The sequence below is a fragment of the Aphelocoma coerulescens genome, chromosome 11 (genome assembly GCF_041296385.1).
Source record: "Aphelocoma coerulescens isolate FSJ_1873_10779 chromosome 11, UR_Acoe_1.0, whole genome shotgun sequence".
Taxonomy (NCBI): domain Eukaryota; kingdom Metazoa; phylum Chordata; class Aves; order Passeriformes; family Corvidae; genus Aphelocoma; species Aphelocoma coerulescens.
In genome coordinates this window covers 9,395,733-9,684,090 of record NC_091025.1, presented here as the reverse complement: position 1 = coordinate 9,684,090, position 288,358 = coordinate 9,395,733, and the positions used below count along the sequence as shown (strand labels likewise).

The following is a 288,358-nucleotide window of genomic DNA, read 5'->3' as shown; positions in this document are numbered from 1 at the left end:
GTGCTTTCACCTCCCTATTGAAGCAAACCCAGAATATCCTGTTATAGATCCTGACTGCCTTCACCCAGAAGTTTCATGGCCCAACTGGTATTTTCCTCTTCTAGTGAGTCTGTACAACCACTTTCTGTGGTGAGATAAATCAATTTTTGTTTTATTTATTTAATAATGAGTGAGAATTATACTGCATATAGTCCCATCCTCTCTCTCTTAATCATGAAATCGCTGGCCTATTGTATGACACAGACCTGTGAAAGGCTGAGGCCTCTGCCTGAGGTCTCTAATGTTGTTAACCCATTATCAATTCCATCACTGTGGGCCATGGGCATTTCCTGAAACATTTCTGTTTCAGTAGTGATATCTGTATTATTGGTATTGCCAGAGAATAGCATAAATCATGGCAAGCTGGAGAGCCTTAAACCTTGTGGTGTCAAGTACTGATGGCTGTTTTGAGAGTCCCATGAGATGGTGCAGAGAAGGGAAGGAGAAGCTCAGGCCAGGCTCTGTGCAGAGAGCAGCTGGGGACAGCTCCTGTTGCCACTCAACCCTAATCAGGGATGCCTTTACTTTTGAGACTGTTCCATTTGTTAGGCTTTCACCCAAGTCTCAGTTGAGCTGCAGCCCATCACACACAGTGAGTGCACTGGCTGGCACTCTTGACGCACTCAGGCTCGCTTCAGGAGCTGACAGAAGAAAGAACATCAGGCCTGCCCAGAGTAAGCAGTGTCTGCCCAGCTGGCAGGCACCCTCCTGGCTAGAGAAGAGGAAGAGATGTGCCCTTAATGATGCTGTTCCCGACACCAAGAGGCCTGCCTGCATTATTTCAAGAGTGGAGAGAGAATTTTGGACAGATGTTCTCAACTGCAGACTCCATTTTAATTAACTGTCCACTGGTAGGGCGTATTCTGTTCAGAGAGCTTGGAATACAGGCTGTGACTCCAATGGGGAATTTTCTTCCAAAACCCATCACCTGCTGTGGGTCTGACTATGCTGTCTGACACGGGAAATCCAGAGCAATGGGGAACCGCTCCCCAGGGGAAAGCAGCACTTTGTATTGGCAGCATCTGCCTACAGATGCCCTATTTGACCCGTGCCAGTGGCTGTGCAGGGGGATAATTACTCCAGAATGGAATGAGAACTTACGACCTTCCGAGCACAGCATGAGGCACTTTTTGCTTTCCCCGGGGAACGACTGAAGAAGCAAACAGTATTATGGATGACGTAGATGAGAAAATGAGAAACGGGGACGGGGGAGGAGGATGTACTGTTGAGGGGGAAGCCTTTTACTCCAGCCCGGTTCGTTGGCTCTCCGTGCATCGCGGACGTTCCGGCTCCCGGGTCCCGTGCATCCCGGACGTCCCGGGTCCCGGGTCCCGTGCATCCCGGACGTCCCGGGTCCCGTGCATCCCGGACCTCCCGGGTCCCGGGTCCCGTGCATCCCGGACGTCCCGGGTCCCGGCTCCCGGGTCCCGTGCATCCCGGACGTCCCGAGTCCCGTGCATCCCGGCTCCCGCTGGAGCCGCTGCCCCCAGCGCGGGAGCGCCGACGGAGGCGGCCTGGCGCCCCCTGCTGGCGCCCGCTGGGCACGGCCCCGCCGCCCGCTCCGCGCCCGCAGGAGCGCCGGGGCACGGAGCAGCTTCGCCGCGCTGCGCGGAGTGGGAGCGTTCTGCGGGTCAAAGAGACAGCAGAGGAATCTCTGGGCTTCCACAGGAGTATTTTTGAGTAACTCACTAACTCTTAAAACGGTACCGTTGATGTTTTAAGTGTAATTCTCTATAGCAACTGGTGGAGTTTAAGTCAACTCTGTCATACCGTATTTTAGTTGCTATGTTCTCATCTCCTTACCAAAAAGGGTTCTAGCATAGGGCCAAGAATGGAAGATGACCATTCAGGTACCATCACAGAAGATGACTCAGAAAGAAATTACCTTTTTTTCAGTGGTCTTTTCTTACACAACCTTTTCCACGCCACTTCATTTTCAGCGCTGTGAACAAGCAAAGTCTCAGAGGAGCTTATTATGAACCTTCTTCTGGATGTAGTGAACACTTACATAATTGGAACCTATAAAATCCTTAGGGTCCTCACAGTGCTGAGTTAGGGTGGAGGTTTTTAATCCCCATGGCATATAATCACCTCTGAGAACCTAATCTGCTGTATCTGTAAAGAGATTCACTTGGTTGCTTTGATGTTAAAATTTGTAATACAGGTCACTTGGGTCAGGTAACAGATGACACTGAAATCCTTTTGTGAGGTGGAATCATCATCCAATTGCATAAAATTTCATAAGGAGAAGGTGTATTTATTTCTCAGAGTGCTTGAATGAGATCACAGTTGGTAGAAGTCTGAGGAACAAAAGATTTCATAAACTTTTTGTATTACTCCTATAAAAGAATGTTTGCAAATAGGTGTTACCAAAATTGCTGTACACTTGCACTCCATTACTCAGTGCTCTGAAGATGTAAAAATAATCTGTACAAATAGCACAGTATTTGCAAATAAGAAAGCTTTAGTCTTTCCATTGGTTTGAAAGCGTGGGTGACATTAGTTTTGGCTTTCAAAACCAAAAAAGCAAAGACTGCTGTTAAAATAAAACAATACCTGAGAGAGAGCACACCCCAGAGGTATTTCCTGGCTGTTGTCTTGAAGGGATCTTGGCACAGATTAATACCATCCTGTTCCCATCAGGTGTGTCCCTTATAGAGAGAACAAACAGGCTTTAACTATAAAACTCCTATGAACAGCATTTTTTTATTAAGTTATTCAAGATAAAAGCCTGGATAGTTTCTCAGATTGGCATCTCTCAGACAAATTGGTTGCATTGTGAGCAGTGGAACACCCAGGAGTATCACTGCAGCAGGGCTCACAGAACTAGCACACCACCAAGCAAGAGCACATGGGACAGAAATGGGTCAATCCCTACCTTTCTTCCAGTTCCACAAATGCATCCCTGAGACGTTAGTTCACACCTGTCCATGGCATGGGATCACCACTCCCCCAGACAGCCAGAAATCTTGAGGGGGTACCAGCTTGTCTTCAATAGTCTACAGGTGCAGAATTCTGCATGGCTGTTGGTTCTGGCAGTGCCCCCAGAGGCTTTACTCCCTCAGACACACACCCAGCTGCTCTGAAGTCCGAGGTGGCAGCTCCCCTGTGCAGGACTTGTGCCATCTGGGTGAGCAGCAACACGGCCCCAGCCCCTTGGCCCTTGCCTGGTGGGTCCAGTGGCGCCGATGTTGGGCCAGGGCAGAGGCTCCTCCTGCACAATCCACCCTCACACACAGGACACAGAGCAGGTTCAAAGTGTATGCAACATTTTATTGAAAAAATACGAATGTTCTGTACATAAAGTACAACTTAATGGGCTTGATAAAATCTCCAGAGACTTATTGGTTAATATAGGTCTTCTTGTCTTCTTTTCCCTCTAAGGGCATAAAGCATACAATGAAGCAGCAGGTCCCCTGTACTTGGGCAAGTGCAATCCCATCGCTGTGCGTGCAGCATAGCACCTGGCTCTACACGGGACTCCAACATGCTCAATGTACTTTTGATGGATGGTCTGCAAGAAATTTAAAGCATGGAAGAACTGCACAGGACTGGTCCTTCAATCCACTGGTGATTCAGAATTTATTGTGAGATCTCTGTTCTCCTAAAGTCTGCATCTGCATTTCCAATACTTCTGACAAATAAATACAAAAATAAATAGGGATCTGGCCTCACAGAACCTGAAGTCTCAGAAGCAACAAAACTTATAGCAAGCTACATACATAATTTCAACTATATCAACATAATTTATTTAAATCTCTATCAATAAATGTATTAAAAGTATAAATTCTTACCCAATACTGAGAGTTTAGTTCTGGAAATAAACCCAGAAAAGGAAAGCTTTTTCAGTCCTCTCACAATTTAGTGTGCTCTTAGAAAATGCTTTATAGCTGAACAGCAGAACCTAGCTGCTATATAATGCACTTCTATCCCCCCAAACCTAATATAAAAAGCTTTTTAAATCTTTTTACAGTAACTGGCTTTCATGTCCTAACTTTACATACAGTTACTAAAAATACTGCACGTAGCAGTGCTGACTAAAGATAGGTTTAGTGTTAAAACTACATGCACAAATGCTGGGGTACCAAAGCAGAAACTGAATAATGTGGCAGCTTCACAATTAATTTACTTTGCTAATTGGATGGCGTAACAAATACTGCAATCCCAAAAGATATGTATGTTGCAAATGGAAAAACAATGAACAGGACTGGATGAGGAGAAAGTTAGGCAAAAAACCTTTTTTTCTTCTCCGTTTAAAACTGGAATGTCCGTTATGGCCAAGAAGGTAAATGTAGAGCAGGGTTAGGAGCTTCTAAATCAGGAGTAAATGGTGATGACTTCTCGGCCGCCGCCTCTAACAAGTAATACCCTCTCCAGACCCTCCGTCAAGACTTCGAGAAACTCCATGTCTGTTTCAGTAAAGTCAAGGACAAAAAGCATCAAAACCAAAATACAAAGGGATTAGAGCAGGGCCAGCTCACAGCCCTCAGCTGTGGTCTCGCTTAGGGGCATAGTGCAAGTATCCCTCTAAGTATCAAAATACTGTGAGTTTGTGGCACTTTTTCCTTGAAGCAATTGCTGCCTTACAGCCACAAGCCAATACCCTCTACTCAGGGGACGCTTTGTCACATGTTACAGCTCAACAACACTGGTGGCAAAATGAATTTAAGAGAACAGATTAAAGGAAAACCTTCTGTGTGGCCCGGGCCTTGCCTGAAAGGATACAGTTTTCATCTCCATCAGTATTCTTTGGAGGACCAGGCATGTTGAGGAGCACAAGTCTGGCATCATGGGATCTATTTACAATGACTTCATTTAGCTTCACTGCTGTGTGCATCCTTCGGACATTAGACTGGTTCCTGTAGAAGAAGCACATTCACACCTACTGTTAGAAACATGCCTCTGAACACTGAATTATTAAAAAGGTCCTTTAAAGCATACTCAAATCTCCTAAATACCCTGTTAAATGTCAACACAGTAATTTTTTTCAAACTTTGTGATGAAGATACAAAAGAGATTTCCCAGACTTATTCAGGTACAGCTAGTCCATTGGTTTTAAGATCTCTGGAGTCTTCAGTTTAGAAAGTTACACTGCTCTTCAAAAAGCATATTTGATAAAGATGATTTAGTGTTGCATAAGAAAACATAGAGGGGATGTGCTCTTTGACTGGGCACACTCGTGACTGCAGGGACTTCCCTCAGGGCATCCCTGCCCAGACCCCTCATGCCCATGGCAGCACAGGCCATGCAACTCTCCCAACTCAGAACCACAAAACTCCCTCTCCAAGACATGGGAACCAAGCAGGAGACTGGCACCATCGTGCTCAGCCCACACTTCCCAGGAGTGCAGTTCCCCCTTGGTGTGGAACAGCAGTTGGCATCTCCAGAGAAAGCCTGGTTTGCTACAGATTGCAATCACATGATTCCTAGAAGTTCAGGAAGGCAGCCTAACAGGCTGAATGGATGGGGCTTTTCTGGAGTGTAATAAGGATGTTAACCTCTCCTTCAGGACACTAATCAACCTCTCTGCCTGGCTATTTACAAGAAACACTTTTACCCAGGTGTCTTTAAAATCTCAATCACACTTCCAAACTTGAGTAGCCACTTAGTTCAAAAGGTAGGGGAGAAAAGGGAATAGGTGCAGCATAATCTCGTAAGCCTCCACTCCACATAAGAATCCAGGCTAAGAGAGGTAAAAGCATTAATTATTTGGAATATATTAACAAAAAATAACATCAATTCATGCAGGAAGAAAACTCAAAAGTAACCTTTAGGGATTTCAAGCCAGGGAATGTTTCCTTCTTACAGGAAATCCACCACTATTTTGGTAACAGAAAAGGAAATACAATACAGAAATAAACTTATCAAAAGGAGAAGATATTTACGCTTTTGAGGCCTTTCCACTTGGGTTTTTGTCTTCATTTTAATATATTAATATAAGTGTTGGTAGAAACAAATGAAATATGAATCTGTGGTTTCATCAATTCAGCTTTGCATGAATATGAGTAAAACTCTTCAGTAACCTTGCTGCTCTTCTGAATATTCAGATTTGCAAAGAAATAATTTATATACACAGAAAAAAGAAGATGCAGTGGGAAAAATAATGTTTATTATGCTAACAGAATAATTTACCCACTGTGAACTACCTCTCTGTTACTTCATATTCTTACATAATTTGGAGCAAGGACACCCTCTGTCTTCACCATATGAGCTTCAGAAAGCCAGGGACAACACTGAGGCCAGATTATGTTTACAGGAAGTGAGGAAAAAAACAGCAGCAGGAACATAACATTTGTTAGCTATGTATAGTTTTGGAAAGGGTATTAAAAACTCAAGGTTTGGTTTTCTCTAAAGTGATATTTAAAATTGGCATCTCCCCAGTGATTTGAAGGTGTAGGCTACAAGAAAGGGCTTGTTTAGTGCCCAGAACCTGCCAGAAATAACATCCAGCAGTGTTGTGAAATGAGAGCTTCTTTAAATGAGTAATGTTTCCCCCTGCTTGTGTCATACTCTGCTTAAGAAAATAGGTTCAGACTGGAATTGTTTTCTATCCTTAGTTCTCGTCAGGACAACTCTTGTAGTTTGTTACATCCTATTTATAATGATACTTAGCTTAAGTAGCTAATCCTGCTCCCTTTAAAACATTGCTAAGAGTGCTCAACTCTAGTGCCTTTCCTTCTATCAGTACACATAGTTTTCCTGCTTTTAGTTGAGAAAATTAAGTCTTTCCTCTCAACCATCTTAATGTACTTCTAATTTAAATAACAAACTTACAAGTTTTCCCACCCTCTGAAAGCATGGAAGAGGAAAAAGTACAGGTAGTTAACACCAAATTCAACAGAATTTCTACAGTATGATTCAGCCTAGAACAGATTTGAATTCGATTTATCAGGAAGAAAAATATGGAACTTGGCCAAGTATGCAAAACTGACTGACTGAGCTCTTCATGTGAGATGGAGGACATCAAAGAAGTCACAGGAGATTCACACAGTTTTACACAAAGCCAAAATAGACCTTTACTTCTCACTCTTCAGGGGGCACACACGTGGTAGTACTACAGCTGTTGTTACGTCAGAGCTCCTGCAGCAGCAAGTCTGTCTCAGAGAGTTTATCACACACAGATGCTATTCCAAGTCCTTCATCACCATCTCCATAGCTTCTTCCTTTATGTGTTAAACATCCACACTACACACTAGATAGGGAAATGATCATATTTTTTAAGAAGTTCTGATTAGATCAGTGAAATTATCAGTGTGTTCTATTGAGGCGTTTGGGAGACAGGACAGAATTTGTTACAGGATTTTAACAGCTCCAATTTAGAATTTGACTATACCAAGTGAAATACTGAGGGATGTGTACACATTTGATTGGTTAGAGATTTCTGGGAAGGCTAACTGCTGTCTTTTCATAGCCAGGTCTCAGTGTTTATAGCACCAGTCCAAACCAAGGATTAGGAAACAGAAGATAATAAAAGCACAGCACATGTGGACTTTCAGGAGATGCAAAGTGTAGACTTAGACAAGACTCACGGCTTAATGCTGATGAGATCTCTAAAGCTTCCCACAGCACTGCCTCGGTTCCGCTTCTCAGCTTCACACTTCTCTTTTGTCCAGGTCATCTGGATATTCTCAGGAACAGGGTCTCCCTCATCTTCTTCATCTGAGTAGAGGCTCTCCAGACGTGCTATTGAATGTCTGTCCTTTACAAGCTGAGCCTGGAGGGGACAGGAGTGACAAGGTGAATTCAGAGACTCTTTTATGCTCTCTGGTTCTCTTTAAGCAATTATAGACTTTTTGTTCCATTGTATCTTTTATTTTGCTCAGTCAATTAAGCCTTCAGGAGAGCTCTGATACCAGGCATTTGCTCTAGCTGAAAGTCTTACATACCAAACTGACTTTCAACAGTTTTGATGAGTGTAAGCCAAGCAGAATTTGGACTGACAGAGGCCTGTATCTATACAAGAAAAAAAAGTCAGTCTCATTCACATCATGACATGGTCAGAAACAACAGACAAGACCGACCCAAAATTGACGACAACAAAAAAAAAAAAGCTTGACAAACACATGCAGAAAAGATGGATCATCTTCCATAGCTACGTGTCATAGACATTTTTCATAGCCATGTGTCCTATAAGTCCAAACTGGAATGACATCTTCAGTAGGAGAACAGGATATGCTATAAATTGAGACAAATACCGGATATCCCAGATAAAGAAAAAATAAGAACTACATGTAATTTTGGGAAACAAAAAAAGCTACACTACAAGTATTTCCTTACATCTTTAGAACACAGGAGTTAAATTTAAGCAGCAGCTACATAACACACTGCTAGGAAGGCACTTGTGTCATTCCCCTCAGCAGCCCATAGAGAACAACCAAAATTACGTACCTCCCTTTCCCTCTCAGTTTTTGTCAGTCTCATTTGCCTCAGCATCTGAGATCTCTGCTCCATCATAAGAGTTCTCTCATAAGTATATGCTGAGATATCACTATTGTGCTGCAGAAATAAGGACAAATATTGTGCTTGTAATCAAGTCATAACCAAACATCACCACGTGCATAATAAAGTGAAATACGGGCTCAATTCCCTTACCATTTCTACAACTTCTACCTCTGCCTCTATTCGGAGTTGATAGAGGAAAGTAGCCAAATCCTTCTTCATCTGGATGCTGTTATCATCCATCTGAGCTACAGTAAAAATTCTCATTTTGCATTTTCTCCAAACCTGGTGAGGGAACACAAACTCTCAGCTATTTGAACCAATAATACTTTGCTCTACAAAACAGAAACCTAGCAACATATCCACTCTCACTTATTAATACAGGCTCTACAACTGGACCTTATTTCTTTAAACTAAAGCATGCAGAAGTAGGTGGGGGACATTTTCTGTGAAGCTGCTTACTTTGTGCTGTTTGAGAAGAAAAGGAAGCAACATCAACATGCCTCCATCATGCACAATCCACCACACATCAATGTTGCCTTCGTTGTAACGCTCATGGTTGCTGGGGTAGAAAGACACATTTTTGGGAACTAGCAGAGCCAGATGAGCTGCTGTTGTGCAGCGAACAGTACCTGCCCAGGAGGGGAAGAACACAGTTAGTTCCAATCCTGCAAGAGTCATCTATGGTTAGAAAAATGCTGCTCACTGAGCAAATGTCAGCAAACCATAAAAGTCATCACTTAAATAAAGAAAAGTATGTACAGCAAGGCTTGCACAGACAGATCAGTCCAAATGACAAAGCCATGATAAAGCAGACTTGCAGGAACACAAGCCCTATTTCACATTCAAAAGAAAAGCAGCAACCTTCAAAGTTAAGTATGAGGAGACAGCATCTGCTCTGTTCTAATTTGATTAAACAACTGGACCAAAGTAGAAGAAGAGAGATAGAGGCAAGGAGGGTGTTATCCACTAGTGAAGGATAGGTTAGAGCCAGTGACAAAACAGAGATTATCTAGGAAACAAATTATAGTTTGCCATAAAACCAGCATTTTTTAACCATTTGTAGTTAGACATATGAGTTTTAGCTGCTAGATTAATCTTTGAAGATCTTTCTTAGGTCTTTTACCTACAGGAAGTGGTATTTCAAACAGAGCAGTTTTGTGGGAAAATACCTACTTCTCCATGAATACTAGAAAAAAAAAGACAAACTCAAAACCAATCTTACAAGGATTCTGTTAAAATCCCCTGTGTGTACCATGTGTGTAATAAACATCTCTGTTCACAATGTCTGATCACAAAGAATCATTAAAGCTCACCTATAAAAGTCTTCCAAGACCTCGGATCTTCACTCTGTCTCCACCCATAGGGCCACCCCAAAACCACAGTGTTGTGCTTCATGCCACCAAGTCCACAGGACTGGATCAAGTGAGCAATTCCTTCTCGAACTTTATTGGCTACAACTACTTGACAAAATCCTTTAACCTTCTCAATTTCCATCATATTCTTAATAGTCTGCAAGACAGACAAGGAAAAAAAAATCTCAGTTTTCCTTTCCAAAAGGAACTCCTAGTATTTCTCTGTCATGAGATTACAATGTAAATTCCTGGTTCACATGTCCATAGGTAAAGCACATTACAATGCAAAGTTCTGCTCATCAGATTTCCTTAATAAAACAAAACAGAAAACACCCACTTGTTTAAAACACAATTGCCTTCCAAACACAATCATTTCTAACAGATTAAAGTAAGGGTTTTTTTTCATTTGTGCTATCATCTCTTATTCATAGTAGTATATAGTGATATCTGGATTACTATTTCACTTTTCATTTTCTAATCCTATAACACTCACCTTTTTAAACCCAAGGCCAATTGACTTCATTTGGATTTCCAGTTTTAGATTTCCATGTTACATGCTGTGTCATATTAAATTTACAAATATAAGCACCAAATCCCACATACCTATCAAGTATGCTTCTTATTTGTTTAAAAACTAAATAAACTTGATCAACACATAGCCCATGAATTAGTTTTCCTTTTGTAACAACTTTTCTACAGAAAAAGCCTCTGTGGAAGAAAACAAATATGCTGATGCTATACAGATGTAAACACAGCTATGATGTCATGTTTACACAATGAGGCAGATTAAGTAATTTATTGAAAAATTTTCAGGACCATCCTTCAATGCTTTTTGTAATAAATTTATCAACACACTGAAAAAAACCCACATTTGCTAAGTTTGACAGTTACTGAAATGCTACTTGGAATGTTCAGAAAACTAAATAGCCCTCTTCCCTCCAATAAGCAGCATAGAGAAACTTCCATAGTAATTATTTCCCATAAATAAAGACAGTTTTCTGCAGTAAGGCTGTTTACAAACATTGTGAGCATTGATCTTGCATTCCCAAAGGCATAACTGGCAGCTGAAACATGTATTCAAGTCCTTTACTGAACAGCTGTAGCACTGCTCAACTTGTCCTGTGTTTCACACAAGACTTAATAAGATGCTTTTTTCCATGTATGATTAGGAAACAAAATTTCACATTACCTGCCCACCCACCCCTTTCTACTTCAGGACTTAGGACACTGACCTGCTCAGCAGCCTGGGCTTCTCCATAAGTTTCCAAGAAATTCCCTTGGATGACTGATCCTATGATAGTCAAACCTTTACCAGCTTTCAGCTGGGATGCAAATGTTAACAGTCTAGGGTATTTTACATGCAAATCTTCATCAAGTTTCAGAAGCACCAGCAACTGAGGCCTGGAGAAAATAAAAAAGACAATGTATTTTTTAACTAAGGCTTTAACAATAACACATGTAAAAAACTGCCTCTCATCACTTATATTGTGCTTGAATATTAACTTGGAAACATTCTTTTTGTATCTGACACATTTGAGAGGTGTTACTTAATGTTTTGTTTCTCTTGGTTAAACACAGATATGAAACTGTGGGAACTCTGCTGCTGCATTGTGCTGACAGTAGTAAAACCTGCTGATATACTCAGTTTAAGAGGCTTGCATTAGTGTTTTATTTACAGGCGTGTTTTTCAAGGCTCTTTTAAGTACTTTTGGAGCATACATAGTGTTCATACTGTAAGACTGTTCTCCCAGATCTGTCTGGATACCTGTGCCAAGAAAATATCTGTATTCTGTATCCAGAACCCCAGCACATGGAAAACATGAAAGTATTTTCATCTAAACACAGATCCCACCTGCCTTCTGTTCCTTAAGGTATTGCTACACAATCAATTGAATCCTCTTCTGTCTGGCTGAGCAAGTATAAAAAGATCTATAAAACTCTGTCTTTGGTAGATTCCAAGTCCTCTTGTTCAGAGCCCAAGGGCTGTGCCATGCCCAACCCACTTAATCTGTTCTCAACACCAAGAAGGGATGACATCAGAAGGAACAATGCTGGCCACTGTTCGTTTCCTGGCCTCTACTCCTCTGTACTCACAGACTTCCAGTTTCCCCAGGTACCAATTCTGAATTCACCAATTTGGAGTCCAGTTAAAGATCCAAGGGGCACTAAAGGTCTTTCCAGATAGGGTCCATACAGCAGGGCTTGGTAGTGACAGGACAGCATACAGCAAACTCAACACTTCTTTTTTAAGTATTCTGGGCATATAAATTCATTCACACAGACCAAAAGCATCTTGTTTGGAGTCCAGTTAAATTCCTTTAGTGTAAGCAGATAACTATGAAAGTAATTTCATTAGTCCAAGATGAGTACCTCCAGTTCTTTGTGTGTGGAGGGCCCTCCTCCAGTCTGAGTAAGGCGTATCTCGCTGCGCTGAGTGACAGGCCCCGGATGCCATCACCCCACTCCTTCTCTGCACTGTGAAGAACAAACAGTTCAGCCAACACAGGGCTCCATGAGCACTTAATTTTACACTTACAGTCAGGCTGTAGAGATTTGAGCACCTTGCAATGAGTTTAATAATGTGACACATAGCATGTATTGCATCTACATTTATAACTTGTACATGAATGTCTGTGTCACAGATCACATGAGAAAAATGCAAACGTTCCAGTAAAACATATGTGATGACATCACCATTCCAGGCTTAATTTGTAATCAACACTACAGAGAAGGCTTCCCAAGCATATATAAACATCTGGCATTTCAACACCCAATTTAGTTATTAGGCCAAATTAAGTTACAAAGCTACACTACAGCCTGACTCCCATCCAATGTTAATCTTCAGCAACCCAATCAGCAGATTCAACTTTTCAAGGACTGTTCTAGACAGACCTTTGCACCAGATAAATTGGAATATAATGGTTGGCATCAGCTGTTCTGAAGTAATCATGTGCAGTATACAGCAGATAGATCCCAACCAATTTTTTACCTCCTGTGATTCGTTTCACCTAACAGCTTTAGAAGCTTAACAAGAAAGTACTTTGGGGCTTTTGTTTAGCAATGACACAGTAAAATAATGAGAACAAAAATGAACTAATAAGGAAAGCCCTTCAAGTCATCTCTGGACAGTTTCTTCTGCAAATGTGAACACTCGATATATTTCATTAAAAACAGATCCAGCCTCCTTCTTACCCTTTCTTATCCAGTTAATACTTACCCTTGGTATTCGATGTACTTGTAAATCATGCCAGCAATAAGCATAGCTACCAAAGCATAATACCAAGATGAAATGAACATCAGTGCCAGGCAAATACTCATGCCTAAAAACGAAAGGGCCCTAAAACAAAAAGCAAAGGTATTACTAAGTAGTGGGGCAGAAAAGCTTAAAAATAAGCCAGTTACACTCTTGCTCTTTTTTTTTAAGCTGTCTATTCTGAACTGGCAGTGAAAGCAAAGCCTCCAATGGATATCCCCAGTTCCATCAGTTTTAGTATCCTGTTGTTAAAATGAAACTCTCGTGCCATGACATATCTGAGTCTGGCTCTTGTGTACAACTGATATCCAGAGAAATAAAAGATGCCTCCTGCCCTCAAGGAGAAGGTTCTCAAGTGCAGATCACAGGCTCAGTGAGGTGCCAGCCTTTCACTCACCAGTGGTAGTATTTAAAGCGAGGCCGCCAGTTCGGAGTTCGCAGAAGTGTCTGGACTGCACATGCAAGGTTAACAAAGAGGTAACACATCAAGAAAAACCTGCAAAACAAAAGTGCAAAACCTTTTAGCATGCACATTTAAAGATCCTGGCATATATTATTATTACATGATTGATTTCAAGTCAAAATCCCACTGCCCTGTCACATGTGCCTATCCCTCTGATTTTTATTAGCCTGAACTATCAGCATCAAGTAGCTAGAACAATTTTTTAATTGGAGCAAGTCAGATCTGTTCACAACATAATGCTTTGTTCTGTGATTAAAATGTTTTTCCAAACAAAATACAAAGATAATAAAAACGTGCCAATTCGCAGAATACTCCAGAGCAGAAACAAACAGATTTCTATGTAGAGCCTGAAGTCAGAGGATTCATAGAAATTACAGAAGCGGAACTCAGGCTCCAGGAATTTGCCTTAAGATATGGTTTAAGATATGGTTTTAAGATTTGGTTTAAGATATGGTTCTGAAAGACAATCAAACTAGCAAAACTCAAGAGTATTTCTATTCCACCCCCCAAGATAGCAACCAGCCTGTTTCTTACATTGAGAGAATTGGAGCCACCATGTCAAGTGAAGCAATAAGGATTCCCAGCTCAGCAATTAATGCTGTTAACAGAAGAGCCCACGTCGGTTCACCATTCGCTTTTCCATGACCAAAGATCTGAAGAAACAGAGACATTAAGCATATCTTTCAGGTATTTAATAAGGTTGAAATGGGAAAAATGCAAATTACATTTTTTAAAGTCAATAGTAATTCTCCTACGTACTTCTCCTTCTCTAGAGGAAGGAGTCAAATTATTCTAATGGCTTTCTGTGCTTCACAGAATTAGATGTTCAACTTCTTGATAAAATTACCATGTAAGTCTAGTTAAAAATCCTTAAAAGTATCCCTTGTTTTCAACAAAAGAAAAAAAAAATCAAAGTAAAAAATATTGCCCTTCACTTCAGTGCTGGGCAAACTGAGGAGAATAAATCTGATTCCGAGAGCATGAAGTCAGACAGCTGGCTAGGCAGTATGAGCAGAAAGCCTTTTCAAGGCGTACGAACCCAGAGGAAAGGGATGATGTTGTCCTTGGCTATGGCCTGCAGCAGCCGGGGGGCCCCGGTGAGGCTCTGCAACCCCGCCCCACAGGTGGAGAAGAAGGACCCTATGACGATGACCCACGGCGAGGGCCACGACAGGGTGCCCACCACCAAGTTCTTGTTCACCGCGTCGCCGTACCTGCAGGCAGGAGCACACCCAGGCATTCATATTCTAAGGACTATTTTGAGACTCATGTTTGGGGTTTTTGGGTGAGTTTCAACATGTCATTTATACACTGTTACTAGTAATACCATATTTTTCATCTACTACACTATATTATTAATAATACTGTATTATGTTCTTAACTAGGAGACACAGGAAGTAGCAAACAATCTGAGTTACTTCTGATATACAGATAGGAAGTGTCTGTAGCTTGATTTCAACAATTCAGAAACTTTCTTTCATTATATATATTTTTAAATTTCTGTATTACTATCACAGCATTATTTCTCACTATCAGCAAAAAAACGCAAGAATTAAGACACGGGATGGAAAATCTGAAAGTGCCATGCCAGAAAATATCAGATTGAATACAAGAAGTTTCCAAAAACAGTGTTTACAATTTACATAGAAATATGGTTTAAAAGGCACCCAGAGGTAAAAATTATAAACCAACCAAATAAAAAACCCCCACAAAAAACAAACCAAAACAACAACAAAAAAAACCCAAAACAAAACAAAAAGCCAACAAGGGGAGGAGTGGGGCATGCAGACAAGATGGGCAAGAACACAACTACACTACAAAAAAAAAAAAAAAAAAAAAAAAAAAAGCAAAACAAAGGAGAGCATTAAAGCAGTAAAACTTACTTATCTCTCAGGACAACACCTTCTATGCAGGCTCCAAATAATAACACACAACTGAAGTCTGGAGGACAGAGCGTGCTAAGGAAGCAGAATTTCTTTAGGCAGATGAAAGTATTGTGTAAAGGACAGTACGTGCCTCCATCCCGTGGCATTTGCACTCCAGCATCTCCACAAGCATGTGGTAAAGCTGGCAAGTAGATTAATGTCTCATGCTCACATATACCTTCTAATGTTACAGAGAAAAAGTTCTTCTAAGTTTCAGTTTTTAGAAAAGACAGGTTTAAATGTTATGATAAATAAAAATCAAATGAAGCATTATTACACTAAAATGTCAATTTAATCTGCTAGTACAGAAGCTGATATTGAAATCTTTCTTTTCTCTCTCCTTCTCCTGTGTCTGAAGATATTTTGAACATATGGCAAACCACTACTTTGCGCATTCCTTTTTTGTAGTCTCAGCTGGCATTTACATCACCAACAAGTCTTTGACTATCAGGTTTGTTATGAAAATGTACTGCTTCTGCATTGGGGAGTACAAAATACCTCAGGCTTTTTGGATCTGGCATTCCAGTAATGTTTTTGATTTTGTAAATTAAGTTCATACAAATGGTTAAATCTTGAATTCTACCCCTGAAATGCAACTGTAAGTTACAAACTGTAATAAAAGGAGAACCATTGCTCCTAGAAGTGACAGTGTCAGCCTCCCCCAGGGGGGCGTATGAACATGGACACATCCAGTTACCCACTGAGTGAGGCCTGAGCTGCCAGTGGAGCTGGGGGTTATTGGCTGTGACCTGTTTTAATATTTATTATGTCCACAGGAAATGCTGACTTCTTGGTACAGGGTCAGTTCCCAAAGTGACAGCTGGGAAAGGCTGTGCTCCTAAAGAACTGAGACAAGCGAGCTGGGATCCTGATTTACAGATTGGCAAGTTTTGGCAAAAAACCAGGAATGAAACAGCAGAATTTGCAGGAGTCACCATCTTGGCCAGCTGCCCTTGGGGTGAGTCTGATTCAGAAAGCTCTTCTGACTTTTTTTTAATCTTCTATGTTGATAAATTGTCCTTTAGGACACCAAGAGCTAGATAAAGCTGAAAGATCTTGGCTCATCTCTTCTTTAGCAGGAGAGCAGAGATGAAGACAGTCTCTCCTAAGCAAAGCTCCTGTCGTCCTAAGCCCTGAAGAGCTGAAAAAACACTTGGGAACATTTAGTCAAATTTCTGACTCCAGTTTATCTTGTCCTAAAATGTTCAAGAAAACCTATACTCCTTAAAGTCATTCCAAAAAAAAGGCTATTTAAAAAAAAAAATGAACTGAAATTTATGAACTCTCCCATTAAAGCCTCCCCTCATCTTAATGTTTCACTGCAACCTAAAAAATCCCAAAAATCTCCAAGTACACCACCAGCCTGAAAAGCTATAGATCACTGTGTAGCAAAGAACAGCAATGGGAATGCAGAACAGAACTCACAAAAAGGGGGATGGAAAATAACAGGATAATAATTAAAGTTGTTTCTTTCAGCTCAAGGACTGATGTTGTATTGTTTGGGTTTTTTTTCCCACTGGCCAATCATACTTGCACTGACAATTTGGTGACATGAAAGCAGTTCCACAAATCAGATACAATGTACCAGCACTCCAGTAATTTTAAAAGGATACAGACTAGTGATGTGGTGACAATGGCAAGAATTGTTCCAACAGGGATGGATTTCTGTGCATCTTTGAGGTCCCCTGACCTGTTTGAACCAGCCATGATACCTGAAAGTACATTTTGGTAAGATCACAGGGTGGGAGGAAGCTCAGAGCCCGAAGAAGCCCCCTCACATCAGCATTCTCACCAGTCACTGAAGGGAAGAAGATGCCAACCAGCACCATGAACGACGTGGAGATATCTGACAGCACATACAGGTGCAGGTTGTTCTTCTGGCTTGCTACATCCACAGAGGGCTGATGTGCTCTCTCCAGTATCTCTCCTTTCTCCAAATAATTGCTCCATAAGTTGTCTTCAAGGTTATTATCACACCACAGAAAAGAAATGCATGTTTCAGTTCAAACCTGTTCTCATTATAACTGGTTTACAGCTGAGGATCACAAATGCAGTTCAGTGATCAACATAAAACCACAAATATGTATCAATAGCCTACAGAAGTCTAAGCAACTTACCCTTCATTCTTACTAAATGTAACATTCTTTTAACCTCATACCCATTTCAACCCAAGGAAATACACAGAGTATTTTTATGAGCCACCATACCACACAGGAGCTCAGAGAATGCAAAGCAGCAATATTGACCAGTTTTCTAGACAGAACTGGGTTTATTCTTCAGTCAGTGAAGAATTACAGAATTATATGTTTGGCATTTGAAATTTCACTAACAAATGCTGAATCTTCTTGTAATCTTAGAAACTAGACTGCTGGTTTCTGAGAAAATGGGAACCTTCAGGACTCACCTGCACAAAGCAGCTGCTTGGGTGTTCCCTTCAATAATGAACACTTTTCAATTATGCTTTATTCAGGAGTGGGCAAAGAAGGAGACCCACTGTTTCTATACAAGTACTCTTACCTTTCAGGGCATAATCTTAACCTGTCTAAAGTGGAGAGCTGTCACTACAGAGTTCTGAAAAATTTTAATAATTTATTAATCTTAGTATAACTCATAATTACAGCTGACTTCATGCTGAAATTATGAGATGAATAAGGAAAATTGAATCAATTTTACAGCAGACAAGTGCTGTATCAGGACAAAAGTGCCATCTCCTCTTTTGAAAGGTTGTAAGACTTGACTTTCTTTATTGAAGGTAATTTTCTTCACTGTAATTATGTTTCTTCAGTCCCTCTTCCTTAACCAGCAGGGAAGAGTTTGACCCATTTCAGCTGCTCAGCATGCCTCCTCTTAAAGGGAAAAAAAAATGTCCTACCATACCTATTAAAATGCCACTAGCAGCTCCTGGAATTCCTGCTATCTCCGAGACATTGTTCATTAGGAAATATTCATCACAGTGTTCAGTGGTTAAGTTTGTGCTGTGGCAGAAGAGCTCCCAAAGCTTAGAGGCCACAGTTATGTTATCCTTAACTACAGTTTTGGCACAAACATCAAAGTGATCTCTTGACAGAGTCCTGTTGCCCAACATGCAAATCCTGGAAGGGAAACATGAACACCAGTGTTATTGGATGTTACTGGGAAAATGAACATATTGCCCATATTTATTCTTTTACATCATGTGGAAACTTCAAGTGGCTCTAGTTTGCTACATAATTTCTCACCTTCAAAAGGATGGTGGTAGCATGACAAAGACTGTATATGCTCCTTTGAAGGGCCAGAAGTATAAAGCTACTTTTAGGGAGAGGTATAAAGAGCCATGTCAATGTGATTTATGGAATGTGATTGATTTATCTTAAACAATGAAAGGGATCAATTAGGACACTTTTTGGGTTTTTTGTTGTTTGGGGTTGTTTGTTGTTTTTTTTTGTTAAACAGAACTACTGGAGTGGAAGAAATGTGAAGAGTACGAGAATTTAAATTATTAGATATTTAGAATAGCTAAAGATATTTGGAATCTCATTAACTCAGTTTCTATATCGTAACACTTGAATGACCCCTGACATTTTAGATTCAGAATTAGGAACATATATTAAAATCACAATAAGGAAAGGTTCTTCTTATCAGAAGATACTGTGCTTAATTGCTAAAATCCTCCACTGCTGTTGTGTTTTGTCTAACCACAAACATCACTTAGTCCAGCACTGAAAAATTTTTAATCCACTTGTCCAAAGACAATTCCACAACACAGTGATCTAATGTACCAGCTTCCTGCTACTTAAAGTTCACTCAGCTTTTCTTCCCACTGTCAGAGAACACCCACAGGAAAATAGTTTCTTCCATTTTAATTTTAATTCCATTTTAATTGTTTCACAGGTCTTATTGATCACTGAAAACAGGAAAATGGAAAACGCAGGGCCATTTTTGCATGGTTTGCAGGCCTGTGAACTGTAGCTTCCAAGAAGCCTTCCCTTATAAAATTAAAAATAAATACACTATCTTGTTACTTCAGGGGAAAAAAAAAAGGAGGAATACAGTCCAAGAAGAAAGATAGAGAAAACATTCAAGAACAATCTAAGAGATAATGAGGGGGATGTAGAGACATTGTTTTATTTTTACTGCTGTAAACCTTTGCTGTTCTAAAACGTTATAATCACTGGGCCTTAAATATCCAAAGGGAAGACTTGAGGGCTGCAAGTACTTAGTTATGGTCAAAGCATTTCAAGATGTGAATAATTATGCAGATCCAACTCCTCTATTTCCATTCAATTCATCTCTTTTCAGCAGTATCAGAAAATACAGTTTGCATTCCTGGTAAAACACATGCATCCACATTATTGCTGCTCCAGCTCCGGGTTCAAGAAGCTGATTTCATGTTTAGCAGCCAACATCCAAGGAGCATGGGTTGGGTCCAGGGCAGGCTCCTCACAGAGCGGGGCAAGTTTTTCTGGAGCCTCAGCATGGCCCCACATCACACTCCCAAGACCTGCCCAGTTTCTCAGCAAGGAGCTGACCAAACCATGAATTTCCAACCATGAAGGCAGTGTGCTGTGTCTGCCTGGCCTGGGGAAAAGGGACCTGCCAAACTGCTCCCTAAGAACTGCCACAAATAACCCAGCAACACTGTCACTCAAATCTGAACAGCCATAGGCCAAGAGACTGGATTGTCTCTGCAGGAAGCAGAGCAGTGTCAGCCTCCATCAGCCTCATGAGACTTCCTTCTACCAAAACAGTTTAAAATGTGTAATCATGTGTTCATTTTAGCCTAAGAAACTTCTCCTCCATGAGCTCTGCTCACTGTCATTATACACAGCTAAAAATATTGGAAGTAGTTCACAAAGAAAGGTATCTTCAACAATGTATCAGGCACAAGTTCTAAGTAACCTACATGAAACCCCAGCTTCCAGACCCACAGGCAAAGCTATAACCCACATCCAGAAATATTACTCACGGAAATTCAGGTGGATCAAAGATGGACTTAATAGCTCCAGCATAAATGGACAGGATGGATATTACTACGCAGGCCAAGAAGAGCGAAGCAAATTTGTTCACATACTTCACACCTACGAACACCACCACTGCCATCAGGATGAGGAATACAGTGCCATACACCCTCATGTTGTTCAGCATGGCACTGGATGCATCGTGGGCACCAGATGGATGAAAAATTGCTGCTTGTGGCACAATATATGTCTGAAAGAAGAGAAAGCAAAAGTGAGTTGGAGAAACACCGGCACAGAACTCTGTCTGGAATCATGTACCTATACTAGAAATGTAAATCCATTTCCATTCCACAACATGCTCTTCACCAGGAATCTTTTACAGGAAGAGTCAAGAGATAACAGCCCTTTCTATGTCAGCAGTACAACTGAGCCAACTTTATGAAAGATGGAACATGTGTCTTGGATTAAGTCACACTTACATCTGTCAGAAGAGCTCCCAGTCTGGATACTCAGAGTGTGCAGCTTCCAAAGGGAAGCACTAGTGGTAAAGAATTGGACACCAAGGAACTGGAGACCTGCCAGTCTCTTCCTGTAAATGTGTATGCAAATATGGGACAAGAATACTGGGGCACTTTCTATATGTTATTTGTCTTCAAAGCAGGATTACTCTGGTATTACTCACCAGTAAAATCTCAATGGCACCAAGGATATACATGGCTCCTGCAAATGTTGTTCCCAAATAAAAACACAGCCCTACAGCTCCACCAAATTCTGGGCCCAATGATCTAGATATCATGAAATAGGAGCCACCAGCTGTGAAACAAGAAAAGTGAGAGTAAAATTATAATTTATTGCTATAAAATTTTAAATATTCACAAAAAGAATACAACAATTATATACAATGCATCTGCTATTTTGAGGTTCAACTGAAGTATCTTTTTTTATTGGCACAGGGGTAAAAACCAAATAAATTGATCTTTAACCTGATAGATACTAAGAAGAAATACTAGATATTAATTCAGGCTTTGTATTCTGGATTAAGCGAATTTCTCTGGAATAAAACCATGTTAACAGTTTATAGCAAATTAGGTTTTGGGTTTTTTTTATATTTTTAACACAACTGAGACACTTGCTAACTACACTTACCTGGAACAACACCATTTGTGGCAATTGCACTCATTGATATGGTTGTCAACATAGTCTGGGGAAAACAGGGAAAAGGAAGCAATTGTGTCAATAACATTTTTTAAAACGTAACTTATTCTCTTGATGAAATAAAGCTGCCACTGCATATACGATACAGTATTTCTATTTATTCTGTCTGTCATTATCTAAAAGAAAACAAGGACAGCAGGAATTTAATCACTGAGCTGTTGAGACTTCTGTTCGAGATGGCCCCTGCTTTATCAGGTCAAACAATGGGTGTCTGCAGACAAAGCAAGATAAGAGAACGCAGGTGTCCCTCCATCTGCAGAGCTACAATTCCAACAAAGGCTGGTCCAGCAAAGCAGGCAGGCCTCACATGGGGCAGGCAAGGAAAACAGCTATTTGCTAAACAGACACTCTTTATAAGACTATATTTATAGTAGATACAGTTTGTCAGTTTAGAAGTAACAGTAAAAAAAAAAAAAATTAAAAAATCCCGCAGCTACGAACATGACAGAGGTGTCTGGCATAAATGTGACTTTCCTTTACACAAGCACCTACAATTCTGCCTCTCTCAGTAGTTCCACAGAGGTTATGTCACATGCATTATTGTACCTAAATACTTACACAACAGCAGCAAAGCAATACAATCAGGAAGGACTGAAGAACTCCAGCCATTCCCACCATCCAAGTCAGCCGAAGAAAGAGAATAACCCCGAAGATATTCTGCATGCATGGCAAATATACCCCCATCAGGGTGCCCATGCTGGGTGACTGAAAAAAAAAAAAAGTTGATATTCATTAACTGAAATTATTCAGAGCAGAGATAGTCAAAAAAGCCTTAAAGTTCAGTTTTTTAAATGGTAGAAACCTGGGAAACATAAGGTAGACACATTCAAATACTGTTGTGCTGGACTTCCACAAAACATGACAAACTTCAAAATCATGAATTTCTGAACAAAATGCTGATCCTGTCATATATTGAAGTAATTATCCTCAGTATTTAACACTGACTACTAACAACAGGAGATATATTTATTTGGGTTTTTTTAGATCCATAGAGTTTCTAGTATGAAATGTGTCGAGTGCTGCAGACCGCAAGTAAGATAGAACCTTACCCTACTGCCCGGAGTTCAAGAATTAGTTTCAAGGAAAACATACTTTTGTCATGTTACAACTAGAAAAGATTTGGAAGCAATCTGGAGACATAATGTATTTTCTTCCATGTTATATATTCCATGTAAAACTAATGGTTCTACCCGTTCTTAAGTTCAATGTCAACATCAGACTCTGAATTGCTTTTGACAGCAACTGAGAAAACACAAGTTGTGTGATTTCACAGGAACTGCACATGACTGGCCTTCAGCATAGCATCCTGCAGAATAAGTATCCAAAGTAATGGCATCAAAGTGCCACTGGGAAGGGTTTTATTCCAAGGTATATAAAAATGTTTGTTGCATTGGCACACCTGGCACCAGCAGCATTTCAGAGTCCCAAATCTCTGTGGTTTCCTGCCAAGACATTTCATTGCTTCTGCTTTCTGAGGTTTCCTTTTGCATTTAAAATTATACTGAATTCTAAAACACAGGAGGAATAGAGGGTGTCACTTCTGAAAGGCTCATCCCTTTTCATACTCCCTTCTATAAATAAACATGAATTCCAAAACACATTAGATAGACAGCATTTAAAGGAGCCCTTGAACAATCATTCAAATGAGAAGGATATTAAAGGGAGGTGACAAAACTTGTTCAAATTTGACTCCACACAGCATTAACTAGATGCAAAAATAAATAGCACCTTTTTAGACAAATTAAGTCATGAACCCAAAGCAACAGCACTTAAGGCAAGCAACAAAATGTCTGCCAAAAACTTTACATAAGGTAATTCAAGAGTGTATTTCAACACACAAAGCAAAATCCTTAAAGAATCACGTTTGTAAGATCACCAGGTCAAAAGCAAACAAAGAATTTAGTGCTTCAACTTGCAATTACATGTTACAATCCAGAATTTCCTCATCTGCACTAGAAACCTGCCCTGCCAGACATGAAACAAAACTGTGCCCAAGAACATGATCTGAACCACTCTTCGTTAGAAGTGCCAGGAGTTGCTGACTGAATTTTCTGAAGTCAGCTTTGAATTCCTTGTGTAACTAAAGCTAAAACAGATCAACCAGACTTTGGTCATACACACTACAGCTCAAGTGGACCTCCTGAAGGAAAGTGAGCAACAGAATCATGTACTGAGGGTTTGCAGTGGAGCTACCCTATGAGACCTACAAGCATGGGGCTAGAGCTGTTCCTCATCTGTTCCAGTGCCATAGTACAAAAAAAATTAATTCCCTAAACCATCACCTGCCATTTTATAAAAATTACCATCCTAAATATCTAACCTGATCAGCTTTGTCAGGATTATGTATGAGAACAAAAGGAATTGTTGTCTTCCAATAGTAACAAAAATGACACTTGTTACGTAAGTGTCCTGATCAGGGCAAGGTAAGGATTTTTTACTGAGTTTTTTCAGTGCTATAGTTGAGGAGGATCTTCATGGAGCATTGTTTATAGTGTACTTATTTCCTCAAGGAAGGGAAGGTTTAGATACTTTTGATTCTAACTGTGTCTTTAACTGCAAAAATATGAACTGAGAAAGGACTAAATAATGTTGCCAGGCACTGGGCAGATTTTGCCCAGCACAGGGGCTTCCGACTGTCACATTAATGCACACTTTGCCTCTCAAGGACACATTCCACATAATTTTATCATTATCTATCTGACCATTCATCCATCAGTCACTCCCTCACAACATCTCTGAACCCATCAAGTGAATTTTATCAGACATGTGGGTATCTCAGGATAAAGGAGTCAAAGAGTCTGTCAAAACTGACATCTGGGAAAAGAAGCCCAACCTGTTGCTCCTACACAGGAGAAGCAACTGAACCACACTTACTGTGTTTTCTACATGACAGTCCTCCACACACCATGAAAGCAGGTGAGATTTCAGCCTGCCCTTTACACACCTGCCAACACCAGCTTTCTGTGCACGAGAATCCACTTTAGCTCAGCTCTTTCCTGTCTTCTGACCTATGTGGTCCCTGCAGCTTTGCTCCACTGTTCAATCATCTTCTCCCCCTCCCTCTTAAGTGGCCTCCTAAGCCTATCAAGTTACAAGCTCACTTTGACCACAGAGGAAGAGAAATTGTGCATTAGTTGTACACTTGTGAGACCACTGCAGAGCAGAGCAGCCTAGGAAATGCCCAAGTGTCTGCCCACAGCCAAAACTCAAGCCACAGTATTACTAAGTGTATCTCAGGCATAAGAGTTTAGTCTAGATTTTCTCAGCCCTGTGGAAAAAGAAAATACAAGTGTCAACCACTACAACAAGAAAGAATGATCTACAAATATTACTTGAACCATCTTGACCACAGAAAGATTTAACCACTACACACCAATAACCTGCAGTGACTTGACCCTTTTTTATAGCATCTAATCATCACTGAGTGATACTAAACCAGTGCTGAAGTCTCAACAGAATGTGACCTGAAACAAGGGTATTATTATGTTCAGCCTCAATAGCAACCACATGAAAAAATGTAACACCCTGTGCTGCATAAATGAAATAAAAGAGAGACATTTTGAAGAACACTGTTTTAGAACAACTAAGAAGGGACAGAAAAATCTCAAAAACAGTCTCAATTTCAGTGATGCAGATCATGTTTCTGCTCACTCTCATCAGCTGCACACACATAATTTATGTAAATATTGATCTGAGTCTGAAGGACACTATTTCCATTGTGCCAGTGTGATGGGTTATTAAAGCACTTGGCTGCAGGGCTCAGGGACATTGATCAGCAATGACACCTCTCACGGTTGCTCTGTAGCATGAGGACAGACAGCAGCACAGAAATGAATTGCCTTGTTAAAGATACATGAACTACAACAGTTTATCTAATTTTCTTCCACCATGAGAAGGAGATATTTCTATAGCACTGTGACTGTTAAGTGCTTTATTGCAAGACTGTATTTAGAAAAGAATAAGCAATCCAATTTCTACCATATTACATTGGAGTTGTGTCAATTTTACCTGACCTGTACCTAACACAGAATGCTACTATCAAAAGTATTTAGTGGGGTTGCTGAAACAAGATAGTATGTTCATATTAAGATGTCTTGCAGTGAAATGATTTGAAAGGATATGATTTGGCTGGCAGGTCTGTACTCACTGAGAGACGTGTCCTACCTGCTCAGAGAATTACAGTCACTTACTGAAAGGACTGCTTTCCTCAGTTCCTTTTTGAATATCAGATTTAGAGCCTCCTCATCTGCCTTGCTCCAGCTTTTGCCTATGAGATGCCAGTTCCAGCAAGTGACAGGCAGGTTATTCTTTGTCACACCAGCTGAGCACTCTCAGTGCAGCACTCAACAACGGGTGGGTTAACAGTGGTTTAACCACTTAAAACAGACCTGCTGGAGGACTGCCAGACTTCTCATGCTCAAATGGGAAAGATAAGGTAACAACAGCAGCACAGTAATTTATACTTCAAAGGCATTAAAAACAAATATGTAGAAGAATCCCGTTTGCACTGTTTCTGAATACCTTCAATCCATACCCTTGTCCAGTTACAGCTTTTGAATTTCCTGGGTTTAATGGTTGTAATTACTGGCCAAGTTTTTCAGTCGTCTTATATTCTGCAAGATGTTTAGAATTTTATATTGCTCATGGCAAGAGAGGGAGAAGAAATTCAACCTGCAGTTACGATATTGCAGCTGATGTAATTTATCCCAGAGACAGACATGAAGACAAAGGTTCACCTAAGGAAACTGCAGTGTTTACACAGAAAACATTGAGATATTAATACAGCATGATACTGTCACTTTTGGAAAGGTTACCAAACCCACTCTACAGAAAATATCTGCGAAGTCTGTGAACACACATTTTTGGGACATGGGAAAACATAATGCAGGAAAACCCAGTTATTAAACCTGAACTCCATTTTGCCACAGAAGCAAAGCTTTAATAAAGTTAATAGTCCTTTTTAATGGCCGTAAACAGCTTGAAAATATGCAAGCATACCTAGATGTATACATCACACCTAGATGTAGAAATATTAAGACCACACAATCATGGTACTCCATCAGGGACTGAAAACAAGTTCTCAGTTTTCTGGCATTTGCCCCATTTTTACCTTGTGAAATTTTATATACATTTGCTTTAGCCAGCTGTATACTACAGTCCCATTGCCAAATTCTCCCAATTCTTCTTCCACCACAGAAGCTTCCAGATTGGTCTGCATCTTACCCTGGTATTCTGGTCAGGCAATCAATAAGGAAATAAACAGCAAAAGTGATCGGAACTTCCTCAAAATCGCAAGGACTGTATCTATTGTATCCCTCACCATTCTACTTTTGTTAGGGAACTAATCAATCTGCTTCTGATAGCAAGAGGGTGAAAAATATTTTAGATTATGCAATAATACCATATTAACAGCTGATGCCTGCCATTATTCCCACCGAAAGCATGCTAAAACAGATGCAGGTGACATTCTTTATTAGTAATGTGAAGGTAAAAGCTTTGGACAAGACTCAGACATTAGTACAATAACAAGTACCACACAAAAGAAAATCATAATTAAAATGCTTAAATTACAATTTTAATGTCAGCTTACAGGACCAGAGTGCAGCTACTTCACCCAGACAACCTTAGTTCAGTCCTGTAATGACGTCACATTAACCACAATATTGCAGCACTTTAGTGCATGTGGCCTCAAATAAAATTGAATTTTAAGCTTCACATTGACAAAACAACTTTGTTATCCCCGGTGTGAAATTGCAGAGTAAGGAACTGGAGTGTGAGTAAGGGCATTCAGCATGGGGTAACATGCATGCTCCTTGAGAGCACTGCTGGTTTTCAACATTATCACTGCCATCTCTTTCTGAAATGGCTCAAACTTTGTAGGGCAGTGCTATAAAACCTGCAGAATTCAAGTGCTATCTTTTGGAAACCTTTCTTTTGACAGAATTTGCAAGCAAACTGACAAGCCTGCAAGCCATAAAATGCAACCACACCACTTGCAGGTGCAGCAGTAACCAAAGCACCTGCGGCACTGCCAGAGGAGAAAGGAGCAGTTAAGCACTGAGAGCAGTTAACTCCTGAGAGAAATCAACTACCAACAATCAAACCTCACCTGCTACAGCCATTCCAAGGCCAGCCCAAATAGGCCAACCATCTAAATGCAGATCCTTTGGGGCAAAATTCAGTTGCCTAAGTGTCTGACACCAGAATGACTCCTGAGCTGCCCCAGGGTGTCAATCTGACCTCCACCCACCACTCTAGACGGGTGTTGTCTCCTGCAAACCCTGTGTCATTACCTACCAGGCTTGTAGAGATGTGTCAGATACCACTGGGCAGCTAAAACAGCACTAGGAAAATGCTGGGTGATTGTTTAGTTTCAATTTGGATCCCACTAAAAGCCTATCTCCTTCTTATCTAAATCCACACCGAGTGTAAGGAATTGCACTGTAGCGCACAGTTTTAACCACCACATCTCCAGTAGCAGCTGGTTCCCTACAGGTTCTATGTCATTTCTTTGCAACACTGTTGTGGCTCCTGAGAGAGGTTAAGAAAAATCAGAAAGGAGGCCAGCTCCCCAAAGATCACATAGGGGATCATCCCATTCATCAGTTGCCCATGGAGAGAATGTTTACTTACTTTTGATACTTTCTTCTTTGATCCATCAGTACTTTCTGCTTCTTCATGTTCCTTGACACCTTGAGTAAGATTTGTGTAGTTGACCAACTTGCCAAGCAGAGATGACACTTTTGGTCGTATATCAAGTTCTTCCTGTGGAAAAAGACAACAGGTCAACTTCTGCAGTTCACAGCGTTTCTGAAGGGTGGCTGGGATCATGCCTTCCTGGGCATGCCTGAGGCTACCAAGGAACACACCAGGAAAATCCAGGGAATGACAGAGTATTTCACTGTGCCTGAACCACTGATGAGAGGTTTTAATTTTCTGAAAGGAGGGCAACTCTGATAGGAAAAGGCTATGCCAAAATGTCTGCACCATGTGAATCATTCTCCTTAGGTGCTGAAAAGCATAATTACAGCAATAAAGAAGTCAGAGCCTTAGAACTGTAAGAAAATGATACCTTGCATGTATCTCTAACGTCAACTTACATCAACAGATACACTTTTGAAAAGGTGAAGTTGCCAAACAAATCAGAGATTTAGTGATTAAACTCTGCTAATTCTAGACATGTATGCACTCTGATAATTTTCCTGGTTTTCAAACTATGTTATCTAATTCATGTGGATCTAGACAAAATTCCCAAAAACCACATGTATGGAGGGCCTCCCACCTTTATACTCATCCCATCCAATTTCTGTTTCTGAAAGCTCAAGAGGGGAGAGAAGAAAAAAGCTCCAGAACAAAATCATTCCCTTTCCTTTTGAAATTAAAAAGTCTTGCATGTCTTGTAGCACAATAAGGAATGCATGGTATAGAGAAACAACCTTACACACAGGAAATAAAAACTAGATGAGAAAGATTTCACTGTCTGCAGCTTTATCATATCTTTAGGTATCACCTTGAACAGTTTCTGGTGGGATCAGTAGCATTATGTGCTTTGTACATGATGCAGAAACTGACCCCAAATGGGGTCATCCTAAAAGGGATGCCATGAGCCAAGCACCCCTTTTCTTACTCCTTCCTCTGATCTGACTTGCAGTTCACATGTTTAAAAACCTGATTACAATTCCTTCCAGAAAGGGGTTGAGGGACTTTCAGCACAGCAGCATGGCCTTTGGGATGCTACTTCCTCTACTTAGTCCCACAGAAGAGCCTGCACACCTGGTGTGGTCCTGGGCCATCACTTATGGAAAAGGCTCCAGCATGAGTGTCTGCCCCTCCTTTTTTCCAGGTGGATACAGTTACACAGAGTTATACCTCTGTCTCACAGACCCAGCTGGTCATCATACCTGAGCTCTGCCACCACACAGGATCTCTCTGCCTACTGGTACCTCTGACAACAGATGGACACCCACAAAAAGGCATATTGGGGAGAAAGACATGCTCAATCCCTCCCATCATGGAGGGATCACAAATCACATCAGAAGTATAAAAAACAGCTAGAAATTACCTCAAACAAGGCCAGATTTCTGTCATAGTAATCACCTCCCTTGCCAGCTTCTGAACTGTTCAGGAAAGGACTGTTTTCTTTATGGTTGCCATGACCTGTGAAGAAAAAAAGAAGCAGGTTTTGATAAGCAGAGAACAAGACTTTGTAATCTTGACAAATCCATAGGGAATAAACTCATTTGGTTAATTGAATATGTTTCTTTTTAGTATCTTAAGTTATATAATGCTAGCAATATCAAAGGTGTTACTCTCAAGGTAGAGTTGTTTCTATTTCTACTCCTCTGTTACATTAAAATAGAATAAAAAGTCACCTCAAAGTAAAATTTACAAGTGGGGTCACAGCTACAATGCTGTATGTGCCTTTACTCTCTAGTGCTCACTTCTGTAACTGTTTCTTACACAGAACAGTGACAAGCACTAGGACAGTTCCTCTGCATTTAGAAATCCATACTAATGATAACAGCAACCTTTGAGCTGTATGTCTGACCCAATCAGATACATTTAGTAAGACTGAACACTTCAAAGACTAGCTTCTCTAATGACTATACAGGTAAACAGCACCTAAAGCACCTTTTTAGTTTTTAAATGCTGTTTGTTGTCCACTATGCCCACTAATCCCAGACATTCAACACCCTCATCATGATTTTACCCTTACAGTGTTTTGAATATTTAAGGCTGTGCATTCTTCAGGCTCCTTTTATACTTTTAATTAAAACCAGAGCATTCACATATGCAATGAACAATGTTTAAAAAAAAGGATAGCATGGAAGATCAGTAGAGCAAGTAGTAATAAAAAAAAATAAATAAACAACCAAGGACACTATAGTTTAAAACAACCTCTGAGGGAAGAAAAAAAAAAGATTAAATTGATTTCTGTCTTCAGAAGTTCTTGGACCTATGTCTCCCATTACCCTCTGCTCAACAAACAAAAATTCTTTTCTTTTGCCTGTACCTCTTCACTCCCTGCTCTCTCAGCCAGTACAAATGAATGATTTCCAAGAGCATCTCCTTAAGAAAGGATTAATCCAAGGAATACTTTTTTCTATTTACAAAAGAAGTAACCACTATAGAAATTAAAAATGAAAGAAAAAGAAACTATTATCTCAAATGAAGATACTGCAAGTTAAAATATTGTACACTGAATACACCAAAAGCAAGAGATTAAACAGCTGGATTTTTTGGTGCATCTTTTCAGTGATTATGGTAATCAATTCAACAAGGCTACACTAAATTATCCGAATAAAATTCAAGTGAAAACATCTCTGCATTTTGAAATTTGAATCAACTTACAAAATGAACCTAACAGGCAAAGAGAAGAGTCTTCCCCTACACACAGTCATCAGCACAAACCATACTGTTACAAAAGTAATTGTTATAAGCCAAAAAACTATGAGAACGTTCAGTCCTACTCTTACTGAGGGGAAGGGATGCATGGAAAGCAGCACAACTTTCTGGAAATTGCTGACAGGTGCTTTGAACAAAACCGTTGGAAAAACAATATTCACAAAGAAGAGAGGGATTTTTAAGCTTCTGTAAGTAAATACTTAGCTGACCAAAAATATATGAAAAGAGCTGCCTACGGTGTTTATGTACCTACTGCCTTTCTCACAGCTCTGACAACTAACCCCAAAATGTTAATGAGCAGCTGCCTTGAACAAGTGGGCTCAGCTTATCTGCTGACCCCACCCACACATAGGAGATGTTCACTTTGCTGTAACTGTAGAATTTTTTACACTACTAGGGAAAACATCAGTAAGCTTAACAACACAGCATCAACATCAAATGGTTATCAACTTCAGCAAAGGTAAAAATCTGCAAAAACTGCTTGCTTGCTGTATTTGTTATGCCTATACTGGAATATACCAGATCAATTTTGCTGCAGTGTGTGCTGCAGTCCCCCCATCCTGTTGCGGTTAAAATACATTTGCAGTTTTTGCTGAGGAAATGGAAGTATCTGCCATATACCTTTCCTCATTAAGTTTGACACAAATGATAGTGCAAATTACAACATCAAAGTGCTCTGGTCTCTGCAGTATCTTCTCACCATTACACTTACCAAACACAGCAAGGTCATGAGCAACCTTGGCTTGTTTCCTCAATTCCTATACGCCCTATATGGGAAATCCTATATACTAGCTCTGGTGACTGAATGTTTGAAGTATCAGCTGGGGGGAGTGGGGTGGGAGGGGTTTAATCACCACGTGATTTTTAAAGCAATTCTTTGCTTTCTTAGTTTTCCTTCTTCCATCAGGAACCCGACCTTATCACTGAGTCAAGTCAGTATAATGGATGTTCTTGTACTTGTAACGCTTACAGAAACTCTCAGCCTTTTTATGTACAAATCCCACTGTTGCCAAGATGCAGTCACACATTTAATCTCATTTTTTAAACAAGATGATAATTGCTTTGCTCTTTCAAAATGCTCTTGTTATCATAATCCACATAACCTCTCCTTAGTTAAGAAAGATTACTTCATACCATCTCCCTGAGTCTGACAAAGACCAGTGACTTAAGATGAATCTTCAACTTAATTGATACTATTTTTTAGATGCATCTTCATTTTACCACTGACAATTTTTCACAATTGGTCTGTTCAGAAGACCTCTTTCTCTCTCTAAGAGCTTCCATCTTTTCTCTCATTTTCCATTTACATGTTCAAGCATCACTCAAACCCTTTCCCTTAGACTTTCCTTCCAAATTTGACTCCTTGGCATGCTTGCTTTATACACCATCCTGCACACAGGAAGCCCAAACTGAATAGAAAATTCAGTAGAACTAGTGACTGGAAATAGAGTATTGATTTTGCAATTGCTAGGGCACATTCTCCTCTTGATGGTTCAGATGATAGAGAAGTACAACTGGCTTTTTACCACATTCACAGCACTAGCTCCATTATCCTGAAATAACATACATATGAATTACTGCAGACAGTGCAAAAATAAAAGGGAACCTTCCTGCTGATCTAATTAAGTGCCACCTTAAAGTCCCTCTCAAACATTGTACACTTTCAACAGGAAGTGAAGGAGCGTAAGTTTATATGCAAGTTCTTTACAATGACATCCTAGTTCCACTTCACCAATAAGCAGAACAGGGTGCTGCAGAGATGAGTGCTAACTCAAGACTATTACGCTGCTAACTTAAATACAGCTAATTAAATGACAATCAAAAAGCACTTTCACCATTGCTGCATGTTCAATGCAATCTCTAATTTACAGACATGTTCTAAATAATTTCTCTCACTTTCTCTCTTCTCATACTGTGTTTCCATTTCAGGAGTAAAACCTCCAGCAAATGACCATTTCCTCAACAAGAATCACAACTGTACTTTGACAAAACAGACCAGACTGCAGCACAGTACAGAGACTACACTGCAAGAAAAAAATTGTTCAGTATATTCTCTCTGCCAATGAGCAACAGCAACAGCTTCAAAGAGACTTACTTGCATGGGAAGAGCGTGTTATCTCCATCAGTTTTGGAGGAGAGCGGATGTGACCTTGGAAAGCTACTCTGGGGAATTCTTGCCCCAGCTTCACCCGAGGACAGTTTACATTCTGAAGCATGAAGTCTCCTGGGCAAGCACCATCCCGTGACATGCGTACAGATCTCCACATTCTTAGTTATCAAGTCTTTGCTCCTGACCAGTAGCTATGTGGTGTTAGTTTTCATCATGCAAGATTGCTTTGCAAAGAACATTTCTTAAAGAGGGAGCTAAACACTCTGCAACAGAGAATAATTTATTTGCCTTCGTCCCTAATTAATCTGAAATTTTGAGGCATTCAAGCTGTATTCCAAGTAGGCTAATGTTTCCTCTTCACTTGGTTTCATTGCTTCAGTCTTCATTATCTTTCGATAATTAAGGCATTTTATTTCTGAATGCTACCAGCTCTCTTCCAAACCAGATAATTCTATTTGCAGTCACCGCTTCAACTATACAGTTTATCTAAACATCTCCAGCATACTTCCCTGAACATTCTAGAGCTCCCCTACTCAGATATGGGCACAGGTCCACAGAACACATTCCTCATCCTGTGGATCACCTCAGTTCCTTAAAACATCAAAGATGATCCATGGAACAAAATCTAAAACCCTCAAGTGTGCATAGTCCCACAATGCCAACACACAGGCTCAGGAAACAGAACAAAAGCAGTAAATGGATGTCCAAACTTTTGCCTCATAGCCAAGAAAAAACACTGTGACTAAATTGTTGCAGATATTCTACTGACTGGTTTTATTTTGTTCTTCTCCAAAAGGTTAATGTTGTCTTTACTTTTAAAAAATAAATAAATAAAAAAGGATTAAGAACACGGAGGACAGTATTCATGTTACTGCTTTCCTTCTGAAGGAGGATTAGGCCAGACAGACACAGTTTCACTGCTTGAGCAAGCTGAATGCAAGTCTTTTGTGCAAGCCATTGTGTTTTCTTTAGTAACTGAGGGATGAAAACCAGAATTTAGAGAGAATTACAAACAAAAGACATATATGAAAGTAACTAAAAGACAGAATAGTGAGGATAAATGAAAGCTGAACAATTAGGCACAGTGAGACTATTGTAAAAAGACCAGGAAGCTTCACAATGATAAGGTCTACTCAGCCAGACTAAAATAACCATTGAGAAGGTGGCAAGAGCAGTTACATGACTTGACCTGTCAAGGTTTTATTCTCCTCTACTGTCAGTTTCTGAACTCCCTTACAAAAAACCACCACTCCCCTACTTCATCAAATTCAGGTAAAGAAGTGGAAATTAGTACATCTTTAAAAAAACTACAAATTTTTGCATCACAACATGACTAACTCAGAGATGCTCACCTACTTCTAATGGAAACTTTAGCTAGCTGGCAAGTTAAGATGTGCTGAAGGCATAGATGGACAGAACCTGACCAGCCCACACAGATAACAGGGAAAGCAAACAGAGCAATGCCACTTAAGCTACTGCACAGTTAAAACATTAAAGAAAAAGCAAATTCTGAAGAGGGCTGAACTTTGGTAAGAAACTTCTGCCACTGTGCTTCTACAGGCACATCATATCTGAGCTAATGCCAGCTGGCAGAGGCTCACAGTATCTCAGGAGGAATGCAGCCTCAGACACACTCTGGTGGCAGGAAAGCTGGACAAAGCTCCAGACACTGCTGTGACCTGTGAGGATGGCATGCAGGGCTGCCAGAATCCTCCCTGCCTCAAGTACCAAGAGTTAAGGTCTTAAGTGAGGGACTAAATTTCTTCAAAGAATTTCAGTGTGAATCAGAGTACAAGTCAGAGTTGGAACTGAAATGCTTGGCTCAACCAAGAAACATGCTGGTTTATTTACCCCTTTATAATTAACAAACAGCAGATATTTCCTAGAAAATCAGCTCAAAGGACAGCCCAACACTCCTCCCCTCAATGTAATTTAATTTCTGGAGCAGCACGAGAGTTAATATCTCACTTGTAATTGTACTATGCATGTAGAGACTTTTGTGTACACCACAGTAACAAACACTGTGATGAAACAGCCGGTCTAGCAGCTAACACCACGTTTTGCTGTCACTCAGACACTATTTCACAAGTATTACTGGCCACAAAGCCTGTGATAGTTACGGGCACAAACTGAGCCATTTTTATGCACAGAGAACATTACTTAATCTGACTTTTTTTTTTTTGAATTACAAAAACAAACCATTCATGCTTAAAATATTTCATCTACCGGTAACACTGGAATCTAAGATTAGAAATCAGAGTTGATACCCAAATAGTTGCAGTGGGTTCCCCTTAATATGAGCAATCTAAACAACAGGCAGTTATAGCCAACTAATCACACAGGCTCACTTCTCACTTAGAAAGAGATGGCTCAATTAGCTGACCCCGGGAGTGCCTCTCCTGTGCATGCACCTTGACATGCTGCCAATTACTTCTAAAGAGAGCCTAACCTAAATAAAACCCTAATTTATAGATGGCTTAAGGTAGACAAAATTTATCCCACTTGGAAAGCAAGTTAGTTCTGTTCTGATTTATTTATGCTTTCTCAGATTTTCATGTGTCAGTAAGTTCTGCAAATTTCTACACAACTGGTAATTAAAACACAATTTACATTGATTTTTGACCACAAAATCAAAATAGGTTTGCTACACTTAACTGTTCTCACAAGACCTAGAAGCTGAATACGCCCAAAGTAGGTATTCTACAGAGGGAAAAAAAAAAAATTAGAGAACCAATGGGATTGCTCCAAACAGAAATTGTTGCATAATCAGGTTTTATTAGTCACATTATTTTGAGGGCATTTGTTCACAGCCTTATGGACAAAATTTTAATATAAAAAGCTGTCCATGTCCATTTTTATCACATTTTGTGGGTTTGGTTTGTTTTTAACACAGTTCTTGAGACACCATTTCCCAGATGTCAGTAAGGATAACACTCACACTGCTCCTCCCAAAGGCTGTGTAATGTTCAGAGTGTTCTGCTCATCACCCACACACTGTCAAGACCTGGAGGTCTGAGTATTGCTGAGAAACAGAAAGACCTCAACAATCTTCCTGGACTTTGCCAGCAATCCAAAAATCCTGGTATCTCCACATTTCAGCAGTCAAGCACTCAAGAGTACTGCCGAAGTATATCCAGAGACTGTCATTTTAGGATAACCCAAGAAACATGCAGATAACAATTTGATTTCAAATACATTCCAAATCTGCTTCTATTCATGGGCTTCCTCACATGTGGCTGGACTAAACAAAACTCTTATTCATTCTCAGAACTGTTATGGAACATTTCTCTTGGTTCATTCATGAGACTACACCAAATAATGCAATGCACAACTATGCTTTTACAGATATAATTACCTTGACATTTCATTAACAGAAATCAGACATTGCTTCTTTCCTTAAATTACTCACTTTCAACAATTTAGCAAAAATCCTAATCCAACATCAGCAGCAGTCCAAAGTAAAGATAACTTTAAGCAATAATTTTAAAAGCCTATTAGAAATGCTTGTTTCTCCACGGACAACACACAACTAGCCAGAAACACAAAGAATTCCAAATATGAAAATTCTAGTTGTGAACTCATTTATGGCAGCAGAACAGGCAGCTGACATCACAGGCTCTGATAACGAGGAATACTTATTTTCCCTTTAGCTACAAAGTAGTCAGTGTTACCCAGAGCACTTTTTTCATGGAAAAAAAACAGAAAGTCATGATTTAACTTTCATATTTTTCAAAGCTGAAAACAGTAATTTCTTTATTTTGCAGTAGCAAAAAGTCAAAAGTAGCAAAGTGACATTCCAAGCTCAGAAAAAAAAAATTCTCAAAATGTTTTGAAAACTCCACTAAGTTCTTGGTTTGAGGCTGGGATGTTTTAGGTGTGTGGGGTTTTTTAATAGGATTATTGTATTTACACTAGAAACAGGAGAAACAGGAAATAAATAGCATTGCATCTAGTTAGATAAAACTCATTCACACTACAGACTAGGCATTGCTAATGAAATAACTAACTGAAATCTGTTCATGCCAGTTCACACAAGACCTTGGGCTACCAGGTCTTTTCCACTGAAGGTGGCAGAAAGCACAAGCTGTAAAATCTCAGCTGACCCAGTATTTTATGAAAATAAAGGCTAAAGTCACACTAGTTAAGAGCAGAATGAAAGGACAGATCTTTCCCTGGATAGCTCTGAGATCCTCTGTACTTTAAAAACAGGCTCAAACTATCATTTACACTGGCAACACTGAATGCTCACATGCCTGGTCCAGACACACATTTCCACCAGAAACAGCAGCTTAGACACCAAACTGTTAACATTCGTGGGTATTTTAAATAATACATGCTGTTCATCCACTATTATAACATTATTATGCTATGTAATAACATTATTCACTGTTAATAGACACTGTCAAAATAGTTTTGGGTTTACTGAATTTTACCCAACTAGTAAAGGCGTGATTCTTAAGACTCATTACATACTACACTGCAGTACATATTTACCATCAGCAACAGTTAAGGCACCTACAAAAGTGACACAAACAAAGCATAATTGTACCAAAAAATAAAACAAAAAGCTGTATTATTGATAACATATTCATTCCTCTGAACCAGTTCAGAGTTCAAAAGATGGTATTTACTTGTGCTCTGCCTGAAAGAAACAGCCAAAACTTTCCCAGACAATACCCTATGCAACAGTTAGGCTGGAGCAGAGTACAAAATCAAGTACACAATCAAGCACAGATCTTGGATTTATCCCTAGATAAACATGTGTGATGTTACTATCAGACTTCTACTGTCCTTTGCAAAACTAGAGTAGAGAACAGCCTTACAAAGCTGGCTGAACCTACACAACCAGAAGGATTTAACAATTTAATAATCCTGTGTTTCAGAAAGCACTATGACTTTATTTTTCAGTTAAGATACACTGATAGTTTCAGAAGGCTACAATTCTTTGTAGGTGCTAATATCAACATGAAGTACTTACCCTTTAGCAATAGCTCTTTGACATTTTCAGTAACTTGATTTACCATTATTCCTCTTCCAGCTCTTAGCATATGCTTTAGTAAATGCCTCCTCTGTGAAGTCCTGAGGATTGCACAACTTCAATAATATTGTATTTCCAAAAGAACTTTTTCTACCTGCTCTGACAAGGTGCTGGCTGCAATATTGAACTGATCTCTTCCAGGAAGCAAGGGTTTCTCACAGAGAACTAAGCCGACACTGGTACAATCCTAGCATTACAATCCTTTCAACACTGAGAAAATACACAAATATCAGGATCTTACAGAAAATGCTACTTGTCAAATCCAAACCCAGACATGTTTAAGAGGCACATTGCAGTTGTTTACTCACTTACTCAGACAAGTGTGCCACAAATCTGCTGCTTGCTGAGTGTGGAATCAGACAAGGTTTTAAACCTGCCAATGCCACGAAAAGTGTAGCTCTGTGACGTTAGCCCTGCAGGCATTCCAGCTTTCAAGTGAAAACAGTGATCTATTTCTTTCCATCTTCAATACATTAAAATATGATGGCCTATTAATGGATGAACCATATGCAAGATCACCAAAAAAAAGCAACAGCAAGATGAAATGGGAGGTTTATATAAGATAAACAAGGAAATACTAACGTAACAGTTCTAAGCACTTCATAATTACCAGAGCCCCCACCATTCTGCCCATTCATGAGGGAGTCCTCTGGACACCAGCACACACCACACTGAGACTTATCTACATGATGAGATAGGTGCAATCACTGGGAATACCTGTGTAATTAAAGATGCCAAGTCACTTTTGAGAAACTGGATTTAGGAACTCACATCACTTAGGAGCTTTCATAATATAACTTGTCATTGCCAGAAGAGAAAAAAAAACACTATAAAAACAACCTTTGTATCTCACTGTAATCCACTTCAGAGGTTCTTTCATGTGGAACGACTCCAAACCATTTCTCACGACTATCCTCCCCGAAACTCCATCCCTTCACATGCATGAGGGCACCTCAGAGCACACCTTCTATCAAAATACAGGGAGCAGCATTCTGGTATTTTCCCTGCCTCAGGAAAAGCCTCTTGTCTTGCTAGAAAACATTCTCACTTTTTCTGAAAGACTGCAATATAAATCTATGAGACCAGCATGCAGATTCCATGCAATATTCAATTCAAATTCACCTTTCTCTCTGATACCAAATACAGAAAAATGTTTTCAGCCCTATACATGGTTCAGCTGACCATGGCTTCACAGTACAAGAGAGAGAACAACAAAAATAAAAGTCCACACACCACAATTTTGGACATACCTGCTCCCTCCTCCAGCTCAACATAGGTCAAAGAAACAATTGTTCACACACAAATCTTGGAGTGAGAGAAAGCAGATGGGAACAGTGACCACTAAAAGCCAGTATGGCCACCAGCTCAAAAAGCTTCCTACAGGGAACAAGTGGAAAGAAATAAGGTAGAAGCCAGGATGCTAAACATGCTCCAGACATGCAAAAAGTAGCAGAAAAAAGGAGATTTAATTACTTTGAACATTTCAATGCGTGTACATTCTGTGCATTGCATACTACACAATGCACATTCACAGACATCTACTATGCATTCCTGGAAGACAGCAGAAAGACATTGGTAACCAGTTATAAGCTTATTGTGAAACCTGGATGTCATTAGTTTTCAGTCAGTTAAGTCATACAGAAAGTGCTGAACATCAGATATTTCCTACATTTGAGAAGTACTGTGTTCCATGTGAAAACAAAGTTCATGAGAGTTTTGGGGTTTTTTTAGGCCAAGGAAAAAGGAAAGGGGGGAGGGCGTTTTAAGGAAGAGGAAAAAAGAAGAGAAAAAAAAAGAGTTAAGCCTGCATATAGTCCAAGGCTGAAATCCAAGGATGACCTTTCAGTGTGAAGTGCTACAAACAGCCAAACTCACTGTAACTCTGGTCATAATACTTACAGAAAGTACAAGTCAGCATGAGACTTCTCCAAGCAAAGGGAGTCACTCCTTCCCACTGAACATTTTAGAGGGTGGAAGGATCTCTGACATTGCACATGATAAACAGTCAACCACTGTACTTCTAAAATACAAGTATTTTGACACACATTTATGAGTCTCCCAAAACAGCACAACACATTTCACAAAGTGCAACACAGCACAGACCAAGATAAAGTCAGATATCTGGAGAAGCCACAGTGGCTTTTACCATCATTTCACAAAAGGTTCATCTGTTTGCAAGAGCATCAAAGCAGAGTATAACACATTAGCTCACAGTTAGACTCTTCAAGGAGCAATCAGCAACATTAGATCACTTTTCTGCTCCACCAGTCAGGAATTAGGCAGCTGGAACACAGTCTAAGTCAGAAAACACTCCAAGATGTATAATAATGAGTTTGCTCCTGCTAAATATATGCTTCTACCACAAAGTCTACAATACAGTGTCTTAAAAGGGCAAAGGCAAAATATTGCAATTAAACCATTCTGTCTGTGTTGCCTTGAGTTACAGCTTTAAAGCTCCTTTGCATGTGTGCTAAAAGGCATCTTAACACAAGGCAGATAATCATCCAACTATCTGGTTACGTAGAATTGGGATTTACCAAATATGGCTCAACTATACCTCCTTTCATGTTTGATTACCATGTCCCATAAATTAACCCCTGACATTGTTACTGCATTTCATGGAACACAGAGACATATCAAGAGGGAGTGGTTTGTGTTGGCCTAGGCAAAGAAGTCAAGATAAAAGTTCCATGTGGGAACTGAAGAAAGGGTTGGCTCGTGATGCTCTCAAAACAGCCGTGCCCCAATACACGTCCAGAACACAAACAGGAAACAAGGAAGGGAACCTGTTGAGAGGAGATGGTCAAGTGGTACTATTGCCAAGCACTTCATATTGTCAAATCACAGGCTGGACAGTTAAAACTTTAGCAGAACAAAGCCAAAAATATACAGGAGCAGTGGGTTCTAAAATCAGACCTGCAAGACAATTAACACACTTCTACCTTTGTGTCAGCCCTGGAGACAAATATATACTACAGCAAGTAGCAGGAAAAATAAGATCAATTATACTATTGAAGAAGAAGATAAGGAAGACAAAGCTCCTGAATGCAAAGGCAGAAGGCAGAGGAGAACAGTAATGTGCTGTCCTCCATCAGACACAGCAGCAGCTATGCCATCCTCTTGAACTACTTCTAGTCCTGACTCAGATCTGACCTCCTACAAGGAAATCCAGAGGTGGACTTTGCACACAGTAACTAAGCTCAGGCCTACTCATCTTGCAAGCAGAGACAGCGTCATAAAACAAAGTTGCATTGCTATAGATAATTTTATGGAAAGCAATTATACTCCAGGGCATAAAAACTGTGTTTTATTGCAGCAATCAGCAATTTAAAGTATGCAAGAGCAAGTCTCAACAAGTTTGCCATTCTTAACTCGCCAAATGAGCAGCTTCTAATGGCACACCATAAAAAGCCTTTTTTCCCTTTGACATGGAAGTGAAAGTCAGAAGTTTGTATGGTCTAACCTGCTTCACGATAAGAAGGTAAATGCAGTGATTGAGTGACGTTCTAAATCCCTCAGATAAACAGAAGAAATTGCTGGCTACTGGTAGGAGATGAAACTGAAGCTTGGTAATTAGACTGTAGGGGGGAAAAAAGAAAATGTAGTTTTGTTGAGGCATAATTACCTTGAACCTATCCACAGTACAGCATGCCTCTGCCCTACACACAGCTCTGCGTCACCGCTCCTCTGGCAGGATCCTGTTATACAATCCCTGCCACAGACCCCTGCAAGCCAGCCTCCAACATCAGCTCACAGCTCTGATTCTCATTTTCAAAGTAATCAATGGATTGCATCCTCATGACAGTACAGACCACGTGCCAATCAATGAAAGAGTTGGGATTCTAGGACAATGCAGGTCACTCGAGTGGAGAGAAAGGGGCAAATTAAGCATTTTACATTCAAGAGGATGCACTTGTGGGCCAAAAACCCATGAGACATGAGGCAAACCCAAAATGTGAATACCTGTGGAAATGCTGGCACACAATGCCTTACACAAAGGAGCTTCCTGGTATCCTGGAGCAGCACTGTGACCATCAATACTGAGATGGGATGATGACCATCCCTTCACTAGTACCAGCCACCTCCTCCCTCACTGCTTGCCCAGCCCTGCCTGCCACTGGCCTCTCATCTTCTGCTCAGCAAAATACCATTTCATTTACATTTCCAGCAAGTCCAAAGCTGCCTCCAGTCAGCAAATCATAACTGCCAAGTTATCAAACTTCCCCATTCATCCATAAGCACATTGAGTAAAAGCTTTTTGGGGGCAATTAGCACTTTATCTGGCATGTCAAATTCCATCTCTCTGTCCTACAGAGCACAAAGAAGATCAAAAGATGATTAAGAAAGAACTCCACCAGGTACCTTTAACAGCAACAAAAATTTTGAAAAAATGTATTCCCAGAACTGTTCTGACCTGTACCTCTGCTGCTCAGACATGAATTAAGACTGCTGGAAAGCAAACAACCTTCTTTTCCAAGCCATACCTAGCACCCACCACAAAATCTAAAGCCCAATTAAAAGCCTGTTAGGAAAAAATGCTATTCCATTCACTCCAGGAACTTCTTTTTATGGTTCAGAAGTGACAGTTTGAAACTTGTTAAACTGTGTTTAAAATAAAAAGTTACTGGGACACATAGGCAGTAAACAGGTTACAAAATAACCTCCAAACACAGTTGTATATATGTATGTGTGTATATATATATATATATATATATATATATGCAGTTACAGTATACAAAATGTTGTCATATTCAAAACCAGAGAGGTTTACCCTATAGGCATTATAGGAGCTGTATTTTTGTGTAGACTCTTTAAATTTAACAACAGACACATAAACTGTCAAGTATTTGAGTCTGTAAAAAGACTAATATTTTCTGTCTATGTATTTTGCATTCAAACAAAGATATTGCTTGCTTGGCAATTGCTACAGCAGCCACTGTGAAAGATGCACAGTCCTCCATGCATGACAAAATCCAAGTATGCTGAAAGAAATCATCCAAAGCAGCTCAACTGAAAGAGCAAGAACAGTACTACTCATTGCTAAGGCATCACTTGGCAGCATTTAAACAGTTGCCTATTGAAAACTAATAATTAAGAAAGAAGTTTTACTAAATCAAATAAAAAAAAACTTGAAACTTGATTATCTGAGAATAAAAATCAGTAAATAAAATAAAAATTAGTACAATTAAGAGATGCAAAATTTCTGATTTAGACGTTACTGAAGGCAAAGGAAACACCCCTAAAATGTAAATCAAATAGGCTTTAAACCATGTCTTAAAATGGTGCATTTTTTTTCCTCTGTAATTCAGGTCACAGAACAAAGTATTTAAAGAACAACCTTGAACCAGCAAGTTGAAGACACGGACCCTTTGATCAAAGAAATCTTGCTCTGCATATTGGTGCTAACAGCAGTTTTTCCGTCATTTAAAGCAGTTTGCACATTATTTGTTGCATCACAATCAAAAACAGACATAAATCCTTAACTTGGTCTTGGAAGGGGAAACTCACCAAATGCAGCTTTCCTCTCCCTGTGGCACGGGGTATCCCCCATCCTGTTACATGCACTTCAAAACAAGGCAGTGATCACTAACTCTGATCTTTCTCAAGGCGGTTGTTGCCAACCTCAGCCAACAGCATTTATTATGTTTGGCTACACTTCCTAGTCAATGAGACTGCAAACTACCTTAGTCTTCATTCTACACAGAACTTTAGAGCAAAAGCAAAAACTGAATTTTAAATTGAAAAGCATGCAAAAACTTATGCTTTAATTTTGTTGCAGCAGGGAAAAGAAAGCAGATGTCATTATTTTCTTTGAGGAAGTGAAACACTGAAGAAATTTTTAAGGGGAAATTGAATAACACACACAGATCAATTTTATACATGAGAGAGAGAAAGAGAGGCAATACAAACACAAGACACCCAAAAATGTACTTAAAATTCTTTAGAAAAGTTCAAAGATTGTATAGAAGATATAACTTCAGAATTATTAAAATATTCCCAAACTTAGTCTCAACTCAAGTTTGAAATGGCCACTTAGCAAGCATTGGCAGAGAAAGTTAAATGGAAAATCCATGTCTTTTCATGTTACAACTGCTTAGCCTTCTAGTGCAGGTGTTCTCCAAAACACAAAAAATCTGCAGCTGCAAAAGACCAACAGAGGGTTGTTTGGGTTTTCTTAACAATATTCTGTTACTATTTTGCAACACGCAGACCCACGCACACACGGGTACGGGAGCTGCTTTCACATTGCTTAGACGTATCACAAAGATTCTTCCCAGAGCTTTTTCAAATAACTGAAATACCAGAGAACCCACAAAAAGGCCCATGTTTTCCTATATTTAGCTAAGTCTCCTGTTCAGCAGCAGCTGGCACCACGATCTCCTTGGTACTGGACAGCTGCAGCCTCTCCAGCTTGGTCCTAATCACTGCACAAATTAGAAGTATGAGACATGCTTAGCAAAAGTAGCAGTTTATGCAGCAACAAGAACTTTTCTGTTTTCCTAGACAAGCATGTTAACAAATTAAACCTTACTACACTACAAGCTCATAAAAGAAACTAGAGGTATTGACCATGGGCTTATGGGTCAAGGAAAACAAGCTTCTCAGAAAAATTCCTTTGCTTACAGGGTATAAAGAAAGTATATACCCCCTCCTTCACCCACCCAGCTATTATAAACAGCAACTTATGTCACAAAGCACTTTCCCATTCTCATTTTTCACATGCCGAACTCATATCTTTCCTTATCTCAAGTGAGAGTCCACTTCTCTACTCACCTGTATTGTTGAGAAAAGCATTCTGGAATTCAGCACTGCAATCAGTGCTGTGTTAATTGCTGATTGCTCAAACAGAAAGAAAAAAAAATCTAAAAAGAAAAAAAGGAAAGAAAAGAAAAAACCCTAACAACCTCCCAGGACTTCTAAAGCATGACCCTGCTGCTAAGACCCCTTTCAGGATCTGCACTGAAAACCATAACCATTGCTGTGGATCCCACAAGTACCCTTTCTGAAACAGCAACATATTGACATACTTAGCACTGACAGGACACCTTTAATATCCCCAAATTTACACATCATACTTTTCAGAGAAGGGAAACCAGATGCCAGCAGAACAGAAAAAAAACCCCTTCCTCATTAAAATGCAGCTACATCGAAGATGTAGTCTCCATCCCATTTCCAGCAAGAAAATAGTTAACAAATCACTAGAAGAGACAGTTCACTGACATCAGTATTGCTATTCTCAGGTTACCTTATTTTCTCTGAAACAATTCAGAGGTTCTGCCTCAACTCCACCCCAGGCTGCCTCCTCTATGACTTCTTTCTGTGGCTTTTAGGCAACACAAAAAATGCTGAAGACGCTTGTGCTACAGAGGTTATGTAAAAATATTCCGCTATGACCACCATAACAGTGTCATTTACCCACACTTCTGCCAGCAGAAGTTCTTAAGATAATTTAAGTGCTATTTGGACATGTTTCTGTCGGTCCTATTTAGCTGTAGTGTCTAATTTATTATGTGCTAATTTTATCTCATCTCTGGACTTTGCCAAAACACCTACACGTAAGAATTAAGCACTTTGAAGAAGAATTTTTGAATGATTTATGCGTCCCCATTAAAAGTATCTTCAGACACATTTGCGTGAGCTTAGCTTCAAGTCTTGCAAAAGACTGAAAATCTAAGCTAGTAAGTTACCACATATTAAAGCAGTGAACCAGGAGGACATTTCAAGTAAAAGCACACTGCTATCACACCAGAACTTTACCCACATTTTCCAAAACAGCTCACTGCAAATGAGCAGCACAAGAGCACTGAACACACTGACACAGAGTGTAAGCTTGAGGTAAAGGTCTCAAGTCTAGTTAGAGAACTCTGGGCTTGGAGAAAGCCATGTGATAACTGGAACATAAGCAGAGCAATTCCTTGGCAAAAACCAAGGGTGGCAGCTGACCAAAGCTGGTTAGTGACACCAAGCTGATTAGTGTCTCATTTCCACAAACAAAAGTCAAGGGAAGATAAATAACTTCCCACAGGACACATGACATTGCCACACTTTGGTTAGCTTCGTGCACAATCACTGTGCAGCTGAGATTCCTAGTAAAGCAAAGTGTATTTGGTTTTTCAAACACTATTCAGACCCCACTGTCCCTCTCTTTGCCCTGTGTACCCAACCTAACATGCTGGCTTTATTTCAAAGACGGAGGGGATGCCAAATTCACATTTCTCATCCCTGACGATCCATAAAGAAGGGCTCACGTGTTTATCATAGGATCACAGGATAATTCTTTGTACTTCTTTTTCTAAATGAAAGATGTCAAAGTCTATTACAAGCAGTGGCAGTCAGTGGAACCTACTTAAAAATAAAAGGCTGATTTTATTCATAAGCAAGCACTGGAACTATCTGACAAGGCTAAATTACTGCACACTGACTAATGTCTTCTTATGGAAATGGTTGACAAGAAATTCTGTTGCAGAATGGCTTCACAACCGTAGAGTTTAGATGACACCCCATCACTTGATGTCCTAAAAAAAGCAAAATTTAGGAAAAAAACCTTCAAAAACAGAGATATGACAAATAAAGGCAGGGGTAGAAAGATCAAACCAAAAAAAGAATCCGTCAGAATCATAAGCAACAGCCTAAGATATTGTGCAAGGAGTACTGGACAACACAGCCACTACTTTGCAGACTGTTACAGAGCAGCTATAAACAGTTACAGGGCCATGACCACACTCTGGAAGGGCCATGAGTCACCTCAAGCCATCCAACCAAACTCAGCAATCCAAGTAAGTCTTGAAGTCAAGTTCTGAACAGCAAGCTGTCAAAATAAAATCTTCCCAGCAGAAGGTTCACCAGAACAACTACAACCAGTTTCTCACACTGACTGTGGTGGAGCTACCTGATGGCCCGGAAAGCCTGGACCAAGGGCACTGCTTAGGCAGCTCTGTGTGCATCCATGCAGGGCCAGTATCAACTGCATGCACTTCGATAAGGCCACAGCACTTGAACTCTGCACTCAAGTCAAACAGTTTATCTTATCTCCAATCAGGGGCATCACCAACACCAACAAATCCCTCCATGAGCCCCGTAATCAGTAATCAGCTGCTACAGAAGGCTCTGCAGGATCACTCTCTTGCCTCCAGTCTGCAGGCTTCAGCCAGTGCTAAACAGCTCTGAGATACTGACTGCAACGACAGCTTCCACCTCTGCTGTATCATATCATCAACACTCCCCTGTACAGAGGCCAGGGTAACTGCACAGGATGTAGAAACCAGCACCAAAACTGAAACGAATAATACAAGAGAGTTCAGATTCCCCTCTACAGAGCTACAAACCCAAGAAACCCAGGTAAAGACAGAAAAGGCTAGTGGGGAAGAACATGCTTGTCAGTACAGGTAGGCAAGACACATATCTTTATACGCACACCCTGAGGGTATGAAACAATACTTAATTACTGTGAAAGTAAATTAAAAAATAGAAGGCAGTTAGAGTTCAAACAGAAACAGAACTAGCTACCATATATTAGTAGAGAAGTTACTAGATATTTATCAGCTTTAAAATAAAGAGACTCAGCTAACTTCCAGCAGCATGGCTGAGCACTGGAGTTGGGACAGCAGCACATTAGAGACCGCAGCTTGCCAGTGACTGATGGACTGTGACAGGGAGCTGAGTGGGTATCCTGAAGTGTGTTGGTTGCACACATCCTACAGGCAGTCTCATACCCAAGAAAGAGGTGGTTTGAGTTGACCTTCCTTTATCCACCATGGCAGCAGCTTCCACAAGCCACGCTTACCAACCCATGGCTAAAGCTAGCTACATGGACTATATGGTCTATGTAAAACATGGACCTGAGAGCAAAACAGACCTATTTTACAAAACAAATTAAAGGCCCTGCATAGCCTTTAGGGCTAGTGCCTCCAATTGTCTGTGGTAATAGACAGCTTGGGAAAAGTACCTACCTTTCATCATCCTAAAATACCCACAGTAGGCATGGAAAGAACGGGCATTAGGGCTATGTAAGTTACTTGATATTCAAAATCTAAATTTTCCTTGAAAATGATACAAGGAAAGAAAGAAAGAAAAGAAAGAAACTCTCAATACACACATATTGGAGATTGAAACACATTCTCAGAGAAAGGAGCAAGGTAACAAGGCAGGAACTGAACTTTGTTCTATGACAGTTGAGTCTCACCCAGCAAAATAACCCTGTTGCCTTCCTTAAGCACAGGCCTGAGCAGTGCAGGCTCCCTTCAGGGATTACTGTACATTCAATAACATTTGCAGTCTGAAAAGTTTGACTGCACAGGCAAGGAAGAACAGGTCAGGTGTTTACTGCTTTTTCTTTTGTTGCCTAGAGTCACACATGATTCACAGAGGGTAAGTCAGATCCACCAGATGAGCCCATGGGAAGATCCTCTTCCTAAAGGTTACAGAAAGCTAAACATAACCAAGGCAGAAAAAAAAGAACAGATTGCACAAAGAACTAAAACAACCTTGTACCAGAACTACACTACTGCCCAAATCTAAGTGTCCTTCACATTCCCACTAGAAACACTCACTGTATTTAAAGTGATTTATATCTAAAACTCACAGCAAAACACCAAGACAGGCTGAGCACTGATATTAGCTGCCTAGTTAAAGAATGTACTTCTCACCACCCAAAATCCCCTCCTACTTACGTGATCGTCTTCTGTAATTGGAATAAATTAACCCCTAACAAAAAGCAGCTCTGCCTGGCAGAAGCAGTTGTGAGAGCCACACAGGCACAAAGCACTTGCTGTAGTATTCAAGGGCCCGGTTTGCGGGAGAGACCTTGCTGGGCAGCCGCGTTTTTAAGATGATACAAACAAGTAGAGCAGCCACTGTTAAATTGGGCTAATTTAACTAAATTCTCTATCACCCGCTTATTTTGGCAGTGGAGCACTGAAAACATCTGAGCCTATCTCCACGTACTCTTATCACCTCTGGAGACGGCAGCTTGTGGGAGCACCGATAAGAGCTGTACCCCGGGCCAGCCCCGCTCCCCGCTGCACCCCGGGCTATCACCAAGCGGCTGGGGGAGTGGAGGGAACCCCGGGCCGGCTCCTGTGCGCTCCGGGGAACCCCGCGTCCAGCGCATCCCCGGGGCAGCCGGGCGCGCTGCGCTGCCCCGCTCGGCCCGGCCCGGCCCGGCCCGGCGGGCTGACATCGGCGGCAGCGCTGCCCCGGCGCGCCGGGCTCCCGCGTCCCGGCCCTGGCAACAGCGGAGCCGCCGCTCGCCCGGCGCACCCGAGGGGCTCCTCCTCCGGGCGCGGCGCCCCGAGGCACCCCGGCAGCCGCCGCCGGCGCCCCCGCCTTTGTCTCTGCCGCGGCCGGCGGCAGCGGGGCGGGGAGCCGGGCTCGCCCGAGCCCCCGGAGCGTGGGCACCGCCGCCCCCCGCCCTGGCCGTGCCCGCTCACCGTCGGAGCTGACGGTGTCGTAGGAGTCGCCGGGGGCGGGCGCCGCGGCCGGCTCCCGGTAGTCCACCCAGCTGAGCCCTTCTACGCTGTCGTACTCGGCGCGGGGCTTGTCCTCCACCGGCACCACGGTGAAGTGCGGCATGGCTGGCGGGGCGGAGAGGGCTCCCCGCGGCACCGCGGTGAGGCAGGCGGGACGCGGCGCGGAGCCGGCGGCGCATTCCTGCCCCGTGCGGTCACTTCCTCTCAGGAAACCGCGCTCCTCAACTCCACCCATTCCAGTGCGAGCGCCGGGGCGGTGCGGATCCCGCCGCCCCCGGGGCCGCCGGGCGAAGACCGGGCGCGGGGGCGGGGGTCGCTCCGCCGGGCGGCCGCGCTCAGCAGCGGGGGCGCGGAGGAGGGGCCGGAGGCGGCGAGGCAGCGAGGGGAAGGGGGAGCCTTCCTCCCCCATTCATCGTGACAGAAGCCGGGCCCGGGGGCGGTGGGAGCGGGGCGGGGCGGGGCGGGCGCCCGCCGCCCTCCCTTGCGGGCGCTGCCGGGCCGCCTCAGGGAGGAAATACCCAGCCCGCCGTGCCCCGGGCTCCCTCCGCTGCCGCCATTTGCTAGGCAGGAGCGATGCGCGGAGAGCGGCGGCGGGGATGGTGGAGGGGGCGAGCCGCGGGGATGGGGCCGGGTGGTCCCGAAACGCCCGAGGGGGGATGGGGTGGTGTGGGGCAAGCATCAGCAAGCGAGCCGCGGGCAGGGGGCCCGGGAGCCCCGGCGGGCCGGGGCAGCGAGAGCGCCAGTCAGGGATGTAACGGGTCCCGGCAGCCGGTCCCAGCCCGGCGTGGGGCTGGCGGAACAGGCGGAAGGCGCAGTGGCACCCGAGAGCCGGCCGAGTGCCGGTCCCGGGCCATGTGCAGCTGTTCCTGCTTCCTGCGGTGTCACCGCCGTGGTTTCCCTTGTGCTCGCTCTCGGCTCCGGCGGCACGAAACCCTCAGCGGGGACATGGCAAGCGGAGCAAGCCCATGGGAAACGGGGAACATGGCAGCGCTGGAGGCGAGGGGGGAGCGCGGCGCACGGCGCTGCCTGGGAAGATTTGCATGCGGGTCGGGGCCGAGGGTATTTGTAGCTGTATGCAAAGCAGCCAGTTGCTAAGGCAGCAGACGGATGGGCTGTGGCCCTCCCACTCAGACTGGGGCCGCGGAGCCGGGGGACACCATTGTTCGGTCCCGCTCCCGGAGGCAGAGCGGTGACATCCCCTCCATAAAGCTCGGGGCACGCCAGTTGCCCAGCCTCTTGTCCCCGAGGGAGCAAAATTCGATTTTGCCTTCACATTTGAAAAAGCTGGCGCCAGTGATGGGTATCTTGGCCTTCATTTCGTGTATGGTAGCCTTCACATGGGAGTTTAAACGTGAATTAGTAGTTGATAATATTGTTTATTGTCTGTGTTTGAAAGGTAGCCTTGACAGTAGAAGGATCTCTTTTTAATGTGTTGTGTAATCATCAGAAAAAAACTCAAGAAAACAGTTTGTGTGTTTTACTATGGACTGTCAATTCAAACTGGTTCTGTAGATTTCTGTAGACTTATATATTCCCTAATCAAGAAGTCGGTGTACAGCTACAAGACATTCCAACACGGATGTCAGTTTTGTCTTTTGGATCACACATGAGTCTCCAGGAGGATACAAAGTTTAGAGAGAGGAAGAGGCTAAGGCTAGGCCTTGCTTGTGCTCAGAACCACCTTACCCCCAGCTTTCTGAGTATGTCCTGTCTTTTTGACAAAGGAACCCCCAAGTCACTGGGAGAAAGAAAAATTTGTAATGAGCTGGAGAGAGACAAACAGGAGGGAGAATGCTTTGTTCACAAGAACTGACTAATAAATCTACTTTTAATTAGTTGGGGTTTGAAATAAACATGAAGGATCCATGCTGTGGGGCGACTGCTGCCAAGGGGGTGCAGGTCTCTCAGTTCACTTAGCACAAAGTTGCTGGTAGACCACCTCTGGGGAAAGTCAGAGCAATTACACCTCTTGGTATTGATCAGACAGGTGGAAAGACTTCTAAGACTCCTATGCTTTCATATAACCTACATTTTACTTTTATCTCTTTGCTCTGTTGAGGGAAACAACAAGGATCTTCATGTGGCCATGTGTATCTCTGTAAACAGCCTTATCGGTTTTGGAGGAGTTTGAAGAAAAAAAAAAAAAAAAAACCACCAGAATTTCCTCTTGAAAGCTCCCAGTTTCTCGAAGACCTAGGGTGAGATTTTTTTCCAGTAACCCTAAAATGAGCATGTTTGTAAATGCAGTCCCCAGAGATCTATGAAGCTTTACTTGCTATTTCTCTGGGCAAGCAATAATTTTTTCCCCCAGAGGAAAGTAGAACAATGGGCCCAAAAGTAGCATTTGCTGTTTTACCCTCTATGAATTACGTTTTGTTCGTGTTCATGGAAGGGATGACCTAACAAGCTACACCCCACCAAGAAAACAGAAAAATAATTGATAGGGGGAAAATAATTTTATATAGAAAAGGGGCAAGATGCTAATTCACCATTAAGAACATCTGTTCATGTACAGTCTTATTCCCTGTTTATAAAGCTTTTGAGTGAAAATGTCTGGTCTAAGTAAGCTGGTGTAGAAAAAGGAGACAGGGACTGTAAGAAGTAAGTCTCCACAGTTAATGTTTTTGGAGTCATGCATATTCAGGAAGAAGTATTAAACGGGATGCTTCCTTCTCATTGCACTATTGAAAGCAGATGTAAGGAGACACCATTCTTTAGGTACCAAAAATGCATCTATGCTATCACAAAACATTTTAGTATCATAAAATCAGTGATACTGAAATTGTAACCCATGAGCAGAAAAAGTTTAAAAAAAAACGAGGCTCATGCACATATACCAGCACCTCCCTTCTCTGGAATGGAAACTATATCCAAATGTGTTAGGAGAGAATTGGGCCTTAGGAAACCATTCAAGTTTATTGAAGCAAAAATATTTCTTTTGTCTAGGGACAAGGGTTCTTTACTGACTTGCAGAAAGGCCATATTTAAAGCTAAGAAGTTATCTACCCATGTCAACTTTGTTTAGCATCTGGTTTGTAAGAGAACACAATTTCAACCTAACTTTTTTCTTAGGATAGTAAGTGGCTGTTACTCTGAGTGGTATGAGTGGCCATCATAAGCTCAAAAGTTGTCTGATAAGAATGTGATGCTGGGATGAAACTGGATGATCTCCAATACTACACTACAGTATTTACCTGAAACAACATTGCTATCCTCTCATTAAATAAAAGATGAAAATTACCTTTACAAAGCTAAATAGAATTTGGGATTATGGTTTCATATGGATACAGACTGGTCAGCGAAAACAAAAAGCAGAGACAATAATTTTAATTTCCTCTTTTTTGTCTCATCTTTCTACACACCTCATTCCAATATAAACAGAGAAAAACTGCACTTCTAAGGAAAAGCCTGGTGGTTTCACAGCAAAAAACAATGAATCCAGCTCAGCAGGATCTTATTAGATTATTAGAAAGCTTATTAGAAGAAAAAAGGTCTTTATTTTCAGTACTCTAGTGTAGATTTACAGCATCAGTGAAATCAGCAGCCTAAAGATCAGCAGATCCATCATCTTCCCTCTGATACACAACCAGGAACTGCTTTTAAGTTGTTATTAACTACGAGTCATATAATCAAAGACACAGTTCAGTTCTTAATTAGTAAGCCACATGATATTTGTGAACTACTTTAAGTAGGTGAAGCTTCCAGCTGAAAGGTCAGTACACTTCCACAGTAGATAACTGTTGCTCAACTCAAAGAAAAGACTGTATGAGAAACTCTTGAGTCTTCCAGAGGGGTAGTTTGGTAAATTGCTGTAGAGCCTGATATAAATCCTCAGGGCAGGCAAGTGAGGTCAAGTTTTCCTTGAACGCTTTTTATTGCAGGTGACACCTCTGAAGCATTAAAAAGAGGAGCTTGGCTTTTACAGCCCAGCATGAGACAGTGACTGCACACATCCTCAGCTGTTAGACAGGCTTGGCTCACGTGTGCAGGGAGTTTCCTCTGTTTCCTGGCAGACAGTGCTCAGAGGTTCCCCTGTGGTGCTCACACAGCCATCCTAGGAGAAAGGGAGCAGAGAATTACTATCAGTGCTAGTTATCACTTACAAGGGTTCAGCCCTCATGAGGGATGTGGTGCACACATTGGTAGGCTCTGGTACACAAGCTCTGGAGTATTGCTGACTTCCAGACTTGCAAAGTGTGATGTTAACCTCAATCAAACAGCAAAAAGCATCACCATTTCAATTCCTTCTCAAAGCAAGTGATTTCCTGTTTGTTTAAGAATAGAAAGACACAGCATCTGAAACTGTGTTTGAGGACAACTTTTATCTTCCTTTCTTCCTGAATTTCATGGAGAGATGTCTAATTTTAAATAGTGTATTTTTTTCTAACTAGGAGAATCAAGGCCAAACAAAAAGTATCATCTGTAGAAATGTCATAACATTGCAATTCAGATAATTTTTTTAAAATTCATCTCTAACATTATGTTGCCCCTAACATTATTTTGGTGTGCTCTATAATAACATCATCCCTCAAAAGCTTAGTAGAAAGTTTAAATTAATTTTCTGTAAATGAAGCTTTGAAATATCTCATTGGTGGCGTAGCCTGCCCAGTTATTGCTGTCATTGTTGACAATGTTTATGTCCCCAGGCAGAATATGTGTCCTGCTCAGAGGTGTATGCACAGGATGCCCTGCCCTAGCAGCCTGAGGGGTAACATCCATTACTCTGTTTTTCCAAAATACATAAAACTTCTTGAGTGGAATACCTGTATTCTGGTATTTTACATAATCATATTGCATTTCTGTTAATACAGCAGTATAATGATTCCTCTTTGTCAGTGGGACAATCCATGAAATTATGCTTTAAAACCATGGAAAATTTCTAAACCATATGACATGAAAAGTATTTATGAAATATCCTGGATCATACAGTTAGTAGCAGGGTAGTGACCCAGAAAAGAATACACATTCAGCTGGAACAGAAATAAGGTTGTTGGCTAGAGGAGAGGTTTGCAGATCTATAGACAGCACAGATCTAACAGTATAATAATCTCTGTGAAACTGAAAACCTGCTCAGTTAGCTGCCATACGATTAAGAAAAAAGCCCTGGTATCTGGAAGTATTAAATGCTTACAAGTTTCAAAGCCAACCCTTTATTTACAAAGCATAGAGATATTTAAAACTGTGTAACGAGAAAGGCTGGGATACACACAGCAGGGAAACCGTAACTTATTTATAGGTTTGAAAGATTTTTCCCACTAGAGTGGGACCTGGGTGACAAATAGCCAAGAGCTGAGCATCAGAAATAAAACAACAAAACAAAATTTGCCACTGCCAAGCTATAGTTTCCCTGGACATCAGGCTTGGCAGGAATTCTGCAAGTTCATGGCCAGCATTTCACCATAGTGAACTTTGGTTTTCAGCACATTCCTGCTTCTCCACATGCGAGGATCACACCAGCCTTGTGGACAAAGCAGGCCGGAACTGGCAACCTGGCTGTGAAGGTTTCTCATTCACAAACACCAGGATCCAGTCCCCATGACAAGGACAGGCAGTGGCTGGAAGAGATCCTGTGGAGAGGACCACAGCATGTACATCCATGTAATAAATGCTTGTAGGAGATGCAATGTGCAGTCCCCCACAGGCCAGGAGAAAAGTAAGGCAAGGAAAGGCCATGTTATAGCAGGACAGGAGCTCTTCTGCTAAAGACAGCTGAAAATTTTGCTGTTCTGCTAGAAAACATATCACAGCTTAAACATTAAAAGACCACAAGAGGACACTATGGTGCCACTTACCTTCAAAATTTATTTACTTTAAAGGACTTCTGCTTCACTTGTAAAATTACTTATAACTGTATTTGATACACAGAATATCCATTTCTACAAAGATACCTTAATCTCATCTTTAGAAATTGAAAAGTTACTTAGTCTTTGAGATACCTTTTTTTCCCTACTCACCCAGGTTCTGTACATTCAAATAAGAAAACTGTATTAAGGTTTTCTACAATAAACTTGTTAAATATGGCAGTAATTTTTAGTGCAGAATTAGGATGCTGGAAAAATACTACTCAGTGTTTTGGTGTGGTCTTTCCTTTTATCCTTTTTTAAAGGGATCAATTTTCAGATCAGTTGCATCTTAAGCATGGGTAGATTTGTCATAATCTATTTCATTTTTAATAAAGGGCTCAGAGAAGAAACTGAACACAGGCCTAGACAAGATGTTTGAGATGTTGAGTTTGGCTACAGGAGGAACTCGGGAAGATTAATCCAAATGGACTTCTCAAAGCTCTATTAAACTTTTCTCAAATATTTGTATTCCAGACTGAAGGGACCTTATTTTGAGTTGTCTGATGAAACTTGTATTAGCTTCAGTTTTAATCTCACTTAGTTTGATCTTTATTTTGTTTCTCAGCAACAACCCTCAGGGGAACTGGAATTCTTGTTTCCTGGGCTTTATGCTTTCCTTTCATTGCAGAATTGACAAAAGAAATGTTTTATGAAAACCATAGATAGAAGATAGACCAGGTGCTGAGAAAGGACTTCAGAAGAAAATACCCATTATACAGAGGAAAGAACCATCTTAATGGAGTTTAAAAAACAGTCTGGGGAGAAGCAACAGCAAAAGAGCAAAATTAAGTGCCCTCTAATTTGAGTTCTGATTGTTGAGGCCAGAGCCTTGATTAGAAGCAGCAACATTTCTCTGTTGTAAGATAAATGTTGAACTTTGTTTACTTAGCTTGGGTTTTTTTTCCCCTCCACTATTTGTTGTCTCATGACAGAAACAACTGAACCAAGTCCAATACCTCTCTCAGGTCACAGTTTTTGGAAAGAGGGGTTGGTTGTTTCTTTTGCTTTGCCAAAAAAAAAAAAAAAAGGCATAATGAAGTTATAAATAAACATGAAGGTTAGTGAAAGCTTTTCCATTTCTCTGGTTTCAGAAGATTAAAAAAAAGATAATTACAATAGCAGCAAATAACCATTCCTATGTCAAGTTGTTCTATGTAGATGTAGGGCTTGTAGGTAAGATACAAAGACAAAAATCAAGACCAGATTAATAAAAAAGAAAGGAAGAAAAAAAAGAAAAATATAATACTTGAAACACTGAATCAAGCCTTCCAGAACAGTCAGAGTAGGTTTATCCAGGATCACAGTCTGTCCTGAAAACAGTTCAGCAGATCAACTAAAATACTGCAAATTAAATCCAACAAATCTTAAGAGGAAATGAAAGCCACTATTAGTGGGAAGAATCTTTTGGTTATTTAATTCTTTTGTAGTTTAAGCATGTTACATTTTCAGAATTTGAAGGAATTTGATCATTTCCAAATGTATAAATCCAGAGAAGAGCAAACAGAACTGCTGCTTTCAATAGCAAGTGGAAGAAATCCAAGTTGCTGCAGTCTCTCTCTGCTTTTTCACTCCTCCCCTCCCCTAACACTGAGCATGGTTAACGCAATCACTGACATGATCAGCAGGAAACTCATCCCTTGAAGGAGGAAAACAGTCTTCTGCAAGACCAGCTTCCTGAACCAGCTTACACAAACACCAGTGCTGTCTCAAGGGACAACATGCAGCCGAGGGACAGAGCAGTGCAGCAGCCACAGCTGACCCTGTCACGAACTGCTCTGGCACTGTTCTCACTCTGGAACAGGAGGAGGATGCAATACCTGGCTTTGCAAAGTTGATTCTGTGGTGCACATTCCCACTGAACCTTAGGTGTAAAATCAAACCAAGTGAATAAATTTAGATTCATGTAGGTGGTTAGACTTAATGCACAATGTTTGCTGACCTTGAAACAGAAATATGCTGGCATGTTGCTTGGGCAACTCAATGACATGCAAGAAGGAATGTAGATGTTAAGCACAGCTGAGTATTTTATATTGAATGTAAAACCTGCAGGAGTCCTTCCATGGCCCAAACAGGAACTGAACTACTCAGATTTTAGGTGACAGAACTGTTGTGCATGTCAGACCAGCAGGAGACTTTGGCGATTTGGTTTCTAGCATCACCTCTTCCCCACATGAGACAACTTAGAACTGAGTTATTTATTTCTGTGGATGCTACAGTCCATTAGTCTGGAAAAGGAGAGTACTGGGGGAAGGGCCCTGGCATCAACCTTTTATAATCAAATCAATAGTCTGCATCAATATTTATGCCTATAGTTCTTGGCTGTTCATATCACACATGTAAAAGCATGAGCTTTTGGTTGTTTAAGATGGCTTCAACTCTGGGTCTTTTGAAAATCGGCCTAAGGTAGTTCATAGTACATAGATTTTGAGATTTACAGAAATAGTAATATTTTCAGAATTCACATTAGCACAACTCATTATTTAGAGGAGGTAAGTCATGACTTGCATTCTTTCATTTGGCAGCCAACAAAGCTTATTACAAAGTTTGTATCTCAGCTGTAACTGGTACTTCAGTGATACCAGCAGCCATAACAGAATCTGTCAGCTGAACTTGAATGCATTCAAATTACCAATGCAAATGGCTGTTAGTAATTGGGGCAGGGCAAAGGCATTCAATTGCAGCATGAATCATCCTCCCACTGGGAGGCAAAAAACAGAGTGTGATCATTTTATGCTTGAGTGGTTACAAATGCAGAGTTGTGAATACTACAAGTTGCTGTCAGGGCTGGAGACACTAGCACCAGCGTGAAGCGTCACTAGTTTTTCTGAGAGCAGTCACAGCTGTATCTTACATGATTTTACTTTTGAAATTAATTTCTAATAAGATGCCTTTCTATCACATTTCAAGTTGCATGGTTTTGATCATTTAAGAAAAATAAATTAGCTGTATCTATTAAATAAGCTAGATAATATGGATAACCAGTGCACAAAATTCCCTCTGTTGATTTTGCCTTCTGATTTTGTTTCACACAAGCAGCTTATTTGAAGCATTCTGAATTAACATTGTAACTGGTAATGGAAAAGGGACTTCTAGATCATGACACACTTGTGAGAAGTGCTGTGAGGCAGAGGTTATCCTAACTCTGGTGCAGGCAGCCCATCTGGTTGCCCATATGCCTTGTTCTCCAAGCCTTGACAGCTTGACCAGGGCTTTGCTGCAGGTAACACTGTCATCAAGGACTCACTGCAGTGACTGATCCCTTCCCATGGGCACTTGCTTGGACAGGTTTAGCACTATCTGAATTTGGATGAGGCTGCCTGCCTACATCCAGGATGCTCTAGGATTAAACCTGCTTGAATTTCTCCTGCCTGCCATTGACGGGGCAGCCCTTCCCTCTGATATTGACCCAGAGTCCTCATGATACTCTGGCCTTCTTTCTGCCACAGGGGTGCACGGTTCTTTCAGAGCCTCACGGGCCTCTAAATATCTGCACTGTTTTGTGAGATTACACCAGTATCCTTACAAGTTTTAAACAATATTTTATTGAAATTTCATGTCTATATTTTGTCACAAGGTTACAAATTACTCATTGCACAAGCAGTCAACAAATAAGTGCAAAATATAATAGGTAAGATGAAACATATAAAAGTATTTTCTGTGTCTTTAAGGAAAGGAATATATATTTTATATTGTAGTAGTATTATATGCTGTAGTATGGGAAGGTAAAAAAGTAAAAATTAGCAGGCAGTGACAACACAGTATAAAGAAAACAGCTGGAAGGAATAAAGAAGCATCTTACATTTCAAGTATGTAATGAAACACCTATCAGAATACTAGTTCTGAGAAAAGATGGCAGTTTTCCAATGGTTTATGAACCCATTAGAAGAAATATTGATGGGAAGTAAACATTTGCCCTATTGAATTAATCATTTTACCAGTAAAAATATGTTCTGATGCCAGTCAAGCAATATCAGGGAGGCCAGACTTCTGAGTCTCTTCCCTTTTCTATGTGCATTACCAGGATCAGTATTTATTGAGAAACTATTCTTAAAAAGTTGGCTTGTGTGCAACTAGATTATTCTACTTGTAAAGAATTTGGTAACATACAGGAGTATAATGAGAATATATTTATCAAGGACACCATCTTATCAAAATAATTAATGAGGCTTAATTTTGAAGCTATAAAAAACAGTGTCCTTCCAGAAATCCTACTTTTACATGGAATGCAGAAATGGATGGTAGGAACAGTCTCAAATGCCTCTAGAAAAAAACTAACTTGCTGTTTTTCCATTCTGTTCATACTCAGCCTTCTCTTTCAGTTGTTAAATAATTTGTGTGTTTACAAGTGCTTCCCTTAGATCAATTAAAGGGCTTTTATTCTACACTATGGTTAAATTCTGTGGATGTCATATCAGTAAATAAATATTGGTATTGTAAAATCACAATTAACAGCAAATATCGTAGAAAAGCATTTACCAGCAAGCACTGGGAACTGACCCTACAAAGATGTAGTGCTGCCATCTTATAATTTCACCATGAATCCCAGTATATTTGACTAAAATGTCAGTTTTGAGCCTTCCAAGAACAGCCTATCTCAATATATGCTCTTCTCTGCAACAGGAGCTTCTAACCTCACATGCCTGCTATATATTCCAAAGGCCGAAGCAGCAGATTTATATAAAATGATCTCTGTCGTATCTCATGTCTATGAATCCACTGGCCATGGTCTGATTTTAGCCAGCTAGAATAAAAATGAAATAATAAAACATGTTGCTGATAAGGATAATGGTTTAAATGTCAAAAAGATTTCCACAACTCTCTTACTAGCCAGAATTCCTGCTTTGTCCTGGCTTGTTCTTGCTCCCATCATCATGAAAATGTTGCAAACAGCTGTCCCCAAATTATAGAAAATTATCTACAATGTTGCCTGCACCTGAATGCAAGAGCTCTACCTCCACCCTTCAGTAACTTCCCAGTTGTCCACTGTCCTGGTCAGGGCTCAAAAATAAGAGTTTAGTACTGCAGGACGGGTGTCTAAAGTTAGTGGTAGGCATGCAGTCCAAACTGGAATAGGCTTCTCACCCATCTCGCTGTCTTAAAAAACAAAACAAAACCCCAAGCAAATCAAAAAAACACTCTTCTCCATGTGGCAGGGGCTGGTCTTCTCTGAGTAAGCCATCAACAGTTGATGGTAGTTGCATGATTTAACAAGAAGTAATATTTGAAGACTTCTTGGCACAGCTGTCTGAATCATAATCTCTATTTCCTGTGTGGAACTGCTGGTTCTGGACTCCAGTATTTATGCCACAATGTGGGTACCAAAACCATGCATCAAGTATTACAGAATTTATTCTTTAGATGTGAATACTTTCTATTAACAATGTTGGTCCTGGTCTAGCCAAGATGATACAGAATTTATCACTTCAAATTCCAAATGCTTTTGCTACATCATTTATAATTTACATTAATTTTCAAGTATGCAGGTGAATTTATAGCAATTATATTTAAAATTTATTATCGTTTTCCATTAACACAGAAAGATAGGTAGTTGCATTGCAGAGTACTCCATAAATCTTTCTCTAGATTCCATGGATCTTATGATACAGAATACACCACTAAACAGGATACAAGTGTCAGACTAAAAGGTTGTGCCACAGGAGGAAATCCAAAGGACCTGGCTGGCTGAAGCTGAAGCTTACGTAGGTCTAGGCGACAGGAATTTTGTACTTCTTGCAAAATTTCACTTTCACCTGCGTCCATTACTCCAAACATGTTCCGCACCTACAAAAATTCAAAAGGTTGTCCCTGAAAGCCAGACTGGCACAGCAGCAAAAGCTTTATGCAGCTAGCAAGTTCCATGCTATTTCAAGTTACCCAACTCCAACTGTATTGAGAAACCACATCTGAATGTGAGGAAATCAACATCATTACTCTGCTGTTTGCATTCCTATGAAACACTTCCCAGAATTCAGCATATATTACAGGCAAGAGTCACAGCTCTGGCTGTTCTTTGTCTTGGCTCTCTCCACATGTGTAGCAAACAAACTTATGCACTTTCTTCCCTGAGGTGAGCTCGCACTCTGAAGACAGAGCTTCAACATCTCTAATTTAGAAGGGAAAAAATGTTACTAAATCCCACAGATTGGTTAGATGTGATGAATTTGAGCCTCTTCATAAAGTCAGTCTGCCACTCAATGAAGTCAGCATTATGTAGATATTTTGGCAGATTAACTGGAATAGTGCAAATTTCCCGGATTTCTGTTCATCCAACATGCCCGAAAAGGACAAGTGAAAGGAAAGTGAGTGAAGGCAGTGAGAAGACAGTGAAATATATGTTGTCTATAAGGCTTTGTGAGTAATATCTACTTATCCCTGTAAAAAAAAGCAGTAGGAGGCAAGCAGTCTGGAAGTTTCAGCAGAGGCATTTGTAAAAGTTACATTTGAGGGGGCCCTACTCTTACACAGTCCCCTTCCCTCCTCTCCTCCCTCATGCTTCTGGACTAACTTCTACCATTTACACTTAAAGCTTGTTGTGATCTAGTTATGTTTATGGCTTGTTAGTGATCTGGTCATGGCAGAAGCCTTTTGAATAGCAGCCCAATCCCATGACAAGAATTAAATTGATTTGCAGGAGTCAACATTCCTTACTGCCCCAGCGAACACAGCCAGACTGTGGTGCTGGTACATCCGCAGTTTCTCCAAACCGTGAAGTGATTCCATTTAGAAGTCACTGATGTGTGTTTATCAGATTACTGCAGAGAGAAAAACTTCCAAAGAGCTTTGTCTGCTCTCTCTCATTTTCCTTTATTCTGCTAACACTCTCTTGCCATCTTGGTTTCTTTCCCAGCGTTTGGAATTACTGAATTAGGTGCTTACATTCCCTCATATCTCTCTCACTTAACAAAAAAAAAAAAAAAAAAAAAAAAAACAAAACCAAACACTCAAAGCAAAACACATAAAACAAAAAAAAAAAAAAAAAAGAAAAAGAGAAAAACCCCACAAAACACCAACAATTCCTTCCCTCCTAGTAAGAATCAGGATTCAGTTTGGATTTTAATCTTACATTTTCCACTTCCCTGAAGACACGGAGAAAGTTCTCCCTTAAGACTCCTTTCAGTTCAGTTTCATTCCATCCTCTTCTAAGAAGTTCCTCTATCAAAGAAGGGTATTTAGAGACATCTTCCAATCCCTCAGGGAAGCTGTTGGTAAGTTACACAAGAATATTCAACACCCATCAATGACAAATTGGAGAAAAAGGTTTTTAATTTGTCTTTTGCACAGACTGACTTTTGGAATGAGATCACTTTGGACCCAATTCTTCCTCTGAGAATTCAACTGACAAACAGAAACACGATTGGGACACAACAAAAGGCTTTTCCTTTTTTCAAAAAGACCCAATAGGCAGAATACAACTGGAATGAAGACGCACTTCTATAGAGGCAAAACAACAGCATAGGAGGATATTAGAACAAAAGGAAATTCATGTATACGTTAATCCACACTTTCCATCTGGCCTTTAGAGTAAGAGGAAACAGCTGCATCACAGATGAAGTTGGTGCAATCCACTCATAACTGAGAACAAAAGGAAACCTGCAAACACATGATGAGCTCTGGAGTTGCAGGCAATTTAGTGAACTCTGTTGTTTACAAAGTTTTTTTAAAAAATACAATTAGAATAATAATACTGGTTTGAATTAAGCCAGTTGTTTAGGCAGTGGAAAGAAAACTATTCAGAGCCCTTCACTGAAGAAATTAGAAAAAGCAAAACTGATCTATGTCTTGTGCTACTTCTTGTCAGAATAAAAATAATTTAGAAATAAGAAGCTGCAAAACCTGCATTAAACAGCTGTTTTAAATTGTATTTCCACAAGACTTTGACTTTGTTTTGAGATAACTAATGTTTTTGGTATTTTTCTGTTCTGTGGAGGTGTGGTGATAAGCATATCTCAAGAAATCTGTAGCATTACTGCCAGGAATTAGGGCTTTAACAAGTCCACCACCAATTTAACTGATGCGCTTAGTGAAAATGCATGTGATAAAATGTATCCTTTTGTTGCAAACTGTGTTTTTATTTTGAACATTATAGTTTCAGAGCTATGATATCATGGGAGCTGACACAATGGGTAGTGTTTGTACTTTACAGATGGCAGCCTGACTCTGCCTTTCATTCCCAAGGAGGCCTGACTCCAGGAGAAAAAGAAAAAAGAAAAAGGAGATGATGATTCAACAGAAAGATAAGAATAAAAAAAAAGTTTAGGGTTACAGCAGCAAATGCCACCCAATCTGCTTTTATTTCCTCAGCTGTAACTGCAGTAGCCCAAGAGTGAGGAGGAGAGGTTTTGTGGTAGGCTGTTCACCAGGCTCTGCTTGCCTCAAACACTTCCCAAGCCCCAAAAGCAGGAGTGGTTTCACAGCACCCAAACACTTTGGGCTTTCCCCAAGGATAGTGGAAGAAAGAGTTTTGCAGCATCTCTTTAGGCTGAACCATCTACCATGTAAAGGTTGCGGCAGCTTTTCTGTCATTCATCGTTGGCTTTTGGAAAAAAACCTCTATCACTGGTTTTGTATGCACAAACCACCATGTAGAACACATGGCTGCAGAGTTCACAGGCCATGAGGATCCATTTCTACATTTGTAGCACTACTTCATGCAGTTCTAAAAAGGAATCATTGTGCCCCTCTTTCATAAAACTTGGTTTAGTGCTCATCACAAGACAATCTGATACCAGTTTTTTAGTCTGCCTTCTTTTTTTCCCTTAAATGAATTAAAACCTGCATAATTTAAGGAGCAGGTGTCAATGTATGTACAACTTTACTAACCGTTCCACTCCATCATAGTCACCACCAATTCCTATCGATTCTGAGCCTGCAATTTTCTTTATATGGTCAAAATGATCTGAAAAGAAAGACCAAAGAAAACAACATCTAAGCATCCAGCAAAAAAGAAGTATTACAGTTCACACATATTGGCAGTAGGTGACAGCTCTCCTTAATCATGGATTCTTGATCAAATCCTTTTTAAAAAAGTCAAAAGACCCGCCCCATCAGGCAGCAATTTTCAAAATAAAAACCACACTGATTAAATGCAAATGAGGAAAGAGGCATGATCATCACAGCACATTCATTCCTAACAAGTAGCCCAACTATACTGATAGAATTTTCATTATCCATTGCATACCTAGGTTTCCCACTCTTAATTACATAGGCTTAAGGTGTTTTCCCGAAAGTAATAGCTACTTTGGGATTAATGGTTGTTGGCTCAATTTGTGAGCATCATATCCTCCAGCTACACACACCCCTTGAACTCTTGTTATTGTTTAATGAGTATTAGCTCAAAAAGTACCTAGAGCTGGGCTAAGGTGTGGATGGAATAAACAAACAGTATAATTTACATGACCTTGAAAATTATTCAGGAAACAGGAATTTCATAGAATTTATATGAATTCATAGAACCCACAAAAACTACAGTGTATTAACATCAAACCTGCAAGGGTAGAAATATTAACAACTTTTCTTCCACAGGCCAGTACATCTGCATTGAAAGTCACCATGATAATTCCCTTGTTCTTTTTCTGAAAGATATGAATGGACAGGTGATGATCACTCGTGTCCTGCAAGCTTCATGGGCATCTTATACAGAACCTTCTACACCCATCCATCAGTAAGAACTGCAACACTAAGTCAAAGTTGAGGTGGCAACACAAGGCTTTCCTTCCCTGTCCTATCTCTGGGTTTATTTTACTTTCATGTGGACTGAATCAGCAGAAGTGCAGTGACTACATCTAAAAAACTCAACCAGAATTTCAAAGTATTTTCAAGCACTTCACTTTTGTAGTCATAGACTAAATACAACCCAAAGAAAATGTCTCAGAAGCAAATGTAAGCTGGTCCTCAGGGATATGCTTCTAAATCAAATTCAGGGATGAGGAGGTGGAAAGTAAACATGATTTGAATGCACGTTTGCTGCAGCCCAGGCAAATACTGCCATTAAAACAAAAAACAAAACCCCCAAGAAGCAAAACCAACAAATTCCTTCCTCCAAAAAACAAACCAAACCCAAAAACCATATCACTCACCAGTTGCTGGAGAATATCATCAGGAACATTTCTTGAGTGATTACAAACAGAAAATGCTGAGGAGTGGCTGAAAATTACTGGTGCTTTTGAGATATTGAGAGCAGCTTTTACTGTGGAATATGAGGTATGAGATAAATCTATCAGCATACCCAGGCGATTCATCTCCTTTACCACTTCCTAAAACAGATGTACAGACAACAATGTCAGTATTAAGTTTCCTGAAGGGAAACCGTTTAGCTGACATATGTAAACAGATAGATTAATTTTGCAGCTGTCAGCTAGTCATAAACATGCTGTGCCTGTGTTGGTTTCTATGTACCTATTAATTTAATAGTAATTTATTTACTCAAAATTAGCCAGCACACCGCTACATGCTCAAAACTTAGAAAACTTAGTCAATTTAAAATAAGTCATTTGAAGTGTTATTCACATCTCACTGCTTGCACGTATGAATTCATACATTTAATCGGTATTAAAACCATTGTAAATAAATCTAACACTTCTTTTACCCTAAGAAACATCACAAGGAATTTGATTTGGACTACATCCTGATCACCTCCTAACTATCAAGAACTTCTAGTAATAAATTTTTAATGACAATTTGCTTTTGAGAAGATAAGGCCAGAAGTCGTTAGTTGCATAATACATTGCCTGGATTAGCATTTGAAAGAGAGCCTTACTTGGCCAAACGCAGTCAGACCAATAACACTAGGATAAAAGTTGTGTATTCCTTTAGATGATGATTCAGACCTTAAAAAGGGGAGTGAGGGAGGAGAAACATCATTATTCTGGAGAATACAGTATCAACAGCTAAAACCTCTTACACTACACACAGGAAATATTACCATTTCACATAGCCAAATGTGGGGATAATGAACTACATACTAGGTATCTTGCTCAGGCAGTGCTTTTTATGTTCATAACTGTTTTCAGGTTCACTGATGTTGATGTTTGTAAAGGAATTAAGACAAGCAGAGAGGTGATTGTCAGCAATTTTCTGATTAAACAAACTTCCATGAGAGAACAAAGAGGCACTGTAATGGCAGTTACCTGCCAGACAGAAAACCTGCTTTTCAGCCGCCTGCACAGAATTCCCCTTCCCCTCAGTCAGTGCAAGAAGGTATTTTGCCAGTCCAGCAAAGAGAAGTTGCAAAGATTCTGATACAGGATCTAAATACCCATCTCTGTAGCTCCATATGGGACCTGCACTTATGAGCTGGCCAGAGAGGATAGTGTTGAAGACTGCTGAATGCTGAGTTCTTGCATAGCATTTACCCTCTTTTATCTACATCATATGCATTTTCAGTACTTTTTTTTTTCTGTATGTAACTTTCCCAATATAGCAAAGGAGATATCAATTTGTCCATCTTTGTGTTGTTAATGAGGTTTAAAGTGTCCAAATTATGAGCATAACAAGCACTACATAACGGATGTAGTCTCCCACTATACACATGGCAAATTATTTACCCCCAAACCCTATCACCTGGATTTGGTTCAAAGTCTTTCACACAGTAAGTTTGTGCCTGAATCCGTATTTCTCCCATCATGCACTCTTCTGCATTGGAGAGTCACACAAAATATGTGCATTAGTTACCAAGGAGTGTTGCAGGAATGTGTTAAAGTCATGTAACGAACACCCAAGTCATAGTACATCCTCAGTGTTGCCAAACTGCTGTCAATGGAGTGGCCACCTTCTATTCCAATCAAACATGCAATCTTTCTACTGTCAGAGATACCTGGAAAACACAAAGGAAGATAATTCCAAAGTAATTCTACGACAGATAAGAAGCCAGCACCACTGAGCAGCAATTGTTTGTGTAAATTACAGTACTGACAATTTCATAGAATGGGAGCTTACAGAGTACATGTTTTTATGGCAAATTCTCTCATGGCTGCAGTGGACCAGGACTGTACACAGAGTCAGTGGCTGTGGTTCAGAGGAAGTGTTGAAGTTAAAGTTGCTTTTTAAAGCAGGATAACTTGTCTGCTTGCATCTCTCTGTACATACTTCCCACAATCACATTTTAAAAATTCTTTTACAAGAAGGAGCCTCACCTTGGGAAGTCATCACAAGTTCCAGCTCTTCATAGCTCTTACACATCCTCTTGACAACATCGATTTGCTCTAAGGTCAGGCGCACAGCATCCTTGTTCTGAGCGCTGCAAAGAACATACACTGACCAAAACTGAAAGAGATATTGACAAGTAAAGCAGATAACTTGTGTTTTGACTTGGAAACTTCTGTTTGCTCATAGTTCAGGAACCCAGACCAAAGTAACTTCCTGCAGTTTATAACGGTGTTGCCACTATAGCTTTTCCCCCAAAGAAAGAGTTAGGATGCAAGGCAAGAGCACCCACTCCAGACATGATTAAGGCCTTCTGATACACTCAGCTACTCCACAGTACATGCATAAGATATAAGCTTCCTTTAATTTATGTATCACAAAACAAATGCTGCTGTTTTGACTAAGGGTACCTGAATTAAAAAACCCAAACACAACTTTTGAAACACAACTGTCATGTAAGAGTGTCTGTGGCTTTTCAGTTTTATTATTTTTTTCTTTTTCAATATAAAGAGCCAAAATCAGGGCTAGAAGTACTTTTGTGTTTGGGGAAGAAGCAAATGTAAAAATATGGTCTCAGACTCACCGCCACAGCAGTACATACCTGAGCTCCCACATAACCAGCCCGAAGTTTCACAAGGTTTGTGTGGGTCGTGTTGAGTTCTCTTAAGTTGACTCTACTGAGTCTATTTTGGTAAAGTATTCTCAGCTGCAGTACAAAGTCATTGTGGCTAGAATGGAAAAATAGGGCTTGGGATAGAAATAAGTTGTTCCCTTTCTAACCCAAATGTAATTTCTTCCACTGTTCATAGTCCCTTAGACTGTTAGCTGCCAATAATCCTTGCAGCAATAGAGGCCTTAAAGTCTCCCTTCTTTTCTGCCTTTTCTGCTTCTCACCTCATCCCACCAGCAAGCAGGTTGGGGGTGTAGTAAGTTGGGAATGGACACAGTGGAGACAGCAGACCCCAGCTGGCCAAAGGGTTGTTCCAGACCATATGGGTCATGCTCAGCATATAAAGTTGGGGAGACGAAGGAAGGCAGGGGACATTCAGAATCAGGATGTTTATCTTTCCAAGAAAATGTTATGTGTTATGGAGCCCTATTTCCTGGGGATGACTGAATACTTTAGTCATGGGAAGCAGTGAATTAATTCCTTGTTTTGCTTTGTTTGTGCGTGGCTTTTGCTTTCCTTATGAAGCTGTCTTTATCTCAACCCACGACTTTTATCACTTTTCTGATTCTCTCCCTCATCCCACCAGAGGGACAAGTAAGCAAGGGCTGCATGGGGCTCAGTTACCAGCTGGGGTTAAACCATGGCTCCTGGCCAGATCCCAATGGTGTTTAGAATAACACAATCCTACATTAAGCACCCTCTGAACCAAAATTCCTTCCCGATACATCACTGCAACAGTAGCTCAGTGCTATGTGCTCATAAACAGCCTGTGTCTCTGCTAATCTAAACACACTTCAGCATTTCCCCCTCACTTGTCAGGACTCACAAAGAGGGTTTAGTTGAACATATTTTATATACCCATCGATTAAACGTGCATCTTGCATCAGCTCCATAGCTCTTTCTCTCATTGATTTCTCACAGCTGAATGGCACAATATCAGAAAAGAACATCAACAGCCACAACAACTCTACTGTATTTCTCTTCACTTCCATTTTCCAGTGGAAAAAGTGCTAAAGCACAGGAATACCACAATTGTTCACTGACAACAATGAAACAGCAAAATTTCCAGTCTGCAGAGGCTGTAGGCTTAGCAGTACAGGCAGAGTTGAATGCCTCTCCTTCTGATAAGGCTTGTGTGAATTCTGCAGGAGGAAAGAAAAAAACAAAGAAATCATAATAAACAGAAGGGAAGGTAGTATTGGAAACTCTGAAACTACATTCTCCTAAGGATTTTAAGGTCTCTGGCTATTGTGCTCTTGCACATATGACCGCTCCTTGAACACTGCTGCTGCCACCAGCTCAGTGCTGAAGGAACCAACTGCTCAGTCAGAGATGGCAGGCTGAACCTGCCTCACTCTGGACTCACACCTCCCAAAACAGCTTCCAAAACAGCTGAAGAAGATCGTTTTTTCATCATGTTAACTGGGCTTGTTCTCTTTATATGGGAAACCTCACACTGAAATGAGCACTGAAACTGTTTTCTGAGAAAGTTGAGAAATGAACTGCTTCTGAGTAAACTGTCTTGTTAACACACACAGAACATCCAAGTATTTTCAGAGAAAAGATATTGAAATCTGACAGTTCTCCAAACCTTAGCAAGTGCAATATCTGCCAAACTTGAAAGGGTCACTTCAGGAGGAAATGGGTGTGACAACAACAAGAGTCATCAGAGTACCTCCTGTACTTTTTAAAATATAGTACTCAAACATTTGGACAACAGTCTTTCAAGAAGCATTTTTACAAACAAATGAGAAATAGCTCCTGCTCTATGTAAAGTAAATGTAAGATCTACCAGGAGGGGCAAATACCTTTACAGATAAAAGATTGGGTTCACCTATACCCCACTCAGAGTTATTGGCAGCATTACCTATAAAGCTGAGGAGCACTCGTTGCCTTCATTCCTGGGAGTGATATCCTGATTGAGGCACATGCCCTCAGGGGGGCAGAGCCATAAAGAAGCAGGAGGGCCATAGCTGCCATATAAGGATGCAACAAGGGGGCTTTGCTCTTTTAAAACAGATAGATTTTAAAGGAAATTTCACAGTTAAAAAAGGGTGGTTTTCTGTATGCTTCTGTCATTTACCATCTTTGGAAACAGGGGCAAGCTGCCTGGCCCCTCCTCTCTTTTCCAGCAGGCAGGCCAGGCCCCAGTGCAGAAGGTTCAGTAAACAGCTGCTATTTAAGTGGAGCAAATCTCAGTTAGGAATGGCATTCCTTTCATCCCATCTAGAGTCTTTATTTTCCATTTTATTTTTTATTAAGACTCTTAACAGCCATTACATTAATCCTCAAATTTGTTGAATTATTGTGCCAAATCAAATATACAAAGTGCATTAAAATAGATCCCACTGCTCAAAATAGTAACATATCCTGAAAAACAAAGAAGGTTCATCCCCTCCACAGTCCAGTTATGCTGAGATCTCAAGTAGTTAATCCTAGTGTAGCTCTGAATTACCTACCTCAGATCATGGCAGCATCTTGGTTGCAACAGACAACACAAGGTGACCAGAACCTTAGATAGAAACTTCCTTGATGACCACTGCTAAAAGCTTGGATTCTCCCTATTCTTTAAATAATAATTAAATGTAATTAGTAAAACATAAATATTAGACATACTTGTAGGAGCAGAACACATGCATCATACATTTTAAAGAAAAGCTACTGGTCTCTCTGAAATTCACTTTTTCATCAGGATAGTCCTTCTAATCTTTCTCAGTTTTTCTTGAAATTCTTTCTGCCATCACCAGCTCTAAATAGTGATTCCTGACATTTCAGGTTTATCTCTTCTTCTGCTTGGAAGCCCACTTAGTGCTGTGTTACAATTCCTGATTTCCAACCTGCCATTCCTTCACTGCCTGTGCAGTAATGTAATGAAGTTCCACCAAGCAATGAGAAAGCATGGTGCTTATTGCTTAAAACAGGGATGAAAGGGAATAAACACAGTAATGTTTGGGAGGCATTTCATATTTGGGATAGCTTGTCCCAAACCTCCTGGGACAAAGGAACCCACTAGAGGCAATTCCAGTACTTCATACACTGGGAAAGGGTGCTTCCCACATTTTTCCAGTCTAAAGAGAGCACTTTGTGTTATTCTGGTCATGGCATGCCAATGAAAGATTTTGAGGAACAGTGATTGCTAGAACCACAACCATGCTCAAAATCCTCCCTCAGATAACAGTATAGTCTTAGAATAGAAATTCTTCTTCCATAAATATGCATCAGAAATATACCTGCATTGTGAGACCCAAAAACTTGAGTGGAATAACACTTCTACAAAATCATAAAGATTAGACAACAATCAGAAGTTGTTTCTTTTCTGCTCTGTGGCAACCATAGAGATTTCCCTCAAATGTCAAAGCACAAATACAGACTTACCCTTTTACCACAAATGCAGACGTTGTTACCACAGAGAAAAAAATCCTTGTGTCTCTAATCTAGAAATCTAGAAAACGTTAAATTTGTGGCAGCTCAGCATGTGAAACGTTAAAAAGAAAAGGTCAAAACACTGCCCAAACAGAAGAATTCTGAAAAGTTAGTACCACAAAGGCAAATTAGTTTCTGTAGTCACATTTTGGTTGCAAATTCCTCAAACCCAAATACAAGACAGATCTGGAGCCTGAATCTCTAAAACTCTGCCAGATCCTGACAAAAGGACTCGAAAGGAAAAACTAAGATTTTATAGTATATTATCTGCTCTGACCTCATACACATAGAGAAGTCCATATAATTTGTCAGTTCAAAATGCTTAATGAGAAAGTAGCAAACCTTGTTCACACAATGAAACAGTTCTGATGCTATAAAAACTGATGTGCACCGTAGATTTTGGTCCAAATATTTACTATTTTTTCGTGAAGTCAACAGCAATTTTCAGGAAGATTTTTCAGCAGGAAATATGTGTTCTTCAAGTGGTTTGACTGCTAAGATAAATTATTTTTATCTATTCATTACCAAATCTCCATTCTGTGTGTGCAAAAATGCAATTCTTTGTAGCTACAAGGATTTTTTTATAGATTTGCTATGTCAAAGTATTTTCTCGGTTTCATGCAAAATATTCTTTATACTTTGACAGTGAGACTCATTTGCCTTTGAAACTGTTTAGGTAAAAAAAAAGACACATAATTATATCATCATTCATAGATCAGTTCTTGAAAATTGAAGGAGTATTGCAAGCACTACACAAAATTAAGAACATGGCATATTAGCATCCCTGTTTAAACAACATTCAAAATAGAGAACCCACACAGCTTTTTCCCATGCTGACTAAGCAGAGTTGAGAAATTGAAGCTGAAATGAGATTTATAGCTTTTCTCTTGTTTATCTAAAGGCTCCTTGGAGCAGTTACCTTCTTCAGATAATGCAGCTGAGTCGAAATCCACATTCCACTGTGTTGGATACAACAGCTGAAGCTTGGCACCAGATCTGCTTGGCATCACAGCAGCAGCCAAGAAACCTCTGCTATTTGTTTAGCTCACGTCACAGGCTGCACACACAACAGGCATTTGGAAATTGCCACTTTGCGAGATGCAAGGTCTGTGAGCGAGCTTTCAGCTCAGCTACACCCACGTGGGAGCCCCACAAGTCATTTGCCGTGCCTTGTTGAAAACCCAGCATTTCCTCCCTCTTGTGGCAGCCTGGCTGTGCAGTCCACGATGCCTCTGTTCACTAGCAGATGATGTGTTAAAATCACTCTGTTTGTATTGCTCAGAAATAGGTGTCTCTCACCACAGAATAATTTAGGTTGGAAGGAGTTTCCGGTGGGATGTCATCTAGTGCAGCCACCTGGTCCCAGGTAAGGTAACTCCAGATTTCAATCAGGCCGCTCAGATCCTCACTCAGTAGAAGTTTTGATATCTTCTAAGACAAAGATTATAGAACCTTTCCAGACTTCTCTTCCAGTGCTTGCTTATTCACATTGACTACACTTAACCCAATAAATATCTACCTCTTGTTACTATATCTGCTGTATTTTATTCAGGATTTACTGTGCCACTGTATTATATCTGTAAAGGTCAAAATTGTCACAAGGTACAGGTGACATTTCCAAAAATAATTATGTCTTTGAACGTGCTGTGGCTTTTCACTCCCTTTCAAACATGAAAGTTTGGAAACAGAGAAATATATGCAAAACCATGATGCTAGAGTTTCACAAGAAGTAAGGTTTGCTTATCATCATTTTTATTTCACTTTGTATTTTGCACTGGAAACCAAAAGGGCATCATGCTTTTGTTTATGATTCCATGGCAGAGAAATGACCAAGTCTCATGATAAAATCTCCCACGGACCTGTCGTGCAAGTCATGTTTTAAGTGGAACACACATTCATCATCAATCCTCTAGTTCCCACCAACTGGAAAACTTAAACAGAACCCCCCACATTCCTGAGAATTCTGCTGCACATTGCTAATTTGGTGAATTTCACTTATAAACACTTGCCATCCACTTCTGTGAACTAGAGAACCCTAAACAATACAAATGAAGTAACAAGAGAAAAGACAAATATTTTCCCTTCCTAATCTGAAGTTTGATCCAGGCCAGAGCCATTATTATGCCTATGACAGGAAACTATCTTTCATATTTAAATTAAAGCAGGAAATAACAGGCTCAGATTCTTTTTCCATTTGTGGTCTAGTTCTAGCCCATGTTTCACTGTTAATTTTAAACTTTTCAGATTCTCATCTCTATCTTCCAGAGTAAGAAAATATCACATAACCATCATTGCTTGCAATTTTTTTCCCCGTTTTCAAATTTTTCTCTCTTTGGAGAGTCAAGTTAAATCTCTGATCTGATTTCTACCTAAAACTCTGTTTCCGCATGCCTCCAGAAAAACTGAGCTCACCGACTCCTTGTTCAACCACCGTTTTTTCTGAGCCACTAAACACCTTCTGGAGCTTTTAACAACTCACCTCCTTTCAGATTCAGAAAACAACTGATTTTTAAAGCTGCTAAAGGCCAAATGCTTCCTTTGGCTCACAGTGAGGTTTCTTCTGTAATTTTATTCCAATAGCCCTGGCTTAGTGTTAGCGGCTGTCTATGTATAGTAATTCTTACAAATGTGGCATTTGTGATGTACATCCTTCCTGCAGAGTTCATCTGGCAGGACTGGTCTCCTAATAAATATCCCAAGAGCTATCTTTATTGTCCAGAATGTTGTTACACAGCTGTGTCTCTCTGATAATAGCTATCCCTATGTTTATATCATATTATATTCACCTCACACATATTTTGGAGCAAGCTGAGAAGCTATAAAATAACTGCAGCACTCACACTCAAATCAGCTGCTGTCAGGAGGCAGAGAGATAATATTACGTGTTGGAACTACTTTTCACACTAGGAAGGCTTGTTCCAGCCCAGAGCAACTTCATTAATTTCAGTACTTACACATCCCAACCACTTGTGTTCTCACTACCAGCACAGATTAAACTGTAGATGACTACAGCTGGGAAAGTAGGACTTTCTACGTGCAGGTGCCTATTGCAGCAGTCATTTTTAACTGCAATTTGGTTTTCTATAAAGGTCTTCTATTCTACCAGCTCCTGGCATCAACTACACTACATAACAGCATTTCAGCATTTGGGATGGTGTCTCAGTTTGAAAAGACAGGTGTCTGCCAAGGAAGGCAGGAGCCTCCCTTGAATGTCGGGCCCTTTCCCCTCGGGTGCAGTTCCGCTCACAGCCGGCAGGGGCGCTGGCGGCTCCCGGTGAGCAGGGCAGGTGCGATGGTTCCCCCGTGGCTGCAGGGGGCGCTCCGGAGCGAGCTCGGGGAGCACGTGGCACCGGTGCCCTGGGATCCTGGGGAAGGGATGGGACAAAGGCTTCACAAACCCCAGATGGCAGCCAATCCTGGTGTCCGGCCGGACCCTTGGGAACAGCAGGCTGGAATGGCAGGGACGAGCACAAATCCTGGGTGGCAGACAAGATGGATCAAACTCCAGAGCTGCAGCGGGAACCCCCGGAGGTCTCGGCAGGCAGGACGTTCAGGGCTATGATGTAGCAAAGGCTCAAAGTAACGTCAGGGGCAGGGCGGCTGCAGCCCAGTTCCCAGCGAGGCAGAGAAAGGCGGGCTTGGGAATCTCGGGGTTTCTCCCTGAGGCACCGGAGCAGATGGCGAACAGGTGCCTCTTTTAGTAAGGTGGGGTGTTAGGGTCCCAGTGCAACAGCCGCTCCAGTGAACAGGCTCCACTCACAGTAGAAGGAAGGCAGCCGAAAGCAGAAGCCTGCAGTGCTGACAAAATCCCTCCAGAACAATGGCAGCCTCTCTCCATCCCAGCCCACCTGGGGTGTACCCAACCCCCAGGTGAAAGAGTAGCCAGTTCCATCCCTCCCTCTATGGCCACGTCTTTTGTTTTCCTTAAGCACACAGTAATTTGTTACCCTGGCAACATAAATGGGAAAAATTCTTTAAGAGAAAAAAAAAACAGGAGAACTCCTAAAAACCCCAACAGATGGATATAGTATTGTGTGTGAATCAGCTTTAAAACCACATTGCAATTGCTTAGGAACAAGCCACATTAACATAGTATTGTAAGTCCTGCTTATCCAGTATTCAAACTTGCTGTCTACTTCTGTCTGAATATTGCAATCTCCAGGGCAGTCAGTTCGGCATTTCTTGAGTGCAGATATCAGTGTTTTAATTAGAAGGTGTTACAACATGTTAGGAAGAGGAAATCCTGTGTACCAGGACTTCTGTTTGCATAAAAATAGCAATACAGGCAGACTTAACTATTGCAAATTGCGTTCCATCTGTTTCTTCTACTCATCTCAGCATTAGTTTCAGGTCCTAAAAGGAAGTGAGTTCACACTTGGAGGGGGTGGTGATGGGAGGTTCTTTGGTAATTTTAATCTGTTTAAATCAGCATGGTTGCAACATATTTCTCAGATGAGACCTTATGAGAAATATTAATCTTGGGAGATCAAAGAAAGAGGTTAAAAACCAAGTCAGTAAAAAACTTTCTCCCATGTTTCTCTGCTCTGTGGGTGCCTGAGGCTGCCCCAGTTTCACAACTAATTTGACCAGCACCCTGAAGTTAGTTCACAGGATGCCATACACTCTCAGGATGTGAACATACAGAACAACATCAACTGGCACCAGTTACCAAACACGAAAGAAACAGGAAGTATCAAGATAAGTTTTTCTCTTCACAGAGAAAAGATTTCCTGAAGTACATCAAGATATCACCAAAGCTCCTAAGAAGGAAGCGAGAGCTGAACGTTCCCTGTAGCTGAAAGCAAATAGTGCATAATAATGCAGATATCTTTCAGCATGAGCACAAATTAATACTATTCTGACACCCTGTCTTGGTTTGAAAGACAGTTGTCTGCCAAGGAAGGCAGGAGCCTCCCTTGGAGGAGGCACAGATGTGACTCCTCCTTCCCTCCGAGTTATTATAATTCTGAAATCAAGGGGCCCTTAGGCAAAGACGTGGGAAATAGGAATAACAGTTCTTTACTATTATGTATCTATACGTGTATAACCAGTCAAACAAACAACAATAACTACGGCAATAACAGCAAACAATCCCAAACCCAGTCCCGGCCTTCTCGGCTGTCGGGCCCTTTCCCCTCGGGTGCAGTTCCGCTCGCAGCCGGCAGGGGCGCTGGCGGCTCCCGGTGAGCAGGGCAGGTGCGATGGTTCCCCCGCGGCTGCAGGGGGCGCTCCGGAGCGAGCTCGGGGAGCACGCGGCGGCACTGGTGCCCTGGGATCCCGGGGAAGGGATGGGACAAAAAAGCTTCACAAACCCCTGGGCAGCCGATCCCGGTGTCCAGCCGGACCCTCAGGAACAGCAGGCTGGAACGGCAGGCTGGAATGGCAGGGACAAGCACAAATCCCGGGTGGCAGACGTGATGTATCCAAAAGGGGAACCCCCCAGAGGTCTGAGCAGGCAGGGCGAGCAGGGCTACAACGCAGCGAAGGCTTGAAGCCACAGCGGGGCAGGGCGGCCACGGCCCGGCTCCCAGCGGGGCAGGGAAGGCAGCTTTGGGATCCTGGGGCTTCTCCAGTAGAGAGGAAAAGCAGCCAAAGATAGCAGCCTCCCTCTCTGTCCAAATGCCAGAGACGGAACTGCCCACACACCCAGGTGAAACAAAGAGTAGCCAGATGCACCCCACCCCATAGCCACCTCTTTTTTTTTCTTAAGTACCCAGCCACTTGTCCCCCTAGCAACACGTGTAGGGAAAATTCCTTTAACAGAAAAAACCAGGAGAGCTCCTAAAACCCCAACACACCCATCAAGGTCTCTTGTCAACAGGTTTTTACAAAAATACCAAAGTTGCTGTGGATTCTCCTGTCTCAATACTCTGACAGAATTAATTTCTGTACTTTCTTGGAAACAAAGATGGAGAAAGCAGCAGCAGAAAAAAATTAGCTGCAATAAGCTTATCTAGTAACTTAAATTATGTTTATTTGAAAATAGTATTAATATTTGCAATTGATAAGGCCCAAATAGTGAAACAAACTGAGCAAGGCCTCTGTTTGTTTGGCTATACATTTGTTCTACAAAGGTGTCAGGTATCCAGTTTAACTCTTTTGATTCAAGCAAGGTGAAAGTTCCTCATTAAAATAATCTGTAGTCTGTGATCTGATGACAGATTGCTAATTGGCAGGACTAGAGACCACTTCTGAGAACGAGGATGCAAACTAGCTTGTTTCACATGGGTGGAGGTTGTTCCCCCACCCAAGGAAATTAAAAGAAAAATCTTTTTGAAAGGCAATTGAAGAGGTCACAAAAACCTCAAGGACAACAGAAGTTGTTGCCTACTCAGTTTGAGAATTTTATCCAAAAAGACTTCCAGAAACACTTGCAAAAAGAAAAGGAAAAAGAAAAAAAAAAGACTTTCCTCTTTAAAAGCAGAATTCTCAAAGCTCTATTTCTGCCACTTCCTATTCAAATTTTTCAGGAAGAGCAAAGCCATTCATTCATATTTAATGTAGCTGCTGCCCTTGTGGCATTAAGCACCCACAGCCCTGCAGGGCAGCAAGTTCCACTGAGTGCCATGTTTCCTGTTTAGCACAGGTTTCTGAGAAGAGCCAATCATTTTGGTATCAATAAGAAAATCAAATGTAGAGCAAGTCTACATGGATTCATTTTTGCCACCTGATAATGCGTCTAATTGTTTTCTTTGTGTTCAAAGACTTTGCTTTGAGTTTGGGGGGATGCCTAAAAATTGTCATCATCGGCTGATCTGCAGATGGATTATCCAGGTAATCCTTGAGCAAGGCCTGATTTCTTATTCATTCCTATGCTTATGAGTAGAAGCTCCCAACCACCTTTAACTGCAAGCTTGTCAGCACATGCTAGGATATTGGAAGAGTGTAGGTTCTTGTACCAGTTTTCCAAATAATCAGTTGTGTGCCAGTCTCTTCATTAGCAATTCTGAAGGGCTTAAGCAATGACTTCTCTTTGCTGTGTATCTGCAAACAGCTGTACTGGGCACACATACAGGTAGTGTTTATTTTCCTACCTCAGAAGCATTATGAACCCAAATGCAGCATGGAAATAAATTGACTGGTTGTGTCTCTTGTCCAGACCACACTGAACAAACTGGAAACTAAGTAAAGTTGCTCATTAAGTCTGTCAGAGGCTTTCAGAAAAATCTAGAATTTGCTGTAATTATTTTCCGTTAGCTGCCTCAGAATCTGACATGAAGCACAATCAGATGCTCTTAAACATCCAGAGCTGTGTGCAAATAAGATATCCTAAATATATATATATATTATTTTTTTAATTTTTTTTTCCGTAAGTATTAAAAATCTTCCAAGTACTTTTGTCTTGGGATGTTTTTGTTAGACCAGAAAATTTATCAACCTAGAATACATTATTTCTGGGTGCTTTACAAAACAAATTATGCTTTTTAAGAAAAGGTTTCTTGAATTGAGGAATTTGGCAGTAATTTCACTGAGGCAGTAGACAGAAATTTGCTGTGGTTCTATTGGAAAGAGAGTACCCTTGCAGCAAGGAGAGCAAATCACTGTGGATACTTTTTGCTAAGATGGTATTAAAGCGCAGCATGTACACTTTCATCTCTCCTTTTGTAACAAGCAGCATTTTGTGATACAGTCTGGAGTGACTGAGTAAAAGGGTTATTTGCACAGCAAGACACCAGGACTTTCCCAGAACTGTTGCAGAATTTTGTTATGCTCCAGAGCTGGCCAGTTGACAGCACATCTTGTTACATATAGAGAAGTGTTAAGAGATGAGGGGATGAGTGAACTTACCCAAACAGTTTGATAAACTCAAGTGATACACACAGAGGAAAAATAGATTTGTGAACTTAAATTAAGTTATCACCATGAGAAGCTAACTAAATGTTCTCATGTTGTCATAGAATGATCTGGTTTTCAAATCAGAGGGGACCAAACTCACACACTCCACTGAACTTGTAGTATCTTCTTACCTTCCTTTATGTAAACACCAGGTCTGGTATTGAACAGGGGAGCAGCACCTCTCCAGGGCGACGTTGTGCTTCTGGCTTTCACAACACGAGCATGTTTCAGACTCTGCACTGGGATCTGATTGTCCTTTGTATGGAGGCACATAGATATTTACAAATATATTACACTAGGACCCAGAAAAAGACATCTTGTTCTTCCGTGTTAAGGCCAAACAGTGAGAGATCACTCACATCACTTTATCTCCTCTCACTTCACAGAAGAGCTGTGCGCAAAACCACAGGGACACACAGGAAGAGATACATTGTCTTGAATCTGTTGACATAAGCCAGAACACGTTCCTTATTCTCTAAAAAATACTAAATAAGTGTCAACAAGCATCCTGTTTTGAGGTTTATTATGGTTTTGACATATTCCTGTCCCAGTATTTGCCAACACTGTATGCCAAACAGTCTTCTCTTTCTGCAGCTTTATTCCAACATCATTTCTGTCAGAACCAAAATCATGACTTTTTACTCAGTTTTTTGGTTATAAGTGAATAACAAACTTTGTTAAACAATTGTACCTGCCGTATCAAAAATTAAACTGCAGAAGAAAGTTTGCAAACAGTGTGGATACAATGCTTTTGGCTGTTTAAATGAAGTTGTTCTGTTTTTATTACAAATTCTCAGTAAGGCAAAAGCCATTTGTAGGGTGTTTGTAACTAGCTACAGTAAGGTTGTAATGTCCAGTAAGTACAGTAATGTCCAGTAAGGACAACACAAAAAAGTCGTGTGAGGACTTAATGGCCAGAGTGAGATATGTAAGTTCAATTCTGATCCTTCACCCAAGAGACTCAAAGGTTACAGCTCACAAGAGGTGAAAGGTTTTACTTATTCTAGCCCTAGGAGGTTTGTACTTGCTTCAGCACTTCATCGTAGCTCTGCAATGGGCAAGACTACCCCATACAGCTCAGCTTGAGGCCTGGTGGACAAGTTAAATTCTAGGGGGATTAAGGTTTCTGTTCCTTCAGGACGTATCTAGATGCAACTCAGGAAAGGGATTATGGAAAGGAATTGAATCTCAGCTCTCATTTTGGGGGAAGATATGCAGAGCAGTCAACAGGACTTCCTGCCTCTCTTGGGGTCATACTTCAAGAGGAATGACCACTGCACCTTCTCTTTCCACTTGGCACCATAACTGGAAAGGGTTGAGCCAACTGCAAATGTTCCTGCCCTACCACTGCTTGTTTCCTGGTTGCATCTAGGTAGCTCATTAGTCAGCCTAAAGGGCTTTTCAGCCTGAATCAGCCTTTCAAAGAGCAGCAAGAGCTGCTGAACCCAAAGCCACAAACAGGCTTTTGATCTCAATGTTTGTTTTTCTTTAAATGGATCTGAATCTGAGATGTAACCCACATTCTCTAGCGAGAGAAAAAAATGTGACAGTAAGGTTTTTGCTTGCTGTTGTGCTTAAGTGCCCTCCTCCCACTCAAAAGTCAAGAGGCTTAGAGAGCTAATGCACAGGTACCAAAACGCTGAACCATGACTATCAAAACAGTAAGAGTGGTTTACAGTATACCTGATATTCACTGCAATTAGGAGCTGATGCACCCATTAGCAATCAGAAAATGGACAAATCAGTTTGTACCCACACAAACTAAAAATGTTACCATTTAAATACTACAATCTAATATTTTGGGGTTTTTTCCCCCCTACCGTTATTTTTAGGGTTGACATCCTCCCACTCTTCTCCTTGCACAGCGATTGCAATTTGTTCACAGAGGTCCAGTACTATCCTCTCTCAACAAGACACCTCTGATGCCTGTTTAGTCAGGGATAAAAATCCAATGCTTTTAGCCCAAATCAACTCAGACAAAAGCAACAGCATCTGGCTTCCAGTTCAGTCTTGATCTTGACCATCAGTGATGCCTGTCAGACTTCTTCATTTTTTTCTTCTCACAGAGTATTCAGTGTTCTTTTCCTACATCGTCCCACTCATGTTTAAGTATTTGTTGTCTTCATCTAAGAAGCAACAGAGTTTCTAAAGAGCAGCAGGTTTTTTACAGCTGAGGTATTTCATGCAGCTCGATCCACAAGGCATTAATTGTTTCTGGTTTCCAGATGAAACACAGTGAATTTTAAAGTACCACACATAATGTGGGTGTTCCCAGCAAATCAGACATTACAGGTTCATTTGCTATTTATGCTCCTGTATTTATTCAAGTGACTTGACCTTCTCCTCCTAGTTGGGCTAATGAACAGGTCTTATCGCAAGTACTTTGTCTTGGCATTGTCAGTTCCCTTCTGACTGCACTTGGATTGGGAATTCTCAGGGACAGGAGATTTCTCTCTGTCAAAACAACATGATTTAAAGCAGTTGAGAAGTGGCACAATGAAGGAAACAGAAGAAGGAATCTTTACCTTTGTGAAACTTTTGACTGCCATGGTAAACATACTTTCAGGATAAGTTTTCAGCAAAGCATGTAAATTAACACCGGAAATTATGTTTAAGTCCTTGTGAGCAAGGCCAGCCAGGAATACTTCCACACCAGCCAAGCTCCATTTGAAATCAGATTTGCAGCATCTCAGTTCCCTAATGAAAACAAGCTGAGTGCCTGCACATAGTTTTCTGGATGCCTAATTCAGCAGGTGATTGCCACTGTCTATCCAGAATATTCACCTTTCCTCCCCTTGCCCCAGTTATAACACTTTCAGAGAACTGGAATGTTCCTTCTGTAAGAATTTAGTTAATTGTTGAATTTTATTTTTTTTTTACAAATCTAAACAATCCTATGATCTGTCCCTCCTCACTGCCAAAACTGTGCTGCTCTCTGCCCATTTTCTGCTTAGTGTGCCATGAGATCTTTCAGGTCTGCAAAGCTGTGTTTGTTCTGCAGGTGGCACATACAAGCAATTCTTAAATTCCTGCATGCATTGTCTCAAGTCTCCTGCAGTAGAAACCACACACATTGCAGTTTTTATTACTTTGCCCAAACCCACTAAAAGACAAAATTGCCTGCTCTCATTTGTTGTGATTGTTACAGGTGCTTTTTAAATCATTCTTTCTGGTATGACTGTTCACTAAAGAAAAAGGGATAAAACAAAACCACAAAAACCCCAAACATCAAAAATACAGAGATAGCCATTGAAATCACTTTCAATAGCCTTCTCTAAAACATTACATGCATTTATATGAATAATATTACAGAAGTAACCTTACAGTGGTCGCATATTATCACAAAAGGAAAAAGCAAAACATATTTAAGTTTCATCATTTAAGGCGGGGTGTGTGCATAAGGACGAGAGAGAACCACAGCAGATAGAGTCAAGTCCTGAACTGACTCTGTGTTCGAGGGCAAGAGAGGTTGAGGGCGCCGCAGGAGTTGCCCGAAGGCAGCGAAGGAGGCGGACTGAGATGGCACTCGGGCAGCATCACAGCCCCACATCTTGCACGGTTCCCGCAAAGATCCCATCAAACAGACAAAACATTCGGGAGCTGGAAGACGTAAAGGTGTCTGAGGTGCTGTGCCACAGCAGGTGAGGCAGCTAGGCCATGGGAGATCCAGAGAGCTGCGCCAGGTCCAGCCACGGTGATCAGCTCAAGGCAACGGGAGATCACTTTTTCCATTGCAGCTTAGACATCACGTCTTTCCTGCCCTGGCCCCTTCCCGCCTCACCCCGTAACTACCCCGAAGCTATGAGGGAAAGAAGGGACTTAGCTCCAGATCAGTTTTTAAGCAAGGGTATAATCAGAGCAGGCTACGGAAGGCAACACTGTCACCTCTCAACAAGAGCTTAGAAAAAAAATCGCAAGGCAGAGCAACTGTCAGTTCCCCAACTTCGTTTCTAAAATTAAGGCGTCCCCCCAGTCCAGGCCTCCCATTCACAAGATCCAGTGGTGCCCCAGTCTGATCAAGTGCCTGGAGTTGTAACCACTGAAAATAGAGGTGGGTACTCTTCTCTACAGGCAGCTGTCCTGCATCCATAAATCACTGTGTGCAGGTACTGTTAATGTTTGCCTAAACTTTGTTCCCTCCTCACTACCTGCAGAGTTCCTTAAGAAATGTGAGGAAAAAACCCATTAAAACTAACCTACTTAGTACATTCTAAAACATATGTACTGTTTCCATAAGTAAGCATTAAAGCCACAGTAAATGAGACATTAATCTTTAATAAAACTTCTGTTAAAAAAACATATCTTTGTTCCCTGGCAGGGAATATTACAGCTGCTCATAGCTACTAAGACTGAACATTTCCTTTTCCAGTGCAGAGGTTGTTGGCACTACTGGGCTGAACTCAATATGTCTTTGAAGATGGATCAACAAGGTCCAAGAATACTCAGGCACTAAGGAATTTGGGCAGATATCCCAGAAGTAGCAAGACCCACTGCTGAATCTAAAGTTCTCACAGCTTTTTGTGTTGGAAACACAACTATTCAGATGGCTTTATGCTCTAATGGGAGCACTGAAGACTATGACACAAACAAATGAAATCCTTATCTGTTGACTAAAGTATTTTAGCTTTTTTTCCTTCTTATGCAGCCAGTAACAGTGCTGCCTCTCACAGAACTGCACACACTATTGTTCAGCAGCGGCTGCTTATCCATCCCTTTGGATGAGAACGGTTGCTTTGCTCTTCCCCCTCGTGAGCAGTAATGCATGGGGACAAAGATGGCCAGGGGTTGTTTTCTGAAGGGCTCAGGTCACAGACAGCATTTGTTCTCTCTGCTACAGCTCGGCATGGAGCTGGGAAAGCAGGTATGACAGCTACAGATCCAGGGAGTGTGGGAGGGAAGCAGAAGAGGAGGGGCATGAGGAAGCCGAGCTGCTGCTGCTCTGCTGCTGCTCCAAGCTCCCAGGGCAGCCTCATCCTCTGCTCCTCTGGCACGGACTTTTTCTCTGCCACACTGGCACCAGCTGCCAAACCTGGGTGTCATCTCTTGGATAACACAAATTCCTCAACCTCTTTTTTGCCAGTCCCTGGAATAATCTGCACCAGAGACAGAGAGAACTGGGAAAAATCATCTTTAGAAAATTGCTCCTCAAAGGAAAGACACGGTGCTGGAAAAGACAGAAGTTCACCTCTGACCACCCCTAACAAACGCAGATGTACCTGTCAGCAGTTCAGGGCTGCAGTGACTGCTCCTTGCCTGGCTCCATGAAGGAGCAGGAAAACAACTTTGTGCTTTCCCTTGGAGCCAACACCAGCAAGTGCAACCTTGAGACCAGCCAAACAGAGGCCCCAACATGCTGGGCAGAAGCAACCAGGGGCGGCCCAGAGGTGGTGATTGTACCAGTGCTTTTTGGGTTGATTTTTCTCCTGGGAATGGTGGGAAACACATTAGTGTTGGTTGTTTTGGGGCGTTTCCGGCCTGGGGGACGCCCATCACGCAGTGCCACCAACATCTTCATCCTGAACTTAAGCATTGCAGACTTCTCCTTTCTGCTCTTCTGCGTTCCCTTCCAGGCCACCATCTACTCCTTGCCAGAGTGGATCTTCGGTGCCTTCTTTTGCAAGTGGGTTCACTACTTGGCCATGGCAACAATGCTGGTCAGCATCTTCACTCTGGCGGCCATGTCTGTGGACAGATACATCGCTGTGGTCCATGCCAAACGCTCGCCCTGCATCCGCAGCAAGCGCAACGCTGCCCTTGGCGTGGCTGTCATTTGGCTGCTGTCCCTCCTCATCGCCATCCCCGTGGCCCAGCACCAGGCCCTCATGAGTGGCCATCAGCAGGCACCCAACAGCTCTTTCTGCTGGGAGCACTGGGCAAACGGTTCCACAGCCAAGCAGATGTACAAGATTACCATCCTGCTGGTGGGGTACCTCCTGCCCCTGCTGCTCATCACCTGCTGCTATGCCAAGGTGGGTGTGAGGGATGGGAATAATGTTTAAATGGAGAGAAAGATCCCATACTCTTGGTGGCTTCTGTGTGTGCTTAGCTACACAGCCAAATAACTGATCCAACCCTTTCCATATTCTCTCCTGGTAGAGAATACTTTTTTGAGGCGGGCGGAGGGATGGAAAACAGAATGAAATTACACCAGATCACAAAAAGGATTATAACTGCTAAGATGACACCCAGCCTGGCTCCCAAACCCTCTAAAGAATCTTGCTGTTTTTCATATTTTTCATTTTGTTCTTTCTAAGTAACAAATGTTTGCTACTGGCAAGAGAAAAAACCTATGGAAGGATAAACATTTCCAGGTTATTGCTGTGCTGTAAAGAGTTTTCAAAAGCTAGATCTAGATGTTGTTAATTGAGAATTGCCTACAGTGCTTCAACACTCCTTATGACCCTCCCTTCAAGGGTGAGCCCACTCCTACCACCACATTTGTTTGTGCTGCCTCCAGGAACAGCAGGACAGTCCCACCAGGGAACAGGACTGGCAGCCTGCTCTCTGCCCATATGCATTATCAGCCTACAGAATAAATGAAGACAATCTGAGGCACAACATAAAATTCAAAGTCCATGTGAAAACTCCTGTGGATTTCAGCATAGTGCCAGCTGAGCTCTTAATATGTGCTGAACTACTGGAAGCTTAGCAGTTTTAATGCTCTTTCCAAACCTTGTTTCTTGAAAGAGAAAGTGGAGAGTTTAGAATCAAAATCTGAAAGTATCAAATGCATCTTTGAAGTAATGTTAAAATAATTATTTCAAAATGTTGGTGCTTGTATGAGGAGTTCAAGTATTAATACACAAATTTCGATTTCTCATACCATATATTGTTCCTTTTTTCCCCCCCAAGGTTTTATACCATCTCCATACAAAAGTAAAGAACATTTCCAAGAAGTCAGAGAGATCAAAGAAGAAGGTAAATATCTTTGGTTTAATCTGTTAATTGACCATAATACAATAGGTATGCCAGTTTTATAAAGTAATCAGCCTGGTCTATGCTGATTCCAGTTGTTTTACAGTTACAGTTTCTGTCAGTCCTTTTTGCCTATGGATCCTAACCAGATTTAACTATAGATTATATTTCGTTTCTACTGGTTCATTACATTCACTAACATACACTCAGTTTTGTTTGCAATATACTTATGAGTATCAATTCATAATTGGTCTTGCACCTACACTGTCTGTAAGGATAGAACTCAATTGGTATTTACAATAATATCTCATAACACGATAACTATAGAAGTTATACACCACAATATTGACTAGACTGGTGTTCCTTTCCCTTTCCCCTCAGAGTATTTTTGAACATGTTTTCTGTGTTCATCTAACTTCAAGTAGGTTCTGATAAACTTTCTTTTAACCACCTTTTCTAAGGCAACACATTATGCAGAAATGAGCAGCTGTGTGTTGCCTGCTGCAGGAACACCACCAGACCTAGATGGAACAGACTACATTGAAGAACACCATGTCTTATTTTGCCTGCTGATTTTTTGATGAATGCTGATGCTACCACAGATAAACTGTGAATTAAAATTTCAAAATCAAGAGTATAATTTCTTGATCAATAGTGCAGACTACAAACAGAAAGCGGAGTCAGAGTTTGGTGAGTTTAACAGCTACCTTAAGAAAAGGCAACCAAGATATGCTGACAATTTTGATAATGTAAAATGCAGCAAATAAAGTGCTAAGAAGCAATGTCATTCCACATAGAATCATTTCACAATTTCCTAAGTTTGAAAAGTTGCTTTGGGTCAAAGTCACCAGCAAATCCCTAAACTGGTTGTATGAAATTCCCCCCAGAATTTCTTTACCCATGTATGAATGGCACACTACCTGTTTTGTTGATAATTTTTAAGAGAATACTACCAACAGTTGAAAATTACTACTGTCACTTTTCTGTAAAGAAGTTAAGAATTTCATTTATGACAGTCACTTTTTCAAATGTACCCACTTGTGTTGTTTTCAGATTTGCTTTGTAGAGTTGGATGAAAAAAATAGCTCTACAGTTTCTTCAGCCTTGGGCATTGTTATTAGATATAGCCAAGAGGATCAATCTTTAAAAAACACCTATGATTTTACCTGTTCAAACAAGTTAGTGATGCAGCACTTCTTCCTCCCTCCCCTTAAGTATTTTCCTGGCCATAATTATGAAACACCCAATAGCAATTCTTGTTCCATGTGGCACAGTTAGGCCTACTTTAATAGGTGATCCTTTCAGATAAAAGAAAAATAAAATACATTCCTCTACACACACATATCATCCTTCACAATATGTCTTCTTCCAGCACTGTCTGTGTAGAAATTGTCCATATAGCCTTCCTGCATGCCAAGCATCTTCTTTAGTGTACTTACTTCAAGTATTTTTTGTGGCAAACACTACTCTTAACATTTCATAAGGAGGCTTTCTTGGTCTGGTTGCAGACACACTGAATTCTTGCATATGCTTTCAAAGCATACTTGAAACACAAGAGTGAGAGTCCATCTTTTAAAGCACATCTTCTTAAGAACACTTCACACTAGAGCCTAATAGGAAACTCATAGATGCATGTCAGTTCTGCTAATCCAGCTTCCTTCATATGTATTTAGTTGGTCCATTTGTGAAAGTAGTTGTGTTTGGGTTTAATTAATAAACTTCATCAGGGATTAAGTGAACAGCTTTTGCTTATTTTACTCAAAGATATTTGACAAATGAATCTTGATCCACGTTTGAAAGGTTAATTTAGTATATACAGAACATCGAGTTTGTTCTGAAATATGTGTGACTTCAGTGGCTAAACGCTGATTGCCTTGAGCTATGAGAGAAAGTGTAGCACAACAACCAAGTCTTCCCATATGAGGTGATAAAATCATCTGAGTCACATCTGTTAATTCACAGTGTGCATCTTCACCACACTGATATGGAAAACAGTGTCATATTCATAAAAAGGAGTATAGTCTGAAACTATGACCGTGCAGTTCCTGCTTCATTCCTATAATTTTAAGAAAACTGGGCTATTATCCTCCTTCCATCTCCAAGAGAACGGGGCTTGGGTTTGCTCTTTTTGGGTTTTCCTATTTGGATTTGGTTTGGTTTTTTTCTGTTTGGTTTGTGGGTTTGGTGTTGTTTTGTTTTTAAACAGTTAAACAGCAAATTTTGCAAACAGGTTTTGGTTCAAATCTCCCAATGCTCATCTGGGCTACATACATGAATAAAAAGTCTCAAAAGAATCAAATTGCAGGCTCAGAGTCCTTGTTGAACAAGATTTTCCAGTGAAAGAGTTGCCAGCATTACCACTGCAAACAATTTGCTTTGTCACTCAGCATTTCAGAAGCTATAAGAACTCTCCTCAGGACTGAACACTTCAAGACAAAACATAGTTAAGAAAGAAAGCAAATGCCTTAGAGTTCAGGCTGTGGTCTTGCCATAAGCAGCATTCCACATGATGACTGGAAACACATTGTTATTATGCTCCATTATAGGCTGCTTCTGAAAAAAATAGTACTACCAGGTAAGAGTTCTTAAAATGTCAAGTCTTATTTCTGGATCTTTAGCTTTCATTGACCTTGCTGGAGTCTTGGTGTAATATCAGTCCCTCCACCCCCAGATCCTATAACACTGATATCAGGCAGAAGAGACATCATTCTTACTCATATAGTTTGCGCCATAGAACACAGAAATACAGTAGGAAGTATTACTGGGACAAATCCAAATTAAAGCCACCTGAAAGGTCATAGAGGGGCTGGTATTTTATCTGCTATTAATACATCCTGGAAATTTGGAAACAGCATGTGAACCTCAATAAGACAAATACTTACAGAACAAGTGGGATACTGCTGGATCCAGCCCTAGGGTGATTTCTAATGAGATGGTGATAGCATGGCCAAATTGATAGTCCCAGTCGTGCAAGTACATGCCTGACTTTCCTAGCTGCACTGCTGTAGCAAAGAAAGCAAAATAATCCTGGATTTAACTGACCCTGAGTATGTGAAGCATATTACTGGAGCCCAGGTACTTGGTACTGTGGCTCAACCTCCCCCTTTAAAGATTGTACTGTATCATGAATTTGTATCTATGCCTTTAAAATGAAAAAAAAAAACCAACAAAAAACCCCCTGTTTTAAAAAGTAAATCAAACCCATGGAAACACGAAACAAAGCCTAATGAACTACAGTATTGGGAATTTGTTATTTCAAGAAGTGTCTTGCTTGTTTCTCTACCCTTTTTGCCTTTTCATGACACAGTATGGTTCCCAGTGCCTGCTCCCTCCAGCTGTGCTCCCCTCCCTCCCTGGTGTGTGCTGCCTGCTCCCAGCAGAGCAGCACCCGCTGCCCAGGGACCCACAGAGCTGCACGTGCAGACAAGCATGTGATAATTCTGTCTGTTATCACAGTATGGAAACAAAACCCAGCTAAAAGTTAAAAGAATTGTAGGGTTTTTGGCTATCCACACAGTTAAGAGGAGCTCTGACACATACACCTACAGAGTGGCACTGCCACCCAATTTCCTCTCAACAGGGTCTTGTCAAAAAATTCCCACTGCTGTATGAAGCATCTTTAAATAAATGTCTCCAACACCAGGCTTCACTTCAGCAGCATCTGGAGACCCAGCTGTTGTCTCCCAGACCACAGTGCCACAAGATATACCTGGGGTTTCAGCAGGGTTTTATTCCCTGCACTACATTTGCAAAGTCACTTTTCCCTTCTCCTCCATTACTGATGATTGTTCTGCTGTCTGTCACTGTCCCATTTGCCACAACATTGTACTCAAAGTCTGTTATTTGAAGATATGTAGGGGCTAAAAGGACAGCTTAAGAGGGCCCTGACTTTTAGGACAAACTACTCATGGGCAGTGTTCAGACACACTATTGTAAAGTCAGTTACAACCACATTTTGTTTGAATGGGTCCAGTTTATGAATAATCCGGAGAGCTCTGGCAGCTGTCACCCCCTCCAAGTCAGTGTTCAAACACCTGCTGAAAAGAACAAGTTTGTCTTTAGCAGAAACCTACAAATGACATACAGACATATATCATTAAAAAAAAAAAAAAAAAAAAAAAAAAAAAAAAAAAAAAAAGGAAGGTTTTGTGCTTGGGTTGTGATCTGGAAGCTTTTAAGTTACAGGATGATTATGTGCAAACTAGAGAAACCTTTTCAATTTAAGCACACATGAAACTTTGTAAAAATTTCCCTTGCACGAAGTTTGCTGCATCCTGACTTCACATCCCGTTATAAAAAAATTTGACCTTTCATTCAGATTCCCACTTTGAAACTTTTATGTAAGTTTGCCATCTACGTGACAATGTTGGACATGCTCAATTTAATGTGCTTTTCCATTTATATGTAACATCTGTGCATTAGATCAAGGAAGATGTTTAGTACTTTTCACAAGCTTAGGCTGAAATTCTGCATGATGAACTAAGACTGTGCCTGCAGAAGAGATACATGACCGTCTGTTTCCCCATTTAATGCCATACTAGCTGTACAAGTTTGCCAGCCTTGAAAATCAGATGCTGTGATGCTGCAGGATTCTCCTTTGAAGTTTTGGATAAGCGTTTTTTTTTGAGGCCAGCCAGCAAGACCACATGCTAAGAAATTCTGTGCACCTCTCTGACAATTAAGTGTATTTCAGTTCTGTTATCTCTTTTCTGAACTGTGCAGAGTACAGCAAGTCTGTAATTTGGCTCCAAGGAAAGTTAACAATTCCCCCTCTGACAGTGTTGCAAAATATTTCATAAGAGCCCAGCTCAGCCCCAGGAACTCTGCTCATACATCTGCCTTAAATAAGATGATTTAATGATGTAAATTAATGCAAACCCAGGGCTATCATGGCCCTATGGTGTTTTACTGGCCTCTGGAACACACCAGGGTTCCTCAGTGTTTACTCAGTTCTGTCCTGTGCATCTTTAAAGAACAAATAACAAGGCCTGCAAACTGAACAATCTGAAATGCTTTTTCAAATTAAAGAATGTTTCTGGGAATGTGAATTTCACAGCTATTTTGCAGGCTCCCTTGAAAGGATAGTAGGAGCTGTGGGGCCTTGAGGCCAAAAGCTTCAATTAACAGACCAAATGAGCCACTCAAAGATAACAAATTAGTACTATGCTTTTCTATTGGTTAGCTACAATAGGAAGGTGAGCTGTGCTTACCTGGTGGGTAAGCAAATCAGCTGTTCATTGCTTCCAGAGATAAGTAAATACAAAGACACGCGCAGTTTATTTGGGACACTCCCTGGAGTGCTGCACTTTGAAGGTCATACAAGAGCTTAAGGTAAAAGATACAGAATTCCTTCAAGGTAGACAGGTATTCCTGAACATCTTGGCCAAGAGAGGCAGATAAAAGCTACACTGTTACTGCTTTCTTGTATGCTAAACTAACTATTTGGCTACTGTTCATGCAAATTGAAGGTTTTCATGGAGACAATGCACATGATGTTCAAGGCCTTGGCATTTGAACAACAGCAAAGGAACATGGAAGATCCTGGGATCCATTGAGCAAAAGAATATAATTCCAAAGTGAAATCCTGCACGTTGTTTGGTTAACAAGAGCCCAGGGCAGCAGGAATTAAGAGCATCATTACCAATTAGGGGATAATAGAAATATCACAATGCTCATAAACATTTATGAATACAAGATGAGTCAGTTTCAAGGGCACCAACAGAGGAGATTAGAACGAGAGATGTGCAGATGAGCAGCTGGAACAAGTGCAAGCAAGCTGCTGCAAAATGAAGAGCCCCTCTTTGTACATAAAGAAAGTAACTGGTAACATCTGAAAATATATTTTCTTCAGTCCCTCCTCTTCTTCATGACATCCAGCTGCCATCTCTGACTCCAAGAAAGAAGACAGAACAATGAAAAAGAATACTTTCAGTGTGGTTTTCAGATCACTGAAGAGTAGAATTATACTCAAATGTAATAAAAAAAAAGACCAAAGGGCAATGAGAAGTGCTTCAATAGTAATTAAAACATGTGTGTGCTCTGAAGTAGAGAAAGCTGCTATCCAACATTTAAGTTACTTAAGAATAGGTATGCCATTTTCTGAACATTTTGCATTTATCACTAAGCTATGGGCATGTTTCTGGAGATTAGATTGTGTTTGGGACCTTTCTGTTAGAACTTAATGTGCAAAAAGGAAAAGAATGTTTGCAAATCCATCGGGGGAGTCAGATTTGCCAACAGAGCAAACAAGAATGTGGCAGCAGGAGTGAAGAAATTGGCAGTTTTCACTTTGCACGTTGGCCTCATAGATGGACTTAGAGCAAAGGGATGTTCTTGGTTTAGTATCCCTGAAACTAAAGCCACAAAAATTGTCTTCCTCAGAGGTTGGTAAGTTCCTTCAGCACTACAGTAGTATATTGCACTAAGCCACATGTCTTTTCTGGGCACTGGCACAGGGTACCTGCAGTATCTAAGACCAAAATCTTAAAGAAGTGACCCAAAAGCCATGGGTCACCACATTTTTTTCAAGTCTTCACTAAAGTAAATTACAATATATAGTGAAGTCTGTAACCCTGCAGCTTAGCATAATCAAGTCTGGGGCAATCAAAACATGCACCAATTGTCTCTCAAACTTTAAGGGAAAAAATACACAAGTTAGAGATGAGCATAACAGGAGAAAAGATTTATCAGTGAATCACATAATCAGGTATCAGACATCCTCCTACAGAGCAGCAATAAAGGAAGAGTCAATTGTTGTTTGCTGATAAGACAGTGTGGAAGAACAGGCATAGGCTTCTTTATGCTTCTTCATTTAGAATTATGGAAGAAAAAAAAGAGAAAATAATCTCAGCATATTCAGGAAACAGCAGTTGTCTCACTAATGAAGCCCAGTTTGTCTGCAAGCCAGTACTCTTTAATAAAAACCTAATTGAATGTTCTTTCCAATTTCTGTGTGGCTGAAGTACACAGTAGAAATGGATGGTCTGATCAGCTCTGAAAAATGATGTGCAGCTGGGCTGTCTCCAGCTGGGACTAAATTAGGAAAGTGACAAGCCCTCTACCCCTCTAGACTGTTCTGTCCACTCTATATTTTAATCTCAGGAATTCAGCTAGTTCTTCCTAAAATATGTAAATCCATGGAATACTTGAAGCATTTGACTCATTACAGGACAATCTTAATTTTGCCCTTGAGCAGATGCCTGACAAGTTGAAGCAACTTCATTAGAAGCGTATCAAGGACAACAGCTCTAAACCCAATTACATTTAAGGACTTCATCATCCTCCGGAATGAGGTATCTCTCCCAAAATGTATTTTAAACGTATTTCCCATTGCCTTTTGAAGGATGGGAGAAGGCTAAAAGCAAGAAACAGCTTGTCTAGGGCCAGGGGAAAAAAATAATCAAAGGGCAAAACAGACAAAGAAAGTCTGGAAAGCATAAATGAGAGGCAGATGATGGATAAAGATAACAAAAGAATAAGCAGGTAAACTCGTGGCAATCTGCACATGACAAAATGGGGGGGTGGGGGGAGGAATAACAGAATTTTGTCTAATTATCTGACAAACAAAAAATATTTCCTTGTCTTTCTTTGTCACTATGCTATCAATTCACTGTACAGCTTAAACACACTTACTTTGACTGTACAACAAATAACACTGCAAGTTATTTTCTGGAGCTGCTCGAAAGACTTCTATAAGTATTAAGAGAGACTGAAACAACCCAGTAGAGGGGATTGTACATGTCTATTATGGACCTACCAAAACTTCAAAGTTGAACCAGAAGGTTTGCATTAAGTGGGGACAGCTTGACCAACAGTAATGCAATGTGCAAACTATCACAGCCCCTGGAAGAAGCTCTAACAGTACACAAACTATTTGGATCAGTCCTCCATAGCTGGTCACAGTCTACAGTAACAGCAGTTTAAGCTACAACAAAGTTGTAACATTAAAAGTCAAATAATGTTTTGGTTCAGTTTCCTCTATCTTAACTACATGATCCCTAACTAGAAAAAACAGACACAAGTTCCATTTCAAAAATCTGATTCTTGAGTCATGAATGATGTACATTATTGCTCTAGTATTATCCGTTTTCCATCTCAAAATCCCAAAAAGCTGGACCCCAGAAATAGCTTTGTGCTATTACATAGCAACAGCAAACCCATTTTGTAATACTCGGCCCTATGTTAAATGCAAGTTTTGTTATTTCACAATAAAAGGGGAAAAAAGCGCCAGGTATATAAGCCTTATTCAAAAGAATATTTCAGTGCCTGTAGCCCCCTAATTTAAGCAGATGGATGCTATGAAAGGTTGCCTGGGTAACAAGCCTAAGCTATTTAACATTGCTAGAAGGTAAAGAAGTAGCACCATTATTTCTGGTGAAAGCTAATGATGGGATCTGTTTATTAATCATTTCTTTGGTACCCATCATACCAAGCTTACCAAGTGGGTAAGCTAGATCCCACAAGACCACTAGGTCTGTGTCTTTCAGTCTCATCAACTTCTAATCATTCCAGTCTATTTTTAAGGACATCATCTGGCTCAGAGCATGGTTGGTTTGAGGACACTTGGCAGTGCAGTTTGTTCACTCTCAGGGGAACATCTTTGTTAGCTCAGCTGTCAGACAGCATTCTGGTAGGTGAAACAAGGAAGCACCTGGAGTATGCCAGGTACACAATGAACCTACAGGTTATTGCCTTTCAAAGTTAATACAAACCTGTTTGAGAGACCTATTTGACAGAAATCCCTTTTTTTTTTTTTAACTTGTATTGTAGTCTTGATCTAAAGCAATAACATCTTCCTTAGAGAGGTTAATGGGTTTAACTAAATGTGGCCATGATAACCACTGACTAAATGAATTTTTGTTCACTAGAAAATTATCCCTGTTCTAGGAAAGTAACTTTACACTATTCACTTGAAATCATGCTAGGGAATTATTGACAGAAGCATTGACGTAGCCTAGCAAGGCTGTAAATCTTAAGCTGAAATGAAACCTAAGTTTTAATTTTTCTCCACTGCTTTCCTGCTACTTGTACAACAATTCTCCTCAGGGGAAGGATATCATCTGTATGTCTGCAAGTTGTTATATTTATTAAAATGACAAAATACAAATGAGAAACACTAAATACCAAAGTTAAAAATCAGACATTGTGCAGAGAAACAAGTGGAGCAAGAGGAGGGAAGTCACCAGCTGTGCATCTGCTACAGAACCCCAAAATGAGGGATTAAATACAGAAAAATTTCATTACCATTTGTATTTTTGAAAATTCATGAAGTCAGGTGGAATTAGCCCCACAAAAACATTAGGAAAGGATCTTAGGGCCGCCAAGGCAGCAATCTCTGAGCCACTTAGTGTTCTAGAGGTAGAAAGTGAGAGAAAAGCAACACTATCAGGTCTCCTAAATGTGAAAAGTGAGATCCTACTCCCACAGGCTTCAGGGTCTTACAGAAAGGAAGCTGAAGGGAGTTATAGCCTAATTTTATTTACTGTCACTGATAACCGTCATTTTGTATGGTGATCTCCAAGAACATTGTTTTCAGGAAAATTTTACCTCAGGTCAAGCTTTGGGACTGTGCCAGAGGCTGCCCAGTTAACTGGGAAGCAACCATGGCAGAGGCACACCTCTAACCCAGCCAGCACAGGCTGGGATCCCAGAGGCACAGGGAGCCTCCCTCAGGTCACCACCCAGCTAGCAACATTTCTAATCAATGCACACTGCATACTTTAAAAAAATCCTCTATTCAGCAGTTTTCTGGGTTTCTCCTGTAATAGGGAAGATACTGGAAAAATCCTTCTCCTCAGGCCAGTTTTTGTTACTCCTCTCAGTGGCAAGCTTGCTTGCAAGTTGTTTTTCCCTGCAATTATTTTCAATAGCGTTAATGTTCCTCAGCCTCCAAATGAGCTATTATTTCCACTCTTCCTTGTAACACAGTTAGCATTGCTGCAGCCTTTATACTGTTTAAAGTTTTATAGGCACTACCTCCATTGTCTATAGCTATTTCCTTGAGCCAAAACCAGCCAATCCAAGTTTACCAGGGTTTTTAGCATCCTTTTTCATACTGTCATAATGTGCCCACCTGGCAGTCGTCAGTGTTGCCTGTGTTATGCTGCCTTCACTAATGACAGAGGAAAGCCAACTCACTCATTCCACAGCCTCACTTGATCATTGTGACCATTTAACACACGATCTCGTCTTTTCCAGACAGCGCAGACAGTGCTTCTCGTGGTTGCTGTGTTCCTGCTCTCCTGGCTGCCACACCACATCATCACCATGTGGGCAGAGTTTGGGCACTTTCCCCTGAACAACATCTCCTTCACCTTCCGCATCATCTCTCACTGCTTGGCCTACGGGAACTCTTGCATCAACCCCATCCTTTACGCTTTCCTCTCGGAGAATTTCCGCAAGGCCTGCCGGCAAGTCTTCACCTGCAAGTTCTTCCTGCGGCCGGCTTCCACCGAGAAACTGCCCAGAGTGCGCATGGAGAATTTCTCTACCACACACTCCACCACTAATGTGTAAGCTGGGCTCACAAACGGGTTTCAGGAGAAAGAGGAGGGAAGAAGGTTCTGTCTGGGGAGAACATGTATACGAGTGCATTCCAGGGAGTGGTGGAGTCTGCAAAAGTGTGGACTTCATCAGATTGCTGGAGTGGTAGGAGATGTATTTCCCTCTGGCTGTCATGATATGTGACAGAGTTTGTCCTAGGGTACCTTGCTAGACACTGGGCTATGTGAAACAGAATTACCTGAATGCCCATAAGATAGAGCCCAAATGCAGCTGTAGTCGTGACAATAGGATCTAAAATAAGATTTACACAGAAGGTAGCATCTATACAGACAAGAAGGCAGCAGTTAATTATGTCTGTAGGCAGTCATTTGGATGTGAACAATGAGTGATGCGACTCAGAGAGCAGTTTAGGAGAAGTCAAACTAAAGTCTTTGTATGTCTTTGTTTCGTCAACAAATTTGACTATGTGTGAGCTACACACACATTTATATCACTAACTGTGAGATATATCTCTAAAGTCTCTAAATCTCCTTGAAGGCTTTGCTATAGCATTTACCTATTGGGCAGTAAAACCTTTCACATGTGTCAGTGACGTGGCTGTCAGCATTTGGTGGCTCTGTATCAGCTTATACATCCCAGGGTCTAAATGTCTGTGTGCTCCTGTGTGTAATTCCTCCTGTTTATCACTGCCTCCAACAACTGTCTCTTGGTGAGCAACAGGAGGAAAGTGGTATTTCTCAACATATGCTTAAAAAACTGATTTTGTTTGAAAGCAGTCTACAAAAAGTTTTGTTGGTAAATATAGTATGCTCTTGAGTCTATCTACCCAAGGCTTTTTATCAGCCACTTTAGTATATATATAAAGTGCCCGAAATTTTGTGGTGCGGGTGGTTTTGGGTTTTTTGCTTGTTTGGGTTTTTTTTACTAACTGTTGTGATCAACAGTGCTCCAGCAACAAACAGTTAAGGGCATTTGTACCAAGTTCAAGGTTACTACTTGTAACTATATAAAGTGCATATTAATTCAAAAGTAGAAAGCAAATCACCGAAAGAACTTCATTATTTCACCTTGTCTAATTTAGTATTTCTGTGTGCTGCAATCCAGACTGACCTCTTCACAGACTGTAAAAACGCAGGTTACAGAACTTAAACTACAAATTATTTGCCATCCATGCAATGAATGGGTTTCCAGTCTCCAAATGGATCACTCTTTCACTGTATTTCTAAAACTTGGGAGCTATTGTATTAAATAATTTTACTGCAGTTTGTAACTTCCTTTAAGAGCCCCTTAACTGTGCAATATGAACAGAGCAAATGTGTACAGCAGGATAAGGTCATATTGCCTGATTCTTAGGTGACTATCTGTGCAAGTTTTCTTTGTTTAGCTTTTACTCTCAGTATATTAAGAGTAGCTCCAGTGTATTATTTCCTCAGGAACTAATTATTTAGATCAAATGCTGTGATCTCATTTACCATAATGTAGAAATCTATTATTTCTTCATTCCGATTGCACAGCCTAAAGTGGATAGCATGGGAAAAACAGCCACTAAAAGAAAGGGTTGTGTTAAATCACTGCAACAGAAATCAGAGCCAAAATGCTTATTTGTGTGATTATTTACCATGGATACAAACTAGCAGCTAGATATGAAATAACCTCAGCCTCACTGCAACTGTCTTGCTTTGAAGCAAAATAGGACAATGGCACAACATTCAAAAGAAATCCTGCACTCACTCTGTTACATGAGAGTCACTAGAACCTGTGAGTCAACACACTTTCACTTAACAGAAGACATCTTTCAGTGTATTGGTTTTTCTGAGTTTTTTACAATCAGTTCAGAAACTGGACATGTCACTACAGTATGCAGAAAAAAATGTGCAGGGAACACATCAGGCTTTTAAAATTTTATTTAATATAGAATGAAAGAGCAAGATCCCATTTCTCAGTGAAAGGTAACCATAAAATAACAAATTAAGGCCTTGGAAGAGCCTCAAGCATTACTGTGCCTTCTCGTTCCCACTGAACTTTACAGGTATCTGGTCTAGAATTCTCCAAGTGAACAGCTACATCACAAGAAAATCAAATATCCTTCACCCTTTAGTCTCTCTACGTGTGTCTGTAACTGGTCAGGTTTTTTTTCCTGCCACAGTAGCAATTTTTAAGTTTTAATAATGAATGTTAGCTGATGGTGGGCAGCAGTGAAATGCAACAGAGCTGTGTATCATACAGACATACCTTCATTTTGATTTGAATTTAAGTTATAAGTCTCAAAATAAGTAATCCAAATCAACTGATGAAGTAATTCTTCAATATTCTCCAAATGCAGTCTGTTATTCACTTACTAGTTTTCTTTGGGAAAGCCACATGTTGTGATGGCTGTGGGAATGAATACTGCAGCTTTGAGAACAGTGCACAAAGTTAACCTGATCACCTGGTTCTGAAACTCAACTCTCTATTCTTTCAGTCTGCCTTACACACAGGAGCTCATTTGCTCTGCCTTACCTCAAGGTAAGCCCCTACCAGGGAATGCCTGGCAACCTGAATCAACCTCCTTTAGGTGAAGGCTTATTAATAGAGGAGTCCATTCCTGGGAGACCTGTCCTTTTCCGGGCTGCAGTCTCTATTTTCCGTACCAGGTCCACATCCCACCGATGGGTGACAAAACTAACCACAGCTCCAGGTGCCTTGCTCCCAACCCGGCCAACTCTCCCTGCGCGGTGCAGGTAGTCCTGCAGGGTGTCTGGGAAGTCATAGTTGACCACCAGCTGCACATTGCTGGTGTCCAGCCCCCGTGAGGCAAGGTCAGTGCAGACAAGGACAGACACATCATCCTTCTGGAAAGAGGCAAAGATGCCAGCTCTAGCAGCTGCCGACATCTGTCCCTGCAGCCTCAGGTGCTTGATTTTGTGGTCGTCCATGATATAGCCCAGCCAGTTGACAGTGCTGGCACTGTTGCAGAAGATGAGAACAGCCCCGCCAGATGATGGGCGCTCCTTGAGCAGCTGCAGCAGTTCGGGAAGCTTGTCCTGGCCTTTGAGGCGGACAAACTTCTGCCGGACGTGAGGCGGCAGGCAGTGCAGGCTCTGGGTGCCGAGGGTGACAAACCGGCCCACGTCAGTGAACTTCGCCAGCGTCTCGCTGAGCCCCACGGGGAACGTGGCTCCGACCACCACCACCTGCGTCCTCTCCTCGTCGGGACCGGCTGGCCCGGGAGCGCCGGCGGCCAGAGGCGCGTGTGCCAGGATCTCTTCCAGCAGCTCCGTGAAGGACTCGTCCATCAGCGAGTCCGCCTCGTCCAGCACCATCCAGCGCAGCCTCTCCAGGGCCAGGAAGCGCCGCCGCAGCGCCTCCCGCAGCGCGCCGGGGGTGCCCAGCAGTACGGCGGGGCCTGGCGGCGGCGCCCGCAGCTGCCTCCGCAGCCCGCCCGCGGCCCCGCCGCCCGTGAGGCCGCGCACCGCCAGCCCCGCGGGCGCGCACAGCGCCGCCGCCACCGCGCCCACCTGCGCCGCCAGCTCCCGCGACGGCAGCACCACCAGCCCGCGGGGCGCCGCCGGCCCCGCCGCCTCCGCCGCTGCCTCGGGGCGGCCGAGCAGGCGCTCCAGCAGCGGCAGCAGGTACGCCAGCGTCTTCCCGCTGCCCGTCTCGGCGGCGCACAGGGCGCTGCGGCCGCGGCGCAGCGCGGGGATGGCGAGGCGCTGCACGGCCGTGGGCCGGCCGATGGAGAGCCGCTCCAGGCCGGCCAGCAGCGCCGGCTGCAGCCCCAGCTCGGCGAAGGTCGGGCCCTGTCCCGTCTCAGCCGGCGGCGCCTGCAGGGCAGGAGCCGCCTCCTGCGAGGGCTCCAGCTGGAAGTAATCCCCGTACGCCTTCCGGTGCTTCCAGCCCGCCGACACCAGCGGCGGCTGCTCCCAGCGCCCCACCGTCTGCCAGCGGGGCTGGCTCAGCTCCGGCCGTCGGCTCCGCAGCAGCAGCTTCCCAGGACGCGGCGCCGCCGCCTCCCCCTGCCCGCGCCGCCGGCGCTGCGCGCCCCGCTGTAGGCGCAGCCGCAGGGCCCAGGGGATGCGCACCACGGCCCCGGGGGGCTGCGGGCTCCCCGCCGATGCCGCCGCTGTCCCGCTGCCCGCCGGCCGCCGCGGCAGCAGCAGCGGGAGGGCGAGCGCCGGCCCGGCGCGGCCCAGCGCCATCGCGGCTCTCACGTGGGGCGGCGGCGCTGCCCGATGACGCCTGAAAGAGGCGCTGGCCCCGGTTCTCCCCGCCTCGCGGAGCCGCTGCGGAGCCGCGCGAGGACGGTGAGTGCGGCGGGCGGTGCCGGTCTCTTCTTTCGCCTTTTTCTGCTGCCCGCTGAGCGTTGTCCCCGCGCCGCGATCGCGGGAGGAGACGCGGGCCTGAGGGGCTCTGTCAGGGACGGCCGGGGACCCCTCCCGAGGGGAAGGAGCCGGTGTGGCGCGGAGATCCCCCGGCGCCGCTCGGCTCCCTCACGGCTGGGCGAGCCCTGTCACACCTGGCAGGCACCCACCGCCCCTTCCCGGCAAAGGACACAACTGTGTTTTCTGGTAGGAAATGACACTCCGTGGCAGTCCTCCCGGGCTTTCTCTTTCAGGTGGTACAGCGACAGGAATGACGGTGAACACACCGCTGTGTTTTAGAGGAAAGAAGATCCTGGCTCCAATGGTGCGAGTGGGAACACTACCAATGCGTCTGCTTGCTCTGGACTATGGTGCCGATATCGTGTACTGTGAGGTATGGAGGATGAGCAGATGAGGTGTCTTTATCTGATAACATTATTATTAAGAAAAGTGCAAATGGAATTTTTTCACTGTATTACTTGTTCTTTTTACACATAATTTTCCATTAAAAATGAGAAAAGAAGAATCTCTATGTCTTAAGGCATTTCTCCAAGCAGTTCTCAAGTTACGGCAAATCCATATTTTAAGGCTGTTCAGCAACTTCAAGTAGTTTAAACAAAACACCATAACAATTTCTTCAAGTTGTACTTTTCTTTGCATTTGGGGGGGGGGTAGTATTTTTCTTTTGTATTTTTTTTTTAGTAGAGTCAGAACTTTGAAGGAACTTTGTGGACTGACCTCATGTCTCATCTGGTTAGTTCTCCTGTGCATCCATATATTTCTACTCACAGCACTGCTGTCCTTGTTTCTTAACCACTTTTTTTAAAGCTGACTGAAATTGAGGTCTGGGGTCCTCAGCACAAGAAATATGTGGACCTGTTAGAGTGGATCCAGAGGAGGCCACAGTGATGATCAGAGTGCTGGAGCTCCTCTCCTACAACCACAGGCTGAGAGAGTTGTGATTGTTCTCTGGAGAAGAGAAGGCTCTGAGGAGACCTTGTTGAGCCCTTCCAGTACTTAAAGGGGGCTTTTAAAAAGCGAAGGAGAGGAACTTTTTACAAGGACAGATAGTGATAGGATAAGGGGGAACAGTTTTAAACTAAAGAGAGGAGAGCTTTAGATTAGGTATTATTAAGTAGTTCTTTAACCAGAGGGTGTTGAGGTACTGGAACAGGTTGCTCAGAGAAATTGGTCTCTCTAGATAATTATTTAATAAAATGGGCAACTGTGTAGAGCTGACTGGCTGAAACAATTCAACTCACTGAGGTTTTTTTATCCTTTCTACTCAGGAGCTGATTGACATAAAGATGCTGCAGTGTAAGAGGGTTATAAATGGTAAGTATGGCATTTCTTTTGATAATACCTGTGAGCAGTCTCTTTTCTAGTTAAGAAAAAAAGTTATTGTCTCTACTGCAGTCCAAACAAACTGAAAGTTTGAAACTATAGAGCAGCAGACAGGTCTAAGGTAGCACTTCGAAAGCTTACTGTAAGTCCCTAGACACAATTTAGTGAGATTATATGTACTGATACATCACTATAATTGCTACAAAAATGCTTCAGAGAAATAGTTTCCAATGATGAGTCTTTTTAAATGTTAGCTGTTTGTGACATGATAGTATATACACCTTTTAGTCTACTGCAATAAGGAAGCAACACATGCAAAATCTCACTGTTTGTTGTTCATTTATTAACTTGAAGTCCGTGGGCTAGACTTGGAATAACTTGATTGTCCCTGCAAGTTCTTAAAAAGGTGTCTTTGAGACCTGGCCCTGTCTGAGTGACGTTTGTAGTGTCCCTGCTGGGAAACAGAAGTTCACTACAAATCTCCTCTCTCCTCCTGCCCCTTCCCAAAAATAGTACCGTTCATTCTGGCTGAGTCATCACTGGGCTTGTCTTGGTGCTGATGTCCAAGGAAAAGGCTGCAGGGTCATTAGGGAGCACTGTGGAAGGGAAACAGCAGTATGTCAGAAATGTACTGGAAGGACATACAGGAGGTAGGGTGCTATTAGCTCTGCTGTTCATGGAAGACTTCAATAGCATTTCATTTATATATAAATTACATAGTCATATGGCTTTTTAAATTTTTACATCTCTATAGAATTTTCATCTGTTTTATCTGTTTCTCATTTGATACAGAAGTACTTGAAACAGTGGACTTTGTTGCACCTAATGAAAGAGTTGTTTTCAGAACTTGTGAAAGGGAGAGGCAACATGTAATCTTCCAAATGGTAAGAAACAAAGTACTCTTCTAACAACACAGATGTGGTAGTGCTGGTGACATGTTGATGTCAGTCTAAAGCAGCTCTCTGTATTCCAGACTGTCAATTTCTTGGTGTTTCAGGGGCAGGTAAAGGTTCACATCAAATGTGCTGCAGAATTTCTAAGCTATTGGTACAAATCAAGATGCTATTGTAAGCTCTCCTACATGTGTTTTCAGCAGAGGTGATTAACATGAACTCTGTGCTCTCTGACAGCAGCTTGTTTTCAAATAGGTATCTCAGATATATTTCCGAACTTGTGGATGCCAGAATTAAATTGTGGTGATGTCTGATCACATGTTGACGTTTTGCACTGTCCTGTAAACAGTCTCACTGGAAAGACTGAAAGAAATGGCATTGTTTAGTATAGATAAGAGAGGATTAATATGTGCCTTAGTATTGCACGAATGGATTAAAGATTCTCTCTCTGCTGAAGAGAAAAAGACAGTAATTTGCTCTTAGAGACCACTCTGTGTAGGGCAAGAGACAATGGGCTTGGAGGAAGGGAGAAGCATGAGTGGAGTGCATTAGATATTGAGAAGACCTTTTTCAGTGGTAATGTAGCCCTGAAATAGGTTGCTGGTAGAGGCTGTAGAATTGTTATTAGTGGAGCTTCTTAAGAACATTAAAGTATCTGTTGCTGAGGGACTAAGCACATTTGATATTGCTGTCGGTAAAGAGGGCAGACAGACCTCTGTGGATCCTTTTTTGTGTCAGCTTTTATCATCCAGTGTCTGACTCCAATACATGCTTTAGGTAAAGTATCCAGTTAAGTATCCAGTGTGTCTCTGAGTGGGTCCCTGTCTATACTAAATGTTCAGAGCAAATATAGTTGTACACATGTGCAAGTAAGCACCTTTCTTTTTATTAATTCAATGATATTTTGTAATTATAAATCCTCTTCTTTTACCAACAGGGTTCAGCAGATGCTGAAAGAGCCCTGGCAGTAGCTAAGCTTGTGTAAGTCATCTTCTCTCACCCCCTCCCACCATGGGTTTGTCTGGGTTTTTTTGTACAGAGGAATTATTGTAGAAGACAGCTTTTTGTGATTGAGGGGATCAAGGTAGCTCTTGATAGAACCAGGAAAAGTTCAGCTGCGTAAATTCTGTTCTGGGATTCATGACTTTTTGCTAGTGCAAGTGTGTCCTTGATCTCTCCAGTATGAATTTTCCTGGGTATTGCACAGCTGCAAGACCAATACAACTGAAAGTGTTTCTTACTGTTTGTGGTTTAAAGCCTCCAATAATGCATTGTGCAGAAATGAAAAGTGGCTCTCAAAAAGATGATTTAAAGCCTCCATTTAAATAGGTGGAAGTTTCAATAGGACTTGCTGTAGTGAGTGTAGTGAATTTAATGGTGGATGTGCTTTATATATGATTAAGTATATATAAGGTATTTAAGGTGAGTATTTGCAGCTTCTGCACAGCACTGGTTATTGAAACCTGTGGACAGAGTGATATTCAGACCACCATTAAGATTTATATATTTAACTTAAATAAGTGAGAAGCTAAAAATTCTGAAGGTCAAGTAAATTTTACTTTAAGATGTCATTTAAGCCTTAATGATGATGGAACAAATTACCTGGAAGGATATCTGGTTCTTGATTCTTGTTCTAATAGGCTAAAAAATAGTTTCATTTTTTCCTTCTCTTTCAGAGAGAGTGATGTGGCTGGTATTGATATCAACATGGGATGCCCAAAAGAATATTCTACTAAGGCAAGTGAATTTTGATTACTCTTAAATGAGCCTTTTCTGTCTTGGAGGTATGGAGTGTGGAATACTCACACTCCATTCAATAATTAAGAACAAAACATCCAAATATCCATCTTATACTAGGGTGAAAGATCAAATGTTCAACTGCTGCTGAATGGTTATTCTCCCACATTAGTTCTGGGTCAAAAAAGTTTGTACAAAAAAGTTGTTGGCTTCTGCAGATGAAATAGTACGGGAAGAGCAGCCAAAATAATAAATTGTTCATAATTATGTTAAATGTTCATTCTTTCTGTTCAATACAGGCACTTAATTTGTCTTAGTATTTTTTTTTAAATGTAGTGTATGGACAGAAACTACTGACATAAAATCCTCAAATGTAGTGTGTAATGTTAAAACAATAAATCTGTTGAGCTGTCACTTAATGAGGGGAAACTGGATGATTGTATTTGCTAAAAATAGCTTTTTGAAACCCTGTCTGCTCCATAAAGTAATGAGAGCAAATTGATGCTCTGAATTACTGCTTAATTATTCTTGTACAGGTCTAGGGAATGTAGCACCAAAGTGTTCACTAATGCTCCTGTATTTTAAATTTTGCCATTTTTTCCTTAATATAACATTATGCATTTGTTGTGGCCTGCTTTTAGGCAAAATGGTTGAGTTGAAAAATATGTTTGCCTAGTACATAAAAGCTTCTGTCTATTTTCCCAGGGAGGTATGGGAGCAGCACTGCTGTCTGATCCTGACAAAATAGAGTCTGTAAGTATCACCTGGTGGGGTTTGAGTTGCATTGGAAAGATTGTGCATTGTGCTCTACTGGCAGCAGGAATGAGTTGCATAGATGACAAATTTGTAATAGCTAGAGTGGAATACTCAGTTTAGGACACTGGAATCAAGGTTATAAGTAAGTATTCCTGATTTAGTTCTCCTTGCCATTGTCTGGACTGTAAAATTACTACCTTATTTCTTTTCAGTTTTAAAACTTTCAGTGTGGTGCTGTATTTGCAAGTTTTATGTGTCTATACATGTAATTTGAAATTATCAGAGTTCACTGGTCGACTCATATTAAAAGCAGTGTTGAAACTCCAGCAGCAGTTAATTGCTCTCTAAAAAATCCAGTTGAAAGCAACAAAGAAGTGGAAGTAAAAATGTCTTAGACTAGAGACAGGTTTGTGTATCTACTGGATAAAATTGTATATTCAGTTACAGATTGCATGTGTCTGTCTAGCGTGTAAGATTCTTTATAGAGGAATAGTAAATAGTGTTACATTATTCTGTATTAATTTATTAATTTTATTAATTAATAAAATATAATAATTTTATTAATTTATCTTCAAGAGAGGAGGGAGGAGAGTTTTAGTAATGTCACTGTTGTGATCAGGTTTTTTTCTTTTTCTTTTTCCAGATATTGACCACCCTTGTTAAAGGAATTTGTAAACCAGTTACCTGCAAAATCCGCATTTTGCCCTCAGTAAGAGCGTGAATCGTTGTGCTGAAGTGTTCAGCTGTTATTTCTCTGATTTACTGTCAGTTAGAATATGTGGTCTTCTGGTATGTTGCCATTATAGGCCTGGTGCTGTGAAATAGCACTTGGATCTACAATTTCTGTTTGGGATGCTGTCCTGGCCTAAAGGGTTATCTGACCTGCAGGTGCACAGAGACTCTGGTTGTGGCCTTGTCAGATTCCATGATATGCAAGGGTACAGAGGCTTTTATCCTCTAAATTTCTCAACTAAGCCATTTTAATGTCATAGAGGTACAAAAAGGTGAAGCACACCACCCCTCGAGCAGTCAGTAGATGCTGTTAATTCCTTTTTTTCACATGGGGTTGCCAATAGATGATTGTTTTCTTTTCTTTCAGACTGATTTTTCTTCCAAACTGTTTTCCTGTTCTCTCATTTAGAATAGCCAGTGAAGTTACAGGGTCTCTCTTTATCAGGATCTTTTTCCAGACTTTTTTCACAGCTGATGTAGCTTCCTTACTGCTTTTTTTTTTTGCAGATTAATTCTCTACATATTCTTATACCTCCAAGAGATGATGGGCCTTCTCTTTTAAAGACTGATTATTTTGCAGTTGGGTATTTAATTACCTGCCTAGATACTGTGATTGCATATGACATAAGCAGGTATTTTAGTAGATGGATGAACTGTACCTGAGCCAGCTTTGTTCAAAAGTCATTTATGTGTTGGGATAAACAAATGAAGCTTGTGTGAAAAGAATCGGTAACCCAGTCTAAGATCATTTTGGTTCTGGAGTATTAAATCAGAGAACTGGTACCTTTCATTTTTATTTTCTACAACAATCCTAGAGCCTCTTCCTTTTTGTTTCAAGCTGGTTTTGCATAATGTAATCCATCAGAACAGCAGGTGAGCTTCTGTTTCTGCGTCCCTGCCAGCTGGGACATGTTGCAGTTTTCAGACTGAATCTAGTATGTTTGGGATGAGCCACAGATATTCCTCCAGCTTTTGAAAGGAAAATTCGCCTTCCCTTTTTTTTATTCTCCCTTTCCCTAAAGCTGCATGAGACAGGCTAATGCTGCAGTGTGTCAATTTTGTTTCTGCCTTTTAAGAGCATCTCACCTCTTTGAAGATATACTGGGCCTTTTGATTCACTGGGCATGTATGAATATCCTTAGAATTTTTTAGATACTGGTTAACATTTTTAAGACACATCTGAGAGGTATATTTATAGTTGTGTGATTGTATGTTATGTTGATTTCAGAAGGCATCCTCTTACTGGAAAGCATTTTAATTACAATTTACAGAGTAGTCATTAGAGAGGAGTTGCTAATCAAGTGTTCCAATCATTTTCAATTGACAGTCTGAAAACCTGTTGGAAAATATTCTCCTGCTCCAGAGTATTATGTTACCTGGTTTGAGAAAGTTTGTAGTCTATAGTTTCAAGGAAATATTGAAAATGGATTCTTATTTTTGCCATAGCATGTAGTTCTTTAATTGAAATATATATTAAATGATTATATGTGTTGGGCTTTATTGATGAAACACAGGAATCATATGGTCACATGATAGTTAGTCCTTTTGCTTTGAATTAAAATCATGTCAGTCTGTCTTCTCCCTCAGGTTGAGGATACTGTGAATCTGGTGAAGAGAATAGAAAAAACTGGCATTGCTGCCATTGCAGTCCATGGAAGGTAAATTGATTTTAGGCAAGAAAGACTTAGATTTTTTTTTAGTCTGTTGATGAATGGAGCACAGTATATGACTGATATCAGTATATTCTATACTCTGAATGTCATATGGGGTTCTGATGTCAACTGTTAACTGAATTGCTGTTCTAGAAAATCAAGCCAGTATTTAGGGAATGGAACTGCTTGCTGCTCTTTTCCTAAATATTTGTTCTCAAAGACCAAGTAGAACTAAAATTATCTTGCATACTTTATATCTAAAAAATTAAATATATAAAATAAATAAGCTGAAACAAGTATATCCCAATAATCCTTGTGTCATGTCTGCTGTGATTTAGAGAGCTATAAATTCCACAGGAAATCTTCGGTCTTGTCTTTTTTTTTTTTCTTTTTTTCTTGTTTGTTGGAAAGGAAGAAGGAGGAGAGGCCTCAGCACCCTGTCCACTGTGATGTGATCAAGGCCATATCTGAAGCAGTCTCCATTCCAGTAATAGCAAAGTAAGTTGGACTAATTAGCTCATTATGATCAGATGCCTGTACCTAACTTAAGATTTGCAAGTGCAGGAAGAAGAACCACAATTAGTTACATTTGTGTTGTTAATTTTTAGTGGAGGATCTCATGACTTCATCAGAGAATATGCAGACATTGAGACCTTCCAGAAAGCAACAGCTGCCTCATCAGTCATGATTGCTCGTGCTGCCATGTGGAACCCCTCTATCTTCAGAAAAGAGGGGTTTTGCCCCTTGAAGGATGTCATGCAAGATTACATCAAATATGTATGGTTTATTTAAGATCTTACTTGTAATTAACGTGGTTTAAAGTTGTTAATCCAAATCTTACTGAAGTATCTTAACTCCATTTTGAAGGCTTGGTTTTGGGGATATTTTAACATAGTGCATGTGATATGAGTCTTGCAATTAACCACCACTTCCTCTGTTTGATTTTGTTCAGAAACAAAAATACTCAGAAATCAGAATTCAGAAGACATGCTTTTTAGGCCTAGTTTCTTGGGAACATTTATGAGGCTTACAAGGCTATCTAAAAATGTCAAGAAATTTAAAAATATGTAGTCCAACTCTTTTGAAGTCACAGTTGTACAAATTGAACAGAATATTATGTACAGTATACAGTATTGAATATACAATATTGAACAGAAAAGTGAGGGAATATTAAATTCTCTGTTGCTCCTAGATTCATTTTTAGCGACTAATTACTTTTCACAAATAATGTCAAGAATTATTCACAGCAGGGAAGCAAAGGGAATGATTTGCCAATAAAGTAGTGCAGTACTGTAGTCCTGTAGCTCCATTAGCCAAGTCATCTAACATACAAAGTTTTATCCATTATTCAAAAGACAAAATTTTAATGACGTAATAGGAAATTAGTCAGAAATCTGTAACTTTGATCATGTCATCAATTCAAAATTTTTTTGTTTTAATTTGAGCTTGCTATTAACCAGTTACTTACTAAAACATCAGTGCATTGCTAGTCAGTGATGTAAACTGGTCAACTCTTTCTTCGGAAGTATGAGTCAGTTGAACTTTAGTTCATGAAGTCATGCCAAAATAATCAGATTATAGTCACATTCATGGGTAGTGTTGAATATGTTATTGAGGAAACTGCACTGTGGTTTGCTGTTCAAAAATGATTTTGAAAGTCATCAAGAGACCATACGCAGTATGTAAGATATATTTGTTTGGTGTGTTTTTAAATTGTTTCTTTCCATCAGGCAGTGAGATATGACAATCACTACACCAACACTAAATACTGTCTGTGTCAGATGTTAAGAGAACAGTTGGAAACTACTCAGGGTAAGAAGCTGCATGCTGCACAGTCCACACAGGAGATCTGGTAAGCATGGACTTCAGAAAAGGGATTGTACTCTGCCAAGCTGGCACACCACTTCTCTGTCCAGCACTGCCTGGCATTTCACAACATCAGAAGTTGCAAAAACCCCAGAAACAACCCCAAAAAAATCCAGATAGCGAGATGTGAAATAACATAGTAACCTTTTCCAGGTTTCCTCCATGCTCAGATGATAAATCTTGAACCCTAAAACTCTCTATATTCAGCGCACTAATTTGAGTGGTGCTTTACTGAGTGACAGGCATTTGTTTGCATGAAGTGATTAAGAAAAACTTCAGCTTGTCTGAAATTTTGTGGAATTTGTCTTCTTCCAAGGGTATTTATTTGATTTACCTCTCCCTCTTGCTTGTGGGGTTTTTAATGTTACTGGAATATTTGCAACATACTTGTTTTAAAATGAACACTTACAAACTCAAAACCATGTATCAGGGTTGTGTGGTTGCATGGTACTTAAATGTATTTTTTTGTTCTGCTTTTCATACCTGAAATATCCTAATGATGGCAATCTTTTTAAGGAAATATAGTAGCTTTAAAAAATCTTGTCATCCCGCACATCTGAAACAGACTGGGTGAAATTTCTCAGTGGGAGAGACAGAAATGGAAGAAGGAAAAATTTGAGAGAAACCATAAAATAGGCAGGTGATTAAAGAATTAGGGGAATTCAGGTTTGGACCCATCCCGAACTGAACAAAATAAAGTTCTGAGCTTGTATGTGTCCTATCCATGTTGTGTGTTATAATTATCCTCCTGGTGGAAGGGAGGGGAAGAGTCTCCTTGTTTTTATAAAATAAAAAGTCTGAAACTGTTTGATATCGAATGTGTATAAAAATGGATAGAAATGTTGAAAGTGTGAAATACTTTGCAAAATAATTTAATGGTTTCTAGCAAACCCTAATCAGCATTCTGTTCATGTTCAAAATGAATGGAAATGCATGCAATCCCTTTGCCAGTTTATTGCCTTTTACCAGTTTGGGCTTTCTATAAATACTTCTGTCCATCATTATTGCATTACATTACAGTACAATGAAGGGAATATTTATTGCATATATAAAGGCAGCTAGGCTTCATTATTCTTAAAGGAGCAGTGGAATCCATGAAAAACATTTAAACTTTCCAAGTTACTTTTCACTTTGGCAATTTAAAGAATTTAACACATTTTAGTATAGTATCAGACTACCTATTTTGATTATAAATTTCAAGTTTAAGAAAAAAGATATAGTACAGATTGAAACTGAAACAATCTTTTGCAACTTCAATTAAGTCTTAGCCAAAAGGATGGTGGTATTTTCTGCTGCATGAACAGTAAAGCATAATATGTAAATAAATATTATAAAGTAAGAGTTTTACACAGGTAATTAGAGATGTCACAGTTCATACATGTAAACACTGGATAGAGATCTAGTGTAAAACTTTGGGCTTTGTGTGCTATGCCTGGCAATTCTTTAGGGGCTTCCAGAATCGAATTTTCTCAGTTTTTGTACCTGTGATGCAATACCAATTTTAAAATGGGCTGAAGCAATGTGTGTGCAGGAGAGGGGGACAGAGAGAGCCATTTGAAAATTTATGAAACTGCTTTCTGCCAGCAAACTCGGTCTTTTAACCCCTGTTCTGAACAACCTGTTTCATGTCCAGATAACTGAGGAACATTCCGTTTTTTAAAATGCATCAGTTTATCTTCAGATAAAAATGGTGCATAATTCTGCTGTCTCCTGGTGGTGAGAGCAGGTTACAGCCATTTGAGCTTTAACCTCAGTGCTGAATGCAAGAGAACAGCCTGCTGCTCTTCCCACAAAACATTTACATAGCAGTACCTAATGAATTGCCTTCCCTTAGAAGTATAAGTTAGTATTGTTCAGCTTCATTGCTTTTTTGCTTGGAGTGTTGGAGATGGCTTAGTGGGCAGAATTCATTTTGTCATTGAACAGCCCCACATCAACCAGCATCCTCATAACAGAAAGTAAAAGTTTCTTTCATGCTGCAGGTTTAATTGCCATTATCATCTGCAGAAAACCAATAGTCTCAGTTCTTCAAAGTAGATCCAGCCTGCCATGGATCTGAAATTTAAAAGGATCTGAAGTTTTTGCCTTCGACTAAAATCCTGGTTGCAGCAACTCTTTATCTGTGCTTGTGAATAATACTCTGAAGTCAGAAAATCTGAGATTTTGAGGGGTCTGGATGCTATAGTGTTTATTGCTTATAGTATTTTTAATTACTATAATTAGAAGAAGAATCTATTTCCTACTTTTGGTTCTTACTGCCTTTGTGGAGCTGATGCACCAGGAGTCACTCTGAGATGTTAGTTTGCTGACTCATCCAGCTGCAAGTTATTGAATGAGCTAATACTTTGAACATTGCATACCTGTATTTCTGACTGATTCTGCCTGGACTTCCAAGCTACAAATTGCATATGTAGTGCCGGAAATCAGAACATTCTTTTTCTACTTGTAGCTCAACAATGTCTAGTTAGAATTGAAAGAGAAACAATATAATGTCACTGTGCAGAATATAGCCACACTTCCAGTTCATTCTCTGTACTCTTAACATATACCATAAATGCAACTGATTTCTCTACTTACTTTCTCTGTCATAATGTGATACAAAAATTTATAAACTGATCTTTAATACAAAGGAATTCTGTTTGAATAGTGAAGTCTTTGAAATGGGTGACTTCTATGAAGAAACAACAGCTATTTTTGAAGCAAAGAAAACATCTTTAGAAACCAAGACACAAGATGAAGATGACCAAATGGAAGATCCAGATGTAATAAAAATGGCTGTTAGATTTGACAAGTAAGCATGCAAATCAAGTTTTTCACTATCTTGCGTCTCTGAATAATGAATGTGAGGTTGACAGTGTCCTAGTAATTTTTTTAAAATGATTTGCAAAACAGCACTTACTGAGTGAATTCCTATGAAGCAGTATCTCTTCTCTAGCTGTATTACTACAGGATGTAAATGTTTGGGAAGAATTAATAGAAAGCTTTAGATTTTATTTTGGATGTTTTGTCACACCTATTACTTAAGTTATCTAATGAGGAAGAAGCATCTTTTTTTATAATTTGAGCTGTAAAATTAAACCTCAAATAACTGGTAGAAGTAATGCAATAAGCAGCACTGTCTGTTTTAAAATAGAACTTTGTGCACAGTTGTTGACCACAAATTTTTCTGTCTAGGCGAGAATATCCACCACAGATCACTCCAAAAATGTGTCTTCTGGAATGGTGTAGGAAAGAAAAGCATCCTCAGCCTGTTTATGAAACTGTGAGTTGATGAAAAACCCTTTCAAACCTCTTCCTCTGCCTTGTACATGAAATTAAGTATTTTAGGACTCAAGGTAGTGAGAAATTATGCTTCCCAGTCTGGTGTAGCTCTTTCAGAAAGCAGCTGCAGAAATGGTAATACATATAGGGATGAAAAATAGCAGCTTATTTTATTAGAAAATAAAAAATTAGAAGTCTGACCCTCAGTCTGCTTTTATTCATGTGTGAAAGAAGTTGTTGTAACTTCTTGGTCATTATATAGGAGCCCATGACTGATTTTGTTTTACTACTTCTGTGAGGTAAAGAATTAAGTCTCAGAATGTTTTCTCCCTTGTTGCACACTGTTACACATAGGAACTGCATGGGACAGGAGCACCTGTTTGGTTAGATGGGGACATTATTTGTTCATTTGTTAATTTTGTAAAGCAAAATTATTTGCAGCTTGGACAATTTCTTATTTTTTTCATGTTAAGTATGTACAGTTAAATTTGTGGTGTGAATTAGAGTAACTTTAAAGTTATGTTACTTGTTATTCTTGTCTTTATACCTATGAAGGAATGTTGATGGTGTTGTTTCTTCTGTAAATTACTGGTTTTTGACAGCCCCTTCCCTTCTAATGCTTTTTTTTCTACAGGTTCAAAGACCACTGGATAGATTATTCTGTTCAGTAGTGACAGTAGCTGAGCAAAAATACCGATCAACTCTGTGGTAAGCCATCCTTAATGTTTTTTTCAGCTGGATTTTTGTTTCTGACATGTTGCTTAAAAATTTGCATTAAAAGGGTACTCCAGTTTATTCCAGTTGACTTTGATAAAGGTCATCTAAAAGCTACCTCCTAAAGCTACCTCTAGGAGGGAGAAAGGATTAAAATTTTCTGAAAATTGAATGTAACAAGAGGAAGTTAGCACTGGCATAATCAAGTAAACAGTTACAGATTTTAATTCCCTTTGCGTTAGTCCACAAGTTGTATTGGAAGGGAGCAAATAGGTGACCCAGTTCCATTGGGTGTGATGAGTTCAGAAAGATGCCGGGGAGGCAGAGGGGAATGTTGGAGGAGGTTGTGTCTTCAGTCACTACAGCAGATCCATTCCAGTAAGAAGTCAGGACTAAGTGTGTATGTCCAGTGAAGCAGAGGACAGTGCAGTGAGTTCTTAGAGATCACAGTTAATTAGCAGCTACGTCCAGGGCTGCTCTAAAGTTTCTACGATGGTATTTTACACAATCATCCATTAATACTGGAGTTGACTTGAGGCATTTGCACCTAAGTTGATCTTGATTTAACTGCAAAGCTGGAGTTCAGCATTGAACATTTTAAGCAGGACAAGTGCACACATCTGCTTTGCAGCCTTCCTATTCAACACTTTAGGAAGTTATATGATATGAAATTTTGAGAAGAAAGTGTTTTCAAATACTGACTTTCACAAATGTGTGATGTGCAGTCTCTCTCAGAAATGACAGAATTTTTATTATTATGGAACACTTCCTGCTTTTGTCAGCGTCAAGAGAATTGTACACCTGCCAGAGAGTATACTTAAGCCTGAGCCTCTTTCAAGAAAAGTGAACTTTCATAATTCAGTTTTGTTTAGTGATCAGATTTGTAAAAGTTACCTTTCTGAGGATTGTGACCACTTGGGCCAAGCACACATTGACTTTGTACCTTTGAAATGAAGAGTGTTTGAGAGACAAGACCTGATAGAGACAGATTTTCTAGGAGTATTGCATCAGGAGTGATGCATCAACACTTGACACCTAGCAAGATTGAAATAATTTCTGGAACTGACCTGTTTTGTTCCTCTGCTGTGAGATGACTACTGCTGGTTGTTTCATGATGTTGCATCAGAGACAAGAAATTGTCTCTTGGCAGGTGGAGACCTCTATTTCCACTTTTATGTGTGCTCTGTCTGCTTGCTCTTCAGGGACAAGTCCAAGAAACTGGCAGAACAGGCTGCAGCTATTGTCTGTCTGAGAACACTGGGTGTCCCAGAGGGAAAGCTCTGTGAGGGAGAAAATCACCTGATTAACAAACGCAAGAGGCAAGACCAGGAGCTCTTGATTAACAGAGACCATGGAGAAGATCTTGCTGAGCCTTCCCATAAAAAAGCCAATTTTATTGAAGAAACTTCTGACATGAATGTGCCGAAGATCCCACGATAGCATGGAAATTAGAGGTTTTGTGCCTATGCAGCTACAAATGAGCTCCTGTTTGTATATCTCGCTGTTCACATTTCTTTCGGATTTTCTCAGAGACAGATAAATTTCCCAGTTGTAAAAAATGCCACTGAGATGTTTACTGTTCACCACTCACTGTCCCTATGGTGCCTTTCAGATGATAATTAGGAACTTGATTTTAAAGAACATGGTGAAGATAATCCCAAATAATAAATTTTTTTAAAATATCAGGTATTTTCAAAGCAATTTTGTCATTGGTTTTATTACTTGTTTTTTTATTTTTAAGAAGTCTACAGTGTGCTGGTAAGAGATGTATTAATATATCATCCACAAGCAGAGGAATTCCCTATGGAACTGTGTAGTTAATCAGAAAAATCAACGTAGGAAAATATTAATAGCAAAGTAGACATGGTTGCGTCAACTGAGTTTTATGCATGACTTGCACGCTTTGTTTACACCTCTTATGTATCAAGAAAAAGTTTTTTGCAGGGAGAAGGACTTAGAAATTGTAAGACAAGCATTAAAATAACATTCTTCTGTGATAATTTCTACTACATTCTACCCTTCAGAAATACGACAGTAGAATTAACCAGCCTTTCTTGGTCTCACGTATTACAGTTGTGTCTTTCCAGTAAGGAACTGGAGCCAAGCCTGGCAGCAATGGCTTTGTTGAATGAAGGCACTTTGAGCTGTTTTTTCTTTTGAACTTGAAAGTACTCATAAATGTCTACGAGTAGATTACTTGCAATAATGGCCATCCAAATATGGCCTTGTATGTTCTTGAAATGTGACCTTGTTTTTCTCAGTAATCAGCTGTTGGTAATGCAGGGGGTCTCGATCAAAGGCCCATGTTCTCTTCATTGTGTTCCACCATCACAACTTCTTATTAAAGTAAACTGTAAGGAAATGCTTTATGCCAAGAGAGGATACAGACGCTGTCTGATTCATGGCAGCTCAGCTGAGCTTGTCTGATTTAGAGTTCTGAATCCACAAAAGAATGCCAAAAGAATTCAGAGGTTTCTGTTAACAGTTTATTGAAATGGTGGTTTAGTTTCCCTCAACAGTGTGAGGGTCCTGAAATGATCATCTCTGGTCTGAAAACAAAATTATGGGGATGTTTCATGCCATGACCTCTAAAGTACTTTGTATGAAGAATGTACAAGATATAATTCATTTGGTTGCAATTCATAAAGAATCTTCCTATTTAAAATTTTGATTTTTTTCCTCAAGTGATAGTGCCAAATTAAACCATTCTTTTAAAAAGGAAGAACAATATCTCATCAGATAATATTCAGGGTTGTGAAATTAAAATGTCTGCTGTTTAGATTAGAGTAATTTACAGTAAATCTATACAGTCTAGGAAGAAGGAATTTTCTTGTTCAATTTGTACATTGAAGTAAATGCACTTAAATATATTTACATTTGATATAATTTTAGTGCTACAATTTTACTCTGAAGCACTAAAAAAATTGCAGTAATAATCAGAAATTTCAGAAGTAGCCCTCTTCCTATTATAAATTCTATCCTGCTATCTTACTTTTGTCAGAACTATTTGGAGCCATAATAATAAAGAAAAAGTCATTTTTAGGTCCTGTTACCAGTGTGGCTTGCAAGGTCTAATGTAATAGAATCGTGGACTGTTTGAGTGTGGAAAGGACCTCTGGAGATTGTCTGGTCCAAACCCCCTGCTCAAAGCAGGGTGAACTCAGGCAGGTTTCCCAGAACTGTGTCTAACTGGGTTTTGCACTTCTTCAAGGATTGAGACTCCACAACCTTTCTTGGCAACCTGTTCCAGTGTTTGAGCACCCTTAAGGTAAGCAAAAATGGTTTTTTTTTCCTTCTCCTACATGGAATATCCTCTATTTCAGTTTGTGCCCATTGTCTCTTGTACTGCCACAGAGAAGGATCTGGCTTAGTCTCTTATCATTATTGTCTGTCTAAAAGGGAAATGGAATCTTTGGGTAATACAGATGGTGGTGCCTAAGTACAGTGCGGACTTGGATGGCAGCAGTTACTGTGGATCAGTGGAAGTTACAGTTGATGGGGACGAGTTTATAGATAAGTCAATCATGAGAAGCATGTTACTTCTCTTTTGACTCAGAAAAAAGTCCAAAAAGTTACTCAGGAGAAAGTGTGCCACTGATGATTTGAACTTCTTACAGAAGTGAGATGGGATTGTTCAGTTTAGGAACCAAGGCCTTCATAACAGTATTTGTAACTTGGGGATTACCTCTGGTATTTTGTCATGCGATGTGGATGGGCATCCTCCTGCCTCCTTAGTGAGGTACAGCCTGTGCAGACTTTTCATATTGCTTCCTTCTAGCCAGTGACTCCATGCAATTCAGAGCTCAGGTTTGTGGTGAGAGGTGGGTGTTCCAGTGCTGCTTGAGGAGGTGTAAGTCTTGGGTTCATTTGAACAGCTGAGCAGATTTCTGCAGGATGCTGCCAAGAATTCTCATGGAACTGTAGCTGAAGGTAGATACCTTAACAAAGGCTGTATGAGTTGCCTGGAGGTGCTTTAATACTCATATTACAGGATATGTGCTTTGGCTTGGTTGATGGAGAGAGTTGGATAATACTGGCTGCATAGTTTGCTATGAGTGAAACAAATGCTGTGTAGACACCAGTCTGCAAAGTGTGTATGTTAAATCAAATGAGTGCTGGAAGTTGGGAGGGATGTTTCTGTTTTTTAATAAGGGCATGTTTTCAAATCCTTCCTGAAATTACTACATGGTTGCCAATGTTGCCCTTACTCCTCTTAGCTCTCAGCACTGGTTGTACGCATTAACGGGGTTGTCTGTGCTGTAGTTATGGATAGGCCAAACAGAGCCTGTGAAAATGAGAGTGAGGAGTCACTCTGTTGGAATGAGCTTTTAATGCTAAATATAGAAGGGCTGTAATTCTGCAAATGGCTAGAAAGTGTAACATTTGACAGCTTTGATCAGTTTCAGAAAGAACCAAAGAAAAGTTGCGCTTGTAGATATATGCACATGTATGGCAGAATGTTGTGTTTTAATGACTTTGTTACATACTTTCATTCCTTGTAACTGTTACAGATAATGTGTGACAACTTGCCCTACTTTGATTATTCGATCCTAGCCAGTTCTACAGGTAGCATAATTGTATTTATCACGTGTGTTCCCTTCTCAGCACTGGTGTTAAAGTAATTACTTCAGTGACCAGTGCTTTCCTCCTAGAAATCATTCCATGCACATTGCTTTTAAAGAGCAAACTACACTGGTTACTCTGTGTGGGTTTCTCCCGTGCTTCTCTTCCCTGCTGTACCTTCCAGGAACAGAAGGTGGCAGGTGTTTTTATAGTTTTCAGAAAAATACACTGACTTCTGCAGTGTTTAACAATCCAGCCATTGCACTTCTGCATTCTTGCATAGGGTGGCAATTGAGACCACAGCTGGGTTGGAGGATATTTAGCCTCACTTTTCAGAAACTTTTTTTTTAACGTAGTGTGAATATGATACTGGGTTAATACTGATGAAAGCTGTGCTCTATTTTAAGTATTTGCTTAGTGAAAATGTTTCACTATTAATCCTATGGAACTCTGTGAAGCAACTGGAGGGTTTTTTGTCCCGGGGTACCATCAGCCAACAAAAAAAGCAGTTGTATTTTTTACTTGATAGTGATGCTGCAGAGAGTATTTGTAATGATACCTGCCAAAGTGTGGTCCATGGGTATGGGGAGAACTGTAACTCGTCCTCCCTGTATTCTGCTTACTAGAAACGTGAATGGGAATACAGAGATATTTTTACCAGCCTTTAGCGTGGATGCACTTCACTCACTGTGGATCTACCTCCAGGGCCTTGCTGGCTGGAATGCTTTTTGGAATGTCCCGGGCTCTGAGCCCAACCCCGCCCTGGAATGTGAGGTTAAATGTTGGCGGTACAAATACAGAGTTTGAATATCAAAATCCTAGAGTTCCCCAGCACTGCAGTTTCAGAAACTGACAAGTGAGCCACATGTCAGCTCAGCTGCTCTCCAATTCGAAGAATAAGCATGCCTTGGGTTGCTGGGGAAGGAGGGGGAGGTGGGGTGGTTTTTGTTTTGGTTTGGTTTTCGCTTACCCGTTATGACACGCAGAAGAATGTGCTTTTCAAACACATCAACTGGCAAGATTGTGAGAGGTCCCAGACAGGTGTTAGCTGGAAAGCAGTCTTCATTCACAAAAGCATTTTACTGCCATTCTTTAATCAAACCTAGAGCTCAACATAATGAGAGCTGTTGCTTTGTTAAACAGGAGCCTGCTTATATTTGGACTCCGAGTCAAGGAGTGATGAGATGGCCTGTAAGGCTTAAGTTCCATCTGTACCACAGTGAAGGAGGCCAGCGCTTGAGGCTTTGAGTCAGAGGTGCTGATGACAAAGCTGATGAAAAACATTAAAAGCTAAACATGAAAAGCAAGCCTTTGGTGAGGAGGGAGTGCATCATGTATTGTTAAAAAACAGTTGCCTAGGTCAGTTAAGGAGAAGAACTGCTGAGCTCCAGGGGGAGTCTGGTTCAGTCACCCGTATTCCAAGGAGCTCTAACCTCAGTGGGCTTTGTGAGAGGAGGCTTAAAATATGCCTCACTTGTGGTGTTCACTTAGCTCCCAAATGAAACTGTGTTGCAGGAGCTAATGTGAATCAGCTGTTAAATAACTATTAGTTAAACAAATAAATACTTTTCACTTGCCCTGGTATGGTGGGAGAGTCTCTGTTTTCTGTTTTTAGAAAATTATTGTCTGAGAGATATCCTCTTGTGAGAGTTTACAGAGCACTGTAGTACAAATCTGATACTTTACTCGTTTTAACTTAATTTTCCTTGATAAACTCCATACGTTTGTTAGTGCTTCAGTATGTCATTGTGTTCGACATGAAAAATTCCTGTTCAACTGCCTTTAAAAATTATTGCTTGGTGATTGGAACCAATGGATCTAATCTATGTATAGTTGTGAACATGGATTTTTTTGATTAATATTCTGTTGCATAGAGCTGGCAGAACTGGATTTGAATACAGATCTTCAACCTACTTTTTAGCTGCTTTAAAACTATATAAACATGTTCCCTTTTCTAATACAGTTTTTTGTTGACTTGCAGACTTCTCTGTGCAGTGTTAGGCTGCTGTGGTTGCCTGTGCACTTGCCACTGCCTGTGCACTTGCCACTGCCTGTGCACAGGTGTTAGCATGGATTGTCAGCAGCTGGTCATGGGCCTTTGTGTTAAACTTCTTAAACAGAAACTGATAAAGTGGTTTCCCCTTTTTTGGTCAAAGAAAAGTGAGTGTTATAAAGATATTTAACTACAGCTAGTACATTTTTGCCTTTTCTCATCTCAAGTGTTGGAAAAGATTATCTTTTTGAGTTAAAAAAATCAGGCTCTAATTGAACTTCATTGTGAATCTTCTCAGTGACTTACCTGGTTTGATTCAGTGTACTACTGCAGTTGTTTTTAAGTTTTTCAGGCAGCAAAAGATTTTTTTTTTTTTGGTAGTAGTTTACTGTTTCATTAGCTCTCTGAATTGCTATAAAATTTAAAGCAAACTTTTGGGCAATCTGTGTATCTGTTCTAGTTATGTACTCATAGTAAATCCCAGGCAACAAAAAGTTTAAAAGCTGAAACCAGTGTTTTCTTTTGTGCTGAAATAGAGCCAAATCCTGGACACCAGACAGAACACAAGTAAACATGTGTGGGTAGAGGTACCTATATGAGCCACAAAACCTTTGCGATCTGAAGAGTGTTAAAAACAATATGGGGCGATTTCACTTGAGCAGAAGTGTGCATTTATTTCCCCTGTATGGCATACAAAAGGGGTGTTTGCAAGGGTTTTTTATTTTTAGAAGTTAATTGAACATTGTGTGCTCAGATCTCTAGGTGGAAGGGAATGGAAGGTGGAGTGTTCACAAGGGCATCAGAATGATATGATTTCAGAGATGTGCAATACTGAGACTGCAGGATTTGGGCAGTAAATCACTGTACAGTTAGATCATGATGCCTACCTGTCACATCAGTGGCATGGTAATTGTAGTTTACTGTCATGCTGCCCTGTGACATTCTCTTATTACAGCTAATAGCAGCTTTCATATTTTGCTGTGCCTGAATGTGGAAAACAGTTGAAGTTCTTAGAAAGTTTGTAGCCTGTAGGCTATAGAAATACTGCATTATGAATGCTGAATTAATAGGGATTTAATAAATGACCTTCTCTCCCATTAACTTTTATCAGCATGCCAAGTGTTGCAATGTAGACTGTAAAACCAGTGGTAGTTTGCTCACTGGTGTGGGTAACGTGCATGACTGTGCAGCGTCATGACCTGAGAGTGTGTGTGTCCCATAATGGCAGCGATGCTGGGTGAAGGGATAGAGAAAGAAAAACAAAAATAAAATTAGTCACTACTGTCTTTCTGTGCAATAGTACTGGTACAGCATTTACCCACAGATTGAGCATTTACCCCTTTTACTTGTGTTCATATTCAGTATTTAAACTCTTGTGAGCCTGTAGGATTCTCCATTCTTTGTTAGAGGCAAAATGCATAATGCAGCATTTATTTAAAGTGATGCCTTATGCCACGGAAGCAAACACAGCTCATAGTAGGATGGAGGAAAGAGTTTCCATTTAACTTTGTAGAGAAACACACTGAAGACAAACAGATTTGATCCACCCACACTTTATTTTCTTCATACCTCTTAATTAAAAAACAAAATCAATTTAGATGAAGAGGAGATTTTACAGATACATTTTCATGAAAGGAAGAGCTAACCTCATCCTGTTAGAAAACATCTTGCATCTTCACCTATCACTGCCTGACTGTCATCATGTACTGTTTTCCTCTCAGCCCATCCTGTGAATTCACCGGATCACCTGGTCGGAGAGAGCATTTCACCCACACAGCTCACTCCTCTCACTTCCCCTGCACTTTAGAACCCCCTGTGCACACTGTCACTGCAGACTCACAGAGAGCAGCTAATTGTATTCCTTCTTGCATTAGGAATTTTTATTGGCTGTTCTAGGACTGTGACTTATACTAATTTTCACTAAATACAACTCACCCCTTAGAGAAGAAGCTGTCTGCAACTTTTCAACAGATTTTGTGATACTGACAAAAGCTAATCCTAGCATATTGATGCTACTCTTCACTCAGGTCTGTGTGGGTTGGGAACAGGGTTTTCAAATGGCAATTCAGGATGGCTTCTGCTCAGTTGTTTTCTTAGCCTCACTAAGCTAAAGTTAGCTTTTGTAAACACCTTTCTTTTCTTCCACTTCAGTATTTAGAGTAGGCATGTCAAGCTGACCAGTCTTTTCAGCTGAACATAAATACTCACCTTGTTAATCCTGGAATTTCCATTGCAAGCCTTTCTTGCATCCCTGGGTGAACTAAAATGAATTTGGGGTGCAGCTGTTGCACCCGAACAGTATTGTGCAGGTATTGACTTCCATTCAAGAAGGTTTTTTGCTGGGGTGAAAAAAAAGTACATTGCTTGTTTTCCAGTCTTTGCTTTGAAAAGATTGATTCTGTAGTAGAGGTCATTACACAGCTTCTTCCTAGAGGTTTGTAGGGCACAGTTGGCAGCATCCAACTGCTGCCAGTGTTGGTTTTCCTTATATTGCTTACTCACACTGCAGCTGGGATCCTCAAGAGCATGTGTGTACGAAACATCCTGTTGACAACCTCAGCGCAAACATCAGTGGCAGAAAAAGAAAAGGGCAATTAAAATGCTTCTTAGTCTGTTCAAGTACAATACCTCCAGATCAGGACTCAGGGTCAGTGATAAGAGCATCTGTGGAGTTTGTACAGTTACTGTCTGTAATGTAGCTGATCTCCTAAAAGAATGTAATAATTTTCACTCTTTGGCACTTCTACGCAAACTGGCAGAGAAATTCATGCTATCAGAAGATACAGACCAACAGATGCACTTTTCTGCTATGCTTCCTTGTGATTGATGAGATGGAACTGGGAAATGCCTGGAAAATTATTATCCAGTGTACTTCACATGTATTGACTGCTCAATATTTTGCAGACAAGTTCATAAGCTTTGCATTGGTATTAAATTTATTCTGTTCATTTGTATGGATTAATCAATTAATGAATAATATACATTATTGAGCTCTGTCAACAACTTGTATCTATACAACAGAAATACACCCCCAGTGCATGGTGAACTGCAGTAGTTTAACACAAAACTCTCATCAAGAGGATCTTCCTTGATAAGTGAGGAAGTGGCATGATCTGTCATTAGCTTCCTTCTAACGAGAAACAGGTATCTGCAACCACATCTTTAGACTCCCACGCCACTGTGGATATCAAGATGTTAAACTTGGTTTATTTTAAAGGTCATCATGTGAGATCTCATGCACAATTTCTAAGCCATAAACAAAACATAGCTCCATAAAAGGAAAATGCAGATTATCAAAAGTGAGTGAAACTTAACACAGTGTCTAAAAATAGACTCCGACATTACTTTTCTGACTCAAAAACATTAGCAATTATGCACAGGGTTTGGGTTTTTTGGTTGATATGAAACAAAGTTCAGGTCTGTGTGGAATACAGTTTTCTTCTCTATATTATAGCAAAATCCAAAATAGGCCAAGTGTTAAGACTATATGGAGCATCTGCTGTGAAGAATTTACCATCTAAGAGAACAAAGCTGAACAGTAGAGCAGACAGGATATAGCTGTGCAAAGGGTGAAAGGTAGGGAGGAGCACACAGCTGACTGACCCATTTGTCACAAGAGGAGAGGAGAAGCTGGAGTACATATTTTTGCACTTTTTGTGCTCTCTGACAGACAAGGATGAATGTGGTAAAGGAGGAGGAAGCTGAGGGGCTCAGAACGGACTCATGGTATAATCAAGACAAAGGAGAAAGAAAAACATTATACAAAGCAGCTTAAAGAATGTGTTGTGGATGAACTGGTGAGCAGAAAGTTAAAATAGTCAGGGATCTGGAACTGGGGTCTCATGGAGCAATATTAATGTCAGGGTAAAATGATATGCCATCTCCATAAGTGCATTTATTGGTAATTTAGGTATGATTCCAAGATCCTGGATGATGTCCTGAATTCAGATCTACTCCCTATATACACGGGCTGTATTGATGTACTTTCTTATATATGAATTGTTGACAGGAGATTGTTTAAAATGGAAATCAGCGTTCTTTTCAAGTTTTCACTAGTTGAGTATAAAGCTTTAGACTGAATTACTTATAAAGGATGAAATGCTGGTTGAATTAGATGGATTAAAGTAACATACTTTGGATCTAAGTTCTCACAAACTTAAAAGCTATTTAGCCAAGGAATTTTGCCCCAAGCTCTTTTCTGTTTGAAATTTTTTAATTGTGTGCTTAAGAAGAAGGAACTGATATCCAGTAATTCATGGGGGCTGCATGAGCTTTTTTGTGAAATGTATCATATTTAACTGAGATGGGAGGTGAAGTGAAGAATGCCAAAAAAGGGGTATTGAATGACCATCAATTAAGGAAGTTGCTACCTGTCCTTGAGTCTCATAAGTGTATTGGAATGACACTGTGTTTGAACTATGTTGCTGTTATATTCTTGGACTAATTATTCTTGAAACACACATTTCTCAGAGACACTCAAAGCTACTAAATGAGCTATTGTAGCATTGAATGAAAACATGTTAAACCCTTTCTTTCTTGAAAGGAAAAGTGGAGATGTAACTAAGGTAAGGGACTATGAAGGCTGATCTATTCTGAACTCTTTAATTGACCTTTTCACACTCAGCAGTAATGTCATCCCTTTACAGTTCCAGATCCTCTGCTGGAACAGACACACTCTGTTATCAAGGCTCACATAATAGGCTGTGGTTTGAACCTAGGTATCAAGTCCTTGCCTTCTGCTTCTTGTTGCAGCCTCTTTTGCTTCTTACCTCCTCCCTTTTGCCAACAAAGACACTTGCTTGTGGTTGCTTTTATTTTTCAGCTGAATCAATTCCATGATTTGATTCACTCTGGGACCACACAAGTTTTAGTGGTGGCACAACAGCAAGGATGACACCTCAGTGAGAAAAGGGACCTGGGAATGGAGAGTGCCTGAGGAGGCAAAATGGGGGCTGCTGAAGTCAGTATTAGTCACCTAGGAAAGGTCAATACAGCCAAAGTCTCATTAGCTTCAGGCCCAGAGAAATACCTCCTGGCAGCCTAACCTTTACATTTGTGGATCTTGTTTATGGGCAGCATTCATATTAGTCAAATGAGACTTGTAATTTTTTTGCATTAAGTTATCACTACAGATGATGAGACTCATGGCAAAAGAGCCCTCCTGATCAAATGATATGGGACATTGGGAGCCAGTTTGCTTTGTAAGTTCTGTGATTTCTGGGAGCAGTAAAGACAAATGTTATTCCCATGTAATTGAAGTCGTATTGTTAAAATACCAGTTAAAATGACTGGCTACTGGCAGAAGAGCCAGACTGAAACAGATCTCGGAGCTGGCTAAACTTCTCAAGTATTTATTCAGCTTTGTAGAACATCATGCACCCCTGCAATGAAATCTGTGCTGCAAGAGTTCTGCTAACAACAGCTGCTTACAGCCAGGCTGGCTGTGCTTTCATGAGCTGTAGCTCTAAAAATTCCTACAGTGTCCATACACTCGCAGACACATTGGGGAATTGCTGGGCCAATATCTGCATTATTGAATGGTTAAAATAGTTGTAGTTAGGTGGACTGGCCATTGATTTTGATGCATATGGCAGCAATGCAAGTTTGTGGTGGAAATCTGCATTTCTGAGCCTAGATGGTGATTTTAGGGAAGACTGTATCTTTTAAGCCCTAGGCATTTTATTACTTCTTGCTCGCTCTCAGTAGGGATCATGGCAGCTGATAAACAATTCACTCAAGTGTAGAATCTAAAATGAAATATCTTGTTCTACCTCCTTTATCCTCCCACTATTGTTTCCTCAAAACATTTTGAAATCATTATTGAATCCACAGCCTACTTGTACATGTTTGCCTGGGGAATTAGTGCTATGGAAGAGGTTTGGATTAGTGGCTGTGTCGGCTGAAGTCCTCTGTCTATGATTTGAATGCACTGTGGTCAAGGCAGTTTTACAAGTGTGACTTGTGAAGTCCATTCTAGAAAAGTACAGTGGAAATCTCCTCCTGCCCCTGCATCACACTCAGTTCTGCAAGTGCAACTCTGTGTACAACTACCTGGCCAACTTGACTGGGGAACTGATGCAGGTAAAAACAAGCCTGCAAAAGAAAATGGGTTTGTTAGGTGGAATTTTTTGATAAGCAAGGGCCACTGCTGCCAGAAGAACCACTCAGGAACCTCTTTTATTCCAATCCCAGGGTGCCTTTGAACCAGGTTATATAGTTCCTGGGCTACCCAGGGCCCCACAGTTCACATTGCCAGACGCTTTGGACAATGTCTCAGTACTAAATGAAAGATGAAAACAGATACCTTTTCAGCACAGAAGTGGCAGCTGGAAGTATTTAAAGGGTAGATATTGGCAACTACAAATGAGCTGAAATGGAAGCTAAGTGGATTCTTGCATGTCTAACAGACAAATAGCATTCTTGTACAAAGTGAGTTGTCTCTCCTGGCAGCAAGGCACTCAGACTTGTTTCTTGACTGGGTAACAGATGCTGTTCCTCTTCCCTATGTATGTAAGATAGCAGCATTTAATATTTGGAGGGATGCTAGTCTGCAGCAAAGAAAAGTTGTGCCAATTCAAAGTGTGTACAAGAGAACAAATATATTTCATCTTGCAGCAGTTTTCAAGTTAACTGGTTTTAATTGTGATTATTTTTAAAATAGAACTGCCAGAGGCTAACTTTGCAGATCATTAAAATATAAATACTTTTTTCCAAATGGCCATCAGTTCCTCTCTTTAAAGAAACTGCTATACAGTTGCCTACTCCTGTGATATTCCTAGGGTTTCCTAGTGAGATTTCACCCTTTTCTTCTAAATCATGCTATTCATTCACTTTCTATCAGGGTATTAATAGCCATGGTAACCAGCTGTCAGTGAGAACCTTGTCCAGTCCCTGGACTAACAGGAGCAAACAAAAAGAAACATTTTTCTTTCATTCATTTCCTATGGTTCTCTGATAATTTGCCACAAAAAGCAGATTATTTTGACAGAACCAGGTTAGGGAGTGGCTCCATGTGTAGTCAGACTGGCAGATCTGAGAGGACTGGCAGCTGTAGCTTGTGTGAAGGAGTTCATCTTTTCATACAGAGCAGCTGCACAAGTCTGACCATGTCCTCAAATTCAGTAATGCTCCTTCTCAGATCAAGGCAGTGAAGACAGAAACTCCATTCTCAAAGTCCCTTGTGATACAGAGGCTAAAAAAATGGTCAGCTTATGGTTTCTGAATGATAAACTTGAAGTTCTGATTGCTCTAGACAGGCAGATGAGTCTGATCCTTTGCTTTTCTTGGCTGTGAATAAAGCCAAGGCTTGCAGAGCAATCCTCTGTACTGAACTGGTCCCAAGGAGCATAAGGGATGGAAAAAAGCAAGGGGAAGAGAAAGGTCCAGGAGAAAGAATTGAAAGAAAAGTTGTTCCAGGATCCACACTGACCTTTTTTCACTACTCTTTGATGCTGCTCCTGAGAATTTATTATTTTCTAAGTGAACGAGGTGATGACATCTTGAACAATATGTCTTCCTGAGGACTCCAGGTATTTCTCACAGCTGCTGGGATAGGTGACAGACAAACTACACAGTTATCTGTGAACCATGTTACATATATCTAGGAAAGATATAAACTTTTGGGACATTATTCACACTTGAATGCAGATTGGCAAAAATAATACAGTTGGCTCCAGTCTCCACGTTCCTACCACATCTATATAAGCCTAGATAAGATAGAAGCTCTTTTAAGAGGATTTATACATTTGAGTTTTCTTCTGACTTCTGGCTCCAGATTTTTGTCTATGGATTAAAAAAACACAAGCATGAAGGATTATCAAGAGTTGTTTCTGAAGGAAAAGATTCAGGAGGGGAGGAACAAAACAGAAATGTGCCTCTGCTCCCTAAAACAAAAGCATATTCTTCAGAATCTCTTTATAGAGGTTCTAAAGAGGGAGCATATACCCTGATCAGTATGTGAAAGGTACTTAGTCTAGTCCCACTGCCCTTCAGAAAATTTACCAGACCCTGGAAGTATCACTGGGGAGGCAGATATGACCTGTAAACTGACTAAGTGTTAGGGATTACCTTCTACCTCATGGAAAAACAAGTACTCTATTATATAAAGTAATAACTCAGCCCTTTATTCATAAAAGTGGGGAATGAGCAGCTGCTTAACAGCTCTTTTTTGTGTTATAGAGCCTTTAAAATTCTGTCTATGAATTTTTACATACAAATACCTATATTGTGTATCTGGTTTGGGTATAGGCAAACATACTGGATCTTGAAAGTTTGAACATTCATGTGGGGTTATAAAATAGTCTGCATATTTTAATTTTTAATTTTCCAATAAACTGCAAGAGTCAGTAACAACAAGCTTGTTCATACAAAAGCGGTGTGAAATTGCAACCTTATCTAGGGTGGGAGGGGGAAGGAGATACCCCCATGGAGGGTTGTGTATGACCCTTTTTAAGGAGGTATCTCCTTGGTCCTCATAGTGCAAGTCTGATTTATAGGTGAATCAGGGAGCTTATGCAGGTTAAAACCTGTGTTTCTCCACACTACTTCCACCCCCTTTCCAAACAGTTCTTTGGGGGCAACAAGGCAGAAAGAAAAGGAAGGAACAAGGACTCTGGAGACAAGAATGGTTTAAGACAGAACTGCTAGCAAAAGCAGCATTTGTCAGACTATGTCCTGTAGATATTAGCTACATTTGTTGATGTGGACGTCTGTGACATTAGAAATATTAAAAGCTTCCCAGTAGAGCTAGTCCAAGGAAATATAAACCAAACTAATTTGTTTCAGGAAAAAAAACCCCCTGATCTATCCAAAAGGAGAATTGCCTTTATGGAAGAGATGTGCTGTTTCTTCAGCTGCCCTTGGCAAGGTTGAATACTCAAAATTTACATGTACACTATGGCCCTTCCCTACACATACATGTATTTTGTCACATAAAACTGTTGGTAGAAAAATTTCAACAAGTCTAAGTAACTTAAAAGTTCAAGTTTCATTTTCATGACTAATATTAGAGGCTACATCCCACTGACTTAAAATGAAAGAATGATACATTTCTAAGGCATTTTGGAAATTAAATGTAGTTTTTGGAGGTAATTTTTGATGGTAGACTATTTACTCCATTTATTGCTAAGACCCGGTCCTACTGCTGTGTATGGTCAAGCTTCATCTCTAGGCATGTCATAAGAACTTGGTGGGTGTCAGAGTTACAATTCAAGTCAACTGAGAGGCATTTTTGATTTTGTGCCATGTAACTAAAAATCAGAACAGAAGTTGTCTTTCTAGTTGAATATATGGGGACTTTTTAATCTCATAAAATGAAAACAATTATCTCTTCTTTAACTGCATGCAACTTTTCAGTAATAACAAAAATTTTACATTACCATCCCATTGTCTCTTTTAGTAACAAGAGGCAAAGTGAGTTTACATAGGATAAAAGTCTCACCATAATCTTCTATTTTTAGAGCTGAACTTTTTCCCCACAACTCTTGAAGACAAAACACCATGTGTGAGGTTGACTACTCTCATCATATTCCAGCTGAGAACAGAAATAAAAATTCCAGCAACATCGCAAATAAGCCTTTTTCTCACAAGACTTACAGCACATTTTTTTCTGACAGAAGGCATTCAGATGAATTTCCAAACTCTTAGATGTTTATCTAAACTATACCCACATTTTTTGACCTTTTGTAGCTTTCCTTATATCTGAGACTAAATACATTCATCAGGGCCATGGCTTAGAACAACAGTCATCCCTAGTGGATAATTGCTTATTTTCAGTTACTGCTATGGATTATGGGGAGGGGAAAAATTGATGACTTGTTGTCTAAGTGTTTTAAAGATTCTTTCTTGTTTGAAGTAAGCTTTAGCCTTTTTTTTCCTGATTTACAATTTCATCTACTTCTTTCTGGCAATGATCCTTTAAAGTGATTATCCTTCTCATTACTGAATGCAAATGACTTTAAAACAAAGCTTAACAGGAGGAAATTCTATAGCAAATAATTCAATAGCCCTGTATTTATCACTTGCAATAAGCCTCATTATTTACTGTTCAGACTCACTTTCTCCAAGTTTCACTACTGATCAGCCTCATCACAGCTTTTCTTCTAAAGTCACTGTACAGCAATATATTCACAGCATTTATCCTCGAGATACCATCTGTTCGTTCATGTGCTCCTTCGCAGGGGTTTTACTGCTCGTGGGGTGCGTGGATCTGACTCAGTGCTGGAGCGTTTCTCTCGGGCTGCTGCCTGCCGTGGCCATGTCCAGTGGCCGGGGCTGCTCCTGTGGTTTTGTCTCATGACACACAGCATTTGGCAGCAGTACTAACTTTAGACATCCTTGGTCTGTGTTCTTACTGCAGCCACTGCACCACCCCTGCGTGGCTGTGCTGACACAGCTCTTTGTGGGGCCACGCTGTGGATCAGATCAGGGGGAAGTTACCCGACCTGAACTATCCTCCCCTCTCCCCCCGAATAAAGCCCAAAGCTGGGTCAGTTCCCTCGGTCTGGCTCACGGGGTGGTCTCACAAATGGCTCTGCTGAGCAGATGGATGCTTCCAGGGCACAGAGGGAAGGAGCAAACCATTATGCTGGCATTGCCTAACACCATATTCTTATAAGCCTTGGAGTACAAACAGATGTAAATATTAAATTTATTTCCTAATGCTTGTTGTTATAACTGAAATTTACCTTAATGGCTAGGTTGCTGATTTTAAGTTTAAATGTATAAGGGAGGAGGTTTTGAGACTTAGGTGTTATACTGTATTATGTAGCCTAAATCAATTTATTTATTCAAATTGATTAAAATGTTGTTAGAGAAAAATCTGTACTTAATACACCCCAGTTGGCATTAATGGCAGTCTAAGTAACTGGTACAGATCACAGCATTGCTTCTTTTGCTAATTATTCTTTAATTGCTAGGCTAATATCATCTCTGATTTGTTATCTGGCACAATAAAGATACATGTTTAAAACAGCAACAAAGGTCCTGCAAATGGGGTCAGGTCTGGCTCTGTTCCCTGAATTAGAGTTTGCTCTGGCATTCAGTCAAATTGAACCGATTCCAGTGATTTCTGTACTGTACCTGACTTGGGCTGGCTTTTCCTGCAAGTCTCATAGGTCAGAAACCTGTGATTCTGCCTTTGCTGCCTTGCATTCATTCTCCATATATTGTTCTTTGATCAAACCTTCAGATATCCCATGGTTTAAAAGCTTCCCCCTGCCTTTAAAGGCAAGCAATTGACAATTTCTGTTGAAGCCAACAGGTTCATCCTTATTAGTACCTTATTTTTGAAACTGGATGTGTTCAGTTGATACAAATTGCTCTTTTTGTTTTAATTTCATGGAGAAGGTGTGGAGACACAACAGAGGAACAGGAAAGGGCTATATACAAAGCCCTGTCTTTTACATGTTTGTTGTGGCCTCATTGCAAAATTGGTGCATAATGAGAGAGCTGCGGTACACACCCATCAAATACCTCAGAGAATTGGCTCTAGGGCATAGGCAGGTGGGCTGTTGGTGAAGAAAACTAAGGTGATGAAGTTATGACCATGATACAGGTTCTATTTTCACAGGGAAAGATCCACCCTTTAAGCTGTGTGGGTAATGTGGCTTATTTGAACTGTAACTGGAAGGGAGTGTCAGTGAGTGAGTTGTGGGTGCCTGGTCACCCCTTCCCCGAGCCCAGCAGCCATCCCACCAGGACATGCATCCCCAACCGAGGGAGCAACCACAGGCTGAGCTGAGCTGAAAAAACCTGCTTCCGAAAGAAAATTACTCCATTCCCACCTTGTTCTGCCCCAGGCAGGAAATTAACACAGCAAAAGTGAGTGAGACATTTCCATCCGGTTTGGTGAGTTTAGGCAGTTCTCATACGAGGGGGTCTTAGGGAAGAAAGTGTGGGGAAACCCCCCTTTCCACACAGGGAAATGTCCAACTGGAGCAGCAATCCCACTGCACCTTCACTGTGCTGGTTCTAGTGTACCACTTGTTACAAGTCATGCTGGGCCATTTGTGACTTTTCTGATGAAAGATGCTACTGTTTCCATGTTGGAAGTATCAGATTTGATGAAGTTTCATCTGTTTAATTTACTACCTGCGTATGGGTAATTATAGTTCATGTCACTCCTTAGCCCGTGGACTCTGGGGCTCACAGAGGGGTGGTTAACCACGGAACAGTGAGGGTCCCAGAGCTTCTCTAGGACCTCCTGTCAAACAAGCCTGAAGCTGAGCTGGCTGAGGTCCCTCTCTTGTGCCACTCATGCTACTGTATAATGAGCCAGTTCAGGGAACTGAGACAAAAAGTTGTTTTCTTTGGAGCACGAGCCTTTAACTGGCTCAGGTCCCTGAGCTGCCTTAGTGCACAGTGCTCACATCAGCACAAATCACTGGGCAGCCAAGGGGAGGGTGGAGGGCCAGGCTATGGCAGCTGTAAATTAGGTTGGCTTAAGGTGTTAGAGAAATACACGCTGAATGGAAGCAGAAAAAATATAAAAATTTCCCTTCCAGAATACTGTTTTTCTTGAGCAATTGAGCCACTACTGAGAAATGCAAGGATATTAAGTGCAAAGGAATTTAAATCCTACAGAATTCTAATTTAATTTTTAATTTTGAGTCATATTTGGGCCAGTTAAGTTTTAAATATTGAAGTAGATTTCCCAAAAAAGGAATTATTTCCACCCTTTCCCTTTTGTTTAAATACCTGTCATTCTGGTGATAGTATGGGTTAATTAGTTTATTTTCTGAAATGTATTTCTGGGATATTTTCCCTTTAACTACTTCAACCCATAACCTCATGTTCTGAGAGTTACTTAACCTTTGGTCTTGTACAGTTTACTGGCAACCATTCCTTTCCTTTTAGGATTTCTTATTTGTAATTCCCTTAGCAGTATAAACCACATATAGCTACTATTTCCTAACATGAAGCCTCACACAGTGAATTGACGTTACGGTTAATTAACAGAAGAGTTTTAGATACTTTACAAAATTATTGACACCAGAAATGCTGTACATTAATACCAAATGTTTGACATCATTTACTGTAAGAAGAGATTGTAATCTCAGATTAAAATAATATTAAAAAGTAGATCAAATTTATTTCCCAACTAAAGGACTACTATAGGAAAGAGTTAACATTGCTTGGATATCCTATGTGTAGTTCTATGCCTTAAAAAGTTTGGATTTCTTTAAAGTTCTGCTCTAACATTTCTTGGCTTACCAATGTTTTCTACACTAATTTTAAAGCTTAATTTTAAACTCTTACAATCAATTTTATTACAGCATTAATGTAATTTGTTAGGGAATTCCCAATGAGAAAAAGTCCAAGAAATCCAGTAAGACTGTTTTTAATACTCTGAAGATATATAAATACCAATGTTGAAACTATTTTTAGTTTGATCTTTTGTCTGATTCACTGGTACATACCAATTGGTTTGTACCAAGCACAGTCAGAGCCTGGTAGCCAGTTGAACTGGGTTTACAACTTCGGAAGCTGCTTAGACGAGTAACTTTCATGTACTGTCTTGACTGGAAAAGATTCATTTTCAGTTTATGGTCATACTGTAGCAGACACACCCCTCCCTTTGTGGTAACAAATACGAAACTGCATTCTGTGATATGGATCTTTAATACATTGAGTGCTTTTGGAAGGTGCTACTGTAAAAATTTTAAAGCATAAAATACATTTTTCTTAACATAGATAAAACTTGGAGCAAGCAGTGTCCCATTTGGTGCCTCTGGTGCTTTAGAAGGCTTTTCCTTTTAATGTTTCTTGAACAACTGTATAAACCCAGAGGATTAGAGTCTGCTGCAGGAGAGCACCAAGAAGGGCAGCTGTTGTTCTCTTCAGCATTTTTTTGCTGAGCCATCAGGGCAGCTTAATGCTACTACATGCTAAAAAAGTCATGCATTATAGTGATTGTGGGTACATACAGTCCTGCTGAATCCCTGCCCATGTGAGCATATGTGAAACCACTCCATGGCTGATTGATTGTTTCTTCTTTTTCAATTGTGCAAAACTGGAGAAGATGTATATGTTTTAATTCAAATGGAAAGCTAAGTAGCAGATTCCAGAGACCTTTTCTTGTCTGAGTACATTTAGTTCAGAGAAAGGGTTTATTAAATTAAAGCAAAAATTGCCATAAAACTACTAGCACCTCCCTGTCTGTATTTTACCCATCATCGTGGAGGTGACTGGTTTCCATTCTCTTATATTCTTTGCCTTCCAAATGTTACTACCTGGATGTAACTACTATTGTGGTACTTTTGCCTAACAATCACAGAAACTAGAAGTAAATGACAAAATTAGAGAGTAGTCTGAACAATGAGCAATTTTCTAATGATACATTTTGCAATTGTTGTCTGCTTTCTGATTAATCAACAGATTGTGAACCTCAGTGTCAAAAAATACTTTGTAAAAAAAGTCAGACTGAATAAAACTGAGTAGTCAGCTGTTTTTCCCAGGAGCCACTGCAGCCTTGAACACTTTAAATGTTAACTAGCCAACATTTTAAGTGATAAAGGCACATGATATTTTGTACAGATAATCATATTTTCAGTCTGTCAAAGTCAAGTAATTATAATGCCTCAAAAGAACATTATGCAATGAAATACATGAGAAAAAAGATTTTGATCACTCTAAAGTATGTATCATGTTTTAGAATGGATGTATTCTGTATTTTAACACGAATCACTTAATGTCATGGATTATAGAATTGATTTAGACAAATTCAATTTTTTAATGGGAAGGTAACCTATTTAAATTTGGTATAGACCTCACAGAATTATTTATCAATCAAATAATATCATAATGTTGAATTTAACAAGTTTAGCCTTTCCTCTTACTGTTTTTCTTAATGGGAAAATATTTGTAGCATATTTGTATTATTTCTTCTTAACATATGGGAGCACCAGACCCTGGTCTCCAAAGGAGTAAGCAGCAGGTCAAACATTTTATTTTGTTTTTGTAGACAGATGATTTGTGCATATTCAGGCATCTGTGGCCTTTTTGATAATGAAAGCAAAAGGGCTGATCATATGATTTGGTTTTCTCAATGATTAAGTGACATGAACCCTTGTAATAAGATTTCTAGTCTGAATACATGTTAAAAATCCTTTTTACGTGAGCATTCATTTAAACTCTGTTGTTTTGTTCAATATAAATTACCAGCCAAACCATTCTTTATATACATATCGGATGAATAAATATATAGGATCTGCAAATACAGCAAAACTCTATTAATTTTAAATGTGTGAACCTTTACTGAGTATTATTCTTCCAGAGCTGACTGGGATCATTTTATTAATTTAATAGCTCATTCTCCAGCTAGGAAAAATACTGAGATAGTATTTAATCAGTTATTCCTTTCTGTGTTTTGTCTTTTCTACTTTCCATAAATTTTTAATATACAACAGTACCTCTATCCCAATCCACTCTGCCAACATATAAGGAGCTAGAGAATGCAGCTAAGCCTATTCTTGGGAAGGGGTTAGGGTAGAAAGATAAGGATCAGGAGCAGCAGCATAATATCAGATGACTGACTGTAATGAGGATTGATTCTGTGACCAAATCAAATAGTTAAAGCTCCCAGCCCTTGCTCTGTCAAAGAAGAATCAGCCCTCCTACATGCTGCAATCTGGACGCGAAGCCAGGCGGAAACTCAATCAACTAAAAAATGGAGAGGCAACAGCAGCTAATGAAAACTTCTACTCCAGTGCAAAGGCAAAAATAAATGTAAACCACCTGGCTGACCTGTTTGACTTTAGACTGGGATGGATTATAGCAAAAAAGACACATAAGCACCTACAACAGCTGGGGTATGGCAGTCGTGTTCCACATGTTACCTCTCAGCTGAAACCTGTTGTGTCCAAATTAAGATGTTGAGTTGGAAAGCTCATTAGGCACAGACTAAGCAAGTGATGTGAGCATATGTGATCTAATGACTGCAAAAGGGATCCACCTGCACAGAGGAAAGGTGGAAGTCCGAGATCCAAACTGCCAGGGAGCCTTTAAAGTTTTCCGCATCATTGGAACCTATTGTTTCATGTTGGCTTAGCCTGATCTGAGTCAAGGACACGAGAGTGGTTTGCACAAGGCTGACAGTCCTGCTCACTCAAGAGTGAGCCCATTAGGCTTCCTATGGAAACCTGGGAATAGGCACATCAAGAAAAGTTTAGTAATACATTTATTCTAGTTGCTTCTTCTGAATTATGGTGAAAAGCTGTAATGAGGGAAAATACTCTTTTTCTACCCCTGAAGATAATTAAAATACTGAAGAAACATTAACTTATGGATAAGCAAAGTCTATGTATCATTTATTAATTACAATATATAGGGAGGGATGACTTAAGCACATGAGACTGTGGTTATACCTGAGCTAATCAAAGGATGTAAAATGTATATATGAAATAAAGAAAAACTCTTGCACCTTAAACTGCACATGTATTACACTTGAACAAAACAGAACCATTCCACAGAAGGACCATAGTATTTATAGATCCTAGGATAGAATAGCTAAAGGCTCAGGGACTCAGGTTCCATTTTGCTACAACAGCTGTGTGATGCTTCTCCTTGTCCAGTACAAAGAGAAATACCAGCCCAAATCATCTGGACAGGCTGATTAACTGTTCAAATGGAGTGTAATAAGAAGTATTCCAGACTTGAGAGTCCTTACTCAGATGCATTTGCAATCTAAGTGAAAAGAGGAACAGAAGTTGTGTTACCCTCACCTTAGAGGGAAACTAAGGCAGTGTTTTGTGTCTATATAAATAGCAAGTTATTTGTGCCCCTCTGAAAATTAGACTGCAAGAAGGGGGAAGCTTGAAACAGAGCCTGTATTTTCTATATCCAAGTAATGTACAAGAGGACTGTCTGTTGGCTAGTGAACAGTCAAAAATGAAAGTTAAAATATGGAAAAGTAAGTAAAATGCCATCTTAGTCTTTTTATCAAGCCTAAGAGCTTTTATGAAACCTCATTTGAGTTCCCACAAATATTTATCTTATGCAAACATCACTGTGCATTAAAGGAGTTTGTTCTTGTTCTGGTAGCAATCTCGGCTGTCATCTGATTTCACTCACAAACCACTTTAGGCTTTGTAATAAGACTCTAAGGTATCTGTAAAAGCAATCATTTCAGAAGCAAGTACTTGTGCCTGGAGTGTCCTTATATACTGGTATCAGTAATAATGCAGCTGGTAATTTTACTTTCTTTTCACTTGATGTTCTGAGAGCAAAATACTATGAATATAAAGTCTGTGAGGAGAGCCATGCAGTTCAGTGCCAGGTTTCTAGACACTCTATAGTCTTTTCAACATGTGTGATGGTAACCTCCAAATGGGAGGATTGCAACCTCCACTGTAAAATGCTAGAAATGTAAAGCAGCAGCAAACTTTATGAAGTAATGTCTGCTTTACATGGCATGTTAAACAAATAATAAAGCAAAGCAATGATTGTTTAATGTAAAAGTATATTGAAGAGAAATATATTAAAGTGTATTTAATATGACTGCAGTAGGTTTAGGAGAGTGATGAAACTTCTTGGGTAAAACTGTAAAATGGTTAAATGAGACTGCGACCTCATTAAGTTTTTATGTCAACGCACACCTTGTAGACAATTTTTTTTTTTTAACTTATTACTCTTGCTATTACAAATGCCCCATTGATCAAGCTCAAGATCTAGATAGGAGTGTTGTAATTAAGTCATGGCATAGGAAATCTTAAAAGGATGACTGTGGATTTTCACTAAAAATTTATCAAAATTCAGTCAAATTACTGTCTTTTAGTTTGTTTTTTGCTACTGTGTATTTTAATGCCTGAATTAGCACAACTCCTAATTTCGCTACAAAACTTTCCAATGCTATGCAATCTACTTTTGTTTTTGTTTTGCTTTTAATTCCCCAACGGCAGAAGTTTCGTATTTCACCCAGGCACTGGTAATTAGCCAAGGAAATTATTTTAAATGCCAGATGTCACATATTAAATATAAATAACCTATGACCTTGTGTGCAGAATGCAAGCCCCTTTCCTATAAGACTGCAGAATTTAACTTTCTTCAACATAGGCTCTATACTGAAATATTATCTTTCTCCTACACAACACCATTCTGCTTGCTTAGACAATGGATGTGCCTTGTTAGCTGTTAAGAGACACGAAGGCTGTAATAATTTTGTTTGTATGCCATTTGCAAATGAGTTTAAGAGTATTAAGTATACCCATTGATCAAAAAATATCCCTTGTTGTACTCATGCTTTCTTCAATAGCAGCTGTAAAAGGCATAACCCTTGCTGCAGCCAAAGAACACTATCTGCTCAATCCAGGAGTCTTTCTCTGTGCTTTCTTATCTGCCCTTTCTATGCCATGCTGGTGTGTGTGGCTTTTAAACAGGTCCAGATTCATCCACAAACGCGAATGAGATCAAGCACATGAAATGCAACCTTCTGTGTTATATTCCTAATTTGAGGCTGTTTGGTTGATTGAATCATGCAGAACGAATGCCTGACCATGCGTCTTCCAAAGCCTATTCTGGCTACAATTGCACAGCTGGCTTTGATTTGCTGCCCATAGGAAGGGGGGAGGAATCCCTCTTACTCCAACACAAATACAGATCTGGGATGTGGCTGCAGATCCAGAATTCCTAGCTATCCAGCACTGGATGATGTGTGGAAAATAAAACACAGCACAATGTAGCCCTCAGGTTTTTGGAGCCGAAAGTCACAACATGCCTGAAAAATAGCCGCAGTTTGGAAAGGATTCAAATACCACAGGAAGCACGTTCCTTCCTTCTCAAAGCACATGCAATAACTCCAGCTCCTGACCAGATCAAGGTGTATCCCCATCTGGATGCAATAACACAGCCTAGAAGCAACAAGGACAGAAACCACCTATGCATATTAAACAAATGAATAAATAAAAGCAACTTCTCCTCACAAAACCACAAGTGAAATAAAGTTGCCCTTGTTACTGCCACTGTTTCATTTCTCAGTAGCCAACAAAAGCCAAATCAGCCATCCATGCCCTGGACCTCAAGCACAGAGGTTGACATAATTCCCTGGAAACTGATGCGAGCTCACTCCCGTCAGTTGTTTTACCAACTCACTCCCAGTCACACCCCAATTGCTCTTTAGCTGTGTAGAAGAGGTTTGAAGGTGTGTTTCTCTTTACAGTTTCAAATGCAGAAAGGATGTGCTTTAGGTGCAGTATAACAGAGTCAGCAAAATGAAAGCTGTGGTGAAGACAAGATAAAAAGAAAGGATAATGCTGGCAATGGAAGTACTCAACTCAAAGACATACATCTGCTTTTGAAGTAAAAAGCTTTATAAAGTTTACTGTAAGTAACTTAAAACACCACCTTACCTTTTACATATTCTCTAAATTCTTATCTTGTTAGCTAGGTGGTCATGTCATAACCAGTCACTCTGTTTTATTTTAGAACATATAGTCCATTTTCTTTTTCAATTGACAGCAGTAGGTAAGACTAAAAGCCTGCATATAACCTAATGTCCTGCATATATCATAGCTTTCTGAATGAACAGTGGAGACAAGAAAAAGGGGAGACAAGATTTATTTTACAGTTAAGGGAAAGGAACAAGTCATTAATATTAATACCTTTGATTTAGCATATTCATTAGAAATATACTCTGAGCATCTTATCAAAGAACATAGATCAAATACTTGTGTTCAAATCCTCCCTTATGAAGAGAAGGTTGATTGTATTTTTCACCAGGGACATGCATAATGAATAATCTACTGGTATAACAGAACAGGAAACTGCTGTGGTTGCTCCATTTGCTGTAACTTGACACAACAATTATTTAACAATAAGACAAAGTCTAATATAGCTGCTTTGAAAAGCAAAAGATTACCCAAAAGTTTTTAGACAAAAATTAGCTGTTAAAAGTCATTTTACTGTATAGTGTATATTACTGACTCGTTCCTCGTAGAGCTGTTTTCATTCAAGAATGTATAAGGGTTTTTCTTAACCACAGTTAATCCAATTATACATACTTTTCCAGCTTGTCTTGCTACGTGACCTTGGATTTAGAGATAAAAAGAGGCTACAGGCCAACTGGGTGTGAGCTTCTTATAAAGGTTTGGGCTTCCTTCAGGAGAGGGAATTGTCTACCCTAACATGAGCATGAATCTTTGGTTTAAGTGTTGTAGGAACAGCAGCTGTAGTTGCTCGTGTATTTTCAGTAAAGAAATAGCTAGTGGTGTGTGGGAAGTGACAATGTCAAGGACAGTGCTTTACAAGATAAGTAAAAAACATATGGCTGCTTTTGCACTAGAAGCAACTTCCCATTTTGGGCAAACTCCTGGTGTCCCAAGTTCTGCAAAGTATTTTTTAATATAATGCATTCTGTTTCCACTAGAATTGCAATGTCACAAAGTAGCTTTTCATTTAGGCTTGCCTTCTTCCACACAGATTACTGAGCTTCCTCAGCAGTGCACAGAGAGAGAGAATTCGTTGCACTCTGTTAAGAGCCTCTGGACTGAGGATTATTCACTGTAGCTAATTCCTCTTCACATGAGCCTTCTTTTTTCACTTTCATTCACAGGCTCCAGTGAGAACAGCCAGGTACAAATGCATGCCTGGGATTAAGACATGCCTGTTTGGATCTGTCTGAACAGCAACAAACATGGAAAGATACTGTGCATAGAAACAATTAGAATTATTTTAGAATCAAACGATATTAATCTCCAGATGGCCGTAGAGTCACAACACACTAACTAGTTCAGCTGATTTCGCAACTGAGTAATGAAACCTTAGAGATAGCAATGATATTTCTGGTTAGCATGAGTTTCACATTCCATAACAAATTATACTCTATTACATAACTGTCTATAAGCAAACTTGTCTATTTGTGAGTAGTAGTTTAAATTCCATCAATGCTCAAGTTTCAGCACAAACCTAAAATCTTCCTAGATCACATGTATTAAGGGTTAATATTTTACTAATTCCACAGCACACAGTGACTTTCATTAAGTTAGAACCATAGAATAGAATCACAGAATCATTTAGGTGGGAAAAGACCTCCAAGATGATCGAGTCCAACCTTTGACCAATCACCACCTTGTCAACCAGAGTGCTGAGCGCCATGTCCAGTCATTCCTTGGACACCTCCAGGGATGGTGACTCCACCATCTCCCTGGGCAGCTCATTGCAATGCCTGACAACCCTTTCCATAAAGAAATTTTTCCTGATGTCCAACCTGAACGTCTCCTGATGTAGCTGAAGACCATGTCCTCTTTTCCTGTCACTGATTGCCTGCGAGAAGAGGCCGACCCCCACCTGGCTACACCCTCCTGTCAGGAAGTTGTAGACAGTGATAAGGTCTCCCCTGAGCCTCCTCCAGACTAAACACCCCCGGATCCCTCAGCCACTCTTCACAGGACTTGTGCTCCAGACCCTTCACCAGTTCTGTTGCCATTCTCTGGACATGCTCCAGCCCCTCGATGTCTTTCTTGAAGTTAGGGACCCAGAACTGGACACAGAACTCAAGTACTCATATTAAGCTCCCCTTAAGTCGCTCTATGATTTCTTAGACTGCAAATTCCAGACACATCAGGACAGTTACCGCTTCTATACTGCCATGTCCTGCAGGGAACAGATGCTCCTGCGGCAAGAATAGCTTAAATTCTACATTTTGTTTTGACCTTCTTTTTGTCTTTCCACCTTAGTGGAAGGCAAAACTATAGATTATGGTATGTTGTCATGCAAGCAGAGTATCCTGAAGCTTCTGTGCTCTTCCTACTGACTGCTGGGCTCCCTTCATTGATGGCATACATTGCTAAGGAATATTTTAATTCGTTTCCTTATGGTTAAAACTTTTAGATGCAGATCTCACAAAATGCAAGACTATGAAGACACTATTCCATCCTTTAAAATTCTTTTTGGGATTGGTTTTGAAGGCGAATCCCCCACAGTTCTACGGCCTTGGTGCAGCAGTTGTGGTGACCAGAAAGTGAAGTGGATGAGGAAGTGCCACAGTGCAAGCAGGGTGGCTGGGCACTGGAACAGGCTCTCGAAGGAAGTGGTCACAGCACCAAACCTGCCAGACTTGAAGGAGTGTTTGGACAAGGCTCTCAGGCACATGGTGGGATTCTTGGGGTGTCCTGTGCAGGCCCAGGAGTTTGGGGATCCTTCTGGGTCACTTCCAACTCAATATTCTGTGGTTCTGTTTGCTTGATTGCCACTGAGCCGGAAGGCAAGTAGCAAACAGCTTCGAGTCCTGGAGCCAGCATTTGTTACCCAAGCGACATTCCTCAGCTTACGCCATCCTACCTAATTACTCGAGTCATTAATTGGTGCCAAGAGCACCACCTATTTACATGCGGTGTTTTAGAATGTAACACTCCGCACGCCGCAAGGGATTTCTGCTCCTTTGCTCTCACGTGGGGCCGTCTGCGCTTTGCAGGAGGGCTCACACAGCGGGGCCGGGCCGGGGCCGGGGCCGCTCGGCGGCGGCGGGGCCGACACGTGGCACCGGGCCCCGCGCGCGGCCGCGCCCCCCGCTCGCCGCTGGCCACGTCCGATTGGGCGCCGACCGCCGACTACAACTCCCGGCAGGCCCCGCGGCGGCTTTCCCTTCAGTCCCTCGGCGGCACGCGGCCGTTACGGGGTGTTGTCGGTGCCGCGACGTCACCGCGGGAGGGACGGACGGACGGACAGAGGGAGGGCGGTGGGCGGGGCCGGCGGGCCGGGGCGGGCCGGGGCGGGGGGCGCTGCCCGGGGCGCGGCGCGGGGGCGGGTCCAGCCGCAGCCCGGAGTAGGCGCCCGCCCCACCCTGAGTGACAGAAGCGCCCGGGCACCGGAGCTCGCGCTGGGGCCGTAGCCGCCGCTCGCGCCGCCGCCTCCCCCTCTGGCCCCTCCGCCGCCCGGTGTTATGCGCCGGCCCTGAGGGGCGAGCGCAGCCCGGCAGGACCCGGCGCGGCCCTGAGGGGCAACGGGGTCTCGCTGCGCTTCGCCGGCCAAACCCATGACTACGGCAAACTGCGGCGCCACCGACGAGTTCGACTTCAGGCTGATCTTCGGCGAGGACGGGCAGCCCGGCCCCGGGCCGCCGCTGGGGCCCGCAGGTGCGCCCCGGGGCCGGGGGGGGTCGGTCGTGTTCCTGTTTTCCTCCGAGCGAGGCGGGGAGGGCAGCGGGGGCTGCGCCGGCCCCGCCGCTGCGGGAGGCGGCAGCCCGGGGGGAGCGGCGCCGTCCGTACGTCCCTCAGGCCGCGGCCGCTTCCCGGCGCCGCTCCCGGTCCTCCCGCGGGACGCGGGGGCTCAGGGGGCGATGGGCCGGGCCGGCCGGGCCTCTCCCTGCCGTAACAACTTTCTCTGGGAAAAGAAACCCAAGAATTCGCGTCGTGCGGGAGGAACCGTCCCGGGCTTGGTAGCTCCGGCGGGGAAGAGGCCCCGGGTTGGATCTGGTGGCCTCACGCCCCCCGAGCCCGGGGAGCGCGGTGGGGCCGGTGAGGGACAGGGCAGAGAGCAGCAAAGTGTTAACGGGGCTGGACCAGAGCAGTGTTGGGGCTCTTGCGATGAAAAGTTTCAACCGAAGTGTTCCTCGTATATAGAACATCCCAGTTACTCCAGTGTGTTCCTGCAGACTTTGTGTACGTGTGGATGGGCGAACACCGCGTGTCGAGATGTGATGGCCCTTTGGGTCCGTGTGTACAGATACACGCATACATCTCAGAGTCCTTCAATTTTACTTTGTTTTGTAGTATTGGAGCCTGGAAATCCTGTTTTAAAAAGTCGTATTTAACAGCAGAAAACATAGTATTCCCTGAGAATTATGGTGTGAAGAATCAATAAGGGCCAGCTGTGCCTTGTTTAGCTGTACCAGAGTTTGATGGCTGCGTGCTTTATTTTCTAACCTACTTGAAACAAGTATTAATTGGTAATGGGCTGTTTTATGTCTAAGTGTTAGATTATAAGATAGCTCTGAAACATTACTGTATCCAGGCTAAATGATGCAGCCATGTTGTTTAGTTCTCTGACTCGGTTGTCTGCCTCAGTTAATTAGAAAAAAAATTTGTTTGATACAGTCTGTGTGTGAAAACTCGGGATTAACTTCTTAGAAAATCCCTAACTTTCTTGATGCTCAGATTTAATTTGCAGATTCGTTTAGATAAGGGAAGATTTTCTTTGCCTATTTTCCATCTTAGTGGAATAGCAGATGGTGTGTTTTGTGGAGGGGACCTGAATTCTGCAAGCTAGATAAATGCATTACAGTACTGTATGAAAACAATGGAAAACATGTTAACAAATGACAATAAAAATAATTATGACACCCCCATTTCTATTATTTTTACATAAAACTGGAACTATGTTCCTTTTGTTGATGATAGATGAGAATGAGAGAACACGTTGCTCAGAAAACTGGAAATACTAGTGTGGTATCAACTTACTGTTATGATATTTGTATTTGGGTAGCATTCCTTAACAAGCAGTTCAGATATTACTCCGAATACAGAGAATTTTCCATGCTTGATAAGTCAAAACTATTCTTATGTCAAATTTAAAATGTGATATTTGGACCATGAACTAATTTGTTTGCTGTAGCTTTCAGTAAGAAATCCTGCATCTGCATCTGAAACTCAAGTAATTTTAGTGTTCTGTAGAGTTCTGGAGATGATCTCGCCTGCTGTGCACAGATGTGGCCTTCGGGGGGAAGGGTTAGAGTAGGTCTCTGTCTTCATGTATTCTGTTAAAAGTATTGCCAGGGCTCATCTGTTAATTCTGCCCATGTATTTTACACATGAAGAACTAGAGAGGTCCCATATTGGAAATCTATTTTGTCCCTTACCCCTCTTCTAAAGATATTAGTTAAAAGAACAAAGAAAAAAGTTTTTAGAGATCCCTAAAACATCTATTTCATAATCCCATATCACTTCCTTTGGTGGCGGTATCCGTTGTGCTGCAAAGTAAGCATAAGGGTATTTTTTTTTCAAATGTATGCTAATAATAAAAGAAGTAGGTCACAGGGAAAGTTGCTTTATTTGAAGTAAATAATACTAAAATTACTAAGTTTTCCATGATCGCGGAGAACACCTAAAAACACATTCTGATCGTTCATGCTTTATCTCTAGAAGTTTGAGAGTGACATTCTGATGAAAAAGTCTCTGGTACTAAGTTCTTGTGCAAATAACATGGAAATATATGTTAATGCTGTGTCTTTTATGCTGAGACTACTGTAGTGTTGTGAGGATTTTATTCTTTTATATATGTGCACATGAAAGTATATACAGTTACATGTTTGTATTTAACTGTATTTATAATCAAAAGCAAGGAAAAGTGAGCTATTCTTTCATTTCCTTGAAATACTTTTGATATCTGAACTACTAAGAAAGTGCTAGTGGCAGGCAGTAGATTACCCTTTTTATGATATTAAAAGAACAGTAAGAATCAGCTGGGATCTTTAGTTATTACATTTTTAGTTTTGTGCTAAGTGGCAGGACTTGAGACCCCTGTTCTGCAGTAGTGTTTATTTGCTTGATCTGAAAGTTGTAGTTCCTGCTGCAGAAGAGAATGCATGAAAGATGGTGTGAAGATGATTTAAATCCCTAGTGTAATACTGCAGTCTTTGCAGCATTCTTGGCTTGAAATTAAAGGGGTAGCCCTTTTCCTGTAGTTTTTGAGTAGAGGTAAAAATTTGCTCAGGTAATAGCTAAATTAAAGACTCTCAAAAGCTCTTCAGCTTTCAAGTGAACGTTAGGTACTGAGCACCATCTGCAAAATCTTGCCTTCTGTTTCTGTGATTGTTCAGTGTCCTTGTCCCAAAGAACAAAGAAATTGTCACTTTGGTTTTGTAGTGTTAAGCACTAAAAGTGTTTGGTACCATTCTAGGTACTGATGAGCTTCATCTTTTTATGACCAAGAAATTCAAGCCTGCAGTGCCCAAAGGTGATGCTACAGATCACTCTGAAGTGAACCAAATCTCTTTGGTGTGGTCTTTGTTGCAAAATTTTGGGTAGCTGCAGTAGCATCTGCTTGTATCGTGCCAACTTATATCAGTTGCATTTGAAATGTCGAAGTCAGCATGTGCATTACAGTTATGTTCAGGTCCTCTACAGGCTGCTAAAATAGATTGCCATGCAGCTGTCAGTGACCGTTTTTGATGTGCCACCTGGTTTGGTCTTCTTGATGAAGAGAGTTTTGGGTTGTAATATGTGACACTTGAATAATTGAACTTAGCTTGAATGCTTTTGTAATGATGCCCCCATTCCCTTCACCACCACCAGTTTTGCAATACTATTCAGTATAATTTTGGGAAGTTTGTCTAGAATTTATTAAGCAATTAAACTGCATTGAGTTTTTCACACTGCTTGAGGACACGTTATGCTTTTTAAATGCCAAACTTCGCAAAATGGAAGCAAATATGAGTTGCTATGATATTTTCTTTCGCTGAAGTTTTATTTTAGTGGTTCATCTTCTCTTTTAAAGAATGAACTTTTACAAGGTAAAAGCTGTACTTGAAGTATATAATACTAAACTGGGAATTCAGGATCTTGTAAGGTTCTGTATCATGCAAAGCTACTACTTAGTGGTATGTGAAATCGGGACTAACTTAAAAATAGAAGCTGGAAACTGTTCTGTATTCAGAAAATGAATTATTTAATTACTTAGGAAATTTCGACATATGAGTTATTGATGCTGCTGTTTAGAATCCTGTCTAAAATGTTCCTGTTATTTCTGATTAAGTATTCTAAGAGCTCAAGAGGGGCTAATGTTTTGTTACCCAGTGAAACGGAGTAATATGTGAGTTTCACCCTAACTTCCACCTTTTGTTCTTGGGTTATGAAGTAGAGAAGGAGAAATTAGTATTTCCATGTAAGTAATCTTCCTTGGTTGATTTTGTTTATTTGCTTTCCCACAATATAAGTACTTTGAAAGAACTGATCAAACTACCCTCCTTGGTCTTCAGGATCATAGTATTTGTTTTATTTTCTTGGAAACCATGAAACAAGCTGAAAAGGGGTTCTTCATATTTCCCGTGACTTAACATCTGGTTAAGTAATACTATTTAGTAATCTTGTTACAAATGAATCTTACAGTCTCTCTTACTTTTCTCCTGAAGAGTTTGAAAAATACCCCAGTTCTGTGATGTATTTAGTGACAGTTCAAAACATCTTTGTGAGCTGCAGCCTCATTCTGGATGGATGGACACTATGTCTGGATTTGATTCTTTCATTGATTTGATAACTTCTACTCCTGTTCTCCTTTGAGATTTTTTTTTCCTTTAGCTGAGAGCTGTTAGGTTATTGGTTTGTTACTGGATATCATGACTGGAACACACATTTTGCTATAGTGACTGTTAGAGTAATACCTGATCTTTTCTTTTGAAGGTTTTCATGTCTGACCTTTCTCGATGAGCATCCAGGAGCTGCTTGGGCTGCTCAGCAGTTGTCTCCTGCCCACATACCAAGTGCTCTGAAGTGATGATGGGTCCTGAATTTTCCCTCAGCTAGGCAGAGTTCTCTTGTAGCACAAACTGGCACTATGTATGTGCTACATAGTTTCATTTAGATCTGTTGTAGAAGGCTTAAAGCCACTGATTTGTACTGTAACACCACCACAATACTAGTCTTTGTAGTTTTACCTTGATCATTAATATGTAAAGTATCCTTTTTCCCTTCCTAAATGTGTATTCATGACTGATATTGTTGTCAGGGTTTGTTGGTAGAGAGTAGAAAACAGCCAAAGCTGTTGATGGGAGTTTGCAATGTGGTTGAACTTTTTGTTCTTTTCCCCAAGATCATGATTAAGGTAATTAATCTTAAGAAAGTCAAGTTGTGGTAGAAAAAGAGAGAGTAGTCTTAAAATTAGATTGAGTGGAAAATTAAGGGCTGGATGCTGGCAGTAGCTGTGAACTTGAGGTGTGAGTTGACTGAGGATTGCTCTTGGAGAAGTTCATTTTTGTGTTCACATAGAGCTGGTCCAGAACTGTTGCAAAGTTTGCTTTCCTTAGCTGGGTAAGAGGAACTTGAGACATCTTTTAGCAGGCTGTCTTGCACACCTGTATGGTTCACTTAAAGTTTTATTGTTGTTTTAAATATTTTGATTCTGTTTAGATTTGGTCATCTATATAAATGGGTAGGAGAAAAAGTCTTTGCACAAGATGGTAACTGTGGTTAATATGCATGATTTGAGCCATCCGTATAAATACAGCTGTCTGTGTTGACCTGTTAACATTTGCTATACAAAAGAGTGCTCGTGTGGCTTAAAAGTATGATCAGTTGGTGCAACTTTAACAAAGGAATGAATGGATAAGTTACTTGAATCCATTTCTTTTTTCTCTCTCTTAAATATAAATGACACCTTCTAACAGACCTATTTGTTTATGTATTAGATAACTGAGTATTAAATGTATTGTGATAAACTACCACTTGCAGGAAATTGAGTTACTATCATTTTATTTTACAAGCTAGTGGATGCTGGTATCTGCATGTAAAAGATTGACACACAGGGACACAATACAAATCAGTCATATAGTCTGTGGTTATATAATCTGCTGATAGGGGGGAGGAGGGAAAACCAAACAGCTGCATCTGACCAAAAACAGAGGGTCTTGTGATTTCAAGATAACTTAGAGGAACACTGAGGAAGAGACAAAGGAAAATGGAGTCAAGAATTGCCTGGCAATTAAGAGTTTAAGATGGTAATCCTGGCAAACTTACATGTTTGAATATGTTGTGATTTTTTTACAGTATTCTGGATAAATGAAATCTTGCCTATTTGAATGAAGCTTGACCAGGATGAGACCATTCTGGGAAAATGCCAAAATCTTTTGTGTGGTGTTGCGAAGCAGTTGTAGTTGCAGCAAATCTAATTTAGTAACTTTTCTGTTTTGGCAGTATGGTTCTTTGATCACTACATAGTGCACCATTGAGAGTCACTAGGTAGTGAGTCACTATGTAATGTAGGGATTTGAAAAAGGTCCCCAGTTTGACAAAATTGTTCATGAATTCGTAGTTGCACATCACTCTCTGTCCTCTTCCCTCCCATCTGAATTGTGGGCAGAGTGTAAATGGAAACAAATCCTGAGATTTGGGATATGGGAGATGGTTAGGATGCAAAAGCATTTGGGCTAGTGCTTTGTCTTACATATTTCTGAAAATTAGAAATAAGCTCTTTCTTTCTCCAAAGTAAAAAGTAGCCCTCTACTTAAAACATGATGGTCCCATTCCTTTGGTCTGTGTTGTCCAACTGGAAGCAGTTTGTCATATCCCACCTGAAGTGTAGCCAGCTCATTAATGTTGCTGTGAATGAGAGGGAATAAATTCAAGTAGATGGGGCCTGGGTCAAGAGTAAGCAGCAGTTTGGCTGTTCACAGCAATAACGTAAATACGGGAGTTGTTGCCTCAAGCTGCCCTAGTGGGCCAGGGAAGTACGTGGAGCAGACTTGGCAGTGAGCCCAGCCAGTAAAACAACATCCAAGTCCTTGCATTTGTCCAGGCATGCCATGTGGGGTTCGAATGACAGTGGAATTTAAGATGAGTGAAATGATCAGTAAGGCTAAGTAAAACTGCAAGGCAGGAGCAAGCTTATTAACAAGCCAGCATTCTCTTCTACCTTTAGTATACCCATCTGTAAGTATTCTGGTGAAATACTGGCAAAAGAGAACATAAAAAAATCGTAGAACTGTTCAAAGTCATTGAGGGAAGATGAATTTGAATCTGAAGCACTGCAGGTCTGGTGGAAGGAGAGAAGAAAGAACTTCATGGGGATCTGACTACAAACCCATGATCTTTCACCAGTAAATTCATGAAAATAGAACTCTGTGTGTGGTTCAAGTTAGTGTTGTGTGGTGATTTTGGTGGGTTTTTTTTAGCAGAAACAAAAACTTCATTTGAGGTTGCATGAAAGATGTTTGTAGGTAAAAACATCCGCAGTACTTACTGCTAATTTATTAATGCCAGAAATGTAGAATCATATTATTCATATTAATATTTAGATTTATAGTAATTGCTTGCTTAAAAATGCCTTTTCACGCTGCACTTTGAAGATTAGTAACTCAAGTAACTCTAAAAATGAGAAATATTTTTAATATAGAAAAAATTCTTGAATGGAGTTAACTATTTCTATTGTTTTTGGGGTTTTTTTTTAGCAGGTTGGTGCAGAGGGTTAATGAGAGTCTTAATGTTTTAGTGGCTGCTAACATTTTTTGTTGGAAACAAATGCTGTGAGAAATGTTTTTATAATCCTGTATTTTAATTTTTTTTATGGTTTTGGAAAAAATGGAAAGATGACTTTAACATACTTTTAGAGAAGCAGTATTTGTTCTGTGCTAGAGAGGGAATGGAATTATGACATTGTGATTGGGCTGGGGCAGAAACTGTTAGCTTGTTACTAAAGTTGTTTTACAGAGTAGCCCTCTGTATCTTCATAGCCAAAATGAAAGTGTGACAGAATGACAAACTGCTAATCCAGTCATGTTGCATTTATTAACTGTTAGTGACAATGATTCATTGCTTTGATGGCTGCATAATGGCCTGTAATAATATCCACGGTGGTGTATAGCTACTCATGTGTATCTTTAGATGCTTTCTAGAAGTTGTTCCCTAAGACAAGGACACAAAGGAGATGAGGAGATTCAGTAACTATGATTACAAAAAGCTCTAAAGGTGTCATTTGAAATAACTGTACTCAAACAACAGGGCTGCAAGGAAATACATGGTTTAATCCAAAGAACTAGTGAGAAAATCTGTCAATGTTTTGTATTTTGCATAGCTTCCTTAAATTGCCTAAGAGTCTCTATATTTCATCAGCGTAATTTATCAAGTTTAGTCTTTTGAAGGCAAATGCTGCTGTCTTTCAAATTGCCAAGCTTTTTGTTTTGGGGGCAGGAGGTTAGGCTGATGTACAGTATGTGGTGATACCTCCACTCCTGCTGGAATAAACATAAACTTTTTAGGACTCTGGGAAGAGATGCAAAGTTATACATGGCACAGTCATGAGGCATGCTAATATCATCATCTGTGTATTTTGGGGCATCATTCTGAACCTTGCTGAAAAAAATTGTATTCGTGCTCAGCTTCAGCCTCCTCTTTTTCATTTGGCTGATTGCTGTTTCTGCCTTTTACTGTGTCAATCTAGCAGAGCGAATTCAAGGTGTTTCTGATTCTACGTTCATGTGAGCAGACGGGAAAACAAGGCAGTTTCAGATTATCATTCTGGCTCATTACAGTTCTTTGATGTACACAGCCTTTGAGTCTGATGCAGCTGAAGTCCACATTTAAGCTGTATTATAAAATATTGGTGAAAAGCTGTAATAATTAATGGCTTGAAATACTGAGTTAACTATATGGTAGGATTGCCTGCTGTGGAATGGTTTGCCCCTCTGTCACGCAGGCCAGCTGCAGAAGTACAGTGTAATTTGGCCGAGGTGTAAAGAGTTCCCAAACAAGTTTGTTCAGATATTATCGATACCAGTTCTCAGTCTCTGTGTCGTGCTCTGTTTGATAACCAGAAAGGGGATGCCTCCATTTCAGTCTCCCCTCCACTGTGTAACTGCTCCCCACTCTGACATCTTGCCTTGGTTTACTGCTTTCCTTTTCTACCAGTTTTCACAAAGTCCCTAGTCTGTGTCACCATACTCTCCTGTAAACTAAAATACGCATTGTCTTGCACACTCCTGTCTGTTTTCTTTGATATGGCCCTACTTACACCTTCTGATCTTGGAATCTTGGCTTCTGCTCAGTGCTTGCTTCAAGAGTGGAGCAGTAAATTGGCAGTGTCTCTGTATAGGGCATCAGATTGCTGTGAGCAGGGTCGTTGTATTAGAAGTCAGTTGGTGATTAAGGCATCCACATAGGAGTTGAGTTAGGTGAGGATTTCAGTTCATTCTGTTTGAATAACTGGAGAACCTTTTGATGGAGTCTGTTGGTTTTGCCCCCACAAAAGAAGAGCTGTGCTTGGTAAATTGGCCCACAATACCAAGAATCTAGGCAAACCTGGCCTGCTGGCAACTACAGCACATGATTAATTCCCTTGTTCCCTTCGCTCAGTATTTGCCTAGTCTTCTCACTTACCTTTATGCTCAGTCTACTTCCAGTGGGCCAGGCTCAGCACACCACTTTGGGAGTGATCAGACTTCTGTCAGGTCCCATGTCTACACATCTAAAATGCTCTGGGATTGCAGGGCTGCAGTCCTTTTGCAGACTCTCACAGCTGATCATATAGAATAGGATCATTCATCTTCAGAACAGCAGTGTCAAAAGGCTGCTCATACTGTGTGATAGTACCTGCTGTGCCGATGTATTGTGCTGTTTCCAAAAGGCTGTACACTAATATCTCTGAACTGCTGGGTCATGTTAAGCTGACTTGTGATCTGACAGTGACTGACAAATGAGGCTTCCTCAAACTGGAGGGCAGCAGCTTCTGTTTTGTCTACAAGGTTATTATGCAGTGAAATACCATGTCTTCTTGAATAATATAGCTACAGATTAAAAAAAGGAACCAAAGAGGAGCCCACAGAACTTGGAGGCTTTTAAATCTAGTAGATTTTTTTTTTTAACCTGTTGTGAGTATTAATGAATAATCCTTATTACTGAACCGAAAACTTTAGAAAATTATCGTTTAAAGACATCCTTCATAATCAACCAGAAATAGCAGGAGAGCTGGAGAAGGCACAGGTATAAACACTGCTTAGCTCTTCCGGTTGCTATTTTCTGTTTTGTAACTGAACTCAGAATGACTAATTTTTGTTGAATCTTACGGTTACAAGTTGATTTCTTTACCTGCCTTGTACATAACTTTTTATCAATGTATCTCAAAGCTGTTCTTTCCCTATTTTAAACTTAATTTCATTACTTCAGTGTGAAGCTGGAGGTACACTAGGACAACAGTTCTAGTTTAAATGTGTACCAGGCTGTGGCCTAAGGGTTTATTTAGTTGCATGTTACATTTTTATTTGATAGTGAGCACTAGCAAACACCTGCAGTTCCTGTTGCTTGTTTCCCCCCATGTCCTAAAGCTTGCCATTCTGTCAGTTGTGTATATACAGGTGTTAGTGCACTGTAAATATGATTGCCAAAATCATCTGTGTTAGAAGAACCTCTCTTCTCATTTCCCCTCCCCCTTTGTGTGTGAAGGTGTGTGGGAGGGTGATTGCTGCTGAAAAAACTTGGTGTAGTTACACCCCAAGAGTCAGTATGTTCTTATTTTAGTCAGTGCCAGTTGTAAACATTTGATACACTGGATTATTCTCTTGCTTAAACTGCTTAAACTAGTGCATCTTCTTTATTCTTTTGTATTTCTAGCAAGGATAATGAATTCTTATCCAGACTAGAATTTGGAAAAGATTCATTGATGAGCTCTCCCTGTTGAGATTATTTTTCTTCTACATTTCCAGTGTTCTTGCTTAACAAAAGAAAATGAGTGAAATTGTGACTGGCACTACAGAACTGCCTCTGGCATGCATGATTGACAAAAGTAAAATTTATTTTTATCCTTTTTTACATAATCTGATATGACCATGAAACAGAGCACAAAACCATCGAAGAGAGTGAACTGCTTCATAAAATGAGTTGTCAGAAATCTTCCCTTTCCAAAAACTTAAACTTGCCTGCAGTACTGCTTCACGTATTGCTAAGTCTGGTCTAGAAGGATGTGTTTCCCGCTACTCCACCTTGCTACCTTAATTTTTTTCACAATTTATTCTTTTTCAGTACCATATTTGGCTTACTAGTCAGTTGTACTCCTTATAAATTAATACACTGCTGTGTTTCAGTTTTGGGTTGTGGGGTTTTTAAAGTTGGTGTTTAAGCTTGTAGGAAGTGTTTCTGGAGAACTGATATCTTGTAATGGAAAACTGAAGTTAAACATTCAATTATAAAGTTTTAGTGCGATAGTGTACCAAGAACAACTCTGATCAGTCATGTTTTTAAGTGCACAAAAGGAAAACTATGATTATTGGCTATTTTGTGTTCCCTGTGAAGATTAAGACTCCTCTTTCATCCCAAGAAATACATGAACTGCTGCAAACCTGCAGAATAATGAAATAAAAAACCAGCCACATATGCTTTTTGTCCTTATTTACAAATATTTTTGTAACTATTGTGTTCAGAAAGAGATAATGGTAACTGTCATGACAGGACTGGAAAACAGAAAAGTTGGCCATTCTTTTTAAAGCTCGTGAGACAGACTTGCCTGAGAACACGCATATGTCTGTGTCAATGTTCAGGTCTTTCCTCGTGCTATTTAAAGGACTTGATTACTGAACCTGTTTTCACAGTAGTATTTTTATAAGACCTAGGTCATGTTGCACTTTCTTCATACCTTACAGCAACTCCTATTGTCTGAAAACGATTGTTTATGGGCTTATAAACTTGGAATAATAAAATAGTTTGGATAATTCTGGCACAGGGCTTGTGTTCAGACATTTGATAGTAATTGACCTTCCTTCTCTGGAGAAATCTGGCTGAGTGCGCAGCTGCACACGTGCATGTGCCAGTACATCATTGAGGAGTGAACAACTGGTGGGCAAGCATTGCTAGTCCTAAATATGCACTCTGATACACCAAGTAACAAGCAAAATGTACTTTTGAAGCAGTTGTTCTGGATATTATTTAATTATATTCTCCAGTTAGACAGCTTATGTTGAAGTGTAGTTAGCAGCTTAGTAAGGGATGAGCCAGCGTTGTTTTAGTATTGAACAGGAGCTTCTGTATACGACTGTTTCCAGACAGTAGCAAATGTACATTCAAAATGAGCAGCCTTCTGGTTCTCATTGACAAGGGATGACACAGTCGCCTGATGTAAGGTTACAATGAAAGTCTGCAGCTTTATTTAGCTTATACACTGTGAATATAGAGCATCTGCTCATTTTTGTGATCCCTCAGTAGTGAACCTGATCTCAGAAGGGTGGGGAAGAAGGCTTCAGTAAGTTTCTAAAGACTCATGGCTTCTCTGTGCATGGTAGTGTTAAAAGACTTAGTAAGTAAAAACGAAGCTCAATTTCTTTCTATGCCATTTATCCAGAAGATCTCCTTTGATCGTAAAACAAAATTTGTTTGACGTGGTTTGTTCTGAGCAAACAGTGACTTGTTTTGTTTCTTTGTCTCCTTTAAAATGCTTATTGGAACAAATAAACTATTAATACTACTTCTAAAACTGAAGTTGAACTTGCTGGCCCGTAATTCTCCAGTATTTTTTAATCTTTTATTTCATCCAGTTTACTCTGTATTGCCATTATCTGTTACCACTTTATTCTGTTGTCCTTCCTAATGCAAAAGGATTTAGCACACCTGCCTTTTCAGTGTCCTGATGGGCTTTTGATGTGAATGGCACTACTTCTTGTGGTCCTTGTATTTTGCTGTGTCTGTCCTATCTAACATCTTGCCCCTGTGTGCCTGTGGTAGTTTGTATGCTCTACCTTCGTAATCTGCCCTGGTTTCTGTTCTTGAGTGCTTTCTTATATTTTATGGTCAGTGATGGCCTCGTGACTTGGCCAACTTTACTTCTTTATTGTCTTTCCTCCCCCAATAGGATTGTTTGGATGTAATAGCTCTCCTATTAAGTAACCAGATTTCCATAACTCAGTTTTTTTCCCTTGGGCTTCTCTATAACTCTTTTTTGCCTTACACTTGCCTATTGTGAGACTTCCCTTTGTTTACCCTCTGCTTCTTGAAGCCCTGTGTTGGATTTGTTTTGTGCTATTCTCACTATTTCTCTTGTAAGGGTTATCACCTAAGTTTTTTTCATTCTTTCTCTTTTCCCCCAAGTTGTATTTGTGTTTGTATGTTTACTATTCTTTAAGATAAGTTAGAGGGCTCTTCAAGATTGGATTCTCTGCAGTCTTTAATAGGACAAAAATTATTACTGGTAAATAATCCAGTAGAATTAATGACATGATTTGTAAAGGTCTTAGTGTTGTCCTTTATGTGCAACTAACAGGTTATTTTAACACAGGGGAGGATTTGTGTGTGCAAACTGAAATAAATCTACATGTTTATCAATTGTGTATGAAAATGGTTTGAGTGATTTAGTCTTCAAACCATATTGTGTTCACATTGTTAGGCATGCTTTTGGGATTGGATATTCATTAGGTTTCTAGCTTCCTGTTTTTTGTGTGTGTGCATGTGTGGCTGGGGAGGGGTAACAGGAGAGCACAGTGCCAAACTCAGGAGAGATTGTTTGTCAGGAGATGGACCAAAGAAGCCTGAGTCAAAAAAGCGCTGTCTCCTGTCTGCTCCATCTCTTCTCCAGTTCTTCCCAGCTGCTGTTGGTAATTCTGTGCAGTCTGATCTCTCCACCTCAGCCATGTGAAACTTAAATTTTGAATATATGTCTGCTTTTTGTAAATCCCTGTGACACCGAAAGTAGAGAAGTTGTCTTAAATATTTTAAGATTTCTTGATTATTCGTGCAAGAGAAATAGGTCTCTTTGCAGTGGTGAGAGTTTTAGTGCAAACACTGTGCTGCTACTGTTCCTAAAACCATTAATGACAGTAAATGGTTACACACAGGGCTTGAAGACTTCCAACTGCTGTTTTTCTAAAACAATTTTATTGTTATTTCAAAAATTCTGTAGCTGTAACTGTTTTGTTTCTAAGTTTTGATAAGCTGGATAGTAGCCTTTATTAGGATTGCCTTTTTCTTCCCTTGATCTTTGTTTTTATTAATACTGAGTTAGGAAACAGACAACAGTGATCTTGCACATTAATACACTAATAGATGTGGAAAACTTATAACCAGCTGCTGTCTGCATTTCATGTTTTGTGATGGAAAAGAGCAAAAAGAAAGACTCTGAATTAATGTTTTAAAAGATGTTTGTTACCCTAGTGAAAGGACAGGGAAATGTGGTTTTGGTAGAGCTCAGCATAGTGAGGGTGTTATTGTCTGTGATGCATGCAATAGGCCTTCCTGAGAATCCTGATCCTTTTGGTGTGTGCATATTTAGAAATCAACCTGTACTGACTTTTTGTGCTCTTACCACATATAATTGTAGTTAATGATATATAATATGGATAATTGTCATACTTAACCATAATATATATAAAATCACACAGTGTTTATAATATTACTAGGTACTCCTTAAATGCAGTTTGCCTCCTTTAATAGATTTCTTATAGAGTTGTTCCCTGCCCATGAACTGTCAGCTTTTTCTTTTTTGTTTTTTTTTTTTTTAATGAAGTCTGAGGAAAGTAGTTCATTCCTTGGTAACAATGTGCTTTCTCTTCATTTGGAAATGCTTCCCTGTCTGTGAGGAGCTGGTGTTTTGTTTTGTTTCTGTTTTAGTTAATATTAAGCTGATTGGTATTAGTGAAACTGATAATAGTCTGACTTCATTAACAAACTAATTTTTTTCATCATGGAAAGGTCTAAAATACATAGCTTCCTGTCTGGATATTTTAACTGATTCTGAGAGAGACTACATTTATTTTAAAACAAATATTAATAGTCTGCTGATAGTCAGGATAAAAATAATTTTTAAAAAAGACCTAATACCAAGAGATGCACTTAATGTCATCTAGCCTGGATTTATGGAAAATTAAAGAGTGAAGACCCCATTTACAAGTGGAAAGAAACAAGAGTGGAATCACAGTGGCTACAAAATACAAAAAAAAAGTTGTTTTCTACTTTCATTTCAGACAAATGTCTCATATTGGCAGTTAATTCAATATTGAGAAGTGGGGCAAGAAAATCTGCTTCAGTTCTGTAAGACAAAGTTGCTGATTTTGTTAACAGGACTTGTACTCCTTCTCAGTTTGTTTTTCTTTGGAATATTTCCTGTGTTTTGGATAAGTTAGTGAGATCTGAGAATATTTTGTTTTGCCTTATTTTGCTGAACAACTTGTGCTCAAACTTCACGCGACTGCACTGAAAAATGCTATTTAGCATAGGCAACTGAGAGTTTTCTAAGCTACAAAAAATATATCTTAGGAATATGATTCTTTATAGTATCTTTAATAATATTCATTGTTAGGGCTCTTTTGGTTGAATGTTTTTAGAAGTTCATAATCTTCATTCAAGTTTGAGTCACTGTAAGATGTGCTTTCTATTGTTGAAGTAGATAAATATTATGTATGTGATGTTCTGGTGCTTGTAAGTATTGACTGGGCTTGCAGAAAGTACCTTAGTCTTGTTTGTGTCAAAAAGATGAATTTTTAATGATTTTTGATTTAAAATGTTTAATTATTAAAGTGGAATACAGTTATGAAAGATGAAGTTGGAACTGAGTGTTCAAGCTTAGATCCTTTCAGGATTTCAACCCATTTTTCTGTTTATATATTTTCAATGACTGAAGATGTGTATAAACTGTGAAATCTGCTTGAGAACAGGATTTATGATAGAAAACCATGCTGTAGTCATATTTCACTGTAAAATTGACTGGGGAAAATTTAAAATTAAGAATTAGCTTTATTTTGTGTAACTAGAGTAGTGGGAAATGTCTAGGATGTTGATAATAGCCCATATCTGGGGAGCAAAGGATTTTGTTTATGACATTTTTCCAAGTGTTGCATTCTGACTCTTACTACTTTTTTTTTCTTTTTAAATTTTGTTTTCAGACCTTGAGTCAGATGACTGTGCATCCATATATATCTTTAATGTAGACCAGCCATCGTCCTCTGTCAATCAGCCAATTTGTATTCCTCGCCATGGACTGCAGTCTCACTCCTCTCCTCTGACGCCTCCTACAAGACATCAGAGTCACAAGAACTATGAAGGCACTTGCGAGGTACCAGAATCCAAGTACAGTCCACTAGGTGGACCCAAGCCCTTCGAGTGCCCCAGCATTCAAATCACATCGATTTCACCCAACTGTCACCAGGGGATTGAGGCCAATGAAGATGAATTACACACAAATGGCACAGAAAATGAGTATATGGAAAGGCCTTCCCGGGACCATCTCTATCTTCCTCTTGAGCCATCGTATAGGGAATCATCCCTTAGTCCGAGCCCTGCCAGCAGCATTTCATCCAGGAGTTGGTTTTCAGATGCTTCCTCTTGTGAATCCATTTCCCATGTTTATGATGACGTAGACTCAGAGCTAAATGAAGCAGCTGCTCGATTTACCCTTGGCTCTCCTTTGGCATCACCTGGTGGTTCTCCGAGGGGTCCCAGTGATGAAACGTGGCAGCAGCCTTATGGATTTGGGCATGCCTTGTCACCTAGACAGTCTCCCTGCCATTCTCCTAGAACTAGTATTACAGATGAAAATTGGCTAAGCCCTAGACCAACATCAAGGCCCTCATCAAGACCTACATCCCCCTGTGGGAAACGACGACACTCCAGTGCTGAGATTTGCTATGCTGGTTCTCTCTCTCCTCACCATTCTCCAACTCCATCACCTGGCCATTCTCCCAGAGGAAGCATAACAGAAGACACATGGCTAAACACTTCCATTCATAATGTACAAGGCCTTAATTCTGGCCTTTCACCCTTTCAGTGTTGTACAGAGACTGATATTCCTCTAAAAACCAGAAAGACCTCAGAGGATCAGACTGCCACTTTATCTGGAAAAATAGATATCTGTCCTGAAGAGCAAGGTAATTTGTCATCATCCCTTGAAACTGCAGTAGATGATTGCTCTGGATCTCAGCACACCTTGAAAAAAGACTTGCCCGGAGACCAATTTCTTTCTGTTCCTTCGCACTTTACTTGGAACAAACCGAAGCCTGGTCACACTCCTATATTCCGGTAAGTGATTGGAAAGTACTTCCCTCCTGGTTTTTCCCCTCCTGTGCATCTTAAATAGACATATAAATGTGCTTGTATTTCAGTGATGCATTAAGACTTCTTAAAGAAAACTTATTGAAGGCAGGAAGATGTTATATTTAGGAAAAAACAAGTTGAGATACCAAATACCTACCATCTTTTAAAATACAGTAGATGCACTGTAAATAAAATAAAGAAAAAAATTTGTATGCCATGCTGAAACTCATCCAGAAGGAATGGATGTCTGGGCTGTAGTTCCAAGATATTTCCACTATCCATGATAGAATTAAATAGGTCTTTTCCTTCTGCAGTCCTGTCGTGTACTAGCAGGATGATTTGTGGAGACTCAGAGGAGGGAACTGGTTCAACTGGGGGAAAAAGTCCCCATCCTTTCCAGTTTGTTTCTTTTTAGATGGATCAGTTCTGTGATCTTTCAAGTCATAGAGCTTGTATAATATTTCAGAAGTTGTCACCAAGCTTGGCTTGTTAACAGCTAAATATATTTAAGCAATACTTACTCAACCATTTCATTATTTTTTTGCCTAATTGAATAACCACAGATTTTAATTTCTCTCTGCAGAATTTTACTGATTTTAGTAAATAGAAGTGATTTTTTTTCCTCCTTTAATGTTCTTCCACATAACTGTTTATAGATGTAAAATTTAACACTAAAGACGTAAAGCTGCTGGCTGGAGAAATCTGTTCTACTGGGTCTGAAACTACTGTGTTAACAGATAAGTTAACTGTCTTCGAGTCTGGAGGTTTTTTTTTAATTCCATTGCCATCTGTTAGTAATAGGTGCTCAATCTGTTACTAGAATCTTTTCATTTGAACTAAGACAATGATGACTGTTTTAACTTAATTGTGTATCTTGGAATTGTGTTATGTTCATGAAGGATACTAAGCAATCCTAACTTGGCATTTTTGTTAGCTTGCAGACTAACATTGTTCATAAAAGGTGAGCACTACTGTAGGGTTAGAGGTCATGAGCATACAGGCATGGGGTGTCGATCAGTGGTTCTTCTGTGGGATGAACAAAGTAGTTTAAAACACAGACAGCTCATACCTGTTTCCTCTTGTACTGTGGAGAACTGAGTACAACTGAATAAAAAGCACATTTCATGTTTTCATTAAAAAGTAAAAACATTTTTTTAAATGTCAGACTTTATTTAGAAGCTGGCACTGAAGAATTTCTGTAAATATAAGATGGGCAAACAGGCAGAAGATAATGAAGACTACACCTATACACAACTAAGCTACATAAATCTATTAAGCTGAGTACATTTGCTGCCAAAAATGTTGGCTGACAATTGAATTAGTGGAAATGGCTGCACTGACAGCTGTATCCTCAGTGATATCTTCAATTACTTAGCAGTTGTAGCCTGTTCCATTGGGGGTATGGCAGTGTGCATCTTCAGTATGTAAAACATTCTATTCTGTCATATAATATTTTATAATTTTGATTCTTACAAACCAGGGTAGCTAAGTTGATCCTTACATTTTATGAATAAAAATGAAATGCAAGAAGATCCATTCTTTCTATATAGTTGATGACGGTGACCAAAAGTGAGCATATTAGTTGTCATAAGGAATTATATAATTTCTATTTATGTATTCACATACATATTGTATGTACAATTGTATTAATTGTAGTATAAATTACAAGATATAGTAAAAATAGTACACTTTCTAATGTCGTGATTGTATTGTCAAGCACAAAGTAGTGCATGAAGTAAACTGGAGTACTGATTCCAAGCAGGTGAGGTGCAGACCCAGCTGCAATAACTGACCCCTGGTAGAAGGCAGGGTAATTTGCCTCATGTATTCCGTGGTGTGAAATGTGTAGGTAGCACCTTCTGCTCTGAGTGCTCTCTAAAGTTTTGTAAATCTGTTAGCTGCTTTATCTGCCAAGCCCTGACCATGTTTTCCTTCATTATTCTGTTTTCAGTAAGTGTGCAATGCTTAACAAAATCTAAAAATGTATAACATGCTTTTGAGCATGTTAGTAATATTTCACATGCCATCCAAACTGTTTTGTAGATGACAGCTTGTTATTTGGTCACAGAAACCCATAATCGGCCAGTCAGTGGCATATGAAAAATGTTTGTGTATGACGTGCCCTGAGTCCCATTTCTGCTTCCTTGTGAAAGATAAGCATAGTCAAGGGACTGGGCAGGACCACTGCAACAATTCCTTCCTACAAGTGACAGAACTGGGCAGCAGCTTCCACAGGGAATAGTGGAGGTGTCTGTTGATGATGTTACTCACCAGGTATGATGGCAGATTCAATGGGTCATTTTACAGAATAGTCAGCAATGAACTTGATAATTTTATTTATTACATAGTTACTCTTGGTACTATTTAAGATACCTGTTTCTTTCACCCTCAGCTTCCCCACAGGTGATGGATAAGACATGGTTTTATCTGTGTCTCATGTTTTCCTTCCCTTCCCCTAAAAAGACCCTTTCTTTTTGGGATCCCGATGCAGTGATAGTAGATCCAACCTCCCCATTTTACCCCAGCATTCCACAATTGTGCTGATTTTATGCCTTTCTTGCACACTTGCTGTTGGAGGTTGAGTTGTAAGATTTCCAGAAAGTGAAAAAAAAAAATCAGGAAGTCTGTTTTACAATGCTTTTTTTACATGAGCAAGGGAAATAAAAAGAGTCTGGAGATGACTTAGAAATCTCTACTGAGCAGGTGATGGAATACAATACCTTTGGTGAGGACTTCACTCTAAAAGTACAATTCATAAAAGGTCAAGCAGCATTGCTGGTGCTTTCCGTGGTTATGGGATTACGGAGTTGAGGACCATCGCAGACATGGCCAGCACTGGTGTAGGTAACATGGGGCTATTTTTTAGAGGAGTGATCACTGATGATGCAATTGAAAATCATGGGAGTTCTGTTATTTTTGCTTTTAGGCTTGGTTTTTTGTTATCTTTTGCTTTAAACTTAAAATTTTAATATGGACGACTAGTGAAAGAGTAGGCTTTAGGTTTGGTAAAGTGGATCTTGAGAATCTGTGTCTCAAGCAAAGAGGCATTTTACAGGGTAGTAAACTTAATGAGTCGTTCATTTTTTCTTTCTTTAGCCCCACAGTGTTTGATGGCAACAAATGGTGCTTTTGTGTCTGGAAGATAACCAGGCAATATTCATTAATGGTCAAAAATCTTGAAATAAAATGTGGTTTCTTTTACTTCCCTCATGGAATTCATAGAGATTTGCACATTGATTTAAAAACTACTACATAAATTGGTGTTTGTCTCCAAACTGTTATGTCATGAATTTAATCTATGCCACTGAGAAGTGATGGGACATCAACTAGTTTCTTTATTCCAGTGGTGGTGAACAAACAGGCTTTGACAGATGTATTTACAGCACAGAAATATTTTTATTGGTGGATATGTAATGGCAGCTTGAGAGTATTTTACTGCTGAAAACCAGGATGGCTGACAATGTAATTTATTCATTCAGAAAAGAAATTAGTTCAAATAAAGTGGTAGATAGTGGAATACTTGGAAAAGTTGTTTCTCTTGTCTGAATCCTTCTCTTGGAAGTCTAGAGAGGAACAGAAGTATGTCCTATTTTTACCATAACTATATTGGGACTTTGGTCTTAATTTCAGAAGTCCACTTGCATTGAAAGATTTCTATAAACAAAGTTAGTCTGCTAAGTATTTATCACCTTATTCTGATAAATAGAAATAACACCAGCTATTCTACTAGCAAAACTTGAAAATGAAAATGTTTGCGAATTACTGTCTTTGAAGATAAGGACCCACTTAAGTGAGACAAGCAAAGGAACTTTGAACCTCTTAGGTTTTTAATGAGCAAGGCTATCACTGTAATGTTTACACACTATTAATGAATCCAGAGAAATTCACATAGTGTTTGATACAGGACCTTTGTGTTATACCTGTTATTCATCTCTACACTTTGTTCTGGGATGATGGAACAGAGATTTCCATGTGGCAATACACTGTACCTGTATTCTGAAAGCATTATTAACTGTGGCTCTGCTAGGAACACAATGGTGGTATTTTGAATGTAAACAGTATTAATAAAGTCTATTGATAGGTCACTGTGGCAGCTGGAATGGCCCCAAACTTCTTAACTTCAGAATTTCTCCACCTGGGAGAATATTGCTTTGTTCTAGACAGTGAAGAGCAGCTGCAGCAGTATTTTGGCTCTACAAGAGTTCTTGAAAACCATAGTATTGGATCATAGTTATGATTTGAGATTCTCAGGGGGTTGCTGTGTTGCAACATTGACTTGTCACAGAATACGCCGTGGGTTCATCTCTGCAAAAACTTGGGATGAGGAAAAAATGTGGAATAGCCATTGTATGGTCAGTGAGCTCTTTCCCTTTTGAAATGTTAGGAGGAGCTGTAAGTAGAAAACTGTTTTTGCTGCAACTAAAAATTAATAAAAGTATCTCCCTAGAAGATCTGGGAATCTCAACCAATGAAGGAAACAACTTTCACAACTATCTGGGGATACTACAGGATATCTTTGAAAGGTTATTACTAGATTTAGTGGCTACAAAGAGGCAGAAACATTTTCATACAGAGTGGCTAAAATGACTTTTTGTGTCAGTTGCACCTGTGTTCAAAACCAGTGCTACAAGTGGAAGGTAATTGTTTTTAACTGGATTGTGTTAATGAGTCCTGTAGGCTTTGTTCCTTCTGTCCCACACATGCTGCTCTGGGGCTGCAGTCAAATGCAAACAAGCAGTCTTATTTCTGCCCTAAGCTTCTCCCTATGTGAGAGAGGTGTCGTGAGCCCATGAGCTGTGCCCTGGCTGTTACAGGTCTCAATGCTGAAGTCATTATGGACACATTTGGCTGTTCTTACACTGAACATCAGTTGTTTCCTCATCAGTCAGTTCTGTTTTGGAAATAATGGTTGCAGAGAAGAAGGTATTTGTTAAATTAATATTGATAAAATCAATGAAGTGGTAGCTTTAAATGTGGTTGCTTCTCCTGAGAATGCTGCCAAAGGGTTCTTTCTTTACCTCTGAGTTCCCTTTAGTAGCTGCTGTTCCCTAAAGTCTTTAGTCTTGATGTGATATGAGTATGAGCTTTTGGAGGCTTGCGTTAATCAGATTATAAAACTCCCTTGATATTTCCAGGATGACATTTGTAGGTTTACAGATTGGTGCTGTTTCAATAATGTGCTAAGGTTTGATTTAATGAAAGCTTTAGAATGACTATCACTCATTACTTCCATATCCATATCCTGACATGTGATTTGGTCCTTTACTAGTAGGTTACTGCATTGCTCATAAGGTTTTTTATTCAGGAAAAAAAAAAAAAAAAGGGAAGTCCCAAGCTATTATAACAGTAATTTGGCACGGAACTGGGAAGAACTTAGTAATGAAACACGTGGAAATATCTACAGACATGTTCTTTCCTCATCAAGACTGAAAAGTGAAAGGTTTTAAAAAACTAAAGTTCTCATTTTTCTTAATCTTTTGTTCTAAAATAACTTGAAAGAACCCTCATGGCCAGCAGCTGATCTGGGTTCTGAATGTAAAGTTAGATGTCTTTATCAATAGCACAAAGCTGTCATGCTGTGTTTAAGCTGGGGAGAGACAGAGAAAGTACTTGTTCATTTCTGAAGCAGCTGAGCTGCTAATTCTTAACCATGTTCCAGATATTTTAAGAGTAATGCACCACTAAATTTTGAACTTAAATTCTGCACTATCAGAGATCACTGAAGTTCAATGCACAGTTAACACCTGAGAACTGTGGTGAATTGGCTAGTAGTTTTACTGCTGATCCTCAGCGTAGACTGAATAATATTTTCTTGAGAATGGATCCTTAAATGCAGTAAAGCTGGCAGCTTCAGACTTCCATTCCCATATTCAGCATCTGATACAAAATAACATTGCTTCATATCAAAATGTATTCAAAACATATGCAAATTTGTTACTTCTTGCACCCCAAAGGCTGACATGGTTTTTCTCATTTGATATTGAATTCTACTTAGAATTAAAAAACCCAAAATACTGAGAGTTTGTAGACTGTATTCTATTGGATTTTTAAATTTATTTAAGGTGCAGTCTTGTGGGCTCATGTGACTTTAATGAGGTGATGGTGCTGATTAGGAAGTTCCCACTCTGCTTCTCACCCTTTAGTTCTGCTTGAAGATGTGCAGACAACTGGAACTCTGGTAAATTAAAAGGATGAAAAAATTCACATTTCAAAATGAACCAAAGTTAGATTGCTGATTCAGTTCAATGTGTACCTCTATAGTATTTGTCTCAAAAAATGTGTAAGGATGATATGAAAGCAAAAATACATAAAATGATACCCCTTCAGGGCAGAAAGGTATATGACAGAGTAACCTAAAACCTTTTAAGAATCCACTGCTGCTGAGAAGTTCAGGGTGATAGAGACAAAAAGAAAAATATTCAGAGAGAAACAACAGTTTGGATATCCAACGTCAAAAGGGAAGCAACTGTAACTCTTGAACCAGCTACATCTAGAAAACATGTGTTTGATGCAGTACAGCCTCAAAAGCTGTGTCATTTACTAGGGAATCTGTGTATTGGAAGCTTTGCAACTTTTTAATGTTTTAAGGATCTACACGTGCATGGTACGCTTCCTTGCTCTCTCATGCTGTTATTTTCTACTTGTTTTCAAAGAATGACAAAATCTTGAGACTTGGGTTTTTTTTTTTTCTGTCTCCATTTGTTTGTTCTAGTATGCCAAATATTTTTTCAAAAGATAATGTGATTCTGATACAACAGACTGTTGTCTTGTGCAACATTATTGTTAGTTAATTGCAGGAGGAGTAAATCTCCCTGAGACACTGTATGGGGAGTGGTCCTGAGCAACAAATATTTTTTTCTTGACTGAATTTATCTTTCAACTTTCAGTAATACCTCCCAATAATTGGTATATAGCCTATGGTGCGTTAACAGAGTTCTCTCAGGTACCATATCTGTTCAGTATATACCAACTATTTTGACACAGAAATTTGGTTATATGGGGGATAAAAACATTTTCAGAAACACTGTTAAAAAATTCTTACATGCTACATTTCTTTTTAAACCCTTTTTAGTATCTTCTAATCCTGACGTTTTCTTTCCTTTTCAGACTGAAGACTTGAATCCTTCTCCCTCAATAGCTATAAAAGTGAATGGCAAGGTGTAGTTGATAGCCAGTAGTAGCATTTAGGCAGTACGTCTTGGCCTGTGGTGAGTATCTGGAAGGATTGGGCTTATACTGCATTCCTGACAGTTCCCTCTTTTATTGTTGACATCACCATCCTCTCCTACCCAGTAAATACTATTGCTGTGGGAGGACCAGTCATCAGACCTCCTTATAGGGGAAAGAAGCCTCTTTGCTGTATGCTGAATGCTTGTGGCAATGATTTATTTCTCACATTTCTGCCTTTCAGTAAGAAGAAAGGGAAATACTCACATTGTTCCTCTGATTGCTCCCAAAAAGGTGCTTCAGGAGAGAAGGTTTATGTTATAATGCCAGCTCTCTCCTGAAGGGCACAGTACAGTGTCCATGAAAGAGCAGATCAGCAGCTTGGAGGTTGTTCTCCTGAGGAGGAGGCCAGCAAGCAGTGCCGTTTCTTCTCCCTCTTTTCCATTCTTAATGACTGACACTTCTGTAGTAAAAGGCAGATATGTGGTGCTGCAGGCTGAGCCCAAGTCCCTCCAGATACTTCCTAAAGACAGAGATTTTTTTCTTTTTTTCTTCAGTCCAAATATTTATCTTCTTTCTCAACTGTGGATATGTTTTGGTATGTCTTAGCTAAAATCCCCAAAAGGAATCATTTATCTTTCATGGTTCTGTGACTATTCATGTTTGTGGAAATTTGCATTGATTGGTGGTGGGTTTTACCTGATTTCCTGTAAAGTGGTAAGAGATGAAATTGAGCTTTCCCAGATGATGATACAAACCAATATTTGTCCATCACTTTAAAACCTAGTTTGCTTTCCTTATTGGTCAGAGTAAGGTAGTAAAAAACTATTTTGATAGAAGCTTATTTTTATTATAAATGTTTTTGTTTGATAAACAATGCTATAAATGTTCACTTCTAAATGGTCATAATTTAATTTGCTCTACCAGGTAATTTCTGGCTTGAATCTGACTGTTCATCTTATTAGAATCTTAAGTCTATAAATCTGTGCAGGTAAAAGGGTAGGTATGCAAGCATTGATTTGAGGTTCTTCCATGTTACTTCAGTTACTGTATTTTGTTCTTCTTCCTTGGAGTGACTTTGCTACTCTGTGTAAGGGTGTGTCTGTGGATAAGCTGAATACAACTTTATGTGTCTTTGTTGCCTGTTGCAGTAAGTCTTTATGCTTGGATGGAACAACTAGCTTTTTAAAACATTGGATGATCACATAGTGTTCATCTTAATTATAGTTTTAACACAATGCAATGCTTGCCAAAGGAAAGGAAGATAATAATGCAAAGAGTTAAAACTTAATGATTGGCAGATTGAATTTAGACTGTTCCCCCTAAACCACATTTGAATTTGTTTGCTGATATACTTAAGGTTAAAAAGTTAATATTAAGGGCATTATAGAGTAGCACTGGTAGTGTGGGGCTGGGGGTCATACAGTGCCTTTCTTTTGCTCAGGTGTTGGAAAGAAGAAATTCCATTCTAATTGAAGATTTTACTGTACCAGCAAAACTTTGGAATTTTCATATAAGTTTTAGGCTGATAGGTATTCTTATTTTGTTATCATTTGATAGGAAAGTGACATTATTGTCTGTATTCTACAGTGAAGACTTTGTGCTGTGGCCAGATGGCACAGTTCATGTAACCACAGTGTATGTACTTGTTTTGATTGCAGCACATCTTCATTGCCACCTCTTGACTGGCCTTTACCAAGCCATTATGGGCAGTGTGAACTGAAAATAGAAATCCAGCCTAAAACTCATCACAGAGCTCACTATGAAACAGAAGGAAGCAGAGGAGCAGTAAAAGCATCTACTGGAGGACACCCTGTAGTAAAGGTAGGAAGTCTGGCTTTCTTGAATAGAAAGTAATTTTGTAACTACAGTTATTGGTATTTACAATGCTGTGAATTGTTACCTTTTGTGAAGCTTACAGCTTTTCTTGGGCAAGATTTTCTCCCTTAAATGTAATGATAAGTATTTTGAAAACACTGACCAATAAAACCAATTATTGTTTAGCTCAGAATTAGATGTAAGGTCCTAGTAAATTAGACTTGGCTTTGGCGTTATATTCTCTTTGAAGAGAAAGATGTGTGGATTCAGTCTTGTTGGAAAAACTGAGTGCACGAGATGTGCTGTGCTTCTCTCTCTGAGCATTCAGGTGTGTACACAAATATCTTGCTCTGTGCTGGGGAGACTTCTGGATTGGTTAGGGATAGTCACTGATTCTCCTTTAATATCCGTGGTGTCAGCTGGCTCACACAGTTTGGAGGGGAACCCACCCTCATTCATTGAACATGGGGCAAATGGTGCTGAGAAACTGTGGGACTTCTTAAGATGCCTTGGTTTATGTTTGCCACTTCCTGAGGTGAAAGCAGTATCTCTTTAATTACCTCAATATTGCTTAATGGTCTTTACCTTAGTCCCAGGTCAGGTTAAGACAAAATTTAACGGCTTGTTTATAAGTGACATCAGACACCAGTTACAAAATCTTTATAAAACAAAGAGGGGTGGAAAAAATCTGATTACATCAAGGTTACAGTGGGTTTTGCCTTTTCCTCCAAATCCAGGATATTTCATGTTCTTTTCCAGTAAAATTATTGTCAGTGTTTCAGTCCTAAATCTTTTGCTACAGTCTATACATTAAAAACATATTTTATATATTTATCCTCTTCCAGTAGTTGGAAGTAACTCATTACTATTGGAGACCAGATGCAAAGTGCTATTAGGACTGGCATAATCAGTCCTCATTCTTTTTCCTACTCTTACTGTAGTATAAACATGTTATCACTTTTCCTTCTTATAGTTTATTTCTCCTCTTTGGCAAGTGAATTCTGTCACACTCTGTAATTACATCATTACATTTCATCTATATAGATGAAGATATACCAGCAGAATTTAAATGTCTTAAACTCTCTGCTGTTCTTAATTTGTCGAAGCAGCCTCTGCTTTCCAGGCTCTTCATCTAATGAATTTCTTCCATCAACCTGACTCCTAATCATATTTTTTGGGCTGTTTATCAAACTATTTCTTCTCTGATAGCTTACCTTGAACTTTTTCATTACACCTTTTTTCCTCTTAAAGACTTTGTATCGTTCCTTTCTCTCCCTCTAAAAAGGGTTGGTTGTCTGCATCCCATGTTCTTCCTTGAATGTCTTTCCTTGGTTTTCCATTTCCGTTCTTAGGCTGAGGTCTTCATCCAGCTTTCATGTTCCCTGCAAAGTTGCTCAGTTTTTTTTCTCACAGTACTGTGGCCTAACTAGCTCCAGCTCTCTCCTTTTGTCAGATTTCTTAGCACAGTAGAGGCAAGGGTCAAGTGCTTACTAGGGAAGTGTATGCTGCAAACTAGAGAAAATTGAGGTTGCCTGGACTAGGCTGGAATTGGAAAGCTGGCAAGACATGTTCCTTCATATGGAGCATTGTGTTGCTTTAGTCAGTGGAGGACAAGTAGACACAACTTTCACATGCCAAGGTGCTGACAGTGGAATTTAACACATCATTAATGAGGACAGAAACTTGAGAGATTTTAGCTGACAAAATAAATCTTTCCTGAACTTCTGTGAACTGCATTCAATATTCTTTAATTTTTTTCCTCTGAGTGCTTATGTTTTGCACTAATATTTGCATTAAGGGAATTTATGCTGATATTTGTAAGATTTGACAAATATGTAGGCCTTCTTTTGCTTACAGAACTAGATGCTTCTAAGCTGCAGTACTAGATGCAAGTTAGAAGAAACAGATCTTTTAGTGTGTGACTTAAACCAATGATTTTAAAAGCTATTTATTTACACTGAAATTGTGGAATACATTGCTATATGAGAACGCTGTCTTTAAAACGTGGATAGCATTCATGTCTCTGACAGTCTCATGCTTCAACACATGCATTGTACTACGCCTCTCTAAATTAAAATGAATGCAAATGCAAATCAATATTCTACTTTGCAATTTGGTCTCTTCCAGCTGTATTGGAAATTAATTGTTGTGTTTGATAGGAGATAGGAAGTTGTTATGAAACAAAGCATTGATTTGTATTTACTCTTTTACTCACTGCTGGGAAAAACAGCATGGGAAGGGCCTAGTTTGGAAAAGGTGCTACTTGAATATCTGTAAGCACACGAATATTACTTTACTTTCATACAAACTGAAATGTTTTCAAGTACTTCTGGAAGCTTATTACAGAAATCCACGTCACAATATGCATTACTACTTGTTTCTGACTTTTCTTTTGGTGCTCTTAGCTTTAGAGCAGACACTTCATGTGTGTGATCATTGCAGTAAAGAACTCAGCATTTTCTTGTGTAAAACAACTGTGTCTTAACCAGTGTCAGAGATGAGAAAGGAGGTGGGTAAATTGAATAGAATCTTTTCATTGGAACAGACCTACAGCGATTGTCAAATCCAACTGCCACATCTTTGGGTGCCTGAAGGCCTCTGTGCTTTTGCTCCTTACACAATTCATTTTGCTTTTGAACATTATTTTATAGAGAGCTGGAGTGCTTAATTTCCAGACTGTGAAGCCTCTGTGGTTCTGCATGTGCACTTGATGTATTATTTAAAATAAAGATTTTTAAGATAGTACATGGCTTCGAGCCATTAATGTATTAGTGCATGTCATTAATCTATTACTAATACTGTACCACACCTGTTGCTAGGACACTAAGCTTCTGACAAATTTGGCATCATCTGTTGTGAGTACATTTAATCAGCTTATTTCCAAATGGAGGAAATTAAATAAGTGGAGCATCATGCTTTGCTTTGTATATCTCTTAACTTTAAGAAAGCTAATTCTATAATGATGTTCCTGTGTTTTTTGCTTTTTTTAATGCAAAATGCTCTAAGTAGCAGATACTTTTCGTTTTAAGCTCTGTTTTCTTGGGAGTGTGTTCCAGCTAATCCATGTCATCTGGTACAGTTTCTTTTACCTTGGTAGAGAATCTGCATGGTAATGCTGACAGTTTTCACAGGGAAGGAATAAATAATACAGCAGAATGGTTTGCAAGGAGAAAGGTGGCATGTTGAGCTTTTGTCATCCAAATTATGTGAAAATTTTGTATTGCATTGCCAAGAGACAGTCTCTGAGCACTCCCTACCTTTACCATTCTAACTCATAGGTGAGAGTCTGCAATTCACTCATCTACAAAGCCTTTTAAACAAGTAGCTGTCACATTTTATCCAACTCTAAATGAACAGTCATCATTGCTTGAATTCCCACTCTTCCCATGGGTCCAACTGTACATAAAGTAACATTTGCACTCACAGTTTGATAGAACGAGCTTTTGCTTCTGTCTGAACTGGTTAAGGCTCTTCATGAGACTTCACTTGGATAATGCCTATGATCAAAAACAGAAAAGCCTTTTAGAGCAGGTGGGCACATGATAAGAATCGTTCAGGAATAGTTTGGGTGTTTTTTACTTTTGTGTCTTAGTTTTCTGATCTAAAATGAACTTACCTTTTTTAAATAAGCAGACTTGTTTTATATACTGTTTTCCTACTACTCGTAACTTTCTGCAGTTTTTTGTGCTTAAGTATTTTAAATTTAATGAAATCTTTTGGTAGTAAATTATAAAGGTCATGTTGTGCACAAGAAGTAGTATTTCCTTTTATCTTTTGTCCTATTCCTGGGGAAGAAGGTGATCTCCATGCTGGTCATCTTGTACCCATACAGTGTGATGTACTCAGGGGCTGTGAGCTCACAGCTGCTCCATAGCATCATTCTGTGTGCAAGGAGTGTCTGTCCTGGGGCCATTGACCCCTATAGGAGTCAGGTATAGGTATGAACTGTGATGGTGTAATTTGTTCTACAACTGATGATGTATCTGCAACAGACACTGTATGGAACCCACTTACACCCCATGTATGCAAGATAGATTTGGAGTTGTGGTAGCTATTAAGAATTTGCCTGGACCAAAAGTGTCTTTTTCCTATAGAGGGTGGAATCATTCTGTTCCTCTGCCATAAGCAAAATTATTCCTGTAGCTGCTTCATAGTAACAGATGAGGGGAAGCATCATGTAATCCATATGGACAACTCAGCAGTTCTGCAGCTGAAAAAAGATGTAAGATTAAAAATCAAAGCAATATTGAATAAAAGCCAGTTTATTTAGACAGCTATGCACTGCTACTCACTGACAAGCAAAGAGTTCTCTTCTGTGTGAGGTTTAATGGAGACCTGTAAAAGAGGGGCTCACTGTCAGCTCTGTTTAAAGTGATTGCAGAGCTTGAAGTCATGATAAGTGCTGCAGTGGAAGAAAAAAGTAAACTAATTGAGCAAAAGTAAACTTACTTTGAACTGCTTTGAAAGTTCTGAGACAGGAATGTGTTCTCAAAAAGCCTGTCAAACTCTGCCTGAGTCCTGGTGGAAGAAACTGCAACCAACAAGAGAGGATCTATCCAAGCAATGTCAGATGATCTGATAAAAATAAATTAACAAAGGTTGTCTAAATGAGTGTGTGTTTCCTGGCCTGTAATTCTGTGGCTGTCACCTTTTCCCAGCTGTTCTCTGTGGCATGTAACTACTTGAATATCAGGTATTATATTGGAATTCTCCCTGTTCTCTATGCCCAATAAACAAGCACACAAGCACGCTTTTTGTGTTTTGCAACCCTTCCCATTCTTCCTGCCTTTCACTCTCTAATTTTCATTTTTGTCTTGAATTTTTTTCTGGTTTATTCATCACCAGAAGGCAGGCTGTATCCCAGCTCTAGTTGCCTACTGTTGATTGGTGGCAGCAACCTGCCAATAAATCTAAAAGGCAGAAGGTGAGTCTCAGCCTCTGTGAACTATGTAATGGGCTGTATTGGGAAAAACATTGACCTTTGGATGAGATTCTAAACCTATGTATCTTTCAAGAACAGTTTGGTGATTTAGGCATCTTCTGCCTCAGAATCCCAAAAATAGATAGCAAAAGTGATGCATCTACTCACTCTAGAAAATGCAGTAATTGGTATGAAAACCAGTAAAAAGTCATCTGTTTTTTTTATCATAGGTTTACTAAATTTTTTTTTCTACAGGTTATTTGGGAATAATGTCTTCCTATCCCAGCAATGCTTGTCCAAAAACTGCCCATAGCATAATTAGCATTTGGAGTTGGTATTTCAGGAATAACACTTTTTTTTTTTTCAAGAGTGTGGTAGAGCCAAGTGCAGATGGATGGTTTGATGGCTGGTTACATGGGCCTTACAATTCTGCACTGTGTTAGCCTTAACACTGTTTTAGCTATTAAATTATATCCTTTTTGCATAGTGTAAAATGGGGCAGGACTAAAACACCTCAAAAATGCCTGAAGCCAGTATTTAAAACACTTTCAATCCTGTCTGCAAGCAGTGACTGTGTGAAAGTGTGAGATTGCAGAAACAGGAATCCAAGTTTTTGAACCTTGAAGAATGTTCTGGACATGTGTAAACACATGGTACCATGACCAATAATGAATTGATATTTGCCATTACTTGTTTGCTTTAGTCCTTTGCCGGATCTGTTTGTTTTTGTGATGACCTTTAAAATGTTTTTAATTGGACTTGTGCCCCTACCTAATAGTTTATTGAAGTTTGTTCCTTTTATCTGCCACTATTTTTTTCACAATTGCGAAGGTCTGTACTATTTTAAAGTCTTCAAGTCAGTCTACTCAATAAGTTTATTTAACAAAAGACAAAGGAAGATACTTTTTCGATATGTATGCTTTTCCTTCTCAGTTGATGGAAGGTGCATCAAATAATCAAGTGACAGAAAATAGTACTGCACTTCAGGAAGGGGTTGAAACAGATATTTTGGTTTAACATATTTAACTTTTTGTAACGTTATAAACTCTGCGGAGTCAGAATGAAATGATAAAAAAAATTCCAATGTGCTGTTAAGACTTTCTGAGCCAGTGATTGGGATATTGCATAATAGATCTGAATGGAGTTTTCTTCCATCAGTTTCTGCAGTCTCTTTCAAGCAGTCCATTGGAAATTATAGGCCAGCACTCTCTGCACCTCTGCAGGGGCTGCAAGGGATGACTGTGGTCAGTCTGACTTTCAGTAGCTTCCCCGAGCTCTGGTTTCTTTGTTTCATGCCCATGGTTTGCTTCAAGTTTTTCAAAACGCAACTGTTGATAAATTCACAATAAATTGTACCCCTGGTGTTAGTCATTGTGTCTTTTGTTTCGAATTACGTTCCTCTTCGTGCCCTTGGATCCTTGTCATCCCTTACTTGTCATCCCAAGTCATGGTTGATAGATGTGCTGTTCAGCTTGGCAGATAGCCCTGCAGCCTTTAAACCCAACAATTCTCACAGTTCTTCAGGAAAGTCACTGCACACCACTCATAAGGGAAATTCTTGTGGGGAAATGTCTGTAGAAAAAAAAAGTTCCGTTGTTCAAAGCCAAGCACTGGTGCCTCTCTGGTATCACTCTCCAAAAGATTTTAGGCTTGTGGGTCACATTTCTCCTTTCTCAAAGGATAAAACATTTAGAAGGATCATTAAGATGGTTCAATTTTTTCTTTAAGTTTTTAAAAGAAATTGTATTTTACTTTTGAAGTGGACTGAAATTTAAGCGGTGAAGGTTCTTTTCCTTTAGGATTGTTTAGGTTTCATGGTGAACTATACCATATTTTGCTCAGCCATCCAAAGTAAAAGGAAAAAGTACCTGATTCAAGAGAACAGCTCGCTCTTTTCACCCTCTAGAATGGGGCCTGTGTTCTTTTTTGCCCTCCTTACCTTGTCACTTTGGAGGGTGTTCTAAGGAATACAGAAGTCACTGAAATGCATCCAGCTGCTGTGCATCTATCAAGGAGGAAATAAATAGTTGCAACATGTTTTTCATATCAGTGTTGAAAAGCATTGGAAATCTCCATCTGAAGTAAATGCTTAGTAAATGCTTGTGGTTCTTTACACAGCTGAGTTTCCTTCCATGTTCTTTGTTTGAACTGAGAATTTCTATCTAGATACTGGTGCATTTGGTGAAGATAGATTAACTTCAGGGACTTGACTATGCCAAACTTGCCTTGTATTTCAAGACTATGCCCTATTTTTAGGGAGGCCTAATTGTATGTAAAAGCTTTCTTTCTAATCAGCCTACTTCACCAATCCAGTAATGCCATAAGCAGTGAATTAATTGTGCAAAGGCGAAGGAGCACTGAAGTGTTGATCAAATCTTCAATTAGCAAGCAAAAAAAGGCACATAAAAGATAAAACATGAGTATTAAGCCTCAATGAATCTTTGATGAAGCATGGCAATTTCCTAATAAATGATTGAAAGTTTTGCAGGATGCTTTAAATGCTCTAAAAATACAATCAATTATGTTTTAACATCATCTGAATGTTGTTGTTATCAATGCTGACATTATTTCTGGATTCAGTGACACTATTAGGTATTTGGGGTTTTGGATACTTTGGTTCAAAAAACCAGACTCTTTCCAAGTATGCTAGTGTTGTCTGTAAGTACCTGGTTACTGTGAAGTGTATATTTTCTATTGGATATTTTTCCCCAGTCTTGTTGCATGTCTTAAGAAATGACACTTTTACACTTGAATAGGGATTGATAAGACTTGGCCTGCAACGATAAATGGAAAACATGGACAGAATCTTCTTCATTTAAAAAAAGAAATGGGTTGAGGAGGTAAAAATTTTAATTATTAGAGGCTAAAAGAGTCTTCTCACAAGCTTTTCAATTTGCAAGGTTTTCTTTAGATCAGAGCATGGAACCAATGATATGTGAGACATCTATGGCCCAAATATAATCTGCATGTAATCTGGAAAAATGCTAACTTGTTTTTCCAGGTTAATGCCTCTTAATTAATGTGACCTCTTTGTTTTCCTCAGCAAGGAAAGGTTCTCACCACTGCCACAGAATTCCAAGTTTAAATAGTGCTGTCTTTGGTGATCAAATTAATCCATAGATTCTCTAGCGTGACACGTTTTTAAAGGATTTTCCATGTGTGCATTAAGAACATAGGAGTGTTTGTCACATAAAATACAACTCCTTGATGATCCAAAACTTTTCTCATTAACTGCCTGCTTCTGTAGTTGCTTGGTAAAAGCTCTGAACTCGCAGTGCCATACAGGGGTTTCCTGTGTGCAGTGTAGTAATACGGCTGGAAATGCTTTGGCGTGAAGCCCTTGTGGCTTATCCTGTAGTGACCTTCAGTCTTTAGCCTTCCAGCTTTAGTTTAACTTACGCAGGCACTGACCTTTGCTATGGAAACGATATAGAAACACAAAAACAACTTGGCTGAGTTTCCTCGGCAGAGCAGTGGGTGGTGTATCAGGATTCTGTTACAGAGGAGGGTTTCTAGAGGTCAGTAGTGACACAGTGCAGTAACTTACTGCTTGTCTGCAGCACAGTTTGCTGCTCCTGGGAAAGTGGTGTATCTTTTTTTAAAGTAAAATTAGCAATTTTTTGTTTATAGTGAGCAGCTCCAGGATTGCACATTAATGGAATAAATGCTGAAAGGTGTACCTGAAAGCCTACCTAGGGCTCAATCAGTAGTTCAGGTTACTGTTCCTCCTCCTCCATGACTGAATCTTGGGCACATTGATACTGTAGTGCCTTACTGTAATACTTCTTCATGGTGCTGATTCTGCAGCACTTGCCAGTAGGTTGTAAAATGCTGTTTATTTAAATACCTATGGTCTGTATAAAGACACTGTGTTCTTATTTGTGTATATTCTTTACTAAGGTGAACTAAAGGTTCAGATACAATGGCTTCATTATGTATTTGAACAAAATATAGTATTTTTTTTTCAAGTTAATTACGTACTTATTTTAGTTGAAAAACAATTAGCAGGTTGGGTTTTTTTACTGACTCAAATATTTGGGCTGTTCAACATACAGAACTGTGCCTAAAGCAGACAAGGTGGTAAGAAAGTGTCACCCTGCTGTCAATGAAATTAGAAACAATCAAATTTTTTTTTAATGAGAACAAAACTGTATTTAAAAGAAATGCATTTTAAATGCCTAAATAAGTCATTTTTCCTGATTTGAAGTCGATTTGGGATAGTAAGGCTCCTGCATTAGTTTCAAGGTAGGTACTGCATCAATAATGGCAAGTCAGAATCCAAATACTGTCTTTCCTTTGGAGGAGAGATAACAGCATTCCTAGGAGACAGAAGGCGATGCAGATTCTGTGATAATTCACTCTCTGGTGGGGACCAAGTGTGGTGGGCAGAAAGTTTTGCTTTGCTTACTCTGTTTTGTGTAGGGAGTGACAGCCAAGACTTGCTCTCACCAGGACTAGCCACAGAATGGACTTCAGAATACTTTGATGCTCTTCAGCAGAGTGCTGACTGTACCTGCAGATATGGGGGGGGTGCTTGAGGTGGATTAAAAGTAACCCAGCATTGTCCCCTGTTCTCAAGGATGGTGTCATATGGGCTGTCTCTACTTTGGTGGTGCTGTGCACAGTGTGTTGGTTTCACTGGGGCCTTTGAGTGATTTTGTAACAGAGGCTTCAGGGAATGTGCAGCCATCCTCTCCACAAGATACTGGATCATTTTCTACCGAAACTTTGGCTCACTGGCCCTCACAGAGTCTTATCTTTAATTACAGACACCGTAAATTTTGGACTGTACTTCTGCAGAATCCATTTGCATGCCTGGAGTTGTCAGCTCGCTTATTACACAAGATTTAAGGGGGAAATGTTCATTCTAAAGCACAGATTCTTGTAATAAAAGTTGGGTTTTTTTCTATCCACAATCTCTCCAGCTGCCTGAGTTTCACTAGCACATCAGGCTGTCTCGTTAGCATGCACAGTCTATTGAGCTTGCTGGCTTTAGCTGTGCACAGGGCACGGGGACACTGCAGCCTGTCCATTGCTTGCTTAAGGCTGGGATGTTTCCTTTTAATGAGGCCCCATTAGTGCAGTCAGGCCCTGAATTACACTCTGTGCTGGGGGACATGGGGTTATTCTCTTTCCTACGCCCTGGGTTACTTAATTGCCACGGGTCTTGTACACATTGGTTATATTCATATCTTTACATTGTGAGGGGGGTTTCTCTTTTTATTTTAACCTTGAGTAAAAGCAATAAATTGTCTGCAATACCAAATACATATTTTTTAAGTCTCTGCTACCTTGCCAGTGTATATGGCCATAGAGTTTCCTGGGCAATACCAGTGTGACTGCTGCATGCGGGATGTTCTTCCCTAAGTTGAGCTCTTACTCTGTGTAGGCTTTTGTAGAAGATGGTCTTCATGGACTGTAGCCAGACCAGCTTAGTTTTACAAGTATCTCCCCACCCCTCCTTATCTCTGATATCACCAGTATCTCTAGAACTGCTGTGTACATGTCCATTGTTCAGGATGAGGAAGATTAGCCTTAATTGGAAATTAGCTTTGTCACAATGACCGCATTTGGAAGGCAGTCAAATTTTTGAATAGGTCTGGCTTGTAATTTTTATAATTCCCAGTATTAGAATGAACACATTTAACTAACGTCACATTTAGGCTGGATTCCATTGTGTTAAGATTTAATTTTAACTCTGAGGAAAATGGATGGTGGAGTCACAGTGTTGAAAACTTGTGACAAGATGGCTGCTGTAATGCTAAACTAATACATATCCTAATTTTCTTTGAACTCCTAAAATAATTCAGACTAATAAAAAAAATTCAAATATTCATTTGGTGTTTAACCAAGAAGAAACTTTTGGAAAGACACTGAATTCCTGCATAAAGTATAAAAAGGAACTTATGCATGTGTATATATTTAATTGATGTAACAGTCCCTATGCTCCACTGTCATGACAACATTCAGAGGAAAGTTCCTTGTGCTCCAGTTGTGTTCCTGTAGTTTATAGCTGACTTCTGACAGATGAAGGGAGAGAAACCTGTCAGTACACTGATTGTCACAGGAGGTTCTTTACTGTAACATTTCTGAATACTTGTTTATCACATTCATTTACATGGCAAGCAACTCTGACAATCTAGACTGTCTCCACTCAGAGGCTGAAGGGATATTTTGGGTTGGTCTGGGTGTTTTGTAGCTGGACTTAGCTTTTTCTGTACTGAGAACTCCAGGGAGAACAAAAAGATGTTACATATTTGACAAAACAAAGACTTTCCAGACTTCGTTTGGAACCTAAATTTCTATTCCTGATTGAGAAAATTCTAATAAAAGTGAGAGGACTGGTAGGTGCTGCCATAGCTGTAGCTTGAATATAGAAACCAGGAGTTCATTTGGTCCATAAAACTCCCTGCCAGGAGTGATGCACCAGCAGTGGAGCTTCTGACTGCTGGGTGTGGGTGTGCTTTGGGCTTTTGTGCCGCTGACTACTGGCTTAAATTACTCTTCTAAGTAGGTTAAATTGACATGTTTTGCTTGGTTTTTAAGTGTTAGTTCTGTAAAGAGCTTGGATAATATTGTTGTGTGACCAAATAACTCTCCCTAGAGACAAAAATATTGACATGACAAAACCACGTTTAAAGAATGACTGTCTGGCCCTCCCTCCCGCTTGAACATAAGTTGATGTCAAAGTCAATGAAACGTAAATTTGCTCCAATGCAGTTTAGCAATTATATAACTTGCAGCCTGCGTCAATCTGCCAATTTCAGGAAGGTGAAGGAAAATGGATTTGTAAGAAATACTTGCTAGGCTTCAGATTTATAATAGCAGTGCTTAAAGGAGACTTTGATGTTACTGTTGATTACATTTGTTTCCTTAAATCTTCTGGATAATATTACCCACATACTATCATAAAACGGGCTTTCTCTTTTAGATTCTTTTATTTTTTTTTCTGCTGTTTCAGTGTGTTGTGCCAGAATTGCTGCAGTTAGCTCAAGCAACAGGTGGTTTTATGACAACTGAGTGCATTGGTGGTTAGATTTGTGTTTGAGAAAAGGAAATATGTGTAAATTAACATTTGCAAAATTTGGGAGTTTAAAGTATTTTCTTTGCCAAAAATAAACCATGCTTGATTTTTTATGTATAAATTGAATCTTCTTGTCCTAACTTGATACATTTGCATTCACAAAACTTCTTAAGTTTAATAAAAGTTGCTATTCCGCTTCACAGTAGAAAAACTAAAATGTTTTAGTATTTCTAGAATCTAATTGTATCTTAGTAAAATTGGTAATTTGGCTTTGATTAAAAACAATCCCAGAAACAGGCATAAGCATAGCACAGTTTTGATGTAGAAATTCTGTAGATAGAAAAATTCTCTTTGAGAGATTCAAAAATAATAATGATATTTTGGTATCCATTTATTCTAGTAATTGTTGCCACTACTTGTGTTTGGGTACAGATACCTGTACTCACTTTCCTGCTTGCTGAAGAGTATGAAGAAATTTGTGATTAAATACTACTGACTCTTAACTCTTTGGCCTAGCTGTGTGTTTGTACTGTGCACACAGAGGCAGTAGGAGTCAGCTAATCTGTTCCTATTCCATGTGCCCTTCCCTCAGCTGCTGGGCTACAGCGAGAAGCCGGTGAACCTGCAGATGTTCATTGGCACAGCCGACGATCGCTACCTGCGGCCCCACGCCTTCTACCAGGTGCACCGCATCACCGGCAAGACCGTCGCCACCGCCAGCCAGGAGATCATCATTGCCAGCACTAAAGTTTTGGAAATTCCACTTCTTCCTGAAAATAATATGTCAGCCAGGTACATCACAGCATGAGTTAGCCGTTCAGTTTTTATTGTCTTCGTTTGTGCAAAGGTGAAAGAAAAATCTTGTAAAATTAGTGTATTTTCCACAAATCTGGATCATGATGAAGAGACACACCGCTTAAAGCAAGCTAGTGTGTGGACAGCCAGAAGCAAAGGAGCAGAGAGGCAGGGAAGCTCCGTGCATATGTGTTATTTGATTGAGGTTGTGTGTCTTACATGAGTAATTGACCACTGTGTGGAACAGCAGCTGGGACTTGATGGGTACAGTTTATTGTTCTCTAGTCCTTCCTAAACCAGAACTAAATATTGGTCTCTTGCTCCTTGTAAATGATGTTTACTATGTTAAATAACTCATTTCAGAGGTTAAACAATGTGCAATAACAAATAATCTTTTAAAGGTTCAAAAAAGCAGCAGCTGGACATTTACAAGACAAAATGTTTCACTAGTACTTGCTGCTGTTTTCACACTAAGAGTTCTTTTAATCTCAGACATTTAAAATAACACTTGAAATGCCATAATGTGGGGGAAAAATAGAACAGCTTAATTCTTTACCCAAAGAAAGGCTTACAGAGTGTACTTTGGCAATAGCTTGATTGATTTTCTTCCATTTCTCTTGTGATCTGTCTGTCCATCCTCTCCTATCTCCAGTATCGATTGTGCTGGCATTTTGAAACTGCGCAATTCAGACATAGAGCTGCGGAAAGGAGAGACAGATATTGGAAGAAAGAACACCAGAGTGCGCCTTGTGTTCCGTGTTCACATCCCACAGCCCAGTGGAAAAGTCTTATCTCTGCAGACTGCTTCCATACCTGTTGAATGCTGTAAGATTGCTCTAACTATACATCATTTATACTTATGTTTTCTGCATGTGTCAGTAGTAGTGTCATTCTGACAATATTTATTGCCAGAATTGTATAAAACAAGTGTGCAAAAAGCATTGTGTGTAAAGAGCTCAGTTGCCAAAAATTACTGTTATCTTTAAATAAAGATGGTACTTGCCAAGTGGCAGCTTGGAGGTGTAGAGAAAAAACAACATTTTGGGCTTTAACCTCACAGTGCAGTCACACAGCAGCTTCATCAGTGTCTGTGTATGAGCAGAGGCAGCTGACACATCTCAGTGAAAATATTCATTCTAAAGGTAAAACCCTTTCATTGACAAGAGCCTGTACCATGACTTATCTCTATACACTTACCTAGTGAACAGCTGAACTTCTAGAGATTAAAATTGTGAATAACAATTATTCCCTTAACATTTCTAAAGCTCAGCGATCTGCTCAAGAACTTCCTCAGATTGAGAAGTACAGCATCAACAGCTGCTCAGTAAATGGAGGCCATGAAATGGTGGTGACAGGATCCAATTTTCTTCCAGAATCCAAAATTATATTTTTTGAAAAAGGACAAGGTAAATACTGTCTTGCTGGGTTTTTTTCAAACCAAGCTCAGTATCTGAGCTTGATTGTAAGTAAGGATGTTTTAAAAGGGAAAAAAAAGTCTGGAGTAGTAATTGGAAAGTTCATTTGGGCACTGATCTATGTGCTGGTTGGCAATTATTAATGAAGTACTACTTCTGATTCAGGAAGACAGTTAGAGGGTGTCATAGGTTAACTAACTTGGAATTGTGTGTATTTGAAAGATGCTGTTGACAGATCATGCCATGTATTTTCTCCTTCTTATTATAAAAAAATGAAAAGTGAACATGGGAACTAATTGAAATGTACTATTTGGCATTGATGCCGTGTTACATCTGGTATAATCAATGCATAGGAACTGACCCCTCAGCTAATGAAGTAAATGCTAGTTAGATAATAATAAAACATAAAATCTGAACTTCTTAAATTATCATTGTTGTGATTTAAGTGTCTGATTTGAACTTTCAGGGAAACAGTAGCAAAAGAAATTATTAAAAATAAAACCGAGTCCAATTCTTCTACCTCTTATTATTTCCTTACATATGCAAATAAGAAATGTGTTATTTTTATTAGCAAATACCATATGTTATGTAATAATGTGTTTTGCCACACAAACTGAATACCTTTGGAAGAAGCACAGCTGCTGCTGTAGTTCCCTGGTTACCTGTAACAACCCCCAGTGGCACAGAGAGCCAAGTGCTCCGTTCAGGGTGTGGGTTATGCCAGATCGGAGCACAGGGAGGCTGCCAGGTGATTCCCCCCTCTCAGCACAGCCAGCTTGCCCAGCATTTGACCCACGGGGTCCCTGGGTTTGGGGCAGGGAGGCTGCGGGCAGTGCATGACCCGTGGGGCCGGGCAGGAAGGTGTGGCCTGGGTTATCTCTCGCCTGCTGACTCAGCCTCCAAGTCATCAGCGGGTTTGTTTGAATAACCACAAGTGGCAGCAGTAGTTCAACCACTCCTCAGAAGCATTTTCAGAAACATGAGGGGACAATCCCTGTGTGCACTTTACAGCACAAACAGTCTCCTCTGGAGCTCGGTCTGCCTGTATGGGATGAGCACACTGGGCTCCAATGCAGAGCCCTGCACAACAGGCAACTGATAATGCTATAGTGTTGAAACTCCTAAAGCATCTCTGTACTTTGTTTACAATGTGTGTCTGTAAGTTTAACAGCCTCTTCATGACTGAAAATAAATCCAGTTTTATATTAAATATTGAAGTATTTTTAAGATGAATTATTAAGGTGTTAAGAAAATGATTTTTGTTTGAATTATTTGTAAATTTCTCTCAACAGATGGACGACCTCAGTGGGAGGTAGAAGGGAAAATAATTAGGGAAAAGTGTCAAGGGGTGAGAAACGATTTTTCTTACTTTAGAAAGCTTATTTTTTTTAAAATGTGATAATAGACATTTTCATTGTTGTTCTGAAATTTAGACTTTGTTTATTAAAGTAATAGATCACTGGCTAATTCAGACAGATAATTGGAGACTTCTAATTGGCTTAACACGATAAAGTAGCCATTAAGATGATGCTTTGAAGGAATTGGAAATAGCATGCTTGTTGTAAAAGTAATGAAAAAAGAACTTGAAAATTTAAAAAAAAAGAGATAATTTTGCTAATGTGACATATTACTTTCAGTGAATTAAATTTTTTTTGAAAGCATAATGATCCAAAATGCAATTCTTTAACTGCTAGAGGGTTTTTTTGTGCTCTCAGATAAGCAAAGCATCCTTTAGATGATATGTCTATTTAATGTAAGCATTATCTTCAGAGCACTTGTGTTTAAAAGAAGATAAAATTCTCCAAATAAAAGTTTGCTTATAGTACTGTTTTACTGTGTAATGTGCATAAACTTGAAGTTTGCCAATTTCAAAATATTAGGGTGCTTTAGTTTTACAGTAGGTGTTTTAGTTTTTCTGTAATTAATAGTTTCATTTGCATTTAATGTGTAAAACTTTTTTTTTTCAACTTTCCTATAGGCAAACATCATACTTGAAGTTCCTCCATACCATAACAAAACCATCACAGCTGCAGTTCAGGTGCAGTTTTATCTCTGCAATGGCAAGAGGAAAAAAAGCCAATCTCAACGTTTTACTTACACACCAGGTATCAAATGAAAAATACAAAAGTGGCATTTTATTTTGGTTTTTAAAGTGTACATACAAAAATACTCCAGACAGTCTCGTCCCTTTGACAGGTACATAAGATTAGCTTGGAACTGTTTGTAAAACAGTTACTAAAGCTTGTCTAATTAAAAAGCTGAAATATAGAGCAATAAGCTCCAGTTCTGTGACTACAGCCAGTTATTTCTTCATTACACTTTCTACAGAATAATTTTTGCATTCTACTTTTCTTTGACAATGATGATGAATCTCAGAAGCTGCTCTTTAAATAACCCTGGTGATGACACAGAGGATAGTGAGATCATAGAAGAACAGATTTATACATTTTTTTCCATTCTCAAATGTCAAAAAAGAAAAAAAAAAAACCCAGGTCAAAATATTTTTTCGCCCTCTCTGGACACATTGCAGCTTACTGAGACAAATCAGTTTGTAACTTAGCCAGAAGTAGAAACAGGATATGTTAACTGCAGATGTAGTTAAAACAGCCTTTGGTGTGAGGAAGAGCTTACACGAGGTGTGCAATGCCTGCTCCTTTCCTGCCCCTTGCTTTACTTAAGAGCTGCGTGCCCATTTGGAGCAGTCAGGATTCCCAAGGTACCAGTGATGGTGGGGTCCCTTTGGTGCTGCTTGGAGCACTTGAAGTCAGTTATCTGAAGGAGTCTTTAAAGTCGGATACGGATATTAAAATAAACTTCTTCAAACTTACGTATATGATGGCAAAGCCAACTTCCATTAGTTACCACAATTTAAAATAAGCTGTGCTCACTTGTTGGGCTTTAAAATTACCCACTTTTTAAATTTAGGCAGTGTTACTGAGGTGTCTGGTACGCTAAGTACACATTAACTGTGTTATCAGATTTATGTGGTATTTGTCAACTGTTTTTCAAGAATATCAGCTCCTAAGATAGTTGCACATCTTAAACTATATTTTTGTTTGAAATATCTCTATTTAAATTATTTAAATGGTGGAATGAAGTAATGACAGTTGCTACTTAAGTAAGAAGCAAGTTTAATTGTAACTGCAGCTGTTATTACACAAGCACTTAAAAAACTCTATATGTATTACAGTTCATTTGACTGTAATATTTAGTTAACTGTATTTTATAAAGTAGTAAATGAGCATTTAAGTGTTACCATTTTTCTACTACTTGTACTTAAGATCAGTATCTTGTTGTGAGCCTACCAGTAGTTTAAAAAAAAAATAAACCTGTAACTGAAAGTGTGTCAATTTGTAACTGTTATAAGAACAGTTGTTGCCATCACTGAAATTGGGGGATCTGCTTAAAGGGCTGCTTTAATTAAAACAATTATTCAAACTAGTGTGCGAGTTGGCAAAGTTCAGCTGTCACTGTGATCAGAGGCTAAGGTAAGCCTGAAGCCTGCTAAAAATTTCCTTCACCTTTTCCTAGTGCGTGATACTGAACCCATATCTGCCTGTTGTCACTGGAGCCCAGCAGCATCTCCCCCCCTCTGGTGATGAGAACATCGTTTAGATGAACTGGACTTTCTCTGGCTGGGTTGTAAATGTCATTAAAAACATAGATTGGTTAGGATGCTGTGCTGGAAGGGAAGATACTTGCCCTTGAAAACCTGCTGGGAGAGTTGTTCTGGCTTTGCAGGGTTGATGTAGCAGGCATAAAATCAAAGAAGGTGAAAGCAGAGCAGAAGGGAAATGATGGCACTAACAGTGCTATTGGGGTTGTTAAACAGCAGTTGGTGTGTATTTGTCAAAGGGTATGGATGGGCTGGAATTGTACAACTGTTTTACTTTTTCTAGTTATAATGAAGCAAGAGCACAGAGATGAGGTGGATTTGTCTGCTGTTCCATCTTTGGCCCTGCCGCACGCAGGCAGCATCCAGGGCCTGCACTCGATGCGAACCCAGCTGCCTTCACCAGAGCAAGGACACCCCCATGACAGTTTGCTGTCTACGTCACCCAGGAGCCTCGTGTGTCCCGTTCAGCCACCCTACACAGCCATGGTGACCTCGGCAGTGCCACACCTGCCACATATGCAGGGTAGAAACCTTAGTCCAAGTGAAGAGTGTCATGTTTTGCCTCCTGCTGTGGTTCAGTCTTTTCAGGTAACATCAGCACCTCCTGTGAGGCCTTCTTACCAGCCTATGCAGTCCAACGATGCGTACAATGGACAGCCTGGTCTTCCTATGAACTCTGCCTCCAGCCAAGGATTTGATCCAATTTCATTTCCTCAAGACACGGCTGTACCTCATTTGATAAATCTTAGCTGCCAAGCTCTACCACCAATGCAGTTCCATTCTTCAAATCCAGGTTCTGTGTCAGCATCAAGTGCAGCAGGACACCCACTGGCACATGCAGCTCATTCAGGACAGTCATCTGCTCACCTGCCATCACTGGGATACCACTGCCCGGGCACCGGGCAGGGCTCCATGCCCTCTGCAATGAGCCGCTCCCTCGGCCAGGCTTCTCCCCAGCTGCAGCAGGTCCCGTACCACTCTCCAAATCCAGCGTCCGCTTCATCCCCATCCCCGACAGCTTCCCACCCGCTGGGCCACTCGCCGCTTTCCGGCCCCTCTTCTCCCCAGCTCCAGCCTCTGCCTTACCAATCTCCGAGCTCAGGACCCGCCCCGTCGCCGCCGCCCGGGAGCCGCTCGGGGCAGCACTCGCCGCAGGCCGCCAGCCCCGCGCTGGGAGCCCTGGGCACGGTGTCGCCCCTGGGGCCCCACCCCGTGTGTGACTCGTCTCCTTTTGCACCCGAGGGGGCAGCTGTTCACATCAAACCAGAGCCTGAAGACCGGGAATTGAATTTTCAAACTATAGGACTACAAGACATCACACTAGATGATGGTAAGTGGATATAATACTGCAATACTGGGTATAATCTGCACTGAACTACAAAGTTGGTGTGGGAGGGTTGTTTTGTTTAGAACACACTGCTCTTCACAGAAGAAAATTTATATAATCAGAATGGAGTCATATTTTTGTGTCCAAAGCAACAACTTGTTTAAAACTAATTATATCAGCTGTTAATTTGTAGTTATACAATTCCAGCATTTTAGTCTAATTTGCCCACAGATTTTGGTTTTGTCGTAAAACAAGGCTTGAGGATCAACTCCTACACATTGACACCTGATATTCAAGAAAGTAATTTGAAGCCGTTTCTGATTGTCTCATTGGTATGTTTCAGTGAAAATCATAGTAAGATATCTAAATTGCATAGATGTAGTTTGGAGGCTTGTTTCTTGGAGTTATCCCAGTTTTGAAGGGCAGGCTGGTGCTTTGATAATCTATCACATGCATTTTGGCACTGTCTTGGTCTCCTCACAGACATTCTATAGATAACCTGTCATCATTCAGCACTTCTGCTCACAGTGGCTGTTTGCTTTTTCCACTCTGGCTACCTTTTTGAGAAATTCACTTAACATAAACAGAACAAGGATATTCTAATGCTAAAGGCCAGACTATAAAGGACTGTACTTTAAATATTTGGACAATTTTTATTTAGTTATTAATTAAATAGTTATTCATAAAATTTTCCCACCAAGTGAAAAAAGAAAAATATCAGATCCTAAACATTGGAGTATTTAAGGTGTAGATGCAAAGCAATTTAAAGAACATGTTGTGCTAATAAAGACTGGAAGACTAGAAGGCCTGGCCTTAAAGGTTGTGTAAAATGTGTTTGGTTTTGATGAAGGGAATCGAACCAGTGTCTCTTTTCTAAAGTAGCCTTAAATGTTGTGGTTTGGGGTTTTTTTAACCATCCCTGTTAATTACTTAATTGTATCAGCAGTAGAATAAAGGCTTAAGTGTAGGCCATCTGTTAAATATCCGTGTCTGTCCCAGATCCTTGCATAAATGGAGCTTTGCTATTGTTACCTCCAGACAGTAGTAATAAAATTTAGTAAGAAATGCCTTTAAAGACATGGCATAGTAAGAAGAAAATGAGAGAAACCAATCTAGTTGTGCTTTCAGTTCAATGGCCACCTTAATTAAACAAAGCTCTCTTTTTAGAAACACTGTTTATCAATCAACTTAAGTTTATTTAGAAAGGAAGGAAGAGACTGATTATGTCAAGGACTTGCTGAGGGGAGAAAAGCACAGCTTTATGAAACAGCATGCGGCAAAAAATAGCATTTTATACTTCTATATAGAGGAGTGAGAAAGAAATCTTTTTTTTCCAAGAGGTGTCAGGTTAGAACCTAACTTTTGCTCATCCTTCTTCTCTCCACCCCCCCCCCCCCAAAAAAAAAAAAAGTAGAAACAAATAAAATATAACTAAATACTGTAGTTAGACTGTTCACAGTGTAAGCAGAAGTGTTTAGTATTTATGAGCATCTTGGCAGTTTGTTTATAATTGATCAGAAATTAAAATGGATGCACAGTAAAAAGAAAGTCAGTTTTTTCTCTATATCACAACTATTTGTTGCTTTTCAATACTATTTCCTTTGCTTCAAACTGAAAGTACTGCCTTGTTTCTGTGCTGACAAAGCCATGGGATCACAGGAGAAGCTGTCGGAGCCCCACTGAGAGCGTGGCCACTTGCTGATGGTTTAGAGTACAATGAACATGGGAGTCAGATGGCCACAGCTTAATTAACTTCTTTTTAAAAATGATTGTTATAGAAAATTAAAGAAGTTCTGATAGCTGCTGATTAAACAACACACTTCATATATGGAAAACTGAACATGGATTTAAATGCTGAACTTGCCCTTGGCAGCAGCACTGGGTTTGGGAGCAGGTTCCTGCCTTTCCCTCCCATGCTGCCGCCGTGCGATGATGTCCTGGGGGCTGGGTTTGGGGCTTGCTTGCATTTCCAATCTGCAAATACAAATCAGATGTTGAAATGAACCTGCTGTTCCAAAAGTCTGGAAGGGCACAGTGACAAGAAGCAAAGCTGCTCAGTTCTCTCAATGTGAGTGAATACTTCCTCTGCTTAATCAGCTGTAGGGGGAAAAAAAAGCATGTTTAGACAAGAACACTTTTTTCAATAATTTATCTAACATAATACTCTGGTTTAAAAAATAATTCTAAAATTTCTCTTTCATGTATAATTGAATTTTAGTTTCTGTACAAATAGAGCCAGGCACAAATAACAAATAGGCTATTCTACAATAATGTTATAGCAATTAAAGAAAAAACTCCAAACATAATTACATACATAAAATGAGTGTTGATACAGTATGTTCTCCCAGCTAATACATCAAAACTGAAAGCTCTACTTAGTTGGAAAATAGGGTTTTGAGGGTTACCAATTAAGGCAAATAAACCTCTCAAAACAAAACACTAAGGCAAAGCCAACTGAAAATTCTTTAAATCATGTCTGGATTACTGGCCTTAAATATTTAAATCGGTAGTCTTAAAATAAACAAAAAAACTCTGAGAGCATAAATTACCTTCTTGCTTTTAGGTAATGTACACTGTTTCAAAATTAAAATAGTAGATATCTCTTTGCCAAGAAAATAAAATATTTCAAGAAATATTTTACAAAATTTCAGTGTAGTATGGAAGTGCTGCCCCATGACAAAGTTAATCCCAGAATTACTGTGTAGTTTGACAGAATATGATCTAAAATTCATAAAATCCCAACAAAAAACCCACCATGAAACTTGGAAACCCCCACCCCACCTCCAGATGTGGCAATCTGGATAATAGTTACATGAATTAATTTAAGTAAGACCCCTAGAAGTGACTCTTCACTGCCTCTTCAGCCAACATTCAGGTGTTTTCTTAAAAACACACCAAGAAGCCCTCCAAAACCACTACATAGTACAGAACTACAAAGCTGCTACATCTATCAGTGCTCAAGCCAAGAACATCTGGATTAGTCTTGATCCAGCATCTCCTGGAAAGTGTAATACATTCTCAGCTTCCCTGCAAAGTCCAAGGTGTTTGCCAATCACCAGATGGAGAATCTTTTTAAATTCTGTTGTATTCCTTTGCCCTTTACCTGGGCTCTGTTCAGACTGTGATTGAACACAGGTTACACAATAGAAAGGCAGATCCTGCCCCTGTGTGTCTGCACAAAGGACACTTCTTTCCTTTTTTTCCCCCCATGCTGAAGGTTGTGTGACTTCATTATCTTGTTTTTCAGCAGGACCTTGTTTGATATCCTTAGACTTTTCTAATCTCCACCTTGAATTTGCTTTTATGTTTTGTTTCCCCTTTTCCCATTCTCGATTCCTACAGAAAACACCTTCTAATTCACTTGAAACAAGGGATCAAAATGCATGAGGACACATGGATATGAAATTCAAATTATATTACAGAAATATTTGAAACATAACACAATTTCAAAATACTGCTGTATACTACTACTTCAGAGGTATTCTGGAAAACTTCTCCTTTCTGCTTAGGTTTCTGCAGTAGTCAGGCTGCACAAGCTCAGAAACTTGGGTTGGAACCCAAGTAAGTAAAAGCAGCTTCATGCACTTTTATTTGTCCCCTCTACTTTTTCGACCCCCTAGTGTGTTGGACCTTTTTTCCTCTAACATCTTTCAGCAAGTCAGCCCTCTGGCCAGCACCTCAGATTAACATTTCCCTGGATAGACAGTGGAATGTTTAGGGCTGCAAATAGATGTAAACAAGGCAGCTGAAGTGACAGGAAACAGGCAGCTGGTCATTTCTGTCCTTTCCCATATCCATCATTCATACTGGGCTCTGCTGCACACTCATCTGTTAAAATTTCTTCCCCACTTGAAAGAAAAACTACTCAAAGTTAGACTCAGTCTGGTTATATGATGAGGCCTAATTAATTTCCAGCCCCTCTGTTTTGAAAAGTGTTCCTAATGTAGTGGTTTACCTATTGCCGCTGTCAAGTTTTAGGTTTAAAACTGTTGTAATGCTGTTGATCTCAAATTTAATCTTTTGTGGTTTGCAGTTTAGGAGGGAGTTTACCTTGGATTTTATGGCTTTCTCCAGTGATGAGATTTCTAACATGTACACCTGTTTTTAACCATTTTTAAGATACTGTTCAGCTGTATTCAGCAAATCAGGATGACCTTCTACTAATCCTCTTACATTTTGTTACTCATTGCATCTCCATTACATAAAGCTGGAGATTAGAAAATCCAGTATGTGCATTTACTATAAATCATAACTAGAAATCCCCTAAGCAGTTTGTGTATATAAAGCAATAAGTCTGCTTTGTCAGACACATTCCATTTAGAACTCTCAGCCATTAGCATTCATTCATTTTAATAGTTCTGTGATAACTCTCTAGCTGATAAATTCTCTTGCTGAGAAGCTCAGATTATTCTGATCTTGGCTAGAAGACTTGTACATCTTTGCAGGCAGCTTTTTTTACTGTAGCTTCAGCTTAATTTCTGGAGAATCAAAGTAGTGACTGAATAAGAAAGGATTGGAGAAGGACTATACTTTTTATTTCTGTCTATATTTAAAACTTAATCATTAACAGATCAGTGTTAATTAAGGCAGCATCCTGCCATTGGAGGTCTGCAGAAGCACAGACAGTACTGAGTGCTGGAGTCTGGTGTAGGGTGGAGCAGAGTAGCTCAAACTTGAGATGTACATCTCAAATCCAAGTTGTTTTCATTGTCTCCTGTGTACAGAGCGAGATGTTGCACCTTGCAGTGTGCCCAGTAAGGCCAAGGACTGTAACCTACACTGTACCTGGAACTCTCAGAACAATCCTGCTGATAAGAGGCATTCTGAAAACTATACTAGTATAAAGTGTTAGTAAAGTTGTGTTCAAACTCCTCCTTTTTTAGCATTCTGATTATTAGATCTGTATTGTCAAGCAGTATGAGGCAGCAGTAAAAAGCAGTCCTGAAGTGAAATGTTGAGGTGATAAGGCAGAACCTGAAATGTGTTGAAAGAGAATGGAAATCTACTCTGAGAAATGTGTGTTATGAACAAAATAAAGATCCAGACTGAGCAGTAGTTTAAAAGCTGAAGGGTGGAGCAGTGAGCAAAGGTGAAATGTTATGCATCAGGAGCTGTCAGCAGTTAAAGGATGCTTTGACCATATGTTCTAGGGGATTCACTCACTGTGTCCATAAAAACTGTGTCAGCAAGGCATCCATTGAGAAGACCGGTTACAAATTTCTAATGTGTAAGAATGCCATCTAAATCCTCAGGTGTCTATGGCCAGCTCTCCCTGTGAGAGCTGCAGAACCTCTTGTAACTAATGCAAAGTAAACTCAGCTGGCTGCACCACTTCAAAAATATTCCCATTCAAGAATTGGAAGAGGTTAGAGACTTCTTCCATGAGTGCAGGTGGCACTTCTGCATCAAGATGTGGGTGCTTGGCAATCGCAGCAGAACTGGAAGGAGCTCAGCACACCCTGTGACCCTGGAAAAATCCATGGAAACCCTTGAGCACCACTTTCCACTGCACAGCCCACTCATTCTCCAGAGCCAAAGCTGGCACTGAATTCTGTGTTAGACTCAGCTCTCTTGTTGTGTGAGAGAAGGGGTAAACATGACTGCAGTGAGTTGGTTTCGCCAGGATACAGAAATGCAGAGTGTGATAGCATAGCCAGGACGTGAGCGGGTATTTGTTACTGTAGCACAGAACTGCAGAGCTGGTGCTGTGACTCTGCAGGCACGTTTAGTTTTTCTGTACAGTTGTAACCACAATCTGCACAGGAAAACTGTACTCCAACATTCCATACAGCCTTATTTTATCAGTTAATTAGAAAAAAAAGTAGTACTGCTTAGTGAAGTTGGCATTAAACTTGAAATTACTAAAAGCAAGCCTGGCCTATGGCTTGGAATGGTGACTTGCAAGGCAACCCACCATGTCCTTGATAATTTGCCACAGCAGCCGTGGCCTGACATGTGACTGGTTTGGTCTCAGACCAGCATGATCAGTTGGCTGCTCCAGCACAGGAGACTGAGGGTTAATTATAGCTTGGCAGCTTCTTTTTTTTTCTTTTTTTTTTTTTCTTTGTTTGTTTGTTAGGGAAAGTTGAGTTGCTGGTCAAGTGGAGTCAAAACCAGGCTAAATATATTGCATTAAGCAACGTGATGTAATTGCAGGGATTCTTCACGTAAATTCAGCTGGTAAAGTTCTGTCTGGAGCTGGCAGAAGGTGTATGTCCTAGGAAGTGTGTGCTGCCGTCTGTCCATAGTTTTCCTTGAGGTTTGCTGATCCTGTTTGCCTTTGTCAGAGGAGCAATTCACTCATTTGTCCTCTAAAACACACAATTTGTATCAAACTTCTTTTTGTGAACATATTTGAAAAACTCCACTCTGTGCTACTCACTGAAGCAACACTGCAGACAATCATGCATTCTAGAATATTTTGGGAGATCTACTTTTCTAAAACCAGTACTTCTTCTAGGTTATGTCCCACAGCCCACGCATCCTGCTTCAGTTCAGCAGCAGTAAAGGATACACAGGCTAAACTTTTAATCAGATAGTGCTACAAAAACAGGAAGTTAATTGACTACTGTTGGGAAGAGATGCTGAAAACCAAATGGGATGACTCCAGGAGCTCTTTGGTCTGCCTATATCCATAACAGACCTCTAATTTTAAATTGACTTCCTGCTTTGACCCAAACCGGGTGCTGATAATTGAGGGTTTAAAGCTTTTCTTAACCTTTCTTTACTTAAAGAGTGAGTCACGACAAAGAGGTCATTCAAAAAGTATGAATTTTTGATCAGTTAAACAGATCTACCAGATGTCATTTTTCTTTATTTTTGTTTCAACTTAATAGTTTTCATTTTGGCTTTATATTCTTTGGTTACAGAACGCATTTTAGTAGTGCTTAAGGAAGTAACAAGCTTTCTCAAATGTTTAGGATATTACAAAGAAGAATGGTATTTTTAATGTATATTTTTCTGGTACCTCAAGGTGGAATGTGTGTGTGTAGAACAAAATCTTTATGCTGTATCACACAGATGAGAAGGCTGTTGCTTTATGTCTCACGTTTCCCAAACAAGAAGCAGTGTATGCCCGAGGGCAGTGCATGCTCTGTCCCAGAAGGTGCTGGCTGTAGACATTGTGTGTGCTGTGCATGACACAGTTGTCAGGGATTGATAAAAGCAAACACTCACCACTGTCAGCAGCTTTAGTAGCGCACGCAAGAACCTCAGAATCTTGCTAAGTATGAAACTAATTAGAAAAATTGCTCAGAAGCATATTTCCCTGCCAGAGTGACATATAATCCTGTATAAGATGTGCTGTCTTTATGGTGCAGAGGCTGTTGCTTTATGAGCTGATGAACTCCACTGTTCTGTCTGGAAGCTTTTTGTCAGTGTTCGTTGTCTGGTCTCTTGAAAGCTTCACCTTTCTAAAGAGGGTTGTTGGTACAGTTAATTTGTTTCATCACGAGGCAATTTCCTGCCCATCTCCCTGGATTCATTAGATCTTTATTTAAATATCACTTTGTTGCTGTTTCTGCCATAATTGATGGGGGAAAATGATCTTTTCTTATCTCCTATTATTTGACAAGAATTTGTCCTTAATTTACTCCTTTCCTTCACAGTGGCAGCAAACATTTTCATTGAAACCCAGATAATGCTTTCCACTTCCCATTTAAACACATGTAACTTTACACTTAGAACAGTTAAGCATAAAAAGTCATCCAAAGAGGTAATTTGAGCTGCTTGAATTTCAGAAGGAAGTAAGAGTAGATTCCTTTGTTCTCCGAGGAGTCATCCATAAGCAGGGCTTAGAAACCATGCTGGCAAAACAAATGTGTGCCTCTATCCAGAAGGCACAAATTAGCCAGGGTCCAGAGTAACTTTGTTAATTGCGCTAAAGCCTAGTTTACTAAACTTAAAACCCTGTCTTGGGCAGGAAAAAAAATCAAATGCAACCTTCTTGTAAGTTCTGCATAGCCACTAATCACAACTGAATAAACACAGACTTGTTGGTTAAAATAATGAATACATCATTTGACATTGATTTTTCCTCTAGGAAAAGCAGTTCCATGAATGCAGCTGTGCACTACCTGCAGGGTTTCTCACATGGCCCTGGTCTGAGGGAACCACCTGTGCCAAGATAACACTTGGTGTTCTGCCACTCGCAGCTGTGGTGGCCCAACCACAGAGCAGTGCCGTGGGCAGAGTGTGCAGTGGGACAGCAAAGGGGAGGCAGCAGCTGTGAGCAGCAACAGCTTCCTGTGCTTGCGGGAGAGGGAAAATGGCAGGAAAGGTTTTGTTTACTAGGACTCTTTTACCTGCCGTGGAGTTGCTGTCAAGGGCCCCGAGTACTTCTAATTTGACCACAGTAAGTAAAGCAAATTGAAAAAACTGCAGGAGCAATGTTCTGAACACAAATACTGAAATCAAATTTAAGTAGTGTAAATTCATGATGATACAACTAGGCAGACATCCAAAAATATTATAACCATTACCTTTATGGCTCTGGCTGCTAACTGAAAAGTAACTAAGTACACAAGATAACTGATACTGTTTTTAATAGGCACTCTGATAACTTATAAATAGTTACTTATGTCACAACGCAGTGTTGGTGAATGAAACTGGGTATTTAAATTTAGTGCTATTAAAAGAAAAATGAAAATCACTTCCTGGTTGAGTGAACTGTAACTTCTTGGTTTAGTCCAGTCAGTAGTTATGTCTGTCTTCTTCTCTGACACAGACAGTTTTATCTCTGACCTGGAATACCAGCCATCAGGTTCAACAGAGAAATGGACTCAACATTCAGCACTCATGTCCAACTCCTATGTGGAAAATCTAGAGGGTGAGTCTGCTTACTGAAATGCTTCAATGTTTGAAATTGGAGCACGAAGGAAAGGGGAAAGTGTTTTAAGAGTTTTAAGAGCTACAAGTGAAAAGCACTGTGTAATACTGAAGTATTGCTATAACTGGACACACTATTTCTGTATTCTGAAATAGCTGGAAATTCAGCATTTGTGAACCAGGTGTACACTCATTCAGTAAAGATCTCCACTCAAAGTATACAGAGCTGCCACAGAACTTCCTGAGTGCTGTAGGATCTAGTAAAACATCAGAAGAGGATATGAAAATCTTAAGCCAAATATGGGCAAGGTAGAAGAGTGGCCAGATCAGTTAACTAAGAAATTTGTAATGTTTCTCTTTTTCACAAAGATGAAGCAATGTCAATTTAAATAGATGGGATACAGTGATGTGCACCACCAGTCAGAGTATTAGGAATACAGATTCATAACTAGATTTAGAGTTGAATGTGCACTATAGTTGAGTACAAATATCTGGATTTATTATTTCAGCTTCTTTATTTCACATATAAGCTAGATAATTATGCACTATGACTCTTCTAAATACTAATGATATTAGAAATTGTTGCATGGTATATTGGTCTTGTTTGTGTTTAGACTTTAGTGGTTTTCACTATAGTTCTTTGGCATTTTAGGCATGTTTGTAATATAGTGGCCTTTTTTTTCAATATATACACCTATACAAATATATTATAAACACTTATAATGTGTTCTACTTTCTCTATAGATTTTTAAAGGGTAATACCTGTAAATGTACGGTAGATTTGGTAGTAGTAAAATAATCAAGCTCTTCATAAAACTTGCACACAATTACTGTGTAGACTGATCCTAAGTTTGCTTGTGAAACTGAAATAAATCACACTGGTCTTTTGCCAGCTTTCAAGAAACTTAATTCTGCTTTCCTTACCTCTCAAAATATTATTAGTAAGGTAAGTATTTGGAATGGCAAAACCAGGGAAAGGATTGTACACCAAGCTGACATTCCTCTGTCTTGAAACAGCAAATCAATTAGTCAAATACAAGTTGTAACTTAGATTATTTCAGTGTTCTACACTGTATCCTGTGCAACTCAGAATCTGATAGGTTCAGAATAATTGTTGAAGAGCAGGAGTTCTTGAAAAATGGAAATTCAGGCTAATAATAAAATAACCCCCAAATACCAGTATCACCAACTAAAAAATAACACACAGGGTGGCAAACCCCAAATTTAGGCCTGTGAAATGTACGCTGACAAGTCCCTTTTAGAAAGTGCACACGAAGAGAAACCCAGACCCAGAGAGAAACACGTTTATACACACGTTAGCATGTGACAAATGCAATAGAGAAACATGGTGGTTTTAAAAATAAAAATAATGGGTATTTATGTATTTGGCACACTGTAGTGTGGTGTTAATACAAGAGATAGGTTTACACAGGAAAGTAGGATGGTTTTGTACCTTGAAGAATGCTTAGTGTCAAATCAGACAAGTTAAGTGTATCCACTGCCAGTACATAATTCTTACAGAGCCAACTTTCAGGCTTAAATTAGGAAGAGCACAGCTTCTAAATTATACTGCTGAAGAGTAGAGCAGCTGTGACTGTAGTGTGCTGCAGGAGATCAGAGCATCTACAAAGGCAGGAAGTAACTAATGGAATACTTGACTCATCCTTTATAGAAGGGGTAAGTGTGATGACTGCTTCAGGGAGTACCAAAACATGAGGAGAACCCACACGAGGAAATATCTCTTTATTTGGTCAAAAGGAGTGTACAAAAAAATTAAATCTTCGTTTTGTAGCAGTTTCAGCATTACAGGCTGTTACAAACTTGAAAAGACAAACTGTAGGAAAACAATCAAGCTTATGAAGATATAATAGGTGGTCAAAAGGGTCAAATAGTTGCAAGCAGTCTGCAGATTATTTATGAAGGTTCATATTAAGTGTGCAGTTACTCTGTTGTGAGAGAGACTACAAGCTGCTTCCAAATGCAGAAATCAGAAAAGAACATAAAAGTTATGAAGTTAAATGGGAAATGTGACCAACAGATGACAAATCAGTTACTCAGTTAAAATTAGATAAGTGATCTTCGAAAGTTTTGTGTAGTGATGTTGGCAGTTGAGGAGCTAGAGATTCTCATGCCCAAAGTCCTTTGAAAAGGAGACATGTTGCAGGACCTGTCTCAAGGTAAGGTGTCAGTAAAAAGGTTTCAGAGCAGTGACAGTGACAATTGTCCTCAGTAGATGACACACCAGACAACAGCTCTGAAAGAGTAAGCAACAGTTCACTATCAACTGTAATGTAGAACCTGATGTAGAGCCTGGGTAAATGTGACACCACTGCTGCTCAGCTGTTCAGAAGGGTGAAAACCAAAAGCTGTCTAGAAACCTCTACAGGAAGATTTTGTGATTAACGAAAACCAGGTAGTTAGAGGAAAAGTGAAAATTAGACTAAAGGAAATAATAAAACCTGCACTCACCAATACAGTGACAACTGCTCTGAGAACTATTCTCATGTAAAGCTGTTTTGAATTTAAAATGGACAATTCTCTGAAAACTTGCTCAGTAGTGTTAAAAGTAGTCTTGAAAGGGTGAATAAAGGCTAGGAATGTCTAGGGAACAGCAGAGAATAAGAAAATGCTACTCCATAGATCTACTTTGTGCCCACATTTTGTCCCTTATGGCATAAAGGAATTAGATGAATGCCTGTTGTTGGATCTGCTAGAATTCTGTAGCTAGAAAAAGGAATGAGGAGAAAATGCCAAGTATAATAAAATGAGTGGGGGCCACAGAAAAGGTAATGGAAGATACTTCCTGGGAAAGAAACCAGTAAGTGACCACCAAGGAACCCTGGGGCGAGTTCAGCACATCTAAAATGCTTTGCTACTGCTATAGGGAGTTAAGCTTTGGAATCTGCTGTCGCAGAATGTTGCAGTTGACAAAATTTTACACAGACCTTAAAAGACCCCAGGCAGAAAAATCCAAATGGGAGCATTTGGTGCAAAAGATATTGTCTCTAACTCAGGAGTTCCCTGGGAAAAACATATTATGGAGGCTGGTGGAACACCCTGGGGAAGCATTGTTGTGTTTTGCACACATCTCTGCTCTTGCCCATTGCAGCCCTAGCGGTCTGAACTTATTTGTCTGAAGTTCTCCATGGAGGTTTTCAGGCAGTATTTTTGACTTAGAAAAACCTAAAATGCTTGGTAACTGACCATTAAAGAGATTTACTTGTCCATAGAAAGTATAGATGCTGATTGTAGATTAGTGGCTTCCTGCAAGGAGAAAGAGGTTACTTGCATTATTCCCTGAAAGGCCTGTAGGTTCAGGAATTTCCTTTTTTTAAATTCTTATATAAAATATATATACTTAGATATACTTCTGTTTTCCTTTGTGCTCCAGTACAAAATATTCTTCTCTTAGCACAATGAGAGGGGAAATTAAATACTGAGCAATTCAGAAGCACACTAGTATTTGCTTGGCATTTGATTAAAAAAGATAATGCCTTTATTTTTGATATTAGAGCTTCAAACACCTTAAAAACACCTTAAGAGAGCTTGTTATTCTAAATTCATAGTTGGGTTTTTCAATTTATCCAAAACATTTGGGAATTCATTATTAGAAGCACCAGCTTTCATGATGATGTCAAACTTCATAACACAAGAGCTTTGTTCTGTTCAAATCAGTGAACATGGACCACTTTCTGTAGGTGGGAATTTCTCCGGAAGGGTTGGTTGGTACTGGAAGAGCTGATAAGATCAGCACCCATAGCACTGGGTGTCACTCGCTGCACAAATGGCTGAGCTGTTCAATCTAACTTTAGATCTTAAAACCCTGGATTGCAAATTGCAAAGTTTGAAGAGCCCATCCTGAGCAGTTTGGCTGTCAGGCACAAACAGCCGGAGTTGTGGCTGTGTCAGCTGTCCAGTGCAAGCCTTCAGTGACCAGAGGCAAAGCCCTCAGCCTCAGGGGCAGGGGAGGCCTCAGAGCTTCAGCTGCTTCCACTTATGCAGTGAGCAGGCAGTGGAAACAGGCACACAGAGCACAATGGGAAATGAAAACCATGGGAAGAACCCAGAAAAACGCAGTAAGTGGTTGCTGTTATTTTACAGCTTGGCAGCAGATCCAAAAGTCAGAGCCACTTCTACTCTGTTCCACCCATATTGATGTTAGGGTGCTGCTTCACTTTTTGCAATTTTTAATTTTGTACGCTGGAGCCTCTATCTGACATTTGGTGCTTTCTCAATGCAGTGTGTTGCTCCTTTTTCAATGCAGCACAGAGAGGGAGGAACAAACAAACAAAAAAAATCACAAAAATCTTTGCAATCCAATATTGCAGTATCACCAGTATTGACCAGGCCAATGTAATTTGTATGTATGCAGATTTTCTCCCCACCAACTTAACTTCTCTTCTGCACAATCTATTTTTAACTGTTAGTATAAATTTGCCAACCAGCTTACGTTCAGATAAATACTAAGGGAGCAAAAGGTGGAAGTATTGCAAATAAAGTAACAGCTGAAATTCTGAAATCTGGGAAAACTGCCAAAGAGGTCAATTACATAGACAGAGAAAAGTTGTTAAAATTAAAATCATTTCCATTTCACAGCCTGATACTTAAAAAAAAAAAAGGAGGAAAAACTTATTAAAAAAAACTGCTGTATCACATTTTGATCTGTGCCATATCTGACAAGTTTTCAAAGTGCAGTTATCACTGTTGTAGGGAGGAATATGCCACATGTGTACAGAGTGTAGTGTGTGCACCCTTCTTTCTTTTCATCTGCTCCAGTCATTATTTCAGGGTTAGTGACCTGGAGTGTTAGAACAGAAAACATTTTGTAACATTTTTGATGTCATCCACTCAGTTGACACTGATCGTCCAGAATGGTTTTAGGTGTCAGCAGGTACCAAATGACTGCTAAATATTAGCAAGGCCTCTGTAATGATTTTGTGTGTAAGATGTTTCTGGTTCCTCCTGACTTGAGGAGTGAGTAGAGGTCCAGGCTATGGGATCAGTAGTCAACATCTGGCACCACAGGCACCAAACAGGCAGGGATTTAACTGGAGGGGGCAGTGGACTGAAAAGTCAAGGTCTACTTGCACAACTGCTCACCTCCATCTAAAGTCTAGTGAGACTGGCTCTCTCCAAAGAGGCAGCAAAAGTATGAACTACACAACACACGTGAACCTGGCAGACAGAGCACAGAGAACCTGAAAAACATCCTGGAGATCTGTATTGCTGAATCCCAAACAAGCTCTGCAGCCTTCCCCTGCAAACTTGTGCTGAAGAAAGGAAATGGTATCAAAACAAGGAGGCTTAACAAGGCCATTCATGCTGCTTTCCTAGTGTCTAGTTGCTAATGGGATGGCTATAAAGGTTAAGCAAAAGGGAGTATGAAATCTTTCTAGCTGTATTTTATGACAGAGTAGCCATTGCAACCATAGTCAAAACTAGGAGAGGTGAAATTAAGCAGTTTTTTAAAAGTAAAGAAATTTTATTTTGTTTGTAAAGCATCAGCAATAGAGCCTGAGCTTGTCCTTTCTCAGAATTGTTGGAATTTATTTCCTCTCATAATTTGTCACCTGAAGAACTTGAGTTTTTCTAGACAATATTGTAGAAAACCTGTATTTATGCTCATGAATTAAGTTTTCAGTTTTAATCACAGACTACTGCATGTTGTGTGCTTGTCCCTCAGTGGAAGAAGGTAACATGTCATGCATTCATGTCATACTGACCTTTGGATTTCTCTTTTAGTCGTTAATACAAAAAGGGAAATGCTGTATGATTTCACCTTCATCCTTGTACATTTTTATGAAGGATTTTATCTCTTCTGACTACATGATTTACATTTTAAACTGCTTTAATTTTTACCATTCCCCATCAGAAAGACAAGTTCTGATAATGCTGGTATTAATATTATATGTGCCATGAAAGATGAGAGACTGATCTGAGCTGCTGCCTTGTGCAAGTTCTGCTTTCTTTGAAGCATTTATTTTATATTTATTTAAATTTTATATTTATATCTTCTGTACCTCATATTATCAATGGAGACTTTTCTGAACTCTGCAGGCTCCCCCCAGTCCATTTGTTGGATACAGAGTTCCAGACAGCTGAAATGGACATTCCTGGAAAGTATAAAATAGGAAGATGTGTTAGTTGGGAGGCCAAAGTCTGTGAAAAAACACCTTGGCCAGACACAGTAGGAAAAACATTATGGCCTTTTCTTGAGGCCTGCAAGGTGCTCTGGCCGAGCACTGATTTACATACTTATTTTGAAAAAAGCACACTTGAATACTGGTTGGGTTTATAAGTTAGTAATTCTTACAAAGTCACAGGGACAAGTAAGACTTCTCCACTAGAATTCTTTGTTGGAATGGTCCTGCATTTGCCTAAGAAATGGTAGATGTTTCTAATGGAAATCCATGTAAACCAGATACATCTGTATTCACCACGTGCTAAAAGTATTGCAAAAAAAAAGTACTGAGCTACAAAATAGCTTCTTATAAACAAATCAGTTATTGTTTAGAACAAAGCAACACAAGCTAACCTGTAGCTTTAATACTCTACATAATGACTGCTGCAGAAGTTTGGCAAATAAAATCCCGTGTGATCAGCTATTGTCTTCAGTGTAATGTGTTCTAAGGAGAATGCAGTGCCAATGGCTACGTGCTGTTCAGGTAAACACCTCTGCCTGTGGGAACTACAAACCTCTGCAGGACAGACCAGTTTGTGCTGATGGTGCTAGTACAGCTAGAGATCAGCTATCAAAACTTAAGGGAAGTAACTGTCTAATAATTTCAAAATACTGAACTTCAGATAGTTATTTTTAATGTTTTTATTGTACCACTCATGAAAGTTTTAGCAGTACTGAACAGCTGGGACACTCGATTTGCACAAAGCTACTGTTCAGTAGATAAAAGCTGTTGGAGGTCCTTAGAGCAAGCTAATGAATGCCCTGACAGAAGCTGGTGAATGATCATCTATATTTTGTTTAAAAAAATAAAAGTCTTGGGGGTTTTTTAGCAGATGTTTACTTATGCATTGTGTTGGCCTAATAAAAATACTTGGTAAAGTGCCCTACCTGCAGTCACACAACTTCCAGTGTCATAGTGCAGTTAAGTTCATTGAATGACAGGTTTTTTTGAAGCCAAATGAATTGCAAGTCTTGTAATACTTGGGGGAATTGGCTTTTCCGAAGTGTGTGTGACCTGTTTGAACATTTGGGCTGCAACAGTGTGTGTGTAACAAGCTGTCTTTGCATTCCTGAGGAGAAAACCATTGCAGGTGCTCAACTCATGGATAGCAAACACCTCCTCCATTACACACAGCGCTGTGACATGAGGTGGTTTTAAAGCTTTCCCAAGCAAGTTAAAAGAATATAGACATAACCTCTTTTCAGAGTTGGATTTCATATAAGTTACACAGACTTCAGCATATTCACAATAATAATATGTTTTCTTTCAGAACCACTTATGATCCTGCTGCCACGAAGGGCAGTGCTCAGGCTATTCAGTGCTATAAACACAAAGAGCAATTTACACCACCTCTAGATTTTGTTATGCTTCTACCAGACAGGAATGATTAGTAGGAAGCTAAATCCTGCTGTGGAAAATTAAGGAAGCGTTAAGAAAGGTGGTGAAGTGCATCAACACTGTTCTGTAAAGTTACCCAACAGAGAACAAAGTAGCAAAAGCCTGGGTTCCAAGGCTGTTAAGATGTTCAATAGAAGCAGCTTATTAGCAGAACAAAACATTCTAAACACAAGAATGGTCCTTAGTCAACACAAAGATCCCATTAAATACCTGTTGATAGAAGGTCCAAGCAAACTCATGGCAATGATTAAGGAAAAGCCTCTATAATTCAGCATATTCAAAGTCTTCCTAAGAGATACTATAACCTACTGCCCACTCAGTAATGGGAATCAACAGGTGTGCTTCCTTCTAACAGTGAAATAATAATTGAGATCTTGGTTATAATCCAATATTTTTCTAAAATTTGTCATTATTATTTAATGGGATATTTTTCATGTCCATGTAGAAGGTTACTTGGTTTTCTTTGATAACATTACCAAGGTCCATTTTTGTAAAACAGACATTTCTATCACTGCTTTTATACTTAGTCTTTAAAATGATAATTTTTATCCTCTTCCAACCTCAATTGTCCTGCAATCAATTTTATAGGATTTAGAGTAAGACTCCAAAGTTGTCATTTCTTGATAACTTAGTTAACTTTGTCACAATCACACAGGTGTCCCTCACTTTTAAATAGTATGGGTTTTGTTGACAAAACCTGTACTGAAGCTGACACGCATGGACACACAAACTGGCCTGCGTATTAGTCCATCCTAAATCTTCATTATAGAGAAATTGATAAAATGTAGTTACTGTGGTTTCAGAAATCCAAGTATTCAGAAAACTGGTCCATTAATAGGTATGTAGTGTTTAAAAAGAATATTCTATTAACCCAAATCCAAGTTCTGAGGAAGTTCTGTAAGTAGCTTGAAAGAGCCAGGAGTTGTTGGAGTTATTTGTTGTGCCTGTAACAATCTTGAACAGAAGGAGTTTTGTGGGGAAATCTCCATTAAGGTGACCTATGCTGTGCCTCTCAGTTACCTGGTGTCTTGTGCTTATTTTCTTCAAGGGGCTTAGGGAGGCTCCAGCATGGATTATGGCAGGACATTTTTTCCCCCCTTGCTTAACTGTTGCTGAAGCCAGGCTCCTCATCCATCTTCTGTCATGTAACAGCATCCAGGCTTAGGACTGAAAGTATTTATTTTTAAAAGGGTTATACTGATGAGTTCTGCCTTTTGGAAAGCATAAAAACTGTCACTTTTTAATATTTCTTCTTTCTTTATAGTGAATGAGATCATAGGAAGAGATATGTCACAGATCTCAGTGTCACATGGAACAACAGTGGCCAGCCAGTCTGCACATACGTGTCCTGGATCTCTGGAGACAAGAATATCTGATGGAATCCAGTAACAGATAAGCTAACGACTCAACATCCATGAAAACGTCACATTTTCTCTGAATATTTCTTCATCCTCTTCCTCTTTAGACTTACTGTGCTTCCAACTCTGTGGCCTTTATGAACTGGAACAGTGGATCCTTGCAAAGCCCTTTTAGTGGGTTACGTTTTTGATGTAGAGACAGAGCATTTTAACCATAGTTCCTCAGATACTGTAAAGAGACTTCTTAAAATGGACACACAAAATCTACACCAGATACTTTAACTGTTTTAAAGTTACAAACAAGCTTTGCTTTTTGCATTTAAATAGAATACTTTTATATTGTAAGTGCTTCAGATGTGTGGAGATGTTAGTTTGCTCTTATAATATTCACAGTCCTGAATATGGAAAAAGATTTAATGCACATCTTGAGTGTGCTGCTTGCCCTTAGAGGTAGTATAGTTTGTAACTGATGATTTGTAACACCTTTTGGTCATTTTGGAAAGCCTTTAAAGCTTCTGTTGTTTAATTTTTTTCTTAATAAGATCTTCCAGTGGCAAATCATACCTGTCATCTGAAGCCAATGCCACGGAAGCCATTGTGTATATGAATACTGTAGTGTTTTCTTTCTTAGATTCATAGGAAGCAAAGCCAAATGTAGACCTGCACTTGTTTATAAACTGAAAATGTTACTTGATAGGCTGCAAAAAGACCATTCCATCATGAAAGTGTTGGGATAGAAATTACATTCCAAAATTTAACTTCTATAACTTTATGGATAATTTTCCTGATCTTTATTAGCACAGGCTCCTTCTTGAAATAGCTTTTTTCTTAGAAAGTTACATTTGTAATCAAATTTGAGCAGTAGGATTTTAGATAAAGAACAGCAACATCAAAGCCATGTTAGATACAGGAGAAAATCTAATGTTTGCTGAGGATCTAAATGTTCCCATTATCCCTGCAGAATATGGTTTTGAGATCACTAATTCAGTGGCATTCAAGTTTTCAATGCAATAAATCATTTGATCACAGCTGTATCTTTTATATGCTGTATGCCTGCCCATGCCACTCGGGAGTCCTAAGGAGAGGACCACTACAGTTCCTTAGATTCAGGCTGTTTATAAAAGTCAGTTTGCTAAAAAGTAATTTACTGTGAAGTAGTGGTTAGGCAGTATAATGTGTCCATGTTTAATTGTAAAGGTGTGAAACAGGAGCTACCAAAGAAATACACAAGATTCATCACAGCAGCAGTAAACTCTGTGCTGTGCTCTGAGGCTGCATCTCCCTTATCCACATAATCTGATGAATTTGAAATAATCTGTTTACATCTTTACTTTAAAATCTCTGGCCTTTACAATTAGACAGTGTACAGAGGATTCTAGACTGCTTGTGAAGGCCACACACGTTTCCCTCCCCCAGGAATCACTCATTTACAGAGCTCTCCTCCATGGAACAGACGGTACACCAATCATGGCACAGGAAGGTCAGCAGTACATGGAACCTCAGAACATCCAAGGTGTTGCTTTTAGTTGCTCATTTGGGTCAGCCATGACAGTCTAATGAAAATTAAGAGTGAATTAATGCAAAGAATTAGAAAATTGGTAAGAATATTTGCATTGGACCCAGTTCAGACAAGTGTGGCCATTTTAGCAGTTTAGTACATGGGGAGCACATGGTTCTGTGTAGACTTCAAATGAATGAAGGGGTCTGACAGTGGAGAGCAGGGCTGAGTTATAACACCTGGAGAGTAAACACAGCTTTCGCTGATGTCGCATTTTGGCAAAAAGTCATGGGGAAGACTTTCCATTGAACCTTTTGTAGGCAAAACCTTATACCTGAAGTGAAGTCAGTGCCCCAGCAATACCACTGCAGCAGCTGTAATTGCATCTCTGTAACAGCTGAATCATGAACTTTTAAAGACCATATATTAAGTGGGTAAAATTATAATTTTATCATGTACTTCCTTTTAAGAGTGCAGCCTGAGGCTATTAACTTGATGTTTCATCATTATTTCAAACAACTTAATGCAAGGCCACTGTGTACCTGCTGGGAATCTTAAGCATCTTTTTTGTGAATGTACTGTTCAGTGGTGCAAATCTTGACATTTGCAAGAAGTAATTGGCAGGGCTGGAATCTGAAAAGTGGGATATTGTAATGGTCCCTCAGCAATGGTGCTTTACTCTGTCCTCTACTCATGTATGTTAAAGATCCTAGAAAGAACTCACATGCTCAGAAATACATCTATTTATGTTTTTAACACCTTCAAAAGAAATCAAACCACACAATGCTGTAAACTATGTAATTGTCTCAGAGCGTGTGCTGGTGGCAAGGCGTGTTCCAGTTTTCATTCTTGTATTGGGTCTTTTGCATTAACCATTGTTTGTAGGAAAATTCTGACTTAAAAGCTTTTCATACTGTATGGGATTTATGCTCCTTTATCCTGCCGGTACAGACTCTCCTTGCAAGTTCTCCAAGTAGCTGGAATTCACACTGTACCTAAAATATAGGAGCCCAAACAATCCGGAGTTGCTATGCACTAAATTTTCTGATGCCTTTAAATACCTTGATGCCTGTAGACATAGAAATGCTTTCCTATTTAAAAATGAAATTTAAAAAAATATAGCTTTGGATACTAAAGCAGTTTTGTATTTGCCTTGTAAAAGCTTCAATACAAGGGTCTTAATTTTATTTTAGCTTGTGTGATAACGTAGATGCAGACTGTTAATCTTGTATAATTTTAGTGGTATAAAAAGCACATGATCTCTATTGGACTATGCAAATTTAATTAAACAACAGAACCCGGCAACTGTTAATATTTTGTTGGCATCCGCTTCCTTGCCCTTAAGTCCTGTCTTCTCCCTGAGTACTTTTCCAAAAATTTTTAATAATTTAGATTGTCCTGAAGGAAAGCCTTAATGATGAGCTAGCTTTTCTATAAGGAGGGTCAAAGATCAATGTTTAGGAAAAGAAATAAAGGGGTAGCATATTAATCCAGGGGGACAGGGATGAGTTTTGAAATTACCATGAACTAGCAATCTGAATTTCTGTAGTAAAACTTACATGTTATCAGGGGAACTGCCACCCTTTTTAAACCAAAGAATGAAAATAATGGTTTTGTTCTGATACAAAGCTTTGAAACTCTATTTTTGATACTCAAAATGGATGTCATTCCTTGAGGTTCGGAAATCGTTCAAATTGAAGTTTTATATTTTAAAAATGTGGGACAATAAAGATTAAGTTCTAGATGTTTACAGAGCCTTGTATTGTAATTTCATGTACATTTTGTATTTTAAACATTTTTGTAAGTTATGATTGCAGTGCTACTTGCAGAAATAAAGGGAAGAACTTGCATTTAGGCTCTTAAATCATAGTGTTCAAATAAATAAAAATAATGCAAATGCATTGTCATTTATTTAAAATGCAGACCCAGACACAGTGGGAAGAAACTCCATTTGTGATGCAATGGTAACCAGCTGTGCCAAGTTGTGACACAGGAAGTGAGGGACATTGGATATTCCCCTGGAAGAGTGGTGATTTTGAACAGTCTGATGAAGTTTGGGGCCAGCAACAGTGAACCTCCTACATAAGAAGTGATCAGCAGTGCAGGCGGAGTACCAGTTTGCACCATACTGCTGCTTCCCTATTTGCAAGTGTCATCATTTCAATTAGACAATCACAAGACTATTTTGAAAACTTTTTCCAGAAATTATTATGCAAGGGAGTTCATCAAAAACAGTAATTTCCATTCCTGAAAGGATATTATCATAGGCAAGATGCAGTTAAACTGTTTCTGAACTAAATGTCAATTTCCTACAAAGTTTAAATTATTTGCCAAATCCTGGCTGATCAAGCAGTACCGAGGGAAGTCCCTTTGTGCAAAGTCAGGCCTTATAATCTGTATCTCATCTCAGTGATCATGGTGCTACTGAAAAGGTGTTTATCTCCCCTGCAGTTTCTTACCGGGCCCTTTCCTTACCCGTGGGATCCCACAGTGACGTGTGGGACTGTGCCAAACTGAGCACGGAAGCAAAAGCTCCGGCCTTTGGCTGCCAGTGCTCACCTGCCCGGGAGAGAACAGGAGCAGGATCGCAGGGATGATGGCTCGCATTCCCAGGGACAACACGGCTAGGGCGGGATTAGCCTCCCTTAGAGTGCGTGTCCCGGCCGATTACCTTCAGCGGTGCTTTCAGCTATAAATACACCAGAAAGGGGATGCTAAAGTGCCACCAGCCGAATGCACAGGGGCAGGGTAAATATAGCCGAGGTTTAGTAAAAATAGCCCCGGCGGTTTGAAAGCTGTTCACATGTTTTGTAGGGTGATTACCCAGGGTATAATTAGCACACACCGACACCAGCAATAAACCATTGACTGCGTCTTCTTTACCGTCAATTCAAGTCGCCTTTCAGATGCAAATAGGCTGGAGGCTGGTGGGGTGGGACAGGAGAGGCTCTGCAGTCACGCCAGGGCCGGTGAAGCTGAGCGCTGACACACACGGCTGTTGTTGCAGAGACGACACTATTCCAGGCAGGGTGAAAACGTCGGTTCTACCTTACAAAACATTGGTTTGGTGTTCCAGGTAATCAGAGAGAAGGAATGTCCTGTTAAAGTCAGTTCCTTTAGAAGAGTAGCCGGAAGTTTGTTCATTTAGGACCCAAACCCAAAGAAAATGCTGACAGAAATGAAGGCCTTTTAATTCTCATATTGTAGCCAGTACTTTTTTACAATATTCCTCGGCACTGCTTGTGCCGTCTCTTCCTGCTGCTTGTTTCGGGACCTCTCTCTCTCCCTCCCTAACTCAAAATACCACTGTATGCTCTGAATCCACCATGTGCTCCACTGGAGTGAATGAGGTGAGGACTGAGCTCTTTTCTTCCCACCTTTTTTCTTTGCCTCTTGCTTAAATTAATTTACAATAACAGTATTCGAGAAGTAGCCACTGCAGTAGTGCGTAAAGTATTGAGGTATGTAAAAGGCCATGGAAAACAAAAAAGAATTGTCAATATATTTAAATTCATGCATAGTTTTGCATACAGACTTCTCTGGTAAAGGAAGTTAACTTCTCTTCTGCCTGGTAAAAGGATAATGTTTATCAGTCAATCAATCAATCATTCTTAGCACACAAAAAGCATTGTCATTTGCAGAGATCCTCTAAGAAATTATTTTACAATAACCTACCTTTGTTAACGAACCTTTGTTAACAGTTGGTAGATGCAAAAGAAAACAGAAGGAAAAAAGACTAAGATACAGAAAGAATAGAAAAAAGAATATTTACTTTGTAAAGACTTGGATGTTCCATGGATGTTTTTGAAGAGACTGATCCACTAGAAAAGTCAGGCTCTACAAGTTCTCAAGCTGTTTCTGCAAATGTACAGTTTTCATTTCATCGGGGTTTTTAATTGGAACTGAGAAAGATGATACTTACCTCTTCCTTACTGTCATTGCTGTGACACCTGCTGGTAAGAGCTGGAAGAATGTTTGTAGTCTGTGCTCGTTCTTTTCTGTAATTTTTGATCAAAGAGAAGTGATGCGCCTAAAGAGGACTCGATACGAAAATATCGCTTGGGAATGCAGTGCTGGATAATCAATGGTATCATATGGAATAAGTTGAAGGGAAAAGGAAACAACTACTCCTACAAGTTCCTGTGACAATGGAATGATAAATGACTGATGACTTAGAAAGGTCCTTCTTGTAATAAAAAGCAGGAAAAACAAGGAAGCAGTGCGCTGAAAATCCTGACAGTTGGGAAGGAAAATATTTTCTAGAAAATAGGCAATTATAAAAAACAATAACCACCCTACACGTGAACAACTGCAGCATCTCTCAGTAACCACCTCCACACATTAAGGACTGCAGATTCTGGTATCGAAGATGCAAGTTCCTAAGCCCAGCTTCTCCACACACCAGAGGTGCTGGCTGTTACACGAACAATTTAAGCTGGCATAGAGCATTTTTTAGGACAAGGCATGAAAGGTCAGGGCTGCCTTCTAAATTTAGTACAGCTTGGTACAAAAGGTGTGATGGATTCCTCTCTGCCAAGGTGGCAACACCACTGCAACAAATGCACAGCACAGAATAGCTGAGCATTGTCCTACATGCATCATAAATTTTTTCTCACAGAAATAAAAGGATCCGTTTGTAAATATCCCATGAAATCCCTGGTGTATTCACCAGCCAAGTCGTTCTTGCAAAGTGTTGGAAAAGGACAAGACACACTTCTAGCAGTCAGTATGTCACTGTTTTCAAGTAGGAAATTCTCCAAGTATGATGCAAGAACAGATTTTTCCAGTCTTCAGTCGTTTGAACAAGTGTCTCCAGAGCTGCTGCACAGCCTGTCCAAAGCACTGGTTTTCTATGATTTAATGAATTAAGGTTTACTTTCAAGTTTTGCCATTTTAAGAGTTGCACCATAAGAAAGGTGCAACAAGCATTTACAGGTCAAAACCAGTTGCAGTTGACAGCAGATGTGCAGATTTCCAGTTTAACTGCCACTGGTTCAACTTTACCCTGTGTGTTTTCTAGGCAGGGTCTCCATGTGGAAAGGTTGCTCACAGGACATTAATCCTCACACCTGTCTGTCACAGCAGCTCGTGCTCAGGTCCCTGCTGCGTGATCAGTCCCTGCTGTAATTGTTTCTGTCTCCAGCTGCACTGATCAGCACACACTGTTTTGTCAGTACATGAATTTCTGCATTTCCATTTTCCCACCATTTCTTCCCTTACCAGGAATAAAAATTTGCTAATAAAATCTTCAACAGAAAGCAAATACGAGAGGTCAAGGATAACTTTATTCGAGTAACAGCAAATACCACCCTGTGACATTTGCCTGGCTGTAGTCACAGTAGCTGGAGGAGGAGTACCAGCCATCAAGCCAATAGGACAAATAAGGCAATACTGAAACTCAATTAAGTGCTACTATGGGATTATTTTTTTCTAAGGATATGAAAAACGAAGCTATGCCAAGAATGTCATCATTGCCATCTGACCTCACCACTGACAGAAGTTATAATGGAAAAGTTGCACAAACAATGAGGGATAACAAGCAATCCAACACTGGCCAAATGCTGGGCTGAATGACATCGTGGCTTGGAGAGGCACAGCCATACATTTTGTGGCTGTCAGCAGAGTTTGCTGAGAGACTCATATGCTGCTTGCCCAAGCCTAAACCCTTTGGAACTAATCCAGCTGCTAAAATGACACTGGAATCCAGTAAGGTTTCCTTAGCTAGAAAGAGAAATACAAAACATACAAAAGACAGAGAAAAGGGGAAAAAGAAAAAAGAGAAAATATTTTGGTTACTGAGCAGGTCTGTCTCTAATTATAGGCTTCCACTCCCACAAAAGGTTGACCTCAACTACTTCATAGCAGAAAGCAGGAAAATCTCTCACAAAATTCTTTTTAGATATACTTTTTAGACAGCAGTAAAGCTGCAAAAACCATCTTTTAGATAAGCAACAGTTGAACATATCACTGGCTAAGCAGGGCATGTTCTAATGTCAATTGTTCCGTTTTTCTGTGCCATTTGTGCCCTCTTGCCCGGACCCCCCCCCCCCCCCCAGGGACTGTGCCTTCATGACTTTGTATCGTTTTCACAAATATTACACTAAACTCAATATTTTTTCCAACAGCACATGAACTCTTAGCAGGTCAAACACCATCTGGACCAGATGAGTAGAATGCAATTCTACCACTTATGACAAAAAAGAATATTCCTGTTTGGTTGGAAGGACATAACCTAAAACCAGTACAATTCTGAGTGACATTAAATATTGTATTTAAACAGCCACTCAGTCTTTCATAATCAAAGTAGAAAAAATTTAGAAAGCAATTAAATGCTGTCTTTACACTCAGGTTGTAACATGGTTTTCAAGCTACCTGGTGTTTCTTTCATCCAAAATACACTCAGGTGGTTTATCACTGAAGGCTTCTTTTCAGACAATAGAGATGTGCTGCAGATGGGCCCAGCAAGCAGAATCAGCACTGGCTCCATGCAACATAAAATATCTCCTCAGAGGTGAAGTTAACAAGAAAAACATCACGTTATTGAGATTCAAAGAGCTCAGGTGTTCAGCTGTTCTGGGAGTGTCTCCCAAGCTCTCAAATTTGTTTAAACAAGCAATCACCGTCAAACCTTCACTTGGTGTTACTGACACTCTCTGAGTCACATAGATACCATCGGGATCCTGCTCTCAACAACAAAAGGACTTTTTTTAGGATTTTTTTTTTTAAGAAGGCAAATTGCAGCTTGGGGGTGGGGCCAGGTGTGTTATAACATTTAATTCATGTAGAGATCCTACGCAGTTCGAATCCCCTCAAGAAAAGTCAGGGGTAAGAAAAAAGCTGACAAAGGACAAGTGTCTGGAGTCTCTTTTTCTGGCAATGAAGCGTGAGTGCTCACGAAACACGCACCTGAATCCAGGTTAGACTCTGTGAACTCCCCAAAAGGCACAGACATTCGGCTTAAAGCAAGAAGGTAATGGCAAACTAGCTTTAGCTTTCTATTTGCAACTGAGAAGGAGGTTTAAGATCACATGCAGTTTGAATTATTTCTCGCCATTTGTGTATTTTGAATCACTTTACTCTCAGTAGTACTCCCACAAAACAAACATAAGCAAGCGGGAATAGGAGATAAAATCTCACATGCAGAAAAGTCACTGGGGGAAACAGCTTTGGTCTGCCTGCACTGAACCAGCCAGGGCTCATCAGGAGGTTCACAGTCTCTACAGTGTCCCTCTGTACCAAACTCCAGTGAAGTCCCTCCTGCTTCTACCTCTAATTAATAATGCCTGGACTATCTCACAGCCAGAAGAGGCAAATGGCTGACAGCTAAGCAAGATACAATGAATCCAACTGAAAGCAGAGCCTGAATTTCTGGTAGCACTGCTAATTCTTCATCACAGGGCTGACCACAGATGAGTTCAGGCGAGATTTGCTTATAGAACAAGAAAATCCTGGGAAGCCTATGAAGGAGAAAAGGTTGGAAATCTGCTCCCCTTGAGTGGTGCTCAGTAATGTCTGGTCTCTCTCAAGAGCCAGCAGTAAGGTGACATAACCACAGTGCTGCTTTCAGTGCACAGACTGACACAGGGCCTCCGTGAAGCTGTTCCACAGCAAGGGGCAGCATCTATCGAAAGGGGAGAATTCCACACCTCATTGAGGCAAAACACCTGAGCAATTTAGTAAAAGAACTGATGCTTAATGGGCGGAAACGTTTACATAAATATGGAAGGGAAACAGCCTTTATTGTAACTAAAAGGATGGCCCAACTTTCCTACTCAAAACAAAAAGAGTACGATCTGGAAGAAAGGGGGTATCAGGTGAGATTAAACCTGTATAAATCTTCTAGAAGACTTGAAAGGGAATAATAGCTGTAAAAGCTAAAGACACAAAGGCTAAACCCTTCAGTAAGGTTATCAGAAGGGGAAAGAAAGAGCAAAGTTGATTACTACACTGAGAGCATTCTCACACAGTATAAATGAAGCCAGACTAAACATGGGGCCGGTTGTTTATCTATTTCTATTCCTATGTCTTTTTTTAAAAACAAAACAACAACTAACCTGATTGCTCTGAGCATTATGATTAAACACAGATTCACAATCTAAATCACACTTAACTCATGCTAGTTAAAGTAATCTGGGTAACTACAAGGCATTCTTCTTCCTCACACATGGTGAATTTAAAAACTGAGACCTCAAGACAGTTTAGCAAGTGACCCAGCCATCCAGCACTTCATCCACTCAATTGAAATACCAACAGAGCAGGTTCCTCATTCAAAAGGCACAACTCCAGGAAGAGTTGCAGTACATGTGCCAGAGAAGCACAAATAATTCCTAGTAGCTGTTGGCCATACTGGAGGCTCCCTGTTGGGCATTCATTTTTGAAAATACACTAGAACTGCAAGGCTCACACAGGGCAGAACATCACAGCACTGAACAAGCTTTGGTAAAATACACGGATATCTTAGGATGTACAGTATCACTGTATCATAGATAATTTGTGCTATAGTTTTGTTTTAACCCACTTTCTATTGTGAGGTATTCAAATAAATGCAAAAAAATCATGTTAGTCACCAAGAAGATAGTCTCCATTCAATTGGAATGCAGCAAGTGTTTAATATTTAAAAAGTCAAGATTCAAGAAATATCATGGCCAGCTGAAATAAAGGTGAGTTTCAAGTAGGTATTATGTAATTATCTGGGTTTGTGCAGGCCACTAAGGTAAATGTTTTCTTAAGCAATCATCATTTGAATTCCGAGTTATTTTCCACTCTGTCCCACAGAGATAACATAAAATCTCTGTTAAGTACTATGATCTCCAGTTCCCAGAACTCAATATATGTTCTGGTTGACATTTCAGGTCACATATAGAAAGCATTTTAGAGTCTTATTGGTTACAAAGTGCACCTTTTAATCCCAGTCTTTGCAAACATATTGATCATGAGTTGTTCCATCACCGATCTTTCCCGTAACTCAAACTTTCAACAATTCAGAGCTTTATCAGCAATTTCCCTCCCTACTCCCAGAAAAATTCACCATCTGAAGTCAGCCCCACACCGAAGGAAATTTAAGCTGCATTTGTTCTTTCCCCCTCCATGTGACTTAATGTGTCCATATCAGATTCCACTTGGGAGGAGAAGGACCAGCTCCCAGTTAGGATCAGGTGGGTTTGGGTGGTGCACATCCAGCCCCTAGCTCTCCCTGTACTCCCAGAGGAAGAAAACATGTGGGGAAGGGCAGGACAGAGCTATTCAGGGGCTTTTCTTATCTGCAACTTGCATCTGCAATGGCAGCAATGCCTCCTGCCAGCTCTTGTTTAGATAGCATTCTCTCACTCCATTCTGTTGCTATTATTTATATTTAAAGTTCTCCTTTCTGGCTCCAAAATTCTGCTGTTATGAAAAGATGCTTGGGTTCATCTAATGCCTTATTTAAGCCCCAACATCACATTCACTTAACTAACAGATAGCAACTGGTAAACCCTAGAAATTTTTAACATATGCTTCTAGTTTTATTAATTTAAAAGTAATGAATAATTTATATATAAACAATTCATCTGATGTCCCCCTCTTGTTCCAACAGCAGTAGAGAAGCTTCCAAACCATATGAAACAATTGCTTCCAACACCAGCCATGCACAACTGCCCAGAAACTCTTCCATCTGCCCCTGCCACTGAAGGTACTACCTGAAAGCCAGTATTGCACATCTGGTGGTTTCCACAAAACAGATGCTAAACTAAAGAAAAGGACACATGAAGCTGTATTTAAGGAAGACAGCATTAATTCTTATGGAACAGATTCCTGGTATCCCACAGTGGATGCCTCAAAAAAAATGAGTGAGAAGAATCAAAACAAAATAACCCTCTGTAGACTTATTTTCTAAACAGTAGTGCAGAATTTAGCACAGAAAACTCTCCTTTGTAAGAAAGAAGATACCTGACAAAAGAGGCTGGATTCAGAGGCATGGCCAGGTAGGACTGATGATTCAGTGAAGGCTTTCAGGCAGAGGAGCCATTCTGGAAGTAAAAAAAGTGTGTCCTTCAGAGAAAAGGTGTTCCTGCTATAGTAGGGTTAAGAAGAAATCTTTGTTGTTTGCTCAGTGTTGGGAACATTTAAATTATTTTCTCTTTTTTGTCTGCATAATTAAGGCTGGCCTTGGTTGACCTTCCAGCAACTACTGTAGCCGCTCCAGTGGCTTCACACAGCTGGAGCAATGTTTACAAGGGTTGCAGAGCTGAGCTGTTCTCAGAACAGGCTGGGTGGGCTGGGAACAGGAGGCACAGAGTGTGCTCACCCTGCACAGCAGAGCTGTCTGTTCATCAGCAGTGACACCAGGCTTCACTCCCAGCTCCCCTAAAAAGCCAAACCATCCACCTCACTTTGTCAGGCACCCCTTGATACTTCCTATAAATACCCTCCCATCAGCCTGTCCTCCCAGAAATGTCCATTAAATTACTTTTACAGCAGTGCAGCAAGGATTATTTATAAAGCTCCACATTAGCAATCTTTAAGGGAACACTGCAGTAAGATAAATGCAAAGGCATTTTTGAAAGAGAGGAATGTTTTCCCATCATGAAGCATTATCAAGAGAACATTATCTTTAATACTTTAATAGAGTTAAGACAAAAGGCTGTATGTGTGGTTTGATTATTGGTCTGAAGTGAACTGCATTTACTGTGTTCACAAAAAATTACTTAAAAACCCCAGCTTTCTTTCTTCCTCAGAGTGAAAGTCTGAACAATTTATGTGAGGAGGAGGGGGCGAGTTAAAAAAAAAAAAAATCACAAGTTGCTGATCTTATTCAGTGTTGAGATACCGTGTGGAAAACAAAGATAATTTTAGACTAAATATTAACCTCATGCTTCAAATGTACTCAAATGTGGCCAAAACCAGATGAGCTCATTCCACAAACAAAATCTATGCTTGGGGCATATCGGAGCAAACCTGGGCTGTTGCTCTGGGCAGATTGCTGGCCCAGCCTGTGTGTGCAGTCCATGCAGGGAGAGGTTCAAGAGAGCCCCATGGCAGATAACCCCCTATGCAGAGCTTACAGAGTACCCACCATACTGAGCAGGGGATATTCTGAAGAGGGAATGAATATACAAACACCAGACATGGTCTAGGTTGCGCCACAAAGGTGTTCTGGAAGCACAATCTGAGCAGCTGCTCATGAGCATCACAGGGCAGGACAAAAGCTTTCCTTTCACACTCATATTATTATGTCATCCTTACTATAAATTGCCACTTTCATTTTCATATTTAAAAACCCCAAAACAAGCCCACCACACTTTACTCCTTTTGGCACTGTAGTGCCATCACAGTGACAGGTACTAGTTCAGGTTGTTTTCCATTTTGCTGATGGTTGCAAACCTCACCACTGGTGGAGAAGTGAGGTTGAGATCTTAGGTTTTGTTTGCCATTCATGAAAAATATCTATCAGGTTTGGAGTGGTTGAAGGGCAGCAAGCATGAAAGGTCTTTATGCAATTCCTAAAGCACAACAGCAAACCCATTTAGGAGAGAAGAGAGGGTAACTGGTAACTCCAACATCTCCCAGTGAAGGGGACTGTCACAGCAGTTATCATTCTGCACAGCTGCTCTCTCACAACACCATCTAAACAGGGATCTGCAAAGCACTGCCTGTTCAAAAGGTACTAAAAAAGAAAGGTACTGGAAATCTCATCTCTAGGGTTTCAGTGTTCCACTGTTGATTTGGGGAACTAACGATGGAGTGTTTTTAATATGAAAATTCAAAAAAACACCCTATGGTTTATGTGGGTAAAAAATAAAAATTAATTACAAACCACAAAATCTTATTTTTCCTGGGTACACTGAACAATAGAGAAAACCATTCAAGTGGGGGTGGGGATGGCAGTGGTTTTGAGCATTCAGGAAAAAATGCAAGTCCTCTTACACAAAGAGTTTGCAGAGTTCAATTTTCAGTGCCACAGTCTGCTGAAGAGCAACCATTTTCCCCCGTATACTTCACAAATTTTGTATCTAAAGTAACTATGAAACTGAATATTTCTGAAATAAAAAAACAATACATAGGAATGAGAAGAATTTCTGAAGAGAGATGCTGTGCTTGCTAAATAGAATTCAAAAGTTACTCTAATTCTGTAATAGCTCTTCTGAAGGATTTCTGACTCAATGTGAGTTACAAACTCAAGGGCTCCAAGAGCCAGGGGGTGTCTGTTTCTTTACTAGCTCCATAATTACTCCTCAAAGTTATGTGATTTTACAGTGACATCAACACAGATATTGCATGTTCCCCCTTACTATGCCTTGTTTAAAGGGATGAAAACTGAGGTGCTGGCATAAGAAACACTGTTCCTTGGCTCTTCCTTCTGATTTCAAATCCTATTTCCTGCTCTGTATCTAGAGACTAAACCTTCATTTATGCTCAATGATAGACATGCAATGAACAAACTGCAACTGTATCCAGCAACCCCTCCTTTCCCCCACTTTGGTTTATCCTAATTGTCTCAAAAAATTCTAGAGTCTATAACTTATAATCAGTTGTGACTACAGTTCATGAGACCAGCAACATGAGCAGAGCTGTGCTGGTAACTGCATTCCTGCTTGCCCAGCTTCCCAACGGAGCTGTGCTCAGCTGTGTTCTGGAGCTGCCCAGCTCAAAGCTGGTTTAGTTCAGCCCACAATGCTCTTTGACTGATTTTTCTGTTCGTGGCTTCCCAGAGTAACCCCAAGAGCAGACTGCCAGCAGTGCTGTCCTTTGCCACCAGCTCGTCCCAGCCTGCCAGCAATGTGGGCTGATGCTGCCTCCTCAGCACGTTTGCAACCTGCTTTTCCTGTTCAAAATAGGTCAGAAAATCATCCCATCTCCTAAACCATTACAAGGGTCATTAGCCTGGTCATTACAAACCTTCTGGAAGCTACAATATCCAGCACTGAACTTGCTCTGTAGCTGGAAGATCTTCAGGCCCACTCCAGCAGTGAGCTCCTACCCTGCAGTTGCACTGTGCTGTTTTTCCAGATGAGCTGTGTCTGACAAGGAACCACTGGTGGAACCTGGTGCCAGTGAACAGAATAGAAAAAAATAACAAACAATCCACAAATCCAAAATATTGCCATCACTGCATGCACAATTTCCCCTGTTGTTAGCACACTCTCTGTGGTGTATCATCAGGGTCTAGGTCTATGGCCATACAATTTTCTTTCTTCCCCAAATCATCTCCAAAACTGTCCCCATAACCTGAAAATTTGGAATCCTTTCTTTTCTGGGGGCTTACTTCTTACAAGGTAAGATCAAATCACTTTAAAAAAAACCACTGACATGCTGTTATCAGTCACCAATATCTTTTAGCTGAGCAAAAAGATTAATTTTAAAGACAAACAGAAGTCACATTTCATTGAAAATATGGAAGCTGCCATCCTTATAAGCCTTCTCCTCACAAGCAAGAGAAATGGTCTATTACTGTCATGAGAACTACCAGGTGTAACTCTAACTCTAGTTTAAGATGTAGCTCCTTATGGCCTGCAGATCATCATCCAACCTGTACCCCAGATCCCACCAAGAATGTGATGTACTTGACTTTTGATAAAACATTTTAGAACAATTTAAAAGGTAAATACCACACACACACACAGCACTGTAAGCAATCTGAAAGTTTATATTCCCAGGCATAGATTTCTTGTCAGTAAAACTAAACAAAATTGATTGTTTTTCTAAATTTTTGCATTGCTTTTCAAAAAAACAAAACCAAAGCAAAATAACCAACCAACCCCACCCCAAAACAAACAAACAAACAAACAGAAGTAATGACCTTTTCAAGAACATTTTAATTTAATGCTATTACTACAATTATTATGCAGTGTAGCTTGTGTGGATTTTCACAGTAAAGTTCACAATTGCACAAGGACTGCATTGCATCAAACAAGAGAAGGACACACTGAATCCAGTGGGAATGAGTCCCATATTTTCAGGGCATGTTTAACTAAGAATTCCTTGGACTAAGTGGTACTGACCAATGTTATGCTCCAGATAAGGCTCAGACTGTCCTTTCCTCACTTAACCTCTCATGCGCTGATCAGAGATGAGGAAGGAGCTGTTCCTTGCCAGCCTTTGCACCAGGCAGTTCCACCACATCTTTGCATTTCTCCCACAGCACAATTTTGTGTGCCTGCCATCCCTACTGAAAGCAGCCCCAGAGAGATCCCCAACACTGAATTAGTTCAGAAAACAGCAGGAAAAGACCTTGCTCTTCCTGACAAACCCACAAGGTTTTATTCAATGCAGCAAAGATAGCTAAATTCTAATGCTATTCCACTGCACACAATAGAGATTTTTCCAACAATCACCCATCATTTCCATCAGTTTTTTGGAGCTTGTTGCAGAAAATTCCTGTAAGACTCCTCCTCCCCCAAATACTTCATTTTTCCTCTCTTCAGTTATTCTGTTATTTCCTTCCACTTCTCACCTGTTCTTGTTGATAGTAGTAAGAAGAAATATAACAATATTTCTCTCTTGCATACTTTTAAGTATTTTAAATGTACCCAGAGTAAAGATTTTGAATATTTTTCACACAAATACAAATTTTTAAAGTCACATTTGCATGAAATTCAAGCATCTTAAGTTATTTTAGAAGGGAATATACACACACAAGTGATCCGTGACAAGTAGCACATTAACTTTTCCCCTACCTCCAGCAAGCAGAAGATAAAGTGCTGATAACAGGGAATGATGAAATAGCAACCAAAAAAAAACCTTTCAGAAGTTACAATGTTGTAACAGCCAAGCTGGAAAGGTAGGGATCAGTACAGGAGAATGGTATAAACCAGAACAATTGCACGTTCATCAGATCTATTGTAAAAGCTGCTTTCCCAAATGAAAAGCAACACAACATGTTCTTCTTATTTTCACCTATTGTTCAACAAGAGAAAAATGTCCTGGAAGGTCTAGGAGCAGTAGAAGGCCCAGTTTAATGTTCCCAGATTTCAAAGCAACAGAAATTTACAAAGACAACTCCTGTGTTTGAGGGTTAAGGGTTGTGGGTGAGAGTGTTTGTTTGTTCCTTTTTTTAAACAGTGGAACTATTGATATGCAACTCCCCATGCTTCCCCAGTTTCTCTTGAAAAAACTAGGCAGTTCCAAAATGTGGCAAGTGCTAAAGCAACTCAAGATCCCATGCTAAGCATTAAAAACCTCTCCCCATTTTTACACTTCTTTCTATACTATCTGCACACTCTAGTGTGAGTGAATATCTCGTGGAATCCTCTACAAGGACAATTCTCAAAGGCTCTCAGTTTATGGTGCTAAACACAACCAAAGGAAATTACCTGAGAGACGAGGATTAAAACCAACAAGAACAACAAATTTACTCTCTGCCAACAGTAGTTTACAATCCTCAGCAGTGAGGAGCTGAACAAAGCTTGAGAAAGTTCCCACCTCCTTGAGAGCAGCCCTGCCAATACCGAGGCCATTTTACCACACACGGGAACCAGGAGCCAACCACAGGGCCAAGGGCAACTAAATCAATCAGCAGGGCAAAGCCACAGCCCTCGGCTCTGCCAGCTGGGAGCAGGGAGCCATCACAACCAAAGGCCGGTCCAGCTGAGGCTGCAATCATGTTTGTTGCTACAAAATTTAATCGGTTGTAAAGCCTTGACATTATGCTGCTGGGATATGTTATCTTTCTTAAAGCCAGAAGACTAAAGAGTCATTTTTATTTCACTTTTGGCCTAACACAGTATGTTCACATTGGGGTGACACTTAAAGCACTCCTTTTGTCCAATCATTGCCACTGAATCTCTAGCAAACATTTTATCGATTTCTTTTTGTACAGCAGTTTGTAAAAGTTAATTTTTTCCAACTAAACGCAGCCAGATACAACCGTGATTTTCACAATTTGAAATCAATTTGTACATTTCAAAGCAACTATCTTGAATATCAATGAACACGTAGAAAACATTCAGAATAGAAAAACAAGAACAAATTTGAACAAAAGAAAATAAAACCAAACGAAAAAAAAAAAACAACACAACAAACTTAACAATTTTATGAGCGGCAAAGTGACCTCCGATTTTAAGGCTAACAGGCAGCAGAGCGTTCCCTGAATGCACTGAGGCTCCTGCTGCAGTTGGTAACACGGAATTCCCGGCTCCAAAGCAGCTGCGTTTCAAGCCCCTTCCTTGCGAACCCCGATGGAAAGGGGACATCTACTGGCAGCAAAAGATATTCTCTCAAAGACGCAGCTAACATTAAATCGATAAAATTAGAGCAGGACCTTAGTAATGTTTACAGAAGGGAAGGCATTTTATTTAAACTCTACTTTTTATTATCAGCAAGCACCCAGAAAGCAACAAACAATAGCTATTTTTAAAAAAATAATGTATTTAGAGTAAAATAATTATAATAACACAGCAATAAAAGAAATGGCAATTAGCAAGTCTAAATAAACATATTGTCATCTTTATTTGAATATTTGCATTTCAACTGCATATCCAGCTAAAAAGTACAGTACCTCTCACCTGATTATATAAAAAGAAAAAAGGGGCAAAAAGTCAGGTCTCTCATTTAGTTTGGATTTTCTTTTTAAAAAACTTTATAACAAGTAGATCTAAAAAGGTGACATTTTAAATTGACTACAGGCAAACCTGCAGACTACAGACATATCAGGAATTTTCTGCTTTAGAATATTTCAAGTTATCCATAGATTCAATCAGCTTTTAGAAGATACTTTTAGTGGTAGACTCAAAATACATTTTAACAGATTTTGTCAAATACAGTTCTGTATAAGGCAGGACACAACAGGTTAAACTGCCAGCCTTGCAGTTCATTTAAAGTGACTGAAATAGAACAAATACTTTTTCAAAATGAAGGTGCTGAAAAGCCTTTTTTTCTTCTAAAAAATGAGGAATTGAATTTCACTAATAAAATAGTTGTTGAAAATAACTTAGTTTACATAAACAAACAAAACTTATAAGCCTGTTTTGGGCAAGTCTGCTCTGCAAATGAAGAAATCCCAACAAGAAACACCTGATCTGGATGCACAGCTGCAACTTTTGAAATAGAGCATGGCCATTTCAAACTCTTCAGTCTCATTTCCAAAAAAAAAAAATAATAAGAATAAGCTATCTTCTCTCTAAGCTGGTCAGAAACATCCCATGGGATGGGCCAACACAGAAATCATTTCTAGGTAAAATTATCAGTATCAAGAGAATGGAATGAATGGAGTAATTTCATTTAGAAATTACTAAATGAATCATCTCCAAACCAGCACTATCAGAAGTGTGAAACTAGGAGAAGGAATACAAACAACAGTAATTCTGTTCCTCAGTTATACAACATGGCAACACAAATGCAGGTGAGGGAGCTTGCTGATTGCAAGCACAGAAAAAGCTTCTTTTTGAGAATCAAGTTTTGTGGCTGAGTGTGAGAACCCTTTCTTTAACAACAGGAAAAGACAAATCAAGTTCTTTACCAAACTTCCCTTCTTCTTTGGTGAAACAGTTAAAGCTTTATGCTTTTTAAATTTTTCTGTTAAGCTACATGTATGTAAAGACAGCAATTCCTCTGATAAGGCCTTGCAACACAGCACAATCTAAAACTTCAATCACAAGAAGTAAACGCATTCATCAAAGATTAAAAAACACTTAGGCCTTACCCCAGGTTCCTAGCCCTTTCCAGTGGTTGAAGCCGTCATCCAAACACGTGTGCTGCAAGTATTTATTTTCCATTTGTGAAGGAGAGCTCTTGGACTTGAAGCCAGCCCATCAGGCATAAAGCGTCTGCAGCATAATTACAGGTGAGCAACGCCAAAGGGACGCTGCTCGTGGCTGCTTCAGAGGTGAAGCTGAGGGGTCACTGTGAGCCCGGCTGAACTGCCAAGCGTTCCCTGCCTCACCCGAGGGCTGGGCAGAGCCTCCCGGAGCTGAGGCACGAACCCTGCGGGCTGCCCCGGCCTGGGAGGGGCGGCTCAGAGCCGGCCAGGGCCAGAAAACTTTAAAGGCCACGTCCGGCCCCGCCCGACCCCTGTGGCCCTGCAGCCGAAGCCCCGGGGGAACCGGACGGCTCCGGCACGGCCGTTCCGCTTTTACCGAGCAAAAGGGTGAAACAAGAGGCGGCTGGCGGAGTTTCAGCCCCCGCTGGCCGCGGGTGCCCGGCCGGGACCGTGCCCTCGCCGTCCCCTCACGGGATCAGTCCCCCCCGGTCAGAGCGTGGCGCCGACAGTGCCGAGGTCGTGGGTTCGATCCCCGGGTGCGCCATTCACGAAAGGGTTGGGTTTGATGCTCCTTGTGGGTCCTTCCCGACCCGGAATATTCTGTGATCCTGATGGATTCCTGCCTCATCCACCGCCCTATGCCAGCAGCACTTTGTTTTTTACCGTTCCTCTCTTTTTTCCCCTCTTTTATTCTTTTAGACAAGAGCGCAGTTTTCAATACAAGCAAGAAAGTTCAGAGGAAGAGCAGCCCCAGGTCTGGCCTCTTGTCAGGCCCCCACCCGAAGGACTCTGGTCCACCCAAAATGCTGTCACTGCCCTTGCAGTCATTTTACACAGATAACTGCTAAAAATGACACACTGCGCCCATGTGCCACGTGTTAGGTTTCACACACAAGAACACACAGCCTGAAACAGCCCCAAGTTCACTTTCTAGAACTGGTTTCCACCATCTCATGCTAAACAGGGAATAAAACAGCAGTGGGTGATAGACAGCTAGGTCCATATTCTGCACATGGCAGAGCCTCTTTGCAGTTTTGCCATGTGGGCGTGGGACTGCACTTGAACTGCGATCATTATCAACCAAGCCATAAAGGTGTTAAACTAGTAGGGGGAGTGTTTACATCTAAATCATGTCTGATGTGACTGAGGTTCTCCATTCCAGCTCTGCCTCAGCTTGCCAAGGAAGCAGAAAACCACAAGTTCCATATCAGTTTTTTAAGAGGAAAAATAGGAATCTTTCAAGATCCTGCAAAGCCTAACCAACTGGACCATGGCAGACTGTGTGTAATAAATGGACTACATAGCTACCAAATATTCCTCCAAGGCACAATGACAATGTTAATTACCATTGTGCAGTCCTTTCTACTATTCAAATTACTTTAAAATTATGATTTTTGGTAGACTTCTCCAAGACAAATCTTGAAAATAGATTAATGCAAACATTCCCACTTCAAAATTAAAAATCTTTCCCTCCAGTCCCACCCAATTGTTCTGGAACCTAATTTGGGAGGTTTTGATGATGAAATGGCATCTGGCATGAGATACTTCTGACTAGAGAGAAACAAATCTTATCTTGATGTGATTTCCTCCCCTTTCTCCATTTTCACTACAAAAAGGCTGACTGGCTCTATCCTGACTTAAACATAGCATTTTGGGTTGCACAGAAATGCAAGTGACCCATTAGGTCAATTAAACGCAAACACGAACACAATTTCAAGTTCAATACTTTGTTTCCTCTGGCAACAGAAAGAGAACACTAAGCATGCATGTAAACAGTTACATCATGTTGCCTAAAAAGTGTTGCATTACAAGAAAAACAAGCATCATACAGATTTCTGTCTTACCAGGACAAGCAAAAAGGCAAAAAAAAAACCCCAAAACAAAACCAAAAAACCACCAGGAAAGTCACACCACTGGCACAAAGTACAAATGCTATCTAAATCTAGGAGAAGGGAAACGTGTAAGGCTTTTTATCAAAGACTGATGCTCTGGGAAAATACATTAAACCAAAGCATAAGTTACTTTCAGAGGGCAATGCACATCGTAAGCATCTCTTTTATTTATTGTAATATAAAGAAGCATACATCATTCAGTTCTTTAAAGTACAACTCAAATTGTACACTAACAAAAAAGATCAATTCAGACATCCATGAACGTGTCAACAACAGAATTCATTACATTTTGCTCTGCTGGTATTGCACTTGGAATGGTTTAGAAGTAAGGCACAGTAAAAACAAAGTTATTTAGTGCTTCTACAGCAGATGTCTTTTTTTAAACACATGCTACATGACGTAAAAGTACTTCTAGCTTATGTATATACACACAGGGAAAAAGAAAAAAAGCATGCACTAGAGAATTCAGATTTCAACATATCTTGTTGTTTCATAATATACAAATAAAGTAGTTTAAAGATGTAAACAAATTGCATGCACATAAACTAGAGCAAAATCTTTAATACAGTATCTGAAAGCTATTATGCTTAAATAAAAAAATATAACTTATTAGTACTCAGGTTTATGTGCCATTTTTGTCCTGTAGAGATTAAAAATTCAGGGCTGGGGGCAGGGATTTATGGGTGGGCAGAGAGGATTTTTCTGGTTTTGCTGTCGGTTTTATTTTTTTGCTTTACATGTTGGCAGCAGTACACTGGTAAGAAGGTCAAATATGGCTTTTGCAAAACAATGTCTCATGAAAACATGAACAAGCACAATTGCATTCGGGATCCAGCATCCTGATATTTTCCAGTCAAGAACAAAACGAAACAAAAATCAATATGATCTATGCTTTGAACTGGGTAAGCCATGCATTCCAAAAGACTTTCCTAAAGACATTTAAACTCTACAAGAATGAGACACTTTGTCAAGTGTAAACTCTTAAAAACTAAACAGAGAAGAATCTGAATGACTCAAGCATCGCTTTCCACTTCAAATGCTACTGAGTAAGTTTCGCCCATGGCTGTGGTAGCTGAAGTGCTATTGGACTGTCTTCAGAATTAACTACATGCCAGGAGCGGGTTTGCTTCTTTTTACACAGGTACATTAGAAATTAAGTAAATTAACTGCATCATTTTTGGTTTCACTTTATCTTTGGCATAGGATACGCCATTTTTCAAATTAAACACAGGACATGCACCACTCTGCATTCCAACATGTTATGCTGAAAAGGCACATTTGTTGCTGCCTGGGTGGCAAGGGAAGACTTCTTATTTTGCAAAAGGCACGGTGTTGAGTGCAACATCCTTTCCTCATCCTCCAGAGAGTGCTGAGTTAGACCAGGTACAATTGTACACAGCGGCTTCCCAGGAGCTGTCCGTTTTTCTCAGCCACTGCTTTCTTAGCTAGATCCAGGCTTGGGAAAGTCACCAACGCCTCACCACTGGGCTGGCCACTAAAGTTGTAAAGCATAAGGATGGAATCTGCTTGGAGCTGCAGTGGTACAAGAAGACAAAAGAAAAAAAAATTATTAAGACCAGAGACAACACCTGGAAATGCAGTTTTTAATGCTGGGGCATTTTTTAGTGCATCTGGTTCACTCCACTCCTGTGTCCTTGGCGAAAATATTCTGGATATTAAGAATGAGAAGGAAACAGTGATTAAAGGAAATTCAGCTTTTAGCTTGGCAAACAGCAGCAGCTCTTATTCTGCTGGTGTGCCGAATACAGTGATGTAGACATAATTCCATGCAAAAATTTTGCTAGAGAAGCAATTGAGATTAAAGGTTGGTAAGATGAGAAAGTTAGGTGTTAATAGGAGGTGAATGGAGCAAGAAATCCAGGTATTAATAATTCTTGTACTATGTGGACTACTGGCCAAGTGACAAAGGCTATTAAGGCACGTCAGTACTCACACACAAAGTTAAAAAAACCCCCAACACACATGCAAAAAATAAAAGAGCTGTATGAGTTTTGTGTTGGGAGAATGAGCTGAACTTAAGACAGGTATACAGTGCTAAGAAGATTTTCCAGAAAAATTAAATAAAACTTGGTGCAATCCAACTGAATTAAATAAATATTTATTGTAATTTTAACAAGGCTAAGAAAAAGCAGGTTAGTAGATGAGATTATTTAGTCATTGCAGTTGATTTACTTTGGAGGGCATTTGCATTCATGAAGTCTTAAAAGGCAGTTCCAAATTGCTGAGTTCAAAGCAGACATCCCTGTCAGCCCTATTGTACCCCATCCATTTTCCATAAGATGCAGGAAATTCTTCCAAGCTAAGTTTGGAACTCCTGTCTGTTGGATAGAAATGAATCTCAGTGAAGTTTCAAAACCAGAGACTGAAGGATCAAAAGCTCAGCATACAAGGTTAGTTTTTTTGAGAAAACAGCGTCAGACAAAGCTATGCTGGAAAACCAACCAGTTTTATGAATATTAACCCAATTCAAGTTATGTTCATGTGACATATGTCCTCTTGAGTTTATAAGAGGTTAAAATATTTAAGCATTTAATTTCTGTAGAATTTTTGTGTGTCTGGTATACTACAAGAAATAGCAGACTTCCCATTTATTACCAATAGCATTTCATTCATATATCATATCATATATCAGCTTGACATTCAAACATATGAAAATAAAGCAAGTACATGCCAGAGCTTCACTCACCCAAACACTGAGAAGGCAGTAACAATAGTCTTAAAATATAAGCAACAGCACACTTTGGAAACCAAAAGCATGCGTAAGGCAGTTAGTACAAACTTTCTATCATTTCTTCTCAGAGAACTAAAGTTAGTCAAGAAATAACATGCAGAAAGATACCCAGAAACAGAAAAAAACCCAACGTTTAAAGCCCGCTTCAAGTTTGGAAGCAATCTTGGTTTATTTCACAGTAACACTCTCTCAAAGAGAAAGCTGTACCTAACTTGGGTTGAGCTGCAAATCTGAGTTAAAAGATGCTCTGCTCTAAACCAGCTCTTTGCTGGTTAATCCATATGGGAACTTATTTACCATCAGTCCAGCTCAGAGTCAGCTAAAAACACACATGGAGCACAGTTAGACTTCTGAGCACAGAGGAGAGTTTTAAAGCATAGTTTGAATAGCAGCACTGGTGTAATACCAATGTAGGGATCTGGAAATTAATGTTATAAAAGTTGCATAGAAAGTTAGCAGAGAAGTCTACACATTCTTCAAGCAACATGATTAAAAGAGTTAAATGAACCCCTTCAGTTTCACTTTAAGACATACTGGGTTTAAGTTCTTATTTATAGATATTTCAAGAGCGAAATAGATTTTATGTATGCACATATGTGTTTTAAAATTAGATTCAGATTGATACAAATCTTTTTTCTGGATTTTTTTTTTTTTCCTAAAAGAGTGGTACCTGTATAATACTACTTTGTACCACTTAGAATTCAGATTGAGCTACTCCATGAATTACCCAAAGACTGTTTCCATGTCAAACCTATTGTTGATCTGGTTTTCCACTTAATCACCAGACCATGCAGTCTGTCTGCTCCCAACAGATCCAACATGAGAAAACAACTCATTTGAAAACAACTGACTTGATGGTACATTTGTCTGTGAAAGTAATTCTCTCAAGGAACAGTATTTGATTGCCATCTTTAAACTGAAAGATTGTTCTGTTTTTTTCCTTAAGGAAAAAAAAAATGTACTAACTAAGCAGTAGCATTCTGAATGGAATACAGTAGTACTGTGGCATCATTTACTCCACATAGTCCATAACAAAATTTCTCTAAGAATTATCTGTTAGTGCCAGAAAGGCAGGCAAGTTTACTGTTAGCAAATCTAGTTAGTTGGTTTAGAAAGTGACTATACCCAAAAAACTCATCTGAAAAAAATAATGTAATAGCTCACATTGCATTAGGGAGATCAAGAGAGATATTAATCTCTATCCAGTCATATGGTACAGAAAAGACAAAGCCAGCGGTCTGGGGGTTTTTGCACACACATTTGTGTGTGCTTTCTAGCAATATCAGGGGGAAAAATCATCTTCTACCACTCTACTAAAAGAAAAATATTGGGCTGAAAGGTTCACATGAGAAACAAGCACTAACAAAGTCTTCTGGAAGTTTAACACACCATCTGAGCAGAACCAGGCAATCACACTACCTCCACCACTGCTGCCCCATCAGCTACGGATCACAGCTGGCCCATTTCCTTAGGTTAGTTGATTTTTGAAGCAGAAAGACTAACACCAGGATCCCAATGCAAGCTACTAAGGGGGGAAAAGCCACAAGCAGAGATCTCTGTATCACCAAGCCCTTTTTTCCCTTCCCATTCACCTCTGGAGACCGAGGATCTCCAGTCACATCTTACCTTCTTCAGAAGTTACAAAGAGTTACAAACAGACCCACTCTTTCGGTGCTTGTAACACACTCCTGGCTTGATCGCTCAGCTGAATTAGGCCATTGTAGTCATCTGGTGCATACTACAGTACAAGTGTGACATGGGACAATCAGCAAGAGAAGGAACAGTCTGGCACAGCAAGCCACACAGACCATCATTTGCAACCACAATTAAGAGCATCAGCTATAATAACTGGCAGGAGACACTGAATTGGACAGAAACTATTTTTATGCAAGATAAAATATACATCAACTGTATTACTGGTTGTAGAAATAAAGTAAATGCTTGTGGGGAATATTCTAAACTGTGTATTTGAACTGTTCCTTATCAAGGAAGGGAAATAGACCATGAAGTGCTCCTTTGTCCCTTCTACTCATGAGATGGCAGCACCAGGTAACCAAACTTTTAAGTTTTCATAAGCACAATCATGTACCCAGTAATGGCTCTCACTGGGACAGATGAGCCTCTTCCAGCCTGCACACTGAAATGGGGAATTAGAATAATTGTATGGATCTCATTCAGATGTTTTATGCACTCATGGAAATAAGCTGCAGCTTCTCTAGGGCAGAGTGACAAACACTTGAGCTGCAGATAATACTTGTACTGCATAGACTACACCGATGTAATAAAAGAAAATCAATGCCCCAGCATGAATGCATTGACAAGGTAAAGTAGCATTTTTGCTAGTACAGTATATTTCTACATTGGAAAAAGAAATAAACTACACAGTGTAACTGCATCATGATAGATTTGTAGAAGTAGTATATTAAAATAAAAATAGTGACTGTACATAACAGGCACACCAACAAATTAGAACAAAAACCTCACATGCGAATCAGATCTAAGAATTATTTGAGATCCTGAATCTGAACAGTAATCACTCATACTTTTGGCTTGGTACAAATATGACATATATAGTCAGAAAATACATCTTGGGGAATACGAAACATTGTTCTTAGCACATAACCTTTCCAAAGCACATATCCTGGAAAGGGACCAAGCATTCTTACACATGCTGCAAACACTACTTGAGTGGCTCCTATAATCCAGAAGACAAGAGTGTTTATCATAACCTGAGTTGTAGAATATCTTTTCAGTGGCAAGAAGAGTTTCCTGTCTCCCCCCAGATGGACTAACACAACTGGTTTTGCACTAACACTTTAGATGATTGCCAAATGCACACAATGTAGATGTCCTATGCTGCCTTTCCTTCGATATTTCTATCATACAAAAAGTCTCCTGCCAGCTTAGGGAGAAAAGGGTATTATATTTGGGCATACAGGACACGTATCCATCCAAAGGGAAATTGAAAAGAAAAATACCAACCATCACAGTATACACCTTCCACAGAAAACAATAACCAAGAGCCCAGAGAACATAAAAGAAAAGAACCCCCCAGAATTTTACTACTGAATTCTAGCCACCTTCACATCTAAACCCATGCCATTAAGTAAAAGACAAATATAAGAAGTATTTTCTAGATAGTCTCTGCCAGGGCAACCAGACCGTGCAAATATTAGATTTATCAGTTCCCAGACCTGCCCTTGAAACAAACCTACAAAATGTAAGTTTACTCTTTGGAAGGAATGTCTCAAGATAGTACATACTTTAGATTATCAGTAGATGTACAGTAGGCAAAGTTCTACAGTCTTACTCTTGCAAGGGACAGTATTTAAAAGGTTACACTTGAAGTGCAATAAACAATGTGGAAAACATGAAAGTTGTAAAAATATCCTGCACAGAAATGTCAAAGTTGTCAGAGCTAAAGAAAGTGAAAAAGAAAGAAGAAAATAAATTCATCAAAAGACCTAGAAATAAAAGTAGATTCTAATCACAAGGATAAGTAAGAGACTGCATTCAATTAAAACAAGCTGTAGAACAGTAAATTCTTCAAATGAAATGAAAACTACCCTAACTTGCCTAAGTACATGATTGTGAATCCTTCTGATTCTGTCTGCATTTCAGAACCCATAAGAACAAAACACAAACATCCAATCACACAGGACCAAACCAAGGGTAAACTGGTTAATAAAGACATAGTATACTATACTTCCTCCTTGAATTTTCTTTTTCTTCAAGCTATTTTATTTCTTTCTTCTTCTCTTACTAAGAGAAATATGGGACTGTCTTCCCCTCACTGACTGTGCACAGATTTAACCAGGTCACTAACCAGAAAGTCATTGATTTCCATTTCATTTTTGCAGTTCCTACAGTGAACATTCAAAGCTCAGTCTAAAAACAGCACATACAAAGCAATCTAGAGAAAATAACCCACTGCTAAAAAAAACCCCCTACATTAAAACTGTAAAGTATATTTAGACACACTCCAACCAGGAAAAAACAGGAGCAAAGAACAGAAAAGGGAAATATCATAGGCAAAATGGTCACTTCAGGACGGCAGCTACAATTCTAGCCCAAACTACCCATAAACTTTACAGCAGAATGGTCCCCAAAGGGAACTCTGAGACTCTGGAAAAAAGCCTAGCTGGACTAAATCTGGAACACAGAATCAGATTTAATGGTAGGTAACTGCAACCTTTAGCACAAGATCAGGAGAAATACCCTAAACTGGCTTTGTCCCTAAAAGTGTATCAATTGTACCATAAGACTGCCAATACAAACACCCACAGCACCTGAATGTTCTGTGGAAGAGATACCACCTCAATGTTCTGTGTATCAGAGACTGAAACAAATAATGCCTGTTCCCAAAAATACAGAGGGTTCAATTTTAGTCTCTTGCTCCAAGTGTGGGAGGCAACAGACAGAAACTGTAACCACTAATATATTGTTCCCAGTCTCACAGATGCTTTCTCCACAGGGGCAACATTTCCAGGTGGGAGATAAATTTAGGAATAAAGCAAAACAAGAAGCATGCTCTATTCTGAGAGTGTGGGGGTGAGCATGTAACAGTGTCTGTATTGCCACATGACTTCCAATACCAGTATGTGGGAATTCTTCCTCTACCACATCCCCTTTCCCTTCCCTATTGAGAAGGTGCAATACCTAGGATTGGCAAACAGATGATGGGGTATCCCCCTCTCAGACTACAAAGAATCAGATTTCAAAAGGAACCCAAAGGAAATAGAGAATACTTCTTTGTTTAAGCATGCATTTCAGAGAAAAAAAATCCTCTAATCCCTTAAAAGTCAGTAACAATGAAGTCTGCTGTCCTGATACAAGAGAGAAATGTCGTTAATGCCCTTGGAATTTAGCCATCCATCCACTTCCCTTTACTTTCTTATTACTGTTTTAAGCACAAGTCACCCTCCTCCCCTCCAACAGCGAGCCTTAAATTCTGGGTCTCTGAAGCCTTGGAGGATTAATACACTGCATAGACTCTTTATAGCTACAGACAGAAGACACTTAAGCCCAGTACAGGTTTAAAGAACACTATTTATTTTAAGCTTTTCTTGTGTAGACACATGGACACCCAAAAAGAAGTCCCTACATTTCCATCCTAGCTTTTTCAGGAAATTCAGGGGGCTTTAAAAAAAGTTCAGATGGTGACCATGGCCCCTAAATCTTAGTAATCTTCTAGTTTGCTTTTTTTTTAAATACTATAATTACACACAATCTACCTAAATAGCAAGTCTGCTTTCTAAGAACTAATCCACAGGGTCTTTTTGGCAGGCGTGAGTTCACTGCACATCATGCCAACCTCCAAGAAACTGGGCAAGTACTACTAAATGCAAGCTGAATCCTAGCCAAGACAACAGCTGTGAACTAGTTTTTGGTCAGCTAAGACTATGGGCACAGCTAAACTGCATCTGCTTTTACATTAACCTAACAGTTCTTGTCATGATACCAACTCTGTCACTATTTGCATTCTCATAAAAAAATTTTTTTAAACCCCCACACCAACAACCCCCCCCAAAAAACCCCCAAACAAACAAACAAAACAAATCAAACAACAACAACAAAAAAAAAAACACACAAAAAAAAACCAAAACAAAAAACCCCCAACCCCAAAAGAGTCAGTATTTGGAGACTGAAATATTTCTCATTGATTCATTTAGCAGCTAAATAGTAAAACCCATTAAGTATTTAGCCACTAAATAAAGAAAAATAAAAATACTTTAGTGAAAAATTTTGTTCTGCTATGCAACAACTTCACATTAACCCATCAAACTACTCCCCTACCACTACTCTTGTTCATTCACTATTTACTAGAGTTCTCTCACTGCTTCTACAACTGTACAGTGATGGCCTAAAATAAATCTGATGAGTTTTATTTTATTACTATATTTGCACCACTTCTTCCTCAAACTTAACCCCATATGATATGAAATATGAGTTATTTTTCTGAACTCCTGAAGAGTCTCCTCATAATCCCATCCATGGATCCCTTACTTCAACATAATGCCCAGAGACCAGGTCTGCTGAGCAGCTGGAAAATTACACAGTGAGGGTTTTTGTTGTTGTTTTGGTTATTTTGGGGTCTGTTGCTTTTTCAGTGTGGTTTTAGTTGGCTTGGGTTTTATTGTTGTTTTTTTAGTAATCCTTTAATATTGGACTCAAATCAATGGCCCTATTGCTTTACAGTACAACTACAAAGCTGTTTAATGCAAATTACTGAAACAGTACTAATGCTAGCTCTTTTGAGGATTACAGTACACTACAATATTATACAGAAAGGTGGTGGGGAAAATTACCATCTCCTTGATTTACTATTAAAATTCTTACCAAGTTTTCAATTGTTTAATCCAAGTTACAATAAATACATGCAAGCTGGAAGGAATTTTCACAAATAAAAACAAGAAAACAGAACTACAAGAAGAAATCGAGCTGCTGAAACACTAAACAAGAGGCTAATGGTAATAAAACTAAATGAAAATCAAAATGCTGATCTGCAAACTTTTAAATTATTTGTTTTTAGAAGCATGTACTGATGTTGAGACCAGCTTGTTGAAGCCCACGGTAGGCAAAGTCTATCTCTTAAGAGGCAGGTCTGGTATGAAAAGTGCTTTCACTTAAGTAGCAACATGTGCACACATGCAATATATACAGCCCATGAAGCCTGAAGGAAAAAACCAGAGGAGAATAAAGCAAGAACTAAAATTTAAACCCTGTTCCTTTCAGACAAGGACACAGAAAAACAAAAATCACCCTTCAATCTCAGCATCCCGATCTGGTTCCCATAATACCAACACTGAAGTCCATTGAATACCAACATCAATTAGTCATACAGAGATGAAAACCATGCCCAAACCACTGATGATTATTAAGGGCTCACTTTATGAACGAGCAGAAGCATCGTGCAATAAATCCTTGGGCAGCAGCAGAAAATGAAAAAACAATGTGAGGAAAGGGGAGAAAAAAAGAAAAAAAAGATTAGTTATTGCTCCAGAGATGTTATATTGTCCCATTACAGTAAGTCACCATCTCTTTTTCCCCTAAAGGAATGAATGAGTATAAAACTAGCATTACCACATGTGGGATTCCAAGAACAATTCAAAAGAATTCCTTGGTTCCTTTATAAGATTTTGAACCCGATCTCATTTGGACAACATCTTCTAAAGAAATCAAAGAGGTGACCAATTCAATAACAGTAACTGATGATGACAGGAGGTTGCAGCAGCAGAATATAGTTTTCACCTTGTGGCAAAATTTCTGTTCATCTAACCATTTAATTGTGCAATACAAACACCAGGAACTGCTTTCCAAATGCAGGAACGAGGAAAAGGGCAAACTGAGCACCAGACATGAAGTCCAGATTCACTAAACTGAAGATTTAGTGAAAGGTAGAGATGCTTGAGATTGTCACTGACTTGTTCAATGCACAGACTGGTTCAAGCCACATTTTTCAAAGGTGCAGTTACACTTCTAGCTGAATTTCAATTTAGCAAATAAGCTCCCCACCTTAAGGTTTTAATATATCCACCATCTAGTCATCAAAAACCCCCATCAGTAGAAAACAACTAAAAGGCAAAATATCGATGGCTAAACAATAGGATGAATGATTATTACTTGTCTGGACATCATGAAAGCCACAAATAACTGAACTTGGTTTGAACTCTGGAAATGTCTGTGGAAGAAAAGCCCTGTTTGTCAAAATTCACCACACTTTTTATGTGACGATCTTTTTTCACTGAAAAACTGAGTATGCAAAACTGCTTTCAAAACATAAATGTAACATTCAAAAAGAAGACACAAAAGATAGGGCACTGCATCTTTCAAAGACTCAAAACTTGGAACATACACATTTAAACATCTGTTCTCAGTCTACATTCATTTACAACCAGACATCTGGCTCAGCAAATTAAAGCTCATTGTCTTTTAAGAATCTTAAGGTAAAAAAAAAAAGAAATTAAAAAAGAAAACATACCATGCCTGAATGTTTCCTATTAACTCTAGCAATATCACTGTTATCCAACTTACAGAATGTTGAAGGACAAACATGCAAAAACCATTGCCTTTTAACACAAATCACTTGCAGTGGTTTGAGAGCCACAAAGAATATTTTAGGTCAGGGCTTCCAGGTAGTACCCAAAAGGGCAGAGTTGGTAGCTGTGTAAGTGACGTTACCCACAGGAGTTAAATACTCACCAGAATACACCATATTCAATTATCTTTCCTTTTAGCAAACATGTTATGACAAAACAGGGATATAGATACAATATCTTCTGAGACAAAAGGCAGAAGACATGGAAAGAGCCATTCCATGAATTCAAATAAGTGCTGCTGGAAAATTATGTTTGTAGATGGTGCCTTTTTTTTTTAACTTATCAAGAAGGTAAGTTTCTGTTTGCACACTTGAGAGCATTCCATCAGTCCATACAGACTGAAGTTACCTATAGTATATTTGCTATCAATATAGACAGCTTGGATAATACAGATTTCCTTTAGTTTGCAATGTAATACAGCTTTAATGAAAGATATTCTTGCATGTAACCAAAATAATTAGCACTTGAAACAGTGTTTGACTGAGACATCTGTCTCTCTCCCTTTCCAAGTCACCACACCCAGCTCACAGCTCTCTGTATTACAAATCTGCAAACTTTAAGTGTTGAAGGTCAAACACTGACCCTACCAAAAGGCTTCCACCATCAAGTGGCCACAACTGAAAACTTTTGGCAGCCCCCACTTTCCTGTGCCAGGCCCTTTGCAGCCCCACTCACACTGGGGCTCTGAGGTCTTCAAACTCAAACCCCAAACCAAGACACCAAATCACTGCTTCCAAATTAGGATTTGTTTGTTTAATAAGAAGTAAGGCAAATCGTGTGCTACACTTCAGTCTGCCAGTTAAATATACAACATGCAGCTTGCACACTTGTTTGGCAATTTCCAAAAGCACTCACTTGCTCAGTTTGATCTCCACTGATCAATTCCCAGAGGTCCAAATATCTCAAGGAGAGGCACTGCATACTAACCTGGTACCCCTGGAAGAAACTGAGTATCTCCTTCATTCCTGTGTTATATGGCAAGCCCTGCATCCGGACTAAGGCTCCAGGCTGGGGCAGGATCGGAGTGTGGGTTGCAGTGGCAGCAGCAGCCACAGCTCCTGGAGGAGCTGCAATGTACCCCACCGTGGTAGGAGATACTGGAGGACTGAAAGAGAAAGAGGAAGCAAAATTGTCATAAAAACCAGTAACTGGTTCTACTACTCAGAACAGGCAAAGATGAAACTGAAAATTTAGATTTGAAAATAAACCCAAATCCCACAGAAAAACAAACAGCCCTGATGTGGATTGTTTTGTGGACTTTCTTAATTTCTCGGAAGCATCTCAATCTATTTTTAAAGAAGTGAAGTTAAGGAAAACAGCAAACATTTGTTGCTAAAGACATAAGGAGTAGCATTTCTTATTTCACAGGGGAGTAGAAAAAAGTAGCTGCAGATGACTTGTTTTAAGATCATTAATAAAAAAAAAGAAATAAAGGAGAAGGGTGTGTCATAGTATGAAATGGAGGCAAACACCCAAACCTGGCATTTTTGAGCCACAAAATAGTGAGTAATTAGCATCTCCATCTCTAGTCACGGCCCATCTAGCAAATTACCAGACAGTCAAGCCAGCAAGTGTAAGAAGCCTAGGAACTATCAGTGAACAAGCTATTTCCCCACAACCCATGTACCAGACTTCAGTGACTCATGCTGATACCATCTGTGGCAAGGGAAAAGGTGGAGAGCTGCTTTGCTTTCACATGTAAAAATGTTCTTTGGTCTCACTGATATACAAAATCAAACCTAGTATACACCTATGATGAGTCTTTCAGTATGAAAACAGTACTGTAAGTAAAAGAACAAACTAAGACATGAGGGTAGAGGAATGTAGTGACACAGCTTCTCTTTTGGCCAAGAATAGAACTGCCTTGATGACATTGTCCCAGTGTCAAAAAACCCCTGTTAAATATTAGGCCAACATTATCATGAGATTCAAGCAGAACCTACAGAGGAGATGAACCCCATTACAAGGCAACAGAGAAACAGTTAAAATGGTTTCTGCCTCTGCTGCTGAACATCAAGTTCCCAGGACTACCTACACCAGAAGTACAAATTTAAGAGCCATTCACAGGTGACCACACAGACACCTACTGCACTGGGACGAGAGGTTAAGAGAAGCAGTGAAATCTCGGGGTTACCTGGGATAGTAAGCTGTGTAATTCATGTAAAGCTGAGCAGCCTGGGCTGGGTAGTAGGTAACTGTTGGAGGAGCAGCTGTGGAGGCCTGGGGCGTCCTGGTGGTTGGCAAGAGGGCTTGTGGCTGGTAAAGCGCTGCTGCCTCTGCTGGGATCACAGCTGCTGTTTGGAAAGCTGCATAAGCTGGTGGAGAAAGACCTAAAACCAAACCAGGACACAGCACCAAAAAGCAATCAGAATGGAGAACTCTCAGATGAATAATTCCTCTCCTACAGCAATGTGATTAAAACCTGGGCATGAATGATGAACACTTAAGCAAAGACTGCTCTCTAGCTTCTTCCCTGGAGACCTTTGCTACATTGCCATGAATGATAACTGGGGCATTTGGAATGAGTAATTCCTAAAAGTTCACAACTCCTAGAGCTGAGCAGCCTTGTCTATATGTAAATGGAAAGTAGGGAACTTCAGAGTTATTAAAAGAAAGCATAAAGCCATGTGCATAGAGAAAGCAGGCGTGCACACCAACACACCGTCGTGTTTTTCTAACAGAAGTTGTACTCTGTGGGACAAAAGTACTGTAATTGTAGCTACACATGGGCATCCATAACTGTTGATCATGAGACTTCATATATAAGCTTCCTGTGACTTCAAAAAGTATTTTTAGGATATAGCAAATGGAAGGGAGAATAGATCACTAGTCTGATGCATTTTGATGAACAAATACCTAATTTGTACAGAAACATTAAACTTGGCTTTGTGTGCAGTCAGATTGGTTTTATATACTATATTTGGCAGCTTTTTACTATTTTGCAAATACATATCAGTATCTGCTTTGTGATTTGGTAGTGAGACTAATTAGAACAGTACAGTAAAGTTCCATTATAGTTCCTCAGTAAGGTTCACTGTAATCTTAAAATAAAAAAATGAAAATACATCCAACTTCCCCACTCTATGGTTGGTTAGTATATCATCCCAGTGGGTGTTTTTCTTCAAAAATAAGCCCAAAGAGTACCTTCTCAATGCTCTGAGGCAAGATAGCAAGAGCACTCATCGGCAGCTAGAATACAGAACTTCACCCCATTTTAAAAATGCCTCTCATTCCAAGTAGGTTTCACTACAGGCAAGTCTACTGCAGAGCTCAGAAGAACAGTACACCCATAAAAAGCAAAGTGTGCAAAAATCTCACTGGCAAGGCCTTGCTGCCCTCTACTCACCACCGAAAATACAATAAAAATGCCTCTGATCAGTCCCATTATTGCCCAAAGGGAACAATTCCAATCTTAGCATGTACACGGATGATTATGAATCATGGCAAAACCCGAGTCAAAAGGTGAAAGGCCACAAAGCTTCAGCACCTACCACATATCAGCCTTTAGCAGCAGAGAGCAGAAGAATTGGAGACTTACATGGTAACTTACATGGCGGTGGGGATAAGCCACTACGATTTAAAGTGCCACCCATTAAAACAAAGTTCATCTCCTCTCCTGAACACTGGAATACTTCCACATAACGGTCCTTCATCATTTTTTTGTGACATTTTTGAGCCACCATAAAGGCTTTGTCAGCAGATTTCATTTGGATAAAAGCATCACCTGATGGTCGTCCCTAGGGGAGGCAGGGAAATAATTGTACGTCAATCTGTTATTAAATCACCCAGATCACAAGAAATGCAGAAAGGAGTAAGATCAAACACCTACTGAAAGCCTGTATCGTTATTCCTTCTCTGGCACTAATGACTCACAACTCAACAATTCTTTTTAGAAGCAGAAAAATCAAGACTTATGCAACAAGTGCCCAGTTAACACAATGCCACTTCAGTCCTCTGCAGAAAGAAACAGAGAATCATGTACCGTGGAAAAAAAATTTGGAGGTCTCTAATCCAAAGGTTGTTCAAAGCAGGACTAACTTTCAAGTTACATCAGGCCACTCATGGCCTTCTCTACTTGAAATCTGAGCATCTCCAGGGATGGAGATTCCATATCACCTCTGGAAGCCTGTTCAGGTGCTTAGCTAATTTCTCATTGTGATTCTATTTTTGCCTTTTCACCCAGCTGCAGTTTTTTTGGATGCAGTTTACTCACACTGTCTCTTATTCTTTTGCTGTGAAGCCCTAAGAAGAGCCTGGCTTTGCCTGCCCTAGAACTACTTTCGAGGTAATAGTACAACAACATAAAGTTCCAAATCCTTTAGTAAAGTCCACAGCTACATCAGAAATTGATTTCCAGGTCTGAATTTCTGCAGTCTGACAGATATACCTGTCTGTATAAAATACTAAAAACTTCCTTAACAAAAAAAAAACAACCCAACTAAACAAATATAGTAGATCTCTTTCATTTGTTTTCTTTAATACCTCAGTATTTCTATCATTAAAGAGTTTATTTTTAACACAGGACAACAGGGAAAATATAACTCTATGATCACACCATTAAAACATACCTAAACCACAATTTTTAATTATTGACTTCTTCTAAAGCCTGAGCAATCACTAATCAAGTTAGAAAAACCTAATTTTGACACAAAGACCACTCAACACAGCAGGAACCCTGAAGCTGACAGAGCAGCTATGCCATCTAACAGGAGACATTTCTGTCGTATCTTCAGCCTCTGGCTGAACCATGAGGGCTTATTTAAACAGCCTCCAGGATAAGGTTATCATTCAGAGAATAAACTTCATCCTCCCCAGGCTGATGCATACATAGAGAAAAGCAAGGTTGTATGTAAAATGGCAAGAGAAAAGAGGCAAAGACAGACAAAGAGAACATTGTATTTTCCCAAGGTTAGAGAAGACTAAAGCACAGCCAAGATCAGGTAAGCTGCCCTGACTTCTAACCTGTTCAGTCACTGCAAAGTTACTCCTCCCATGCAAAATGCTGTTACCTGCTGATTAAGGACCATGTGAACTCCATGGGGCTTGATATCACCTGTAGCATCTCCCATAAATTCCAAGATGTCATCAATGCCAGCAGTGTAAGGAAGACCTCTGAGCCGGACACAGTCACGGATGCTGCCCGTGGCAATGGTGTATGGTGGGGGTATGACTGGAATGATGGGAGTTGGAAGAGTTGGAATAAGAGGTGTTGACATGTATCGATTGAGTACCTGTTGGCAAAAAACCCACAGAAATGGACATTTACAATCATCTGTCTGAATACAGAGCAATTGACACAATACTATTTCCAACATCAGAGAAAAATACCCCTTCTTACACCAAATTACTGCAGTTAGTTTCTTGTTGGGCATATGAAAGTTTCAAACTCAGAAGGGGAGAGGGAAAGGCTAACAAATTCAATGTGTTAGACCCTAGTAAAATACTTTTCTAATGTCAATATAAAAAAAGTTAAAATCCAATTACAGTTTATAGTATCCCAAAAAGGAACATCTGAAATCACATCTGTGCTAATAAACCAGTATTGCCACATACAGTTCTCAGTTAAACCAGGGTAAATTAAAAACAGTCATTTTAAAAGAACCGAGACCTGAAATAGCTGGAAAGTAAAAGCACTAATTCTCATTTATTCTAAAACTGGATTCGTTAAGTGAGTGTGCTTATTTGTTTAACCCCAGTGCTCATCTCCAAGTACAGAGTTTATGAGGAAAAAATAAAGATAAGAATATAGGAGACTTTGATCTCAGCATTTTCTCCTGACTCATTTCCAAATGGCAAAGGGAACATATGACACATGTTAGGGCTTACTGCTGAAAAACATTTTTACTGATCATTATCACAAATAAACACATTCTGCTGAAAGAGGTATCAAAAAACAGGTTACAAAGCTTAGGGAATTTGTTTCAAGAATCTCCTTGTAGCACATTTCAGGCCAGAAATCTCTCTCATTTGTGTGAAGAATATTGCAATTACTTTGTACTAACACTAAGTAGATGAGAGCTGGCTTTACTTCTTGCAATTACTCAAAGAAGCAGCTTGTAATTTCCTAAGAAATAATCTCTTGCCTAAGCAGCAAAAAAGTTCAGGTGTCAGCCTAGACAGCTGTCATAGTGGAAGAAGTAATGACATATTGGTAGAATATAAGTTATATCCAGGTCTCCCTACAAAAAGTGGAAGCAGAGACTTGGTCGCTGTGACAGAGTGATTTTGTTCCTCAGAGGATTTTGCTTCATTCTCTCTCAGGAGGGAAGTTGTGTGGGAGGGGGAAATGCCATTTCCCAATCTTCACAACACACAGATCAGATTGTTGGCTGTTGTAATACCCATATCACAGCAGTAGCAATGGGTCTAGAAGTGTGGCTATTCATTCCCTTGCCCAATCCCTTCTACAGAGAGACCTCCCTGTCACATAGGTAGAAACAGAACTGTATTACATTTTTATAGCCAGTGGTTATGCAAAGACTAGACCAAATCTAATAGTGGTTCCCTTTGGAGCCACTTATATTCTGTGTCAGGAAAAAAAACCATTATGTGATGTTTTTCATAGGGACAAGCTGCTGGTGACAAAATAAAATGGTTTTATCCATTTAAGAAGGTAATGATAGGAACTAGTGAAGGATAGGGAAAAAGTGAAATATATTACCTCAGAAAAAAAAAAATTCACTTCCTTTCACCAAAAAATTAGATACATCCTCTTAATTCTTAGTTTCCAAGAAAGCATTGTAGAAATAGCTCATTTTATGCACTCAGGTTTGGATTTAATATTAGAAATTCTGTACATGGAGACCAGAATTTAAAGACAATAGTGCAGATTTTCAAGAAGCATTACTACAATACTATCAATCTACTACGTTTTTAGAATTATTTTTGTGATTTCAGTCAACCTCTATGGAGAAGAAAATTATGCAATGAGTTTTACTTCATGGTCTAGGGCATAGTAAAAAAAAACCAAACCCAAGCAGTGGCAGCTTAAAAACACCCAAAACAAGCAACCATCCAAACTAACAAAACGAGCAAAACCAGTGCTGCACTATTTTCCATGCCCATTAGGAAACATGTATTTGCCTTTCTTGACAATTTTCACATAACAAACATTCATGATTGCCTACAACATATTTGTGTGCAAGTGTTAGAAGAAATGTTTTAACTGTTAAGTTTTGAGTCTCACAACCAATAGTTACAACCTGTTGGACCTCTGCTGCTGTGCTCCTGAAGAGTTCAATGTAACGTTTTCCAAGTATTTCTTTGTGCTTTTTAAGTGCATTCTGTGCATATTCTTCACAGGAAAATAACACAAATGCATCTCCTGTGGGCCTGCCATCTGGGTACTTGACAAAGAGAAGTCCCTCTTTCCCTCCTGTGACTGGGCACTCTGGCCCCAGGAACCCCAAGACATCTTCCTGAGTAGCAGTGAATGGAAGGCCTCTCATCCGGATGATAACTTGATTCTCCTTGGATAAGAACTGGGCTACTTCATTGGAGGTGCCTGGTAGAAAGATAACAGCACATGGTCAGCCAGGAACACACAGGCAATGCTGGGCACTCAATTCCAGAGGATGCAGCAGCAGCGAAGCATTAAGGAAGAATACAGGAGGTGAGTAGCCAGCAACAAACCCAGAGAAGACCTGAGACACTATTAACTTTCAGCAATATCTTTTGAGGGGAAAATCTCTTACTCTGCAAGTGTTTCATATTTTAATGAAATTGGAACAAAAATGAGATTACTGTGAATTGATACAAGATATACGGATGCTTCCACTGCAAAGGCTGGTCTTCCTCCCAAGACCTGTCAGTGAACATCACAGCTCAAATGCTCACAGCTCAGTTTCAACCACGTGAAAACAGAACTTGACAGGGTCAAATACTCTTGGAAGGCAAAACAGGAAAAGCTACTTTGTTATCCATTTGCATCCTCAGTCAAGGAACAAAAAAAAAAGAACTAGAACAACATTCCTATGAACTTAAGTAATCACACTGAACTCCAGCATCACTTACCTCCTGCAATTTTTAAGAATTCTTCTCCAGTTGCTTTGTAAACCTTCAAAAGAAAGAACAAAAAAACCCACATGAAAATCACGATGTTCAACTTTAAACCACACTCTTTCACAAACAAGGGAATTGTGTTTTGGTACTTTGAGCAAAACAGAAGTGCAGTTTGGTTTTTAAATGAGAACATAGACTAAAATATTCGGGTTTCTCTCCAAATATTTGTTTCAAGTCACAACTTTTTACCTCAATGTATCTGCTACCCATATGATGCTTGTGCCTTTCCAGGGCAAGGTCTCTCTGTTCAGAATTGACAAACCGAACCAAAGCCTCCCCATTTCTTCTTCCTTGAGAATTCAGACACAGAGCCACACCACCTCTGGAAGATAAAGACAACAGATGTAAGCTTAGTCTGAAACTTTAATATATTTAATAAATAATTGTGTAAGAATAGTAAAGGAATCAGACTTTAACACAAAGGTTACAGATTGAAAAAGAAATTGCTACTATCCACAATTTATTTAATTTTTGTTGTAACACAATTATACTTTAAAATCTGCTTCATTGAGATCGTGGATCTCATGTTGTTCACCACTTTCTCAACTCCCATGAAGATACAAATTTGTCCTTCCTATTATCTCAGACATGCACATTTGAATTTCCTCATCATTCCAAATAAAAAAATTATATTTTCTCGGTGTTGGAGATCTGGAATTAAGTGACAGGTATGCTAAATAAACTCACTCTCTTTTCATATATATGTATACACATACATCTGTACACAGGTATACACACAAATCATGAAAATTTCTTTCAAACAGTACTTGGAAGTTTCTAAATCTGGCCTATTTAGAAGGTATAGAAGAACAATATAAAGAGTTGGCACAAAATTAAAGCTTTTTTCGTATCTTGGCCTCTGCTTTGATTAATGCAATAGGAGTTTTTCCCTTTAGATACTATAAATAAATGAATGTATGTTGGTTTTCAATTGATAAGTCTCTTTTTCTTCTTCACACATTTCAAACCTTTCTTGCACACCTAAGGCTGGTAAACTTGTTCAGTTGTCATGACCACAGTGTGGGAAGGGGTCAAGTAGGGAAAGACTGAAGGACTCTAGTGGGGAGTGTGGGGGATGTGTGTTAAACAAATATTAAAGAAACTTGCTATTAAAGGCAAAGTGATAACGCAAGGCAAATTCTCCTTATCTCACTTGGCAATGTTGAGTCCTTTGAAAAATCGAGCGATATCCTGGTCTGAAGACTGCCATGGCAAACCTCTGGCACGTATGACTGTCTCACTGTCCACAGTTTCAGATTTGCTACTGCACAGAAAGAAGGGGGGAAAAAAAAAAGCCAAAGTAAGCTTTAATCCTTTAATCTAGGTTTTCCAATATTTTACCAAATGTCAGATTGCAACTAATTGAATTGTAAATTGGGAGCATTTTTTCTCTTGAGACTCTTTTATCTCCATTATTCCTTTCAATAAAGAAAGGGAAGATAACTTGGAAAATTCATTTATATCTACAACATTGAAGATGCACAATGTTGTCACCACATTGCAGTTCCTTAAACAAAAAAATTGGAAAACTGCCTCGATGTAAGGTAATAAGGAACTGGATTAATTTTATTTAAAAGATCTAGCAATCCAAACAATACAAGTTACTTATGCCTAAGATATTTCATTGTCTGGTGACTGAAATGTATTTGTAAAGAACGAGCCATCCTGTTCCTTCCTTCCTTAACCCAACACCCAATTCAGCATGTAAAACCATTTTGGGAAGCACCACACAGCTCAGCTCATAGAGGGTGCACTGGCTATCAGCCCTGTTGACTTAGGGAAAGTTCACAAATATTTCTTCACCCTGAATAAGATAAGCCAGCCTCGCTGCCACGCAAAACAGAAGCAAGAGAACAAAGAGCATTTAACTTGCAGTGACTTTAAAGAGATGGACTAAAGTACAGCATTCAGCGTACCAGCCACAGTGTGGCTGCACTGGAGTGACTGCTGAGTACACTGTACTGTTCTCAGCAGCCAACCTGCTTTCACATGACCATGGGGAAATATTCACAAGCTTTCCTTGCTGTACACAAGACTCATCTTTGCTTGTAAACAACCATGACAAGTGCACTTACCAAGGACCTGTTTCATACTTGTATTTCACAGTTTCAGGCTCAGTAAATACGTGATCTGTGACAAAACAGGAAGTTTAAATATAACCAGGGTCAGAGATTACTTAAGAATGACAGTACCACTGCCAATTCTTTCAGAAAAGAAAGATTTCAGCATTCAGTATAAATAATTAACTTACTACAACCTTCTGAGAGCATGCTGAAAATGATAGCCACCATGGTCTTCACTTGCCACACGCCAAAGTCCTCCTCCGCTTCATCTGTCCCTAAGCCTAGATCTATACAGGTGATTATAGAAAATAACAGACTTGCACAATCCTTTGCAAACAAGTCATAAGGCTTTCATGATATTAACACAAAACTAGTAATCAAATGTGCTGGTCTTAGCAGGGACATGTGACTATTAGACACAGTACTCTGTTCATAAACTGGATTCACTTTAACAGTCAACAGTTTGAAAACTATTGAGAGCTTACATAATTTCAGTGTTAATAGGTCAAAAAAGAAAAAGCTGAGTAAGTTCCTATCACTTTAAACATAACCCAACTTTAATCCCATTCAGATGGGCCACAACAATCCTTTTAATTTGAATTTAGATATAGAGTACTGTTTGGGTTTTGTTTTTGCTTTATTTTAAACTCACTTCAGTTAGGATCATGCAAGGTAACTATTACCTGCCAACAGTGGGAACTTGCAGGCCAGCTGGTGCCGAAAAGCCCCACTGACAGCTCAGCTTTTCCTTTAAGATCAAGTACCAATGCAAATTATGCTTTTATTTGGCAGAGTTACTAAATACAGTTTAGAAATCAGTTATATTCAATTTGGAAAAAAAAAAATTACAAGCAGAGCCACTCCTCTGACACACACAAGTAGACATTCCTTTCACTTCATCTGTGAGTTTTTAAAACCCACATCTTGTTTTATTCTTCTAAACTCTGTAACAATCATAGACATAAAACTTCAGGAAGCTTAACTGATTGTGGTATAAAAGCTGCAGCAAAAGGATACATTCTGCCATGGTCTTGATAGTCTGATCTTTCACGGCGGCTGAACTAGGGTAGCAAGTGTGAAATTCTTTGCGCAGATCATAAAAGGAGTAGAAGCAGTCTGACAGCAGGAAGTTCTACAAGGAAGGCAAAAATGTTTGTTTTGTACACACTATCCTTTCAAATTTCAGTTAATACTTTTGAACTGAATGAGGCACTCTCAAAAATCACATAGCTGCACGTCACCAGCTTGTCTGTGACGGAACAGTTTGGTTCCTTTGTAATACAGTTCAAATTCCATAATTCTACAGAACTGGATCTCTACATGAACAAAGTCAAATAGCCTCTGGGAGTCAGACCCATGCAAAACAGCTGGAGAGGATGGCTGGGAAAAAATTTTAAATATCTAGGTTTTGCTGTTTAATTCCCATTTTGGACACTCTATTTTTTCTTTTGCGGCTGCATTGAAAAGCAGAATTGTACCAAACCGTAACGACAAATTTTAAATAACTATTGTTACAGAATACAAAATATCTTTCAGCAACTTTCAAAAAAAACCCTACAACTGGCATGGCTCCTTCCATGTCAGCAGCTCTTATTCTTGTGGGTTTCCTGCAGACCCTGCTAAACCAGCAAACTCAAGAGCCACCATCTTGCACAAGGCAAGGTTCTCCTCCCTGTGCATGACAGGCTGCTCTAAACCCTCCAGGAACGTGGAGCAGAAACTGCTGCTTCATGTGGGAGTAGCAGTAAGCTGCAGCTCTGTTTCCCACTGAATAAACGCAAATGGGAAACCACTGCCAGGCCACATCACTGCCTGTGTGCTTACCCTCCACAGGACACTGGTTTAACACAAGCGTAAGCAAAGCAACAGTTCTCCATCACTTCTGCTGAGGCTTGATCTGTACCTCTTCCACTTCACACATGGAATTCAAACTACTTCTATTGTTTCTATCTCTATCCTGTTCTTCCTGATTTTCCTCTTCCTTACACTCATCTGGAGTCCAAGTAGTGTGGCTGACTTTCAAAAGTCCCTAAAATAACTACTCTGCTACTCAGGGTTGAGGTGGGGAGAGGATAATCTTCAATAGTCTTGGAACGCTCTAATTCCCAACATGGAATTGTGTCACTCCCCTCCCAGTGCTCCCCCTCTGCACCAGTTCTGATCTTGTACCTTCTTGGATGTTTCTGGGTGGAGAACTTGTCGAATGAGTAACTGGCCATCACTGCAGAGTGTGTAAGAGCTCCTTCCAAGTACTTTCAAGTCACTGGATACCAGCTGACTAAACTGGAAAATAAAGTGATAAATTTCATTGTACTGACTGATGGAGATACTTTCATGCACTTACCATTATTTCAGCATCTTTTTTTTTTTTAAGGAGATAAAGTAATTAAACAAGTTTTTGAAAAAAACGTGATGGAGAACAGACATGGGCTCTTTATAAAAGTAGGCAAATAAACTGTATGCATTTGTGGAATAGAAAACAAGAACATCCAGAATATAGTAAAAAGACTAATTTGGAAGATATGGCAGAATTATGAGTTTATATGAAAGGTGACTGTATTATACTGGTAATGTACAAAATCTGGACTAATTATAATTTAAGTTACAAAATATTTGAAAGAACTTTCAAGATCAATCACATTACTGGTTTTGCAATACCCTTTCTTCACATATGGTGCCTTAGACTTTGGTTATTTCCTTAATAACTTATTTTTTTAACTTCAATAAGAAAAAAAGCTACCCATCAGGATTTACTAATGTTTCAAAATATATTAAGAAATACCAAACAAATAGTCATCTAGTACCTTCAAAAGTGAAATTATAATCAAGTCACCTCTACAAATTAAAGTTCTTTGTAGAGATACAGTGTTACAAATACTAGATTAAAAAAAATTATTCCCTACCTCTAGGATGGGTAACCCCCAGCAGATTAATTCTCAAGAGGAAAGGGCTCCAGCTATCTTGTTCACTGTTATTTTCCAGCCTTACAAACATAACAGTTTCCAGCCTTTTATTTCTCTATACTAGTGTTAAATTCCTAGCTCATAATAGTCAACTAACATGTATAGTACCTACAAGTATTATATAAGTAAGCAGTAGCTTGTTAACTTTCAAGGGGACAAATATAATTATTCTAACCTTCCCTCTTGACGCTCACCTCACAAACAAAGCAATAATTACAATCATGATGCAGTAGCCACCCACTGCTCTCAGCAGCAGTTTATAACTCCAAAACAACCACCCTCAAAAGCAAATTACAAGTTGACTTGAGACTCACACAATATCTTTGTGCTTTCTTTTCACCTGTGTAGGGGGAGAAAAGAGAGGTGGTTTGTTTTATCATAATATGTGTGACACTTTACACCATTACAGTCTCTGCTTAGGAAAGATGATGTCCTAATGACCTGATCCCACAGCTACACAGAGCTCACAGTATGAACAAGTGTTGCAGCACCTGCAGCCCAAAGGTAAGTCTCCACAAGGGAGAAATAATGTACTGAACATGATTGAGAAGAAGCAGAGACATGATTACCCAAGCTTTATTTCAAAATAACTGCTCAAACTAATCCAGATCCTTTTCTAGGCTTGTGCAGCTGACCAGAGTTCCACTATCATTTTGAGTTCAGAACCCTGCAGTAGTACTACACATAAAAACAGGGACCTGAGGGGCAGAACTGGGTAAGGAGGGGCACTCAGTTCAGCACCTTGTGTTAAGTTGCTTCATTTGCAGATATATTTACAGATATAGATAGGAATATAAAGTGAAGTTATTTAATAGCAGAGAACATATGTGAAACTATAAGAAGGGTGAATATCCTCCCAAAACAAAAAACTTTATAGTGCAATCCTCTACACAGTACCAAAACACACAAAAAGAACAAATACACCACACATAGGCAAAATAACTAACTCACTAAATAAAAATCAACCAACCCAAACTCTTGCAGATTCACAAAGCCCATTTCCTCCCAATTGCTAGTACAGGTTGTGTTCCCACCACAAGCTGAAGTCTTGAAGAACTTGAGACTTTTAAAGCAAGTTATTATTCAAGGATGATTTAAAGTCAGAAAATTGAGATCTGAGAGTGCTCAAAACACCTCAGTTGATGTGTAAACATCAGAAAAAGAAGAAAATGGACTCCAGAGGAACCACTTCAGAAAAGTAGTTCTGTGGATGGCCACAGTCACAGACCAACAACAAATATTCTCACCACAATAACACACGAGGAGAATTGCCTTCTTACTAAATGCAGTAACTTATTAGTTTCTTTTTTAACTAATGGGCACAGTAAAGAGCAAATATTTGTAAAACGGGATTGGAAATGGTGATAGGGATCAGCCTCCAGAGGGTGCACAGGGATTCTTGCCAAAAGGAAGCAGAGTCTTAGAGATGAAAAGTAATAAAACACTCCCCAAACCTTCAACTTTGTACCCTATGCTTCTGAAGATGCTCAAGAGCCAATACAGAGAGTGCAGTTAGGGAGCTGTTTTGATCAGATACAAGAAGAAATCCAACCCACACAATTTGAAGGAAGCAGCAAATGAAAGCAGCCTCCTGCTGTACATATAAAACCTAAGAACTGTAGTTCAAAAAGACATTATCAAGTTAGAAAACAAAAGGAGAAGAATGTTTGTACAAGGGAGGAAATGCTCAGGTCAAATGGTGTAAGTCAAGGTAGTAAAAATCAAGACTGCTGCACTGAAACAGTCACATTTTTTTCAAGGTGGTGTTTCCCACACAACTTACAGCTGAAAAGACAACACAGATATTTTCAGAAGCCTGTACTGAGAAGATGCCAGAGTAGTAAAATATTGCATAAGGACACTGATAAGCCCAGTATTCCAAGTGTACTAAGGTTTGAAGAATTCCAAAGGATCAGCATTTGTTTTTACTTTTACCTAAGTAAAAATAAGTCTAGGTATTTGCACTGCATAATTATTAAATGTCAGTGATAACATTCAACATTGCAAACTCCTTTCCAATGGAACAATCAACATGTCAAAACAATTCTCTGTTTTTCTTACCAGATGCCAGCAGATTAAAGTGCCTTAGATAAATTGGCACAAGGTTGGCAGGCCTTGTTGAGAGCTTATTTAGAAACTTCTCTTTTAAAAACAGCCTGTTTGAATCTTTGGGGTGTACTGCTCCAGAAGAGGGCAAAAAGACTGTGGGAAGAACAGTCAGGAGACGTAAGCAATCCTTCCTTATCCAAAACAGCTGAACTATGGCATGGGTTAACTGAGGAGAGGAGAAGGGTAGCAGAGTGTGAACGGGAAGATTCACCCAGGATCAGAGCACAGGGCAAAACAGCCCCAGAAGAATGGCAGATATTTGAGAGTAGCCTGAAGTAGCTTCTTTCATCCACATGAGATGTCCCCTAATTCTGCAAAGGTTGAGCATGAAAGGCATAGCTGTGGACCAGCTCTTGTTGCTATAGATTACACTGGACCCTCAAGTCTTTCAGGCAAAAGATACACATCACACATGTGTCAAACGTGTTAAAGCAACCAGGGCAGATGTGTTTGTAAAGCCACATTGTTCAGCATAACAAGCCACATCGGTTAAGCAAGTCAGCATTCCCGAGGAAAAGCCATCTTCAGCCTCCTTTCTTGCACCACAGATTTCAGGCAGCATTTCAAAAGACAGCCTTGAACAGGCATCCACCCAAATGTTGCAAGCTAAGGACAAGTTAAGACCAGCACCAGATTCACAGTAGGTTTTTCTGTCTCACATGTTGAACAACCTGTCCACAACTCAGTCATTTCATAAATTCCATCCCCATCTTCTTCACTCCACTAATAAAAGCCCATCTCAGCTATTTACCTGCTGTCATTCATCTTCATGCTGCCTTTCAAGAATGCCCCCACTTCAGCAGGCAGTGCTACCCCACCTTAACGCTTTCCCCACCAAGCTCACACACCCTGTCTGCCCTGTTCATCTGCTCCTTTCACAGCAGTCACACGCTGTTAATTACCTGTTTGCATCTTGCAGCCAGCCCTCATTTCGACTGCAAGAACCAGTATTAACATCACCCTCCACCTTTATTGCTTATTCCACCAGATCAGTCTCTCCAGTAAAGCTCTGATGAGTCATTCCATATTTAAAGGAGCATGTTCAATAATTCCACGCCGAGATTAAAAACTGAACAGAGGGAAGAAGAATCAAAGAAGCTGCTCTGTATATTTGCCTCCATGAAACCTAAAACAGTTCTTAGAGAAAAGGTGGTGAGAGGGAAGGACAGACTTTGAACACCACTTTGAAAAACTGGCTAAACAGGATTTTGATCATGTAGCTGAGAGTACAAAGAGACTGAAGAGACATGTTTTGCCAGCAGCAAAGCTGGATGAAAGCCAGCACAAGCTGCTGTGTGTTTTTGCAAATGAATCCCAAGGGACTAAAATAACAGCCCCCTTTGCGTTGCCTTAAATATCCTGAACTAGGATGTGGATCTTAGAGAAACAAGAAGATTCTTCATTAAGCTTTTTCTACAGTTATGATGCACGAAACACTAAAATAAACATCTGTCTATTTGGATATTCTCATTTCCCTTACTAAAAATAGCTCTCATCCTTGAGAAAGGCCACTGCATCTGCGCTGTATCTGTGCCTGGCATGGTAATGAAATACTGCGATAATTCAGTCACAGAATGCACCCGTGCTGTCAAACGGAACCATTTCTAAACCACCGTGGTATTCTGGGGGATTCTCTCTTTAAATCACCTGTGAGAAATAACAGAAAATTCAGCTGTCTCTTACTCATCAGATTTCCAGCAGCTCCTAGTGAGTCTTTAAAACAGGATCCTTTCCTTTAGTCATGCACAAAATTTCTCTTTTTTGGTTTTTTTGGCCCTACTGACCCATCACAGCTAAGACAAGACAAAATAATTCACAGAGCTTCAGAATTAAAGGCATCCTTGCAGTTTAGCCAGGTCTGGAATGCCATGCTAAAGTATAACATAAAAATCCCAAAAATAGCTTAGCTTGTAGTCCACACTTAAGGTAGATGGGAATCTATTTTCAAATAGAAAGATGAGTTATATTTATCAATATTCTTTGCACAAAGGATGGTCTTCACAGTGTCGGATCTGGTTTCAAATCAGCAGCATCAACAGGATGTTACTAAATTGCTCAGAGTTTACAATTTGGTGATTGCAGATGAATACATGGTCTACTTTCTGCCAGATCAGCAGCTCATTTTTACTTCCATGCCATCTTTAGACTTGGGTGGGTGAACAGTTCATATCTGGTCCAGTCAAAATTTGAGACATGAGACAGAGAGATGATATTTGATTTGGCTTAAAGCCTGTTGGAAGACTTTGAACAGGTTTAGCATTCTAGATTAGTGTTTTGTAAAAAAAAAACCCAAGCAAACAAAACAAAACAAAAGCCACCACACTAAAACTTTTTCAGGAATGATATCTTTTGGTCATTATTAAAAAGAAAACTTTCAAGAATAACTTAGAAGCAAAGTTATTTTGCCTCACTTAGGCCCTACATTCTGATATATTCCCTTGAGCTTAAAAACCCCTCCTATTACTAAAACGAAACCGTCTTTGAGAAAGTGAAAATAAGACTCCACAGATCTATAAAGTACCCTGAGATGAAAAAAGTTTTATCTGAGGCATATAAATGTGCACTGCTTACATCTCCTTTGCACAAACCTATGACTAAAGCCATACTGTTTATAACCATGGATGTTTTCCAGTCTAACTTGTATTAAAAAAAAAATCATCATCACTTGGTAGATGTTACTGCAATTCACAACATTAGAGCTTTAGACTCTCTTTTAGGTCTTTGGTGTGAGTCATTCTTTGCTTGTAGCATGGAGCATATAACAACGTTCAGTCTTCTTTCAGCTTACAGCAGCATGGAAAACAAAGGATAATCTTCGAAAAGGTTTCTCTGAAGATTTTCTACTCCCAGTTCTGTTTCAACAGGCACTGCAATTGTTGCCTCAAAGCCTGATTTTATGCTAAGTCCCCTACAGTTTATTCCAGAGAACACCCAAACCCAATTACACAGTTGCAGGTGCGGTTCCTGAAAGAAGATCTCCAGCAGTTGAACAATGAAAGAGGCTGCTGAGAGAAGTTGCAGATTCTTCATTGTTGAAAATACTGAAGATCCAAAGTGGCCATGGTCTTTGGCAGCCTGCTCAAGTATCCCTGCTTTCAGGGCTTGGGCTGGACAACATCTATAGTTGCCTTCCAGCCTCAGCTGTTGTGTGACTCTCACATCTTTGGACTCTGTTTTGCCCGTGCTGCAGCTCCACTAAAGATCAGGACACCAATGTCACCATGGTGTGTACATAAGGGGTGTTTGGGAAAGGACATGTTTTCTGGGATGGGGGGAAGTGAAGGAGATCAGAGTTGAGATGCAGCCAAATCTCATTAACAGAACCTGTCTGCCACTGAAACAAAACAAGATTGGAGCACCACTGAAAAACAACATGGAACATTCGGACATTGAAGTCTGTCCGAAGACTTAAAGTCTAATACAGCATGAGAAAACTCAGGAGTGACAAACCATGGCTTTGGTATACAAAGCTTGCACACACACACAACACATCATGACATGTCAACCTATGGAAATATTTTCACTTGGACTTTGTGCCTCAGTTCCTACACCCATGAGGGTTTCACATTTATTTACAATACTCTCCATGGGCAGTTTTCTGCTCCTTCACTCTTCCAACCCTGGTGATAATGTCAGCCTTATCCATGCAATGGAGGAATTTAAAGCATGTCAATACTACTGGGAGGTGCACAGACTGCATTTCAGCACTATTTACAAGTATGATAACCCTTTATTGTGCTAGGTAACTTTTTAAACAGAGAATCCTATAGTAAGCCCTTGCCTTTGTTCATCAGTTAACTGATATTCCACATGGCTGATAATGGATACATGGTGACCTTGTACAGAAATTGCTGTATCGAAAAAAAAGAAAGAAGTGTAAGCCCCAGTGTAGCCCCAAGCTACAAATAACTTCTTTTCCCCTTTTAGCTAAATAGGGAAAAAGTTAACTGTATTTAGATACCATTCAGACCTAAACATGAAAAAAATATTGCCCCTTGGTTTTATTTCTTGGCAGGGCAAACATGCAGGAGATGACAGAGGCAGCCCAGGTCCATTCACCACAAATGTTCAAAAATAATATTGCCAGTTGATTTCTCCTATTAGGAGGAAGGCAATTATTTGCTCTACTGAACACTAATGCCTGAGATTATTTAGTGGCTGCAGACTAGGCTGGGCAAAGCATGGGTTTCATTTCCAGCTTGCCAGAGAATTTAATTTTGCTCTATATAACCAGTCAAGTTACATATCACCTTATGCCTCTTGATGGCCTGTAAACTGCATTAACAGAACAAGTAATCAGTCACAAAGGCCAACATAAATGTACTCAAGAGAGATGTGCACATAGTACTCAAAACCAGTTAGGATTTTCCATAATCTTTGGCATTTGCAAGTGTAAGAGCAAGTTTGCCCTACTAAGTCTCAAGGAGAGGCAGGATGTGGCACTGAGCTTCAAGCACTGTAGACTGTCTTCTCCTCAAGTACATTATGCTGCTTCTTCTACCTGTTAATCTGCTGTCACTTTGCTTTCTTTCCTGAATAGAGGTTTAGACCAGGTACTGCACATCCTGCTGCTTTTCTGGCTGTTCCAAAGCAGTTTCCTCCACACCAGCTGCTCAAATAGACAAGCTCCTGTTGTTGCCTCTCTCACAGAAAGAAACTAATTCTTTTTCACCCATGGCATGAGCCAAAGGTGACAAGAGAGTCTCAACTAACCTATGCCTGGCACTCCGCCATGAAATTTCAATCACAAATCTTCAAAAGAAGTAGTACTTGAAAAACAAAGAATTATATTTTTAAATTTATTTATGATATTCGCTTTTATTTTTGAATTTGTTGGGAAGCTGAAGTTACCAGAAATAATACCACCTTGTCCTCTTCCTTGTCATCTCACAGGTCACCACAAGTCTCTCAAGACAGAAAGGCCTATAGATACTTCTTATAATTACTGCAAGACTTCAAAGGAGAAAAATGGAAGGTATTCTTCAAGTTTATTGCATCCTTCCACGTAATAAAAAAGAGCAAATTCCTTTAAAATTCATTATACTACTTCAGAATTAATAGAGAGACTTGCAACTTTAAACTGAGATGGTGAGAGTAGCCTACAGCTAATTTCCTGCATTAAAATAGGTCTGTTTAGTGTCGTTCAGCAACAGGTAGAAACAGAGCAACAATTGTCATGGTTTGTCTGTCCAGTGAGTCTGTGGAGCACAGAAAACAGACCATTGTGACTCAGGGCTGTGATAAACTGTCTTAAAGATGAAACTTCCACATTATTTCTTTCTGTGGTTCATTTTAATTGGGACTGGGTCTTTGTCTGACAAAGTAAACAATAGCTAACTAAATCTTTAATTCTTCCTAGGAAAGAATGCAAACATCTAACCTTCTGCCACGACAAAGATCTGTCCAAGCCATGCCACTTGAGCATTTTATGACCACTTTTGATTAATTATTTCTTAGATGGAAGTTTGCAACACCAGATTATTTGCATGCTTTCCAGCTATGGTATCTACAGCATCTAATTCAGGTAATGCATTAAGCATAAAAGGCAAGAGCATGGCTCAGGCCATCTGAATGTCACAGCAATCTGGTCACAGGCTTTTATCTTCAAAAGCACAACCTGTTTTAATAAGAGAGTGTTGAAATATGCAGAGTACTCCACAAATAAGCTACTTGAAGTCAGCCTTGTGTAAGATAAAGCACCCCAGTCCAGCAACATAAGAATTTCAGAGTTTGTGAACTTACTTTACTACTACATTATGTGCCAGGAAACAGCTAATTAAAGAAACACTTACTGAGATAAACTATGTTTTCACTTTAAATTAATCTGTGTGAAAGAGGCCATAGCTATCAAAACCAACAAAATAATGCAAAAATATGCATATCTTGCAAAATACTTTATTATTTGTTAGCACTGATTATTCATGAGTCTGACTTTAAACAAAAAGAAAAGTCTGAATACTACTAATACAAAAAAATCCTACTCTGTCAACCTTTTATCTACATTTCAAGCAGGATTACAATGGTGCCTCACACTCCTCACTGCTTGCTATCAGCTCAACTCAGAGAGCAAGTCATTACTGCCTGAAAGACAAGGTTGAACATACTTTCCAAACTCTAAGTTTTAATTAATGCCATGACTGCAATATTTCCCAAAGTCTTGATATAAGCACAAGCTCTCTCTCAGTGCTCTGTACCTCCCCCACTCTCACTCACCTCTGCTTCAAGGACAAACTTTCATTAGCAATGTGATCTTTAGCACTGGCTCTATTGACTGTAATGCTTGGTACTGCTCTATTTACTCAACACTACCTCATTGTTTGTAGTGCAAGCTTAACCAGTTGTAGGAGAAAAGCCAATGCATGCAAAATTAAAGCATTTTTTTCTAGTAAGTTGTTTCTCAAGTTGTTTCTGTAGTAATACACAGGGAAAGTAAAAAGATGAGGCAACATCAAAAGAATGAAGAGACACCTATCATCCACAATCCAGTTTCCTGTATGGTTTTCTCATACTCCTGCCTCTCCATTAAACTTATACTGTAAGAATATTATAGGCATGGACTTTCCTGAATACAGCATTGAGATCTATGAAGTATTGTTGCTTATATAAGAATCCAAGTGATTCCTGATCAAACCCTTACAAATATCAGCAAAAGAAAGTCAAACTTTTAAAATTGACTCTGCTTTCCTTCCTAAATGGGGGAGTGTTCCCTTTCTTGTACAAACATAGTTTCACAAATACATAAAAGACAAGTGGAATTAGATCCCTAAATCAGTTTGCCTTCAGTCTCTCAAACTTTCAAGTCACAGATTAGGGCAAGCATCAAGAATTGGTTATAACTCATCTACAGAAAAATGAGAGTAATAAATTATTAGGGATATGATTTTAGCAGTTCAAAACCAAGTAAGGTCAAAATTTACACTTGGCCTTCCAAAGGAGGACATTAATGGTGACGCTATTTAGATGTTGCTTCCTCTTATAGAAGTATGTCCTCCCTCTAGGTAACTTACTGTTTCCAAAGCAAGTTCCTTGTGACTGAAAAGACTTGATATAAGTTTGTCTGAATGTGAAGCATGTCACAGCTTCTTGTGGTCAAATCTTAGTATCTGTGACTTAGAGAGAAAGGCTGTTGATTTATATTTTCTTTTGTTTCTTTAAGCATAGCACAAGAACAGCAGTTTTCTTCTGCACTTCGTATTTACAGGGTGCCATTTCACATGCTTTACAATAAGCTAAAGACCATCCTGTGTAAGTTTAATTCTGTTGTAAGAAATAACACTGAGACACTCAAGTTATCAATCAAGCAAACTGCAAAACTCTGTCACAGTCATATTCTTGTGACAACTATGTATTTCCAACTATGTATTTTTCATGATCCCCCCTCCAATCCAATGGTATTTGATTCAAGAGTCTTGGTGTGTTATACACTGTCTTGTGTGTTTCTTAAGCTGCAAAGGAAACTTAACTTTCAGCTACAATAAGTTCTAGTTACACAGCAAAACTCCCACAGGGGTTTTTTGCAGTTCTATTTTTCAAGCTGCATTACTATAGTTCTACTTTCCTCTTAGTGCAATTCACTGCAACAGACTTACTTATCAGGAAAGTAAACATCTTTACAGAAGTTACAGCAGAATTAATTTCACATACTGCCAATGTTGACACAGATCATTATAATGTTAAAGCACAAGCTTACATTTCTCTAGAATAAGAGCCAGAGAAAAGGAACCCCACTAATTAAGTTTTAAGTTCCATAAGAATGATAACACAATTCAGAGATTGTCCTAGAGCTCTAGTAACAGACAGAAGCTTTCATTTTAAGCTAACAGGTGTCCAAAATGATCACAGGAGCCAAGTTTTTGCAAAAAGGAGTACAACTGTTTCTTAACCGTAAGTTTCTAACCAATATTTCAGTGCTAACAAAATATCCATTTCTCAGTACTTTTTGCCAAACTCTGCCCACTGCAGCTCTACAAAGAAAGGCAGCAGGAGGAAAGAGAAACTAAAATATTTTTAAATGGAAGTTTGGGGGAAGTGGGAGAACTGATTTTAGTTGTTTTGTTTTGTCACTCATCAAAGGGGTGAGCATTTGAATTTCAATTCCCAATACCTTTTGCTTAATATTTATCCCATAACTCACACCTACCTTCACAGCATGTAGATTTAATGAATGAGGCACATATTAGGAAAGCACCTTTTTATGAACTAAGCAAGAACAGAGGCTACTGTATAGAAGTACACTGGAGCAAGATGTGAACAGTTTAAAGAACATCACAGATTATCAGAGCAAAGCACTGAAACATGGTTTGTAAAACAAACATGACTTCTGACTCAGTACTCTCTTAGGGCACGTGTCAAGTTGTCTTTCAGAGTATCAATATTTCCCCTCTTCTACTGGAATAAGGTTGTAGCTAACAGAAATGGATCATGCAGGAAAACACTATGTCTCTGCAGGTTTTTGCACAGCAGCAACTATGATGGAGAAAAAGCTTTTCCAGAGTATAGGAGATGACAAAGACATGAACATGAGGGAGAATTACTGTTTCTGTTTCTAATAAAGAGACATAAAACTTCCAGTTGTAATCATAGAAATTATAAAATGAGACAGGACTGATATTATGTTGCTAAAAAATTAATCTTCAAGCAGCATTTTTATTTTTGGCCACAACACTGCTTTGCCCGCAGTATCAATTCTAGCATCTATGCATCAGTCTGAAACCCAAGTGCTCAGCAGGGAAGTGCTGCAACACATTGACAGAGACATTGCCCTCATTTGGCAGCACTCAGCTACCCAAAAGCTTTATATATAACTTAAGGGCATTGGTTTATGAAAAAGAGGGGGAAAAAATCAAGTAAAGCAACATACAGATTGAGGAAGTGTGCAACCCTTTCAAAATGCTACCAGAGGAAGAGAGAAACAGCACAGGTTTGCAGACAACGCAGAATATCCACAAAAAAGTTTTTCTAAGCTGCTTCCCTGTTAACAGCAAGAATAGATAGAAGCACTGCACATATAATTACTGTCAAAATAGCAGAATACAAGTAATAGACTAATTTAGGTTGGAAAAGCTCTTCAAGATCATTGATTCCTACCATTAACTTAACAGTGCCAAGTTGACCACTAAACCATGTCGCTAAATGCTACATCTACACACTAAAATCCTTTATGCTTCATTTACTCCTCAGCCACTTTTAAAAACCCTGACAATAATTCATTAACACATTTCCAGTGATTTTTTTCAGTAGCTACTTAGAGCAAGTTAGAGGAAAGAAGTTCAAACTCTCTGAGGATCATGCAATCCAGCCATCTTTGTATTAAAATGCTTCTACCTGCTGTTTTGCTGTCTTTCAACAACTTTAAAAAAACCTGCAAGAACAATTTCAAGAGAAATTCAAGTATTCAGACATAATATTATAGCTGTGGAAACATCCAAATGTGTTACTGACACAGTTTTCAAACATGGCACAACATCACTCCCTGTGAAGACAGGCACCTCAAGCTATTCTGGAAGGTCACATAGTAAAGTTTATTTGTCCATATATGCTAATCCTAGACATGGTAATTTAAAGTTACTGTTCAACTTCACCAGGAAAAGTAGCAACATCTGCTATCATAAAAAAGTCTACTCATCCTCAAACCACTGGGCCAAATTATTCACTTCTCGTGAATACTGGCACTTCTAGTTTTAAGAGAAGATAGCCCAGCTAGCCAAGGCTACAACATTTTTATGCCTCTAAGGAAAAGAATATGCAGCTTTAGACAAATTCCTTTATCCAATTCTCTGCTCGTTCTGAAGTGAAATGTACCTGAATACAGGAACAAAGCAAGGGAACCTTCCTATTTCCTAAAGGGAATACTTGAGGAATTCAGACAAAAGTATTGTAGCCTTTGGAGAAGGGAAGGTCACTGCTTTTCCACACAACCTAATGGAACATAAATTCTGCCAATAACAAATGGATTCACATGATCTACATATGTATATTTCTGCATACATATATATATATAAATATACATAACAGAGGAACTGTTTATGCTATCAAGTCTTTTCTGGGTTTTTTGAGGGAACAGATTTGATTGTTTCAATAATAATGTAGTGGGCTACAGAGCTGGGTAGCACTGAGGATTTGTAAAGGGAAAAATAGTTTACCTATACTATCAACAGCAGAATTACAACTAAGGTTCTGAAAAAAGAGTTAGTCATAGCTAAAAAAAACATAAAAATCCACACTGTAATATCCTACAGCTACAGAAAGCATTAGCAGATCTTAATTCCACACAGTAAATACTGATGATATTCCAATATTAAGTATGCAACATAATTTAACCAATGCTCATCTAACTTTATCAATGAAAATAGGTAGTTATTGGATGTTAATAGATGTAAATACTTCATATAAGGCTACCTGCACACAGGACACTCAGCCCTCCTGTAGGAGCAGGAACCTCTCACTTACCTGCCCTGACAACCTGAAGGCCCTTATGTCTATCAGGAAATTCTCACCACTCACTGCTGATGCCAAACCAAGGCCACAGTTTCACATAAACTGCTCAGTGCCCTACCTGTCTTAAAATGTTACCCTCCTTTCACCCACACCTTAGTGCTACGGCTGCCCTCAGGAAAACTTCCCAATCTGCCACGTGTGCATCAGACAGAACACTCCAAATCTGAACTGGCTTGAATTCAGAACTGCTCCAGTTCAATTTGCAGCCCCAAAAACTTTTGTACTGGCAGAATGCAGGTAAGGGAGGGCCAGGTAGCAGCACCTGCCTAAGTGAAAGGTGCCACTGAAGTTTTCCTACAACGGCAGCTCGAGCACACAATGCAGAGGCGGAAATAGCTTAAGCTGGTATCACCATCAAACGTGTTGGATCATGAAAACACAACCAAAGGGTGTAGTTTCACAGGACGTGAGCTTGGACAGCAAAGCAGCTAAAAGTTCCCACCCCACCTGCTCATTTCAGTGATCCTGTTTACAGCACATCTTCACAAAGGGTTTTACTGACACAACAAAAAGATGGCAAAGTCTGGCATAGGGGCAGGGGAGAAGCTGGCTTCACTGCTGAAGCCAAATCTTGTGAAATGACACCCTAAGTATTTGTTGTGGAAAGAACAGCCTGCTTAGTAACATTTGCCAAAGGCGTGCTAAACACCTGCTCCAAAATGTCAGAACTCAGACCCAGCAAATATGCCAAACTCAGTTAGGAGTTTTATGGAGGTGATGCAGTCATCAAATAATCTGAAGGTGGAAGACCAACCATAAGATAAAATAACCCCAACCAACAAAAAAAACCCAAACAAAAAAACCCAACAAAAAACCAAAACAGAACAAAAAAGCCCCCCACCAAAAAAACAAACAAAAAACCAACAAAACCCCCCAAAACAACAAAAAACAACCAAACAAACCCAAAAACACACACACACACAAAATAAAAACCAACAAAAAAACCCACCCTGCATTTTCAGGCTTTTTTCTGCAGTTTGAAGACTGGGAGATGTATTAAAAATAAATTTTAAAAAAATCATTTATCCAAAATGAAGGTGTGACAGCTGGTAAGGGAGCCAAGAAAACTTTCTGCTAGCACTTTGTGAAGAAGAAGCTGCAGAACAAGTTTCTCTTAAAAAGAAGGTTGTAACCGGTTTATCAGGTTAGAGGAATTCACAGACTCTTCCACCTCTCCCCCCATCCCATTTGTTTCCAAATGCTCATTTAACCAGCTTGTTTCTTGCTGAATTTGCTGAAAATAAATTGCACCTGCAGCTCAGCTGGATGATCAATAGGCATCCAAACATGCTTGAGGGAACTGGCAATTTGCTATCACCTGATAAAGTGGCAACCACTGAATATTTTCAATTTAAGCATTATTTAGGGGAGTGGGGGGAAAAAAAGGTGCAGCTTTGTCTTTCTCTGAGAATATAAATCAAAATATTCACTGATGTATTTGATTCAATATATTCAATCAGTAGGACTAGGACAGTATTTTAAACAAATTTTTAATACTTAAATGTCAATCCATAGAGTCAATTTGAATGCTTTCAGTAGGTCCAAAAGCAAAGCCAGGTCTCACATGAGAATGTCTCCCTTTTTATGTATATCGTTCAAAGAAAGATGGTAATTACAGCTAAACACTGCAGACAGTTCTCCAAAATTATTAGCTCTTCTTAGACTTACCCTTTGTCAGGAAGACATGCAAATAGTGTCTTGCAAAAGGAAAGTAACATGTCTTAAGGCAAGTCATGCTGATTCAGCCAGGTTTTCTGTATGGGAAGGATTATGAAATCCACAACAGTTTCAACTTCATATGGGATCTTTAACTCAGAACCCCCATGGCTACAATCAGAGAAGCACATGAGGATGTCAGCTTTTTGATGACAGAGTAATGTGGCTGAGAGAAAGGCAAAGTTCATTTTGGTTTTGCTCTTTAAAAGCAAGGTTCCATTCCTGCAAGGTTTCAGAGAGCAACCTGAAAATAATTGCTTTCCCTTAAAAGCTTGGAAACTGGGAAACTATAAAGCTACAGCAGTTAACTAGAAAAATATAAATAACATGCTAAATAAGCCAGTCCTGTGATTTGAGGATCTGAACAATGAAACCTGGCAAGAATGTCCCAGTAATGCAGGAAGAAAACTATTCCCCTTGGTAAGTGGTGTAGCTGATGCATGTTTAGAGGCTTAGATCACAGGCTCAAGACAGTTTCAAATACACACTTGAACAAGAGATCTCCCATTTACTTTGTTAAATAAAAATCTTCACATTTTTCTACTCAGTAGCATTATGCAACATCTCAGCAGCTGTGAGTTCACTATTACTGCTCCCACACCAGAGATAAGTTACTAATGCCATTTTGAACTAAATACATCAAGCAGGCTGCTCCCAAAGAGCACACATTTATGACTTCAGGTAACTATTTCCCTGTTTGTACATACTCCACGCCGCCCCCCCCCCCAAAGGAAAGCTATGACAACATGGCACATCACCTATCAGAAAGTACAGATGGACCCCATAACTGCAGTAGTACCTATGGAATCAAATGCTTGTTACCCTGGACAAGTACAGAAATTAAAACCTTGCAATAAAACATACAGAGCATACACTGCAGCAAACAGCTTGGTTATTTAGGGGCACTGTGTTTCAGAACCTTACCTTGTAAAATTACAACAACCAAAACTTATTGATAATCCTATTTTAGAATATTTCTTCAGAAACTCAAGTAGTAAGCTATGCAAGATGCAACATTTTAAGAATATGAAGCAAAACTGAAATTATGCATCATTTATTGAATGTTTGATTTGTTGTCTGGTTAAAAGCAGAGTAAAGACTTGACCACAGATTACAGGGAGATCCCATCATTGCTGGAAAGTGAACTACACAGCAATAGAAGGAGACTTTCTGTGGTCAAGGGAATAACTCCAGACCCACAGTAGCTGATCTACTGTTTACCAGCTACAAATCACTGATTCAGAACCACAGAATGTTTGAAGTTGAAAGAGGCCTCTGAAGCATGGATAAAAGTTACAATGGATTTGTGCTCAGTGATTCTCACTTCCTTCTAGGTGTAGAGGCTAGGATCTCAAGGCAAGAGCCAGAAGCAGGCACCAACACTTTCATTTACATGCTTGAGATATGTGCTAAAGTGGGTGATTTTCAGCTGCATCATCAATTTTCTACCACAATCCAGGCAGGGTGTGGAAAGTTAATTTCACATACTCTGTAACATTATCTCAAATCAAGGTACAAGACTACTTCCTTTTCCTCCTTCTTTTAAAATAACCACTTCACCTACCTGTGCTTTTGCTGAACAAAATGCTTAACTGAGAAAGAAAAAAATACCCTGTGTGTGTTGTCAAATACCTGACTCATCCTTAAAATATATGATGCAATTAAAATATTCAGTGGACTTGTCTTCAAAAATGCACAAAATGATCTACTATTAAAGAATATGGAGTTTTGCTTTTTGCCACCACTGCAAGTGGGAAGTTGAATTAATTTTCTCCTAATTCCCACAGGAGTCAGGACATCGAGGGGAAGGGAGAAGAGTTTAGGTAAGGTGTGTTCCAGAAGACTTATGATGGATCTGGCCACATCACAACTGGCATCCAACAATTAACAGCAAAATCATTATTTAGTTGCATAGATATGCAAACAAAAAGGAAAAAAATTGTTGTTTTTCAAGAGTCTCTACCCACCTACACACAAAGGTAGTATTTCCTTTTATTTGCTAAAGCAGACCCACCTACAGTGCAATTTACAGCAATAAGATACAATCTCTCATAAAGTATTGAGTATAATTAAAGTGTGTCTGTTATAAAGGTAAACAGAGTGTACTGGGCTAAGCTGTTCCAGATGTCTTTAGTGCAAGATCTGGGACAAGATCAAACCTGCAGCTGCACATTTTCTCAGGGGTTATTATGGAGCTTTAAAAAAAAAAAAAGAAAATCACCTCTTGGGCCTGGACTCCAGCAAAACAAATGCAAGTAGAACAAATGTCATTGCAGCCAATGCTGACAGATTTTAAGCCACATAGAAGTTACATGTTCAAAGACACTGCATGGTTAACACTGCACTCTGGAGTGAGTACCAAAGAGGCTTAGGACCAAGTCTGCCAAGTTATCTGTGTCACCAGAAGTTACAGCAACACAAACCTGTTCTACTGCCTAAGCAAGTTTCTTGCTGAAACACACCTACGAATGATTCAGACAAGGTGTGGAAAGCCAGGTTTATATGTTACACAAAAATGCACTATTGTATTTTTCCATTCAAGCACATTTCGTGTACAGAAAGGACAGTCAAAGCAAGCACATTTTAGGGAACTGCACTATATATAGACACTATTTGCACTAAATTTTTTGAAGTAACTTAAGTCCTCTTGAGCTGTAGGTATCATACAAATTTACAGATTTACTGTCTCAGTGTGATATTAAATGAGTCAAAAAGCAAACCTACAGAAATCAGAAAAAAAAAAACCAAACAAATCACTTTGTAATCCATTAATTAGGTTCATCTGGAAAAGAGTGATACACAACAAGCATATCTGATGTTACATGAAAGATTTTGAAGATTTCAGCTGACTTTAGGAATAGCAAATGAGAAAAAGTTTTTTAATACACATTAGAGCATTGAACCTGTAGATTGGAATGTACCATGTGAAGTTCGAAAATTTGATTAACACTGCTTTATTAAGCAGTGCTTTTACTGGCCTACTCTTTTAAAGCTTAAGAGAGTCCCAGAATAAAAGTAGACCCATCAAAACAACCAGAAGTCAGATCTTCCAAACACTTATAGCATCACCTCAAACAACTCTGGTATTGTACATAACTGTTTCAGAATTATGGGGTTCCCATTTCAAATGGTTCAGGTACCTTTTGGGTTAGCTTAAAAACAAGCATGAAAACTTGCTAGTGATTTCAAAATGAAAGACAAAATTAAAGTCCGTTTCCTTTTTCAAATCCATTAATTCTCATTCACAGGCTTCACCCTGAAGAGCTCCTGCTCCCAAAAGCAGCACCTCACCTGTTGAAGAACCCGGTCCAGTGGTTCAGCTTTGCCCAGTCCCTCTGGTGTTAAGCCACTGACTTCGCGACACTGGTCACTTAAGTCCAAGTTGTCTGCTTTCACCAGGGATTTGTGTAGTGTCCCTACCTAAAAACATTTAAGAAATTATGGGCAAAAGTGAGGAACAATCGAATTAGCTCTTTACAGCAATGTGTTGAGACTGCAGAAAAATCAGAAAGGTGCAGTATCACCTCCCGATAAACGCCAGGAGAAAACGCATTTGTCTATTTCACAAATCGAAACCTTTGGCTGCGGTTTCTCTCCCTCCCACCCCGGAGAGCCACGCTCTCAGCTTAGGAGTATCCGAGCCCATTTGCAGGGAAGGCCTTTTGCAGTTAGCACCCACTTTTGCGGGAGTTAACTGCAAAGGGAAGATCATTTAATATTAAGGCAGTCTCATGAATCCACTAATGAAATTGATAGTCCTGTTTGTTTTATCAAAGCCCTTCATCTCTAGGGGGTTATTTATGATAGGACTTTCGGGGAGAAAAAAAGATTAGAGGTGACTTTTAGATTGGCCTAAAAATTAAAACAAGTCAATATTCTTATAAAGGTTATCCAAACATTGGTTAAACAAACAAAAAGCAGGCCCAAAGGGTCCAACGGTGACCGTGAGCCGGCTGCCAGGGAAGGGAGCACGCTCGGAGCCACCCGGGGCAGCTTTTTGTTTTAAAGCTTCAAAAGTCCGTAGACAAGACATCCTCGAAGCTACACATGATTTAAGGAGGACGGGGCAGTGGGGTGTGGAAGCGGCCAAACTTTCTTTAGAGATTACTTCTTCCCTGAAGATGGAACAAAAAGGAGCTTCCCGAGCGAGCGCCCCGGGCACGGAATGACCCCCGGGCACGGGCCCCGCGCCCTCCCCTCCCTCGGTGCATTTGTGAAATGAACAAACGGCTCCGGGCAGGCGGCGAGTGGCCGGGAGAGCCCGCTCGCCCCGCGCCGGGGAACGCGCCCTCGTCCCGGATATCGAAGCCATACCTTCTTGCTGTGTAGATCCACAACTTGCCACACCAAGAGAATTAGTTCCCTCTCATCCGAACCCAGTTTAGCCCCATATGCACCAGCTGTTGCCCCAAACAACACCACCAAAGAGTCACTGTGCGAAGCCGTCATGACCACAGGGGGAAACAACTACAATCAAAAGCAGAGGTCAAAAAAAAAAAAAAAAAAAAAAAAAAAAAAAAAAAAAAAAAAAAAGAGAGAAAGCAGAAGAAAGAAAGACACACTAACAAACAAACAAACAAAAAAAACACCAACCCAAAATAATCCCATAAGGCTCACCCCCTACCTCCAAGTAATCAAAGGGAAAAGGAGCGAACGAGGAGTCACAATAAAAAGAGGAGAGAAAGAGCTATTTAGGAGGTTGAGTGTTTGAGGAAAAAAAACATGGAGAAAAAAGGCTCCCATCTCTACCTGTTCCCGGTAATCTCCTTCCCGGGGCCGACTGGGAGGTGAAATTAGCAAGCTGTGGGTTTCTTTCCCTCTGACATCATGGCAGAAGCTCAGTCTGGGCTTGGGTTTTTTTTTTTTTCTCTCTCTCTCTTTTTTTTTTTTCCTTCCCTCTTCCCCTTCCCCTCTTCTGAGTTACCTGCCCTTGGTGCAGCTCATGTGACTCTAGTCAATCTCCCAAAGGGACAAGGCCATTGGGCCTCTGGAAAAGGTGTAGGAGGGACGGAGGGAGAATCAACGCCTGGCTGATCTGGCCTGATTGGTTTTTGAAGGAGATCAGAGGCAAACTCCCTTTCTCTCTTTAATTCTGCCTGCAGGAAGTGCCTGTACCTGCTTTCAGTTCTGCGGGATCCCGCCCGGCGCTGGGTGCGGGCACTGCGCGCCCGGCGAGCGGGGCACGCGGGGCTCTGTACGCTCAGACCCGCGCCCGTTTCGGGGGAAAATCTGAACAAAGTACGAGTACAGTTGCTAAAACACAATTTATGACTTGGCATTGAATTCCACGACAGAAAAGTCTTTACCTGTTTCTAAGTAATTGCCTTTTGTGCACATTGCTGTGTGTGTATCGAGCTACCCATGCCATCGTTAATCTGTAATGAAAGTGTAGTATTCCACAGGGATTTTAGGCAGAGAGTACTTTTCAATTTAGGCCCTATTCTTCATATAGTTTGTAAAGGTGGGTCCTAGTAAAACTTTTTTTTTTTTTTTTTTTTTTTTTGAGAAAGGATGTATCTTGGAAGTTTTGCAAAATAGCAATATAAAGCCCTGCATTTTCTACTCTACCTCAATAAAGAACTGTCTCCTGGGCATTAACTGCAGTCCAAGATAGGCAGCTTTTCCCCGCTCCTCTCTCCTGTTTCACTGGTGAGACTTCAATGGGAAATCACCACCTAGTCTAGCTGCTGTGAAAACACTCCTGCTCAACAGCAGCAGCAATAATATTTGTAACATCAGGGACTGAGACAATTTTCAGAGATACTGTCAAACTCAAATTGATTTTAAAACAGAAAAGAAGATCAAAAGGCCTCTAAACTCTTTTGAAAGCTATTTTTCCTATTACCACCACTGATGAGTTACTAGTGATTTTTAAAGGCCAAAGTGGGACTAGTAGTATTTTTTCTTTTGTTTAATTAAGTCTTCAGTTTATACTTCAATATTCGTATTGTGTTGAAATAGAGCTTTTACTGAATGAAAATTGGTGCTGCTAATTGGCTAGTGGTGTCTATCCTGGGAAAATGCAGAGCTGGGCATTTAACTGTGAACATCTGATGGCTTAAATTATTAAATCATATTTTCTCATTTTCTTTTAACATTCCAATTTTATAATTGATTAATTATAGCAGTTATTGTGTTCCTCATGGCAAACACTGATTCCCCATGCTAACACCACCAGCAAGACTAATTCCTTTTATTTCAGTGAAAATAAACTACAGTTCAAGGATGCAGTCCAATGTGAAGTATCTTAGAATTCATGTGTTACAAGTATTTACCTGACAGAGGCCATGCAGGAAACTTTGCACAGGTGCATCTCACTGAATATCACAAGACAGTTGTTAAACACCTCTCAGCTCTTGTCTCTGCAGCTCATGCAGCTGCTTGGGAAATCATCCTGAAAATACATTGCTACAGAAAGGGCAAATTCCCAAACAACCAGAGATGAAAACTTTAATCTGTAACATGAATATATTTATATATTTAAAATCTTTTCAGCATTGTATTTTCTAGCATTGCTGAATTTATGCCACGTCTATATTTTTCTCTGTCAATGCACTTCTAGAAGCCCTTGGTAGAATAAAACCCCGTTTCTATTCCTTTTGGTTAGTTATAACCTTTGGATATAGTGGTAATGAAACAGTGTAACAGACTTGTTACTGAGTATGGGATGATCCTTATCCCTGAAGTCTGTAATAAGAAGCATAAAAATGCATTGACTGCAAGTGTGAGAACTGTTCCTCTTTTCCCAAACTGTTCCTCCCCTCCCAAACTCACACATATATATGGGGGTGTTTGGAGACAGGCAGCGTATGCATAAGTGTAAACACAGATTAAGTGTAAATACAGATTTTAACTGTAGCTATGTTCACAGAAGAAAGTACCCAGCTGTTGCAATTTAGCTGCCCTCATGAGGATGTCACTTTGTAGCCCTAATATGTGAGTACCTCATACATAATGGGATTTTAATTAGCAGATCTCTATAGATGATCATACACATGATAAATTCTTGGCCAGGTTGGCACATATGCTCACAGGCTCCAGTGAATCAGCACAGAGAACGTCAATATGTATGTACTTGTCTTTAGGATTTAAGGTGAAAGAAAAGGGTTATAATTTACTTAGAGCAATGTGTCAGATTAAAGAACTCCTCCTCAAATAAATGCCAAAGACCCTTAAAAACTAACTTGAAATCTACACATGGTATCAAAGGCTGGTGAACTCAAAAGCTTCTATGCTTTTTACAATTATATTAGCTCATCTCATAAAATGTAGCCTCTCTTCCTAGAAAGCCCATCTGGTTTCTACTTTTAGACTATCTTGACTCATATAACCCTACTATTACTAATTTATCAGAACTATTCTAGCTAAATGAACTTAAAATATATTCTAAATTTTTTAAAAAAACCTTAAATAAATGCTGGCCTTCCTGCAATCACACATTTCAAAGTATCAGATTATGCATCTGCTTCCTCATTCACCTTTTATCCACAACTCTCCCATTTTGTGCCCTGAATTATACCAATGTTATCGATCTAAAAAATATAAAAGAATGACATCGTATCTCTTAACAGAACAGCAACAGGATCCAGTTCCTGAAAAACATGTGGGACAAGCCCTTGTACACTGAGCATAGGAAAGTTAATTTGTAACCAAGATCTTACTGAAATAAAGAGTTATTGCTCACCTTTAGCTTTAATCCTGGCAGGCATATTTATAGAGGTGTTTGCTAGTAGGCTCCATATGAGAATAATGCCTCATAAATGTAACTGGGTGGAGAAGAAAAGTTTTAAAGATGGACATTCATTGTTATGCAAGCTTAGTACTGTGATTATTTTGTTATTAATCAAGCAATTAAAACTGGAAAATAGATCAGTTTTACCGTTAGATCCCATGAGAACACTGAAGAGAATCATTAAAAGCATTGTGATTGCAATGGATAAATCTGTAGTGGCATTTTCATTCTTTCTATACAGGAAAGGGGAAGGGGAAGGGGAAGGGGAAGGGGAAGGGGAAGGGGAAGGGGAAGGGGAAGGGGAAGGGGAAGGGGAGGGAGAGGGAGAAGAGAGGACCATATCTTTCACATTATTAAAAATTCCTGTGAACTGAATGTCCTGATGACTGAAGTCCTTTTGCTGAAGTCTAATAAAAGGAGTATGAAACTTTGAGACATGAGATCTGGAGTAATATCCTGGCTGCATTTAGATCTACAGAAATACCTCAATTACCTTTCAGGGAACATGGAAGTCAATCTTCTGTTCCAAACTAGTATGATATTGAGAAGTTATTTGTCCTCATGAATATTTTAGTCATCAGTTAAAAGGAGGAAAATGATGATGATATTTGACCATGTCAGATGGGTTGAAATACCCTGAAAAAAGTGAATTAACTTTGAAGTTGGGTCTAATTTCAATTTCTAATTCTAATTTCTAATTTTTTCTATGATTTTGAGAAACAGAGATATTAAATCGAGTAAGTATGGAGCCTTGGTGTTTCTCTGCACAATAGGGCTAGTAGTAAATTCTCTGCATGCCTCAGCATCTCCAAACTGAACTGGCACTGGAAGTAAAAGATCTGTAAGTGATCTGTAAGCAAATGTGAGAAGACATTTAGATTTTATACCCATTCAGTCCTTGGCTCCTAGATTGGATTATAAGATACTGCAGCAATATTTGCTGAAGGAGGAGCTTACTGTAACTCCTGAAACATAAACCTATATGTAAAGAATTTTCTGGCATCCTTTCTTTAACAGCAATGAGTGGGAAAAGGCATGGGAACAAGTGCTTAGCAGTGTTCTTTGATTGCTGTCCAGATGTTTGGAGAGATCTGATTTTTTGGTCTGCCAGGTAGGTCTCCCATGATTACAATGCACTGTAGAAGCCTTGAAATAATTTCCATTGAGATATCCACAAAAGCTCAGCAATCTGCAGAAGAGCTTCAGAACTCTGGTTCTGATGGATTGGTACCCTGCTGTGGATCCAATATTGCTGCTAGCAAGAATTTTCTTGCTAGCAGCAATATTGGATCCACACCCTGCAGATACCAGCACCATCAAACCACACTGGAAGCACTCACTTAGAATCATGTATCAGTTGGAATTCCACTTCTGTTGACTTAAAGGTAAATTAAAACATAACATTGGTGACTATAAAGAGAAATAAAAATGAAATTACTTCCCCTATTACTTTACACAGCTTCTCTTCTTTATGGAGTGACAATCAATCCAGTGGTTTAATCCTACAAAGGTTTTATACATGCTCAGTTCCCACTGGAGTATTGGTGTGAGCTGTTTAGCCAAATTTCTCCAGATTACACTTATCAGGCTTTTGAAAATCTAAGCATTTACTTTTCTACCAAACTTATGGACAAATCTAACATGCATGCATAGTAGTGTCTTTCATAAATATTATTATAGATTTACATCAAAGTTCATAACAAATAAACTGAATTTCCTTTATTTTTCATTGGAAATAATGCTGTCCTTCAAACAATTGACTAAAGAATTTTCTGGATTTAGAATCACTGGAATGATTGCTGACAGGGAGGGACCTCTGCAAGTCCTCTTGTCCAACACTGGATTATTGCCAGCACTATGTTGAACTAGCCAGTATTTTGGCCAGCTGTGTCTTGGAAACCTCCATGGATGACACGTTCCAGTGCTGCACTGCATTGCTGATGAGAAACTTTCTCCTGGTTGCCAATCTGATCTCACTGCTAAATTTTTAAATAATTCACTGCAACTAGTTGAGACAGGATCTTTAAGCCATGTGATACAATTTCTGTTACCTAATGAGATGAATATGCAAGTACTTCCTGACCCTTTCAATTTACCTTATCTGTGATTGAAAATTGACTTTGTGTGAAGCTTTATTGCCCCTACAACCTGCCTAAGAAATTTTCATTGCAATTGGTTACTTTTTTTACTAGTCTCAGATACAGTATAATATGAGAAAAGAAGTTCAATGGAAAATATTCTTTTTGTGGCAGGTTTTTAAGCAAGACTGATGTTCAGTCTTGGATCAAAACACTTCTGTATACTAACCCATTCTCTCTTTGCCCATTGAAAGGATATAGCAGGGTCAGTGTGGCAGCATTTCCAACAGTAAAAAATTTGCTTTTTAATTGTAAAGTTAATCTAGTGATTTATTTGTTATAGTGAATTGTAAAGGAAAAAAAATCCATTGCCACCATCCTTGGTACCATCACTATCACCCTAGTGGAAAGAGTAAAAACATAAATTGATAACACAATCCACTGCAATAGCTAAAAGCCAAAATGCTCTCTGTTATTCACTAGTATTTACATGATATTAAATAGAATCATCTTCTTAATTTATAAACAATAAAACCTAAAATTACACATTTACAGTTCAACAGGGTAAAGTTATATCCTCTTGGGGAAGGATCAAGATTTCAATTCCTCATAATGGAAAATGAGAATGACCTGATGTCTACATGAAGCGTTTAATTTGGGCCATTTTGTACTTTATATTTAACAGACCAGCTCAGAGGCTTCCAGTCATAAGAGTAGCAAGACAGGAAATTCAGTAGTCCTTTACCCTTTTAGAAAACTTTTGCAACACTCCTTCAAAGAATCAGTGGTATTCAGACTGTCATATTCCCACACATAAATGATTCATAATGTACAATTAGGAAGTTCTCAGAAGTTCACTGAACCACAAAATCACTGAAGTTTTGAAGTGAGAAGTGGCCACTGCCAGCTGGAACATTGGATTCCAGTCACCCAAATCCAGTCACCTTTGCATGTAAACATGAAAAACAAATAGACAACATAAGAAATGTAAAGGCCATTATCTACATGTAAAGATCTGCATGCTCCACACTGCTCTCACTGAGAGTTGATAATCAGTGCTGCAATGTAGCAGTGATGAAAGAACTGATCCTCAAATACAAAGGACTGTATACTGGAAGTCCAAGTTATTCAATGAAAAACAACTGTAAAATTTACACAATTAATGATGAATTTATACAGGTTACATCTTCTCAAGCTTTGCTGACAACTGGCTGATACTGGCCTCATGAGATTATCTTGGCAGAAATTACTAATCTCTGTCTGTTTATTCAGATTGTACCACAAACTCTCAGCTGACATAAAAACCTTGATAAAAAAGGAGGGTGTGTTCCTATAATACTCCATTCCCATTTGATTTAACTGCTCTGATATTTAACCTGTTTCTTCATTAGAATTTAATTAAACTTATTCCACATAGAGATATGCTAATACACTTCTTTTTCTCACCACAGTATAAACAGAAGTAAAATATAAATGCAAAACATAAGCAAAGCTTAACCACCTGTTGAAGTACTTAGGCTTTAAAAACATTTCATCGAAGCATTTTGTATAATAAATTGATGAATGCAATTATGTGCATCCAAACTAGACATGAAAGGATTTATCATTCAATGATTTCCTGATCTTTCATCTTGCTTATGGTTATTTTGCTCCACTTCATTTCTACCAGCAATTGTTACATACCTCGGATCTGACAGGGATTTCAAACACACCCTGTGTCCTATTCTATCCAATGCAAGGATGGGATAATTTCCCCAAAGAAGCAGCAGACCTCTGATACAACTGTTTTTTTGTATTTCTGTTTTCACTTTTCCTTTCTTGAAAGTACAAGACTTTAAAAAGTCTTGTCTGACGCATTGCTACCAGCCTCTAGCAGAACTAATGCCAATTTCTAGGAAGATTAGATGAGTTTATTTTCTACTCTACCATTTGCAGCTTGACAAGACAAGTACAGTTTTTGCAAAAAAAAATCTGATTTTTTTCTACAGCATCTCTAGATGCAATTGCTTGCATGGAAGACTAGTTCACATTCAACTGTATTATATAGTTACAATCATGTCATCAAATTCTCACTCAAATAAATTTCCCTGACCTATTCAACAAATGCTCTTCTCACTTTAACCTCTGAGCATGATTAAACAACTACCTTTCTTCCTTTGGCCTGATGTTGGATCTTACACACTGTGGAATATACAGTGGAAATAGGATAGAAGTAGTGTCCTTACAGATACATCTGGCTGATACAGGAGAATGATATGGTTTCCTGAGAAGAAACATTCTCAAAGAAACATACTGCACAGTCAGTAAATATATTCAGACAGAAAGAGGACAGGTAATACCTAGATTATTCCTTTTGGCATACTGTAGAAATTTTAAATTTAAGACTCCATATGATACAATTCAGTGCATTTTATCACTTAACAGCTATAGAATTGCTTTATAAGCACAGATAATAACTAAGCACATGGCAAGCAGGTGCAATTCCCTTCCCAGCAAGTTGGAGTTGTGATAATATACCCTGACAGAGCTGTTTCATAAGTGCCAGTACCACCTCACCTCCTTTCCATAACCCTCTCCTAATGTGGCACACCCTTGTTTGACAGGAAATGTCACTTTGTGTTCAGTCATTCCTTGTTTTCTCCAAGTAATTATTTCAATCATGGTGTGACACAGTTAACATACATTAAGATTTTGCCTTTTCTACACTGAAATACATGGTGGTGAGGAAAAGAAAAAGAGCCCTGGGGCACACAATAGGAAGCTCGCACATTCTGGGAGTGGCTCTGCAGTGACTTGAGTGAACACACCAATAATGCTCTGGATCTGGGTGAAGTAGATGTCTAGGACATAACTTTAACTTTTAACTACTCCTTTCCATACTCTAGTGCTCTGCTTTGTGTGAGCAGGGAATCTGAGGGGTTCATCTGCTCCTCTATTCTCTAAAGCAGAGTCATTACCTCATTTGGTTCAGTTATCCTGGCAAAAACAAGGCAGTGACTCATGGGAATGGGCAAACAAGAGGGGTACTTTTGCCTGATAGTGTCATGAATGCGTGGCTTTAGGGCACATGAAGCTTTCCTAGGGCCAGTTCCCGCTGAACACCTGCAGCCTCACTAAGGGCAGTCAGGCCGGCTGTCACTGTCACACATGAGTCTCGATGGGCAGCATTTTACACCTTTATATAGACATTAGATGTAAGACTGTGAGGCCAGGTCTTCCTGTCTCTCAAAACTCTGGATTACATTCTATCTGTGCAGGAATCCCTGTCAGAGGAGGTATAAAACATCAAGTTTCTGATAAATTTATGTGCAAATTTCTCCTTTTCTCACGCATGTCTTGCAAAAATGACTTTAAAAAACATTTTGTATTTTGCAGGGTTATCAAAAGTGGAAGATTTATCTATCCAAACCTTGTGAATCTGTTTGGTTTGGGGGAACAAGGTGGAGTCCACCACCTTCAATCAAAGATTGGCTGCTTTAATCAAAGAGATGTGAACAGCTTGCATTCTCAACTTTTGATTTCCACAAAGCCTGTTTGTTTTACTTAAGGCTAGCAGCCCCTGTTGCCAAGGAATTGCTAGGGAGCTAAGCCACACCTTTATGAACACATTTAGCACTTCCTGCTCTGTGCAGCCTTAAAAGCAGTCTCCTCTACTCCAGAGAGATAATTGGAGGTTAAAAAACCATCAACAGCTACATCTTAAGATCTTACCTGGCTGGCAAAGCCACCTGTCTTTGTGCCCTTGTTAAAAAGTTCACACAAGGTCTTGGGGAAGTGTTTACCATGAGATATATTTTTCAGAAGAATTCGATGTTTGTGATGGTGATAATATGTTTCTTACCCTTTCATCTGTTTGAATCCAGAGCTTCCATTGGTGCCTGGTTTGTGACTAGAAGAAAATGAATTGGTGGGTTCCTCTGAAATCCCTCTGGGCTGGTACAGATGCTGTAGGCTGACTGGTAGCTCCAGCACACAGGGTAAGGGTTCATTATTTGTAATATATGTAAATAACCCTCTCAGTGCTCTGAGGCAGCATCATGGTATAATTGCTAGATCACTTGCATCCTCCTTTTTCTGCTTCATCTGTAATTTAAATTATTACATAAAAGGATTTGTCAGTCCTGTTGATGCTCAGTATTTACATCAATCTCAGGAAGTTGTGTTTGCTGTTTGTTTGGGGGTTTTACCATAGTTTACTTAAAGAAACAAATTTTAAACACACACACATTCAGTACTTTAAAACAAATCCAAGCACAGAACTCACTGCTGAAACTTAGTCTAAAAATGCCTACAGCACACTGAATACTCATATCAGAAACCTTCTTACTGATGAATCAGTCCCACAGTTTCACAGATTTCCCCCTTTATCCTTCCCTCTGATGCAGAATATAAAACTATCTTTTATTTTATTGTCACTGCATACTGCAAATGGGACTTCAGGTTACCACTAAACATTTCTTAGAATTTTTATGACATGTTACAAATGAGAGCAGCTTCTAAGACTTGGGTGGATAGTAGTGATGATTAATAAGATATGGTTACTGGCACAGCAGTGAGGTAGAGTAGGTGTGAGTAATTGTATTCTGTGGGAACTTAATCAGAACCCTCTGGTTCATGGGCATGAAAGTATTTTGTATTCCTAGCATTTATAAGAAAGGACAGAAAATCAACAGCATTTTAGTGCAAATTTCCTTCAGGATTTCTATACAGAGGAAAATACAGGCAATAATAGAAAACTACAAATTTGGAATCAGTTACTTCATTGCCACTTTTGTTTTTCTGAGAATGAAATCTGCAGTGCACATTAGAATGCTGTAGACTCAAATGCAATGGGAAATGATTCTCACTTACAGACTTCAGACTTGTTGCACAGGCCCAAAAGCACTACAGGGGACAGACAATGCATTTGAGGATGCAGCTTCATTGCTTTGAAGGGACACCATTCTCCACAATAGTCACAATATATTATTGGGGGCAGAGAAGGAGGTTGTGAGCATACACACAATGAAACAAAACTAGTGGATGTAAAATAGCAGCCAGTTTCATTTATTTGCACAGTTTATCTATAGTAGCAACCAAAGCCCCAGTAGGCAAACAGCCTGGGCAACTGGTGTGGAAGAATGGATTCCACAGCTTTGCAAGGATTTCATGTGAAGCAATACCCTCTTACTGGGATTAGTTGCCTTACTCAAGATCAGGCTCAAAGGGATTTACAAAACCACTATACACCCTTATTCAGAGTCATACAGTAACTTCTTCATTGTTGTGTAGACAATATGCTGTGTAAGAGAGACTTGTTTTTTCTCCTATGTAGAAGAGAAAACACCCCTTCCTTAGAAAAATCATAGAGGACTGGTAATATGGGGATTAAGCAGGCAGGATTACACAGTCTCATCTTAAAAAAAGTAGTGTATGACAACTGACAAAAAGTGTTAAGTCCCTTTCAGGAAAAGGGATTATTAATTCAACATTTCTGCAAGTCAGGCCCACAGTTCCTGGTTCTTGGGCAAAAAATATTAATTGTCAAATGCTGCTATTTAATATAAAATGTGTTCTTTTCAGTCTTCATTTGCCTTTCTACAATACAATCAAGGCTAGACGACAAAAAGTATTTGTCACATTTCAACAGGGAACTTGGTTTGGCATTGGGCATAATGCTTTGTACAATGGTTTAGGAATACTGACAGAATGGATGTACACTAGAATGCTCTTAAACTCATAAAACCACAGTCACTACCTTTACATGAAACAAGAAAATGTACGTATCAAGATGTTGTAATGTATCAAGAAAAATTAGTACGGGGATGAAACACTAAGGAGTTTATTTGATCTACTGTCCTTGAGTGAGACAAAAGACAGTAATTTCAAAAGTACTGTTTATACATGAAGGAAAATCAGAGCTCAGGGATCTATTTGTTTAGTTTCTTTAGCCCATCAGAGAATAAAGACATAGACTGTTTGAATTGCTTCAATTACTTCAACATCAAATTTCAAAGAATCAAACCACAAAAGTTCAGTTTCCTAATCTATTTCCTCAATAAAAATACATCTTTCAAACAAGGTAACATTAACATTTGGGTAGCAAGCTCATCAAAACACATGATCCCACATTAGAGACAAATATGGATGTATATCTACATGCACATATACATAACTCCTTTGTTACATATTCATTTCTTTTTCTCACCTTTCTGTTCCCTCACCGTTTTCAAGTTTGGGCCAAAGGCATATACTTCATCTGTTCTTGTTTAGCATTTCTGACTTCTTTTATCTTCTTTTAGTTCATATTTTTCTGTCCTTTCTCCTAAGCATCTGAAAATGCAGAACATTAGCTGAGTATATAGCAATGCAGAATAATCAAATGTCTGTAGAGATCACAGGTTTCCCACAATAGTATTACAAGTATAAATTGAATACATATTTCACACATCATTCACAACATAGTTATTACTGTCTCCCCCTGCTCCCCAGTGAAAGGAAGCAACACTTCAAAGAAAAACTATCTCAGCAGTGTGAAATTCACATCTGCTGTAAGGCCATTATGCACCTAATTTCACATTTGATTTGAGTGTGCCTCTATCACTTTCCTACCAGCAGTACATATGACCTTTTTTAGGAATGACTGCATAGGAGAAACATGCTCCTTTCACGTCAGTGATTCTTTATGATACCTTTCCTCTACCCCTCCCAGCAATGCCTTCATGTTTAAGCAGCTTCACTCTGAAGTTACTACAGCTCTGCAACTGTTGCTCATTGTGTAGCCCTTAATAATTGCTTTCCATTTGGATAATGCTGTTGTCATATACTCTGCATAAGGCTACACCTTAAACACCTAATAAAATGAAGTTCATGTCAGAACAGCAAGGATTACTCCTGAACTGCTTGACTCAATGCAATTTTTTCATATGTTGGTTATGAATAACAAGCATTGCATAGGAGGGGTGTATCAGCTCTTGTCTTTTTCTCATTACTCCTTGCTCTGTGTACACACACACCAACACATGGCCACAGCTGCAGTTCATGTGCCTCAGTTTGATATCCTTGATATAACAAAATGCATGACTGGCAGAAGTCTCTCTGAGGATTCAGAAATTCAGGATATTTGTTCCCATTTGAAAATACCATGAAATTGTATTTTAGCCATAATTCAGAAGACATCTTCTCAATAGGGCCTTTGAAAAGGGATGAGGATATGCTACCACTGATGAAGAACACACAAACCAATTCTGTGTATATCAAGTCAACTCCAATATCAGGCTTTAGTCCAAAGCTGGATCATGACTGAATTTTTCCTAGGGCATGCAAAGATTCTAAATGTGATGTAAACTGCATTCCTGCAAAAGATTTCTTAGCATTTGTCCAGTTTCTCAAGAAGTTTCACTGGGACATGACAGGTATCAGATGTGAGGGCAGCATTCAGCACAGAGCGAACTTGTTGCCTTCAAGTTCAACAATGCTTCCTGTTAACCAGGCTCAATAGAGGTCAGCAAATAAAAGACTCCCCTGGGCCTTGTAAAAATTCATTTACTATTCCCGAGTAGAACATGGGTGAATTCCAATATTTAGATGCATTCTATTCCACCACAGAAAGCTATGCAGTGATTGCAGGTTTTAAGGACATTTGTTATATTTGCCTTCATTTTCATTTTGAACATTCCAAAACTGTGTCCTTTGCCTGCCCACTGCTAAAGGGTAGAATTATATTGGAATGGAACATAACTGTCATTTAATCTCTGAAAGGCCACACACTGGCTTAGGTATGCAGTCAAATATGCTCTAGAAAGCTGCATTTCTGTTCAGCTGTGTAACTATGAACCTCTTTTATGAGCTGCTCTACAAGATGGGAGTGACAGTCTCCCACAGCAGTGCTCTGCAGTTACTGCTTCACCTTCAAACCAAATGGTGGTTATCAACTGAACCAACGTCTCATATTGAATTTTCTCTTCTGTACTCATTCAAAAAATAATCTTAATTTGTATGTTGTTCAAGAAATAGTAGAAGTAACATTTACTTCACTACTTTTACAGTTGGACCACTGATCTAACACCATTCAGACTTGCAAAGTCAATCTTATATGACGAATTTCATGTGAAGAAATTCTAGCTTTTGTTTGTTTTACAGAGTATTATAAAAGAAATCTCTGCTCACAGTTTCACAACATCTTTTGCCTCCTCTTTCTCTTTGCTTCCTTCAACTGAATTCTCATAATTCTCCGTAATGTCATGGGAAGATGACAGTCAAATTTTACCCAATGATTAGACTTTTCCCTTTCCCTCCACATTTGTGTGTTCTCTGGGCCAGTTTGAATTTTTTACCCTGGAGAGGAATATCAAAACAAGTAGATGTATCTAAAACGTACAGCAGACATGTTCAAACAGTAGTAAGTCTCACACTTCTTTTGCACTACAAAGAAAACCACAGGATAATAAACTCATCCAATTTTAAGTATAAAATATGTATGTTTATATACACATAATAATGACATGTGGGAATCTGATACAAGACTTTCATAATATAGAGGTGATAGACAAAAGCCTTGAAGAGCCCTTGGATATTCTTTCTCTTTCCCTTTTTAAACAGGCATTTTTCTTTATAGCCCACCCAGACTAGGTCACCATTGAAAATGTTCTTGGAAAGTGACTGCACAATAAACCCAAGGCAAGAGGACAGACATACTCCTGCACCACTGTACAATTTGTCTCAATAAAGCAGGTGGAACAAAAGAATATTTTAACTTGTTGGGAAAGAAAAAAATCAAGAGTATTTTACTTGAAGTATAGTTCAAAAAAAAAAAAAAAAAAAAAAAGAACATCCAGCAACTAGAAATATCTGTTAACAAAAACACTGTAAAAATCCTGTATGTTAAATGGTAAAAATGGTAAATGTTCATTTATTTGTTCAGTGTAGCTTTCATCATTATTACATTAACTCTCACAGCTGAGTAATAGAGCATCCTCTGCTTGAATATTTTCTACTATGTAGATCATGTCAAGCTACGATCCAGAAGGAAAACACAATCCAGCTCTCATGTGGCCTACGGCTAACAGTTTTCCTATTTTGTGTGACTTCTAACTAGCTAACACAGAAGTATGTTTAAATAGCTGGCCTGGCAAAGACCTATTCAACCTTGGAGTAAGCAAAACATTTCCAGATCCAGCATAGATCAACAGGTTATGTGTGACAACATATTCAACAGTCTCAGCAGCATTGCCAAGAGAATGCTGGACTAGAATTTATGCAACTGCTAAATTCATAGTGAACTGATGCACTGCTCTGCCACTTTTCCCCTTAGTGGGCCTTATAAGATGACTGCAAAACTGGCTGAGGGTGTTTAAGTCTCTTTGTGTTTTGTTTCATTTAATTGTAGAACCAAGGGAAATTTCTAAATCTTTAATATTGAGACGATACCTAACTCTAAAACTTTAATGGTTTGAATAGTTAACAGACAACAGGCTCACATGACCACCTGCAAATTTGAGTTGAATTCTGAACTCTGGTCAGAAAAATCTGAAATTTGACACATGCCTTTTCAGGTAAAGCTTCTGAACACAACTTTTGAAGTTAAATACTACAGCTAAGCTGGTTTAACAGCTTGGCATTGCCAGGAGTGGGAAGCCCTTGTTGTTTCCCCACACTTCTTTTTTCCAGCTTCATGTATCCCATCTCTTTGTAGCTGCTGTAGCTGTGGTCAGACTCTGGCTGAGCCAAAACCACTTGTTAATTCACCAGTAAAACCCCTTCTAATCACCAACCAGGCTGACTTAGTTCTACTACTGCCAGAGCCTACTAAACAGAGGGGCCACAGTCAAGAGGGAGAAAAAAGAGTCTCCTTTTAGCAAATCATAAGACTGGCCAAAGCCATGATGCAGCCTCCCTCTCATTACTCACACAACTTTAAAAGCTGATTTTGTGTTTGTAACGAGGAGTTTAGAACTCATTTTGGCAAGTAAAATTTTTTGGCAGTTTTCAGAAGCCTTGACTCCCTAACTATTCTTTAGCCAAACTAAGTTGCAGTTTCACAATCTTTTTGTTGGTTGGGGCCAGAAATGCCATTTTAACTATAAGCTGCTCTCACAGGTACTGCTGTGAAGAGGAATCGTCATGATATCATGCCCTTACAGGGTCCTTCAAACAAATACTTTATAATTACAATAATGTAATCACAGACTTAAGGAAATTCCTTGACTAATGTGCTCAGGCATACATTCTAGTCAGTTTAGTACAAACCATATTGATCTAAAGACAGAACAGTAATGTACTTCAGATACACATACAGAAGGAGACAAAGCAATAAAGTGACAATAAACAGTAAGCAGCCAAATTCTTCATTAGTTAATGGGTCATGCACTCATAGCTACTTAGTAGTATTTTGAAATACCCACAGCAGCTACTTTAGGCTCTGGGTCTTTCACATTTGGAATTTTACATTTTCAAGTCTTTCGAGAGTGACAGCTAGAGCATAGAACAAGGAAAAAGCTGAGGAAAAAGAATAGTACAGAGCTATCCTTAAACTTTTTATACCATCAGTACCTGAGACAGAAATTGATCTTGAACAAGAATATCAGTGTTTGTTTCCAGAATATCACAAAAACCAGATGGTATGAAGGACAGATCTTTCCAATGTACCAGATGCACAACCACATGTATTTTGAGTGTTCCTTTCAGATAGTTCTGAACACGCATCTATAGCACTATGAACAGGCATACCCTTTGAAACAGTTCCTTTTTTTAAGTGTAACTTTAGTCAGCTACGAAATGGTTCAGGCTTTCAAGAAAAGACTCCCATCTGATGGCTGGAATAGTAATTTTATAAATATCCTGTCCCCATTTGTTAACCAGCTTTTCTCATGAATAAATACCACACAGCATTTTTCCTCCCCATCCCCACCTTTTAAGAACAAAAGCAGCCTCAGGCCATCGAGTCTTCCCCATCACCTCTTAATCTCTGAGAAACAGCTTCTTTCTCAATTGTTGTTGCTTAACTAATGCAACATTTAACACCCTAGTGAATCAGCACTGAGCTACAAGTAACCTTCTGACTACTGATCCTTCAGCTCCACAACACTAAATTTATTGATGAAAGTGTCTGGACTTGGTGAGCTCCATTTTGGAGCCCACGTTTGCATATGATACCTTCTCACCTCTTGTTCCTTTGAATCTGTCTCTAGATTCCAGTACATGCAATTAATTTCTGTGATGTGGTGCATTCTGATTATCAGAACTCATGTCACCTATGTAGTTTTTGTTCTTATCTGGGCAGATCCTAGATGATGTTTGAAGTTTAGGGGTTCGGGGTTTAGTACAATACTTACAGAAATTCCCTGTATTACCTTACCAAAGATCAAAAGCAAGCATTTTGTTGGTTGAGCTATTGAAGAGACAGCAGTTCCAGTTAGCAGGAAGTTTCTCTTTCTCATCTGAACTAAACAAGAAACTCAAGTGGATGATGGAAACAAGAGGACAGGTTTGTTACAAAATCTTTCCTCAACAACATGAATATGTATTTATATATACACACATATTTAAAATGTAAATTATGCAAGTATGTATACACACACACCTTTTTTTCCCCGGCAGTTATTCGTTAGGGTGGACAAGGATGAAATCCCTTGATATTTTTGCTGGAGTTCTAACTTCTTCCTGTGTGCAAATTTTCTTTCTTTCCACCCCTCATTTTCCTCAAGCATAATGGCCTATGTGTAATAGAAATAGCATCAGTCAGCAAGCCTTGTCTTCAAGCATTAACAATTTCAACCAGCAAATAAAATGACCCAGAAATCAGAAAATGTGGGTTTGTTTGTTTGTTTTTGAATTTCTATTCTTGTATTTCCCCACTATCCCATCCAAGAAGAACATATTGTCTTTTAGGTAAGTGCTCTGTGAATGTTTTCCTTCAGTCGTACACATGATCTCATCCATCCTCCTCAAGAGGCGAAGGTGGGGCTGTGTTTATTGAGCAGCCTCTAGCGGTTCCCCAAGGAGCCACCCATGGCTGTAACCGTGTGCTGCAGAGGCAGCAGGTACCTGCTCACACCTTGCACAGAGAGTAGCTCAGAGAAATGCTCTGAAAATGTCATCTTGCCTAGAACATTGAGAAAACTGTTGGGCCTTTCTTTAGCATCTCCAGTTTAACAGAGAAATTCTTCCAGCAATGAAAAATCTTTATTTAGAAATCAGTAATTAGAATAAAACTTCCTATTACTGAATGATTCCTGCTTAGGCCAATAAAACCTTCTTCATTCCTAAAAGAGGTGGTCCTTGGGCAGCAGCAGTGTGAGCCAGCCTCCAGCTCCAGGGTTTTGTTCAGTGAGAGGTTGTGATGGATGGGAGAGGACGTGGATGGCAGGGGATGGGAGGGATGGAGCTACCACTGAGCTGGCAGAGCTCATCCTGCTCATCTTAAATAGCGGTGGAACTGCCCCCGACCGAGCAGAGCCCAGGCTACCTGAGAGACCTGGACGTGGCCCCGGGGAAATAATCATCTGGGGAAGATGGGGACCTCAATTAGTGTCTTACAAAAAACAGTCATACACTTTATACAGCACAGTTAATATTATATAAAAAATTTCCAGCATATGAAAGACTGAATATATATTAATCATGAAAAAATTAATTATAAAATTAATTATAAAAGTAATTACAAATTATTTTAAATTGTTTCCATTATTTATAAAATTAATTATAAAGGCTTTGTAATTGTTGCCACTGTTTATGTTTAAATACATAAACTTGGTGCTCTAATATTCTGTTAGCTTGAAAACTTAATGTAAAGAACTTCAAGCTTACACAGAAATTTTGAGCTCTGAAATTTACGAACACTTATCTAACTATTTTGTGATGATAGACTAGTATTAACGAATTTTTTTCCAACTTTTAGTACCAGCTTTTTCCACTAAATATCAAGAAAGGA

General features: G+C 39.8%; 7 protein-coding genes and 2 long non-coding RNA genes across 27 annotated transcripts; 3 read left to right on the top strand and 6 right to left on the bottom strand.

Moving 5' to 3' along the window:
* Positions 1-3,291: 3,291 nt before the first annotated feature.
* SLC12A4 (solute carrier family 12 member 4) lies at positions 3,292-49,897 on the bottom strand. 2 transcript variants are annotated; one of them, XM_069027306.1, is made up of 25 exons: positions 48,850-49,064; positions 33,127-33,404; positions 29,689-29,783; positions 28,260-28,391; positions 22,185-22,331; positions 21,558-21,612; positions 21,094-21,224; positions 20,420-20,661; positions 18,352-18,566; positions 17,267-17,431; positions 17,088-17,186; positions 15,433-15,490; positions 14,589-14,763; positions 14,084-14,202; positions 13,484-13,582; positions 13,051-13,170; positions 12,204-12,308; positions 11,066-11,234; positions 9,795-9,990; positions 8,941-9,110; positions 8,632-8,763; positions 8,428-8,535; positions 7,569-7,753; positions 4,765-4,898; positions 3,292-4,448 (listed from the first exon to the last, which is right to left on the bottom strand). In XM_069027306.1, exons 2-25 carry the CDS (start codon positions 33,296-33,298, stop codon positions 4,357-4,359), a joined length of 3,315 nt encoding a protein of 1,104 aa, XP_068883407.1. In that variant the 5' UTR covers positions 33,299-33,404; positions 48,850-49,064; the 3' UTR covers positions 3,292-4,356. The 2 variants fall into 2 exon arrangements, with proteins under 2 accessions (XP_068883407.1, XP_068883406.1); XM_069027305.1 differs by lacking the exons at positions 33,127-33,404; positions 48,850-49,064 and adding an exon at positions 49,609-49,897.
* A 3,090-nt stretch (positions 49,898-52,987) lies between these two features.
* Positions 52,988-79,776, bottom strand: LOC138117002 (dipeptidase 2-like). 9 transcript variants are annotated; one of them, XM_069026926.1, is made up of 12 exons: positions 72,644-72,828; positions 70,761-70,867; positions 69,160-69,443; positions 68,233-68,359; positions 67,622-67,751; positions 67,161-67,302; positions 66,247-66,316; positions 65,567-65,743; positions 64,975-65,062; positions 64,311-64,386; positions 62,554-62,689; positions 52,988-53,701 (listed from the first exon to the last, which is right to left on the bottom strand). In XM_069026926.1, exons 3-12 carry the CDS (start codon positions 69,291-69,293, stop codon positions 53,603-53,605), a joined length of 1,179 nt encoding a protein of 392 aa, XP_068883027.1. In that variant the 5' UTR covers positions 69,294-69,443; positions 70,761-70,867; positions 72,644-72,828; the 3' UTR covers positions 52,988-53,602. The 9 variants fall into 9 exon arrangements, 8 of the variants coding, with proteins under 8 accessions (XP_068883027.1, XP_068883022.1, XP_068883021.1 ...); XM_069026921.1 differs by lacking the exons at positions 52,988-53,701; positions 72,644-72,828 and adding exons at positions 59,054-61,271; positions 79,692-79,776; XM_069026920.1 differs by lacking the exon at positions 52,988-53,701 and adding an exon at positions 59,054-61,271.
* Positions 79,777-84,821: 5,045 nt separating this feature from the next.
* On the top strand, positions 84,822-96,990 carry LOC138117003 (galanin receptor type 1-like). The gene is made up of 3 exons (XM_069026928.1): positions 84,822-85,529; positions 86,413-86,478; positions 96,673-96,990. Exons 1-3 carry the CDS (start codon positions 84,822-84,824, stop codon positions 96,988-96,990), a joined length of 1,092 nt encoding a protein of 363 aa, XP_068883029.1.
* A 1,877-nt stretch (positions 96,991-98,867) lies between these two features.
* DDX28 (DEAD-box helicase 28) lies at positions 98,868-101,205 on the bottom strand. The gene has a single exon (XM_069026567.1). The coding sequence runs from the start codon at positions 101,154-101,156 to the stop codon at positions 99,519-99,521; it is 1,638 nt and encodes a 545-aa protein (XP_068882668.1). The 5' UTR covers positions 101,157-101,205; the 3' UTR covers positions 98,868-99,518.
* Positions 100,511-115,958, top strand: DUS2 (dihydrouridine synthase 2). Of its 3 annotated transcripts, none has more exons than XM_069026564.1 (17): positions 100,511-100,589; positions 101,573-101,712; positions 102,608-102,653; positions 103,455-103,546; positions 104,493-104,536; positions 105,232-105,292; positions 105,998-106,045; positions 106,692-106,757; positions 107,288-107,359; positions 108,368-108,438; positions 108,844-108,930; positions 109,041-109,209; positions 110,163-110,284; positions 112,946-113,089; positions 113,473-113,560; positions 114,194-114,267; positions 115,476-115,958. In XM_069026564.1, the coding sequence occupies exons 2-17, from the start codon at positions 101,590-101,592 to the stop codon at positions 115,711-115,713; spliced, it is 1,545 nt and encodes a 514-aa protein (XP_068882665.1). In that variant the 5' UTR covers positions 100,511-100,589; positions 101,573-101,589; the 3' UTR covers positions 115,714-115,958. The 3 variants fall into 3 exon arrangements, with proteins under 3 accessions (XP_068882665.1, XP_068882664.1, XP_068882666.1); XM_069026563.1 differs by lacking the exon at positions 100,511-100,589 and adding an exon at positions 101,178-101,261; XM_069026565.1 differs by lacking the exons at positions 100,511-100,589; positions 107,288-107,359 and having other exon boundaries at positions 101,557-101,712.
* Positions 115,959-143,623: 27,665 nt separating this feature from the next.
* Positions 143,624-209,676, top strand: NFATC3 (nuclear factor of activated T cells 3). 2 transcript variants are annotated; one of them, XM_069026732.1, is made up of 11 exons: positions 143,624-143,895; positions 159,321-160,452; positions 169,296-169,458; positions 181,990-182,189; positions 182,845-183,017; positions 183,458-183,598; positions 184,900-184,955; positions 185,586-185,712; positions 187,507-188,553; positions 197,276-197,377; positions 206,221-209,676. In XM_069026732.1, exons 1-11 carry the CDS (start codon positions 143,796-143,798, stop codon positions 206,343-206,345), a joined length of 3,366 nt encoding a protein of 1,121 aa, XP_068882833.1. In that variant the 5' UTR covers positions 143,624-143,795; the 3' UTR covers positions 206,346-209,676. The 2 variants fall into 2 exon arrangements, with proteins under 2 accessions (XP_068882833.1, XP_068882834.1); XM_069026733.1 differs by lacking the exon at positions 197,276-197,377.
* Positions 189,726-225,835, bottom strand: LOC138116911 (uncharacterized). Its single transcript, XR_011154396.1, has 3 exons — positions 225,430-225,835; positions 203,397-203,489; positions 189,726-190,647 (listed from the first exon to the last, which is right to left on the bottom strand). It is a non-coding gene; the product is annotated as an uncharacterized lncRNA (long non-coding RNA).
* Positions 225,836-227,197: 1,362 nt separating this feature from the next.
* Positions 227,198-271,022, bottom strand: ESRP2 (epithelial splicing regulatory protein 2). 7 transcript variants are annotated; one of them, XM_069027357.1, is made up of 17 exons: positions 270,388-270,868; positions 269,953-270,105; positions 268,930-269,058; positions 250,523-250,636; positions 249,371-249,485; positions 248,542-248,640; positions 248,366-248,420; positions 247,444-247,554; positions 246,480-246,612; positions 246,243-246,285; positions 245,432-245,733; positions 243,239-243,460; positions 241,780-241,966; positions 240,364-240,559; positions 239,157-239,334; positions 231,757-231,868; positions 228,823-228,911 (listed from the first exon to the last, which is right to left on the bottom strand). In XM_069027357.1, exons 2-16 carry the CDS (start codon positions 270,085-270,087, stop codon positions 231,779-231,781), a joined length of 2,109 nt encoding a protein of 702 aa, XP_068883458.1. In that variant the 5' UTR covers positions 270,088-270,105; positions 270,388-270,868; the 3' UTR covers positions 228,823-228,911; positions 231,757-231,778. The 7 variants fall into 7 exon arrangements, with proteins under 7 accessions (XP_068883454.1, XP_068883456.1, XP_068883453.1 ...); XM_069027356.1 differs by having other exon boundaries at positions 241,768-241,966; positions 270,388-270,863; XM_069027353.1 differs by lacking the exons at positions 231,757-231,868; positions 270,388-270,868 and adding an exon at positions 270,945-271,022 and having other exon boundaries at positions 227,198-228,911; positions 241,768-241,966.
* An 8,415-nt stretch (positions 271,023-279,437) lies between these two features.
* Positions 279,438-287,127, bottom strand: LOC138117224 (uncharacterized). Its single transcript, XR_011154578.1, has 3 exons — positions 287,009-287,127; positions 281,652-281,760; positions 279,438-279,531 (listed from the first exon to the last, which is right to left on the bottom strand). It is a non-coding gene; the product is annotated as an uncharacterized lncRNA (long non-coding RNA).
* Between the last annotated feature and the right edge of the window lie 1,231 nt (positions 287,128-288,358).

Excerpts from the sequence above, each read along its gene's own strand:
- LOC138117002 (XM_069026921.1), bottom strand. The coding sequence starts at position 69,293 with ATGGAAGTGAAGAGAAATACAGTAGAGTTGTTGTGGCTGTTGATGTTC. Across the intron at positions 68,360-69,159 it reads GATGCACGTTTAATCGATGG|CCACAATGACTTTGTACTGC; the intron begins GTATATAAAATA and ends TTTCCATTCTAG. Across the intron at positions 67,752-68,232 it reads CTGGTTATGTGGGAGCTCAG|TTTTGGTCAGTGTATGTTCT; the intron begins GTATGTACTGCT and ends TATCTCTTTCAG.
- DUS2 (XM_069026564.1), top strand. The coding sequence starts at position 101,590 with ATGACGGTGAACACACCGCTGTGTTTTAGAGGAAAGAAGATCCTGGCT. Across the intron at positions 103,547-104,492 it reads AACATGTAATCTTCCAAATG|GGTTCAGCAGATGCTGAAAG; the intron begins GTAAGAAACAAA and ends TTTTACCAACAG. Across the intron at positions 104,537-105,231 it reads CTGGCAGTAGCTAAGCTTGT|AGAGAGTGATGTGGCTGGTA; the intron begins GTAAGTCATCTT and ends CTTCTCTTTCAG.
- LOC138117003 (XM_069026928.1), top strand. The coding sequence starts at position 84,822 with ATGAAGGAGCAGGAAAACAACTTTGTGCTTTCCCTTGGAGCCAACACC. Across the intron at positions 85,530-86,412 it reads TCACCTGCTGCTATGCCAAG|GTTTTATACCATCTCCATAC; the intron begins GTGGGTGTGAGG and ends TTCCCCCCCAAG. Across the intron at positions 86,479-96,672 it reads CAGAGAGATCAAAGAAGAAG|ACAGCGCAGACAGTGCTTCT; the intron begins GTAAATATCTTT and ends CGTCTTTTCCAG.
- SLC12A4 (XM_069027305.1), bottom strand. The coding sequence starts at position 49,882 with ATGGGTGGAGTTGAGGAGCGCGGTTTCCTGAGAGGAAGTGACCGCACG. Across the intron at positions 14,764-15,432 it reads GGTGTTGTCCTGAGAGATAA|GTACGGCGACGCGGTGAACA; the intron begins GTAAGTTTTACT and ends TCCTGCCTGCAG. Across the intron at positions 13,171-13,483 it reads CGCTTTAAATACTACCACTG|GGCCCTTTCGTTTTTAGGCA; the intron begins GTGAGTGAAAGG and ends TTTTTGTTTTAG.
- DDX28 (XM_069026567.1), bottom strand. The coding sequence starts at position 101,156 with ATGGCGCTGGGCCGCGCCGGGCCGGCGCTCGCCCTCCCGCTGCTGCTG.
- NFATC3 (XM_069026732.1), top strand. The coding sequence starts at position 143,796 with ATGACTACGGCAAACTGCGGCGCCACCGACGAGTTCGACTTCAGGCTG. Across the intron at positions 183,599-184,899 it reads ATTTTTTGAAAAAGGACAAG|ATGGACGACCTCAGTGGGAG; the intron begins GTAAATACTGTC and ends TTCTCTCAACAG. Across the intron at positions 184,956-185,585 it reads TTAGGGAAAAGTGTCAAGGG|GCAAACATCATACTTGAAGT; the intron begins GTGAGAAACGAT and ends ACTTTCCTATAG.
- ESRP2 (XM_069027353.1), bottom strand. The coding sequence starts at position 270,087 with ATGACGGCTTCGCACAGTGACTCTTTGGTGGTGTTGTTTGGGGCAACA. Across the intron at positions 246,286-246,479 it reads TGGGTAGCAGATACATTGAG|GTTTACAAAGCAACTGGAGA; the intron begins GTAAAAAGTTGT and ends TTTCTTTTGAAG. Across the intron at positions 228,912-239,156 it reads GTTTCTTCCAGGGGTACCAG|CTCCAAGCAGATTCCATCCT; the intron begins GTTAGTATGCAG and ends GTACCACTGCAG.